General features: G+C 39.5%; 3 protein-coding genes across 3 annotated transcripts; 2 read left to right on the top strand and 1 right to left on the bottom strand.

The window, feature by feature from the left end:
• Positions 1–21,847: 21,847 nt before the first annotated feature.
• On the top strand, positions 21,848–175,434 carry AGPAT3 (1-acylglycerol-3-phosphate O-acyltransferase 3). Its single transcript, XM_070944253.1, has 9 exons — positions 21,848–22,035; positions 151,150–151,377; positions 156,588–156,757; positions 157,476–157,637; positions 161,189–161,342; positions 163,301–163,403; positions 166,899–166,974; positions 167,961–168,159; positions 172,649–175,434. Exons 2-9 carry the CDS (start codon positions 151,200–151,202, stop codon positions 172,735–172,737), a joined length of 1,131 nt encoding a protein of 376 aa, XP_070800354.1. The 5' UTR covers positions 21,848–22,035; positions 151,150–151,199; the 3' UTR covers positions 172,738–175,434.
• A 19,921-nt stretch (positions 175,435–195,355) lies between these two features.
• Positions 195,356–198,601, bottom strand: LOC139316643 (tigger transposable element-derived protein 1-like). The gene is made up of 2 exons (XM_070943471.1): positions 198,549–198,601; positions 195,356–197,709 (listed from the first exon to the last, which is right to left on the bottom strand). The coding sequence occupies exon 2, from the start codon at positions 197,675–197,677 to the stop codon at positions 195,827–195,829; it is 1,851 nt and encodes a 616-aa protein (XP_070799572.1). The 5' UTR covers positions 197,678–197,709; positions 198,549–198,601; the 3' UTR covers positions 195,356–195,826.
• A 286-nt stretch (positions 198,602–198,887) lies between these two features.
• Positions 198,888–252,005, top strand: TRAPPC10 (trafficking protein particle complex subunit 10). The gene is made up of 23 exons (XM_070944252.1): positions 198,888–199,011; positions 220,289–220,370; positions 221,259–221,394; positions 224,487–224,683; positions 225,663–225,858; positions 226,861–226,972; positions 227,154–227,401; positions 229,534–229,680; positions 230,493–230,607; positions 232,635–232,711; positions 233,243–233,334; positions 234,177–234,317; positions 236,154–236,266; positions 237,051–237,565; positions 238,428–238,569; positions 242,014–242,172; positions 243,310–243,539; positions 244,100–244,200; positions 244,695–244,821; positions 246,875–247,045; positions 247,671–247,848; positions 248,571–248,765; positions 249,310–252,005. Exons 1-23 carry the CDS (start codon positions 198,888–198,890, stop codon positions 249,546–249,548), a joined length of 3,837 nt encoding a protein of 1,278 aa, XP_070800353.1. The 3' UTR covers positions 249,549–252,005.
• The last annotated feature ends 2,855 nt before the right edge of the window (positions 252,006–254,860 follow it).

Raw genomic sequence — 254,860 nt, 5'->3', positions numbered from 1 at the left:
TTGAAAACCAGAGTTTATGGTTTAGCATGTTCTGCTGAAACACAATCAAATGTAATTTATTCAATAAACAATGGTTGAACAGCTCATGGCTTTATCTATGTATCTCCTGGCTGCAGCTAGGCTGGGCCAGTGTCTCAGGGTGGAGAGAAAGTCATGCATCTCCCCGAGTGACCAATGCTCCAGGTTGTAATGGGCTCCAGGAGGAGCAGGGGATGCCGTCCCCCCCATTGTGAAGTGCGCTAAATTTAAGTGTGCTGCACAAGGCACTGTAAGAGCAGTAAGCAGGCCATGGAGGTGGCGAGAGCACCAGCGTCAGCTGCAGTTGGGCCGGGCCAATGTCTCGGGATGGCGAGATGGTTGCGCATCTCCCTGAGCGACCGGAGAGCACCAACAAGGGCTGGAAGAAGAGGTAAGTACAGGGCCACTTCGCTCCCGTTCTGGAATATGGAGTGAGTCTCCATCTGCCCCCGGCGGACTTACCTTCTCAGGCAAGGAGTGACTGGGAGGGTGAGGGGCGGGGCCAGCCAGTGGTGGGTTCAGCCGGCAGGAAGCCCAGCAGGGAGACGAAAGAGCTTCATTTATCTGGGAACCTGAAATGACTCTTGATTTAAATCATATGGTAAAAAGCACCCAAAGAAGAAGAAAGAACATCAGCAAAAAAACCCCCAAAATCCCAACCCTTGCCTCTTTTTGGAAATGGTTCAAGAGGGAACACACACTCACACACATGAAAGAGAGACAGAGAGACAGAGACAGAGAGACAGAGAGACAGAGAGAGACAGAGGGAAAAAGACAAAGAGATGAGAGAGAAAGAGAAAGAAAGAGATGAAGAGAGGGATGAGAGAGAGATGAGAGACAAGAGACAGAGGGAGAAAGAGAGAGAGATGAGAGGGAGAGAATGAGAGAGAGAGGGAGGGAGAAAGAGAGAGGGAGAAAGAGAGATGAGAGGGAGAGATGAGAGAAAAAGAGAATGAGAGATAAGAGAGATGAGAGACAGACAGAGAGAGATAGAGAGATGAGATAGAGATGAGAGGGAGAGATGAGAGAGAGAAAGAGAGACAGAGACAGAGAGGGAGAAAGAGAGATGAGAGAGAGATGGGGAGAGGAGAGAAAGAGAGAGATAAAGTTGAGGGAGAGAGATGAGAGAGAGAAAATGAGAGAGAGAGGGAGAAAGAGAGGTAGAAAGAGAGAGAGAAAGAGGTAGAAAGAGAGAGATGAGAGAGAGAGAGATGAGAGATGAGAGAGAGATGAGAGAGAAAGAGATACTACTTTCCCACAGAAAACACCAGGGCCCACAAAACCTGGATAGGTGTGGCTGGGGGGGGTGTCATGTGACTGAGTGGGAGTGAGTGATGGTGAGTTGGCCACGCCCACCCAGGTTTTGTAGCTCCCAGTTTTTTCTTTTTTGTGGGAAATGGGTCCAAATGGCTCTTTGAGTGTTTAAGGTTGCAGACCCCTAGACTAGAAAACCTCCAAGATCCCTTCCAATTCTGTAATTCTGTTACTACTTAGTTGGATTCCACAAATGGGCTTTAAATAACAAACAGAAATCTGAAAGACTCCTACCGTGCAGGGATGTCAAACTGGCGGCCTGTGGGCCAGATGCACATGCAGACCATGCCCACCCCAGCTCCACAAATAGGAAAAACATTGTGATACGTCACGTGATGGCAACATGATGCCGTAAGTTTGACACTCGTGCTGTAGAGGAAAAGAAAAGAAGTCTCTCTCACTTGACTTAATTGCTTTTTGCTGACTAGCTTACAACAGCTGAATTCGGTTCACGTTGTACCATTACATGCTGGCTAGGATTGCATAACATTCAAATTGAAGAAACCACATTATAGTTTAACACAAAGAGTAATGTACAATGCACTCTTCATAGGAACTGGTTTTATAATAGGCCTCTGTCTCATATTTCCATCTCAGCTTTCTTTCTCCATCAGACTTAGTCCTGTGTTTAGCAGCTAACCTGGCCACCATAGGGGATAAGAATTCTACTCTGACAGGTGTACACCCTAATAGAAGAAAAAATGGATTTAAAAAAATGACTGAACATATTACTTGTCTATCACTCAATTCCCCCCCTTCCCAAACAACCCAATATAACCATTGATATCTTTCTAATATTTGCACACTAGAAAACTGTCTTATAAATGAAATGTCATGAATTTTGGAATGAAACCACATACATTTATTTGAAAGGAGACACCAATTCATAAAAGAAGTGGTCCTGAACTGCAAAATGGGCAGCAAATAAATTTGATAATGATGTTAATAATAAAAATAAAAGCAAGGAAGAAGAGCTAGAGCAGGGGTGTAAAGCTCAAGGGCTGGGGGCCAGATCTGGCCCATAGGGTGCTTAGATCTGGCCCGCAGGGGCTCCTGGAAATAGTGAAGGACTGGCCTGCGGTGCCTCTGCCAGTGAAAACAGAGCTTGGGAGAGCAGCACGCACCCAAACTCTGTTTTCACTGGCAGAGTGTTGCAAGAGCTTGTGAGCCTGTTTTTGCTGGCAGAGCACTCGGACCAGCACAGGTGCTCCCAACACAAATGACATCATGCTGGCCACATCCACCTTGGCCACACCCCACACCCCCGAGGTCAAACACAAACCTGATGTGGCCCTCAATGAAATTGAGTTTGATACCCCTGAGCTAGAGGAAGGAGGACAAACACTCCCCATTACTCTGTTTCCATTATTCAATCTTTGGTATATGCATATGTTCATGAATGTGTGATCAGTCTATAAAATCTCATTCTTAGACCTTCTGAAGTTGGCATAAGTGTGGGTGGGTGGCTTAACTTTGCTTTTGACAAAAGGATGGAAAATAACAAAAATCCTGCAACAGAACATGTAAAACTGAACCAGCAAAATTATCTTAAACCATCTGTAATGCATTGCAGAATTAACCCAAACTGTTCCACATCAATAAAGTAAGTAAGTAAACCAAATATTTGCCTGCACCTCTGAGTACTGAAAATCTTGGATATTGACAGTTATCGTGTAGTGTTTTGAATATACATTTTGGAGTAAATCATATTGTATTCACTAGACTAAGTTCTACATTTAACATACCTAAATTGAATATTCTATTCAAAATTTTAAAAAGTATCTGCATAACTGTTCTGTCTTTACCATCCTTTTCCTCTTCTACCTCATTCTAATTTAAATGCTACATCCATCAGTTTAGCCATTTCATGTATCTAAGTGAGTTTAGTTCACCGAAAGTTCCTCCTGATTTTTGACTACCATAAACTATCACAGTTTTCCTCCTACAGTATGATCCCTCTGTGCATATGTTTTACAGGAAGTAAATTCAGCAAAGATTTCATGTCACCTCAAAGACCTCCAGGTTTATTCTAGCATTTAGTTGTGAGGATTAATCTTTTAAAAGCTTCTCTGGTGCCAAATGGATTTTGTTTTCTAATATGAATAGCAAGAGTGGGGGAAGGGCAGCTTTACTATACTTGTGGTTGCAAAAAGGAGGATTAAATTTTTCCTTCCCAGTTGCTCTCAATGAAAACTCAGCCTTTCTGCATATTATTCAGTAAACTGTTTTAATGGCAGTTCTAACTACAGGTTTATCGTCACACATTTTGATGCCGATTTTATCCATGTGATTCAAACACTTATGAAACACAAGTATCAATTAGTTTCCAAGGTGCCAGAGGACTGTTGTTAAACTGTGCTGCAATGAAATAACAATTATCCATCTATTGTAGAACAGAAGTGTCAGAATTAATTAATTAATTAAATTTAATCAATATGGGTGCCACTTGACTCCACCAGCTCTTTTATAAAACACATGACAGGAGAATGGTCATATTAGTTACAATTTAAATTCATTGTAAATGAAATGAAATTACGTTTAATTTTTTCCTGGTCCCACTCTGAGCACAAGTTTTTAAGACTATGGGGGGGGGGGGCAGGTTGCCTCCACTCCAAAAATGTATGGTCTATTCCAGGCCTGCAAGTAATTATTTCTTTTATCAGATTAAAAACAGTAAACTCTTCCTTAAGTGGAGCTTCCTTTCCAGTGACTTAATGGACAAATCTATGGTGACATGCACAGGGCAGAGCAAAAGGATAACAAAATGAAAGCAGTGTTGTAGCAAAGTACAGCTTTTGTTCTTGTCATGATATTGTACACCTGCATGAAAGGGAGATGGCTCCTTCCCTGATAACATTTGGAAATCCCTCAAGGCTAGGCTATGTCATCATCAGTGGTTTTAACAGGTAAAAACCACTAATCATCTTTATCATTCATCTATAAATGATGACACAGATAGTTTCCCTCCATACCACCACTTTGCTGAATACTTAATTCCCACACCACTAATTTCTCATCTTTTCATCTTCTTGTCTTTCCTATTATTTTCTCCTATTGGTTTCTTATGATTTATCGTTGTTTGTTACTTAGGATTAATAATATAATAATATAATCTATGACAGGGGTGTCAAACTCAATTTCGTTGAGGGCCGGATCAGATTGTGTTGTCCTCCAGGGGATGTGGTAGGGGCGTGGCCAAGTTGGTTGCAGCTGATTGGGCATGGCCCGGGGGCATGGCCAGCCCAACATTGCTTGGGGGTGGTGCCTGTGGGGGCTGGGTGGGAATCCAGGGGTCTCTGGTGGGTGGGGCGGTGGGCGGGAGGCTCATCCCACGGGATGGGGTGAGGTGAGGAAGGGAGCAGAGCGGCTGCAACCAGAAACTGTCGGCCTCTCAGCTGGCACACTCTGCAGCTCTGGAGCCCACTGCCACTATTGGGCTGGCCATCCAAATAGCAAGCAGAGGCAGGGGGAGGTTTGTCATGGACCGCTGCAGGCACTTACTCCATTCCAAGCATTGTTTTTCCTTGTGGTTGGACAGCAAGTCATCACTGGTCACCTTCTCCTTGGCCCCCTCACGGGTTTTGACCTTGGCCTGCATGTGGAGTGCGTTCCCCTTGCATTATGTACCTCCCCCGACACTGCCTGCTGCTGGACACCTCCCCCCCAGGCACACACACAGGTGAAAGGCTGGCGAGCGGGACGCTGATCTGCAACCTGGTGGTGTCCATGTGGGCCAGACTGTAGCCAGCCTTAGATCCGCAGCCCTACCTTGGCCCTGCCCCCTGAGCGTGCGCATGGGAGGCAGCGAGCACACAAGGGCTGGCATCCTGGTGAAAGGGAAGTACTCAGAACGCAGTCCCCAGGGACGCCAGGTCCCATGTGCTCACTACCTCCTGTGTGCACACCTAAGGGATGGGGCCAAGGTGGCACCACAAATCTAAGGCTGGCTGCGGTCTGGTCCAGATGGACGCCACCAGGTTGCAGATCAGCACCCAAGCTGAGGCCGTGGGCTGGTCCTTTGCTGTTTCTCCGGCAGCCCCACAGACCAGATCTAACCACCTCATGGGCCAGATCTGGCCATGGGCCTTGAGTTTGACACCCCTGATCTATGATCTATTACTTGCTTTTTATATGTACATTGTAAGCTTATGCATCAAAGACAAATTCTTTATGTGTCCAATCACACTTGGCCAATAAAGAATTTCTATTCCATTCCATTCCATTCCCAAATAATTTTCTGATTTGCTAGTCAAGCAAATGACACCTGAGAGGAAGAATTTTGTATAATTGGCAAAACAAAGAGGTTGCTTTTCATTTATCCTCTGCAGTCTATGAAACTGAAGATAATCGTCAAAGGAAGAGATAAAAGGCCTGCTTAACAACATTTGTTCAAGAGATTCAGATTCTCTCTAGACATCCTCATCACAATACATTCTGAAGAGATTCTGAACCTCAAAATCTTAATCTAGTATATAACTATTTTAAAGTAACTTCAGTTGGAATTCTGAAGTGAAGTCTGAAATCAGCTCACCATCTCTTCCCTGAAGTTATAATAAGGTACACAAATTTAAGCTTGCACTAAAATATAGTCTCTCATTAACTTTTTTGGTTTAAAATAAATCTCACCATAAGCAGGAAGATTAGCTCAGTGCAATCTTTTTATAGTGCTTCTCATAATTTCATAGCCAATATGGATGTAATAAGACTGAACGAGATAGTCTAGAATATTACATCATATTGTTGCATCTTTTCCCTAACTCATCTTTGCCAATGCAGCAATTCACTCAATTGTATAGTAGAGCAGAATAGGAAAATCCCCAACACTTTCCAGATTTGGCTGTAAGACCTCTCTACCTGGTTTCTGAATGTTCCTGTTATAATCCTGCCGCCCCTGAAAAGGTCTGCAGAACTTGCATGGATGCAGCCATCTTTATCAATGCTAGACGCTGTTCTGATTGTGCATCAGTGGTGGGTTGCCCCCGGTTTGGACCGGTTCACAAGAACCGGTAGTAAAACCGGCAGGAGGCTCCGCCCACCAACCCGGATGTCATCAGGAAGCTTCTGCGCATACTGTGCATACGCAGAAGCACGTGCAGCCCTGTTGCAAACTGGTAGTAAAGGTAAGTAGAACCCACCCGTTGTGCATGTATGAATAGGGTAGGAGTTCAAGCACATGTATGGTTTGTTGCATACTGGCTTGGGATGTGTGTGTTCCCATTTATTTTAGGATGTGGCCTTTAATGGCATAGAGTCTCTAATGCACTTGCCTAAAATTGAGGCGGTCCATTAATTTCAATAATTAATGTTATTCATTACCTAAATTAATGCAGCCTTTGGAATAGAAAAAGTTTTCCATTCCAGCTGTGAAGAAACATTGTGGTTCTGCCAAAGAGCCTTTCTATAGACTGGAAAGATCAGGTACAAAAAGTATATACAATTAAAATAAACTGAATGAGTACCATTGTTCCTAAATCCTATCCTTTACAACGTGTGGAATCAAAACACAGGATCCAAAACAATTTAAGACTCACTAAAATGTTTATTATATAAGCAGCATGTACTGGAGGGGACCCCACCAAAAGATAGATAGATGCACACATATCATACTTCCTGCCTTTCTACCATTATTGTCTTCAAAAAGACAGCAATTGTCTAAGTGAAAAGAAACAGGTCAATGGGTTGTCATGGGAATATCCTGATAAGACATACCAAGCTGGTGTGAGCTGGCTCCAAGGCTAGATTCCTTATGCTTCTATTTTATTAACACAGTCCCATTCATTTGAAAATTCACTTTCGACAAATCTTAAATTTATATGCCTGTATTGCAATTCTACTTTTTGGTTTTTTGTACTGATTCATCAGCGTCTCCCATGGTCCTATATATTCTTCAATATTCCAATGTGTGAGAGGGAGATTCAACAAAATATCTTACACCATAAATATGGCATACAAATCATGACGTGCAATGAAACCTGTACTTGGCTAATCTTCAGGACATTTAAACACATATCTTACCTAAATGGTACTATTACCACTGACATCCATGTCTACTAAACCTTCTAATTGTGTTCAGATTAGATAGATTAGTTCTATTTTCTAGTGCAGAATCTTATTGAGAAACTCAAACTACCATATAAGACACACCTTTTCCCCCCCTAAAAGGGGGTGAAAATTTAGGTGCGTCTTATACACTGAATGTAGCCCTGTCCACCCACTGGCCCCCACCCTTAGGCTTCTGCCTTGCAGCAGTTATCTCCTTGCAAGCAAACAGCAAGAAAAAACAGCTCCTTTCAGCTTCAGCACAGGCTAATTAGCACAAGTTGATTGGATCCGCCTCCCCACTCTCAGCTCATTTGCTCTCAGCTGTTTTGGGCAGGGCTCTACTGCTTGCTGCAAAGAGGTAAATTGCTGGAGCAGAATTTTTTCCCCCATGTGCTAATCAAGCTATGCTGAAAACGAAAATGAAAGTAAAGCAGGCTGTTTGCTGTAATGAGGCAAAATTGCTCAGAGGCAGAGGCAGAGGCAGAGGCAGATTTCTTTTTTTTCTTTTTCCTCACCAAAAAAGGTAGATGCAAACAATGGGAAATTTAGGGCAAAAGAGGAGAGTTCAAGATTTTAAAATACAAAAGAAAAAAAGGAGAAAGAAAAAGGCAAAAATAAAAATGGGAAGGGAGAAAAAGAAATGAAAGAGAAAGATGTCATACATATTTAGAATTGAAATATGAATAGTAGTAAGAAATAAATGGGAAATCATGATTGTAAAAATGAAATGAATAATAATTGGAATATTTGTCTTTTATTTTTGAAATCTAGACAATAAGGTTTTTTTTTTATTTTAGAAATATGAATAAGTATAAACTGTAACAATTGAAATACCTTTAATGGTATATGGTGGTGAAAGTAAAAAGGATTAAGTTGTAGCTTGGATAACAGCTAGAACATTTTTAAATTTAATTAGGGAAATTGTAACGATTGAAATATTTTTAATTATATATTGTGATGAAAGTAGAAATGATTAAATTGTGATTTGGAGGATTATATGGGCAAAACTATTCGGGTTATTAGGACAGATTAAGGTGTGAAAATGAGTAACATAAGGGGAAAGCTCTATTTAACTAGGGAATTGTAATAATTGAGATACTATTTATATATTGTGTTAAAAGCAGAAATGGTTAAGTTGTGGTTTGGAGGAATATATGGGGGAAATTATTTGGTTTATTATTATTGGTAAATATAATTAATTGATTTGTAAGAAATTGGATTGCATGGAAATAATTGGAATATTCATTTTCATATTGATTAATATACAAAAAAGATAGTTATATAACTAATTGTTTTATATTAAAATGTTGAATTTGTATTAAACAATTGTAATATTATATAATTAACCAATGTGAGAATGAATATAAAAATAGATGACAATGGGAAGGGGTATAATATAGAATAGAAGGGAAAAATTGAATTTAGTTAAGATTAGAGATGAGGATGAAGGGTAATATTGGTTTTTAAAAAAATAAATGAGGAATAAATATGGCAAAAAGAAAATATAGAAATTGTAAATTTAATTGAAATGACTAAACACTGGAGACTTCCGGCGGTGACGTCAGCGTGTCTGGAACAAGAGAACGGAGCTCCATTCTCGAAATTCCAATATTCCTAATCAGAAAGCCGATTTTGGCACTATTGATCCCGGAGAGATCAATAGAAAAAAGAGGAGTTTTCAAGGACCTCGGGGAGAAAAGCAATCCCCCGAAGGTTCAGGAGAAACCTCTTAATTCCGGTTAGGAAAGAACCAGCCATTTTGGCTGGCCCGAAGCACTGACAACCAAAGAGTAGGAAGCGAAAATTGAAACAATAAGATTGCATCAGTAAGAGAAAGGAGGAACGAAACAAAACCGAGTGAGGTACAGTTATATAGGGAAGAAAAGAGCAGAGAGATCGAGACTCCAAAACAAGCGGCAAAACGATAGCCAGATAAAAGCAGCGACGAAAAGGCGAGAGGAGCGGAAGAAGAATTTTTGACAGGTAGTGACTGCGTGAAAAGAGAAAGGGCAGTGGAAACGAGGAAACTCCAACTGATATACTTTGATTTTGACTGGAAAGTGTTGTGGATTACAAAACAAACAGACCAAATAGAGGAAGGAGATTTGGACTAGAGCTGTGAGCGTGACGAGAGAAGCCAGAGAGATCGGAAGAGCTAACGAGTGATGGAGGAAAGAAACAACTTTGATGGACAGTGACAACGCGAAAAGCGGGTGAGTGGCAGAGACTGGGAAGGAAAATCGCAACATATACATCCAGATACTGACCTGAAAGAGGTGTGGATTATAAATTATATAGACTGTACAAGAGGACGGCGTTTAAGATTAAGGACTGTGAAACTGACGGAAGCCATCAAAGATCAGAGAAAGAGGGTGAGCGGTGGAACTGGAACGGAGACTGGAGAAGTGGTGACTTTAATGGAGTGATAGACGGAATAGACTTAGAAAATAACAAATTTTGAATTTTGAATTAGCTACCTAAAAGTGTGGATTTTGGACATTTGGACATTTCTGGGGAGAAGATATTAAAAACTATATTCCAAAAGAATTGGAAAAAAAAAAAGAACTGCACAGTTGACTGAAATAGGAAATGACGCAAGAGTGAAAGAAGATTGTAAGGCAGAAGAATAACAAATTATATTCATAATTGACTAATTTGAGTAGAACTACTTACTAATTATTAATAACGGTCGACTGTTGAATACTGATTGCTAATTAACATTTAAGGACTATTGATATTTATATTATCTCTATATATTAACTTTAGTAACGTCTAGTTTTATTTATTTCTTCTCATAGATTGAACATATATATTGTGCTAATTATATCAAGAACAAATTAATGAATTGTTAAAACTTTAAATTTTTTCCCTCACCTCCCTCCTTTTATTTCCCTCCTCCTTTATATAAGTGTATACATAAGTTCAAACTTACAAAACCTTGAATAAGTTTTTATATTTCATAATAAGTATATAGAAAGATATATAGTAATATACTATAGTAATAATAAGTATATAGAAAGATATATAGTAATATACACTGTTTGATAGAGTGGTTAAATATTTATTAAAGTGATAGGAGTATCAATATAGATAAATTTATAACACTATAACTATAGATTGCCATTTAAAGATTTGTATGATATAGAAGTTAAATATTAGTATAGACAACAAAATTCAAAGATACCAAAAGTAAACTAATCTATGAAATTTTGGGAAAGCTTAAAACAAAGTGTAAAAATGACAAGCACAGGTGTAACAACCATAACCAAAGCAAACAAGAAAATAACCTCGAATCAGACATCTCTTACAGCATCCCCTGCACAGCAAAGATCAATAGATACCATGCTGTGAACAGATAAAGAAAAGGCAAGCTCCATTTCCAGTATACAAAACATTCAATCAGTATTTGCAATGATCCAGGAACGAATGAATAACACACAAGAGTCTATCGCAAATAACCACGAGGAAACAAGAAGGAACCATGAGGACTTGAAGTTCAATGTGGGAGAAATAAAAGACAATATCAAGAAAATGGACGACAAAATACAAAAAATACAACAGAATATTGTTAAAAATGAGCAAAGGATCCAAAAGGTAGAAGCAAAAATGGAACAAACGGACAAGAAGATAGAAACGTTGGAACAAAAACAGATGTCAACTAACAGAGACCTGGAAGAATCGATTATATATCTGGAAAGGGAGAAGGCATCCTTTTATCTTAGGTTCCAGAACATAACGGAAAGTAAAGACAAAGACTTAAGAGAGATAATGGCAGAGATCCTGGTAGAAACAATACAGAGAGACAAGGAGGAGATCCAAAGGGACATTGATGAGGTTTATCAAGTGCATACAAATTACGCCCGCAGGCACAAATTACCAAAGGAGGTGCATGTCAGATTTACTAAAAAAACCATAAAGGAAGAAATTTATAAAAAGATGAGAGACGAGGCAATTCTATACAAGGGAAAAGAGATAATAACACTCAAACAGATTCCAAGACGAGTAAGGGAACAGAAGAAAAATTACAATTTTTTCACAACACAATTAAACAAATACAAAGTGATGTTTCGTTGACTGATTCCGGAGGGCATTCTAATCTCTTGGCAAGAGAAGAAATTTAGGATTGATAGTTTGGAGAAAGCCCAGGAGTTTTTCGACCATCATTTCGTACTAGAGAAAGACCAGAAAGGTAGAGAAGAATCAGAGAATAAAAGCCAAGAACAACATTCCACAGAAGAAACAGAAGGAGAACAGGAAGAAAGGAGAAGATTGGAAAGAGAAAGAATGGAGAGAGAGGGAGTGAGGAAAAAAACACAAATAGTAATAAGAAACACAAGAAGACTAAGAACAATGAATAGATAGGAACAAAAATGGAACAGGAAATAAGAATGATTTCAATCAATATAAATGGATTAAATGTGCCAGCCAAGAGAACCCAGACATTTACAAAGTTACAAAAATTGGAGATAGATATTATAAACCTACAAGAAGTCCACATCAAAAAACAACACCAAAAGATGTTAAAGAATCCAAGACTAGGGAATTTATATACTTCATTAGCACAACACAAAAAGAGAGGTATCACAGTTTACATCAAAAAACACCTGAAAACAAAACAAATATACACGGATGAAGATAGAAGAGTCTTGATGATTGAGATACAAACCGAACTAAAAACAATACTACTGATTTCAATCTATGCACCAAACGGGAATCAAAATGAATTTTTTAAAAACATATATGATAAAGTAAAAGATTTGGAATATGAGAACATTTGTATTATAGGCGATTTCAATGCAATTACGGATACGGAAAAAGATTACCAGAGTAATAAGAAAAATAAAACCAAGAAAAAGACACTTCCAGATTCCTTCAAGGAGATGATACAAGAACTATGCCTTCAAGATGCATGGAGGGAGGTAAATGGAGGAAAAAAACAGTACACATTCTATTCTAGCCCACATAAATCATGGTCTAGAATAGACATGGTTTGGATGATGACAGAACTCAGAAAAGATGAAGAGGAGGTAGAAATAATGGCAAACACCTGGGCAGACCACAATCCGGTAAAAATAATATGGAAAGGATATCGGAGAAAGAAAAGATGGATGATGAATAAGGAAATATTAAAAGACAAGAACTATGTATAGATGATGGAAAAAGAAATGAATATATTCTTTAAGATAAACACAAAAGATCAAACCTCTCTTCAAAATATTTGGGATACGGCAAAAGCCTATATAAGAGGCCTGACAATTGCATACATGGTGAAGAAGAACAAGATAAACAACAAATAAGAGATAATTTGTTAAAGGAACTTAAAAAATATGAATCCAAATTACAGGAGGAACCCCAAAACAAAACGATTAAAGGAAAAATAAATTTGTCAAAACACAAAATTAATTTGATTACACAAACAGAAATAGCAAGGAAAATTAAATTAGCAAAACAAAACCACTTTGAACATGCAAATAAAACAGGACATTGGCTGGCGTATAAATTGAAAAAAGAAAAAGAGAAAAAGAGAAAAGAATAATACACCAACTACAAGATGATACAGGAGAAATATACTATAGAAATGAAGATAAAAAGAATATAGCGAAAACATTTTTCCAAAAATTATATGAACAAGAAGAGATTTTGGAAGAGGATATTAAAAAATATTTAAATAAAACAGATGTCAAAGGATTAGAAGAAACAAATAGAGAATTACTGAATAGGCCAATTACTATGACAGAATTAATAGAGGCAAGAAAAAAACAGAAAAACAATAAAACCCCAGGACCAGATGGTAGACCATCAGAATTCTACAAGACATGTCAACACCCAATAGAGGAAATTTTACTTGGAGTCTTTAACGATGCACTCCTGAATCTTGGACAGAAGCCATCATTACACTTATCCCAAAAGAAGAAACAGATCAAACACAAATCAAAAATTACAGGCCGATATCACTACTAAATGTAGATTATAAATTATTTACACTGATCATCACAGAGAGACTAAAAAAAATAATAAATGAATACATCCATCTGGATCAGAATGGCTTTCTTCCAAAGACAGATAAAAACAATATGAGATTAATAATTGATGTTCTGGAATACTATGAAATAAACTCAGATAAACAATTAGCATTAATTGTTTTGGACGCACAGAAGGCCTTTGACAATGTAAATTGGAAATTTCTCATATTACAATTGGAAAACATGAAATTCGGTGATAAATTTATAAACATGATAAAAAAAAAATTACTCTTCCCAAACTGCAAAGATAACAATAAATGGAGACATGACGGAACAATTTACAATATCAAAAGGAGTAAGATAGGGGTGCCCTCTATCCCCCCTGCTATTCATACTATCTCTAGAAACATTATTAAATGAAATTAGAAAAGACAAAGGAATAAAAGGATTGAAAGTCAAAAAGGAGGAGTAAAAACTTCAGGCTTTCGCCGACGACATGGTTTTTATTATAGAACAGCCAATATCAACAGGAACTAAATTATTAGCAAGAATAGAAGAATATGGGCAGGTAGCCGGACTTAAAATTAATAAGCAAAAAACAAAGGCATTAACGAAAAATCTTACAAACCAACAAGAAAAGGAATTAGAAGATAAATTGGGTATACAAACAACAAAAAAGGTTAAATATTTAGGAATATGGCTCACTAATAAAGGATCATCAGTTAGAGAAGATAACTATAATAAATTGACAGGACAAATAAAAAAAGATTTAAAAATTTGGAGTAAATTACAACTATCGTTCCTGGGAAAGATAGCCTCGATTAAAATGAACGTGCTACCCAGAATCGTATATCTATTTCAAGTAATTCTGATAAAACTGGGGAAGAACTTCTTTAAAGATTTCAATAAATTAATCACAAATAACATCTGGCAGGGGAAGAAAGCAAGGATCAAAATAAAACATCTACAAGATACAAGGGAGAGAGGAAGACTAACACTACCGGATTGGGAAACATACTACAAAGCATCATCACTGATTTGGATTAAGGACTGGATAGAACTCAAAAATAAAAGAATACTGACACTAGAAGGATTTGACCTACAAAAAGGATGGCAGGCATTTTTGTGGGAGGGAACAGACAAGCAACACTGATATTTCCAAAGACATACTATTAGACAAGCATTATTCCAGACATGGCAGGGAATAAAAAAGACACACTACAATAAAATTCCGGAATGGCTATCAACGATGAAGGCACAGATTTACCCCAACGCCATGGATAGTGCCAAAATGAAAACCTATAAAGAACTGCTAAATAGCCAAGGAGAACTAAGATTGAGACAAGAACTGAAAGAAATGGGTACAGACATTGATTGGTGGCCATATTTACAAATAAAATCTAGATATAAGACAGATTCGGCACAATTTGGATTTCAAAAAGAACCATATGAATTAGATAAAATTTTACAAGGGACAGATGACAAATTGATAAAAAAAACCTACAACTACCTACTAAGATACAAATTAGAAAAAGAAGTGGTTAAAGAAAACATAATTTGGGTGAAAAATTTCGGATATAACATTGAATTGGAAAAATCGGAAAAATTATGGAACACAAATTACAAACTAACAATGTCTGTAACCTATAAAGAAAACATGTACAAAATGTTCTATAGGTGGCACCTCCCACCGGCCAGACTGGCAAGGATGTTCCCGAATACCTCCCCAATATGCTGGAAATGCAAACTCCAAAAAGGAACCTATTACCACATGTGGTGGTCTTGTCAGAAAGCAAAACAATATTGGCAAACAATTAGAAGACAATTAGAGGAAATTATATACCAAAAAATTGAAATGAGACCAGAAATCTTTTTATTAGGAATAATCACAGGACAATATGAAAAAGAAATAAAATATTTAATCATCCACATACTAACAGCAGCGCAAATAGTCTTTGTCCAAAATTGGAAGAGTAATGATATACCAACAGAGGATAGGGTAATTAGTAAAATTATGGAATGTGCAGAAATGGACAAACTTACAAAGGAAATACAAGAAAAGGAGGAAAAGGATTATTATTTAGTATGGGAGAAATTGTATATTTGGTTGGAGGATAAAAAAAGAAATAAAAAAGATATGGAAATAAATGAGAAGATACAAATTATAGATAGGAAATTAAGTACCAATTTAGGCTAATAATAAATTAAAAATGTTGATTAAGAGAATACATAGAGACGATCCATTAGAAATATAGATATAAGAGATAGGTTAAAATAAGAAAGAGGAAAGATATAAATATGAATATAGATTACCGAAGCGACAGGTTGAAAAGATGTATAGATGGATTTTTGTTTATTTGTATGTTTTGTTGTTCTTTGTTTCTATTTTCTAATAATTTTTTTTAAAAAAATTAAAGAAATGACTAAACACTGTTTAAATTTGTGAACTGTCCAAATACTCTGTTCAAAGAAAATACATTATATGTTTGTTTGTGTTTGTCTAAAAAAAAACTTTTTATAAAAAAAACAAAAAACAAAAAAGGTAGTTGGGTCTTATACTCTGTTGCGTCTTATACTCCGAAAAATACAGCATCTACTCTTCAGGTGATCTACAGATAATATTCCAGCAGAAACATGAGCAACAGAGCAAACTTGATGACAAATCCTTACTCCCACTCAAGCCATTTATATTTCCATGTAGAACTTGCCTGTCCTAAGACAAGCATCTTCTATTTACAATGGCTCTCTAATTTTAGAAGTAGCTTCCTATCGCTTCAAAGACTTTTGCTGTACTCTGCAAATCCTCAGCCAAAAAACTCATAAAAACAGCCACCATGAACTGGATGATAGGTTTCACTGGCCCTGCATTCCTAAATGTGAAAGATGAATTAGAAAATGTATTTTAATTTAGCCTACAATAGACATTGAAAACTGCTTACAATGATTCCATCATTATATTTTTAAAAGCTATTTGCTAATGACAGTCTATCATTTGTATTAGTTTCAGACCTTCTGGGTTCGTCAAATATGAGATACTTCAGAAGTGTCTTAACTTTAAAATTATCTGCCTGTTAAAACAATTACAGAGGATGAGTTCTATAACTGATATGAATGCTCCTTACTAATGTAGACTAGCTTCAGTTTTTCCAATCTGTCATTCTAGAAGGGATGGAACTTTAATTCCAGGATTTCCAATTAGCATGAAGTAGGTATTGTAAACCTAACCCATTTGGAAGATACTGTAGTAGGTTGGGGAAAGCTGGTTTAACCTCAAGCATTAATTTGGAAGCAAGGAAGGCAAGTGCAATTCATCAATTTGTTTTTGTGTCCTGCTTGTATAAGTGCTGGAAACATCTCTCTAGCCACAGTTGCAAAAAGGATGCTAGATTAGTTAATTATTTGACCTGCAGAAAGGGTCTATTTATGTTCTGATCAAGAGAAAAAGTGCAAAGTACAGTACAGTATTACTGTGGCTGGCTATGGTTGGTTGAACTATGATTAGACCTTAACTGAATGGGATTGCACAATACAGTAAGCCAAACAAATTAGTTTTGATTAAACCTCAATCTCTTTGCAATTTGTTTTTAAAGGTGCATGTTTCCTGCATTATCTTTCTCCATTAATGTACCCAAACCAGCTCCTAAAATTCAGACTTTATTCACAGCTATTACACTACATTGTATATTCCTGTTATTATCTTTTTTACTTTTATTTAACAATAAAGCTCAATGTGTGGTCAAAGTAGTTTGACAAAATGTTCCTAGGAAATCCAAATTCTACTTCACTGTAAGCCACTTACCAAATCCCACAGCTACCATAATAAAAACTCTCCATTCTGTGCTTCCTATGAATGCTAGCAAAAGAAATAGTCTTAACAGCCAAAACATTGATGCATAATGGAAAGGTTATGAGTCAGAGATAGCAGAGATCAAATGGAATGAAATACTTTAGAAAAGATGACCAATGTGATCATTTTGACATGCAACAGTTACCTGTACTGAACCATTACCCATAGCCCCCAGAGCAGAACCTTGTCCTACCACAGGCACAATGAGCTAATCCGTGGCACTTTTGTTGTTTCTCCCCACTCAGACCAAAATTATATCCTCTCAGTAAGTTAACAGTCAATCATTATCCTTAAGGGACTGAGGAGGCGGCAAATGTTGACTCAGGTGGCTAGCCTGTGTTGTGCTTACATATTTATCCAAACCTACTCCAGGTGTTCAGTCCAGACAGCTGACAAACACTGTGATGAAGCTGCAAGGGGAATGGGTGGGGGCAATTGGCCAGGGTTCTTTTGAAGATAGGTTTAGTGTTCTTTTGGAAGAGCCCTAAGTCAACTTCCAGAGGAACCTGAGAGGTTGCACCCAGTGGCCAACTGGGAGACAATAGACCAGGGTAAAATGCCAATACAAAATTTATTAAATAACTATAAGAGAATTACAGAGAAAGTTGTACCAATTTCCATCTCTTCAGCTTACCAGAAACCACAACAAAGATAGCGGACCACTTTTGAAGATGGTCAATGGTTGCATAGAACCAGTGGCAGGTTGCCCCCGGTTCACACCGGTTCTATAGAACCGGAGGGAGGCTCCACCCACCGACCCCGACATCATCAAAATGCTTCTGCGCTTGCGCAGAAGAGCACGTGTGCGTGCAAGCAAAGCAAGTGCACATGCGTGGCCCCGTTGTGAACAGGTAGTAAAGGTAAGTAGAACCCACCCCTGCATAGAACCTCTTCTTCTCACAGGTGAAAGTGATATACAATATAATAATGCAATCCAAAATGATTGCTAAGTAACTTTTTAAGTGGGTATCTTGAGGAACTGACAACATTGCAGACATATTGCCTCAGTTGGCTAAATCTTATAGGTGCAAAAGGAAAGAGGAGTTATTATCATTGTGACCCCAGCAATCTTTTGTGGTGCCAATAGGACAGGTTAATCTCCTATTTGGCTGCTCCAAGAGCCTGAGAGATTGCATTGTTCTCCAAGCTCCTCCAATTCTTAAGCCAAGCTTTTTAACAGTCAACAACATGATTCTTAGCTTTTTTAAAATATTTTGTCAGCTTTCTCTTAATCAGTCTTCTTTTCCTTGTTAGAAGTCTGTTTCTGTTTTGTTTTGCAATAAATGGTATGTAAACAAATACAAATATGTAATTACAACCAAAGAAATACAACTGACAATATTGCTGCTAGCTAATATTTATCCCCTATTTATATAATAAATACACTTTCATGGCCCCATAGTTGTATAAGAATTTGCAGCAACTTAGAACTCCCTAGGTTTGATTAAAAATCCAGAGTTGATCTTTTGGGTAGACATCAAATTTGTCTTTCATGCCATAGTTCAGGTAAAGAAATGAAGATTGAAAGATTTAAGAAGGTAACCTTCAAATGCAATTCTAAAATTGTCCTGAAGGCATGATACAAATTAGAAGGCAGTCAAAATATTTTTCTCGATAAGGTGGGGTATTTTCAATTTTCAGCCTAGAACTAATTATAGTCTTTAATAAGTTTTGTGGGTTGTAAATTTATTCAAATTTTCCTAGACATAATTGTATTTTATTAGTGAGACTAATCCTAAAATAGGTGAAATGTTACCTGGCCTCATTCTTTAATTCAGAATATATCTACAGACACAGATGCACATAAATGGGAACATCTTTCTTACAAAACAGAAGTGAAGATTGAACGTTATTTGTCATTATTGTTCATTGATAACATACCTGAACATTGATACTAATTATAAGATGAAATCAATCAAAATTATTTCAATCCCACACAGACAGATCAAATACACTGAGAAATCACACACATTTCAGACCCATATGTGTGACTAAATGTTACCAGTGAGAAATGAGGAATACTGATCTTATAATAACAGGAAAATCATTCTCAATATGACCAGATTTGAGTCATTATCTGTTAGCATTCAAAACTTAATTTTAACCCTTTTTCAAAGAACAAATTATTTTACAGCAGTAATTATTTATTCCTACAGCAACTACATTTGTTGTTTTTCATATGTATGTATATCGACACAAATGTGTCCATTTAAGGCTATTTTCCTAATCATACTTGTTTGGCAATTAATACTATTAAATGCATAAGGTTACTTATGAATAGGCGTGCAGAAAAGCAATTGTTCAAAGTCTTGTACTCAAAGACTGAATAGAAGTGTGTCTTTTCCAGCCTACAGTGGCAAGACCTGCTGGGCTGATCCCACCCTGAAAGCCAAATAGTTTACAGAATTACATCAGATGGTAGAGAAAAAATTACTTCAACATCAGGAGAGCCAAGGAAAACATACAACTATTTTTATTATCAGATGAAGATTAAGTTATAACCACATAGCAACAATTAATTAACAATCACAGGATCCTTCTGTTCAATATAGGAATCTTAAAATAGTTCTGATAAATAGCAGCCTGGTACTTGCTTGAGCATATCCAATGGGGGAAGATATCCTAACCCTAATCCACTCTCAAATCACTTTTACTGTTACAGAATTTTCCTCCCTCATCTCTTACATACATTCAGAATCTGCCTTCTGGTAACTTACATCCATTACTTTGTGCCCTTTACTCAAGAATGATAAGAGAACAGCTCCTGACCTTCTTCTGTGTGATCTACTTTCAGTATTTGAAGAGTGCTATCATATTCCCTTTAGATATCTTGATGTTACGGACATCTCTTTTTGGACTGTAAGTGTCAAGTTCTTATGGGCATTGTGAATATGCAGAATTCTCCTCTACCAAGATCCCTGACAGGGCTAAAGTTCTCATGTCTAGAAGCTCTATACATTTATAGTTCATATTCATAGTTCACATCAAAATGCAGGCACTAGAAAAACATTTCTTTGTAGAGTGTAACTGGAAAATTAAACAGCTTATTCGCATGGTCAATTCACTGAATATATGAAGGGAAGAAATGTTTGGAACTGTCCCATTCTGATTTCTGCATATCTCACAGTATGAAATGCAGCTTACACATGTTCAAATGTATATATCTCTGTAGACAGCAATCAAAACCAAGGTTTGCTAGGTGATAAGATTGCTGACTAATAAGCCTAAGGTTCATATCAATTGGTAGCGGAAAAAACAGGGGAAAAGCCACAATCCCTCCATACTCTACACTGATTCATTTAACTATCTGCTGATAATCTTGCACTAACCTCCAAACCAAGGAGTCAAGTCTATCCAGTAGTGAGATCTGTGAATGTTAATTGGGTTAACTAAGCCACTAGCGGTTAACTTACAATGTTGGCTCCTTTATACACCATACAAAACTAATGTTTAATATGGCTTATTGATTCATTGCACTAAGTCACAAGTTATCATAATGCAATTGTACTTATTGCTATCAATTTAAACCACAATATTAATACTATTTCAATGGCCTCCATACTTCCATTTTTTATTCTTAATATTGTGACCACCCTGAAAATAAGACTAGGTACCATCAAGTTTGTACCATCAAATCTAAAAACATCATGTAAATCTACCAAATTAATAAAGTGACCAATATAAACCTACAAGGTTCATAAACTTTAATATCTTGGAGTGGGGGAGTAGGTAAAAACTATAAACGAGAAGGCTGTTTCTCATGCTTTCAGATATTCACGCAGGGGCATTTGTGCAAATAGTGCCTACTGGAAGCTGAGGGTGGCACCCATGGTCCTTCCTCAGCTACTTCATTTTTCAGCGGCCAAACAGAACTAGTCGAGGTACATACTGAAAACCTATTAATTTTTATCCTATTCTAACCGAGATGCTCTCCTTGACCCTCACCTTAAATAAGAGGGTAAAAAGTAATCCATTTCCTCGCATGAATGGGCGACGCCTACGAATAGCGGGACCGGGCTATGAGGTGAAAAATCACATGAAATTAACCACGCCGATCGAAGGCACCGACGCCTGCAACCACGCCGCTGCCGCTTCCCCTTCCCGCATTCCGAGAGCCTGGGAAGAAGCAGCTGCCGCTTTGATGTGCAACGCGCGCGCGACCGGGCCGTCGACGGTGCTTCTCCTCCCATCTCTGAAAGCGGGACGCAGGAACCGGGCTGCGGAGGTCGCGCCTTCCCATCCTCCGCGGCTCCAACTTCCAATGAGGAAAGAAGAGCGACGCGGAGGGACGATGCTCGCGCCGGAGGGGCGCCTTTAAGCCAAACTCGAGGTTTCCCCCCCAGGATATCTGCAAAGGTCGGAGCTCTCTCGCTTCCCTCGGGGCTACCCTTGCGACTGAAGCAAGGCTGCTGCAGCCATCATGCTCCCCCCCTTCTCCAGCCGGCAGCCCCGCTCCCCTGCCTCCTGGTTCGGGAGGAACTGAACTGTCGTTGCACAGGAAGTAGCGGCTGCTGGGAGTACACACGGACACACACACACACATACACACCAGAGGCACACTCGAACACACTCGCACAGGCAGAGGCAGCAGGTTCTGCCGCACTCTGGGTACAAGGCTTCATCCCGGCGCCGCTACAACAGGATTCCTTTACGCCCTTCTCGGAGCGGCGTCCCAGCCTCCGCAGAGGAGAGCAGAGGCGGCTGCCCCGGTCGCTGGCGCCGAAGAAAAGTGTGGGCACGGCTGCTTAACTGGGGAAGGACGAAGGGGCTGCGGCCGCAGGATCGAGGCTCTGGGAGCCGAGCTGGGGAGCAGCCGCGGGGCAGAAGTTCCGGGGGCGGCGAGGACTGCAGGTTTGTGCTGCTTCGGCAGGAACTCCTGATTGCTGCAGCGAGGCCGGGGGGGCTGGTGGGAACTCGCCTTCCCTCTTTCCCCCAACCCCACCTCATCAGGAGATGGGCTTGACGATTCCCCCCGCCCCCTCCTCCGAGCGCTGGAGCCTCCTTTCTTCCTGCAAAGCCCTTCCACGCCGCCGTCTCTTTGCTGCAGTCCTCCCAGGATCCCCGCTCCCTATCCGGTCCAGTCTTTTTGACCAGCTGTCGGCTTCGAGCTGCTCGCATCGCTCGCTTTTTCTTTGCGCGTGACCTTAATGGATTAATGCGCTTTTCCATCCTTCGCAAAACGGCGTGAGAGCTCCGCGTTTCGCTTCGGTGCGTTAAGGGGAGCGAGCGTCCCCTCCTCCCATAGTTTCGTCCCTTTCTCCGCCAGCTTCCGCTCGGTGGGTGTATGTGGCTGCCTCTGAGGGGTGCGTGTATGTGTGTAACCGTGTGTGTTACTTTTGTATTGAGTTTTCCATTTAATTTGACGCGTCTGTTTTTAATTTGCGCAAAACCAAAGCTTCCTATGGTTTTACACGCCACGCCTTGGTCCTTACAGCCGTTCAACGTGTCCTCGTTTGCTGCCTATGGAGCTATGCGTTTTATTTCTGCCCTTATTCGTTGCTTCTTTGCACGGCTGGCTTGAGTTTGCTGCTGGCAAGGGGCAGGCTTTTTGAGAGCTAGTTGGGACCATTACTTTGCATCTGATCTGTTTGCAGCCAAGGACTGCACTGTGAATACAATTACTGTAGGGAATATGAGTGTTTTAAAATAATGGCAGACTGAAAAAAATTGTCATCCTTTATTTGATCCTGGCAGACTGTGTCATTGTGTTTAGATGACATACATTATTAAATTAACCCAGTTGCTTTTGTTCACACAATACACTGAACTGAAAATTAATTATGTAGGCTAGAATCAAATGATACATTAAACCATTAACTACCATGTAGTATGAACCCACCTTGTAGATAATTTGTGGTTTCATATGTTGTGCAACCTATCAACCGCCCCATTGATCTTACGTTTTAACTTTCATACAATAGTAATAGCACTTAGACTTATATACCGCTTCACTACAGCCCTCTGTAAGCGGTTTATAGAATCAGCATATTGCCCCAACAATCTTGAGTCCTCATTTTACTGACCTTGGAAGGATGGGTGCACTTGTAATTAAAATTTTCATCTATGCCAATCAGCTGTGCTATACTATGGTAGCCTTGTAATCTGTACTATTTGTGCTATGTAAATAGAACTAAGAGTTCTTGGAAGTGAATTATACTTATAGTAATTGATGATTCATAATCAGTTTTCTTTTTCACACACACACACACACACGGAGTATGTGGTTGCTAGTGTATTTTCTAACTTTCAGCCTTTTATGTAGAGACAGATAATTTCTAAATAAATACAGTAAGGCATTCAGTGTTTGGGTCAGTTTATCAATACCATACACAAAGCTCTTTGATTACAATGTGTATCCAAAGATAGGGAATTCGCATTAAGGCCTTGGTTTAACAACATACTTGCTTTCCAGTTCTCTTTATTATAGAGTCTTGTAATCAAATGCCATTCCACCCAGAATAAATAAATATACAGATAGAAATATAATATCTTAAAGAAATATCTGATAGGACAATCTAGTTCTCTAATATTTAATTTTCTAAATGAAACCGTTATGTTACAAGTGTTCTTCATTTTTTCATATTTAGTATGGCCAAGTTGGATGGAAAACTGTCCATTCTGGACTCTGAAGTTGTGAGGATCCCCATAGATAGGGAGCTGATGTGAAGGACTACAGTGAGGTGGCAGTTTCCCAGAAAGTAGGTAGCATATTTTTTTAAAAAAAAGGGGTGGGGGGGCAAGAGGCAGCACAATCTGGAGATGGATAGGACACTGAGAAAGAGTTCATATTTGCTAACTTCCTAGTTAGGCTCATGGTAGTAAGGATTTAATCTGGAAAGGTTCTGTCTAGTGTGTGTAAGCAAATAAAGAACTGAACTCTGGCTGAACTGCTCCACAACATTTCTGCACTTAGTCTAAAAGAAGTCTACATCAAGATAAAAAAAACTACATTTGCCCTCAGCTACTTTTCTGAAACTAATAATAATAAAAGTTATTGGGTTGCATCCAGTTAGTTGCGCAAGTCTAATTCATTTCAAGTGCTCAGGTCCATTAATTTCAACACATGTCCCATTTATTCAGTGGGTTTCAAATGAGATCTAATTCACTGTCCGACTTTCTTGCCAAATACTTCCTTTTGACAAAAGTACATTTCTGGAGGGGGTGTTTTTTCCCCTGCTTCCTTCTCTTCAGATGTACATGCAATGTGATTAATGTTGATTCCCTGTGTTCCGTGGGTTTAATGTTAACAGAAATTTTTTTGCATCATTTCTTACATTTAGCTTTGCCACATGTATAATGCCATTGTGTGCTAGAGCTCATTTTGCTTTTAACTGATTTGGCATATATTTTTACATTTTTTCTTGAACGTTTTCAAGTTTTGATTTCAATTTAGTTCAATATGCTAACAAAAATGATATTTTCTATTTCTGAATTTCTAACTCTGAATTATCACTTGTCTACTCTCATTCATTTGACTTTCCAGATGATGGGTGTGTGATTGCATTTTTTGCTTTCTACTAATGGATGCATTGGTTGCAGGTAATTCAATAAATCACAGAAGAAATCTTCCAGAATCCTTACATAATTCAAAATCAGCCTTGGACTGATGGAGGTTTTAATCTGGGTTTTATTGAATTTCTTAATTTTAATTTAGACTTCTGTTTTAATGGTTTGTCTGTTCTATTTTAATTGTTGTGAGCCGCCCTGAGTCCTGTGGAGATAGGGCGGCATACAAGTCCCAATAAGTAAGTAAGTAAGTAAGTAAGTAAGTAAGTAAGTAAGTAAGTAAGTAAGTAAATAAATAAATAAATAAATAATTCTCATTGTCGGGGATAAATTCAAACATTGTTTACAAAAGTGTAATTAAAAAGTTTTGGGAAAGGTGTATTGGGAACACATTGACTGACTAATAATAATAATAATAATAATAATAATAATAATAATAATAATAATAATAGCACAAGAGCCAGTTTAGTTTGTTGGTTTAAGGCACTAGGCTAGAAACCAGGAGACTTTGTGTTCTGTTCCTGCCTTAGGCATGAAAGCTGGTTGGTGACTTTGGGCCAGTCATTCTCTCTGAGCCCATGATGTCAGGCTCTGGCGATAAGCCAGTTGGCCAGTTGCTGTTGCAACCAATGGATCAACACTTGGTTGACCTCCCCGCCCCCCCCCAAAAAAAACAGTGGACCCTGCTTTTGTGGGAAAATGCTAGGAAGAAAGATGTGTGCATACTTGGAGTGTATTCCTCTATAGAGATAACCTTATGAGGAAATTTCTTTAAAGCTGCTGAATATCATTACTGAACTTTGGAACATGACACAAGTAGTTAGCTAACTAAACATCTTGGATCAGGTTGGTCACTGCATGAACAAATACCATTCAAACATCTATGACAATATATTCTAGCTCTTCTAGGATCAATCCTGTAATCTCTTGGGTCCTAGCCATTTGTTCCTATTATCTGTTTTCTTATTCACTTTTCTATTACAAATAGAAAAGTGAATAAAGCAAAAGCAATTTTTGTTCCTATGTTGTTTTGTTCTTTCTATTATCCATCTTAGGTTAGCAATTTGATCTTGTATTCTTCTGCCTTTTCTGAAACCTGCCTGTTAATTTGACATATCTCCCTCTGTCTTATTCTACTCTGTAAAATCTTACATAAAACTTTGATGAGAGAAATTAGTGCCATGGTTTGATAATTCACACATTTTTCTTTCATTTTAGTTTTTGAGTATAGAATATATTTAATATACTTGAATGTTTTCATTCTCTGTCCACACAGTTTTTATGCATGTTTGTTGAAATAAAGCTATTAGTTTAACTTCTATGGCTTTAAACAGTATTTCAGTGTTTTCTCATGTAACAACTTATTTATGTCCTGTTGTAAAGTTCTTTTAAATCATCTTTCCTGAACCTATTATCTCTATATAGTAATAATAATATCACCTCTACTGTTTGTTATTGCATTGATTCCTCTGTGAACAATACTGAACAAGTCAGGTTATGGTTAACAAACATAAAAAACTTCTGCCGGACTCTCCCACATCCTTTACATGATGATCTCAAGCTGAATAGAAAACACCATCTGAAATGGAATCTGTCTGAATATACAGCCAAGGTATTGCAGTGGAATTTAGACTGGACAAATTATTTATCCTTAAAATAAATGGGGGAAATACTGAAAACTGAAGGAATCAATATACACTATGAAAATAAAATCAAGAGTCTGGATAAAGACAATCACTACCAATACTTGGGCATTCTTCAGTCTGACAGTGTCAAACATACTGAAGATCAAGAAGAAGGTTATAAGTAAATACTGTATTTTTCACTCCCTAAGACGCACCTGACCATAAGACGCACCTAGGTTTAGAGGAGGAAAACAAGAAAAAAAATCAGGCGGAGCCTGAGAGGACCACAGATAGGTGTCCTCTCATGTGCCAGCTCTGCCTATTGACTCCTGCATTGCGGAAAAGAGACAGAAGAGGCGGGGTTCAGCACTGTAAAAGGACTCCGCCATGGTGGCCCGGCTGCTATTCACCAAAGGACCGGCACCGACACACAGATATTTCCACCCACTTTTTGGGGGGAAAGTGCATCTTGTGGAGCAAAAAATATGGTACATAATGAAAGTGAAGATTTTAAACTTCAAAGTCGGTGAAGGAAATACTATCAAAGCAATTAACACCTGGACAATTCCAGTCATTAGATATACAGCTGGAATAGCAGACTGGTCTCAAGCAGAATTAAAAGCCTTGGATAAGAAAACAATAAAAAATGGCAATCACATGACGTAAAAGTACATCATTCACACAATGATGTACTGTACTTAACCAAGGAGTGGAGGTGGATATAAAATATTGCAAGTATACCAGACAATTGAAGGAAAAAAAAGAACATTGGAAGAATATGCAAAGGACAGTGAAGAAGAGGTACTGAAATTAGTACACCAAGAACGTTTACTGTGTATCAGAGAGACTGGCTTACAGGAAAGACTAAGTGAAGAATAGAAAAGAGATATGGCAAGGCAAAGTACACACACCCACACACACACACACACAGGCAGAGAGGCAGGCAGAGGAGATGACAAGAAGATCTGGCAATGGCTAAGAGCAGGAAAGAGACAGAGAGGTTAATTCTGTCTACACAAGACCAAGCCTTAAGAACAAATTCATATAAAGCCAGAATTGAGAATACAGCAACAGGCAGTAAATGCTGCCTCTGCAAAGAAGCTGAAGAAACATTTGAAAATTTAGGAATTTTTTTCTTTCATTTTCCACAATGCCTCTTGGCCAAGGTTCTGTTTCATATAAATTAGGGATACAAAATATTTTCCTCCACGGCAAATTTCCATGTGCTTTCAGATTCAAAGGCAAACTGTTTCAGAGCATACAGAAAACAAATCTCACATAGCCTCTATTTGGAAGTCTTTAAAACAGCTGTATCTTTTTACAGGATCTCACAACTGGTCTTTTGCAGAGGCAGTACAGTCCCAAACAGTGCTACATGTGTGCCCTTATTCATACTGAAGCAGCTAATTATCTTTGAATCTTAAGGGCTGTCAGCTCTCCTGCTAAACCAGATAGGGAATAGGATCGGATGAGCTCAATTGTAAGGCTACATTAACAGGATCTTGCAAGTCTGAAAGTACAGACTTCCCACCTGCCACTTTTAACTGCTAGATCCATTAGGATAAATCCTTTCTCAGTTTGTTTCTTTGATGGTTAACTGACTGGGGGCTACTGCCTCTCTTGTCTGATAATTTCCTAAACAGCATCTCCTTTTCCTTTTCTTCAAGATAATCCATGTATTCCATTTACAAGGACTGCACAACCCTAAAGACTGCTCTGATTTTCTAAGTTTAAGCCATGTAGATGACATCAGTACATTAAGGTTTATCTTACAATATGTATTTTTAAGTACATCTAGTTGGATTGTACAATCCCCACCTTCTGTTTCCTTTACTATGCTACTCTTATATCTTTTTACAGATTCACCCAACTGCTTCATAAACCAATCCTGGTTGCCTTTGGGAACAGCTTTTAAACTTGAACACTAAAAGATGTAACTGTTTAATACTTCAGTGAAAGGTGCTTTGTATAAGATTTTGTGCATTGTGAAGCACCTCCTTTGAAAGGTTTGCACAAACCTATCACTATATATTCCATTTGATTTCAGTATTGTTTAACACAAAAATATTAGTAAGCATGTTAATTTAATAATTCTTATGTAACTGTATAAAAACTATTAAGTCAGTAGGAGATTCTCAATCATTCAGGTCATGGTTGTCCCAAAGGTGCTTTTTCAACTGGACCTTTGGGTCAGTACTGTACGCTTTTGCCCTGGTTGCTATTAGAGTAGCCAATAAATAACAGACTATATTTGTTAAAGAGTATTCTTAAAGTTATCTATTTCAGTAATGTAATGTTGAGGCATCCTATAATAGTTTACAATCCCCTGAACCTTAGTCATTGTGGGTTTTGATACATTATATGTTTCTGAAAATGGACTCATTTTCAGGAGTAGGTCTTTATTTAGATTACTTTATTACTTGGCAGGTACTGTTATTTATTATTGTATATCTATTTCCTGAGTAGTCCACACACTCAAACTGCCTTTGAAAGCCCACGCTAACTAAAGGGCAAAGATGATGAGGCTCTCTTTAGGAAAATGTTTCTAAAGAACCTTCATGTACAGAATTTTAAGTTCTTCCCAGTCTTGGGTGGTTCTTTTTGTGAAATTGGAGCACAGCCAGTGGCATAAAAAGGTGCATGGCATTCTTGCTTGTGAAAATACTATGCTCTCAGAACAGCTGAGACACTGGCACCAGGACAGAAGCTCTTGGCAGGAGACTTGGTGAGGGAATTGGGAGAGCTGAAAAGGAAGTGTTGAGCAGAGCAGAACAGTACACAAAGTAAGTTTGACCCTTATTTGCTATGTATGCTTCTCTAGAAGTGTGCCTCTTTTTCCCTTTGAAGGAAAGATTATAGGGAAAGATTATAGTATAATTTTGCTCCTTTTATATGATGACTGTCGCTTCCAGAAACTAAAAGAACAATCAAACAGAAGCCTCTACAACTTCTTTAGTGCTGGCAAGCTTTTAAAAATTAACTTCTACTGGGGGGATCATTTGCTTTCATTTAGATTTAACAGAGTTGGAAGGGACCTTGGGGATCATCTATTCCAACCCTCGCCCAAGCAGGAGACCCTACACCATTTCTGACAGATGGCAGTCCAGTCTCCTCTTGAAAGCCTCCAGTGATGAAGCTCCCACAACTTCTGGAGGCAAGCTGTTTCATTGGTTGATTGTTCTCACTGTCAGAAAATATCTCCTTATTTCTAGGTTGAATCTCTCCTTGATCAGTTTCCATCCATTATTCCTTGTCTGGCCTTCAGGTGCCTTGACATCTTCCTCTGTGGCAGCCCCTCAAATATTAGAACACTGCTATCATGTCTCCCCTGGTCCTTCTCTTCACTAGACTAGCCATGCCCAGTTCCTGTAACTGTTCTTCATGTTTTAGTCTCCAGTCCCCTAATCATCCTGGTTGCTTTTCTCTGCACTTTTTCTAGAGTCTCAATATTTTTTTTATAGTGTGATGACCAAAACCGGATGCAGTATTCTAGGTGTGGTCTTTCTAAGGTTTTATTAGAGTGGTATTAGTGCCTCACTTGATCTTGATTGTATCCCTCTATTAATGCAGTTTAGGATTGCATTGGCTTTTTTAGCTGTCGCTGCACACTGCTGGCTCATATTTAGCTGGTTGTCCACTAAGACTCCCAAGCTCCCTCTCACAGTTACTGCTAGTAAGCCTGGTATCACTTAGTCTATATGTGTACGTTTGGTTTTTCTTGCCTAAATGCAAGACTTTTCTTTTCTCTATACTGAATTTCATTTTGTTAGATAGGGCCCAGTGTTCAAGTCTGTCAAGATCCATCTGGATCTTGAGCCTATCATCTAGGGTGTTAGCGATTCCTGCCAGTTTAGTATCATCCGCAAATTTGGTAAGTTCCCCTTCTATTCCCTCATCTAAGATGTTTATGAAGATATTGAAGAGTCCTGGGCCTAAGACGGAACCTTGTGGTACCCCACTGCTTACTTCCCTCCATGTAGACATAGACCCAATAAGGACTACTCGTTGAGTACGGTTTGTCAGCCAGTTATTTTACTTTCATTTTAGTGTTGTTATAGCATTGTGATTAATTGTTGAATAATATTGTAATCCAATTTGAATTTCTTGAAATGTAGATTTTAGATACTTTCCTCAAAACATTCAACATGCCTATCCTTTTGTTTTCTCTAAGAAAATTAATATGCCTTTGATATATGCCCATATACCAGACTTTGGCAACCTGATATCTTACACATATTGTGAAATCCAACTCTCTTCACCTGATACCAGACTAGCTTTGAACATTGTAGCTGGGGAAAATGGAAATTGTAGTTGAAAGACTTGCTCTGGGACAACTGTTACATTTAACTTGTTGGAAAGAAATGCCATTGATCTCAGTGACATTTACGTATGACAAAAATATAGAATGGTTTTGTTGCATTTACAGAAAATGCTGTTAGGACTTTAAAAAAACACAAATAGCTTTTCTGTAAGCCATAGAGGCTGGGGTACTATATGTTATTAAAGACAATGTACATGGATTCGCATGTCCAATACAAGCAATCTGCATTAGATTTAATTTAATTTAATTTCCAATTTATATACCACCCTTCTCCCTGAGGACTCGGGGCGGTGTACAGCCAAGATAAAAAACATAGAATACATAGATAGATACATAGATGTGAAGATATTAGGATTTTTAAAATAAACCATGGTTTACTAAATGACCAACTGGATAAGAGTTCTACCTGTTAAGCCAGAAGCTATGGTTTTCAGATCAATGTAGCAGAACTCACATAACATATTAAGCTAAAAAAGAAACCTTCATTATTGTGTGAAAACAGCTTATGGCGTATGCATTATAAGCCAGATATAAACAGACAGAAATAGGTTTAAAGCCCACCTTTCATTTAGGAATTCAAGGCTGGGTACATAACACTTCTCTGCTGTTGTTCCAAAATCTTAAGGCCTATATCATGCTGGCATGGTGAATATTTTATTTGAATCAGGCCTTTGACATCTAGGGAGATTAATAGTGGTGGGTAAGGAATTTCATCCTAATTCTAGCAAGCAGATAACAGTGGTTATTCATTGTGGGCAGGTGGTTAAGCTCATGGTTACAAGATCATGAAATTCTTTCCTTCTTCCTTTATTAATATTCATATTATCTTTGAATGTGAGGAAACTTGGGACATGAATTTGGAAAATAGAGAGTCAATATATCTTACAATGAAGAAGAATGATAATGTATTCTTATCATGCTCCAACAATTGTTGAAAAGAGATTTTGGAAAGCAAGCAAGAATATATACAAACTTGGAAAATATATCCATAGAACTGCATCCACCTCCGCACAAAAAAATTCAAGAGCTAGAAGAATGTTTTGAATATAGTTTTGATGGTTTCTTTGCTATGATGTGGTTTTAAAGCTATTGCTGAGCACATTGTAAGCCGCCCTGAGTCTTCGGAGAAAGGCGGCATATAAATCAAATTTAAAAAAAAAAAAAAAATAGTCAGAATCTGGAATGTGTTTTCACTATTCTAAACAGTAGACTGAAGCTTCTCGTGTAATTTATTTATATATTAAACTTATTAACCACCCATCTTCCTCATAGAGGGGCTTTGGGCAGTGTACAATTTAATCAATACACTAAAACTGAATAATTTAAGATAAAAAAATAAAAAATGTAAAACAACATTATAAAATTGCAACAGATGGAAAGATTTACACTGGAGAGATAAAGAGTTAATATGGGCAGGGGAGTTATGGGGCCAACCAGCCCCATGGATAGGTAGGCCTTTATGTCCCCCACCAAGGCTACAGAGCCAGGTTTTGACCCCTTTGTGGAAGGCCAAAAGATTGGGGGTTTCCTCACCTCTGGGGGCAAAATTCCCACAAAGCAGCAGCAGAAAAGGACCTCCTCCCTGGCCCCACCAGTCAGAATTTTCTGACTGACAAAGTCAGTAGCATGCCCTTCCCTGCCTCCATGAGTAGGACAGGGTGATGGGATGGGGCAAAGCCGGTTCCATAGGTAACCTGGCCCATGCCATGTAGGGCTTTATATGTAATGACCAACACTTTGAATTGGACCTCGAAGCAAAACGGCATCCAGTGCAGTTCTCAGAAAAGAGGTGTTATATGTGCCTTTCTTTGGGCACCCAATATATCTCACACAGCCGCACTCTGCACCAGTTGAAGCTTCCAGATTCTTTTCAAGGATAGCCCCATGCAGAGAACGTTGCAGTAGTCTAATCAGGAGATGATCACAGCACTAGTGACCAAGTGGAGGGCACATGTAATGATTTACATGTCTTCTATATCTGTGGTTGGTTGGTCCCAGTTCGCACCGGTTCACAAGAACCGGTAGTAAAAATTTATAGTAGTTTTGAGAACCGGTAATAACATTGGCTGGCCACGCCCCCGAACCGGTCCCTGGCCCGGTCGCCACTCGCTTACCCGGCCCACCTCATCAGAGGCTTGTTTTTTAAACTTTTTAAAGCATTTTTTCTACAACCACTTCAGCCAAAGAGGTGGTAAAAAATGCTTTGAAAAGCCTCTGACGATTCCAGCTGAGTTGCCTGATCGGCAGAGGCTTTTCAAAGCATTGTTTTCTGCAATCTCTTAAGGTTGTAAAAAAAATGCTTTTAAAAGTAAAAAAAAAAATGGCCACGCCCAGCCAGTCACATTACCCCCACCACCAAGCCACACCCACAAAATAAGCCACACCCACAGAACAGGTAGTAAAAAAATTTAGAACCCACCCCTGTTCTAAATGCTCAGAGATAATGCCAGAGATACTTTTGGAAATGAGAATCTTATAAACTAACATTTCAGGGCATGCAACTGAACATCTATGCTGATACATTTTACTTCTAACAGTCTTTTTATCCAAAGTTTGAATTAAGACCCTGCTTTTAATTGCACATGGCAGTTTACACGTTGCATTTATTTATATGTGTGCACGCAGACTGCAAGCATATCTTACAGGAAATTTATTATGTGAATTGGAACATTTAGAAGCTCTTCATAGAATAAAAACAACCTGCAAATAGTAAAATTCTACAGTTTTTCCTCATTTATATACCTTATTATTTTATGCAAAATTGACTATTAGTGAGCTGATATTTTAATTATTTAATATAATGAAGCTTGTACTTTTAACTCTTTATACTTTAGGCAGAAGGATATAACGAGAGATATACCAGTAATACTTACCCGGGAATAATCTTTGAATTTAGTAAATCCTACAGGATTGGATTTAGTCAGATAACAAATTTCATCAGCTAATTAGGAGAATCCTGAATGTCTGCAACAGGTGTACCATGATTTGGACGGTGCTCTCAAGAGCAAACAAATTACAGATGGATAGAGATTACTTTGAAAGTATACCGGTAGAGTATTGTTTTGTACCCCTAGGCTCTTTACAATGGAATGAATGGGATCATCTTTTGTTTTGTTTTAAATTAGAATGGATTGCCTGATTGTTTCTGAAAAAGGAACTTTTCTGTTTTCCAAATGTTGCTGAATTACTGCTCCAATAGTTCCACCCACCATGACCAAGGTTGTGTAGTTCTGGAAATTGTCATTTGGCAAATGTAAGGGTCACCGCTTCCTCATCCCAGTATTTTTATTTATTTTCTTTACTTATTGGATTTTTAAGGTTGGCCAACTTGGAAAAGACTCTGGGTGGTTTACAATAATTTAAAACAATAATTTGAATAAAACAATAATATTAAAAAAATGTTCAGCCTCAACAGGGGCTGAACAAGCACTTTAACTCCCAGTCCCCAGACCAGAGCCAGGTCTTAAGAGACTTCTGAAACATGACAGAAGGGTAGAATATGGTATGTCGTGTTTCATATACACATGGAACAAACTGCTTTCAGTCTCTTCTAGCTTTGTTTAACAGACCTGACGTCTCTTTTGGTACACTTTTATACACAAAAATGCTGTAATGTCTTTGCTAATAAATTTCTTAAATTACTAAATTTGTGTTTAAAAGGGCTTTTTTATTAGAAGATTAGTAATCTGCTTTTTAGGTGTGTGATGTGCAGTAGTAACTGCTTAGAAAGTCATTTTCCCATCATTATCATTCTCTCTGTCTTGGTCTCTCCGTCTCTATCTCTGTTTCTGTTGCTGTCTCTCTTTGTCGCTTTCAAGTCAGCACTGATTCCCGGTGACTACCTGGACATGTCCCTGCAGTTTTCTTGGCAAAGTTTTTCAGAAGTGGTTTACCACTGCTTTTTTCCTAGGGTGAGAAAGAGTTACTGGCACAAGAACACCTGGTTACTTTGGGCCTAGGGCAGGACTAGAACTCACAGTCTTCTGGTTTCTAGCCTGATGCCTTAATCACTACACCAAACTGGCTCCCTTCTTTCTTCTTTAAATGTTGTGTTTCTGCTATTTAAGCCACAGATGGATGGCTTCTACTTTTGTTTTCTACCATTTGAATGATATATTGACATAACTATTCAACTCTTGCATCCTGTAACTTTCTGTTGCAGCAAATTCATTCACTTGATTCCTCTCTGAATGGTTTGCAACAATTCTTCCCAGACTTCTCTCCTGGGCCTTATTTTGTAGTTCTAATGGACTCTTCTTCTACATGTTGATGATTTTTTGTCTATTCTCCCTTATATTATTTCCTCAGCCTCCTGATAATCTCTCACAGCAGCCCTTCACAGCAGCCCCTCAGGAAGGACTTCTCAGTCCTTCCTGAGACTCTTAATAATGTATTTTTTAAAATAAGGCTGTATTTGCATTACATAAAATTTACCTATCGTTAATTTCATGTGTTTTGCTCAGAAAAATCCAATCTTTTATATTTGTATTTATATAACAATCTGAACTATAAATAACCACTTGGACTGAGTTTCTACAACTCACTTCGCTAAAATGTGATTGGTTAGTTTTTGTTATCTAACTATGCCTGTATTACATCATGATTTGAAGTTTACTACAAGACTCTTGCTCTCCCACTGTATTTATTTCTCCTATAGTGTTCAGAAAACTATGTAACAAAAATATATCAGAACAAAGTTGGTTCTATGGGCACATTTGGAATTTAAGAAGCATAAAAAGGGCACACTCTCAAAATTCCATTGGAAACTAGCATTTTCATAATACTTGCTCAGATGAGCATGATCAATCACAAAATGCCAAATTAACAGAAAGCATTTATCCGCAGCAATGGTCCTACAGTCCCAGTGAGATTTTTGTGAGTTCCAGATACATTGCTGCAAACAAATATGACAGATGCTGATGCTTTGCTTTGCAATATTGTTTGACTGTTTGTATCTTTTATTAAAAATATTTTAAAAAGTCAGATAAGTTAGATAGGTTAGATAGGCTGGTGGATGCTAAAGTTTACTTGGGGCACAATATGGTCTACCCTGCTATAAAATATACTGTTTCATTCTAGTTGGTTAGTTATGGAAGGACTACCAGATCTGGGCTGCAAAAATCTGGAGGACCCATAAAGGGCAGGATAAAATTAGGGTTTACTGCATCTCTTTGGAGATATCTATGCTTTCAGATTTTTACAGCCCAGACTGATAAACCAAAACTATGCTTTTTGCTTATTCTGCAGCCTAGGATAGAAATAAGATTATTATTAAGTTATTTGATTTAATCTTTTAAAATTCATTAGGGGATTATATTATATATTATTATAGCTTAATAGGTGTATCTTATTTGAAGTTTTCAGTTAGAGTGTAACAGAATGACTTCTCAGTGTTGGTAACGGAATATAAATTATCTTTGCTGAAACCTGATTGAATCCAGAACAATGCACATTCATTGTTTTTTTAGTACTTCTTTAACAGTCATTTGAAAGATTTTAAGATCTTCTTATTAAAGAGCTACCAAACTGCTCATGTTGGGAAGGAGGAAAAACTCATAAATACAGTCATGGCCGTAAATGTTGGCACCCCTGAAATTTTTCCAGAAAATGAAGTATTTCTCACAGAAAAGTATTGCAGTAACACGTTTTGCTATACATGTTTATTCCCTTTGTGTGTATTGGAACAAAACCAAAAAAGGGAGGAAAAAAAGCAAATTGGACATAATGTCACACAAAACTCCAAAAATGGGCTGGACAAAATCATTGGCACCCTTTACTTAATATTTGGTTGCACACCCTTTGGAATAAATAACTGAAATCAGTTGCTTCCGATAACCATCAATAAGCTTCTTACACCTCTCACCCGGAATTTTGGACCACTCTTCCTTTGTAAACTGCTCCAGGTCTCTCTTATTGGAAGGGCGCCTCTTCCCAACAGCAATTTTTAAGATCTCTCCACAGGTGTTCAATGGGATTGAGATCTGGACTCATTGCTGGCCACTTCAGAACTCTCCAGCGCTTTGTTGCCATCCATTTCTGGGTGCTTTTTGACGTATGTTTGGGGTCATTGTCCTGCTGGAAGACCCAAGATCTCTGACGCAAACCCAGCTTTCTGACACGGCTCTACAGTGCGACCCAAAATCCGTTGGTAATCCTCAGATTTCATGATGCCTTGCACACATTCAAGGCACCCAGGGCCAGAGGCAGCAAAACAACCCCAAAACATCAGTGAACCTCCACCATATTTCACTGTAGGTACTGTGTTCTTTTCTTTGTAGGCCTCATTCCATTTGCAGTAAACAGTAGAATGATGTGCTTTACCAAAAAGCTCTATCTTGGTCTCATCTGTCCACAAGACGTTTGCCCAGAAGGATTTTGGCTTACTCAAGTACATGTTGGCAAACTGTAGTCTTGCTTTTTTATGTCTCTGTGTCAGCAGTGGGGTCCTCCTGGGTCTCCTGCCATAGCGTTTCATTTCATTTAAATGTCAACAGATAGTTCGCGCTGACACTGATGCTCCCTGAGCCTGCAGGACAGCTTGAATTGCTTTGGAAGTTGTTTGGGGCTGCTTATCCACCATCCGGACTATCCTGCATTGGCACTTTTCATCAATTTTTCTCTTCCGTCCACGCCCAGGGAGATTAGCTACAGTGCCATGGGTTGCAAACTTCTTGATAATGTTGCGCACTGTGGACAAAGACAAATCTAGATTTCTGGAGATGGACTTGTAACCTTGAGATTGGTGATATTTTTCCACAATTTTGGTTCTCAAGTCCTCAGACAGTTCTCTTCTCCTCTTTCTTTTGTCCATGCTTAGTGTGGCACACACAGACACACAATGCAAAGACTAAGTGAACTTCTCTCCTTTTTATCTGCTTTCAGGTGTGAGTTTTATATTGCCCACATTATATTGTTACTTGCCCCAGGTGAATTTAAAGGAGCATCACATGCTTGAAACAATCTTATTTATCCACAATTTTGAAAGGGTGCCAATGATTTTGTCCAGCCCATTTTTGGAGTTTTGTGTGACATTATGTCCAATTTGCTTTTTTTCCTCCCTTTTTTGGTTTTGTTCCAATACACACAAAGGGAATAAACATGTGTATAGCAAAACATGTGTTACTGCAATACTTTTCTGTGAGAAATACTTCATTTTCTGGAAAAATTTCAGGGGTGCCAACATTTACGGCCATGACTGTATGTAATCTTATACAGTATCCTAAATATTTTCCTGTGCACTGCTCCCACTATCCATGAATGGGTTAAATGCTTCAGCCTTTGGCAAACAACTGAGTGTTACTTTAAGAAAGAAAGAGACTTCCCTTTCCCCGCTGCCCAGCCACACCCCCAATCACATGATACTCCAGTCTTTGCTCAGTTGTTGGCAAACGCTGAGGTGTTTTTGGGAGCTCCTGGATTTTAAGGTATTTGTTCCCTTCTTGTGTTAGTTTTCTTCCCTTTCCTAGGGGCGCTTAGGTCTTTATTTTATTTTTGATTATTTCCTTTTCCCTGGGGGTTTTGCTTTCGTATTGCCGCTGAAAGCAGCGGCAGTGCTAATCAGTTGGGCATCGAGCTCGGAGCTTCGGGCCGCCCACGCTGCATCTTCTACCTTTCGGCACCACATTCAAAGCTGCTGGGAGCTTAGCAGAAAGCCTCACTCAGAGCAGGCAGCCTCCGCAGTGCCGGAGTGAAGAGGGGAGCGGTCGGCTCTGAATTCTCCCTAATTAGGCCGGGAAAAGGCAGTGTGCAGCCGCGGCTTGCCCGGCTAGCCCTGCCATCTGCCGCTACGCTACAGAAAAAGCCTTAATCCATCGGCAAGCAAGCACGGCATCTGGTAGGACCCTCGGGCTGCCAGTGCAAGTCCGCTGCTTACATCCGGCACCCCGAGCCTCGCACCATGTGGCGCCCGCCATCTTGACGGACCCTCGGGCCGCCATTTTGGGCACTAATTACCTGACGGGCCTCTCCTTTCGGCATCTGGCAGCAGGATTGCGGACCGTTCCCTGCCTATAGGGGCTCAGCAACACCTATTTGGGGTGCCTTCGCAACAGTGGTCAGCTGATGAGACCTCCGGGCTCTCAGCAGCCGTTACCCGTTTTACGGGCAGAGCGCCCATAATGCCTGGAGTGGTTTTCTCACCAGTTACTCTCTCCGGCAACATATTATGTCTGACTCCCCTCTCTCATCAGACCTGGAGCTGGAATTGAGCCCACCTTGCAAGGGGGCTAAATCAGCCAAAAAGAGTCCTCGGAAGCGGTCTGAAAGCTCCAGCCACAAGTCCAAGACAGATAAGGGGATGTCCCTCCAAGATAGGGACGCACTAAGATGCCATAAGGCACTGGAGAGGCAGTGCGCCAAAGCTCAAAAAGCGTTGGCTATGACCCCTACCATGGGGCCAAGACCAGCAAGCACTGCTCCCTCTACATCAAGGGAGTGAGACTCAGCAATCGCAACCTTGGCTGAACTGAACGGGGCCGACTCTCTGTCTGACAACAGGCGTAAGGGCACAAGGGGGGCCACTGCCGGCTACACAACTGGACTTCCAAACCATGTTCTCGTCAGCATTATCATCTTTCTTAGCTGCCAGTTGGCAGCAGACGGCACACCACCGCCACATCCTTTTCCGACCCAGGGGTCGCATCACCAACCCCAGACCCAGAATCACGCCCTCCAAGCACAAGAATTTTCTTCTGAAGAGTCAGATCAAGCAGAAGAGGGGCCAGAGGACATTGAGTTCTCAGAAGACGAAGGGTTGAGTCCTGACACACCGGCCTTCACAGGGCTGTTTCGACCGGCACTCTTTAAGTCGCTGCTACACAAAACGCAGCTCATGACTAATTTGGGAGTGCCGGGGGAGGTGACATCAGCCTCGTCTTCTACAGCGGGGCCCCACGATGCCCTCTTCAAATCCGCCAAGCCGGAAAAGGACTGTATTCTCTGTCCACAACTGTTTACAGACATGATCCAAAACGCCTGGGGGCAACCAGCCTCTTTAACAACACCCAGCAGCCTGGACAAGAAACTGTATTGTTCGGCCCCGGAACTGGAGGATCTGCTGTCTCTTCCTACAGTGGACCAGCCGGTCGCATCTCTATCATCTGCCTCGGTAATCTCCATGAATGCGTTGGATGGGCTCAAGATGGAGGATAAAAGGACGGAGTGGGCCTTCCACAAAGCACACCAGGCGGTGGCCTGGGCGATCAGAACATCCACAGCCACGTCCTTTTTCAACAAAGCGGCCCTCATCTGGCTATGCCAGATGCAGGAGAGACTTCCCCCGGAAGACACCAGGTTGCAGCAAGACATAAATAAAATTATTGCGGCCACCGAATATGCCTCAGATGCCTCACTAAACTTGGCAAAATTCGCATCGAGAGCCCTAGCATCCACCATCACGGCTAGGAGACTTTTTTGGTTATGCCCCTGGAAAGCGGACCTCAAGGCTAAGTGGAAGCTGGCCGCAGCTCCATACAAAGCACCTGATCTTTTTGGAGCGGCCCTGGAACCCGTCCTAGTTGAGGACAAGGACAAAAGGAAAGTGCTTCCATCATCTTATCGCCGCCAGGAGCAGAGATACTTGCCTTACCCGATCCAACAGGCCTTTCGTCCTGGCTCAGGACCCAGGGGGTCCTTCTCGCACCGCTCCAATTATCAGGGCGGCAACAGATCCCACGACAGACAGCAGTTCCGTGACCGAGGCAGGAACCAGCAGTCCAAGCGACCATTCCACGGGGCAGGTTTCAAGTCCACCAGGAGGGGGAAGTGACTCCAAGGCCGAGGGTCCCATAGGGGGAAGACTTCTCCTCTTCCACCAGCAATGGGCCCGGTCGACGTCGGACTCGTGGGTAAGGCACACAATTTCATCTGGACTATCAATTGAATTTGCAGGACCGCCGCCACATCGCTTTGTGCGGTGCCCGGTCCCACAGTCCATCGAACTACAAGGCCTAATGACACAAGAGCTGACCCATCTTCTGGAGGTCAGAGCCATAGAACCAGTGCCACCAATCCACCAAGGCTCAGGTTTCTATTCAAGTCTATTCCTGGTCCCCAAGAACTCGGGGGGATGGAGGGCTATCCTGAACCTAAAGAAACTGAACCTGTCTGTTCAATACCACAGGTTCAAGATGCACTCACTCCAATCAATCCTAGCAGGGGTGAGGCGGGGGGACCTGCTCCAGTCAGTCGACCTCCGAGAGGCCTACCTACACGTCCCCATTCACCCAGATCACCGACAGTTCCTGAGGTTCGACTACGAGGGCCAACACTTTCAGTACCGGGCAATGCCATTTGGACTCTCGTCAGCACCCCGCACCTTCACCAAGTTGGTGGCGGTGGTGGCAGCCAGACTACGGGCCATTCCGGTTCGAGTCCTTTGCTACTTGGACGACATTCTGATACTCTCGTCATCACACAACCAGGCGGTCAGGAACTTGAAACTAGTCCTCGAAACGTTCCGAAGCCACGGCTTTACAATCAACCTCGAGAAAAGCCACCTACAACCCTCCACCTGGATTCTCCATCTTGGGGCAGTGATAGACTCGATCAAGGGACAGGTTTTTCTGTCACCAGACAGGATCCAGAACCTACAAAAATTGGTTCAACAGACCCTGACAAGAAGGAGGATCCCTCTTCTTCAACTATCATGTCTTCTGGGGAAAATGGTCTCCTGCTTTGGCATCGTACCGTGGGCACGCAGACACTCGAGAGTGCTCCAATGGTTTCTTCTTCCCTTCCAGCGTACGGGGAAGGCCAACTTGAAGCGCGAAGTCAACCTCACTCCCAAGGTGCGACTCTCCCTCAAGTGGTGGACCTCCCCCTCACTCCTCAAGGGCTCAGAATTTCTGGACCCAGACAGGCTGATCCTCACCACGGACGCAAGTCTATGAGAGTGGGGAGCACACCTTCACAACATGGTGGCACAAGGCTAGTGGTCCAGACGCGAACAACGCAACAGCATCAACCTGCTGGAACTCCGGGCGATTAGGCTAGCCTGCGCCACTTACAAGCCGCAGTTCAAGGCCAGCACATACTGATCCTGACGGACAACATCTCGGCCAAGGCACACGTGAATAGGGAGGGGGACACAAGGTCCCGTCTCCTTATGCTAGAGTCCGAGACCCTGTTCGGTTGGGTGGAAAGGCACCTTCTCTCGATCAAGGCAGACCACATTTCGGGGTCATCCAATGTAAGAGCGGACTGGCTCAGCCGAACAACGATAGATCAGGCGGAATGGCAACTTCACCCCCGCCTTTTCAGGAAGCTCGCTTCTCGGTTCGGGAGACCAGTGGTGGACCTGTTTGCGACTCCAAACAACGCCCAGCTGCCTCGCTTCGTATCCTGTTACCCGACGCCACAGGCGGAAAATCATGATGCCCTTCACTGCAAGTGGCCAGTAGGCCTTCTATATGCGTTCCCGCCAATTCCTTTGATTCCACGCCTTATATGGAAGTTGTTGACAGAGAAGGCCAATCTGCTCCTGGTGGCCCCAAATTGGCCTCGAAGGCTGTGGTTCGCCGACCTGGTGGCCCTATCAGTAGATCAACCGTGGGTGATCCCACCACACTGGGTCGTGCTGTGCCAGGGCGAGGTCACTCATCCAGAACCTCAGTGGCTCCAATTAGCCGTCTGGCATTTGAGCGGGTCATCCTAAAGAAGGACAACTTACCAGATAGAGTCGTCCGCACCATACAGGCAGCCAGGCTTATTGTCATGGGGGACTTCAACCTGCCATCCGTCGGTGAGGCGTCTGAGGTGGCTCAGGAGTTCATGGCTTCCATGACGGCCATGGACCTGACCCAATTAGTTCATGGCCCTACTCACACGGGGGGAAACACGCTGGACCTGGTTTTTGTCTCTGGTCAGTGGCTGAGTGGTCTCGAGATAGGGGATATAGCGATTGAGCCCTTGTCATGGTCAGATCACTCCCTCCTTCGCTTTGACCTTCGAACCGCCACACCCCGCCGCAGGGAGGCGGAACCGATGAGGTGGTTCCGCCCCAGGCGCCTGATGGACCCGGATAGGTTCCAGACGGAGCTTGGGCCATTTCCTGAGGCTCTGGCACACGGCTCGACTGAAGACCTAGTGGCTGTCTGGGATAGGGCGGCCGCTGGAGCTTTGGACCGGGTCGTGCCTTTGCGGCCTCTGACCCGGCGTCGATCTCACCTGGCTCCCTGGTTCACCGAGGAGCTGAGGGAGATGAAACGCCGGAAAAGACGCCTGGAGAGCAGTTGGAGGGCCAGCCATTCTGAATCTGACCGAACACTGGTAAGGTCTCATATTAAGACCTACCTGGTGGCAATAAAAGTGGCAAAGTGTAACTATTTTTCCGCTCTTATTGCATCATCAGATAATCGCCCGGCCGCCCTGTTTAGGGTGACCCGCTCCCTGCTCCACCAGGAAGCACGGGAGGACCCCTTGGAGGGTAGAGCCGAGGACTTTCTACAATATCTGTATGACAAAATCGCTCAGATTCGGGAAAATTTGGACTCTGACTGGGTAGATTCGGGAGGCAGGATGGAGGCAAGTCTTGAGAATATTACCTGGGAAGAGTTTGATTCTGTGACTCCGGAAAACGTGGACAAGATACTAGGCAGACTAAGCGCGGCCACATGTTTATTGGACCCGTGTCCCTCCTGGCTGGTGCTGGCCTCTCGGGAGGTTACACGAGGTTGGCTCCAGGGGATTATAAATGCTTCCTTGAGAGAGGGTGTCTTCCCTGCCGCCTTGAAGGAGGCGGTGGTGAGGCCTCTCCTCAAGAAGCCTTCCCTGGACCCAGCAGTGTTGGCTAATTACCGTCCAGTCTCCAACCTTCGCTTCGTTGCGAAGGTTGTTGAGAGTGTGGTAGCGCGACAGCTTCCTCAGTACTTGGATGAATCGGCTTATCTAGATCCGTTCCAGTCGGGCTTCAGGCCTGGATACAGCACGGAAACGGCATTGGTCGCATTGGTAGATGATCTCTGGAGGGCCCGGGACAGGGGTTGCTCCTCTATCCTGGTCCTATTAGACCTCTCAGCAGCTTTTGATACCATCGACCATGGTATCATACTGCACCGGTTGGAAGAGTTAGGGGTGGGGGGCACCGTGTTGCGGTGGTTCTCCTCCTTTCTCTCTGATCGGTCGCAGTCTGTGTTGACAGGGGGGCAGAGGTCGACCCCGAGGCCCCTTGTATGTGGGGTGCCGCAGGGGTCGGTTCTCTCACCCCTTCTGTTCAACATTTATGTGAAGCCGCTGGGTGAGATCATCCATGGTTTTGGGGTGAAGTATCATCAGTATGCTGATGATACTCAGCTATACATCTCCACCCCGGACCACCCCAATGATGCCCTTAAAGTGATGTCCCAGTGCCTGGAGGCTGTACGGATCTGGATGGGGAGGAACAGACTCAGGCTCAACCCATCCAAGACCGAGTGGCTGTGGTTTCCGACGTCCCGATATAGTCAATTGGTGCCATCACTGACTATTGGGGATGAGTCATTGCCCCCCACGGAGAGGGTTCGCAACTTAGGCGTCCTCTTGGACTCACGGCTGTCTTTAGAAGAACACTTGACGGCTGTGGCCGGGAGGTCTTTTTATCAGGTTCGCCTGATTCGCCAGTTGCGTCCCTTTCTGGATCGGGACTCGTTAAAAACGGTCACTCATGCCCTCGTCACTTCACGTCTGGACTACTGTAATGCTCTCTACATGGGGCTCCCCTTGAGGAGCACCCGGAGGCTCCAGCTGGTCCAGAATGCGGCCGCGCAGGTAGTTATGGGAGCAGCATGGCGCTCCCATGTGGCTCCCCTCCTGCGCGAGCTGCACTGGCTCCCTGTGGTCTTCCGGGTGCGCTTCAAGGTCTTAGTTACCACCTTTAGAGCGCTCCATGGCTTAGGACCGGGGTACTTACGAGACCGCCTTCTGCCACCAATAGCCTCTCACCGCCCAGTACGCTCCCATAGAGAGGGGCTTCTCAGGGTGCCGTCAGCCAAACAATGTCGACTGGCGGCCCCCAGGGGGAGAGCCTTTTCTGTGAGGGCACCCACCATCTGGAACGAGCTCCCCCCAGAGATACAGAAGATTCCGGATCTGCGCACTTTCCGCCGTGCCCTCAAAACATTCCTGTTTCAGCAGGCCGGCCTGGCCTAACTTTCCCTTTATATTGCTTTTTGATTTTATTTTAAACTGGGATGTCTTGAATTATCTAGGACCAGAATGTTTAGTATATTTTAATTGGTTTTTTTATTATTAACGTTTGTATTACATGTGTTTTTATCGTTCGCTGTTCACCGCCCTGAGTCCCTTAGGAATAGGGCGGTATATAAATTTAATAAATAAATAAATAAATAAATAAATAAACAGCCCACATTTACAAGGCATCCTGGAGGGCTTTCTGCAGCTGGGGTTCTCAGCATCATGTGGACCCCACTACAGCAACGATACAGGAATCTTACAGTTTTTACAGGCCGGGTTAGACAAGGGGCTGGCCCCTGCTACCCTAAGGCGTCAGACCCCAGCACTGTCAACGGTTATCACCTGTGCGCCATACCAGTCACTATCGCACCATCCTCTCATCAAAGGGTTCCTACACGGGGCTACAAACTTACACCCACCTACAGTGCATCGTTATCCGACTTGGGACCTATCTCTAGTACTACGGGCCTTGACAGGTCCTCCTTTCGAACTGTTGGGATCAGTCGCCCTCAACCTCTCTTTCAAGGTGACTTTCCTCCTGGCAATCACCTCGGTGAGGCGGGTCTCAGAAATAGCGGCACTCTCCATCTGTAAGGAACTCTGCATATTCAGAGACTCCTCGGTGATCCTCCATTTGGACCCCACTTTCACCCCAAAAGTGAACTTGTGGTTTCACCGGGCCCAGGAACTTATCTTGTCGGACTTCTGCCCGTCGCCTCAAGACCACAGGGAGAAGCGTTGGCACACCCTGGACGTCCGTCGGGCCCTACGTCTTTATATTCGCAGAACGGCCTCCTTTCGCCACACAGAAGCGCTTCTGGTATCGTTCAACCCGGCTTCCATGGGCCAGAAGGTCTCGGCCTCCACGGTCAGCAGATGGATCGGGGCCTGCATTGCCCTAGCGTATGAACTGAACTCCAAACCGCTGCCGGGCAAGATCCTACCCCACTCTACTCGAAGTGCGGCCACGTCAGCAGCCTGGGCTACACAGGCTCTGTAACAGACATTTGCAGAGCAGCGACCTGGTCCTCGTTGTCACCATTCATTCCCCACTACAAGATAGACGCTTATAATTCAGCCGAGGCGTCGTTTGGCCGCAGGGTACTCCAACGGTTCTTGGCTGGTGAGGACACTGCAGGCAGTCAGCCTCCCGCTCAGGGGGTTTGAGCTTGGGTATATCCCATTCATGGATAGTGGGAGCAGCGCACAGGAAAATGGACGTTGTCTTACCTGAACGTCCCTTTTCTGGGCGCTGCGTACATTATCCATTCCCCCCCAATTCTATGGCTTCCTGCCTGGCTGTGTCTTTAAGTTCTTTTTCCATGTTGGAACTGGTTGTTAATAAAGTTATGGTTATTGTTACTCAGTTGTCGATGGTCATTTGCCACACCTTCGCTCAGACTGGGGTATCATGTGATTGGGGGTGTGGCTGGGCAGCGGGGAAAGGGAAGTCTCTTTCTTTATTAAAGTAACACTCAGTTGTTTGCCAAAGGCTGAAGCATTTAACCCATTCATGGATAGTGTACGCAGTGCCCAGAAAAGGGACGTTCAGGTAAGACAACGTCCATTCCATAAAGCATTTCATTGAATTTATTAATCAAACAAATAATACGTTAAATAATAAATTAAATACTTCATTATATTGAAGGAGATTTAGACAGGTAAAATCTTTCAGCTGCAGTCTACTACTGGTGACTTCATGAACCAGTACTTGTTGTCAATAAAATGGAACTGATTTATGTTGCCTTTTTCTGAAACTTTATTTTTAACCTCTTAGCTTCCCTCTGTCTTTGCTAATTTCTTGTAGTCTATCATCCAAATGATAACTGGGCAATATCCTGCTTAACTTTTTGAGTCAACTGGCTCATTGCTGTTTCTAAATAAATGCAAGGTTGCACTGAACTAATCTGAAACATGGAAAACTAATCTGAAATTAAATCCAATTGTAAAAGGCAGAATTTGCATTATTCTGCAACTGCAATAGCTCCCTGATACTTACTATATGGCATTATTATATCCTCTTGCCAAGCGGTATAAAAATTTGGCACAGCAGCATAGTTGGATAGTATTTTCCTTTTTGTTCTCTCTCAGCATTGCCAAGAACATTTTCATCCTTTGCTTTGCAGCTGACAATACAAAAAAACAACTTCATGCACGTCAAAATCTAAGGCTTTTCTGAAGAGGAGGAAAAGACTGAAGACTGTGGATATTTAAAATTAAACTTAATTGCTGTTTGGTAGGGCAGTTCAAAACAATCTTCAGTTTTGTCTTGAAATAATAGTATTGTGGTGTTGCTAGAAATTCACTCATCACAGTTATTTTAAGTGTGGGATTCAGGCAACTATATGTGCACCTTTGATACATTAAAAAAGCCAACTCAGTTACTTATAAGCCAATCTCTTGTATACAGTGCTCTTGAGGGTGTCGAAAAATCAGACCAGACCAAGAGTCAGCTAATATTTCAGAGAGATGAAAAAATAAACTTTCAATAAAGGAGAATTTTTTTTTTAATTTAGTCCAATTTATATGCCGCTTTTCTCCGGAGACTCAGCGCGGCTTACAATATATTTAAAAAACCATTATAAAAACATTTAAAATTAAAATATTAAAACCCATTCACACCATTCATGGCCGGATCTCACAAGATCGCAACAGTGAGATCAACGGCCCCAGGCCTGCCAGAAAAGCCAGGTCTTCACCGCTTTTCGGAAGGCCAATAGGGTGGGGGTGGTCTGGACCTCAGGAGGTAACTGATTCCAGAGAGCTGGGCAGCCACAGAGAAGACCCCCCCCCCCCGCGGGCCTGCCAGCCAGCATTATTTATCTGACGAGACCCGGAGAAGACCAACTCTGTGGGATCTTACCGGTCGCTGGGAGCTATGTGGTAGAAGGCGGTCTCAAAGATAGCCTGGCCCTGAGCCATGTAGGGCTTTAAAGGTAATAACCAACACTTTGAATTGTGCCCGGAGACCAATAGGGAGCCAGTGCAGCTCGCAGAGAATTGGTGTAATGTGGGTGTATCTAGATGCACCCACGATAGCTCGCGCGGCCGCATTCTGGACCAATTGTAGTCTCTGAACACTTTTCAAGGGTAGCCCCATGTAGAGCGTGTTGCAATAATTTAACCATGAGGTGACAAGGGCATGAGTGACTCTGAGGAGAGCCTCCCGATCCAAGTAGGGTCGCAATTGGTGCATATCAAAGAACTCAACTATACAGTAGACTTAACATGCTCAGAGGTTATGTAAGATTGGGTGATTATGGAGGGCTAGAAATGGGAATAATAATAAAAAAAGAAAAATCATTCTCTTGGTTGCAGATCTCAGTTACTAGGTTTACAACAAATGCTATTTAGATCCATACTTGTCTGTGTTTTGATGCTTATCTAAGTTCCTGTAGGATTGTTGGGTCTCATGAGATTTTAGATCTTGTCATTCCCAAGATGCTGTAATTTTATAGATTTGGGCTCTTGCCTTCATTTTTGTAAAATTTCTGCTTTCTTGTATGAAACTTCCTATAATTTTGACTTTCTAATAGAAATACAAATATAAATATAAAGTTTATTACATCAATCCTCTTTGAAAGAGAAGGGTGGTTCACAAATATAAAAAATAAAGTCTGCAAATGCAAGCACATCATGAGTTTTCACAATCTCAAATAGCAAATTTATTATTTTTATTTGATTGTGAGTCCCCATCAATGTTGACCTCAGGAATGATGTATTATCTGACACTATTAAATGCCATGCTACTAACTTGTAATGTCAGAAAAGCCTGATTTATATATATTTTAAATAGCATTACTTTGCTTTCCAGATCTATAATGTAGTGTCTGCTATTTCAGTTCTGAAGTTCCTCTAAAATGTGAATTTTATGACTTTGAGCATTTGCTTTGCCTAGTTTAATGTAATGCAGTGTTCTCAAAGATATTTCAGTTATAATTTTGAGTGGGAAAGGAGAAACAATAGGACTAGCAGCCAATCTTTGTGATTAGAAGATAACTCTTTAACAACTTGTTAACTTGTGGACAGATTGAAAAAAGAGACACATGAAATCTCCCAGGCATTTAGCTCTGTCATATGTATCTCCTTCCTCCCTTCTGGCATACAGTTAATAGCTCCTGATCATATTTAGATTAGGCTCCAGATACTGCTATATCTCAGAGTTTTAAAGACTTCTCTCATAAGAGATTGCCAGTTCAGAACTTTGAAAGGAAAACCAAGAGAGTGGGAAATTCCTCTTTGGAGACATTTCAGTTAACCAACCTGTCAGCTAATGGTTGATTATAAATTGTTATTGAATGCCTCTTAGGAAAAAGAAGAGAGAATGCACCTCCCCTTGGGTGTGTTTCCATTCAGCAATCTCCAGCAAGACTTAACTTTTCTTTAGGTATGCCTTGACCTACAGGTGGTACAATTTAAGAATTACATTGCAGTGCAAAAGCATTTTCCAAGATGAAGCTTTGTTTGGCATACAACTCATACACAGTGTCTTTGGTCTGTCTTGATGCTGGTTGCACATTTTTGTCAATTTCTCTATAGATATCTCTAGACAATGTATAATATTATTTTGCTGCATAAATAAAATTTAATTAAGTCAACTTAAATTAGGATAGAGTGATGATTTTTCAGGCAAAAAATCAGGTGATTTTTCAGGTGATTATTAAGGAAACAAATGGCTATCAAAATAATTAAATACTGAAATATTCAGTATTGCCTTAATAGAAGGAAACTGTTCCAAACCTACTAGGAGAAGTTTGGAAATTGATTAATTTTGAAGCAGTGACTCATCCTTATTTAATAGTGATTTAATAATCAGCTACTGTAGTGGTTCTGTAAAAAATGAGTTTCTATATCGATTGGCATTCATAAGAGGGCTCAGAAACCTAAGATGGCAGATGTTTCAACATTCCCCAACATCTTTGTAGGTAGATTGAATATATAAGGCTAAACTTCATTTTGTGATAAAGATTTTATGAAATTTTCCCCAAGTTTTGCTTGTCAGGAATTTCAGTGGTGAGTGTAGAGAGAATGCCAAGGCCTTTAACAAAAAAGTAGGTGAAGGGTGGGTGTCAATATTCCCTGGTTTCTACAAGTTGTCTCTCTTTGCATTAAAGCAAGTCTACTCCCACCTTAGGCATGAAAGCTGGTTGGATGACTTGGGGCCAGTCATTCTCTTTCTACGTAACTTACAGGGTTGTTGTGGGGAAGAGAACAAAGGAGTATCAGTTGTAAGATTGTAAACTCTTCCTTCAAACTTGTCCTAACATCCAAGTTTGGCATTTGATAACGCCACAGATATGGGAAAAAGAAATATCATGGTGTTAGGCAAGGTTACCCCCCTTCATTGAAGTCTCTGCATTAAAGCAATATATGATTGATGCCATCAAGTATTAGAGATGTATACTTTTAGTGAACAATCCAAAACTCAGTTCTTAAAATATGTTTCTAACAAGCTTTTCCAGGAACAAAATGCTATGATGAAAAAGAAAGACATATTTTTCATGGCAAAAACATTATTGGAAAGCTGGAAGAACAAATCTGTAAGTCTCTTCTAAATATTTGAAATTCTTTAGTATACATTTCCATTTCCAATGGATTAATTACGTTTCATAAAATATAGGGACATAGTCATAGATTTTAATAAAGATGGCATCTGTACTCTGTGATAAAAGCAAAATAGAGAGCAATGTAGAATTTTAATGTGAATTTCACTTTGCATAATGTGAAATAGTAGCCACATTCACATATAATACTAATCAGTGTAGTGTAACTCTTATTTATTTGTTTGGTGGCTGTTTGATTTGTGTGCCACCCATCTTGCCTAGACGTGACCCTGGACACTTACAAACATTAAAAACTAGTAAACATTAAAACAGTGAACAACAATAATAATGCACAAATTAATACATATTTTGTCTTATAGTTAATATGGCTAGCATAGCATCAGTTCAAGTCATATACAATATATGAATCTGTATCATTGCCTTTAATCGCATATAAAACTATATCCTGCATATATCTTACAGAGCTCTTGTGACATTATAGTATTGTTTTATATTTATTATACTGCCCTTATTATTTATGTAAATAATAAATAATTCAAGGTGGTGAAATGGGTTGGGCTGAGAGAGTATAATTGGCCCAAAGTCACCCAGCCAGCTTTCTTGCCTAAGGTGGGACTAGAACTCATAGTCTCCTGGTTCCTAACCTTAACCACTAGACTAAACTAGTTATTTTCCATTAATATGTATTTAATATTAAACATAAATGGTTAATAGTTACATTATTATAATTCCCATTAAACACCATTCGTATCGGGTGGGTTCTAAATTTTTTTACTACCGGTTCTGTGGGTGTGGCCTGTGGGTGTGATATTTTGTGGGTGTGGCTTGGAGGTCATGTGACTAGGTGGGCATGGCTAGCTGGTCAGAGTCGTTTCTGGAAGGTCCTCGCACTTACGACCCGACTCATTTGTTTGCTTTTAACACTGATCAGCTGTAGGACAGCCCTTTGAAGCCCGGTGGCAAGAGTTGAAATAGTTTTTTTCCCTCTAGTCATCAGCTGGGACTCAGGAGGCAGCAATAGATTGGGGGTGGGACCAAATAAAAGGTAAGAATAATGTGGGGGGGGGTGGGAGGGCAGGGGGGAGAACCAGTTCGGTGACGTCATATCGTCACCGCTACCAGCTCAGCCGGACCGAACCGGGAGGAACCCACCACTGATTAGTATAGTTGATAGGGAAGAATGGGAATTGTAATCCTACAATTCTGGAGGGTACAGATTTGGAGAACGAAGTGGAATAAATTGACTTCTTGTCAGATGTAAATGCCTTATTCTCTAATGTGTAAATAATGTATATATGGAACATCAGGGGTTAACTTATTACTTGAGCTTTAATGTATTCATATTTTACCACTCCCATTCCTGGCTCCGCCCCTTGTATATAAAAGGAGCCATCCTCCCCATTTTCCTTGCTTCTATCTTGAATATTCAGCGAATATAGAATGCCTATTATGATTAAAGAGAATTATATTTAAACCTATAACTTCTATTATCTTTATTGAGTCTGATCCTGAAAATATTGCAACAAGCTGGTAGCAGAGGATGGCTAATTGACTCAATAAGTAATTAAAAATGTCCAAGAAAGATAGGCCCAACACCAGGGCCTACAGCAAAGAAATAGAAACTGATCAAGAGATGATCAACGAATCCACTAATGCGATTTCGAGAGAATCCGAAGAATACACCACTGAAGAAGAAGAACTGATGAGTGAAAATAACGACCAGGAAGAAATCGAGATAGAAAATAACGAACTCAGGTCAGAAATATTAAAAATACTAAAAAGCCAAAAGAATGATGAAAGCCTCATCGCGGACCTCCAGGAGATGCTGAGGAACAGCGGAGCAGCGAGAGAGAAAAACATCATTAAAGAAAAACCCAAAGATCAAAAAACTGTGAGTGAAATGACTACTGAGAAAATAGTTGTAAAAAAGAAAAGATGTGACCCCGCGCGAAATTTTGAACGGCAGCCATCTTGGTTTCAACGAACTTCAAAAGAGAGTGAAGCAGAGCCAATCAAAACGCTCAGTTCAAAATTTCTGGCGCGAAAAACGCTATCAGACGAAGAAAGTGAAAAAGAAGTCTCAAACTCTTCAGATGAACCAAAATCAGAAAGTGAAGACGATTTAACAAAGTCTCAAGTAGAGTCAGCAATGAAAACACTTTTTGCTGCTTTTGGGCCAAGATTGAAAATTTCTAAGACATCAACGAAGAAGCAAGCAATCAAACCGACAACTCAAGACCTGCACGCTCCCATCCTGACTTTGAAAACGACGACACCCGAGCCCAGAGAGCCATGCCGATTCCGTCCTACACCGCAGACAGAATCGAGTGCCAGCACACACAAGAGAAAGAGAAGAACCGCCGCCATCACCAAAGCCCCAAAAACCGAGCCAGAGACCGACTCATCTGAAGAGGAGCGGATCGAGAGAGCTGAAATGGAGAGAACCTTCCACAACGGCGCCAAAGAAGAAATGAGCAACGCGCATGTGCAAAACTACGTAGACGGCCCCGAAAGACTTGAACTGGCCAGAGAACCGCGCAGACTCGTTACAAGCATCCCAATGCCGTTCTGTAATTTCCTGCACTTGAGAGACCACGGACTGCCTCAGGTTGTAAGTAATGGACAAAATAATGTGGGGAACTTACCCAGTGACTTCCCAAAACTTAGAGTTGATGGCATTAATTTACAAGAGTGGTACCAACAGCTTCAGGTTATTTTTATGAAAGAAAATTTACTATTCTTTATAACTAGTCCTCCAAGAAGACCTTGGACTTTAAAAATAGACTGTTTACATCATAGAGCATTTTTCATAATAATTTCTAGCGTGTCTCCTGCAATGTATCATAGCATCAAACCAAACCTAACTGTATCAGAAATAATTCAATGCATGTTTAATCTATTTCACAGCGATAGCGTAGCCACAACCACAAGAATGTCTAAGGATTTCTTTTCTTCTAGAGTGAAACCAGGGGTTTCTATAAGTGAACATTTGATAAATCTAAACAAAATAAGAGCTGAGCTGCAATTGAGGGGGGAAGTGATTTCAGATCAAACTATGAAAAGTGTTATTATCAATTCACTTGATCCATCATGGGATAGCTTTATGTCACACTTAGATACCATTAATTTGGGATATTTGTCAATAGAAAGTCTATCTAACAAATTGATAGCAGAAGACAATTCAAGAAAAAATCGTTCCAGTAACCAAACAGAACACAAATCTTTTAGGAAAGTAGTCTTTCAAGATAAATATAATGAGGCCTTTAGATGCCACAATTGTGGATCCAGGAAACACAGTAGAAGAGACTGTCCCAAAGTCCCAAGGGAGAGACATAGGCCAGAATATAGGAGCAAATACAATTACAGACAATCTTCCACAGATAGACACAAATATAGAAGTCCACCAAACTACAGAGAAAGTAGAGGGGGTAGAGAAAATTCAAAAGAGAGAAAATCTGGGTCACTAAATGGGCTAAATAAACAAGACAGCACCAAAACACAACAAGATGAGAACAATAATTGGCTTATTGATTCTGGTGCAACAAATCACACCACTAATAACAAAAGTATATTATCTTCATTTACAGAAGATAAGTTTGTGATAAAGGTAGCTAATCAAGAAAAGGTTCAAGTGTTAGGCAGAGGAAATGTGACCTTGCCTGGTTTAGGGAAAATAGAGGGGGTATTATTAATCCCAGAAATACCTCACAACATACTAAGTGCTATAAAACTAAGCAGAGAATCTGACATCAATATAGTTTTCTCAAAGGGGAAAGCAACTATAGAAAAGAACAAAACAAATGTAGGCACTGTGATGATAAAAGGGGGTCTACCCTATCTGATAACCAAAGAAAGATGGTTACATAACATTGATTCAAATATGGAAGATTGTATTGAAGCAGATGATGAAAATGTCAGTAACAGTGACAATGATGAATGTAAAATAACTCATGATAACAAAAATACACACAATGAGAAGAAACCAAAAATAGGTAAACCAATTCATGATGAGTGTGCTCATATCTTACATAGGAAGTTAGGACATGCAAGCTTTCCTGTAGTACAAAAAATGACTGAACACGCAGAAGGTGTAAAAATAAAAAATTGTGAAAATTATTTAGAATGCTCAGTATGTAAATCCACCAAACTAAAAACCAGTCCTAGACCAAAAAAATCTAACAGATCAACTAACAATATTTTTGATTTGGTACATATGGACTTAGTTGGTCCATTAACTCCATCAATTACCTATAGAAAACGTTACTTCCTAACAATAGTGGATGATTACAGTCGCTATGGTTTTGTTTACACATTAAAGCACAAGGATGAAACCTTTCAGAAATTTAAGGAATTCTACAAACGCATAGAAACACAACATAATATCAGAATAAAACAAATTATGACAGATAGGGGATGTGAATTCATGTCTAAAGAATTCTCCCAATGGTTAAAGGATAGAGGGATGCTACATTTCACGTCCAATCCATTTTCTGCCTTTCAAAATGGGATTGCAGAGAGAAAGAACTCCACACTACAAACCATGATTAGATGCACATTAGAGGATGCTGGTTTAGGCAAACAATTTTGGTCAGAAGCCTTACATTATTCAAATTACACTCAAAATAGAACATGGTCCAGTATTGTGAATAAGACACCATATGAGGTGATGTACAATAGAAAACCTAAATTAGCACACATGCACATATTTGGAGTTACTGCAGACGTGCACATACCTAAACAATTGAGGAGAAAGGGAGAAAACGTATCCAGGAGATTAAGATTCATGGGATACGAAACTGGAACCAAAGGGTACAGATTCATCGATAATAATAACAAATTTATAGTATCCAGAACAGCTGTGTTTCATGAGCAGGCCAATTGGTCTAAGTTGCACCTTAATGAAATTTTTCCTAATAAAAGCAAAGATAATATATCTTGCGAGGAAGGAACAACAGAAAATCAAAATATTAACAAAAGTAAGAACAAAACCAAAACTTGGACAAATAGTCAGCATAAAATAAAGACAGACACATTAACAAAAAAGGAAGCCAGATATTTGCATGACAACCATAGCAAACCTGAAAGAAATATTAGAAATAATAGAAACCAAATACCAAATAAATACAAAGATTATATTATGCATATGGATGGAGAACAAATAACACCTAATACATATGAGGAAGTATTGAAACTTCCCCGTGAAGAAAGAGAAAAATGGGAACTAGCTATGGAAAAAGAAATGAAAAGTTTACAAGGATTAAATGTATTCACACCTGCGATCGCACCTAAGGATAAAACAATTATAGGTACCAGGTGGATTTATAAAATTAAGAATTTAGAAGGAGGTAATACCTTATACAAGGCCAGACTAGTTGCACAAGGTTATGCACAAAAATATCCAGAAGACTATACTGACACATATTCACCCACAGTGAGAACAGAGAGTGTCAAAACAGCTCTTGTAGTAGCATCTGCACTCAATCTAGACGTGTTTCAATATGACATACAGACTGCATACTTACATGCAAAATTAGATAAGGAAATATATGTAAGAGCACCACACAGTCAATACACTAATAAGAACGAAATTTGGTTACTAAATAAGAGTCTGTACGGATTGAAGCAATCTGGCAAAAGATGGTACGATTGTTTGGTAAAAGTACTAAAGACCATGGATTTCAACGCCACCACTGCTGATAACTGTTTCTTTGTAAAAAAGAGTAATGATCATATTGAATTTGTATTAATTTATGTGGATGATATTTTATATATTGGAAAGCATAAAGAGAGCAGGGAAATCTTTGTAAATAAGTTAAACGAACACTTCTCATTGAAATCACTAGGTAGAGTGAATAAATACCTTGGTGTACAAATTAACAAAACAAAAAGGGGATTCAAACTTACTCAAAAAGATAAAATCATTGAACTCCTAAACAAATGTAACTTAAATAATGCCAAAACATGTGACACACCTATGCAAACTGATTTTCTTAGAAACAATGATGAATCTTCCCCTGAGTTTAAAGACAACACATTTTACAGATCAGTTATAGGTTCACTCCTTTATATATCTAATTGGACTAGGCCAGATATTGCATTACCTCTCAATTTATTGTCAAGATATGTTAGCAAACCAACCTTGTATCATTGGGAAGCTGTCAAAAGAATTTTAAGATATCTGAAAAGTACATTAGATTTTTGTTTAATATTGGAACCCAATAATGACAAAGAACCAAGAATTACTTGTTATGCTGATGCAGATTGGGCTGGTGATACATCATGCAGAAAGAGTACCTCTGGTTATGTTTTTCTATTGAACGATTGTCCAGTTTACTGGTATACTGGTAAACAAGAACTGGTAGCCACCTCTACCACAGAAGCAGAATATGTTTGCTTGTCTAAAGCTGCAAATAACCTTGTATGGTTCAATGATTTGATCACAGATGTTTGGAAGAAACCTACTTTACCATTTATTATGCATGAAGATAATAAAGCGGCCATTGAAATTTCTAGATCCGATGCAATTGGACAAAGGTCCAGGCATATTGATATAAAATTTAAGCACGTGAGACAACTATCTCAAGACGGATTCATCAAAGCAATACATTGTGATACTTCTGAACAATTAGCTGACATATTAACAAAACCCTTACCTTCTAAACAACACAAATATTTAACTTCTAAATTATATGTATTATATTGTCCTGAATCTGAATGTAACTGGTGTTGTATAACGAACCGGCATTTAGAGGGGGATTTGTCAGATGTAAATGCCTTATTCTCTAATGTGTAAATAATGTATATATGGAACATCAGGGGTTAACTTATTACTTGAGCTTTAATGTATTCATATTTTACCACTCCCATTCCTGGCTCCGCCCCTTGTATATAAAAGGAGCCATCCTCCCCATTTTCCTTGCTTCTATCTTGAATATTCAGCGAATATAGAATGCCTATTATGATTAAAGAGAATTATATTTAAACCTATAACTTCTATTATCTTTATTGAGTCTGATCCTGAAAATATTGCAACACTTCTTTTCTCAAAAATGCTCTTTTTCTAATTGTCCTTTGCAAAAGTATGTAATTTTTACAATTTAATTGAAAAAAAAATAAGTATAATTAACCTAAAAAAACTAAATTAAAAAGGATTTGGAATTTATAAACTAAAGTTTACCAAGTTCCAAAAATATATTTGTCTTGATAAATGCTGAAATCATATTATAATTCTGTATTCAATAAGTTACAGTGTTCATGAAATTATGCATTTCCATAGGTATTTTTATAGTCTTTGAAAACTTAATGAAACAGGAGGGTTTAGTATTGAAAGGTCATCAGACGCAGTCCTTCAAATGGAACCAAACTTAGCAAGTGTCTCTGGCCTTTTAAGTTATTCCTGTCACCTTTTGGTTGAAATGCCTAAAACACATGCTGTGAGAGGGACAGGGAAAAGAGCAAATTAGCTTTGTCAGCGCAATACGTGGACTCAGTCAGTTCTGAAGGAATGAGAAAGAAGGACATGCAAAGGAAGCAGTCTCTGTACATCCCTTTTCCTTCAGCCATGCATGCCTCCTTTTGAACAGCTTTTACTTCCTGAAGGCATTGCAGATTTTGACAGAACTGGAAGGAAAAGAAGCATGTGGCCAAGCTGGTTTTTTTTTAATCAGTTAAGGTGAATGTTGCCACTGGAATCCTTTAACCAACATAAGCAACAACAGCAACAGCTCAGTTTTTCTAATTTTCAAGGAAGAATAATCTGGATCACCCTGGTTGTTAAGAAAGCATCTGTTAAGTTCTAATTTCAAATCTTACTTTAGCTGTAAATTTGTAAACGTCCCTTGACAAGCCATTATCTCACTGCCTCAGACTTCTTGGAAATAGGTGATTAATAACACTGAGCTACTTTTGGTGGCTGATGTCATGGTGAAACAACGCATCTCCAAGGGGGTCTGTGGGATCGCGCCGAAATTCGAACTGCAAGGAGATTCTGATAGACTTAAATCATCTCGTACGAGTGATGAAGTAAGCCTGTAATCTCCCTGGTTGATCTGGAGAAGGCTCTCAATCCAGCAGGAAGAAAAGGACAGCCATTGTGTGCCTGACCAAAGCTGTGACAGCCACCGATAAAGAAAGCACGGAAGAATGAGGAACAGTGTGAACGATCTGAGTGAGAGATTTCTAATTTCTGACTTCTATTGAGAAATGAGCCCCCTGGAAATTAGCTTGGGTGAAAGTGGGACCCTAAAGAAGGAGGTGGAATTGTTTTCCCTCCACCTCCCAAGAAAGCGGCGAGCAAGTCTGAGAGCCATTTTTTAAATGGGAAGAAAGAAAGTTAAGTGAACTTTTTAAAAGAGTGAAAGAACCTGAAAACTTGGAAACCGGACTGGGGACCTCAAGTATAATATTGACTAACCTGGAAGATTTTGGGGATTATAAAATTTGGATTTAGAGAACCTTTTTTGGAAAATTTGGATAGGAAAATATAATACAAAACAAAAGGAAAAAGGAGAGAAAGAGAGCCACAGTGACACCTACAGGCAGAAGGAAATAAGGAATATAACCTTGAAAGGCTGAAGAAGATAAAGACTGGCTATTAAAGCAAAAAATATTTGTTATCAACAAGCTGTTCATGTTAGATAGCTGAGACAGAGAGTGAAACACTGAGACTTTTTAAAATAGTGTAGCTCTTAGAGCTCAAGCAGAAGCTAAACAGATAAAGTGAACAGAAGCCAAGGACAGCAAAATATTTTCCTTCTCTTTTATTTTTGGCTCTGTGAACTCTCCCTCAGAAGATATAAACAGTTGGTGGTTGAATTTTGAATTTTGGGGCATGGTGGGCCTATGTGGATTATAAATTTAACAAGAGAGGAAGAGAATATCTTTTGAATAATAAAGGAGTCAACAGTTTAACAACTTTTGGATTATAATTTATATTTTTGCTCTCCTCTTGGATTACAATTAATAGTTTTACTTTCCCTTTTTTTGTGAATTACAATTACGCTTAAATTTGTTAAAATATTTCAAAATGAAGAAAACTACATCTGCACCATCTTCAGCACCAGCGTGAGCATCTAGCCCAGCAGGTCAAAGGTCATTGGATGCTATATTGCAGCAAGAGAAAATGAATGTGATCCAAGCTATGATTCAGACCATGCATGAAGATATTAAGGAAAGAATAGGAAAAGTAGAGGATAAAACAGAGAATTTTCAACAAGCAATGGCTAAAAATGAACAACACATTCAGAAAGTAGAAGAGATAGCTGAACAGATAGAGAAAAGAGTGGAAGAGGTTGATTACAGACTTACCCTAGTAGACAAAAGTCATGAGAGAACAATAATATCACTTGAGATGGATAATGCTGATTATTACCTGTAATTTCAGAATATTGAGGAAGAAAAGAGAAAATTTGGCAGAGATAATGGCAGAACTGCTAGCAAATGCTAGAGAAAAGGTGCTTGCTGAGAAGGATGAAATATTTAGAGTTCATACTAGATATGCGTCAAGAAATAGATACCCTAGGGAGGTACACATGAGATTGACTAAAAAAGCAACAAAAACAGAGATACTACAAAGAGTGAGAGATGATCCCTTAAAATATAAAAGTAAAGAAATAGTAGTTTTAAAACAGATCCCCCAAAGAGTGAGAGAAATAAGAAAGGAATATCAATTTTTACAAGGCAGCTTATTAAGAATCGAGTAAATTTCAGATGGCTGATACCAGAGGGAATATTGGTGACCTGGATGAAGCAAAGACATAGGTTGGATTCCATAGAAAAAGCAGAACAATTTTATGAGCACTATTTTGGGCCGCAAGACGAAAGGAGAGTAAGAGAGGAAAAAAAGGATAGACAACAAGAGGAAGATATAGGTGAGAGAGAAACGCAACAAAAAGAAGAAGGAGCAAAAGCAAAAGATCAGAGAGAGACAAGAACGACCAGAACAACAAAACCTATCTATAAGTAAACCATGGAAGAAGAAATAAAATTATTATCAATAAATATAAATGGATTGAATTCGGCTATAAAGAGGAAAAGGACTTTTAATAAATTAGAAAAATAAAGTTGGACATAATTTGCCTACAAGAGGTTCATAATAGAAACAACATAAAAAAACTGTTGGAATATTCTAAAATTGGGAAATTATATACCTCTCTATCACAACATAAGAAGAGAGGAGTAGCTCTTTACATAAAAGAAACAATGTTAAGCAAATTCTCATGGATCAAGAAGGGAGGATTTTGATGGTGGAGATAACAATGAATTACAGACAGATACTTTTGGTAACAATTTATGCACCAAATAGTAACCAAGAGGACTTTTATGGTAAACTTCATAAGAAAATAATAGAATTGGAATATGAAAATATATGTGTAGTAGGACATTTTAATGCAATTGTGGATGCAGGATTGGACTATAAAACTAGGAAAGTAAATAAAAAAGCTAGGAAGACACTCACAAAAACTTTTCTTAAAATGGCAGAAAAATTGGGTATTCAAGATGTATGGCACGAGGTACATCCCAAGAAAAAGCAATATTCATTTTATTCAAATCACAGATTTCTTGGTCAAGAATAGATATGATATGGATGACAGCTGAACTAAGATCTAATGTACAAGAAACAGACAAAAAAGTGCTAAACAATTTTTTTTAAAAAACTGCAAACAAACCGGGAAAATGGCTGGCATATAAATTGAAAAAGGAGAAGGAAAAAAAACTGATATACCAATTAATTGATGAGGAAGAAAATCATCATCATCAAAATGACAATAAAAAGAAAGTGATCCAAAACTATTATGAAAAATTATATGATTAAGAGACAGTTTCAGAAGATAAAATAAAACAATATTTAGAAAAGCAGAATTACCTAAAATACCTGAAACAGTGAAAACTATGTTAAATGAACGTATAACAATGATGGAATTAGCAGAAGCGATTAAGAGACAAAAGAATGATAAAACATGGGGCCCAGAAGGTCTACCAGCAGAACTCTATAAAGACTTACAAAATATTTTAAGTATACCAATGTTGAAAGTGTTCAATGAAGTACTGCTAGAAGTGAAAGTACCAAATTCATGGACGGAAGCATATATTACTCTCATACCGAAAAAAGATTCAGACTTACAATGGATAAAAAATTACAGACCAATATCCTTACTGAATGCTGACTATAAAATATATGCTTCAATAATTGCAGAAAAGCTAAAAAGGTTCTTAAACCAATTTATACATTCAGATCAAAATGGGCTTTTACTGAAGAGACAAATTAAAGACAAATTGGTAGTACAGGGGTTTAAGGCACCCTGTTATTAAGCTGATTATTAAGACCAGCTGCCTGCAATTACTGCAGGGTTCGAATCTCGCCAAGGCTCAAGGTTGACTCAGCCTTCCATCCTTTCTAAGGTAGGTAAATTGAGGACCCAGTTGTGGGGGCAATAAGCTGACTTTGTATAAATATACAAAAGGATGAAGGCTATTGCTGAGCACATTGTAAGCCGCCCTGAGTCTTCGGAGAAGGGCGGCATATAAATCAAATTAAAAAAAAAAAAAGACAATATGAGAATAATTTTAAATACATTGGAGTATTACAAAGCACATCCAGGGAAGCAAATGGCATTGATTTTTCTAGATGCACAGAAAGCATTTGACAACGTAAACTGGCAGTTTATGCTAGCACAATTAAAAGGTATGGATTTTGGGGAGAAATTTATTACTATGATTAAGGTGATATATTATAAACAAACAGCAAAGATGATGGTAAATGGAGATATGACAGAGAAAGTTAACATTAAAAAAGGTGTCCCTTGTCCCCTCTATTATTCATATTGACCTTGGAAGTATTAAATAGAAATATTAGATAAGACACAGAGATAAAAGGTATGGAAATAAAAAAGGAAAAATATAAACTACAGGCATTTGCAGATGATTTAGTCTTCATTCTGGAAGATCCATAAGAAATGGCCTAAATTAATTGAAAAAATAGAGAAATATGGCGAAGTGGTAGAATTGAAAATAAAGAGAAAACTAAGACATTAGTTAAAAATCTTACAGACATGCAAAAAAACAGAGTTAATGAAGAGAATAGATATTCAGATTACTAAGAAAGTGAAATACTTAGGGATTTATCTGACAGCAAGATGTATAACTATTAAAGAAGATAATTATTATAAACTGATGCAACAAATTAAAGCAGATCTGGAGAAATGGAAAAATTTGCAATTATCATTAATAGGAAGAATAACTAAAATAAAAATGAATATATTATTGATTACTATATCTGTTTCAAACAATTCTGATAAAAGTGGGAAAAAATACTTTGAGGAACTCAACAAAGTAATATTAAAATATATTTGGCAAGGGAAAAAGGCAAGAATAAATTTAAAAATGCTGCAAGATGTAAGGAATAGAGGAGGCTTTTGGCTACCGAATTAGGTATTGTATTACCAGGCTGTGGTACTTAATATGGATGAAAGAATGGATTGTATTGAGGAATACAAGACTATTGACTTTGAAGGGCATAATTTGTAATTGGGTTGGCATGCCTTCTTGTGGTATGGGAAAAATAAAATACATGGTTATTTCCAAAGACATTACATTATGAATGCATTATTGTTAGTGTGGGAAAAAATTAGAGAACAACATTATTTGTGGATACCAGTTTGGCTTTCAACAATGGAAGTAGTGATTCACCCAAATGTTATTAATGTGGAAAATATTGTTAGTGTTGTGGCCCGTACGCGGCCTGTGCGGCTGGTGGCTGATTCGGACAGCGAGGAGGCTGGTGTGGTGCTGCGTCAGCAGCTTGTGCAGCTGGCACTTGAATCGGACAATGAGGCTGGAGAAGATATGGTGCCAGAGGTGGGGATTCTGACAAGGCCTTCAGAACCTCCGGAAGCTCCCTTAAGTGAAGAGGACAAAGAGGAGGAGCCTCTTCTCGATGCATGCAGGAGTGCATCCTCAGGAGGAGGTCTCCTCGAGAGTAAGGCTTGGGGCTAATTGGCCACCCCTTTAGCCTATTTAAGGAGGAACGCCGACTGAAGCTATTTGCAGGGAATAACTTTGTTCACGCTCCTTCATGCCTTGATCTTAGTTCTCTGCAAATTGCTTCTGGGTTTTCTGCCAACCATAGTAAGATTAAGATTGTTTATTCTTTGGATTCTTGTAGGCTGTTAAGAAAGTTAATTAACAGCCTTTGTTTGAAAGAAAAAACTGATTTAATTTAGTAAACTAAGGTTTGTACAGACTTCGTGTGTGCTGCATTCTTTGGGGTCCATAACTGGGGCAGAACAGTTAGATACAAAGATATATTGAATGAAAAGGGGGAACTCAAAACTAAACAAGAACTGAGCGATCAAGGGATTGATATGGCATGGTACTCACAAATGCAGATATATTCTAGATATGAGAAAGATGTTAAACTATACGGATTTTATAAAGAACCGACAGAATTAGATTAGATATTAACAGGGACAGAAGGAAAATTGATAAAGAAAATCTACAGCTACTTATTGGGTATTAAATTGGAAAGTGAACAAGTGAAGACAATGATAGTATGGGCAAAAAACTTCGGCTATACCAGGGGCCTGCAACCTTAAACACTGAAAGAGCCATTTGGACCTGTTTCCCACCAAAAAGAAAACACCAGGAGCCACAAAACCCTTCCCGTGCCTGACTATTTCTTGAGCGGCCACAAAACTAGCATACGTAGTTGAATTAAACGTTCTGTTTTCTTCTGAAACTTTTCTTTTCTTGGATTTATCCATGGTTGGCCTATCGGGGGTTGAAAAGCTCAATAAATTGCGTGCTGGGTGTCGCACATTGGCAGTTGTGATGCATATTTTGAGTGACAGGAGCCACAGCAGAGGGGTGAAAGAGCCACGTGCGGCTCCAGAGCCGCAGGTTGCTGGCCCCTGGGCTATACAATAGAGATAGATTAATGGCAGAAATTGTAGAACAGGAACTATAAATTAATAATGTCAACTGCATATAAGACCCTGTCTTATATTTTTTTGAACCCTGAAATAAGCCCTTGGCCTTATTACCATGCACTCAAAAGCCCGATTGGGCTTATTATCAGGGGATGTCTTATATTGAGGGAAACATGGTATAAAGAAAATTAGTATAAGTTGTTTTATAGATGGCATTTTGCGCCAGCAAGATTGGCAAAGATGTTTAAAGATAAATAGCCTAAATGTTGGAAGTGCCACCAGATACCTGGGTCATATTATCATATGTGATGGACATGCTCAAAGGCAAAAAAGTTTTGGACAAAAATACATACATGGTTGGAAAAAATGATAAAGCAGCACATCTTAAAGCCAGAAATATTCTGTTGGGGATTTTACCCGAAAAATAAAATAAGGGGAATGCATATTTAATTATTCATATATTAACTGTAGCTAGAATTGTATTTGCAAAAAATTGCAAAATTGGAAAAGTGAAGAGATTCCCACAGATGAAAACCTGATTAGGAAAATATTAAAATGTACAGAAACTAACACTAGCAATTAAGGAAAAAGAACAAACTAAATATTACATGACATGGGACTTATTTTATCAATGGTTAGACAATGAAAATGGAAGTTAGAAACAGGGAAACAAAAGACCATTTTAACCAAGATTAATGAAATAAGGAAGATATGTTAAGAGACAGAAACAAATATTATGATTATTATGTTTAATATTAATTTAATACTATAGAATTAATGTTAAAGTAATGAATATTGCTATAAATGTTGATTATTACTTTATAAAGATATCTGTACCCGGATGACACACTGTTAAATTGAAGGTGGAACTATTATATTGAAAAATAAAATAATAATTAAAAAAAAACCACTGAGCTACCTTTGCAGGCTAGCATAAAATAATTAAGACACATGAAACACTATCCAACAGTTTTTTAGCACTGTATTTGGGCAGAGCTGAGATTCTGGGATGGAAGATCTGTTTTTTTTTTTTTTTTTTTGTATCTGTGACAGTTTCCCCTTTCATACCCGATTGTGTTCATGTGCTGAGAGTTTAAAGACCAACAATAGTCCAGAATTAACATAAAACTATATATGTGCAGTGGGTGGGTGAATGAGCAGGTGGGTGTCACAGTAGATGGCAGAACTTAGATGAGCTTGAAAAGGGTAAATGGGGTCAGACATGGTTAGGAGTTTTATGGATGAAAGATCACTGGGGAATGGTAAATCTAAGAACACTGAAAAGTGGGGAAAACATGCTAGAAGAAGGCAAATGTGGCAAGCTGAGCCCACCTGGACCTCACCAATTGTGCCATCACAGAGATAGAGAAATGGAGAGCTTGGTACACCAGTTTGGCCTGTCATGCATGCCACAGGCGAGATTGGATGGACCGGAAAGTGCCTGCAGGTCACAGGGGTCACTGGGGAGGGGGCTCATGGGGATGCGGGCAGTCATGGTGGAATCCGTCTGCCTCTGCCAGTGTTGTGGCCCACCAGCGGCCTGCACAGATCGTGGCTGATCCCAACAATGAGGAGGCTGGTGTGGTGTCGTGCCAGCAGCTGGCGCTTGTGTCGAACAGCGAGGAGGCTGAAGAGGATGTGGTGTCAGAGGCAGAGACTCAGCCAGGGCTTTCAGAACCTCTAGAGGCTCCTTCAAGTGGAGAGAGCGAAGTGGAGGAGCCTCTTCTCAATGCTCAAGCATGCAGGGCTGCCAAAAGGCAGGAGTGGCTAGTCAGGAGGAGGAGGTCTCCTTGAGAGTAAGTCTTGAGGATAATTGGCCACTCCCTTAGCCTATTTAAGTCGCACGCCGGTAGTAAGTTTCTTGCTGGAAATAACTTGTAATTATCATCAGAGCATTTTTGGAAAAGTCTTATCTTGTTTTCTGGGCTGATTGCCAACCTTTGCCGGACTTTGGTTTATTCTTGCTACTTAATAAATTTGATAAGGACTGTTGGTGTGTGTCAATATCCTCGGGAATCCGGAGCTGGGGCAGAACAGTCAGGGAGCGCAGCCCGGCCTCCCACATCCAAGGCACAGAGGTGAGCAAACACATGCAATGTGGTGCTCTCAGGTGCAGCGCCCAGTGGCTACACTGACCTGGCACATTGTGAGGAGCTTTGTCATCCCGGCTGCTGCTCCAGCTCAGTTTTCCCACTGCTGCCCTAGCTGGCTGGTCAACTGCCTGCAGTTCCACCTCCTCCTTTTCCAGACAAAACTAGCTTTTGGGCCGCAATCCCCAAAGCGGCTCATTTGAATCAGTTACCCAGCAGCATACGAAGGTCCCTGCAACGCTGCCCAAACTGGGATCAGGCCTGCATGATAGATCTTGCATTCTAATAGACGATTCCATCTGGGTGCAAAAACAAGTGTGTGTAACAACTTGAGATCGAATGAACCAAGAAGGGGGGAAAAAACTCCAGTTTTGCCAGCGTCAGAGAAAGACGGTCGCTTTTCTACCACATGGCCCAGCCTGTTCTGGAGCTCTAGAGATCTTCTAAAGGTAAGTGAGTGATTCGTGATGGGGTGGGGAGGAACCTGTGGAACCCGATGGGCTGGCAAAGCAGGCCCAGTGCCCTATGGAGACCCAGCAGGGCAGAATTCGGGGAGGGGGAATAGGCAGGGGGCATATTGCAATGTCTCTGGAGTTGGTCATAAGGGCAGATGAGCACTGTGGTGCTACAACATATGTAATTTCAGGACCAGGTCATAAGTACTTTGGGAGGGATCTCATAACTTTGAACTGTCACTAAGTGAGATATCATAACTTGAGGATTACCTGTACCACTTCTTAGTCTCACTCCTTTTTAGTCTGCATCTCCCTATTTCTTGACGTCTTATATTAAATCTAAGTTGAAGCAAGTTGGATATCAATATTCTTCTGAAGCACCTATTCTGAACACAGCTTATTCAAGTAGCTTTCTCAGTCTGATGAAGTCTACTGCTTGCCTGAGAATCTTAATTGACATAGAAAAGTTGACTTTGCAAAGTATCTGTGAGTGTATTCTGTATCAAATTGGAAATTTATGTCTTATCAATAAGTCATCCATGGTACTAATTTCAAATTTATATCAGCTTTCCGTTTAGGTACAGCTGTGCACATTACTAATAAAATATGAGAGTAAACAGAAGGGGCTTTTTGCATGAAACACTGAAATAATTAGAATGAGAGTAGATAGTCTTCTATTAATATGTAAAAATATTTGAATATGTTTATGAATATGTAGAACAACTGATTTTCTACAGTTCTATTTTTCTCCCATGCTCTTGCTTAGTAAACTGTGGGAAGCTAGCATGGCAATGTGGCTGGTCACCTTATGCAATTGCAAATAGGTGGCACTGGGCATTGCATATTGATAGTCTTTGTGAAAATTTACTCTTTTAACAATCTATGCCTTGGAGGCTCCTTCTAATGCTTACTCATGTGTTAGAGTGGTGTTACTATTTACTATTCTTGTACAGTATTTAAAATTGCTTTTGAAAACTCTGTTTTCCAAGAAACATCCTATCTGACAATGAAGAATTCCTGTTTTGACCAATACAAGTTCAGAATTCTCTCAGCTGTAAGAATGGAGATATATCCTTATGGAGATGCTATTCTCCATTGTTTGGTGGAGACAGCAGCCAGCATGGGTAGCACTCGCCCAATCAGCTGAAGGACTGAGTCAGCCAATTATGTTAAAGTCCGCCCTTGTTGCCGGGCAGATCCAGCTTTTGGCTCAGTCCTTTCAGTTGATCGGGCGTGTGGGTTACAGGCTCTGTCCTCTTATTTCAATTTCTATAGCTAAATATTGGATTCTCTTGCTGGTTTTGACTTCGGATTGTTAGACAACGCTTTTCACTTGTGTATATTGGTATTGGACTTTTGGATCGTGTGACTACGACCTTTGGACATTGTGAGTGAACTCTGCCCCTTTATTTGGCCGCTGCTGGAAAGAAGCCCCGTTTTTTCTGGATCTCCCCTCTGGGGGTTGGGGGGGGGATTTTTTCCCCTTCGTTGTTTGCTGGAAGGCTTTTTAAGTCCCAACGCCTTCTTTCGCTGTGTATCCTGCCTCTGATCGGCGTTTTTCGCCTCAGCGCGGTTGCGGTGGCCATTTTGGGGCTCATTTCGCGCCTTTGCAACTGCTGCGTTAAATGAGCTCTCCTGTCATCGGCTGAGGATTGCGTCATCGGCTGACGGTTTCGGAGCGGGGAGGCTTGTTTTCACCTTCCTCCCTTGCTTGTTGGTTCTGTTTCTTCTGGAGGACTTTCTCGCTGCCTCGCCTGCTTGGCTGCACCTGTCAATCAGCGCCACAGCGTGGAGAGTTTTCTTTCGGCTTGGAATTTGGATCGTATGCCCTTGTCAGCTGGGCTTAGCTGGGCTTGTTCCTAGCCTTCTCTGCCTTTCGCCTTCTGCCTATTGCCTCCTATTGATGACATCAGTGGCCTATTTGACTGACAGTGACATTCATCCGAAGTAGTAATTTGGGGCACATATTGTGGAGCGTTAGCGCCCCCTCTCCTTAGCCTATACTGCTCTCTGGTGGACATTACGCTGCCTGTTTTTTTCTAACATTATTGAGGACCTGTTACGCCCCCTTTGGAATTGCTGTGTTGTCTGGGGCTAATTGGTGGAGCTTCGCGCCCCCCCCATTTCTAATTGCGGCCTTCTCTGTCAGTGCAGCTATGCCAAAAGCGTTGGCAAAATCTAAACATGGCCGTTTGGCCAGTACTGCTGCTCAAGACCAGTCTTGTTCTGGCTCACATGACAAATCTGCAGAAACTGCGGCTTCTAGAGGCTCGTTACCATCGGCTGATTCTTCGCAGTCTCGTCAGAAAGGCCACAAACACAGCAGTGTTTCGAAATCTGAGCAGCGCAGAGACAAAGTTCTACAGAAGCTCTGCGAAAAAGCGAGCACTAATATTGCTACTAAGAGTGTGGTTCCCGCTCCAGTAGCTGATATCCATCCTCATGAGCCTCTGCCTAGACCGGATACACCGGACCATTTGTCATTGAGGGATTGCCCGGTGTCCATCTTGACTTCGGATTTGTGGGGTTCTTCTGCTTCTCATCCTCCGGCTGTCTCTGTTCCGGAGGTTGTGCAAACTGTCGCTTCTGCTCCTGCGACCTCTTCTCCGGTGGCAATGGTTTCCGGGCAATGTGCCAGAGCATCTTCAACTTGAGCACCTTCAATCTCTTATTGACGCCGCGGTGCAGAGATCTTTAGCCGCACGCGACCAATCACGCAGCCGTCCGGAATCTGTACGTTCGACTTCCTCCGCTTCTCCGGAGCAACAGATCACTGAGGAGTCTTGGATTCGGGCTCCCGATTCTCCTACTGGTTCCCATTTGAGCCATCCCTCAGTTTTGACTGATGTGTACTATTGTGATTCTGCCTTGTCTGACAACGAGAACTTGCCTCAAGACCAATCGGCCTTCACTGGACTTTTCCCACAAGCCTTATTTAAGTCCTTATTGTTTAAGGCCGTCAACACCGCTCGTTTGTCTTCACCTGCTGTGGACTCACCTCTGGCTTCTGAGGCGTTGGATCCCATGTTCGCCGAGCTGGCCAGACCAGTTACCTCTATTCCGACCCCTCCCCTCTTTGTCGATGTGGTGAAGCGCCAGTGGTCTTCTCCGGGTTCAGCTCCTTCGCTTTCTTCTAATGATCGCAAGAACTTTCAAGTTGCCTCTGAATTGGACTCTATACTTCAAGTGCCTTCGATTGACGCCCCCATTGCCGCACTATTGCCCAACGCCAATGTTCCGGGTGATCCAGATGAGGGCCTTCGCCCGGATGAATGTCGTTCTGACCTGGTACTCCAACGGGCTCATCAGAGTTCCGCCTGGGCTATTAGGGCGGCTACCACCGCTTCGTTCTTTAATCGCACTACCTTGCTTTGGCTGCGCCAGCTCCAAGAGAAGTTACCCCTGGAGGACACTCGTGTCAGGCAGGACTTGAATAAGATTGTCGCAGCCTTGCAGTTCTCGGCCGACTCCACTTTGAATGCTGCTCGCTTCGCTTCCAAAGCGATGGCTTCCTCGGTCGCTGCCTGTCATCTGGTCTGGCTCCGGCACTGACAGGCTGACGCCCGCCATAAGTGGCGTTTGGCCTCTTTTTCATTTGGGGGGTCCCGCCTCTTTGGTGATGCCTTGGAGCCGTTCCTCACTGAAACCAGGGACAAAAAGAAAATCTTGGCTTTGGTTTTTCAACGGGGGGAGACTCGTTTTGCCCCTTATGCCCCTCGCTCTCACTTCCAAGCTGCTGATGGTGCGGGCCCGTCTCACTTTTCTTCCCCTAGGCCCGACAATAGTTTTGGTAGGCAGCGGGGTTTCCTAGACAGGTCATCGCGTGGGAAGCCTTTTGTGTCCAAGTGGCCCTTTCGAGGGGGAGGAGGTCGTTCCTACCGGCACCGGCGCTGATTGCATCGCGACTCCCCCCATTGGCGGCAGATTAGCCCTCTTTGGCCATAGAATTTCTTTCCCCCCCCAGTTCCTTTGTGTGCTGTCCGATTTCTCGTAATCCTGATAAAAGAGCGCGCATGGACGCCACGGTACAGCATCTCCTTTCCATCAATGCTATTCAGCCTGTCCCACCCGATCAAGTCGGGTTGGGATTTTATTCCCGGGTTTTTCTGGTCCCTAACTCCTCGGGTGGGTGGAGACCTATTCTGGACCTTAAACGGTTAAATCGGTATGTTGTATACCGTAAATTTAAGATGCAGTCATTAAAATCCATCCTTGACGGTGTTAGGAGGGGCGATCTCCTTTCTTCTATCGACCTTACTGAAGCCTATTTGCATATCCCTATCCTCCCTTCTCATAGAAGATATTTGCATTTTTGTTATGGGGGGGTTCATTATCAGTATAGGGCGTTATCCTTTGGGCTCTCGTCTGCCCCCCGTACCTTTACGAAGGTATTGGCAGCCTTGGCCGCTTCCCTGCGGGTTCAGTCTGTTAGACTGTTATGTTATTTAGATGACATTTTAGTGTTGTCTTCATCGGCTCCACAAGCTGTTTTGGATATTAAGTTAACTCTGGAGACGTTGGCTGCCCATGGGTTTTCTGTTAATCTAGAAAAGAGTAACCTTGTTCCCTTCACCTCTCTAGTTCATTTAGGGGCCCTGATTGATTCGGTACAGGGTAGGGTGTTTCTCTCCCCTGACCGTCAGAAGAGCTTACGGGACTTGGTTTCTAGGATTGAAGGTTGCAGGTCTACTTCCCCTTATATTCTTTCTCAGCTATTGGGAAAGATGATTTCGGCCATTGCCATTGTTCCCTGGACTCAGCTCCACGCCCGGGAACTTCAATGGTTTCTCTTGCCTCTACAGAAATTGGGCAAGGGCACATCAACCAGACCGGTTCCCGTTCCCTCCTTGGTGCTCCGTTCCCTTCGGTGGTTGTGGTCCCCAGGGATATCAGCAGGCTGTCTCTTCCTGGAACCTCAACGGGTGGTGGTAACCTCCGACGCCAGTCTCCGGGGCTGGGGCGCCCATTGCCAAGGCCAACTTGCCCAGGGGACATGGAGCATAGCGGACTTTCTTCGTCCAATCAACTGGTTGGAACTGCAAACCGCCAAAACAGTGTAAATCAGCTGTTTTGGCGGCTGGAACTTCCCCCTCGGGCAAAGAGGGGGAGGTGAGTGCTCAGGTGTATAGGGTAGAGCCCCCCAAAACCTCCAGGATTAATCCTGGAGGTGCAGAGGGTGAGGGCTCCCCAAACGCCTGGAAAGCAGCTCCAGACTCAGGATTCCGTCTCTGACGGATCAAGGCGCCGCGACCATCCCTGCGAAACAAGTGATTTCAAGATTCGATTTTTACGCAGGCAGAACAAAACAGGAGAGCTTCTCGCAAGTATTTTTCTTTCCTTTAACTCTGATGAATAATGAGTCCTTTCATATTCGAATGAAAGTTTTAAAGAGATCCAAAATGGCGCTGATAGAGAACGGAAGTTTAAGAAGAAAGTGATTGTTAAAGCTTGTTTGTGCTTGTTAAGGTCATTATAGCTGTCAGTACTTTGAAGCTTTGCTGAATGAAGTTTGCAGCATAAGAAAAGATGGTAGAGGCAAAGAGAATGGAGGTTTCTCAGCACATAATTCAGCAAGTGTACAAATACTGACAGTGGATTTTTTGGAAGCATGGCAAAAATCATTTATGGAAAGATTGGATGAGATCTTTGAGAAGTTTATTACTCAAATTGATAACAAAGATGCAATGTTGAAAGAGGAGGAAGAACAAGTAATTCAAGTAAAAACGCCTGAGGAACATGGAAAGGATGTTTTCCAAACTATGAATAAACTGATGGGCTTGAAGGAGATTAACCCGGAGATATGGAGAGAGATCTATCCAGAGGTTTTGATGCAGATGAGAGGAAAAGTGCTGGGAGAAGCTTGGATTTTCAAGATATCAAGAAGGATTAAAAATGGAACATTACAATTTCTTTATAAAAATGGACTTTTAATCCTAATTAAAGAGGTGTGTTTCTTAAAAGGAACTACTTTGCGAGCTGCACAGGATTGGAAGATAAAATTACAGTTGAATACACAAAAGCTTGTAAAAATAAAAGATGGTAGAATAAAGCGGAAGAAGAAGGCTCGGAAAAAAACCAGGGGGAAATGGAAGTGGAAGAATTTTATTCCTCTTTGTTAGGCAGGATAATATGGTGAATGATTGTATTGGTATTCAAGATTTTTATTAAGGATATGATTTGTTTGGTTTTGAATTTTTTTTTTTTTTACTTATGACTGGATGTTTCAACTGTTATTTAAATGTGAATTTTTACCTATGATTAGTTGGATTATAAAAACGGATTTTTATGATTTAAAGTTGATCTTAGGTTAAAAAAGAAATTTTCTTTTGGAAATTTAAGGTTATATACATTAATGTTATTCTGTGGAGGTGATTATATTGGTATTCAAGACATGATTAAGGTCTTTTAAGGTCTTTAAGGATTTTATTAAGGTTATGATTTGCTTGGTTTTGAAATTTTTTTTATTTATGACTGGATGTTTCAACTGTTATATAAATGTGATTAAGGATATGATCTGTATGGTTATGATTGGATGGATTATATCTAAAAATTACTTTAAGATTTGGATCCTTACCAATCTGGTTTCAGGCGTGGCCACAGCACGGAAACGGCATTGGTCGCCCTAGTAAATGATCTCTGGCGGGCCAGGGATGGGGGTTGCTCCTCCATCCTGGTCCTTCTTGACCTCTCAGCGGCATTCGATACCATCGACCATGGTATCCTGCTGCAGCGGCTCAGGGGGATGGGGTTAGGAGGCACTGTTTTACAGTGGTTCTCCTCCTATCTCTCGGGCCGTCTGCAGTCTGTTTGGGCGGGGGGTCAGGGATCCTCCCAGAGGCCTCTCACTTATGGGGTGCCTCAGGGATCGGTTCTCTCCCCTCTGCTCTTTAATATCTATATGAAACCGCTGGGTGAGATCATCCGTGGTTTTGGGGTGAGGTATCATCAATATGCTGATGATACCCAGCTTTACATCTCCACCCCTGACCACCCTAGGGATGCCCTTTCCATGATGTCCCACTGCCTGGAAGCGGTGCGGGTTTGGATGGGGAGGAACAGGCTTAGACTCAACCCTTCCAAGACTGAGTGGCTGTGGATGCCGGCATCCCGGGATCTGGAGGTTCCATCCTTAATGATCGGAGGTGAAATCCTTGCTCCCTCCGACAGGGTCCGCAACTTGGGTGTCCTCCTGGATTCTCGGCTGTCTTTAGATGACCATCTGACGGCTGTAACCAGGGGGGCCTTCGCACAGGTCCGTCTTGTGCGCCAGTTGCGTCCGTTCCTAGACCGGGATGCCCTCGCCACGGTCACTCACGCCCTTGTTACCTCTAGGTTGGACTACTGTAACACCCTCTACATGGGGCTGCCCTTGGGATGTGTCCGGAGGCTTCAGCTAGTCCAAAATGCAGCCGCGCGGGTAGTTACGGGGGCGTGTAACACCTCTCCTGCGTGAGCTGCACTGGCTACTGGTGGCACTCCGGATACGTTTCAAGGTGCTGGTGCTCACCTATAAAGCCCTTCATGGCTTAGGCCCGGGGTACTTGCAGGACCATCTCCAGCCATTCTCCCATCGTCCTGTGCGCTCTCACAGAGTCGGCCTCCTCAGGGTGCCGTCGGCCAAACAATGTCGGCTGACGACCCCCAGGGGGAGGGCGTTCTCTGTGGGAGCCCCGACCCTCTGGAATGGATTGCCCACTGAGCTCAGGACAGCCCCCGACCTTCTTTCCTTCCGTCGCGAGCTGAAGACGTGGCTCTTCCGCCAATTAAACTGATCCGTTTGGGGGTACACTGGTATAATTTTAAATCGTTTTTAATTGGGTTACTGATTTTAATTTGATATTGTATTGTGATTTGTATTGAAGTTGTCATTTTGTAAGCCGCCTTGAGTCCCTAGGGAGAAAGGCGGCATATAAATCGCAATAAATAAATAAATAAATAAGTAATGGATTAAAAGAGAAACTTTCTTTTGGATGTTAAATTTAAGGTTATAGATTTTTCAATATATTTTCAAGGGCTTTAAATTGTTTGTTTATTGTTGAATTAATTGGGATTAACTATCTTTAAGCAAGAAAAGTTATATTTTGTTTTGAACAAGGAGAGTTAAAGTACAAGTGATAGATAAATCTATAGATAGTTAGTTTGTGGGGTCTTTTATTAAGGTTTGTTAAATGTTTTTACCCTGCATTTGTTCTGGGAAGTCTGGGGAGGGGGGTGGGGGTTGGAATAGGAGGGGGGAAGGGAGGGGGGGAAATTATATATATATATATATATATATATATATATATATGATTGATTTTTTGTTTATGATGTATGCTGACTATGAAATAAAAGTTTTTTTTAAAAAAGAAAACTACATTATATACATATAAATACATCTTCAACTTCCTTATACATGTTACCTAGTTTTATTTCTGTTATCTATCCACCGATATCATTTTTCCCACACCACATAATATTCTGAGTTATCTTTTTCTTTTAATTCTAAAGTTAGTTTATTCATTTCAGCACATTCAAATATTTTTTGAATAATCAATCCCTCTGGTGATAAATTATGTTCTTTCCAATGTTGTGCGAATGCAATTCTTGCTGCTGTGAGTATATGTATAATCAAATACCTTATTTCTTTATCATATTTAATTTTTAATATACCCAGGAGAAATGTTTCCGGAATTAGCTCATTTGGTGATTTGTTAAGTCTTGAACCAGTGTTGTATTTTAGTCCAATATTTCTTTGCTTCGGGGCATGCCCACCAAGCATGAAAGAAGGTACCTTGGTCATAATTACATTTCCAGCATTTGGGAGTTAGGTTTGGGTATATTTTAGCCAATCTTGTTGGCGCTAGGTGCCAACAATAGAGCATTTTATATTGATTTTCCTTGTAGGCCGCCAACTTTGTTGACGTATAATTTTTATTCCAAATAGTTTCCCACTCATCTAAATTTATATTATGCCCTATATTTTTGACCCATGTGATCATTGGTTCTTTTACCACCTCCTCTGCCCTATCGAATTCTAGTAAATAGTTGTATAATTTAGATACTAATTTTTTTCAGGGCCCATCAGCAGTTTATCTAATTGGTTTGGTTCCCTCTCAATTCCATATTCTCTCATACCATTATTATTATTATTATTATTATTATTATTATTATTATTATTATTATTATTATTATTATTAATTTTATTTCTATACCGCCCTTCTCCTGAAGGACTCAGGGTGGTGTACAGCCTAATTAAAAACACGACAGACAATATTTAAAAATAATTAAAATTATTAAATAATAGGCCCAATTTATAAAACCCCGAATTTAAAATCCCAATTAAAACCAATTAAAATCTTTATATTGATAGCCCAGCCTGGCAGAACAACATGGTTTTGAGGACACAACGAAATACACGGAGATCAGAGATTTTGCGAATTTCTGGGGGGAGTTCATTCCAAAGGGCAGGGGCTCCCACAGAGAAGGCCCTCCCCCTGGGTGTCGCCAGCTGACATAATTTGGCCGATGGCACCCTGAGGAGACCCTGTCTATGGGAGCGGACTGGCCGGTGGGAGGCTATTGGTGGCAGAAGACGGTCTCGAAGGTACCTAGGTCCAATGCCATGGAGCGCTATAAAGGTGGTAACCAACATCTTGAATCGCACCCGGAAGACCACTGGGAGGCAGTGCAGCTCACGGAGGAGGGGTGTCACGTTGGCACAATGAGTTGCGCCCATAACCACCCGCGCGGCCGCATTCTGGACCAGCTGGAGCCTCCGGGTGCTTTTCAACGGGAGTCCCATGTAGAGAGCATTGCAGTAGTCCAGTCGGGAGCTGACAAGGGTGTGAGTGACTGTGCGCAAGGCGTCGCAGTCCAGAAAGGGCCGCAACTGGCGGATCAGGCGAACCTGATAAAAAGCTCCCCTGTCCACAGCCATCATATGTTCTTCTAAAGACAGCTGTGCGTCCAGGAGGACGCCCAGATTGCGGGCCCTCTCTGTGGGGGGTAAAGACTCACCCCCAATAGTCAGCGATGGTACCAGCTGATTATATCGCGGCGCTGGAAACCACAGCCACTCAGTCTTGGAGGGGTTGAGTCTGAGCCTATTTCTCCCCATCCAGACCCGCACGGCCTCCAGGCAGCAAGACATCACATCAAGGGCATCGTTGGGGTGGTCTGGGGTGGAGATGTACAGCTGAGTATCATCAGCGTACAGATGGACTCTCACCCCAAAACCACGGATGATCTCACCCAGCGGCTTCACATAAATGTTGAACAGAAGGGGCGAGAGGACCGACCCCTGCAGCACTCCCCATGCAAGGCGCCTCGAAGTTGACCTCTGCCCCCCTGTCAACACGAACTGCGAGCGGTCGGAGAGGAAGGAGGAGAACCACCGCAAAACGGTGCCCCCTATTCCTAACCCCCTCAACCGCTGCAGCATGATACCATGGTCGATGGTATTAAAAGCCGCTGAGAGATCTAACAGGACCAGAACAGAGGAACAACCTCTGTCCCAAGCCCTCCAGAGATCATCTACCAACGCGACCAATGCCGTTTCTGTGCTGTACCCCTGCCTGAAGCCCGACTGGTATGGGTCCAGATAGATAGCTTCATCCAGGTGCCCGGGCAGTTGTCGTGCCACCACACTCTCAACAACCTTCGCCACAAAACGAAGGTTGGAGATCGGACGGTTGTTGGCTAATTCAGCCAGGTCCAGGGAAGGCTTCTTGAGGAGGGGCCTCACCACCGCCTCTTTCAAGGCAGCGGGAAAGGCACCCTCACTCAGAGAAGCACTTATGATCCCCTGGAGCCAGCCTCGTGTAACCTCCCGGGAGGCCAGTACCAACCAGGAGGGACACGGGTCCAATAAACATGTGGCGGCACTAATCCTACCCAGAACCCTGTCCACATCCTCGGGAGCCACAGGATCAAACTCCTCCCAGATAATATTCTCAAGACCTGCCCTCGTCTCCTCCCCCGGACTCACCCAGTCGGAGTCCAAGCCTTCCCGAATCCGAGCGACTTTATCATGCAGGAATTGCACAAAATCCTCAGCTCGACCTGCAAGGGATCTTCCCGCACTCCCCCCCCCCCCCGGAGAAGGGAGTGGGTCACCCTAAACAGGGCGGCTGGGCGGTTCTCTGCAGATGCGATAAGAGCGGAAAAATAGTTAGATTTCGCCGCTTTCATCGCCACTAGGTAGGTCTTGATAGAAGACCTCACCAGTGTCCGGTCGGAATCGGATTGACTAGCCTTCCAAATGCTCTCTAGGCGTCTTTTCCGACGCTTCATCTCTCTCAGCTCCTCGGAGAACCAAGGAGCCAATTGAGGTCGGCATCGGGTCAGAGGCCGCAAAGGCACGACGCAGTCCAAAGCCCCGGCGGCCGCCCTCTCCCAGGCGGCCACCAGGTCTTCAGTCGAGTCATGTGCCAGGGTCTCAGGAAATGGCCCAAGCTCCGTCAGGAACCTTTCGGGATCCATCAGGCGCCTGGGACGGAACCATTTAATTGGTTCCGTCTCCCTGCGGCAGGGGGAAACGGCAGGAAAGTCCAAGCAAAGAAGAGAATGATCTGTCCATGACAAGGGTTTAATGTCTAAATCCCCTCTACCAAGATCATTCAACCACTGACCAGAGACGAAAATCAAGTATAGATTGTGTCCCCCTGTGTGAGTAGGGCCTTGAACTAATTGGGTCAGGTCCATGGTCGTCATGGAAGCCATGAACTCCCGAGCCACTTCTGACGCCTCACCTGCAGATGGCAGGTTGAAATCCCCCATGACAATAAGTCTGGGGGTATCAACCGCCACCCCGGCAATAACGTCGAGCAGCTCGGGCAGGGTCACTGCCACATGGCACTATCATCAAGATAGGCCCTCGATAACATGGATGGCCAGGCCTGCGAGAGGGGGGAGTCTCGCAGCGCAAGAAGGTCGGCTTTTTGGAGCATCAACCGAACCAAAGATGGGAAAGGAAGGCCAGTCTGGGAGTCTATCATAGTCCAAAGGGATAACTGAGCATAAAAGGTCACAAAATATCCATTTATAGGCCTGGACTCCACTGTCCTCTCACGACAGGGAGAAGGTCCAATGTTCTTTTTCTCCAACGGAGAAAAAAACATATCTTGCTTATATCTGGATTGTATTTGTAAATATGGTTACCAGTCAGTGTGTATTCCTTGTTCTTTTAATGCCTGATTACTTTTCAGTCTTCCTTGATTATCTAATATTTCTGTGTATCTAATCATTTTACTAATGTCTACTGTGTTGGGGTGGATCATAGCTTCTAAGGTAGATAGCCTGCCAGGAATTTTCATATAATGTTTCTTCTTTTCGTCTTCCCAAATTTGCATCAAGGCATCTCTAATTTTATGCCTAAAAAAATACGAGTGTATTCTATTCTTTTTATCCCACATGAAAGCGTGCCACCCATTTTGTAGGTCATGTCCTTCCAAGGTTAGAATTCTTCTATTCCTTAAATTGACCCAATCTCTTCTCCAAACTAACTGGCTGCCTTATGGTTTATGTCCCATGCCAGAAGACTAAAACCATCTCTACTTCTACTGTCTTGAAGCGATCGTAATTTTATCCTTGCCTTTTTCCTGGACAATTTGGTAGTAATTTTGTTAAGTTCTATAAAGAATTTTTTATCTAGTGGGATGGGTATCATTTGAAATATATATAATAATTTAGGCAAAATATTCATCTTAATAGATGCTATCCTGCCTAAAAGCGATATTTGTAGCTTCTCCCACTTTTCCAAATCTCTTTTTATTTGATGGACCAAAGCCACATAATTATCCTCCTTTTGGGATGAAGATCTCGCTGTTAACCATATCCCTAGGTATTTGATTTTTTAACGATTTGTAAGTCCATTTCGTTTTCTAATTCTTTTTTCTGAATTGTAGTTAAGTTTTTAACTAACATTTTAGTTTTCCCTTTGTTGATTTTAAGTCCTGATACTTCCCCATATTTTCCTATTTCTCGTAGTAAAGCTGGGACAGGTTCCCAAGGTTCCTCAACGATAAATACCACATCGGCAAAGGACTGAGCCTTATATTCTTCTTTTTTGATTTTCATTCCCTTTACCTCTTGGTTTGCTCTGATTCTGTTTAATAGGATTTATAGTGTTAGAATAAATAGCAATGGTGACAGTGGGCACCCTTTTCGTACCCCTTTATTTATCTGAAATATATTTGTAGTATCCCCATTCACTATTACCCTTTGTGACTTGTATATTGCCTCTATCATGTTCTCAAATTTAGTTCCAAATTTCATTTGTTTAATTTGCCTAATCAGAAATTGCCAATTTAAGTTGTCAAAGGCTTTTTGGGCATCCAGAAAAACAAGTGCCACTTGTTTCTCTGAATGAGCTTCATAGTATTCCAAGGTATCTACAATTATTCTTGTATTATCTCTTATTTGCCTGTTGGGGAGAAAACCGTTTTGATCGGGATGTATAATACTATTTAATATTTTTTTCAACCTTTCTCCCATTATGTTCATGGTCTATAATTTCTAATTTGGCTCTTATCTGTGCCTTCTTTCGAGATTAAGGTGATACATGCTTCCCTCCACGATTCTGGTATCTTCACTTCATATAATGCTTCGTTATCCAATTTCCAATAGTGTAGGTTCTATAATTTCACCCAATTTTTTATACATTTCTCCTGGGAGACCATCCGGTCCTGGTGTCTTGTTATTTTTAAGCCTTAATATTGCCGCTCTTAATTCTTCAAAAGTTATTTCTTTATTTAACAATTCCCTTTTTTCCTCCCCTAATGGTGTAATCTCCTCTTCCAATAAATAATTATCAATCTTCTCCATCGATATTTCTTCTTTTTTATAAAGATCGGTATAATAATCTTGTGCTATTTTCTTTTTCTTCTCCTCATTATTTTGTATGGTTACCATCTCGTCCTCTAGTTGTTGAATGATCTGATCTTCTTTCTCTTTTTTCAATTTGTAGGCCAGCTACCTTCCTGTTTTATTAGCATGTTCAAAATAAAATTGTCTGGAGTATCTTAAATTCTTTGCAATTTCCCTTATTCTAATACATTTAGTTTATGTCTCACATAGGTCAAATTCTCTTTTACTAATTCGTCTCCTTTTTTTTTTTTTTTGTAATCTCCAATTTCTTCCAATAGGGTGTTATGCATTTTCCATTTTTCCTTATTTTTCTTTGCATTGTAGGCTATTGTTATCCCCTTATATATGCTTTCGTAGTATCCTATAAATTTGTTAACAAAGTGTGTTGTTTTTTGTTTTCTTTAAAAAATAATTGCAATTACTTCATTATCCTTTCTATAAAATCCTTTTCATTTAATATTTGAGGGCTTAACGTCCATCTTCTAATTCCTTTTTTTTTGGCGCCTTTCCATATTACCTCAAGGGGATTATGATCTGACCACATGTTTGGGGAAATCTCATTTTTTTCTATTCCTAATCCTAGCTCCCTATTCAACCACAACATATCAATTCTGGACCAAGATGCATGAGGGTTAGAGTAAAGGTATATTTGCTTTCTTTTGGATGAAGAGTTCTCCACATATCTATTAAATTAAGTTCATCTATCATATTACAAAATGTTTTAGGTAAGATATTTCTTTTCTTCTTATTATCTTTACCACTAGCATAGTCTTTGGTATCTGCTATCCCGTTATAGTCGCCCACAATACATATATTCCTATGGCCTGTCGTGATTATTTTTTCGTGTAATTTCTTGTAGTAGTCCCCCTGATTTTTATTAAGTGCGTAAATTATATTATATTTATATTAACAAAATTAATATATACCCTCTCTTTATTTCCACCATGAAAGTTCTTCCCTTTGAGTCCGCATAAATTTGCTTGGCTATAATTCCTCCCTTAATATATATCACCACCCCTTTTTCTTCTCTGATAATGCTGTATACAATTCCCCTAGTTTATTGTATTCCAAATATTTTTCGTCCTATTTCCGAATATGTACTTCCTGAAGGCAAATTATATCTGCTTTTTGTTTAAGTAATTTTGTGAAAATTTGTCGTCTTTTTGCTACTGCATTTAATCCATTTCCATTTATTGATATAAGCTTCCAATCCTCCATTCTTAAACTAACTACCTAGTATTAATATCTATTTGCCCTTGTAACCCTTTGAGTTCTTGTTTTACTACCCTTTAATTTTTGACTTTGTTTTTCTTCCTTGTTCTTCTTTTCCGGGGCTCCTTCTTTAGCTTCCCGGTGGTGTAACAGTTCTTCTTGGCTTGTGGTCTCCACCTCCTCCTTATTGCTTTGCTCCTCTTCTGATCCCATCAATTGGTCAAAGAAGTATTGTGCCATCACCAAACTGTCTATTTTTATTTTCTTGCCTTGCCATGTGACAAGCATCCTTTCTGGGATTATCCATCTGAACATGATATTTCGTTTATTCAGTTGTATAGCCAGGAAGTGATAGTCTTTGCTCTGCTCTCAAACTCTTCTGGGAACTTGCTTCAAAGTGATGATTTCTTTTTCCTTGTAAAACATAGATCCTTCTCGGGTTATGTTATATATTATATCACGAACCCTCTTCCGAACAAATCTAATATGGACCTCTCTGGGCAGTTTATGGCATCTAGCATAATTCGTTTAGATTCGGTAACCTCATCTATTTTGTTCATAATTTCTTGCATTTTTGATCTTTTAGCCTTGGACCTTTGTCTTCTCTTTTGAGTAATTTCAGAACTTCCTCCCTGATCTCAGCCAAAGAAGATTAATGGCAATAACAGTTTGGTTCAACATTTTTTCAAACCAAAACTACTTTATAACTTATTTACTGATGGCCTTAGGTCCCTGAGGTTCTCTCAGGGAAAAAGGCTCTATCTAATCTATTTTGGATCAATATTTCCCACTAGCTATTGGCTCATCCTGGGCAGAAAAAAGTTTATAGTCTTCATATTCTAGCAGCTTTACTTGTATCAAATTTAGGAAACCTGTGGCACTCTTGATGTTGCTAAAGTACAATTCTCAGTTGCATTGGTTGGGTGCTGAAGTTCAGCAACAGGTTTCCCTACCTTAACTTTAGCATGTGTATCATTTCTGGGTTTGCCCTAGACCCGTGATGGTGAACCTATGGCATGCATGTCAGAAGTGGCATGCAGAGCCATCTCTCCAGGCATGCAGAGCTGTCACCTGTTGCTCTTCCAGGTTCCGAAGTGCCTGGCCAACTCAGGCACATGGGGCAGGGTTTGCTGGCTGGGCAGCCAGCCGCCCCACCTGCTGCACCTGCTGCTACAAGGGGGCGGTGGTGGTTCTCACGCTGCCGCTTCCGGCCGGGATGCTGGAGCAGCCAGGAGGAAAAGCAGTAGGGGCCGCCATTGGGGAGGCGAGCTGCCCCAGAAGGACCGGAGGAGAGCACAACTCCTCACACATGGAGACACCACCGAGAGGTAAGGAAGTGGCCGGGAAGGGGGAGGGGTTGCTCTGGCTTGTTCTCGGTGACGGGCTGGGGAGGGGTGCTTCATCCCAGCCAGAGTTGGGTCAAAGTTCTCCTGCCTGCTGGGTCCCCAAGCCGAGCCCCGGGAACACTGACGCCCCTTTTCTCCGAGGCCGGGAAGGGGCTCCGGCCTTCCAACAGAGGGAGGCAGCATTCCCTGCCGAAAAGGTTTGTGTGTGTTCTCGTTTCGGCACTCGGTGCTGAAAAGGTTTGCCAACACTGCCCTATTTCTCCTGATCCTACTTTCTTCTTTGGACTTGTATCCTGATTGCTTAAAAAGAATTCTACACAGGCCCTTAGGAATCTAATCACATTGAGAATTAAACGATAAGTTGTACTTCAATTGAAATAAGTACAGAGACTACTCTAGGACTGCAGTCCTATGTTTCATGGCAGTGTGAATCCATGATCCAAATTGACCAACTTGTCCTACAGAGCATGATGATCATGCTTCAAGTTCTATTACCTTTATTTATATTGCAGACTTTGTAGTTAATAGTCTTCTAATAATAGGGTTTTTTTCTTGCCAGATCTCTCCAGTCGCCATTAAATAGATGGGAATGAAAACTTATTTTAAATATCCATTTGTAAGACTGATGATTAGTTCTAGTATTTTTTTTATTTTCAGCAATGAATAAAAATGCAAAGTTGGATATCAGGACAATATTTTCTCAGACCAGTTGAACTTCCAAACTACATTTTGAGCTGTGGTTATAGATAATGTTTTTTAAAGTATGCTCATATAAATTCACCATTAGTTAGTTTGTTTGTTGATTTGTTTGTTTTATTATGCTGCCCATCTCACTGCTGAGCACTGCTGCTTAGTTAGCTGATAATTGTGAAGATTTTCATTTTAATTTGAGCTGCAGTTGTTTTGATAATGAAAAACCAGAAACACTTTGATAGATGAAAATCTGCTGCTGATTTAATGGGCTTCTAGATTTCTTTTTTAAAATTATCTTTAATACAAATATATATAGAAGTACAGAGGAATATGTCATTTTGTGAAACAATATAGATTGTTACACTTAAAACAAATGTCAAGATCAGTGTTTTGATGCAAATACCAAACCTAAATAACCTTTGTTTCTCTGACTTGGAAAGATGCATAATAAATTTTCCAGGGATTAAGACCAAAGAGAACCCAGAAGCACTCATCCTCATAAGCATATAGGCAAAAAATGGTCAATACAGCTTATAGGGGTGGGGTGTTTTTTTTTTTTTTTGAAAAAAAAAATAGATAATTTGGTTGAATAAAGACTGATCCTGAGAACATCTTTTCCAATCTAGCGTTCTCCACATGTACTGGATGAAGACCCCCCCCCCAATGCCAATGAATAAGGTGGTTAGAGATAACAGGAGTTGTAATCTAGCACATCTGGAAGAGCATATAATTGTTGGAGTCACTTTGGATGATCATATATGGATTGGAATCTGGGAAAAGGAAATGTGGTTCATATCTAGCTTTTATTGAGATTGCACTATAAAAGGCCATAAAATACAGATAAGCGCAAACTGTTGTTCTTAACTACTGTTATTCTTCAACTAGTGCTTAGATAAACCAAGCTTAATGTGTCATTGGCATGTGATTGGAAAAGCTTAATAAGTTTTCCAAAAATTTTCTTCTGACTCATGATTTTGGCCCATATATGGAAGATTTTCTTACTGCTTTCCAGAATATTTCTGTAATACTCTCCAGCAATTGTCTTTCAGTACTGTTTTCTGGATGGTGCATGGATAGACTCTTGCACTATGATGCTGGGTTTATAATAACAATATTAGTATATTAATTCAGATTATTATCATCACTGTTCTAATCAGGGAAAAAAACCTTGTGGGAAAGTCAATAGGACATTGTTGCTTTCAGTTTAGGCATTTACAAAGAACATTACTTTGTTTCTCTTAAAGTTGTAATTTTCTCCTTTCAGATATTTTTTCTAAATTTGATGAATTATGATAGCAGCTTTAGTCCTCCCGAAAGAAGATACACAAGAGAAGAAAATATGCACCAGTATCCCTTTAAACAATGAAATGTCATAAACAGTCCTGGTAAAAATGATGGATATTTCCTATGGGTTATTCACTTATATATATTCCTAATAGCTAGTCAGGAAGACATTCAAATTGTGCACCATTCTTGAATATGGAAGTGTAAACCCAGACAAGGTCAGAAATTAAACATTCCCAAATCTGTGTGGCCTGAATACCCATAGCCACTTAGTCTTCATAGGATTGACCTGGAGACAGATCCCTTCATCTAAACCTGCAAAGCCTCCAGGCACTGGGGAAATAACAGGGGTGAAGATATATGATTGGGTATCATTTCTGCACTGATGATAATCCCCACCCTGAAGAGGTAAATAACTTCTATATTTTAGGTTCAACTATCAACAGTTGATCCAAGGAAATAATAATAATAATAATAATAATAATAATAATAATAATAATAATAATAATAATAATAATAATTATTTTATTTCTATACCGCCCTTCTCCTGAAGGACTCAGGGTGGTGTACAGCCAATTTAAAAACACAGGACACAACAATAATTAAAAATTAAAATAATTAAATAGATTTGGCCAATTTAAAACCCCAAAAATTTAAAATACCCCAATTTAAAATTATTATGTTGATAGCCCTGCCTGGCAGAACAACAGGGTCTTCAGTGCGCAGCGAAACACCCGGAGGTCGGAGATCTTACGTATTTCCGGGGGCAGTTCATTCCACAGGGCTGGGGCTCCCACAGAGAAGGCCTTCCCCCTGGGTGTCGCCAGCCGACATAACTTGGCTGATGTCACCCTGAGGAGACCCTCTCTGTGGGAACGGACTGGTCGGTGGGAGGCTATTGGTGGCAGAAGACGGTCTCGAAGGTACCCGGGTCCTATGCCATGGAGCGCTTTGAAGGTGGTAACCAACACCTTGAATCGCACCCCGAAGACCACTGGGAGCCAGGGCAGCTTGCGCAGGAGGGGTGTCGCACCCATAACCACCCGTGCGGCCGCATTCTGGACCAGTTGGAGCCTCCGAGTGCTCTTCAAGGGAAGCCCCATGTAGAGAGCATTACATTAGTCCAGCCGGGAGGTGACAAGGGCATGAGTGACCGTGCGCAAGGCATCCCGGTCCAGAAAGGGCTGCAACTGGTGGATCAGGCGAACCTGATAAAAGGCCCCCCTGGCCATGGCCGTCATATGCTCTTCTAAAGACAGCCGTGCATCCAGGAGGACACCCAGATTGCGAGCCCTCTGTGGAGGGCAAAGATTCACCCCCAATAGTCAGCGATGGCACCTGCTGACTGTATCGGGACACCGGCAGCCACAGCCACTCGGTCTTGGACGGGTTGAGTCTGAGCCTGTTCCTCCCCATCCAGACCGGCACGGCCTCCAGGCAGCGAGACATCACATCAAGGGCATCGTTGGGGTGGTCTGGGGTGGAGATGTACAGCTGAGTATCATCAGTGTACAGATGACACTTCACCCCAAAACCACGGATGATCTCACCCAGCGGCTTCACATAAATGTTGAACAGAAGAGGCGAGAGGACCGACCCTTGTGGCACTCCCCATGCGAGACGCCTCGAGGTCGACCTCTGCCCTCCTGCCAACACGAACTGTGAGCGGTAGGAGAGGAAGGAGAACCACCGCAGAACGGTGCCCCCTATTCCTAACCCTCTCAACCGCTGCAGCATGATACCATGGTTGATGGTATCAAAAGCCGCTGAGTGATCTAATAGGACTAGGACAGGAGCAACCCCTGTCCCGAGCCCTCCAGAGATCATCCACCAACGCGACCAATGCCGTTTCTGTGCTGTGCCCCTGCCTGAAGCCCGACTGGCACGGGTCTAGATAGATAGCTTCATCCAGGTGCCCGGGCAGTTGTCGTGCCACCACACTCTCAACAACCTTCGCCACAAAACGAAGAGACCGGACGGTAGTTAGCTAATTCAGCCGGGTCCAGGGAAGGCTTCTTGAGGAGGGGCCTCACCACCGCCTCTTTCAAGGCAGCGGGAAAGGCACCCTCACTCAGAGAAGCAGTTATAATCCCCTGGAGCCAGCCTCGTGTAACCTCCCGGGAGGCCAGTACCAACCAGGAGGGACACGGGTCCAATAAACATGTGGCGGCACTAATCCTACCCAGAACCCTGTCCACATCCTCGGGAGCCACAGGATCAAACTCCTCCCAGGTAATATTCTCAAGACCTACCCTCGTCTCCTCCCCCGGACTCACCCAGTCGGAGTCCAAGCCTTCCCGAATCCGAGCGACTTTATCATGCAGGAATTGCACAAAATCCTCAGCTCGACCCTGCAAGGGATCTTCCCGCACTCCCCCCCGAAGAAGGGAGTGGGTCACCCTAAACAGGGCGGCTGGGCGGTTCTCTGCAGATGGGATAAGAGCGGAAAAATGGTTAGATTTCGCCGCTTTTATCGCCACTAGGTAGGTCTTGATATAAGACCTCACCTGTGTCCGGTCGGAATCAGAATGACTAGTCCTCCAAATGCTCTCTAGGCGTCTTTTCCGACGCTTCATCTCTCTCAGCTCCTCAGAGAACCAAGGAGCCAATTGAGATCGGCATCGGGTCAGAGGCCGCAGAGGCACGACACGATCCAAAGCTCCGGCGGCTGCACTCTCCCAGGCGGCTACCAGGTCTTCAGTCGAGTCGTGTGTCAGAGTCTCAGGAAACGGCCCAAGCTCCATCAGGAATCTTTCGGGATCCATCAGGCGCCTGGGACGGAACCATTTAATTGGTTCCGTCTCCCTGCGGCAGGGGGAAGCGGTAGAAAAGTCCAAGTGAAGGAGCGAATGATCTGTCCATGACAAGGGTTTAATATCTAAGTCCCCTCTACCAAGATCATTCAACCACTGATCAGAGATGAAAATCAAGTCCAGAGTGTGTCCCCCTATGTGAGTGGGGCCTTGAACTAACTGGGTCAGGTCCATGGGCATCATGGAAGTCATGAACTCCCGAGCCACCTCTGACGCCTCACCCGCGGATGGAAGGTTGAAATCCCCCATGACAATAAGTCTGGGGGTATCAACCGCCACCCCGGCAATGACGTCAAGTAGCTCGGGCAGGGTCGCTGCTACGTGGCAGGGAGCCAGGTACGTAGTCAGCAAACCCATCTGCACCCCACGGCCCCACTTCACAAAAAGGGACTCACATCCGGCTATCTGAGGAACAGTGGTCTCCCTTGGACAAAGACTTTCCCTAATAATCACCGCCACTCCCCCACCCCTCCCCTGGGCCCTTGGCTGATGAAATGCACGGAAACCTGGTGGTCACATTTCGATGAGGGGGACCCCCCGTTGGCCCAACCAGGTCTCCGTAATACCTGCCAGGTCCGCACCCCCCTCCAAAATAAGATCACAAATGAGGGGGGCTTTATTAACAACCGACCTGGCATTACACAACATCAGCCGCGGACCCTGGGCCTGAAACTCTGCACAACCCAGGCCACGAGTCGCACATTGGGGGCCGGAGTGCACAATTGCTCGTAAACAGCGTGTGCGCACCCCCGACACATGATATGGCCCCTTGCGCCCGTCATATCTGCCCCTCCCACTCATTATTTCAATTTCATTTCCCTTCCTGTTGCCCCCCTTTTCCCCGGATAAATTTCCTTTCCCGACCCCTCTGCAGCAACCAATCAACCTATCGCCCCGCTCAGTAGCTATCTGGACCCCCCCAGGTCCACTTTTACAACCCCCTCCCTTCCTCCCGGGTCCCCTTAAAATTTTCATTAAAAATTTAAATAAAAACCCCCTCAACCCCCTCTTCGCTGTATGCCATCTCTCGGGATTCCAAAATCCGTCATCAAGATAGGCCCTCGATAATATGGAGGGCCAGGCCTGCGAGAGGGGGGAGTCTCGCAGCGCGAAGAGCTCAGCCGGTGAATACATCCTATAGTCTGACTGGGGAAGATGAACGAGTCCAAGCAGGGCCGGATTTAGATGAAAAGAGGCCCTAGGCTATTCCACTTATGAGGCCCTTTCACCAGTGGTGGGATTCAATTTTTTTAACAACAGGTTCTGTGGGCGTGGCTTAGTTGGGGGTGTGGCTTGGCAATCATGTGACTGGGAGGGCGTGGCTAGCTGGTCACATGACTGTGTATGCGTGGGTAGCTCGTCATGTGACCGGGTGGGCGTGGCTATGTGCATAGACTTTTTTCAGAGGGCTGAAAAAAGTCATTTCTGACTGGGCCTCGCACTTTTGACTGGTCCTCACACTTATGACCATCCTCACATTTATGCCCGTGCAGCTTTCTTAACAACCATGTTACTCATTTCACTACTGCTTCTCTTCACCATGGTGACAAGATAGGGCAAAAATGTAAAATGTGAGGACAGTCGTAAGTTCGAGGACTGGTCAAAAGTGCGAGGACCAGTCAAAAATAACTTTTTCAGCCCTCTGAGTAGTCCATGTGCACAAAAGGACTACCCAGAGGGCTGAAAAAAGTGATTTCTGACAGGTCCATCATTTATGCCCATTGTAGCATTCTTAACAACCGTGTCACTCATTTCACAACTGCTTCTCTTCACCATGGTGACAAGATAGGGCAAAAACGTAAAATGTGAGGACAGTCGTAAGTTCGAGGACTGGTCAAAAGTGCAAGGACCAGTCAAAAATAACTTTTTCAGCCTTCTGAGTAGTCCATGTGCACAAAAGGATACAGCAATAGAGAGGGATGAAGGAAGGGAAGGGAAATTAGAGTAGGAGGGAGGGTAAGAGAGGGAGGAAGAGAGGAGGAGAAGGAGAAAGGAAGAGGAAGTAGGGAGGAGAAGAAGAGGGGGAGGAAGAGAAAGTAAGAAGGAAAGAAAAGAGAGAGGTGGTAGGTTTGAGGAGAAAGATTGCTGTATAATAAAAAAGATGAAAGGGAAGAAAGCCAACCCCAAACAGATATAAAGATATTAAGATAAAGAATGAATTGTTAAACTTTAAAGAATAAAAGAGAACAAATATGAATAAATAACAATAATTAGAAACACAGATACGAACATACAATGTATTTTCTTTGAACAGAGTATTTGGCCGGTTCACAAATTTAAACAGTGTTTAGTCATTTCAATTAAATTTACAATTTCTATATTTCCTTTTTGCCATATTTATTCCTCATCTATTTTTGTGAAAAACCAATATTACCCTTCATCCTCATCTCTAATCTTAATCAAATTCAATTTTTCCCTTCTATTCTATATTATACCCCTTCCCATTGTCATCTATTTTTATATCCATCCTCACATTGGTTAATTATGTAATATTAGTTGTTTAATATAAATTCAACATTTTAATATAAATCAATTAGTTATATAACTACCTTTTTTGTATATTAATCAATATGAACATGAATATTCCAATTATTTCCATGCAATCCAATTTCTTACAAATCAATTAATTATATTTACCAATAATAATAAACCAAATAATTTCCCCCATATATTCCTCCAAACCACAACTTAACCATTTCTGCTTTCAGAAATATACAATTAATAGTATCTCAATTATTACAATTCCCTAGTTAAATAGAGCTTTTTTTCTTTTGTGTTTTAAAATCCTGAACTCTCCTCTTTTTCCCTAAATTTCCCATTGTTTTCACCTACCTTTTTTGGTGAGGAAAAAGAAAAGAATTCTGCTTGCCTAATTTTCCAATCTTGCAGCAACAGCAAAGCAGTTTCACTTTCGTTTCTCAGCATAGCTAGGGGGAAAAAATCAGCACTCTTTGCACGGAAGCAGAAGAGCCCTGAGCAAAACAGCTGAGACAAATCAGCTGAGAGCCGGGAGGCCAATTAGCCTATGCTGAAGCTCCGTGGGTCAATAAAATTACAAAAAAAAACACCGAACCCTTTGTTAAATTGCTGGCTCCCCCGCCCCTCGCCCACCACTATTTATTGGCAATAAATAGTGGTGCGGAGGGGCGGGGCAAGCCAGCAATTTTACAAAGGGTTCGGCTGCACCACTGGCTCTAGGGCGGCCCTTTGAAGCCCCGCAGCAAGAATTTGAAGTTTTTTTTTCCTCTAGCCATCGGAGGCAGCAATAGATGGGGAGTGGGCGGGGTAAGCGAACGGCCAGCGATCCAACAGAGCAGAGAGTGAGGGTGAGTGAAGGCAGGAAAGCTGCTTTCTCCATCCTGCTCTCTTGCGTCCGGAGCCGGTGGGGAACCACGTGGCAGCCCACGTGAATCCCAGGCAGCGGAACTCAGGCTAGGGAAGGGGTGGGCCATTGTGGCTCTTTTACAACCTGTGGCCTTCAACTCCCAGAATTCCTGAGACAGCCAAGCTGTCTCAGGAATTGTGGAAGTTGAAGTCCACAGGTTGTAAAAGAGCCACAATTGCCTACCCCTGGCTACGGTAGGCTGGCGCCGCATGGGTGGGAGGCGAGGGGCGGGCGGGCCAGCAATTTAACAAAGGGTTCGGCCGAACCCCCTAGAACCCCCAGAATCCCACCACTGTGTAGGCCCCTCTTGATCTTGAGGCCCTAGGCTGAAGCCTAGTTAGCCTATAGGAAAATCCGGCCCTGAGTCCAAGGATTCAATGGTGCTGATTAAAAAAGGTCCAGGAGAGAAATTTCACCATTCTGGCACGGGTCAACCATACTCCACTGTCCTCTCACTACAGTGGAGAGGAGTCTCAGGCCGCTGCCCCGGGAAAGCAGTGACCAAGCCATCCTCTCACGGCGGCTGGTAATAGCAGATCTTCTTCGGTGACAGCTGCAACAAAGTCAACAAATTAGAAGTCAAGACATAAACTACAATATAGCATATTGTAAGGCAGCAATGAAAGCCGTAAAAATTATATTTAGATACTGTGACATGTCTGTACCCATGATCAGCACCATGCAGGTAACAGTTACCTTGTCGTATTCTGTAGAAACAAAAGTTGGATGTGAAAGTAACTGATTAGAAAGGATATTAGTGATGTTGATGTTGGAGAATATTCCTGAATATACCATGAACAGCCAAGAAAACAAGTTAGTTTTCTTGCTGCAAGTTAGTGGCACCCCTGAAAAACCTGCGCACAATGGGATGTTGTGTGAGAGGCTGCAGACCCCCGCATGCCAAGACTGAAGACAATGCTGCCACCTGTCTTCTGATAGTATTAGGTGCCAAACCGTTGTCCAAGCCGTCCTGGAGAAACTCCAAGACTTGAGTCACTGAACCTGAAGAAGGATCAGTGTTCGTCCTGGAGCACAAGGCCGAACTCTGTCAGTGGACAGCCTCCTAGAGGCCTGAATGGTCTGGATGACCCTGGAGGAGAGGTTGTCTTGACTTAGGACCCTCCGCTCAATCGCCAGATGGTTAGCTGGAGCCACTGAGGATCCGGATGGATCAGGGCTCCCTGGCTGAGGGAGATCTTGTCTCGAAGTATCCTCCAGGGCCTGGCCACCGAGACCCAATGAGGGGCTAACAACAAAATTTCCGCCCTTTCCACCAAGACCTTCCTGATCACTGCTGGTAACAACAGAAGGGGAGGAAAGGTGTACAAAAGCCCCCAAGGCCACAGGGTGTGAAGGGTGCGACCTCCTCTGTCCCCGGCAATGCAAACCTGCTGAAGAACCTCGGCAGCTGTTTGTTGCAAGGGGTCGCAAATAAGTCTAGGACTGGGATGCCGAAGCGATCTACCAGTTCCTGAAACAGTGAGGGGTGCAGACGCCATTCTGACTGATCTACTGTCACTCTGCTTAGGCAATCTGCTTGCACATTCTGCGCCCACGATATATGTTCTGCCCGAATAGACAGAAGATGACTCTCCGCCCAGAGGCCCAGATGCATGGCCTCTTCCATGAGGGACCTGGAATGAGTCCCCTCCTTGGCGGTTGATGTGGGCCTTGGTGGCCACATTGTCCATCAAAATCAATACATGTTGTCTGGTCACAGTACCCTGGAATCGCCTGAGAGCCAGGTGCACTGTCCTGAGCTCCAACCAATTGATATTGTGACTCAGGTCCGTTTGAGTCCACCTGCCCTGAGCCATCAATGACTGGAGATGGCCCCCCCAACCGAAGAGGCTGGCATCTGTCATGATGGTCAGATGGGTGGGCTCTTTGAACAGGCACCCCCTGTCGAGGGCCTGGGATAACCACCACTGGAAGGAGAGAAGAATCTTCCGTGGGACCTGGACCCTGAGGGATGAGTTGCTCCTGCCCGACCTCTGGTAAGGCAGGAGAAACCATTGCAGGGTCCTGGCATGAAGATGTGCCCATGGTACGATGGCAAAACAGGACATCATTTTCCCCAGTAGTTGCGACAGGAGGGCTAGAGATACTGTACCTTCTGTCTGGATGCGTCTGGTTAGAATCCGCAAGCTGTCTTGATGCTCCAGTGAGAGGGAGACCATGCACTGGGAAGTGTCTATGATCACCCCCAGATGGAGCAGTCTGCTGGTCGGAGAAAAGTAGCTTTTCTTGGTGTTGATCGAAAAGCCATGGTCCTCTAATACCCGGATTGTAGTCCTCAAGTCCTGCTCTGCTTGAAGCTCGGAAGAGGACTGGATCAAAATATCATCCAGGTAACATTGGCCCCTGATTGGTAAAGTCCTTAGGTGGGCTGCTAGTGCTGCCAACACCTTTGTGAATGCCCGAGGTGCCAATGACAGGCCGAAGGGCAAAGCCCTGTATTGGTAGTGTTTGTCTTTGTAAGAGAATTGGAGGTAAAGCCAATGAGCAGGCAGAATAGGTACATGTAAGTACGCCTCCATCGAGTCTATGGAGGTAAGGAAGTTGCCCCCGTGGATGCTCTCCAGTATTAGCTGTAATGACTGCATTTTGAATCTTTTGTAAGTGAGGTATCTGTTGAGCCATTTTAGATCCAGAATTGCTCTTGACCCCCCCCCCCCCGAGTTCTTTGGGATGAGGAAAAGGATTGAATAAAATCCTTGCCCCTGCTGGGCTGGAGGGACCGGATGTATGGCCTGGATCTCCAGCAGATGCTGGATGGCTGTTTCCATCAGGCCTCTCTTTACTGTGTCTTGTGATAGAGGACAGCAGATGAAGAACTCTGGGGGGTTTGAGAAGAACTCTAGAGCCAAGCCCAACCTCACTGTGCTGAAGACCCAGTTGTCCAATGTTGTAGCCTCCCATTGATGGAAATAGAGGCTGAGCCACCTGCCAATTGGCGGATTGGCTATGCAGTCACTTGGATCGCCTGAAGGGGCAATCTCCTGCCCCGCGAAAGGGGCAGTTACCTGGAAATGGTTGACAGTTTTGAAAGCCAGTTCTGTCAGACGGTCTGTCCTGTCAACTAGAAAATGATCTCTGGGGCTGCTGGTACTCAGGCCTGGGATCAGGGGCTCGAAAGGGCTGCCTCCGGAAATCGGGAGCTGGTCTTCACTCCCCCCACCTGAACATAGTAGGAATGGTCTTGCCTCTGTCCCTGGTGTCCACTAGAATTGGCTCTAACGCCGCACTGAACAGCTTGCCACCCGTAAAGGGAGCAGATGCCAGCTGCCATTTATTCTTAGTGCCGGCTTGCCAATGGCAGAGCCATAGCAAGCGATGAGCTGTCACAGCAGAGGCGATGGACCAAGATGCGAACCTTGCCGCATTCAAGGTTGGGTCAGCTGAAAATTCATCTGCTGCCATCAACTTACTGATATCTTGGTGTAACCAGACATCATCTGGGGCCACTCTCACCTGCAGTTGGCGGAGCCAGAGCAGGGAGGCACGGTTAAAAAATGAAGTGGAGGTGGCAGCCTTCACTGCCCAGGTCGCCACTTGGTGTGCCTTGCAGAGGCTCAATTCTGCCTTTTTATCCTCCGACTTAAGGCAATCTATGGCATCAGAAGGAATGATGGCAGTAGAGTGTAAGGCTGCCACCGGGTCATCTATCTCTGGCGTTTGCAGAACCTGTGAAAGGCCTGCAGCCACATTATACAGTTTCCTCTCCGTGCCTGTAGGAGGAGGCCCTGATTCAGGCTGGGCCCACTGCCTCTGGACGACGTTCAAAAAGAGCTTGGGCGATGGAACCACTTCCTGCTCCACGGTTGGCTCGGAAAAGAGTGTGCAATCGGAGTCCTGTGCCTTGGGAGCTGTCTCAGGGACAGGATCAGACCCCAATTTAGTGATGGTCTTGGCCTTGTGGAGCAAAGACCAAAATAATTCAAGCCGAAAGAGGCCAGTGAAGGGTGATGGATCTGGAGTCATTCCCTCATTGCCTCCAAAGCCATAAAATCATCTTCCTCCCCTGAGGAATCCCCACTCTGAATGGAGGGTGCCTGGGAAGGAAGCACCCGGGGTTCCGACCAGGGACCCTGAGCCAAGGATGGCAAATGCTGGGGCGAAGGATGAGAAAATTCCTGAAGCAATAAACCCCTTTGCTGGAGCCCCACAGCTATCCCCTGCGTAATTGCCCGGGAAATAAGCAATTGTAATTGGTCAGAAATTCCTGACTCAATATCCTCTCTTTGGCAGAGGCCAGCCGCAGTTGGTGTAAAGGTTGCCTCAGGTGGACCTGAGCTTGATCTAGAAAGAGTGCCCTGTACAACTGAATGAGGCATTGTTGAGGCTGCAGCTGAAAAAAAACTCACTATAAACTGAGCCTTCCCTGTCAATAGGGAAATTCAGCTCACCAGCACCATCTGGTGACACGGCTCAGTAAGAAAGAGGCTGGGAGAGGTTTGTCTTTTCAAAATTCCCCAACAGTTCTCTTTCCAAAAGGAGGGTGATGACAGGTCCCACTGAGGAAGGAGCTGGCTCACCCTTCTTCTTTGCCACCTTTTCAGCCTTGGATAACTCCCTTTCTATGGCCTTTTGACGCCTCTGGGTGTCTTTTTCGGTCGCCTTAGTGCCTCTGGTGCTGGCAACGGTTTTAATCCGCTTGCCAGCTGAGGATTGGCTGGATGAGCCCTAGCTACAATCAGGAGGAGGCAGAGGAAACTCCCCAACCTCCCTTCTCTGCGGAGCCTTGCTGGTAGAAAGCTGCTGAGTCATCATATTGCCTGGAGGCAATGACAGGCAGCCACGCGTTGAAGGCAGGTAGACCCGGATCGGGTGACAGCTGCCGTGGCTGAGCAAGAGGAGTGCTAAGCTCCCTGGCCACAATCAGTGTGCCCAGATGAAGCTGGGCAGGGACTGAAGATCTTTAAGAAGGCAGGCAGACCGCTGGGGTTAACTGCCACTAACGCACGAGCCGCCAACAGTATGCCCAGGCAAAACTGGGCAGGGATTGAGTCCCCTCTGCGCTCCCCCGGGCAAAGCCAAGGGTCTGAACAAGTCAGACCCACCTCCGTTCTCCAGGAGGCTGGCAAGGACCTTGGCTTGACAGCCAGCAAGGCATTTAACCAGCGGACCGGTCAGACAACCAAAGCGTGAACCGCGCTGTAAGGAAAAAGAGAATTGGAGCATCTCACGCTTAGAAGGGAATCCAGGAGTCAGTGAAAAACTCTGAAAGTTAAAAGAACGTCTCTATCTGGCTGAAGACTGAGCCGAACTGGGGACTAGCCAGGCAACGGAGGTGTTCCCTAAAATGATGACACACTCAGTCTCCAGGCAGAAGAGAGAGAGCAACACCCACTTCTGGATTCCCTCCACCCAGCGCCATGGAGAACATAGTTTGTAGTGTACATAGATTTGCAAAACAATGGGATAAAGGAATATTCCTGAACTTTGCTTTATGATTTATCTCATGGTTACTGTGAAATTTTTTGAATGCATCAATGCAGTACATGTTATCTCAGCTTGCAGAGCTTGGATTCATTGAATGAGTTTACCAGAAATGTAAGTATTAGAGAATATACAGCCTCATGCTACATAACTAAGCTCCATTTCATGCTGAATAAACTAAATTATTAATGTATCTTAAATAGAAAACTATCTTTAGACAGATTTTTACTCCAAAAGCATTTTATTAAAATAAATTGATAAAAATAAAAAAAATCCGATTTAAATAAAAAAATGTGATTTAAATTTTAAAAATCTGATTTAAAAAATCATTGTTTTTATCCACCCTGCTTCTAACCCTTTGATTCTTAAGTTTGTATATACATACAAAGCTCCTTTCTCAGGACTGCTGTATGAATCTGATGAAGCAGATTGTAATCCATGAAAGCTTATGATATAATATATTAGTTACTGTCATGATCCCGTTGGATGAGTCCTTTTCTAAAAATAAAAAGGGGAAGATATTCACAAAATCAGCCTCAGCTGTTCAGTTCTGAAGTCTGAACCCAACATTGGCACATACCTACAAGCTGGTGAAAGCATCAACCACTGCAGTAAAATGCCAAAGTGCTAGGAAGAATTGCTTCGGATGAAAAAAAAAGAGAGTAATACCAGCAGTCTTTGTGTGGGGCCAGAAACTTCCAGTAAAGTGTTTATTTGACAACTTCTTTTACAGTCATATTTTTTAGAAAGCCTGATGCTTGTGTAGACCTGAACACAACTTGTTGGATTTTCTGGAGTTTACTTGGCTAGCATTACTCTTTGTCTTGAGCCCTGAACTAAATCATGAAGATTATTTTTTTTTCTGATTGTACAGGATTTTTGACCTTGTTTATTTGCCTACTTTCAGTGTATTATTGGAGATGGCATGCACCCTATTTACTCTTTAAATTGCCCCCATGCTCTATTGATTGTTGCTGCTGTTGAGCAAGTAAAGATCCTTTCCCAATATGTCTAAATGGGCAGATCACTAATAAGGAATGTAAGGTAGTAAATTACAATGTAGGTGAGGATCTTCTAGGACAGGGAAATGACCCGTCAACATTTTAAAAGAATTTTAAGGAATAAAGTGATGTTATATTGGAAACAATATAACATTGAATCATATAACAAAACGAGAAATGGGCATGTGCTTATTAGTAGCCATCCCAGCCTGTCTCCACACACGTTTATGTGCAGATCCACTTCTTCATTAGCTATCCTTATGGCAATATCAGTGTACGCAGACCTTCAGAAGATACACTACTTGGGTCCTTTGAGGAGAGCTATTACGTATAAAGAACAGTACATAGTTTTGGATTAAAGCATATAACAGAATATAGAAGATGCCTCTCAATCAGTGACTGGTACGCTTTTTGGAGTGTGGAGAAGTTACGGCATATAAAATATTTGAAGTGGCTAAGCAATATCAATGTGTATATGGTTTTTAAACAGATTGTTTAACCCTTTGAAATCCTATGAAATCTTCACAGAGAGAATCAAGTTATGAAATTTGGCTAATATTATCTCAATATATAATTGTGAAAAACATTGTGTTGGATAGTTTGCACAAATAATATTTAAAATTTTAAAATAAATCTGGTTTAACAAAGGAAGCAGCACATAAGAATTCTGATATTCTCATTGCTTAAAAAAATAATGAAACTGCACTACAATCTCAGCAGTGGTATCTGTTTCCCATGAGGGTGTTCCTTTAATTAACAGAGGTAAACACAATCTCAAATAGATCCCTAGAGAACTATTATAAAAATAAATATTGCAGTAGAGATTTGTTGCTGCAGCTTGATCTGAGTCTATATGATCCTAGTTGTATTAACTTAGAATAATACTTGTCCCTTGGTCTTATCCAAGCAATTATATATTCAGGACAGAACATTCATTCTATCAGCGTATTTTTACCAACAGACTGGGAAATGCCTTTCATTGAAATGATTATGAAGCAATGGCAGTGTGTTTAATGATCAATTTGCTTGGACCAAATATGATCATTAATTAAATTATTATATCAGTGACAGGAATTCTGTGGCCCACCAGGTTGTTGAATTACAACTCCCAATATTCCTCCAAGCTGGTCAGAGCTGTGTTAGAGCTGTGAAAAGGACCACTGCTTCCCCACCTCATAGTTTATTCTGACAGGAACATCCTTTTGTGTTCGTGCTTTAAGAAAAGGCTTTTCTTGAGAAATTATTCTCCTTTGTTCAGAAAACTACATGGAGGTCAAGCACCATTTATAAATTTTACTGCATTATTTCTATTACTGCTTTTATCCGGGAAAATTGTTAAAGTAACAATAGAATAATTGCACAAAATCTTCTATGTTATTGGGCGTCTTCTAACTGAAAATATCCTGTATTTTCAAAGTCCTTGATAAAAAATATTGAAATTGGCAAATATTTGTTGGCTGAGAGAATCATCAGTATAGTAGTTATTAATATTTTCTGAATTAAATGACTCAGGAAATCAAAATACCGTTTCTCTATATCAAGATATAGATGGCCAAAACCAATCACTGATCTAGATGTTACTAATTGCAGTAAATCATATTGCAAACCAGAAAGATAGAAAAAGATAATAGGTAGTTCTTGACTAATGACCACAGTTGGGACCAGAATTTCTGTCATAAGTCTAGTGGGGCTCGATTTTACAACAATTTTTATGGCATTCATTAAGCAAATTACAGGTTGTTAAATCACCAGTTTCCTCAATGGGCACTTTTAGCCAGAAATTTTGCTTTTTCCCAGCAAAAAAAGTTACAGATCACCATCACATGATTGCAGGATACTGCAACCAGTTGTAAATTGGAGCTGGTTACTGACCATAGAGTAATGCAACATCATAACAGAGAGTAGAGGTCATAAATCACTTTTTCTGAGGCTGTAATAATTTTAAATCTAAATTAAATAAATGGTCATAAATCTAGGATTATCTGTATTATTATTCTTTTATTTTTCACCACTTCTACATTTTAAAATTTTTTGCAAAGTCACCTTGAACTATAGAGCATTTTGGGAACTATTACATACTTCAAGAGTAAAAGTCATGATGCATTCAGCCTCCCAAACACAGATTTTTTAAGCAAGACTGTCATTAATTCAGAAATATGTAAATAGTTTTTCTATGCAGTTTTCAAAAATCTAATTTATTCTTTATATTCTAAAACTGAGAGCTGTTTCTTACATTGCTGATGCATTTGAAAATGTTTGAGAAAATATTCAAGAGCAATAACTAAAAAAGAAGATAAAAAAAACCAGCATGCCCATCTGTCTGCTTTGCAAGTCCTTTAAAGTTGATCTATTTCCAGAACTGGTATAAGTCAATAATGCCAGCTAATAGGGACAGGTGCATCTTCTGATCTTTGGCATTTACCATGTTAATGAAAATGACATGCAAATAGCCTTTGGCACCAGCCAAGAGGATCACATCTGCATTAAAGGATTACGATACAGGATTATATTACATAAAATAAACAAGAGTAGTTGAGTGTATGATAATACTTTAAAAACTACTGGAAAGCTTTTGTGCTTAAAGGAGACAGAAGTAATACATTAACAGCTACATACTGTGCTTGCTTAATTATCTTTTTTAGCCCTCCTACTTTTTACTAGCTTTATATTCCAGAGAACAAGCTGATGTTAATTGTTCTTTAGTGTTTTCACACCAGCTTCACACTTGTTGGTCCACTATGCCAAGTTAGAAATGGAAATGTAGCCTTTTGAAGGATAGAGAGGGGAAGGTATCTATGGATTCTAACACTAGGCCTCCATTTGGAGCTGTTTGTGTTGAATGGGAAGACCTTAAAGTGCACATCTAAACTCATATTTTTTTCCATCAGGCCTTTCCTATTGAGAAGAGATTGATATGAGAGAGGAGAAGGACATATGGCTTAACCATTGTTTAGCTGTCTTTTGCAACCACATTTGTAGCCACCTCACACTCCCTGATTACATAACTTATATTCATAATTATATTAGTTGTTCCCCACATTTTTTCCTGTCAAATTCCCCCAGGACAAGTGAGGTGCTCTTTGTAGTCTTAATATTGGGAAGTCAAAGCATTTTGAATAATTCAGTAGGAACCCAATATAATTACAATTGGTTATTTTATCACATTCTAAAATTTTAATACATATCTGATACATAATCCAGTGCATATTAATAGCCCTTTTATATTTTAATTCCTTATTTCTATTAATCAAAGTTGGTATTGTGACTTCCGGTTGGCATCACGGCGATCCAATCAGGGAAATGGGGCTCTGATGAGCCCCACGGAATCCCCGACTGTTGAGCTGTTGCCGATAGGTCTGTGGACCTACCCTGTCCAGGAGGGACAGAGGGAAAGAGAAGGACCTGGCCGAGAGGAATGGGCAGGTTCTTCGGGGCCGGAGGAAGCTCTCTGCGCCGGCGACAGGTGAACAGCAGCCATGGCGGCTGCCTTGAATCCGGGGCCAACCAGAGAAGCATTGTGCAGGAGGAAGAAAGAGGAAAAAAGAGCAAAGAGTTTGGAAGCCGGGTAAGTGAGGCCTAACCCAGGCAGGAACAGCGCTCAAAATATGGATTTATACAAGTGAGCCCCTAGCCTTAAACAGCGGCTACGGTCTATTGGGGCAAGAAGACTTATTAAAGCAATTAACAGGAGGAAAAGACCCATTAAAGAGTTATTTTTATTACTGACCGATTTGGAATGACTGCTCTAAAGCTATAAAACTTTTTAAAAGTGGAATGGATTACTTTTGAAGAGAGAAAGAGGGAAGAGGCAATAAGCAGGAGGGGAGAGGAAAAGAAACGACAAGCAGACAATTATATAATGGATAAAATGGAGGATTGCCGTGACGAAGTGAAAGTCTAAAATGTGGATTGCTTTTGACTTGAAAGAGAAACAATGTATTTAGCCACTTAAACTGGATTACTTTGAAAACAACCAAGGAGGCTTGACTCTGGGGATTCCTAATCTGCCTTTTGGTGGCTTTATTGAGGAAAAGAAAGAAGAAATAAAATGGAACATTTAAAATTGAATTAGCAGGCGCAGCAACGAAAGGAAAGGGTGTGGCAATAAAAAGAAGGGACGATGATACCATATATGGAATAAATGCTACAAAGACCAAAACTTTATAGAGTTTTTAATTCTGATAACATTGAACTTGAAAAGGAACAGCTTTAGACAGATGGGAAAAAGAAGAAATAGAATATAGTTGGTTGTGAGACAAGAAAAATAAAATATTTTGATTAAACATGAAAATGTAATGATTAAATGCTTAAATGAAGTTTGAATACTGATAGGAGGTGTTTTTTTTCCCCTTCTTTAAAATCTTGTTTTCTTTTTGCTCTTTCTCTTTTTCTCTTTACTCCCTTTTTCTTTCTTCTCTCTCCCTCTGTTTTTTATTTTTTTTTTTTACTTGTTTTTTTCATTCCTTTTAAATTTGACTATATAAATATACATATATTAATCTGGTCATGAAACAAGAACATAAATGATTAAATGATAATATTATGTTTTAAATGTTTAAATGAATTTTGAATATTAATAGGAGTTATTCACAAATTTAACAACTAGAGAAAATTGATCTTAAGATGGATAAAAACGTTCTCATAGAAAAATAAGTATATATGAAATGTGATGAATTTAAGGGAAATTTATAATTTAAGAGATAATATGTGAGAAGATATTTGCTGCAACATGTTTCTATTTTAAATTGGTGGGAGATATGGAGGAGAATATATTAGAAAAGTAATTTATGTAATAGGCTGTGAATTAGTTAAAATAAACAGCTAAAATAATAGAAGTAGGAGCGGAGGAAAGCATGCTGGTAATTAGCGATAACAGATTTGGGAGTGGAGGAGATTATGCTGCAATTAGTGGAAGGAGTGGAGGATACTATGGTGGAGAACAGTTGAAACAAAATGCTGCGAACCAGCCAAATAAATAAGAGTTAAGAGTGGAGGAAAGCATGCTGGTAATCAGTGACAAATAGATTTAGGAGTGGAGGAGATTATGCTGGAAAATAGTTTGCTGTGAACCAGCTAAATGATAGATTTAGGAGTGGTGAAGAATATGCTGGTAATCAGCGAGAGGAGTGGAGGAGAATACGCTGGAAAACAACTAATTCAGTTGTGAACCAGCAAGATAATAGATCTAGGAGTAATGGAGAATATGCTGGAAAACAATTAAACAATTAAAATTAAGTAGGCTGGGAACTAGATAAAATTATGGATGGAAATGTGGAATGAGTGATAATGTGAACTGATCTTGAAGTGATTCTATGTAAAATGTATTTCATGACAAGATAAAGGAAATTGTAATTCCATAGAGGTTAAAACATAGATTTGATGAAATGGGTCTTATGATTAAGGAACTTATATGGAACTCTGATTTATAAAATGGAAAAAAATTAAGATGGTGTTTATTTGGAAATGGAAGATTGTATATAAAAAGGAGCTGTGTTTATTTGGGATTTAAGATTTATGGTGATACAATAGAATGCTAAATGTTTAGAATAAGATGTTAGAATGTATGATAAAAAAATTGTTGATTTGATTTACTTTTTAAAGATGTAAATGGATGAAATTTGGAATCAAATTGGTTAAAGAAGTGTGAGCAATTGTACTTATTCAATACTGGACCAAATCTTTGCCCTTAAAAGATGTATTTTATGTTTAAGATGTTTAAAAATAAATAAAAAAACATTTCAAAAAAAAAGTTGGTATTGTGGAACTGTGTTAAATAATCAGAACTATAAATGTTTTTCTTTTTGGATATGTGCCTCTTTTTTTTAGTATAAGGTATGGACATAGATCTCAGTGAAATTAATAGGCTGTGTGTGTCCTTCCTAAGTCAGGCATTGAGAATTTTGAAGTAACACATCCTGTCTCATTTTGCTCATTTTGTAGATTTAATACAGCTTCAGAAACATAATTTTAACATTATATAGACTGGAATTAGAATTCGGCTTCTTTTCAGCATGGTGAATAATGTTTATTAGTATATCTGGATCAGTATCAGTGCAGCATTCAGTCTATAATCTCCATCTGGATTAAACAGAAGATCTCATAGTTTAATCACTGTGGACAAATTGCTGCACTTTCTGGGTTCTTCATCTTGTGTGTGTTCCATCTTGCTTGGTAAAGCATTCTGCAGAACTAGCCTGTGCTCGCAACAGGAGCCTGCTCCATTATGGTGGCTGACTGGATAGAGAAGATCCCATTGTATTGATTTTTAGCTTTTCTATTTAATTGTCCTGTAGGACTTTTTTTTTTTTTTTTACTTTTTATCATACCATAAGCCACCCAGAGTAGCTGTATCAGTGAGATGGACAGCATAAAAATTTAATAAAAAACTCAGAAGCTTATACATTTCTGTGCTAGCATGCCAGTTATACAGTGAATATTGATATTTTTTTCCTTGTGGGCCAACATGGATTTGGTTTTTACTAATTATGGGTGCCTCCTAAGGATTCCTGAAGAACTTTCCTTGCAGATTGGCAAGATCTTTCTTTTCTTGAAGATTGAAATTGTGGGCTTTCTTCATCACAAGTACATCACAAGTGTTTTTATGATTGAGCACAAACTGAAAAAGAGCAGTAGAATAAATCTCTCTTTTTGCTTCTTATCCTCCAGATCAGGTTGCCTAAAGAAATTTAGGAGAAAGAGTAGAACAAGCAGTTCAACTCTTCCCTCTAAACCTGCAGATAATCAGAGTTTGTGAAAATGATAAAAGTCATTAGTTAGCTGCTCATGTCACTATCTAAGAGCCATCACCTGGCTCACCCCCCAGCCCTGCAAGATCATGATATACAGAGGGAAAGCTGCAATATTCTGAACCTACAAAGGCAGAAAGTTCAGTGTTTCTCTGAATCACTTCCGTATCTCTCTGATTGATTTGATGCTACAGATTAAATAACTAATTTAAAGCTTTGCACAATGGGTACATGCCATACAAATAAATACACATAAATACAGTAATTGAGGTAGCTATGTGAACTGTATCCATATATATGTATTTTAGCCAACAGACTTGTATTGTTTGAGCTATTAGTAGCTATTAGACAATAATAGTTTGTCTATTTTAAAAATGATTTCTCCTGTTTTTCTTCCAAAGCCTTAATTTTGTTAATGTTGTACATGTTTCTTTTATGAATCTATTTTAAAGTAATAATTGTTCCTGTTTTTACTGTGTTTATAAATGCAAATGTTTGTAACAAAAAGCATAGTATAAATTTAAGGGTACACTCTAGATTTTTTTAAAATCATGAGTAAATTATAAAAATGTCCATATCTACACCACTCCATTTATTATCTTATCCTTTTCTGTCCCCCCCCCCTTGTGCAACACAAGATATTGTGAAGCTTTGCATTGCAGTTTTCCTTAAGACAATTATTGGATTATGTCAGTGACTCTATATCAGTGCTGACTAACATTTATAGTAAGGTCTTTATGTTTTTCTTTACTTTTATTGTGGTTCTTTAAATTTTATTTAAATATTTGGATTGTTTAACAATAATCCTATTGAGAAAAGAAATGGTGCTGGGAGAATAGACTGTTTCTGAGAAGGCAGTTTTAGTGGCCGCAGTGTTTCCAGATTTGCTACTCCATGTTCTTGTCAACATAATCCTTCTTTCATGTCAAGGAAGATTTGTTCTTCAAACAAGGACTACTAAATTCCTGGGTTCCAACTTCCCTGTTGCTTTTTCCTTGCCATTATCTGGAAAACAAAAAATATATTTAAAATATGCTGACAAACCGATCAGGAATGTTTTTGTTAACAGGTGTTTGTTCAATGCTGATTGTCCTGGCTCTTTCCTATTACTTATATTGGTAAGTACTGTAGCATTTTGCTCAGTAATTGCTTTAAAAGATTGGGGTCACATAGGTTTTGAACACTGTACTTATAACTGATATGATTTAGTATAGTTAATAATTTTATATGGATTTTCTTTTTTTCATGTTGGCACTCATTAGAGGAATCTTTTGGATGAAATAGAAGGAAATGTCTTATATCTTTAATTCTGCTTCAGCTGGGCATAAGTATTTTTACTTGCGAATATAGTTCAGGAATATCTGTCCAAGAAACTGTAAAGTGTTTTAGAAATGCACAGAATTTTGAATTGTTTGTCAAGCTTTTTTTTTTTCTGTAGTACTCTTTGAAATGCTACAGTTTATGTAACACAGAGGGGGTAGGAACAGGCAGGAAATCATAGGACAGGTTCATTCTTCGGATGTGTGATGATGGGTGGTGATCACCATAAGTAGGCTGTCCTATGAACTATAGGAAGCACCCCTGAATTCCAACATCCACAAACTGTTTTGTTTAATTTTTTCCCCATTCTGTTATTAATTATCTATGTAATTGTGGTAATTTTGGTAACTACAAACAAACAATAAGGAATGTAACAGCTGACTGTATAATCAAGGAATGATTTTTGAAGGAAATATTAGGCAGTATTACTACTCATAGAACTGCTGTAAAACCTGTTGGCAAGATGGAAACCAGTGCTCTTAAGACCAGAAAAAGTAGTCAAATAAACACTGAGCAGATAATTTCTTCTTTTGGAGCTAGGAAAAGGATAGATAAGAGTCTTTATTTTAAAAGGGTGGAAGGAAACAACTAATGATTTCCTGGCGCTGACATATATATAAAACTTGATTTTCTACTTTGCATCATGTTAATCTTCAGTATATAACTGACTTTTTTTTCATCTAAAATAAAATAATATATCTAGCAGCATGGGAGTCCTTAAAGTTTAGCTGAATGTGGGGATAGGTTTCTGGAAGAATAGAAATTTAGGGCCATCCTTGACCTGAATGTCAAGTGTGCGGTAATAGAGTTGGTAGGAACCACTTAGAATATGGAATGTAACCTCTGCTTAGTACAGGAATGCAAATTAAAGCATTCCAGAACCTGGTTGCCCAGCGTCCAGACAGACACCTGCAGTAAAGGAGAGTATACTTCCCTGGTTCCACTGTTACAAAGTTTTTTCTAACATTTGGTTGGAATTTGAATTCTGTAATATGGTAGTCCTTGACTTACGACCACAATTAAGCCCAACATTTCTGTTGCTAAGTGAGACATTTGTTAAGTGACTTTTACTCCATTTTATGACCTTGCTTGCTACAGTTGTGAAGTGAATCCTGAAATGATAAGTTAGTAACACAGTTGTTAAGTGAATCTGGCTTCCCCATTGATCACAAAAGGTGATCACATAACCCCAGGACACTGCAACCATCTGAATTTTGATCAGGTCATCATGAGGATGCTGCAACAGTTGTAAGAGTTGAGAATGGTCATAAGTCATTTTTTTCAGTGCCATTGAATGGTCACTAAATGAATTGTTGAGGGCTACTTGTATAGATCAATTTTTTTTTTGTCCTGCAACTCTGGAATAAAAAAGTTTGGACCTTTTCTTGCAATATCATTGTTGGTGTTCTAAATATTTGAGGAGTGTTGTTATATCCTGCCTCCCTTTTCTCAAAAAGTTAAAAATTCTCTTCACAAGGCTTAGGGTCTATCCCCGTGATGGCGAACCTATGACACGTGTGCCACAGGTGGCACGTGGAGCCATATCTGTGGGTAAACAAGCGTTGCCCTACCTCAGTTCCAGCGCACATGTGCGTGCCGGCCAGCTGATTTTCGGGCCTTCCAGGCCTACCCGAAGTTGGGAAACAGGCTGTTTCCAGCCTCTGGGGCGGGGGAAGGCAGTTTTCGCCCTCCCCAGGGCTCCTAGAAAGCCTCTGGAGCCTGGGGAGGGCAAAAAATGGGCCCACCGGGCCATCATGTGCCCAAAGCGTGTGGAGTGTGGGGGGAGCGCGCACACATGCGCGGGATGCATTGAATTATGGGTGTGGGCACGTGTGCGCACAACCCCCTGCACTCCCCCTGCTTTTGGCACGCGACGGCAAAAAGATTAGCCATCACTGGTCTATCCACACTGCCTTGACACACACTCTCATCCTTGAGATGGGAGGACAGTATGTTCATCTAAAGATTGCTGCCCTCTCAATGTTACTCTTACTACACTTCAATAATGCTATTCAATATCAAACATCAAAGGATAAATAGACAATTCAATGAATTTTGGTAGAATTTGATTAAATATGGGGAAATGAATGGAGAAACTTTAAGATATCCAAATGTTGGTAGAAAAAGTTAGTATAGGTATTCCTCGACTTATTACCAAAATCGAGCCCAAAATTTCTGCTGCTGTTTTGCCCCATTTTATTTTTGTTGCCATGTTTGTTAAATGAATCACTGCAATTGTTATGTTAGTAACATAGTTGTAAAGTGAATTTGGCTTCCCCATTGACTTTGGTTGTCAGAAGGTCGCAAAAGCATATATCACATGACCCTGGGACACTGCAACCATCATAAATATGACACAGCATCTGAATTTTGATCACATGACCATGGGGATGCTGCGATGGTCATAAGTGTAAAAAATGGTCATAAGTCACTTTTTTCAGTTTTGTAACTTCGAATTTTGGATGAACTGTTGTAAATCAAGGATTACCTGTATATGATTGGTTATGTGGTATGAATATTTTTAAAAGAAGCACAAATGGCCTCTTTCTGCTTTGTTTTATGGAAATCAGAATTAGGTACTTTAGGAGAAATATAAAAGTAACAAATAGAGTGAGAAAGTGGTACTCCAGAAACATGTGTGGTAAAATAAGAGGATCAAGAATAAATAGTTGCTGAAGTCATACAAAATGAATGACTAGTACAAAACCTATGTTGATGTGATTGGTTAGATAGAAAAAGGCAACGAGGATTCAATTGTAAAACAAATCTAGGAAGAAAGAGTCCCTGGATGAAGAGTATGGTGAAGATTGAGAAGATCATACTTGGATGGAGTTCATATGATCCTCAAAAAGAGAAAACGAGAACTTAAAAAAACTGCAATGAATGAAGCAATGGATAAACATGGTAGAGACAAGGATGTTTACAATGATAACAGTGCAATATAGTGAATAGTATTGGCGTAACCTAGATCTAATAGTATTTCCTTTTCTTATTTCATCCCTTTAATCACATCAATTTACTATTTCTTTCTTCCATTCTGTGTTTTACATAATATTGTTTACCCTGACAGAAAATAACATGAAGAGATATGTATCCATATATGCGGTGGTGGGTTCCTCCTAGTTCTGCCGAGCCGGTCGCGGTGATGATATGATGTCATCAAACCGGTTCTGCCCCTCCTGTCCCCCCAACCCCCATGTTATTCTTACCTTTTATTTGGCCCCACCCCCAATCTATTGCTGCCTCTTGAATCCCAGCTGATGGCTAGAGGGAAAAAAACTGTTTAAACCCTTGCCGCGGGGCTTCAAAGGGCTGCCCTACAGCTGATCAGTGTTAAAAGAAAATAAATGAGTAGACCGGTGCCTGCAAAAATATATGAGTAGATTAGTGCCTGCAAAAATAAATGGGTAGACCAGTGCCTGCAAAAATAAATGGGTAGATTGGTACAGCTCTGCAAGCAGTTAAAAGCCTGATAGACCAGTACCTCTGCTAAATCCTAAATAATTGTCATATGACCATCAAGCCATGCCCACAAAATAAGCCACGCTCACAGAACCAGTAGTAAAAAAATTTAGAACCCACCCTTGCATATATGGATGTCAAACATTTAAATGAAAATTGAACAGAGAACTGCGTCTCTTAAAACATCTTTTTAAACAAAGCTGTTTCATTTTGAAGAATAAATCAAATGGAAATATTATTTTTATTCTAAAAATATTCAAGTTCACATATATAATTAAGATTATTGTGCAGCATTACATAATATCAAAACATGATGGATTTGTTCAATTAAAGTTAGATCATATAAAATTCTTTACTGCTCTGTGTTTAGATATAAGAGGAATATAGAATTCTGTTGCCAAGTTCTTTATTATGCAAATGATAGCCTAAAATTGATGTGCAAAATAAGGTACTAAATCTAGCTTTCTCCATTGTATTGTAGGCAGCATCCAGGAATGGGTTGTGCTCGTCTGTCAGCCAATAAGACTGAGTCTGTCAAAGCTGTCAGACATGCCCTCTGCCAACTGTCCCCAGCTTTTGACTCGGTCTTGGCTAAGACAGATGTGGTTTTTAGCTCTGATCCATTCTTGGATAGCTGCCTTTCCCTTTAGATTTAGTTTTTCTTTACTTGGACTGATTGTCGTTTGTTGATTGAAGACTGCTGTGTGGATTGCCTGCTCCCGGCTTCAGCTGGTAGAGCTGGCTTTTCCGGCGTGAAGGGCTTTGCCTGATACCGCCGAAGGCCGTGACTTAGTCACCGGCAAGCCAGAAGTCAAATTCCTGGCTGGGCAGCATGTGTGGGTTTCCCTATCGCCGCTGACCCCATCGGGCTGCGCTGGACCTTTTTTTGACCGGCTGCCTGGTTTCGGCTCATGGAGCCTGGTTGACAGCCGAAGAAGTGCACGATCCTTCTGTTAGTGAGTCCAGTGCTGGGCAGCTGCCCATATAGCCTGCCCTCGCCTTCGGGAGTAAAAAGGAGGCTTCTGAGTTCCTGCTCGGTCCCGAGCATACTCTAATTGACAGCGCGAGGGGATTTTTGCTGCGCTTCTTGCAGCAGTGCTAAATTGCCGGGCTGCTACTTTAAAATGACTGATGAAGCCACACCTGTTGCCAAGCGCGCAGAGGGTGTCGCGGCTGTCATGGTGCCGGCTCCTCTTCCACCTGTTCCGATGGCTGGCAGGGCCATCGGGACAGAAGCCCCTTGGCAGAAAAACCCTGGCGAAGTCAGACAAACGCCAGGGCAGCTCCAAAAAGGCATCCAAGGCGTCGGAATTGGATGCAGCCAGGAGGCAGAAGGCTATAGATCGTGAGATCGTGAAAGCCTTGAGGAAAATTGATCCCCCTCAGCCTATCCCTCAATAGTCGCTGGGGGGAACATTGGGGGGGGGGAAATCTTTTTTTTTCTCTGTAAAACTTTTCAATTAAAAAAAAAACAGTCCCTTGTCAGGGATGCAAATTCCCGCCTCTTTGATTCCCAGCCATCGGAGCTGCAGGAGTTTGACAGCCAGCCTGTTTTACAATGGTTGCCAGATGGCGCTACTGAGCAAATGGAGACAGATCTGCCTAGCATCAGGGAGATTCCACTGCTTTCAACTCCCCAGCCAGCTCAGAGTACTTCTGCCTGGCAACAGCCTGTCAGGCTTAGACCTACTAGTACAGAGGCTAGTACAGAGGCTCCCAATAGACAGCTAATACCTGAAACTCAGGCAGCACAGTTTCCTCCCAACATGGGGGAGATTATTTCTGAGGCAATTACTAAAGCCTTGCTTGCCAGTAGGCAACACGTGTCAAGGGCTGTCCCCTTACAATATGCTGGCAATGTTCAGCCTGCTTGTAATTCTGGCTCTGTTGAGGCAGGGGGGTCTGCCCTACTGCAGGGATATTGCTCCCCTTACCAGTCCCATCGTTCCTCCATTTCTGGGGAGGATGCAGGCAGAGACATGGATTTGTCTGAGGATGAGGAGCCACTGCCTGAGCAACCAGCCTTTTCGGGGCTTTTCAAGCCTGCTCTTTTTAAATCCTTATTATACAAGGCACGGAAGGCCACTAACATGCCTTTCATCACATCCTCTAGGAAGCCGGTTGCAGGACCATCTGAAGCCTCCGGTCCTTTGTTTTTGGAGCCAGTTAATGTCACGGAGGTGGTGCCCTCCCCTCGTCTATTTATGGATGTGGTTAAATGCCAGTGGTCCGCACCTGCGACTGGGCCTAACCCTGGTTCGCTGGACAAGTGATTGTATAATGTTGAGTCTGACTTTTCACTGATCCTGTCGGTGCCCTCCATAGATGCTCCTGTAGCGGCTTTGACTGCGCACACAACCCTTCCTGAGGCCCCAGAGGACCTGAAGATAAGCAGTCGGAGCAGTCATTAAAGAAGACGCACCAGTCAGTGGCCTGGGCTGTTCAGGCATCCACCTCTGCCTCTTATTTTAACAGGGCATTGCTTATCTGGCTCAAAAACTACAGGAGAGACTTCCTTTGGCGGATACCAGGTCCCACCAGGACTTGAACAAGCTACAGGCAGCCCTGGAATATTCCACAGACGCAACACTGAACGCCACAAGGTTTGCTTCCAAAGCCATTGCGTCCAATGTCACCTCCAGGCGGCTCCTCTGGCTCCGCCAATGGCAGACGGACGTGAAGCACAAGTGGAGGTTGGCCTCCGCCCTCTTCTCTGGACAGCGTCATATCAGGGAAGCGCTGGATCCACTGCTCATAGAGACCTGGGACAAACGTAAGGTGCTTCCGTCCCTTTCAAGGCGAGCAGATTCCTGCCCGTCGCCTTATTTCTGCAGGCAGGGTTTCCCTGGGTCTGAGGGGGGCTTTGGGCTATCCCAGCTGCAGTGCCCCTTCCAACAGAGGCAGGACCCTCAGCCTGATAGGGCAGGGAGGTTTAGACCATTCTCGTCCAAACGGCCCTTTGGAAGGGGAGGGAGCCATCCTTTCAGGCGCCAACGATAATTCCCTGTCCGGGTCTCCCATTGGGGGATGCCTGGCATTGTTTATTTATTTATTTATTAGTCATATTTCTATGCTGCCCACTTTGGCTTACACCAAAGACAGTATACTAAATAGCATATTGCCCCCTAACAATCTGGGTCCTCATTTTACCTACCTTGGAAGGATGGAAGGCTGAGTCAATCTTGAGCTGGTGAGATTTGATCCGCTGATCTGCTGAACTAGCAGTCAGCTGAAGTAGCTGCAGTACTGCACTCTAACCACTGCGCCACCTCGGCTCATGTTTGCTAGGCAATGGGAGAGCATAACCACGGATGCATGGGTCCTGGAGACGGTCCGCTCCGGCCTCTCCTTAGAGTTCCTCTTGACACCCCCGAGGTTTTTCATTAGCTGCCCCATTTCAGGGAACAGCGTTAAACGCGGGCTCATGGAGACGGCTATACAACACCTACTGGATATCCAGGCCATTCAGCCAGTTCCTGAGGCCCAATGCAGGTTGGGTTTTATTCCATCCTTTTTGTAATCCCCAAACCGTCCGAGAGAGTATAGGGCAATTTTGGACCTTAAGGGACTTAACTGCGGTATTGTGTACAAGCGGTTTAAAATGCATTCGCTTCAGTCCATCTTGGCCGGCGTCAGAGAGGGCGACTTCCTCACTTTGATTGACCTCACGGAGGCTTATTTACACATCCCAATTTCTTCTAATCATAGGCAATATTTGTGTTTCTGTTATCAATCCTGTCATTATCAGTATAGGGCCTTGCCCTTTGGCTTGTCATCAGCGTCTCGGGCCTTTAATAATAATAATAATAATAATAATAATAATAATAATTATTATTATTATTATTATTATTATTATTATTATTATTATTATTATTAGTTAATCTGTAGTGAGATTCACAGCCTTTGAGGCTGGTTAATAGCTCAGCAGCTCGAGTCCTAACTAAGGACCTAGGAACTGTTAAGGTATCGTCGGAGGATATAAACTGTTCCGAGTAAGGTGGTTTTTTGTAGAGTCAAAATGTTCAAGTCCGGCAAATTTAGAATTTCTAAATAGCGGGGTAGCCCTTTGGGTATTGCTCCAAGGGCTCCAATTACAATCGGGACAACACACGATTTCTTTTTCCACAGTCGCTCAACGTCAATTTGCAAATCTCGGTACTTTGTGATTTTTTCTTGCTGCTTATCTTCAATCCGTGCATCACCAGGTATTGCAATGTCAATGAACCATACCTTTTTCTTTTCAACTATTGTTATGTCAGGTGTGTTGTGGACCAAGTGCCTGTCAGTCTGAATCCTAAAGTCCCACAAGATCTTGAGTTTCTCATTCTCTAAAACTTTCTCAACCTGATGTTCCCAGTGGTTTTTGCTCTACTCAAATCCAAACTTCTGGCACAATTTCCAGTGAATGATCTTAGCAACACGGTCATGGCATTGTAGGTAGTCAGTTTGTGAAATTTTGCTGCACCCACTGATCAGGTGGTCGACTGTCTCATCTTTCTCATTGCAGAGGCGGCATTTGCTGTTGGTGGTAACATGTTGAATTTTTGCCTTCATGCAGTTTGTGGCTAGGGCTTGTTCTTGAGCTGCCAAAATAAAGCTTTCTGTTTCTTTTTTCAGTACTCCTGATCTTATCCAGTTCCAAGTTAGTTTCTGGTTATTATTATTATTATTATTATTATTATTATTATTATTATTATTATTATTATTATTATTAAAAATTTTATACTGCCCTTCTCCCTAAGGACTCAGGGCGGTGCACAGCCAACACTAAAACTAAATCACACATATACAAAAAATTTAAAAGCAATTTAAAAATATATTAAATAATTTGGCCCCAATATTATTAAAAAAACTAAAACAACCATTAAAATTCATGTTTAGGCCAGCCCAGCTTGTTGGAACAATAACGTCTTGAGGGCACGCAGAAGGCGCGTAGGTCAGGGATCATTTGTATCTCCGGGGGCAATTCATTCCAGAGGGCAGGTGCCCCCAGAGAGATGGCTCTCCCCCTGGGGGTCGCCAGTCGACATTGTTTGACCGACGGCACCCTGAGGAGTCCCTCTCTGTGGGAGCATATTGGCCGGTGGGAGGTTATCGGTAGCAGAATTGCTCGCCGCCCTGGCGGCGCATATCAGGGCTGTGCCCGTGTGCGTCCAATGTTATCTGGATGATATATTGATACAGTCTACCTCAGAGCACCAGGCCTGCAGGGATCTAGAAATAACTAGGCAAGTGCTTCAAGACCATGGTTTCTCCATTAATGTCAGCAAAAGTCACTTGACATCAACTAATCAGTTGCTACATTTGGGAGCGGAGATAGACACCTTGGAATTCAGGGTGTATCTCTCTTAGGAGAGGCAGGCGAGCATATGGGACCTGATAACTAGGATCCGGAATAGCCAGCTTGTGACACTTTCCACTCTCTCGCAACTGCTGGGGAAGATGGTATCCTGTATCTCCATTGTGCCTTGGGCCCATTTCCATGCCAGGGCCCTCCAATGGTTTCTCCTCCCATATCAGAGGTCGGGTAAGAGCACCTTGCCTTATAAGGTCAGGCTTTCCTGGGAGGTAGTCCACTCCCTACAGTGGTGGGAGTCTGACGCACTGGCTAGGGGTTCCCTCTTCAAGGAGCCTGAGTCAGTGACGGTGACCACAGATGCCAGCCTTTTTAACTGGGGAGCACACCTCCTAAATAGGTTCGCAAAGGGTCAATGGTCCCAAGCAGATTTGTCCCATAATATAAATTGGCTGGAGCTTAGAGCGATACATCTGGCTCTTCAGCACTTTCAGGGCATGGTAACTGGCAGACACGTCCTCATTCGAACTGATAATGTGGCCGCTAAGGCACATGTTAACCGACGGGGGTATCCTAATGAAGGAAGCGGAAAGCCTATGTCTTTGGGCAGAGCAGCTTCAAATGTCCCTGAGGGCGGAACAAATTGCAGGGGCTGACAATGTGCAGGCGGATTGGCTCAGCAGGGCCATGATAGACCATGCCGAGTGGTGCCTGCATCCGACTTTGTTTCAGAAGCTGATGGAGCGCTTTGGACGACCGACCGTGGATCTTTTTGCGACTCCGGACAACGCTCAACTGCCAAGATATTTCACCAGGTTTGCAGTTCCGGGGGCGGAAGGGGTGGATACGCTCCGGAGCGCCTGGCCACGGGAGTTTCTGTATGCCTTTCCTCCCTTGCCCCTCATTCCCAAAGCTGTCAGGAAAAGTCTAGTAGAATGGGCAGAGATTCTACTCTTGGGCCTGTACTGGCCACGCTGCCCTTGGTTTGCCGACCTGGTTGCCCTATTGGTGGACAACCCTTGGAGGATTCCGTCGAGCAGAGTCTCCCTCAGCCAGGGGGCACTGGTCCACCTGGACTCTCAGTGGTTCCAGTTGACCGCCTGGCGCTTGAGCGGAGTGCTCTGATCCGAGACAATTACTCCTCCAAGGCAATTGTCATCATGCAGGCTTCCAGGCAACCTTCCATAAACAGGATTTATGATGCCACTTGAAAAGCCTTTTGTTCCTGGTGTTCTCAGTCCGGATGGAATCTGACTGAGGTGACGGTGCCCCAGATACTCAGTTTCCTACAGGTCGGGCTTAACATGGGTCTTTCACCCAATACCATCCATCGGCAACTGGCTGCCTTGTCGTCAATGTTAACTTGTGGGAGGTTGGAGTCTTTAGCGCAACACCCATCGATACACACGTTCATCAGGGGAGCAACAAACCTGCGACCTCCAGTGGTTCATCGTTTCCCAACTTGGGACCTCAACACAGTACTGCAAGCGCTGACCGGGGGCCCATTTGAACCACTGAGAGAAGCAACTCTGCGCTTCTTGCCCTGCAAGGTGGTGTTCCTGGTCGCCATCACCTCGGCCAGGAGGATCTCCAAGATGGCGGTGCTTTCCATCAAGCCAGACCTTGTGTGTTTCACCCTAACCGGGTGGTGTTGCATTTGAATCCGGCCTTTATCCCAAAAGTGAATACGTGGTTTCACAGGGCCCAAGAGCTGGTTCTCCCTGATTTCTGCCCCAAGCCAGGAGATTCACTGGAGAGAAGGTAGCACACACTGTGAAGGGCGCTCCGTATTTATATTAAGCGTACATCCTCATTCAGGAGGACTGAGTCGTTCTTCGTCTCCTTTCAGCCGGCCACCCTAGGACCTAAGGTCACTCCCTCAACCCCGGGGCCGCTGGATTCGGGCGTGTATCGCCAAGGCATATCAGATACAGGCCCTTCCATTGCCCAAGAATATTACGGCACACTCCATCAGGAGTGTGGCCACAAGTGCGGCATGGGCCACTCATGCCTCTCTGGAGGAGGTTTGCAGGGCTGCCACTTGGTCCTCCCCGTCCCCTTTTATTAGGAATAATAGGTTGGACTCCTATGCCTCTGCAGAGGCAGCATTTGGTAGGAGAGTACTGCAGAGAATGCATGCAGGGGAGGGGACCTCAGGCCAGACTGAGGCCCATCCTTAAGGACATGACCGCTTTGGTATGTCCCATTCCTGGATGCTGCCTACAATACGATGGAGAAGGAGCGTTGGTCCTACCTGATACGATCCTTCTCGTTGATCGTAGGCAGCATCCAGTCCCACCCTAGTGTAGGGCTGGCCCTAGGTCCGCATGTGTTTGTATGTGTTTTATGACCATGTCGAGTCTGTCCCTTAACCATCGCCAAAAGCTGGAGACAGTTGGCAGAGGGCGTGTCTGACAGCTTTGACAGACTCGGTCTTATTGGCTGACAGACGAGCACAACCCATTCCTGGATGCTGCCTACAATCAACAAGAAGGATCGTATCAGGTAGGACCAAAGTTTCTGTAGCCATAAACTTTTCTTACCATTTCAATTTTTTTTAAATGAAAAAAATATAACTAAAAAGGCACAAGTTTATTTTAAAAGTATGATAAACAACTGTATCTTGGCCTAGGACATTTATACCTACATGCATGTCATTACAATGTGATGTAAGTTCTGAAATATAATTTTAAGAGAAACATTGTACGTTACTTAGTTCTATTCATATGTACCCTTATATTGAAAATGCATATATCTATAAGGTAGATTAATATGTGGCAAAAAGGATTATCTGTAGCAGGTATTCAAATCTTAGACAAATCCCAGCTGAAGGAAAATGGCTCAGTTTTTAAGAATACAGGTAGTCGTCACTTAACAACCACAGTTGGGACCAGGACCTCAGTCACTAAATGACATAGTTAAGTAAAATGCAACCATGCTGGATTTAAGACATTAGTTCCACTGTGGCCATTAAGCGAATCACCCATGGTTGTTAAAGGGCAACATCATGTGACCGCAACTTGCAATTTTTTTAGCTTCTCCATTGACTTGCTGGGCAGAAGCTGGCTGAAGAACCTAAATGGTGGTCACAGGTCACTGTGACCATCGTAAGTTCAGGGACCAGCCATAAAACCAATTTTCCAGCACTGTTATACATTTGAACAATCACTAAACAGGCCAGTTGTTAACCAAGATTTTCCTGTAGTATCTTTAGTCTCTGATATATATGTCTACAAAAGCAATTATAGTCTCCTAGGCATTTTAAATAGCATATTTATCCTGCTTTTTGTTATTCTTATTTAACTTTATGTATTTTATTTATTGAAGTGATACTTGTGGTTTTCGTATTTTTATAAGCTTCATTTAAACTGAGGATAGATATAAATATTTGGAATAAAACATAAATATATTTTAGACAATAAAATGGCTGTTGCTATTACTTTTAAACCCCTCCATGGCGCAGGAGTTGATTACTTGTGGGACCGCCTCTCCCAGAGAGTATGTGCCCTTTTCACCAGATCAGATAGCATAGGCACTCTCCAGATTCCTTTCCTTAATGTTGTCATATGACTGGACCTAGGAAGTGATTCCTTTCTGGGGTGGTCCCTGCTCAATGGAACATGCTTCCATAGAAAACTGGCAGACCATTGGCCCTTTAATCTTCCAGAAAGCTGCAAAGAGTGTTGAGATATGTGAAGACAAATTTGGAAGAGAGTGTTGTGGATTGCATTAATTTTGTGCAAGTTTGGATATGCCGCTATACAAATATTTTCATATCAGTCAGTAAAATGACTGAAGGCTCATTTTAGTGGAATACGTGTTTAAGATCCAGGTTGCAATATTTTGGGGTCCATAAGTGTAGATACAATGCCTTCTGTGGTACTAAACCATAGCTAGGGGTTTGTTTCTTTTTTATATAGGATATTGCTTGTCAGTGAAGCTTGGTTTATTTAGAACAGTCAATGAAGTCTGTTTTTTAAAATCTCATAACTAATCTGTTGACAGCCAAACATACCGATACCGATACCTATTATCTATACCTGTACCTGCCCACACACTATATACATGTAGCCATGATATCCTTCTTTTGTAAATACTATCTAAATTTTTCAACCAGCTGCTGCTACTACTGCTTTTTTTATTACTTCTTCTAAGCTTCTTGCATAGGTGCTGCTTCTTTAAAAGTTATTCTTATCTTTGATAGTCATTCAGCCTGTAGAATTATTAACCATGTATCAGTTAAACTTTTAACAAATTGACAGTAGTCATTTGATAACAGTTCTATCCTGTTAATTCTGAAGAGTTTAATCTAATGACAGTACAATCAAATTCTTCATCATAGTCTTTGTGATTCATGTACAAATAGTCCTCAGCTTAAAACCATTTGTTTAGCAACCATTTGAAGTTATAACAGCACTGAAAAAGTGACTTACAATCAGTCCTCACACGTATGACCATCACAGCATCCCCACACTTATGTGATCAAAATTCAGGCACTTGACAACCAACATATATTTATGATTGTTTGTAGCATCTTGGGGTCATGTAATCACCATTTATGACCTTCCCATATGGTTTCTGACAAGCAAAGTCACTGGGGGAAGTCAGATTCTCTTCATGATTCACTTAACAACTGCAATAATTCATTTAACAATCATTTTTAAAACAGTTGTAAAATCAAGTACAACTCACTTAACAACTGTCTTGCTTAGCAGTAGAAATTCTGTGGTTGTAAGTCAAGGACTGCCTGTATACATATATGCACTAGCACAGAGCCCCATTTCTAGAACTTGACTTGAGCCCTACCCACCTAACAAAACATAGCTTTCACTGAACCCGTTCCATTTGTTTTAAATACTATAACTTTAACACATTGGTCCTTGAATTGATCGTCCTTCTATTTTATTATAAGTTGTGGCTTCTTTTCTCTTTTTTTCTTAAATCTTTCAACTTTTCCCTAAACTCTTTAGATTGGTTCATTGGGACACAGAAATCCTGTTTTAGTACAGCCTTAAGGCCCCTATGATTCTGTAACAGAAGTGCCAGTTGAGAAATAGTAAACATGTCCTGTGGGTGATTACAAGCGATGTCTTTTTTGCCTTTGTAAAACAGGTTTTTTGCAATAATTCTGATTTGTCAGTTATTCTTTGGGGGCTTTAAATGTGAATGATTTTGAAGCTGCTGTTGTCTCCTTGGTCCCTCATACCATGTCCCAAGAATTGTCTTGTAGCTTTCTCATTTCTTCAAGTAACCAGTCAAATACTCTTACCACCTACAGAGAATCCGCAGGGTCTTTTCCACCATTATTGGCATTGAGAAAATAATCTGTTCAAAGTTTAAAACCTTCTAAGAGTCTAAAACTTCCTCTCTCAATCCCAATAAGAGCAAAAGGAAAAAAAGAATGATAAATACTGGGTCATTTCCTTGATTCCAGCTCCGACTCAAATTTCTCCTCACAATGACCTCATCCTATTCTCCTACTCTGTTTCACTGTTAATGGAATTTCCAATCTGTACTATTCAATTTTCACTGCCTTCTTTTTAAACACAAGAATTCATTTCAGAAATGAAGAGTTGAAACAGATTTCCCTTAAAATCTATTATTTTAGTCTAGCCCTTCATCCATTAAGATAATCAAAACTAAGATCATTTTTTTATCTCAAGTTCCCCAAGATTATAGTGGGTCACCTCATGTGTTTTTTTTTTTCCTCAAGAGCATCTTTCTTTGATTTGATTCCAAGCAATGCAGTCCTTCTAGAATAGAATAATTGGTTTTCTTGGCACTTTCATAATCCCATTAAGTTATCTTGTACCTCTCATCAGAACCCAATGAAACAATCCAAGTTTTATCTGTTTAGATAGGATACAGGCTGTTTCTAATCTGTAGCAGTGAAGTCAAGCTGGAGGAGAATGGATCTTCAGAGTTCTGATGAAATCTTCAGTCTCCTGGTAAAATTTTTGTTGTTGTTGTTGAACTAGATCTGCTATTTTATGTGTTTTCGCCCATTCTCTACTACTGAATCTTAGCAAGGATCAGCTGCATTCTCATAAACACTTGATGGCTTCAGCAGGTTAAGTTTGCTTTGTTGCTCTGTATTGTCCATCAGGAATACATTTGCCTTCCAAGCTGACCTGAGCTCCTCTTCATTCTTCAGAGACAAATTTTCTCCCTAGACTTTGATTTCCTTTGCCTTCAGCTTGGAGGAGTCAGTTCCACAGTTTTATACAGTATGTCTGATTTTGATGGCTACTTGGAAGCCTTCGAAAAGGATTTCTTATGTAGCTAAATGGAATTTCCTTGGGATCTTCCCATGCAACATCATAGAATCATAGACCTGGAAAAGAACTTAGAGGTCATCTTGTCTTTCTTACTCAGTATAGATCCACCAAAGAATCTCTGATAAATGACCATCTTTGAAGACTCCATTGAAGCTCCATTTTCCACTTCATGCATCCATGTGTTCCACTCTCAAGTTTATTTCACTTTGAAATAAACTTCTGGTGCATTTAAAACAGCAAAGTATGGCTTTCTCTTTAATACCACATTTTCCGGCGTATAAGACAACTGGGCGTATAAGACGACCCCCGAATTTTCCTGTTAAAATATAGGGTTTGGGCTATACTCGCCGTATAAGACTACCCCTCTTCCAACGGACACCAAATAAAAATTAAAAAACATCAACTGGCTCACCCACAATGTAAAAGCAGCTGTGCTAGACCCAAAATAGCCCCTGCAACAAGCAGGAACCTCACACAGCCACAAAAAGCCCAAAAAAACAACTTTCACACTTTACACACACACAACACAACACAACACAACAGGCTCACCCACAATGTAAAAGCAGCTGTGCTAGACCCAAAATGGCCCCTGCAACAAGCATGAACCTCACACAGCCACAAAAAGCCCAAAAAAACAACTTTCACACTTTACACACACAAAATTCTACATACAGCTTTGTGAGATTTTGTGTGTTTGTGTAGTTAGAGTGAAACACTACAGAAACACTAAATCTCAGAAAGCTGCATAAATATTATTTTATTTTATTTTATTTTATTTTTATTTTTATATGAAAGCTAAATTTAAAACTTCCTAAACTTTAAAAGGCTAGGTCTAAAAAAGAACAACTAAAAAAAAACCCAATTAACTATTTTTTTTAAAGATCCCAAAGGGGAAAAAAACTTACCCAATACAACAGGGGTCTCCAACCTTGGCAACTTTAAGACTTGTAGACTTTAACTCCCAGAATTCTGGGAGTTGAAGTTCACAACTCCCTGCCTGCTTGATTGTAGGCAGGGAGTTGCTTGCTGATGGAATGGATTCAGGCAAGCGAAGCAAGGCAAGCGTTGCGACTAGCAGCTAAGGTAAGCAAGCTGGAGGGGGAAAACTTTTTTCCTTTTACATGGCTCTGGCGATCCCAGCTGAGTTGCCTGATTAGCTGATTGTCAGAGCTTGGATCGCTGGGATCGTCAGAGCTTGGATTGCCAGAGCCATTTAAGGCTCGTCAGAGCCTTTCGGCTGGTCTGCCTGGTTACAGGAGAACGACACCCAGCGTATAAGACGACCCCCGACTTTTGAGAAGATTTTCATATGTTAAAAAGTCGTCTTATACGCCGGGAAATACGATAATATGATTTCTTGCATCATCTCCTTTTTTTGCTTCATTAAGTAGTTCTCTTCAAATCAGTTAATAATTTCATAAAATGTCTAGCACATTTTTCTCTTACAGCATCCTCCAAGCTGGAGACTTTGTTTTCCCTCTGTTAATGTCAGAACCTCTTGAGGTCATTTTTTTATTTCCTTTCATGGAAAGTTGCCTTTCCTGTAGCCATGATAAAGGTTATCATATAAGCAAAATGTTATCTTATAAAGTGTTATTCCAGTCCCGGTCAAATGATTGTTTTATTTTTGAAAACCTCCCATGTTGGAAAACCCATTTCTCTAGGAGCTAGCTATTCCATTGATTCATTGTTCTCACTCTGGAGAATCCCCAGTTCAAGACATTATATTTTTTACCAATTTTCTCAATTGCTAAATATCACTGGGAACACTGCTTCATTCTTCCTGATTATGCCACTGAGGTTATTATATATTTCTGGCCTTCCAAGGCCCATATAAAGGATGTGATCTAAGTCATGCATATTGCTCCTTTGGAATCTAATTGCATCACAGTGCTGACGTGGGGTTATTTCAAATTTTATGACATTGGATTCAGATTACTGAAAGGATAACTAATTCCTGGAATGTTTGGAAATACTGAAAGTTCCAGTTTAAATGAATTTGAATTTACATAGATGGCCTGTTGAGAGGTTTTTGTTGATTGTTGTTTTGGGTTCACTCTCGGTGACCACTGTAGGATTTTGTTAGTTATTTTTACATGTTGCTAGCCACCCAGTGTCACATTTGGAAGGGAGGGAGGGAGGTTAGGATAGTAGTTTAATTGTTTTTTAAAAAAAACTTTCAGTCCCAATTTTAATATTACTGATTTATTATTGGATGTCCAACATTCACTGAATGTGAGTTTTTGAAAAAGTTCATTACACCTACTGTTTCACAAAGATCTTCATGAAGGATTGATCTGCTTTCTGAAAAAGATAGTCTTTCGTAGGATTAGAAAAATTTAAATGGAGTTGAAGTTGAAATTTGGCATATTTGGTAATCTCAATTAAAATGCTTAAGTTTTAGTGCAGCATCACTGCTCCGATTCAGATCACAATTACTTTTGAATTGGTAAATTTTGGACCATTGGTTGTCTTGTTTTCTGAAATGGTAAAAGGATACAATTTTTTGCTTGCTAATTTGGAATTAAATCCTATTAAACTCAGAACTGTTTACTTCTGAGTATCAATGCATAGAAACCTGATGCATCAAACATTTATTGCACTCTTTCTGGAATGAAACTTGACATTAAAGGAATGCATATCAAACCATTTAAGTATGTAATGTAGTAATGGCTCATGACCTGTGTCCATTCAAAAAAAAAAAAAGGAGCTTTATATGATCACACAAGGCAAAATGTCATTTTTTAAAATATAACCAGCACAATTAGAGACTTTCAATAAATGAACAGCTTTTTTGTTCATTTCGATTACCAGTGGCCTTAATGCAGCTGTAAATTATCAAAGCTAGTGGAACATCATTCTAAGGACTGTTCACTTAATAGATTTGCTAGGAGCTTGAATGTTGAAAGATACAGGAGTTTAAATTGACTTTCTTGCATGCTGTCTTACACCTTGTTTTGGGTAACATAGCAAGTCTTCCAGGAGAATCCTGGGATTCTTGGCTATTTAGTGAATCCTATTATTATCCTATTATAAAATAACGGGGATTTTGAATAGTGAAGAAGAAAAGCAATACATAAGCAAACATCATTCTGATAATCTAGCTAGTTTACATTGTATTACTAAATCTCTAACCAGATTACCAAAGCAGTGCAATTCCAACATTTTGCGTTATCAGAAGTTAAGTCTTTTCTTATGTTTCCAGGTAAAAATAAAAAGAAAATTATTGTATCAACAGTAATGCCCCATCCTTGAAATCATATTATATTAAAGTGGAATTCTGCAAGCTGAAAATACTTGGGCACTTAAAGAAAAGGAATTTCTTCAGCTTCCCATGCTAAAATTATACATACCAGTACATATATTTATTGCTTGTCATGCTTTGAAGTATCTCTAAACAATATCCTTCCCCATGTTTTTCTTTACATTTAAATGGGGAATATCCAAAGTATTGATCTCTAGAGACAACTTGAATGTATCCTAATGTACTTTAGCTGATTTCATGAATCTTATTAGATTTTATTAGTAGTAAGAACTTCTTTCAGTGCTAAGAAGGCTAACATGACAGGAAGGTCTAAAAATAAGCACTGAACGTTTGGAGCGTTCTAAATATGCAGAGCCTATTTCTAATTATAGAAATTAATTTAGTTAATTTAGTTTATAGACCAAAGGTCTCAATTTGCCTTAGACTGTGGTGTTCCTTAAACCTAGTGCATAGAATGAAGACAATAAATTAGTTGGATTTAAACTTAATTAAATTTCAATATAATTAATACAGGTAGTTCTTATCACTATAATTGAGCCCAAATTCTGTTGTTAAGTGAGACAATTGTTAAGTGTGTTTTGCTCCATTTTACAACCTTTTTTGCCACAGTTGTTAAATTAGTAACACGGTTGTTAAAGTGAATCTGGCTTCCCCACTGACTTTGCTTGTCAGAAAGTTGCAAAAGGTAAATCACATAACCACGGGACACAGCAAATATGAGTCAGTTGCCAAGCATCTGAATTTTGATCATGTGACCATGGGAATGCTGTAACAATCATAAGTATGAAAAATAGTAATGTCACTTTTTTCAGTACAGTGGTAATTTCGACCGGACACTAAAGGAAAGGTGGTAAGTCAAGGACTTTCTGTATGACTATTTGCCAATCGAGTTTGGTTATTTCCTTTGAATGTCATTAGAAATTGCAATTTGGTAATTGGCAGCTTCTCGTAAGGCTTTCATTCCTCTCCCTTGGATCTCAAAGAGGAAAGATATTGTGAATTATTACTGCCCACTTTCATTCATTCATTCTTTCATTTTTCACATTTCTGAACTGCCCATTACCCTCTAGCTGGTTACTCCCTCTGGTCGCTCAACAGTGAGACACCGGTGAAGTGGGTTCAGCAGTGCCTACATTTTCTGTGTTGCATGAGAAAAGTTCACCTTCCTTCCCCGGTACTTATTACTTTCTATAGAGGGACGATCAAGAGCATCCTGTCATATTGCATTACTGTCTGTTTGGAAGCATTACTGCTTCGGACAGGAAGGGGGTGCAGAGAGTGGTGAGGATGGCAGAAAAGATCATTGGTAGTTCAGTTCCTTCTATCCAGGACGTAGCTCATAAGCGATGCTTGAGCAGAATCTGCAGGATTGTCTGGGACACAACATATCCTCTTCATGACCCATTTTCCTTGTTACCTTCCGGGGGGAGGCTTTGTGTTATCTGACGCAGAACATCTAGATTGAGTCACAGTTTTGTTCCATATAGCAGTAACCTTGTGAACTCTTAAGTTATCTCTTTCTGCTATGTATTCTAAATGGACAGTGATTATATATATATATATATATATATATATATATATATATATATATATATATATATATATATCTGTATGGTGCAGGTATATAAGTATGTATATAGCATGGGTATACTGTATGTGTGTTATGCATGTGATTGTGTAAGATGTGATTGGGTAAGATATACACTTTCTCTTGAGAGCAGGCAACAGAATTTCATTTTTAATGTCGGCTGGTGTGCTCATAGTAAAAAAACGACAAAGTTATCTTATCAAAGGACTGGATGGTGCATTTAATAACTTCAATAACCTATTGTGTAAGTAAATAGTTTGAATAAATAAGGATTGGTTTTGGTGGTCAGAAAAACAATTTGTCAGCATTTCTTCTTAAATTTTAAGAATGGTGGGGAAGACCTCTTTGGGAGGAGTTAAAAAAATATAAATGCAAGTCCAACATGCAAAGAAGCTCAGTTGAGCACAGACGAATGACTGCTAATTAAAAGCATAAATATGTCTAAGAAACATACAATGTTTGGCAAAGAGATTTCCATGTTTAAAATGAGCTTTAAAAATAAGTAATTAAATCAGTGTACAAAGTAGTGGGGCAACTGGGGAGTGAAGTGTACAAATATTTACAAAGTATTTTTATACAAAGTATAAAAAATGCCAACAACTTTAATACTCCAAAGAGACACAGTAACTTTCTTTTGTCTACTGTTGTTTGTTTTCCCATAAATGTGAGATTTCTGGAAGAAATGTGCTCACATTTATGTAAAGAAGCAAATTGTGTTCACATTTATATAAAGAAGTAAATCTGTATTTATGTATACATCTATTCATTAATAAGAGTAATAAGATAATAAAAAGAAATCAATCTGTAACATAATCAGACTTGATCAATAGTATCATTCAATAAACAACACATGTGGAAGTGTCACCACAATCTATAAATGTTCGATTAATGAACTTAAGTGTTATGTGATTTCCTGAGTGACATCAAGGAGGTAGCAAGGCAGATTTCAACTAGAATGATGTTCCAAAGAATAAGTTCTGTCACTAAAACAGGACCATATTAGCTGCGTTTTATTAGAGAACTGCATTGACGGGGACAAGTCTAATTAGAGGAGACAGACTTTAAAGTACCTAGATGCCAAGCCATATGTGGTTTTCTAGATCTAAACCAACATTTTTGAATTATCTGTTGGAAGCGGCCGATAGCATAAGGGTAACATCTGGAGTTAACACATGGGCCATTCCATTCTGGACCAGGCACAGCTTCTTATCAGTCTTTAAAGACAAATATTATGTCTTGTAGGAATTCAACTGGATAGTGATGAGTTACTATGACAAGCTGCATCCATTTCAAGTAGAATTGAAATTGCCACACTAGCCAGAGTTGGGTAAAGGTCCCTCTGGCTAAAACTTCTAGTGTAACTCTATAGTAGGAGCTGTGCAAGAAAATGCAAAACAACGTACAAAACATCTCAGGAATGTTTTTATAGAACAATAAAAGCTATTAAGTGCAATCATGAAAGTAGCTATCTCAAAGAAACATCACAGTCTAGTTTGAACGTATACATATACATGGCGAAAAACTCACCAACAGTTCCAAAATAGCTAAAAACACTCTATGCCTGTGATGGCGAACCTATGGCATGCCTGCCAGAGGTAGCACGCAGCACCCTCTCTGTGGGCATGCAAGCCGTCGCCCCAGTTCAGCTCTGCCGCACATGCATGTGCGCCTCCTGCAGGCTAGCTGGTCTTTGGATCTCTGCTGCACATGCGTGGGGGGGCGTGTCAGGGGCTGCGCACACATGTGCAGGAGGGCGGGGTTGTGCACAGGTGTGTGTGCAGGGGGGGCACGTGTGCAGGGGCCACACACACTTTCCATTTTGGGGGCTCGGGCACACTTTGGGCACTGGAAAAGGTTAGCCATCACTGCTCTGTGCCAATAAAGACTGTTGGTCATATCTTAACTTAATCAGACTACCTTGCTCAAACACATCAAAACCTTCCAATCCATGAGGCCTATATCCCTTATATCCCTCTAAAAGCTTTTCACCATCAAGAGCCAGTGCAGCCGCAGCCGAACAAGATGCCACTAATTTGTAGGATTTACTAATATAATTTTGTCCAAAGTCCTCAATGTCAAAAAGATATTATTTGGTAGAATGTGTGCAGCTAATAATACCAGATTATACAGTAATTTGTGAAATTTGTTACAGATTTGCCCTTCGTTTTTAAGTCCATTTAGATGCCAGCTGACTATGTACCATTCTTCTTTGTGGATAAAATATTCCTCTCCGTTAGTTTCTCAACATTAGAAACTTCCAGGGCTATAAATGGCACACTAAATGAACAGTGTATAATAGAATGGAGTTTGGTATATGAATCTTTAAATCTCTCTCTATATATATATATATATTTAAAAACTAAAAGAAGTTCCCACTTACCATATTAATTTTAAAAATAAGGCTCCATAGCTTTTAGCCATTTTAGGAAGAAGAAAGAATAAGACAATTAAACAAGTTTTACTTATTAGACGAGACCAAAGGTAGCTGGATATTGGGGAGAAAATTAACTTTCTTCAATCTTGCAAGCAAATTATAATATTGTGAAGTTGAAGCATTTGCAGGATAAAGATAAATCACAATTTTATGCCCATAGCATTTTAGTTCAGTGACTTACTGGGAAAGTTGTTCAAGATAACCTTTAATGCAGATCTCCATGAAATATTGCCTCTAACTCTTTAAGTGTCTGTGATCTCAAGTTGAAAATCAACTGGCAATGAGATTTCTTTAAGACACTTTTCCATGTAATTTAACAAGGGCTTCTGCTGTTCAGTATCCAGGGCTAGGTTAATTATTTTAAAATTATTTCTGGTGAGTTGCTCTGTATCAAGGTGATTCAGATTGCAAATTTGTAATGAACCTATTCTAAAACTGAAGCCTTAATTCTTATTTGGGGGAAATAATAATTACCTTCAATGCTTTCAACTGTTTATCAATTTTGAGAGCATGTGCTTTCTTGATTTTAATATCCCCTTAGATCTCTGATATGCCTGCTTCCAAATATATAAGCGTTCTTCTAGTCTGAGAAATAGCTTGAAATTTCATCATTAACTTAATTAATTTTATCTGATCTTACTGGGAGATATCAGAAGTTAAAGTAGTTCAGTTTAACCCTTCAGAATTAGAGAAGGGGACGCTATTTCACCTGAATCCAGTATCACAGTAGAATGCATGCTTCATTAATTTGTCAGTATCAGGAATGGAACCTCTAGCTTATGATGACAAAACATAAACTATCTTCTTCATTATTTGAATGATGATATTGAAATATTATTAAATCAGTGAAGAACAATGAAACAATTTAGGTATCTGTAAGGGCAATTCATTTCTTTGTAGTATATATTTTTACTTTTTTCTTTACTATATTCTTGTCTTATTTTCTATTTTCCTTTTTTCTTTTCTCCACTTTCTATGTTTTCATTCATTCTTAGTTAATATTACTTTTTATCCTTGTAATGTTTAATAAAATTATTATTTTTTAAAAAAGCAATTTGATGCAGAGTTGGTGCAGAATGGGGAAGGGCAACAACCATGTAAGTATCTATGAAAACTGAAAGCCTCAAATTTGCCAAATGTAGTGAATTAAGACGACTTCATTTTTATTGGCCTGATGTTTGTCAATAACTGAGGACTCTTAAATTGGAGTGCCCTACTGGCTTCCTGTGGTCTCTTAATGACTATTTCAACATAGTTTCTGTAGGGTATGGCAGGAGGATTTAAGGGAAAGGAAGTTCTCGGTATTTTTTTTAGTTAAAACAAGTATTTTAAGAAAGCAGATTTAATGCAATAAAATAAAGCTAACAGCTAAACATGCACATTTAGAACATCAAGCCAGAAAGCTGAGTTGATGTATAATTTCAGATGTATAATGTGTGAAATCATTTGGATAGAGAAAAAGATTTAATTCCTTGCTAAGTGCTCTTAGCAAGTATACAGCTGGGTTGATAAACTGACTTAACCTGGCAATCCTGGCTCTGTGTTTATGATAGAAAATGTCACAATTCTTAGCATACTGATCACTTTCCAAAAAGCAATGTTTTGTAGCTCATCTTGGTGTGTCTTTCTGCTCTTAATGTTCATAACTCTTCATGTGTGTGAATTGCAGAGATACTTAATCCTAACCAATAGAATTGGCATCTTTTCCTGTTATTTGAATTGGGAGACCTCTGTTGCTAAAGTGCCTTGTGAAAACTCTCCTAACAGCAATAAGTGATCAGGCAAGTAAATTAGATGTTTTAGAAAAAATACTACTATGAATCTGATTTCTGTAATGTAGACCTGGTAAAGTAAAGATCTGTCTGTTATACAATTAAACACATAAAAGATTACAGTGGTACCTTGGTACATTCATTGGTTCCAGGAGATGCAATGGTACCAACAAAGATGAGTACCAAATAGTTTTTTCCCATAAGGAATAATGTAGTGAATCACAAGGCAGCCAACACCGACAAGTTCTATTGTGTGTATTAAGTACTGAGCAAATGATGAGTACTGGGACAAAATTTTCATATCAAAATGTGTTAAGTACCAAATTTGATGAATTTTGAAGCAGTTGAGTACTGTGGTTCGCTATTCAAGGCATGAGAGCTAGATATTAAGAACTCTTTGCCTATCTGGTTTTTTCCTTGCCTTTCCCAATGAAATGAAGTTGCCTGTTCCAAACCTCACTATAATGTGTGAAATCATTTGAATAGAGAAAAAGATTTAATTCCTGAACATTCAGTGTTTTGAGTTTGAATGAATCACAAAAAGATTGACTAAATCAGGGAACAGTTAAAGAACTTATTAGTTGCAGCAGAGATACTGCATTGCTCATACAAGATGCTGTATGAAAGTAAACTTCCCTTCCCTCCTTTTTAGGACTTCTGGGCAACCAAATGTTATAATCATCCATACAAAAGGGCAGTATACCAATTTTTGCACAGCATTCCTATTTATGTCTGTGGCTGAGTAATCAAATGAAGCAATCTCAAGGGACAGAAAGCAGCAAGTACATGGATAGAAGGAAAATAAATTACTTATAGAATGCTTGTTATTGATGCTATATAGATTCAATATAAAATGAGCATTAGACTTAATTTAATGCTTGTAAAACTTAATCACTTTTGTTAGAACAGCTTATATATATAAATGTGCTGACCAGAATTTTTTGCTGTAGCCAAATTGGTTGCTAAATTGTAGACTTGGGATGGGAACTTTATTTTCTTATCCCACTATGTTGTTTAGTAATATTCATTCCACTAACAAAAACATTTTTCAAATACCTGCTTTTAAAAACACAGTTTTGGAATTTGTTTATATGGATTGAAATACTTTTTATATGGCCATTTTTAAAGTCCTTTCTCTACGCAGTGCATCCACAAATTGAAAAAAAATCTACCTGCTCTTAACATACACAGCATAAAAAATGTACAAGGCCATCTTATTGACAACACTACATCATTTCAATGCATATGAAATTATTTCTAAAATTTTATTCTCAAAATGGATGTATGTGGCTATTGTTCAGGATACCTATGTGCAGGAGAAACTCTTGAGGTTATACAAAAAATATACTGATCGTCATAAACACTTTTATTTATTTATTTATTTATTTATTTAATTAATTAAATTTCTATACCGCCCTTCTCCAAATAGGACTCAGGGCGGTGCACAGCCTAAGTAAAAACAAAGCATACAAAATTTAAAAAACAGTGTTAAATAATTAAATATTCTGGCCGTAAATTAAAACAACCCAATTTAAAATCAATTTAAAATTTAGCTCAAGCCAGCCCAGCTAGTTGAAATAAATAGGTTTTCAGGGCCCGACGAAAAATCCGGAGGTCTGTTATTATACATAACTCTGGGGGAAGGTTATTCCAGAGGGTGGGCGCCGTCACAGAGAAGGCTCTCCCCCTGGGGGTCGCCAGCCGACATTGTCTGGCAGATGGCACCCTGAGGAGGCCCACTCTGTGCGAGCGTACTGGCCGGTGGGAGGCTATTGGTGGCAGTAGGTGGTCTCATAAGTACCCCGGCCCTAAGCCATGGAGCGCTTTAAAGGTGGTCACCAACACCTTGAAGCGCACCCGGAAGACCACCGGGAGCCAGTGCAGCTCGCGCAGGAGAGGTGTCACATGGGAGCACCTCGTCGCCCCCATAATCCCCCGCGCGGCCGCGTTCTGGACCAGCTGGAGCCTCCGGTGCACCCCAGGGGGAGCCCCATGTAGAGAGCATTGCAGTAGTCCAGGCGGGAAGTGACTAGTGCCTGAGTGACTGTGCGTAGAGAGTCCCGATCTAGAAAGGGGCGCAACTGGCGTATCAGGCGAACCTGATAAAAAGCCCCCCTGGCCACGGCCGTCAAATGGTCTTCTAGAGACAGCCGTGCGTCCAGGAGGACGCCCAAGTTGCGAGCCCTCTCCGTGGGGGCGAGTGATTCGCCCCCAATAGCCAGCGATGGCGTCAGCTGGCTATATCGGGACGCTGGAAGCCACAGCCACTCGGTCTTGGAGGGGTTGAGTTGGAGCCTGTTTCTCCCCATCCAGGCCCGCACGGCCTTTTGCTCTTGTTTTTAATGGAAAAACAACTGTTCTGAATATTTTAGTGCTGAATGTGGAATGACTTTACAATTACAAATTTTGCTACTTTTTTCTGCCTAGAATTAATGGAATTGCCATGAGTCATAGAGCCAGGCTGGTGATATTTTATGAATATATAAAAAAAGAATGTGCATGGGTTGTGTTTGCATGTATATATGTGTACAAATAATCCTTTACACAAGTAATCCTTTAATCTATTGGTAAGAAAGTAGTGAAAACACTATAGTGAGCAGGGCTAAGGAGATAGTTGGAAATCTTAAACTTACTGTTGCAGAAATTTTTGAGTGTTTATACTTTGGCTCCATCCCAGGAGTTTCCAGTGCTTTAAATCTGTCTCAATTTCTAGGTATTTTATTTTGAAATTTAATTAAATTTAAGTTTTTGTATACATTTTATTATATTGAGGTAAAAATTATTTAGTTTATGACTGAGTAGTAGTTCTCAATTTAACAACCACAATTGAGCCCAAAGTTTCTGATTCTAAGCAAGACAGTTGTTAAGTGAGTTTTGCCCCATTTTATGACCTTTCTTGCCACAGTTGTTAAGTGAATCACTTCACTTGTTAAATCAGTAACACTGTTGTAAAGTGAATCTGGCTTCCCCATTGACTTAGCTGGTCAGAAAGTCACAAAAGATGATCACATGACCCTGAGGTACTCCAACCATCAATAAATATGAGCCACGGCAAATGTCTGAATTTTGATCACGTGAGGATTCTGCAGCGGTCTTAAGTGTTGAAATGGTCATGTGTCACTTTTTTGAGTGTCATTGTAATTTTGAACAATCACTAAATGAATGGTTGTAAATCAAGGACTATTTTTCTGTAGCATCTGGGCTTATTTGAGTATGAAACCTTAGGGTTTTTTGTTTTAAACCCCACTGGCAACCCTGGTCCGCACCCTAACTGAACTATAGCTTCTTGTTTCTGTTTCCCATCTGTCTTTCAAGTAATCACATCATCCGGCATTCCCCATCCCAAACTCTGGCATCTTTATTGCGGTGTTTGTTTTCTGTTTTCATTATACAGGTTATGTGAAACATAGACATCTTTAGGAATGAAGAACAATGAGAGTATGCTCATAAGAATTTTTTTTTAAAGCCTAGTGTGTTCAATTTGTTATTAACTATTTAGTACCTGTAGTCATTTGATGGGATTTTAAATTCGCCATTATGTATTTTTTATTATTTATTGTTTTCTTTTTTATATTCATATTGGCTGGGGAATTCTTGGACTTAGAATTTGAAAAACACTGACTTAGATGTTACAGATGTCATGTTTATGTTGGCTAGTAAATATTGACCCCAAGTCCCACTGCCATTCACTGTAACATGAAAAGGGCAGTATAGAAACGTACTGCTATAAACAGAGCCAATGTTTTTTCATTCAAGCCAATGTTTCCTATTACTATATAGTATGTAATACTAATAAAAAGAAAGCCAAGAAAAAGTAAGTGAATATAAATATACAGAACACACGATGTATGTATAATCCTATTTTTTTGTTAATATTTATGCAAATATCTGCTTGCAGGGAAAAAGATAAATCTGCACTTAGGAAACTTTAAAAATGATAGAGGAAAAGTCATAATTTCTCCTTTTTAGTAGCATCACAATGGGAAAAGAAAAAAGGGCAGAAATTGGGAAGACTTGATACAGCAGATTCAAAGATCTATTTGCTCTAGGCAACAACAGGTGAAAATGTTTGCTAGATGTGTTGTTGATACATTTATTTTCCTTTCAATGATACCAATAAAAAAGAAAATCTTAGAAAACAGTAAAATAAAAAGTAAACAGAACAGGGATGAGGGATCTGAAATGAGACAAAAATTTACTTTTCATTTCACCTCCCAGAGAAAGGGAGGTGTCAAAATTTTTCTCCAACAATTTTTCTGTAGCTGCTATACAGCTAATCCTTAACTTAGAACTGCAATTGGGACCAGAACCTGGGATCAGGTGGTTGTTAAAGGAATCACATGGTTGTTAAGCAAATCCAGTTTTTCAAATTAGCTTTGCATATCAGAAGCTGGCTTGGTTTAATTATCACTGCTTTTCTTGAATGTTTTCCCAAATTGTCTGAATTTTTTTTGAAATATGATGCATTGGGGTCTGACTCATGAAAAGTAAAGTAGAATATTTATTTTTTGTGATTTGAAATGGTATTTCAGTTTATGCAACTCATTATTCTTGTTCAGAAGGAACATTAACAATCAAACGTTTTCTACTCAGTCTGTGCATTTATTCCAGTTTTCTAGGGTATTATTCTAGTTTGATGTTATTGGCAATTTTGCTACTAAAATTTGCCAATAAACTACAAAGATTATCTCATCAAAAAGTATTAGTTTAATTTGGCAAGACCTATTGTTGGTATAAGCCAGTTTGTGTAATTGTTAAGGCATCAGGCTAAAAACATGGAACTGTAAATTCTAGTCCTGCCTTAGACACAAAACTAACTGAGTGACCTTGGGCCAGTCACTCTCTTTTAGTCCTTAAAAAAAGGCAGAGGCAAACTGCTTCTGAAATTTTTGCCAAGAAAACTGCAGGAACATGTCCAGGTCAGGGGTGGGTTCTAAACTTTTTTACTACCGGTTCTGTGGGCGTGGCTTATTTTGTGGGCGTGGCTTGGAGGTCATGTGACTGGGTGGGCATGGGTGGCTGGTCCTGTGACCGGGTGGCCATACTATGTGTATTGGGACTACTCAGAGGGCTGAAAAAAGTCATTTCTGACAGGTCCTCGCACTTTTGACTGGTCCTCACACTTATGACCATCCTCACATTTATGCCCGTGCAGCATTCTTAAAAACCATGTCACTCATTTCACAACTGCTTCTCTTCACCATGGTGATAAGATAGGGCAAAAAACGTAAAATGTGAGGACAGTCGTAAATTCGAGGACTGGTCAAATGTCCAAGGACCAGTCAAAAATAACTTTTTCAGCCCTCTGAGTAATCCATATGCACAAAAGGACTACCCAGAGGGCTGAAAAAAGTGATTTCTGACAGGTCCTCGCACTTTTGATCGGTCTTCGCACTTATGACTGGTCATAATTTATGCCCATTGTAGCATTCTTAACAACCGTGTCACTCATTTCACAACTACTTCTCTTCACCATTATGACAAGACAGGGCAAAAACGTAAAATATGAGGAAAGTCGTAAGTTCAAGGACTGGTCAAAAGTGCGAGGACCAGTCAAAAGTGCGAGGACCTGTCAGAAATGACTTTTTTCAGCCCTCTGAGTAGTCCATATGCACAAAAGGATACAGCAATAGAGAGGGATGAAGGAAGGAGAAGAGAGATGGAAGAAGGAAGGAGAGAGAGGGAAGGAAGGGAAGGGAGGAAGGAAGGGAAATTAGAGTAGGAGTGAGGGTAAGAGAGGGAGGAAGAGAGGAGGAGAAGGAGAAAGGAAGAGGAAGTAGGGAGGAGAAGAAGAGGGGGGGAAGAGAAAGTAAGAAGGAAAGAAAAGAGAGAGGTGGTAGGTTTGAGGAGAAAGATTGCTGTACAATAAAAAAGATGAAAGGGAAGAAAACCCCAAACAAATATAAAGATATTAAGATAAAGAATAAATTGTTAAACTTTAAATAATAAAAGAGAACAAATATGAATAAATAGCAATAATTAAAAACACGCATACAAACATACAATGTATTTTCTTTGAACAGAATATTTGGCCAGTTCACAAATTTAAACAGTGTTTAGTCATTTCAATTAAATTTACAATTTCTATATTTTCTTTCCCTTCTATTCTATATTATACCCCTTCTCATTGTCATCTATTTTTATATCCTCCTCACATTGGTTGATTATGTAATATTACAGTTGTTTAATACAAATTCAACATTTTAATATAAATCAATTAGTTATATAACTATCTTTTTTGTATATTAATCAATATGAACATGAATATTCCAATTATTTCCATGCAATCCAATTTCTTACAAATCAATTAATTATATTTACCAATAATAATAAACCAAATAATTTTCCCCATATATTCCTCCAAACCACAACTTAACCATTTCTGCTTTCAACACAATATACAATTAATAGTATCTCAATTATTACAATTCCCTAGTTAAATAGAGCTTTTTTTCTTTTGTGTTTTAAAATCTTGAACTCTCCTCTTTTGCCCTAAATTTCCCATTGTTTGCACCTACCTTTTTTGGTGAGGAAAAAGAAAAAGAAATCTCTCTCTGCCTCATTTTGTCACGTTGCAGCAAAGCGCCTGCTTTACTTTCAGTTTCGTTTTTTCAGCATAGCTAGGGGGAAAAAAATCTGCTCCAGCACCCTTTGCAGCTAGCAACAGAGCCCTTTGCAAAACAGCTGAGAGCAAATCAGCTGAGAGTCGGGAGGCCGATCTAATCAACTTGTGCTAATTAACCTATGCTGAAGCTGAAAGGGGCTGTTTTTTCTTGCTGTTTGCTTGCAAGGAGGTAACTGCTGCGAGGCACAGGCCAAAGGGTGGGGGCCACCCTCCTTGCCACTTAGCCCCCCGTCGCCCTCTTTTGCCTCTTACCGCCCCCCTAAGGCATCCCACTGGGGGCAGTACCGCCCACTTTGGCAACCACTGGCTTATCTACTTAACAACTGGTTTTACCGACGTAGAATCCCACCACTGGGTCTACCCATTTATTTTTGCAGGCACCGGTCTACTGATTTGTTTTCTTTTAACACTGATCAACTGTAGGGCAGCCCTTTGAAGCCCCGCAGCAAGAGTTTAAACAGTTTTTTTCCCTCTAGCCATCAGCTGGGACTCAGGAGGCAGCAATAGATTGGGAATGGGTGGGGTAAGCGAACGGCGACTGGGCCGGGAACCGGTTTGGGGGCGTGGCCAGCCAATCTTATTACCAGTTCTCCGAACTATTAAAAATTTTTAATACTAGTTTTTACAAACCGGTGCGAACCAGGAGCAACCTACCACTGGTCCAGGTAGTACCCAGAAGTTAGCACTGATTTGAAAGCAGATGCACACAAACACATACAAATCTTAGTACATTTGTCAGTCCTAGAAGCCATCTTTTACTTTGGATCTTCAGAGCTGTGGAAAACTGGGAGGGGAGATTGTATGGAGTTGGGGAAATATCTAGCCATAATAACATTCTTTTCTCTGAGAGTCAAGGATACCCTGCCCTGCACCTGGACTGGTGTGACTGGGCAGCATCTCCAGTTGGGACGGTGCATTGATTGGACCATATGATGGACATGTGGGTGCTGGGGCAGGGACCTGGACTTTCTTTTGGGTGGGGAAAACCAGGAAGCTTTCAGATTCGGGTTTTCCCAGATGTGCCAATATGACATCTCTATTAAAATGGAACTTTGAGGAACTTCTAGCCTCAGATTCTTCTTTCATTGGGGGTGTTACTTGGAACCCTGAAGTTAACCCGAATCTCCTTTCAAACTTCAACCAGCTCCCTGAACTCCGGGGTCCTGAGCCCAGAGCGCCAACCCAACACCGGGCAGCATGAAGATTCAGGAAAGATGGGAGCAAGCAGAGCGGAATAGACCCAAGCCCTCAAATGGAGAGCATTGGGACCGGCTGATCTCAGCAACTCCCGAGAGTGGGGCTTCCCACCACAGTCACGCAGCCAGTTGCTGGCAGACCTACTGGAGCGGTTTGGCCAGCTCAGCATGGGCAGCATCACACAACCTCCTAGTACTGGCCCACCCGGATGGACCCTAGCTCAACCCATGTTCACCTTTCTGGGCCAGGGCGTTCCAGCAGCACTGAGTGGAACATTGACCTCCTTCGCTCAGCATGAAGCGGATCACACCATAGCACTCATGGCTCACCGATAATAAAGATGTCTTGACCATGAGAGATGGATTGGCCTGGAAGGGGTCCAAACTGTATGTCCCCGCCAGCTTGAGGCTGGAAGTACTACAGCGCAGCCATGCCATTTTGGGTTCCTGAAAACTTTGCACCTGGCTAGGAGACAATTTTGGTGGCCAAAGATGAAAGCGGATATGGAAGATTACATAAAAAGCTGTGCCACCTGTGCAGCCATGAAAATGAGACCAGGGAAACCTGGGCTCCTCCAGCAAGTATCCAACCCCAGCTGACCTTGGGAGGAAATAGCAATGGACGTTATAGTCAAACTCCCAGAAAGTGGGGAAATTCAGTGATTTGGACGGTGATCGACTTATTTTCCAAGTAAGCCCATTTCACCACTTGCTTGGGATTGCACTCAGCGAAGAAGCTGGCAAAGATGTTTATTAAACAGATCTACTGCCTACAAGGAGTACCCCACAGGATAATTTCCGATTGAGGGGTCCAATTCACCGCTAAATTCTGGAGGGGGTTCCTGAAATTGGTTGAGTCCACACAAGGACTTAGCTCAGCTTTCCATCCGAATACAAACGGAGCCGTGGAACGAGCAAATGCAATGGTGGAACAATATATAAGATGTTATGTGGATTACCAACAGGAGAATTGGGTGGACTTGTTGCCATTCACAGAAGTGGTTTACAATAACGCCATTCATAGCAGCACCAGACTGACCCCCTTCCAGGTCACCAGGGGCATGGAGTTTGCCCCCATGCCCGAGCTGCCCAGAGGAGCACCTTCCTCCATCACTCTGACCGAATGGATGAAATCAGAAGCCGCTGAAATGTATAAAAAGCAAGCTGACAAACACTGATCTCTTCAACCCCCCTTCCGTGTGGGAGATTGGGTTTATCTATCAACCAAATACATAAAACTGAAGTTGCCCAGTAAAAAGCTGGGACCTAAGTTTTTAGATCCTTTCCCAATAATGAAAATAATTAACCCATTAAATAATTATCCTGTCTTTCACTGCAGTTTACTAAAGCCAGCGGTCGGGTCGAGATTGAGACCATAAACCCGACAAGCACCCAAACCTATAGTGGTGCAAGGGGAAACCCATTATGGAGTTTTCTTTCATTGGGGGTGTTACTTGGAACCCTGACAATATTTCTTGCCTCATTGTTTTCCAAGTGGTTGCAGATCAATTGCTTTGTAATCTGCTCTGAAATCTTCCCAGGTATCGATGTCACATTGATAGATGTATAGTGATATACACCTATTTTTGAAGATTGGTCTTGGTGGGAGTCTGTCCTAGTTTCCAGGAGTTTCTTTAAAACCCTTCACGAACCTTAGCTCATTTGAACTTTAGTCTTCCTGATGCCAGCTATATAGTAGTTCCAAGCTATGTCTTATGTATTTTTCCTTGGTAGCCTATTCCTCATTTTACCTTCATTATGTATCCTTTTTTCACTAAAATTCTTGTATGACTATATTGACTTTGTCTGTTGTCCTCCATGTTTCCCCTTATTGGGATTGCTTGTGATTGCACTTTTAGCATATTCTAACATTTGTCATCTTGAGCTCCTTTTCTATGTAGTTTTATTTGCTGTGCATTTTTAACTATAATTATTCAGAGTTCATTAGAAACTGTTTAAAAAAAAATACGTTCAACATTCATTTATTATCAAGACCTCCAGATTACATGGAGCAATGTTTCCCTGTTGTCCTGCCCACTGATTTCTTCAATGAAATCTTCTCTTTGGAGGAGATACAAGGACATCTGAACTTCTTCTGTTTTCCTCCATCTTCTGTTTTCCTCCGCCTTCTGAAAGAAGCTGTGAATTTTCTGGAATGAGCAGAAACAAAACAACAACAAAAATGGCAGCATAGGATAATAGGCTGTATATTTCAGTATTTTGCATAGTATGGTTTTAGTCTTAGTCATCCTTCTACACTTCTGCTTTCCATCCCATGTGAGATCTCTGGCCACTTCATGTGTTGTCTGCAGTGATTATATCTCCTATTTCTATCTGCTCACCATAGAAAAAAGAAAACTTTTGTTTTCCTTTTTCTATGGAAATTTTTGTACAAATGGTTTAAGTATAGTCAGAAAGCAAAGGCAATCTTTTGAAAACTCCACTTTTTGATTGAAATGAAAGTTTTGGTGAGATTTTCTTCCCCTTATTTGTTCTGATGTGTTTTGAAAGCAGAGAACTTTGCCCTCATAAATTGGTATAGTTTAATCACTGCTTCTGTGCTCCATGGTTCACCTGCTTTATTCCTATGGCTATTGTAAGCGAAATTTGCATTATGACTGTTTTCCAAATAACCAACAATTTATTGTAGATAATTAATACAAATCTGTCTGTGATTTGTCTTTGAAAATCACCATGACAACTTTTTAAGCCACCCCAAGGTATATGGACCTCCTCCTTCTAGGTGTCATTTTCTCTTTCATGTTGCCTGGAAGCAAGAATGGACAACAACTTTTTCTAGCCCATCTATCTGATATGCACCAACAGGCATGAGAATAAGTTGCTAATTACTGCTGTTGTATAAATATAAGAGAGTATCCTTTTCTTATCAAATTGTTGTCCTTGTTTACAGAACACAATAGCAGAGTGAATCTATCTGCTTGAAGACTATACCGCTTACTAAGTAACTTTGTAACATTGCTAGACCTGATGATACGGGATAATTTTCATCTGGTATCTTTTTGAAGAAGGTGATTGAGAAGGTTCCAGACGATCTTGGAGGAAATGGATTATTTGGATACTTTTTCAGTCAGGATTCAGACCAGGGTATAGGATGGACATAGCATTGATCACACTTTTGCATGATTTCTGGCATGGGCATGATGGGAATTATGTATTCATCCTTGCCTTACTTGATGTTTCGGTGGCTTTTGATACTTTCAATCATGGTATCCTTCTGGATTGATTCAGGACTGGGGCTGGGCAGCATGGTGTTCTGCTGGCTTGCCTCCTTTTTTCATGGTCAATTCCAATTGGTGATTGGGAAGAAGGGATCCTCTTCCTCAGGGTGTACTGTGTGATGTGATCAGTGCTTTTTCCTCTTTCCTCCTCATTTATGTGAGCCTGCTAAGTAAGCTCATCCATTGCCATGGAATGTGCATCATTAATATGCTGATTATAGCCAATTGTACATCTCTGCCCTTTTGACAAACTTAAGCATTGTTGTGGACATTTTATCCCAATGTCTGGAGGCTATGAGAGTTTGAGTGGAGATCTGAACTCTGGAAAGATTGAATGGCTTTGAGTTTGGGATCCTTCCATTCTGGGATTATGCCATTTTTGTTGCTGAATGGGGTTATACTGTTCTAATCAGACCTCATGCAAAATCTGGAGGTCCTCCTGGAATCTTGATTTCTGCTTGATGAGCAGGTAGCAATCGTGGCTAGGAGGGTGTTTGCATAACTTCATATTGTGCGCCAGTTACGCCCATTCCTAGACTAAGGGTCTCTTACAGTCACCAATGCTTCAGTCATCTCCCCGTTGGACACTCCCAATAACATACTGTACATTGGGCTGCCCTGGAAGAGTATCTGGGAACTTCAGTTAGTGCCAAATGTAACAATACAACCAGTTATGTTTCTTGTAGAACACACATTACATCTCTTCTTTGGGAGCCCTACATGGCAGGGGACCTGGTTATCTGAGCAATTGTTTCTTTCCAGTTACATTTGCCCACTCCATCAGAACCAGTAGAGAGGACATTTAGGGAGCTACTATATATTTGGCAGGCTCTAGGTGGGCCTTCTCACTTGTTGCATTCATTTTGTAGAATGTCCTCCCCCTTGAGGTGAGGCTTGCACATTGCTCTTAACTTTATGAAGTTTGTTCCATCAGGCCTGTGGACCCCAGGGATTGAGATGGTTCCATTATCATTAACATTCCTTCATCCATTATTTCTTTTTTAGCTGTGATGTTTAATGGTTTTTAACACTTTAAAATAATTATAATAGCTGCTCAAAACTGTCTGTATATCAACATGGGAAAATAGCAAAAACTGAAAAAATCAAGATGTGTTATGGAAATAACAGCAAGAGTCTGGATGATGATGGTCACTACAGATATTTCAAATTGACCTCATCAAGGACACTGAAGTCAAGAAGAATAAAAGTGAATACATCACAAGAAGGAAGAAGATCTTAAAGTCCAAAATCAGGGGAGGAAATACCATTGAGGCAAGTATTCCAGAAAACTGAAGAAGAAAAAAGGGCATTGGAATATCTGAAGAACAATGAAGAAGATGTATTGAAGGCTTACTGAATATTGGAGAGGCTACACTGGCCTAAATGAAAAGCTAAATGAAGAATAGAAGAGAGACATGACAAGGCATAATATTGTATTATATGGCCAGTATGTTAAAAAAAAATAGCAGGCAAACAAATAACAAGACCTGGCAATGGCTAAGTGCAGGAAAATTGAAGGAGGAGGCAGAGGGGCTAATTCTGGCTGCAGAAGCCCAAACTTTAAAAACAAATGCATACAAAGTCAGAATTGAGAAGACAGCAATAAACAGCAAATGTCTCTTCAGCAAATACTTTGAAGAAACAGTGGACCACCTGGTTAATTGCTGCAAGAAGACTGCACAGACTGACTCCATATAATAGCATGATAGCATAGCAACAATGATGCATTTGAATATCTGCAAGAAAAACTATTTGCCTGCAAGCAAGAATTGGTGGGGCCACAAAATAAACAAAATAATAGAAAATGAAAAAGCTAAAGCATGCCAGAATTTTAGAATTCTAAAGATAAGCACCTGCCATGTAGCAGCCCATACTTAGCAATTGTCAATAAGAAAAAGTCTGGAGAGTAGATGTGGCAGAAGACCAAGTAAGATGGTCTACGATTCATGATGGTGAACCTATGGCATGTGTGCCACAGGTGGCATGCGGAGCCATATCAGTGGGCACGCTAGCGTTCCCCTAGTTCAGCTCTGGCATGCATGTGTGCACTGTCCAGCTGATTTTTGGGCCGACCGGAAGTCAGGAAACAGGCTGTTTCTGGCCTCCGGGGGGGAGGCCCATTTTTCACTCTCCCCAGGCTCCAGAGGCTTTCTAGGAGCCTGGGGAGGGCGAAAACGGCCTTCCCCACCCCTCCATGGGCCCTCTGGAGGCTGGAAATGGCCCGTTTGCCGAGTTCTAGTCCCACCGGAAGTCGGCAAATGGGCTGTTTCCAGCCTCTGGAGGGCCTCCTGTGGGGAAGGCCATTTTCACTCTCCCCAGGCTCCAAGAAAGCCTCTGGACCCTGGGGAGGGCAAAAAACGGGCCTACCGGGCCCACCAGGCCATCACGTGCCAAAAGCGGGGGGAGTGCAGGAGGGTCATGTGTGCATGTGCGGGGGCGGGGCACCTTGAATTATGGGTGTGGGAACACACACGCACAACCCCCCCCGCTCCCTCCGCATTTGGCACGTGACGGCAAAAAGGTTCGCCATCACTGATCTATACCATGGGTATCAAACTCGCAGCGCCATGTTGCTGTCATGTGACATTTCGCGATTTTTTTTCCGTTTTACGGAGTTGGGGTGGGCATGGCCTGCACATGATGCATCTGGCCTGTGGGCCACCAGTTTGACACCCCTGGTCTATACAGATGGAAATAAAGAAACTATAATTGCCCTAAAATCTGATGTGGCAGATTTTAGTTTTTAGCAGCCTTAATAGCTAATGTGACCAATCACAAGGGATTATGAGAGCTGCAGTCCATATAATAAAGTCAACCCCTCTGCAAAACACAGAAGACAGACAGACAGACAGACAGACAGACAGACAGACAGACAGACAGATGAGAGAGAGAGAGATAGGGAGGGTTAAATCCTAAACTTTTTTTTTCTCCAGAAAGTGTTTTTTCGCCCAGACTTAAGAGTCAAAAGACATCTGTTCCAAGGTTATACTTTACAATGATTCTGTCCGAACTGTGTTGGTTCCTGCCTCATGAGCTCTAATCCTTAAAAGTGCTCAAAAATCAAATCTTAATGTATGGTTACAAGAGTTTAAGCTTTTAGGTTTCTATCATAATTTGATTTGAGCAGTGTTGACATTAATGGAAATACTTTTAAGCGAGAGTAGGTTAAGGTTGTCATATCTTAGATGCGGAGAACGGCTGTAAGGAGCTCTCCCAAAAGCAAATTAGGTTTTTCTTTTTAACGTTTTAAAGTATTTTTATATTTTTAACTCACTTTTAATCTATTTTTAATCTATACCGGACTCTTACAAAGCACATATAGTGTGGCTACTGTTTGTTTTAGACATATTTTAACAACACTACAACTTGCATTCTTGGCCTAGGCTACTCCTGTGACTCCTCCTTGCAAGGCCTGAAATTGGGATTACCGGATTTATTGACAAACCTCACTGGAGGCCCCTAACTTCGGAGGGGATTTCGAGCTGTTTGTTTTTGGAACGAGTACAGTAAGGAACTGGCTGCAGACGCTCCCGGTAGGCCTGCCTTTAATGAAACCTTATCAGCTTTTTAGTCTCCTTCCCCCACATATTTCCCTGTGAAATAATTTAAACAATTTAAACATTTCTGAAAATAGATGATAGCAAAGAAGTAGGAGTAAAAGACAAGCCGTTGTTTGGAAAGGAGATTGGTTTTTACCTCTGTGGTGCCTCGGCTGAGACCATCATTAAGGCCTACCTTAACTACGATTGCCGAGGGAGGATAAATTATCGCAATATTTAATTTCGCTGGGAGATACTGGATCAACTGTCTACCAGAATGGGAAAGAAAAGTAAGAGGCAGAGAGCTTGCTCTCTCTCCCCAAAATCTATGACAGAACTTAATTACTCCAAGCCTCTTAAACAGCTTAAATTGGATGACTTTATGGAGAGGTGTAATCCAGAACCCCAATCTGAACTTCGAACTTTGTCTCTGTCGACTGTATCATTGGGAGAGGGAGATACAGAAGGGGAGTTTTCTTCCCGGATTTCAGATTCAAACTCGCCTGCTAGAATGGATGATTTTTCAAGCTCTATCCCCTCTCCTACTTCTAGCTGCTTAAAAGAAGTTCCGACATATTCAGACCTCAGAGAGATGGTCTGTACTCAGAGTATGTTAACTGCGCACACAGTAGATTCAATATATGACTTACTGACATCGATCAAAAGAGACATCGAGAGGATCTTCCAATTCTTAAATGGCCCTCACTCTGCAGCTAAGGAGGGTGAGATTGCACACTGTCCTGATGCGCGGAGAGAGTGGGAGAGTGTAAGACCTCAACCCAAACAACAAAGCATTGCAAGTACTGATGCTAACCCTCATCAAGGAAGAAGGTTGTTAAAGAAACAAATCGCTTTAAGGATAAGGAAAATCCCATGCAATAGAGGACGATGGACTTCAAAGGAAAGGATAACCCTCTCACTTGCACAGCTATTGAAATCTGATCCTTTATTAATAGATCTACTCAGATATGAAAAACTTCCCCAGCATAGCAATTGTGTTTGACTAATACTGCATTTTGACAGCAATACTATACCGAACGCTGTAATGAAAAGAAAAGGATCCCTGCTCAGATTTGAAGTCATTCCTACAAGAGTCTTCTCAAGTGGGCCTATTAAACCGCTTTTACAAGGACTTAACCAAACATCAAAAATGGTACCTAGGAACCACTCTGCTACCTCCAGGGTCTTTCCTCCAGAATCCGGAGAAACTATGGAGGCAGGCCAGATCAGGGAGGTCCCACATATGAAGGCAAGCACCGACAAACCAGAGGATGTTATAATCAGCGAATTTGTCTCCTTGTCTCCAAAGGAGCAAAGGTCGATGTTAATTGAATTTGATTTATTAAGATCTTCGCTAGCAGAAGCCTGTAGTTCAACGAGAAGGCTATCCAAGTCGGAAGAACGGGGAAAGCATGTGCAGACAAGGCCTAAAGTCGTTAAGTCCGTCCAGCGGGATAGAAGGGAAGGCAAAAGTCTTTTCAAAGAAACAAAGACCATGAACGTAGCGGCAGAAGTTCACCCTCCCCCAACAGTGCAACTGCCCTCACCTGTCTCATCTTCCTTAAGAACGGAGGAGGCACTTCCGCAACAAACAGAGGCCACTTTTGACTCCTTTGGCACTCCAGAGAAGGCGGTGGTAGTAATTCCGGACCCCTCCACCAGAAGGGTGGAGGAAGAGACACAAGGAGTAGTGCCTCGGGGTGACTGACAAGACAACAAATGGCCAACAACTAGGGTATCTTATATCCCTAGCCTTTCCCTCCTGTCCTGGAATATAGCGGGCTGGAAAGGCATTGCAAACCGGATGGTTTTTATAAAATTGATTTCAACACATCATCTCATCCTCCTTCAAGAAACCTGGCTGACTACTAATGATCCACAGATCAGCTTACCGGGTTTTGCCTCATGGCATAAACCGGCAGGCAAAGTCAATTTAAGAGGGAGGGCAATTGGGGGCTTAACCACGTTGGTCAAAAGGGATACAGGATGGAAGGGTGAAGAAATTTCTTTAGATCCTCAATTCCAATATATTCTGCCTATTAGATGTACGTTCAGGGGGATGGACTTAATCTTAATTAATGTATATATCGCTCCATTTTCATTCCACCTTCTAGAAAGGGATTTGTGGGATGAATTAGATTCAGTATTAGTTACCTTAAAGGGACGCTTTCCCCAAGCAAAAATTATATTAGCTGGAGATACTAATGCAAGACTAGGTTCCTCAATGAAGAGCTATGCTAACCGAGGCCTGGTACCAACTGGTTACTTTTATAATGAGTTCACTTGGTCCTCAATGGACAAGAGGACCAATAAATATGCCCAGAGGTTAATTTCCCTGCTGTTTATGAATGATATGCAAATACTTAGTGGCTCGAGTGATGGGTATATATCCCTATACTTTCTCGTCCAACAAAACCTCAACCTCTATCAATTATATCTGCACTTCCTCTAGTTTAGTACACCATTTTTCAGAAGTAAGAGCTATATTTAGAGAGGAAAGTGACCACTTTCCCATCACGGCTCTGGTTTCACTCTCTTCAGAAGTTAGGCCTCATTCAAGAGAGGAAATTGACACCTTAGCAAACGCCCGGGTTTATAACTATAAAAGGTTATATTGGCACAGACTTGATGTCAAATCTGTCACCACTTATTTGGGCTCAGACGAAGCCAGACACCTAGCAAGGGAAATCTCCCAATCTAAGCCCGGAGGCAACACCCCAATGCCAGCTTATACAGAGCTAACTTCTATTCTTAGGAACTTAATGATCCAGAATGATAGAAAAGTAGATGGGATCTCTAGAAAGTGGTTTGATGATGATTGCCATAACTTGAGGTCAAATCTAAGAGCCGCAGTTAAGAAAGTTAACCGATCCAGACAGGATGGTGATTATTCAAATATGGTTCAACTCAGGAGAGCATACAAATCCCTACTGAAAAACAAGAAAAGTAGCTATAACACCAGGATGTGGAAAGAGGTAGAAATGGCAGCGAAATCCCAATTCCCTACGATCTTTTGGCATAAGATAGCCGGTATATTAAAACAACGTTCCCCATTTATGGACACTGATATATCAGCAGTAAAATGGGAGAAGCACTATCTTGCTTTATTTGATGGTAACAATACAACAAATGTCTTGCAATTGGATATCCTCCAGCAAGAATTAAGGAAATGTCCGGAATGGACACCAGTTACCCCTACCGAAGTTAAGCATATAATTCAATCCTTAAAGGCCAGGAAGGCCCCTGGAGAGGACTTGTTGCCTCCTGAACTCTTTAGGTCCAACATTGACTTTTGGGTACCGGTGCTGGTAGCACTGTTTACTTATATCGATAAAGTAGGGATAATCCCTGAAGGGTGGAGGTTAGCTATAGTTTTTCCAATTTTTAAGAAAGGTGACAGAGCTGCCCCATCCAACTACCGACCCATCAGTCTTCTTAATATAATTTCAAAAATGTATACGAAACATCTCCTAAATAAAATAGAGGACTGGTGCTTGGATAAGGAAATTCTGGCAAATGAGCAGGCAGGTTTTAGATCAGGTAGGTCTACCATAGACAATTGTTTGTCCTTTCCCACTTAATTAATAAATACAAGACCTAGGGGAAAAAGCTGTATACCGCCTTTATTGACCTTACTGCTGCTTTTGATTCTATAGATAGGAACCACTTGTGGAGGAAACTACAAGTTATGGGGATGGACCCCAGACTTATTTTGTTGATCAGGATTCTCTATACTAATATGGCAATTAGAATCAGATATGCAGCAAATGGGGCCTCAACAAACAGCATACTGACAACTAGAGGAGTGAGGCAGGGCTGCCTGCTGGGCCCTACTCTTTTTAACCTTTATATAAATGATATCTGACGCACAGCCCCCAAATAGGCTCTAGATTTATTAACGTATTAATGTATGCCGATGACTTAGTGTTGTTTTCTAGAACCCAAATAGGAATGAGGAGACTTCTTGACAAGCTCACACGTTACTGTACTGCAAACCACTTGACTATAAATGTAGCTAAATCAAAAGTTTTAGTCTTTGGCAATAAGAATAAAAAGCACAATTGGCAGATTAATGACACAAAAATTGAGCAAGTTACCCAATATACTTATCTTGGAATTGTTTTTTCCAGTGCAGGAGGTTGGACTCCGCACCATCAATACCTTTCTCAAAAGGTCAGAGCAGGAGCAAGCCTTGTATCCAAATTAAGTAAACGAATCCAACCAACCTCCATTTTACCTCTTCGTAAAGTCTTTCAGGCTAAACTTGTTCTGATCATGCTCTATGGTGCTGAAATTTGGGGTCTTACAGAGGCCCCCATATTAGAGAGAACTCAAAATAATTTGTTAAGGAGGATGCTTGGGGTAAACAATTCCACTTCAGCTGCAGCCGTCAGAACTGAATTGGGACATTTCTCATGTACACCTATACAATCACTAGGGCGGTAGCCTACTGGCTAAAAATGACCCAGATGGATGCCAGCAGACTCCCTAAAATATGTCTAGAGGAACAGCAGATTTCAAATCCTCAAAGGTATTCCTGGCTAACCCGGCTGTCAGAAATATTGAACCGATATGGCGTAGGGTTCCCATTGTGTGACACACTGAACCAAGTTAAACAACGGATTAAAGATATACATGGGCAAATGGACATGGCAACCCTTTCAACTAATCATTCCCTTAAACTGCTGACAGCAGTTAAAACAACTTTCACTCTGGAAAAGTATTTACATTTAGAAATGCCATCAGTGGAGAGACAGTTATTTGTTAAGTTTAGATTCGAACTTCTAGATACCAACGTTAGATTCGGCCGTTATCGGAAAATCCCGTATGACAAAAGAATATGCATATGTGGGGTAAATGTCGTGGAGGACACGGCGCATATAATATTCGAATGTAGTCTCTATCAAGAAGTAAGAAAACAATATCTGTCCCCAATTATAAATAAATTTCCCCACTGGAATATAAGCCAAAAATTAGCATTTCTGTTGAGGGCTGACTCTCCTCCCCTGGTAAGAGCGATCACTCGATACCTTAAAAGAATGACGGCAATACGAGCCAGTTATATCAAAAAAAAAAATTATCGATTGTAAGGAAGATGAGCTCAGTTAGAGAGGAGCTATCCTATTTGGGTTATCTAGTCTTGGCAACTTAGCTATTGAAATTTGATATTGTAAAATTTTAATGTCATCTATCATATATTTTTAGATTGCTATTTTTGTAACTGTTTTATCTTTTTCCCTTTTTCTTTTCTGTTTTGTTTGAAAAGGCCTTCAGGCTATTCAATAAACTATACTATTTCAACCCAAGAAAAGTATACTTTCTAGAGGGATGTACATATTTTTGCAACAAAACCAGCAGGGAATTTTGTGGAAGTAATGCAGAATTATTAATGTGTCTACTTTTTTGGGAGGGGCAGACTCCAGTCTGTTTAAAAATAGGTAAAACTCTTACAGGATTTAATTTTTCTTGACTCAAAAACTGGATTACCTTGTTTCATAATGTTATTCCAAACATAGGTTATATTTAGTTCTAAACAACTAAGATATGAAGCCTTCCTGTTGGTTGAGAGCATTTTTTTTTTTTTTTGTATCAATTAGTTTTGAAAAAAAAGTTACTTGGGAAGAAGTGTGCTAAGGCTATACTTATTTTTTCCTTACTTCCCTTATTCCAAGAAGTTGCTATCCACTTGTACTTGAGTCAGAAGAAGTCTACACTCATATGAAATAGGCTGACTACACAACTCTGCTGACCTATTCTTTCTCTGTTATTTTTGTCATCTGGGTTCTCTCCACTACCAAGTATGACAAAACCTAATAGATTTTACATGCTATGAGACAGCCCTTGCATGGTGTTGGAATAGAATACAAACCAGGGATAACTTAAGACTGCTCCACTCATGAGCTGAAAACAAGATAAAGGCTGTGGTAGAAAGTACATATTGCCAGACTCTTTCTATGTATGCTTGGAACACCTCTATCTGGGGTTAAGGAAGAAAAGCTGATAGTCCATTCCATTTTAAGGAACTGAAATTAGTATTTCAGTGCAGGGCAAAAGCTAAAATGTCCTTGAAATTAAGCCAGTCCTGTATATTTTTAATGTGAGCCAATACGAAACACTTACAGTTTCAGAGGTCTTTTAAGATCAGGATCCATGTATAAAAACAAGGCATTTTTATTTTCCTGTTCATACATAGGCAATTTCTTTTAATATTGTGGCTTCAGAGGCTAGATCTTTTGGAAAACCATTTTGCTATAAATTATATTACAACTGGGTTGTCATTTAATAGCAAGAGCGCCTATTACTATTGCTTGGGAATGAATCTGTAACATAGAGTGCTAACCAATTCTTAATCCACAGCCAGAGAGAACCTGAATGGAATTGGCCTGGTGACAAAAATGTATTTTATGGTTCCCAAACTGCTACATGAAGTAGAAGAGCTCTCTGTGTCTTTTTTCCTTTCTCTCCCCATTTACTCCCTAGATTACAAACATTTTATTTGCTAAGCAATATTTCTCTTTCTTTTCTGTAGGATTGTTATTCTGAGTGAAGGACCTTGCAAACGCTACTAAAAGGACTATCATGGGCAAACTTGCATTTCTGAAGACCCAATTTATAGTTCACCTCCTGATTGGATTTGTCTTTGTTGTGAGTGGCTTCATCATTAACGTCATCCAACTATGCACGCTAATCCTCTGGCCTATAAACAAGCAGTTTTATCGACGAGTAAACTGTCGCCTTTCCTATTCATTGTGGAGCCGTGAGTATACTATAGTTTCTTTTGCATTAGCTTGAAATGTGACTTATTCACATTGTTGGTTTCTTCTCACACTGAAGAACAGAGGTGGAGAACTATGGCCCCTTTATGACTTGTGGACATCAACTCCCAGAATTCCTGAGCCTGCATGGCTCGCTCAGGAATTCTGGGAATTGAAGCCCACAAGTCATAAAAGGGCCATAGTTCTCCACCCCTGCTATAGAAGATACTTTTTTGGAGCAAAATAAAGGATTGTGCTTTGGAAATGTATTTGCACACACAAGTATTAGACCTCTGGGATTATCTATGTCTTATCTCAAGAAGTGGTGTCTCTGAATTATTTGATCATGGACTTAAACGTAAAATATCTCTTTCTGATTTTCCAAGTCTTTGTAGTTATAAGTATGGGATGAATAGGAAATAGGAGGTGGAGAAGGAACACACAATTCCCACTCTTTCAATACCTAAAGCATCCCTTGTGGAGTTGTTAGCATCTTTCCTTTCTCACCCCTTTTCAATCCCCCCTCCCCCCGACACACATAATAGTTTGTCTGCCCTGATAGCATAGATCTTTTATGTTGCCATTCAGGAGATTTTTCAACTGAGTATCAGAAATTCCTTCTCTTATGCTGCTTTTAATCCCATCCACTATCATCCTCAGTAATCACTGGAGAAGAAAATATTTTTCTTTCTGAAATCATTAAAAATTGAAAATGCATTTATCTTATTAGCTTTCCCCTTTTTGCGTCAGTGTCAGTTCCCCCAAACTTTTGGCTATGTTTATTTTTAGTATTTATTCTAGTAATTGTTTTCTTCCAGACTTCATTGCAAAAAGAAATAAATAAATCAGATTTTTAAATAAGTCGTATAGGTCTTTGGATCACCTTCTTCAGCCATAAGAACTACAGCAACCTATGATAAACACTTGGAAAATCTTGTGTACGTTACTGTATCAATAGTTTAAAATCCTTTTTGACTTCCAGCTGACATTGTGGCAATATCAAACTCAGGGAACGGGTCTCCATGTTCCCTGTGCTGAGTTCTGCCTGTTTGGGGGCTCTGATAGGAGCCAAAGCCGCCTTGTAGGGGCGGTGAAGCTAAGGAGAGGCACCCTGAGAGGTCGCAGGAGAGATCGCAAATCTCCTGCTGAACCCCGGGCTTTTTTCCCTCTATGCCAAGGCGAGGAGAAGAGGCAGCCTAAATATGGCTGCCACGAAGCTGGGACAGTTGAGAAATAGTGAGAAGTGAGTCCTTCGGGAGTAGGGCGGTATAGAAATCTAATAAAATGAAAAAATAAAATGAAATATCTAAGAACTGTACTGGAGCGGAATTGGTGAACAGTGTCTGGAACTGGGTGACAATAATCCTTTTTATTTAAAACTCAACCCCAAAAGAATATCCAGGAAAAGAGAGGCTCACTGCTATTTTTAAAAGCAGCGATTTAACATTTTGAGAAGAATTTCAAAATTGAAGGAAAAAGAATCAAAGGCAAAAAGGCAAAAAAATCTTTAAAAATACAGAAAATTGGATTTCTAAATTGGACAGACATTATTTTGGATAGGCATTTTAAAATGCTGGAACTATTTACTTTAAAAACTAACATCTTTATATTTTGGATGGTTGGTTAATATTGAAATTTGACTTAGAGTGCCACCTGCTGACAAAAGGAAGACATAACACATTCTCAAAATCCTGAAAATACTTGGCTATTGGAGATTTAAACGTGAGAATAAGAATGACATTATTATTAAAGTGACTCCTGAAGGCTACAACACAAGACTGAATTTATACATGGACTTATGAAGGTTCTGGAAAAAGTTTTGGGACTATCCAGAGGAATAGGTTGATCAATTTTGGGATTATGAATATTGAATTCATAATCCCAAATGAATATTGAATATTTTATGAATATTGAATTTTTTGAGAAGTTACTTTAGGTTTGAATATATGGTTTTTGGATTATTGGAAAAAAGAGGGACAAAATAAAACTAAATGAGATGCTCCACCAGCAAGAAATGAGTGGAGTTTGGGAAGAAACAGCATCGGAAATTCAAAGTATTAAGGATACTTTGACAAGAAGATAAAAGGAGATTATGAATAAAATGCAGAGCATAGATGGAGAGCTGGAAAACATGATACAAAGGACAAGAAATGACCAAGACACCTAGGAAGAGCCAATTGAAAGAGTAGATGAAAAAATAGAACAGACAAACCAATAAATAAAACAAGATGACAAGAAGGAGATAAAAACAAAAACAATAATGACGACCAAATAAGCCCAGGAGAGAGTATTTTAAGGGAACTAAAAAAAGGAACTGGAGTTGCAGGAAGACTTTTTTGGAAGAGAGGAAGGGGCAAGAGTAGATATTTTTAAAATTAGACAATGGAAAATGGCAGAGAAGTGAGAAATGTTTAAAATGATTGGTCAAGATGCGGAAGCAGATAGAGATAAAGATCCAAGAGAGGAATATGGGAGGCAAGCTAAGAAACAAACAATTAAAGCTTTAAAGCGGTCAAGAGACAATGAAAGGGAATATAGAAAGGAGATATTTTTAAATATAATAGTGGCATAATTAAAAGTTAGAATAGGGATGGAAACTAGAGAGAGGGGGATTAATGGAATGCACATTTTTATATAATAAGGTGAAGTAATAACGAGGGGAAATCAGAACTTGAACGATGGCATTATTAAATATGCTTGAATAATATGGTGATTGTCATAAAAATAACATTGAAATATTGAATAACTAAATAATGGAAGATTATAATTTAACATAAAAATGTATATTATTATTAGAACCATATAAGCTTGCTAAATGTAACAAATATGATTGATAATATTTTATTTGTATTAAAAGGAATGACACTCAGAATATGGTTATTGGCATAAAAACATATTGAAATATTGAATAACTGAATAATGAAAAATTATAACAACATAAATATGTGTACTATCACTAGAACTATATAAGCTTGTCAAACATAGTAAATATGATGAATATTATTTTATTTGTACTAAAATGCATGACACTCAGAGGCCATACTGTTCACGCATTGATATGTTTGTAAAAAAAAAAAAACTTGATAAAAAAAATAGTTTAAAACCTTTTTGACGACTCCTATGCCTTTCATTTCTTTATTTGAAAAATGTTGAGAAAACAGAACTTTTTTGCAGCACGCTTTTTCAATATGCTGAAAACAAGACTGCTGTTGAATTGGAATATATTTAACTAGTTTATCCAAGAAACAATTTAATTGTGACACCACTTGTCCCTCAACCTTGACCTCCCCCGGTGCCTGTCTCAGGTCTTTCTACAATATATTTGTACTGCAGTGCTAGCTTAAAAGGTTTTGATTACCCTGACCTTATTTTGAAAAATGTAGAAAGACTACAACTTTGTATAAATTTGTATCTTCAAATTTAAACAAGTGAAGTTGAAACAAGTAAGGTAAAACTCAAATTCAGTTTTGGAAGACAATTTTCTTTTTGCTTCTAAACTGCCACATATTTTAGCTGGGGAAATTGGGAGGGGTTGTTGTTGGAGCGGTAGAAAGTTAGTCATAACAACATTCCATACTCAAGGACTTTTGCCTGCGTCTGATGCAGACTGCATTAAGATTGTATCCAGTGGAGTGTGAAGAGTTGATTGGACAATGTGATGAACTTGTGGGTGTGGGGCAGGGCTGTGAACTCTTAGCTGGGTGGGGGAAACATGGAAGCTTTCAGATTCAGGTTTTCCCAGATGTGCCAACATGACATCTCTAATAAATTGGAACTTTGAGGAACCTCAGGCCTCAGAGCTTTATTTTGTTGGGGGTGTTCCTTGGAACCCTGACATTAACCCTCTTGTTCACTTTTTAAATAGCAAATCTACTTTGTGTATCTGAATTGCTAATTAAAATGACTATTTGTTGCAAATGTTCATTAAGATGGAGAAGTAATTAATAGTGACCTCATTATATGTTATCAAGTATTAGTTAAGGTACAAGTTTCTCCTTTAGATCCAAACTTCCAAATAAATGAATAAACAACAACAACAACAACAACAAAACTTTATTGTCATTGTACGTGTATACACAATATATCCATACAACGAAATTCACTTAACACCCAAAGACCAGGTCCAACACACATAACAATCCCCAAACACACTCCCACCCACCACAAATTCCCCACCCCTAAATCACCCAAACAAATAGAAAAAAGGCAGTAAAGAAATGCCCTACAGGATATCTCACTGAAGTAGGAACTAGTGGGCTGTATCCATTTCAACTCAAATTTTAAAAGAAGGCAATCATAATACCTTTAAGAAATAATCAGTTAAAGCAGTGTTAAAGTCCTGTTTCATGGCTTTTGAGATCCATAGCACTGAGAACAAAAAACTTTGCCTAGGCAGACAACTAAATAATTCTGTTTTAGGCTTGCCAATCAGCAGATTGAACAAAGCTAAACCTATTAATATTTAAACAAAGTATTAAAATGAAGAAGCTTAAAGGTTGAACTTATTAACAGTGTACCTTAATTGTACTCTATTAAAAACACTCTCGGGCTACTGGCTAATTCTTGTAGAACATAATGTACCATTTATTCAATTTTCAACCAACAATGACCAATGTTTAATACTGGAAAAATACTGTAAGAATTATGATTAAGCAGACTAAAACACACACACATTATTTTCTTCTAGGGAAGTCAGTATTTCAGTTTTGCTTCTCATTTTTGCTGCAAGTTATATTGTGTTAGTAAAAAATGTCAAGAGAATAAAATTTTGCTGCAGAATGGAAAGAAAGAAGAATAGAATAAAGGTATAGTCCTATGCAAAAGCCAGAATGGATTTAACTGGGTTTAATAGCTGGCAGGTTGGCAGCGTTATGCCTCTCTGGTGTTATAAGAGCTTTTGAAAAATGATATTTTTCCTATTAATAAAAATGATGCTCTTGTTTAGGACTAAAGAGTATTGGAAACCTTGGTCAATTTTATTCAATTAAAACTTCCAAGCATTGCTGAACTTTAGAAAACTTGCTATTTTAAAATATGCACTTGCATCTGTACAATGATAAATCAGGATTTGTAGACTACATATTTCTTTCTTCTGTCCTCTGTAAGTAATGCAATTGTAGAATTAATATCTACTAACCAAGCAACGACCAAGTTGGAATATAGGCTTTGTCATACCTAATATTCTTGATTTTTTTTTCCTCCCGTGATCTAGAATTAGTGATGTTGTTGGAATGGTGGTCTGGAACAGAATGCACTTTATTCTCAGACCAGGACACAATTGATAAGTTTGGAAAAGAACACGTCATCATCATTCTCAACCACAACTTTGAAATAGATTTTCTGTGTGGCTGGACCATGACAGAACGGTTTGGTGTGTTAGGGGTGAGTAGTCTTAACGTATGGTTTTGTTCTTTGGAATTGGGGAATTTGACATTTTGTGTTTTTCCTTTTCAAATCCAAGGGTAGGAAACTCTTAGATTAGATGTATTTATTTTGTGCTAATTTATTGAATTAAATTAAAATAAATTGAATCTAAGAGAGCCAATGTAGTTTAGTTAGGGAAGCACAATTTCCAAGTCACACTTTGTTATGAATTTGTTGGGTGCTCTTGCGATAGTTATTTGGAGCCTTGGTGGAGCAGCGGACTAAAGTGCTGTTAAGTAGCACTTAGCTGCCAGTTGCCTGCAATTACTGCGAGTTCAAATCTTACCAGGCTCAAGGTTGACTCAGCCTTCCATCCTTCCGAGGTAGGTAAAATGAGGACCCGGATTGTTGGGGCAATATGCTGACTTTGTATAAAAAAAAAAAAAAAGAACACCGCTTGGGGTGGCCGAAAGCCCTACTAAACAGGTATATACAAAAGTATGAAGGCTATTGCTTAACGCATTGTAAGCTGTCCTGAGTCTCCAGAGAAGGGTGGCATATAAATCAAACCAATAAATAAATAAATTAGCTCAACCTGACCTACACCACAGGCTTTTGGACAGGAAATAGATAATTTTAAAGAAATTATTTAGGCTATTTCAGAACACATTTGAAAGGAGTTGAATTTGCCAATGATATATTTCAGATGAATAAACAATGTTTGTGTGTATTTTAGAGTTCAAAAGTTCTTGCAAAGAAAGAACTATTGTTTGTGCCCATAATTGGCTGGACATGGTACTTCTTAGAGATCGTTTTTTGCAAAAGAAAATGGGAAGAAGATAGAGACACTGTTATGGAAGGGCTGAAACGTCTAGCCGATTATCCCGAGTATATGTGGGTAAGTGAAGTTCTGCACATCAACTCTTTTAATAGGATGGTGAAAAATATTGATTTGTATAGATATGTGTACCGTGTTTTCATAAGATGTAACATTGGTCATATACAGTACACAATCTGTTTTTCCCATCATACATAGATGTATAATATTATTAAATTAAATCCAAAGCTTTTACAGGATGTATCATGTAATGTATATGCAGATCAGTCATAACTGAAGCAAGCTATCACTTATTTGTACAATAAGTGCACTTTTAGAGTGCAATAAAAGCACTCTAAAAAGAGCAATAGGGCCATCTTTGGCCAAACCATCTCCATGGCTTTCAGAGATTCAAGCTTGTACTGTCCTTTCTTTTAATACAGATAATTTCTGTGCTATTTGGGGCCCCTGTCTAAATGGGGACCCTATTCACAGGAAGGCTTCTGGCTTCAGGGCAACCCAAGCAGAACCCTGCTTCAGAATATCTAACTCAACAACAGGAGCTGGGACATATATTTCATATATGGGTTGGAAAAATCAGACAACCATAGCCCAAAACTTTGCTATCATGAAATTCTCATTTGAACTGTTGCAACACAGCCCAGTGATGGTAGCACTAATTTAGGAATAATATAGTGATTTTGAGGAATAAAATATTATTGCAGGGATTGTTGGCTTTGAAAGAACACTGCAGCGAGCAAGTTTATGTTCTGATTCCAAAATGTATGTTTGGGACAAACTGCTGCTACATTGCTGCTGGTTTTGGGAATGATAATTTAATGAAGGTAGATTTCTAGTAATAAGGGGAGCTCTGGAGATGAGATGAGAATGTTGAGAAGCCTTCATCATCCACAGCAGTGTTCCTCAACTGTAGCAATTTCAAGGTATGTGGGCTTTAATTACCAGAGTTCCCTAGCCAGTATGCTGGCTGGGAAATTCTGGAAGATGAAGTCTACACAACTTGGAAATTGCCAAAATTGAGAAACTTTTAATCTGCAGAAATATTTGCAGCAGAATGTTGTTTTTTTTCCAAGGAGAAGCTTTTAGGGCAAAAGGTTATAGGCTATGAATGTTCTCTAATCTTTATTCTAAGGCAAAAGACTTTGGACCCAGATTTAAACCCAGATTTATTTTAGTTGTCTTCATGCCCTAAAACAGCGGTTCTCAACCTGGGGGTCGCGACCCCTTTGAGGGTCGAACAGCCATTTCACAGGGGTCGCCAAAGCCCTCTCTCACCCCCCCACGCCTTCACTCACCCTCACTCTCTGCTCTGTTGGATTGCCGCCCATTCGCTTACCCCGCCCACCCCCAATCTGTTGCTGCCTCCTGAGTCCCAGCTGATGGCTAGAGGAAAAAAAACTGTTTAAATTCTTGCCGCGGGGCTTCAAAGGGCTGCCCTATAGCCAGTGGTGGGATTCTGCCGGTTCTAGGGGGTTCGGCCGAACCGTTTGTTAAATTGCTGGCTTGCCCCGCCACTCTGCACCACTATTTATTGCCAATAAATAGTGGTGGGCGAGGGGCGGGCGAGCCAGCAATTTAACAAATGGTTCGGTGTTTTTTTGTAATTTTATTAGCCCGCGGAGCTTCAGCATAGGCTAATTAGCCCTTGATTAGATTGGTTCCCGACTCTCAGCTGATTTGCTCTCAGCTGTTTTGCTCAAGGCTCTGCCGCTTGCTAAATTGCTGCAGCAGATTTTTTTTTCTCCCTGTGCAAACCAAGCTCAAAACGAAACTGAAAGTAAAACAGGCTGTTGGCTTTGCTGTTTGCTGCAACGTTGGAAAATCAGGCAGCAGATTTCTTTTTCCTCACCATAAAAGGTAGGTGCAAACAATGGGAAATTTAGGGCAAAAGAGGAGTTCAAGATTTTAAAACACAAAAGAAAAAAAGCTCTATTTAATTAGGGAATTGTAATAATTGAGATACTATTAATTGTATATTGTGTTGAAAGCAGAAATGGTTAAGTTGTGGTTTGGAGGAATATATGGGGGAAATTATTTGGTTTATTATTATTGGTAAATATAATTAATTGATTTGTAAGAAATTGGATTGCATGGAAATAATTGGAATATTCATGTTCATATTGATTAATATATAAAAAAGGTAGTTATATAACTAATTGATTTATATTAAAATGTTGAATTTATATTAAACAACTGTAATATTACATAATTAACCAGTGAGGATGGATATAAAAATAGATGACAATGGGAAGGGGTATAATATAGAATAGAAGGGAAAAATTGAATTTGATTAAGATTAGAGATGAGGATGAAGGGTAATATTGGTTTTTTACAAAAATAGATGAGGAATAAATATGGCAAAAAGGAAATATAGAAATTGTAAATTTAATTGAAATGACTAAACACTGTTTAAATTTGTGAACCGGCCAAATACTCAGTTCAAAGAAAATACATTGTATATTTGTATGTGTGTTTCTAATTATTGTTATTTATTCATATTTGTTCTCTTTTATTCTTTAAAGTTTAACAATTCATTCTTTATCTTAATATCTTTATATTTGTTTGGGGTTGGCTTTCTTCCCTTTCATCTTTTTTATTGTACAGCAATCTTTCTCCTCAAACCTACCACCTCTCTCTTTTCTTTCCTTCTTACTTTCTCTTCCTCCCCCTCTTCTTCTCCTCCCTACTTCCTCTTCCTTTCTCCTTCTCCTCCTCTCTTCCTCCCTCACTTACCCTCACTCCTACTCTAATTTCCCTTCCCTTCCTTCATCCCTCTCTATTGCTGTATCCTTTTATGCATATGGACTACTCAGAGGGCTGAAAAAGTTATTTCTGACTGTTCCTCGCACTTTTGACCAGTCCTCGAACTTACGACTGTCCTCACATTTTACGTTTTTGCCCTATCTTATCACCATGGTGAAGAGAAGCAGTTGTGAAATGAGTGACACGGTTGTTAAGAATGCTACAATGGGCATAAATGATAACCAGTCATAAGTGCGAAGACCAGTCAAAAGTGCGAGGACCTGTCAGAAATCACTTTTTTCAGCCCTCTGGGTAGTCCTTTTGTGCACATGGACTACTCAGAGGGCTGAAAAAGTTATTTTTGACTGGTCCTCGCACTTTTGACCAGATCTCGAATTTACGACTATCCTCACATTTTACGTTTTTTGCCCTATCTTATCACCATGGTGAAAAGAAGCAGTTGTGAAATGAGTGACATGGTTGTTAAGAATGCTGCACGGGCATAAATGTGAGGATGGTCATAAGTGTGAGGACCAGTCAAAAGTGCGAGGACCTGTCAGAAATGACTTTTTTCAGCCCTCTGAGTAGTCCCTATACACATAGCCATGGCCACCCGGTCACATGACCAGTTAGCCACGCCCACCCAGTCACATGACCCAAACCACGCCCACAAAATAAGCCACACCCACAGAACTGGTAGTAAAAAATTTAGAACCCACTCCTGGTTGGGGGTCACCACAACATGAGGAACTATATTAAAGGGTCGCGGCATTAGGAAGATTGAGAACCACTGCCCTAAAACTTTCTTAAAACAATTTAACAGTACTGTAATGCAAAATTTCTCCACCCACCCCCCTTCTGTGATACAGTTTCTATTATACTGTGAAGGAACTCGATTTACAGAAACTAAGCATCGTATCAGTATGGAAGTGGCTGAATCCAAAGGATTGCCTAAACTCAAATATCACTTGTTGCCCAGAACCAAAGGTTTTACAACTGCTGTCCAATGTCTCAGGGGAACAGGTACCTTGGCCTCACTTATACTGTTTGTGAATATGCATATTATGTTTCTTAGCGTAATTGTTGTGATAGTCATTAAATTTTTCAACATACAGTATCTGTATTGATACAATGTTTAGTATTTAAATGGTGAACTGATAATATAAATAAATCTCAATACTTCGATTAGTTTTATTTTTTAATTCAGAGAAATTAATAATTCTACTTGGCATTTTACGTTTCTAAGCTAGTTTTCTAAGCTGGCTGGTGTTCAAACATTGCCTAATTTGCACTTGCAGCACACATGTGAGATATAGGTTCATGTTATACCACATAGGTAAGTAAAGGTGTTAAATAGGAAATATGGCTGGCTAAATACTACAGATGGGTTAAATGTTTAACTACATTCTTCCAGCCAGCAGCATTAAGGGAGCACTATGGATCAGTTTAGAAATTCACTCTGTTTCTTTTCTCTGATAGAGAACCAATTATATTATTTTACATTAGTTTTTTACATTAAAAAGTAAAGACAGGTTGACATCAGTAAGTCCGAATGCAATGTTTGAATACACATTTCAACATATTGTGTTAAAGTATTTTTCTTCCTAACACCCACCCCAAGTGCTTTCTGATTTGGTTTTATTTGAGGCCAAAGCAATACATGAGAAACTGGAATCTCTATGGTTTCCTTTCTTGCTAAGGTATAAGCATACAATAGAAGCTATTAAACATTCTTAAGGACATTGATTTTAAATGACATTTGATGTATCTCCCAAAAGACTTTATTTTTAAACAGGTTTCACATCCCTTTTAGACCTGCTACATATTCAAATCAAATTACCATCCCCAAACTTAGGAGGGCCTTTAATCAGTGAGGTGCTGCTAAATGTTTAAGAACTGGCTCTGTTGGCCCCATAGCAGCCATTGAAACCAACACATACATCTTACTATTCAGTTTGATTTATGCTAATATCGACCATGAGTTGTTAACTTCACATTTAATTAAATTTCCTGGTCATTTAGATCATTTTGATTTACAACTTTTGCTTTTGGACTCAAATGATTCTGACCAAATTCTATCAAATATTATGTAAAATGTGCTCCAGTTTGATTGATATGCTTATCTAATTAATCTCAGTTTGTTTTACATATGTAATGGATTTTATGGACTAATTATTGACTGTACACATAAACACACATAGTAGATGCACAGGTGGGGGAGACTTACCCCAGCAACTTGCAACATTACCTGCTGACTTTCCTATTGACTATCTGAGGAAGCCGGCAAGGAAGGTTGCAAATGGTAATCATCTGGTCATGGAGCACTGCAACCGGCTGTAAGCGTGAACTAATTGCCAGATGCCTATACTCATGTCATCATGGGGTTATAGGGACATCATCATGGACTTATTGTGTCGGGCTGGAACTCTGAGGGCCAACAATAATAATCAACATTCTTCAGTGCTGTCATAGTTTTGGTCACTGAACAAATGGTCATAGGTCAAGGATTACTCTATAGTCTGCATCCAAATAAAAGTTTGAAATTACCTTCAGACCATGGCTTTCAGTCTTCTTTTTGTAAACAGATGTGGGTTTGATATTATCCGAACCTAGTAAAAGAACAGGAACAAATAAGTAAGACTCTTCTAGACTCTATAATCATAACACTAATCTTTTGTTGAAATGATTGCATCATCAAGATTTTGCATAATCTGTCTGACACAATCTGTCCACCCTACATTTAGAGAATGGTCGGCTTCCAGATTCAGGTATACCCACGATGTAATTCTAGAGCTACCACAGCTGGATTGCAAAAATCTGCATGACCAATAAAACTCTTTGCTGCCACTAGCAGCCATTATTCTGAAATCTAGATATAATAGTCCTATTACATATGTTTGTTTGCCTTTTAATATAATTAATAACTGTTGAGTTCCAACTATTTGAATATTGAGTCAATAATGTTATCTTTCTTGTGTTAGTTTCAGCAGTGTATGATGTAACATTAAACTTCAGAGGAAATAAAAACCCATCCTTATTAGGAATTCTTTATGGAAAGAAATATGAAGCAGATATGTGTGTCAGGTGAGTGTGTGAACATGGTTTGCAACTGAGAGCTGTCACTGTGTCCAATTATTGCAATAAAACAGCCACCCACACCTCTATACTTTCCGATCTTTAGCTTTTCAGACTTAGTTTAGAAGAGACTTATTTTACTATGACTATTAGTGGACAGAAGCAAATATATGGATCTAAGAAAGTCAATTTCTTTAAAATGTGGTAATTTGCTCTCTGTTGTTTCACTTGACTTCAGGTTTAGTATGAAATTCATTATGGTCCCTAACTTTCAAAATTTCAAAAATATAAAATAAACATCTTGGAAAATGGAAGAGGCCTTCTTTGGTGCTGTTCCCAATCTGTAGAATACACTCCTTTGCAACCATACTCGGCCTCCATTCTTTCTTTCTATTTTTAAGAAAGCAGTAAGTTAAGTCTTTGAATTCATTTGAATGAGATGCACAGTGATGGCGAACCTTTTTGGCACCAAGTGTCAAAACCGGAACGTGCATGCATGTGCGTGCGCTGGAAGCCCAAAAACCAACTGGCCAGTGCGCGCATGCCTGTTTTTTGGTCGTTTTTCAGGCCATTTTTCGGGTTGTTTTCAGGACGTTTTTCAGGACATTCTTTGGGCTGTTTACCCTGCCGTTTTTTTTTTTATTTCTCATAAACACATTTACATGTACAGTCATTTCCATCATTTTTCATTCATCTTTTCTTTTAACTTTAATTTTTACTTTTTTGGGACTGCTCTTTTACCCTTTACCTTTACTCCAATCTTTCTTCTTCTCCTCCCCTTCTCTTCCTTCCTCTCTCTTCTCCTACTTCCTTTGTTCTTTCTCTCCTTCTCTTTACTACTTCCCCTTCTCTTCTCCCACTCTCTCTACTCCTTCCCCTCTCTCCTGTTGTTTCCCTTTTCAGTTCAATCTAAAGTGGTATTCAAGCAGCCCCGATTTTCTAATTATCTTTATTCTCATTTCAATTTCTTATTCAATTATTATTTTTATTTCATCATTTGCGTACATTTTTATAATATCTCACTTTTTTCCCTTTTACACCACCCCACCCCACCCCCCTTTCTCCTTTTACTTGACATCATCTGGGTATCTATTTTTCTAATTGTTTTCTCTCATCTATTCTCTATCTATTTTATTTCTCTATCCTTATTCATATTTCTTTTCTAACCAATCATAAAATTTATCCCATGTCTTGAAATACATCGACTCCTCTTTATCTTTTATTCTCAATGTTAATCTATTCATTTCTGCACATTCTAAAATGTTCTTTATAATTTCTCCTTCCAACGGGATTTTATCTGCTTTCCAGTTTTGTGCAAATACAATTCTAGCCGCTGTTATTATATGAATAATCAAATATGTATCTTCTTTACTATATTTCTCTGGTACAATTCCCAATAAGAATATCTCTGGTTTTAACTCTATATGTTGCTGCAACATTCCCTCTAACCATGTTTGTATTTTCACCCAATATTGTTTTGCTTCTTTACACAACCACTACATATGATAGTATGATCCGGCAACTGATGACATTTCCAACACTTTTCTGATTTATCTTTAAACATCTTAGCTAATCTTTCTGGTGGCATATGCCATCTATAAAACATCTTATACAAGTTTTCTTTATAGGCTGTTGCCATTGTTAATTAGTAGTTTCTTTCCCAAAGTTGTTGCCATTTCTCCAATTCTATGGTGTATCCAAAATTCTTTGCCCACGCTATCATTTCTTTTACTTCTTCATCTTCTAGTCTAATAAGCAGTAAATAATTATAACCCAGACATTTTCAGGCTGTTTTTCAAACGTTTTCAGGCCATTATATGGGCTGTTTTCAGGCCATTTTCCCAGCCGTTTTCAGGTCATTTTGGGGGCGTTTTCTGGTCGTTTTTGGCCATTTTTCAGGCCACTTTCTGACACTCTGGTGCCTGCGAAGACCAGCTGGTGACGGCATGTGTGCTCACAGAGAGGGCTCTGCGTGCCACCTCTGGCATGTGTGCCATAGGTGATCTCTGGCATGCATGCCATCACGGATCTAACAGATGTTGCCTGTGCTGCCGTAGACTGGAGGAATTTAAATCAATGCAATACATTTTACAGAAAACACATTTTACATTTCTGCATGAGACAAATGCTTTTTTCCATGTTCAGGATTGGCTTCAGATAAGAAAATTATTCCTTATATGATCTTTGCTATTGGCTCCCTCTAGTGGCAAATTTATTGCAGGATGTGACCATGCAGTTTACACTGGCAGATAATTTAGAGAGATCTATGCAGAGAGTAGGAATAGGATCAGTATTGTCCAACAAGGGAAAACTAATAGTATAGCCGTATATCGTACTGAAGGTTACAGATGTATGCCACTTTTGTAGCCATTTAGGTTCAGTGTGGATATTCTACAAGCAAAATATTCAATGGATGGCCGTGCTCAGACTTGTACAACCTTTCAGCAACTTTCTACATAACTATGAATAAACAGTGCAATCCTATATATGTTTACCCAGTAGTAAGTTCCATTGTGTTCAGAGGGTTTTATTCCCAGGTAAGTATGCATAGGGTTGCAGCCTAAGTAAATTTTTGTAAGGTTAATTTGATACATAAAATCTTACATAGGCTGTGCAGAAAATTTAGCAAAATGGTAACTCCGTTTCACTCCATAGGGCCAATCTGCCAGGAGCATTTCAAGCGCAAGACCACATGCAATGATTGGAAGTTCACCTAAACACATTTGGGAGGGCGGTATCCCAGATTACTTCATTGTTCGGGTTCTTTGTTATGCAAATTGCTCTTATTTGATGCTTCTCTTGTGCAAGAATTCATGGTAAAGACAAGATTTAAACGATGTTTAGAGCTCAGTCTTGAAGCCATGGCATTTCATCTTTTGATGTTAGACTGTCGGTCAAATCAGGGGAGATAGGTTCTTGGCATATGACAGGGGTGTCAAACTCACGTTGTCATGGCAGCATCATGTGATGTATTGGGACTTTTTTCCCCTTCGCTAAACTGGGTGGGGCGGGGCCAGCGCGTGATGCAACCAGCCCACGGACTGCGAGTTTGACACGTCTGGCATAGGAGATATAAAACATTACTTCATCAATTCAGTAAATATAATTCACTAATTTTAATTTTTGAAATGAGAATTTCTGAGGTTAAGCCATTGTTTCAGATTTTACAGTTATTGCTCAAGAGTGTAAGAATGGCATTTTGCCTATCTGCAAAAACATTTTTTTTATTTTGAAGATACCCCTAAGACTGAGAAAAAAGATAATATATACTCTTAAGTGCAATCTAAGTGATGGCTATATTGAATTACTGCTACATTTTTCATATGTCACATGTTCTACCTATTTACAATGCAAGGGTACATTCATAAAATGCATTTTTATAGGATATAGAAGTCTGGTAAGGAGAGAACAATGTTAACGTCTTTTAATTCTGATGATATTTTCATATTATAATTATTGTCATTCTAATAAAAAATTGTATTGAACCTTTTTTCTATAACCTAGGAGGTTTCCTTTAGAAGATATCCCTTTGGATGAAAAAGAAGCAGCGAAGTGGCTTCATACACTTTATCAGGAAAAGGTAAATAGCAATAGCATTTGCACTTAGACTTATACTGCTTCACAGTGCTTTACAGCCGTCTCTAAGCGGTTTACAGAGTCAGCATATAGCCCCCCAACAATCTGGGTTCTCATTTTACCAACCTTGGAAAGATGGAAGCGGAGTCTTGAGCCTGTGTGAGTTGAACTGGTAGCCAGCAGTCAACAGAAATAGCCTGCAGTACTGCATTTTAACCACTGTGCCAGCATGGCTTATGGGTTGTTTGCATAAATGAGTTTTTTGCATTTAAAAACTTGCAGAGCTATGTGCTAATAGAACAATTATTTTAGAATAAACAGTATTGATAACTCCAAGCATTTTTTCTCTTTTAAGTGCAATGGGAGAGCTCTGTAATAAAGATCTTACATAATTATTTTTGAAGTTATTAGAGTTAATAAAATTGTCCTGCTATCATATCTGTGTATTTCCTTAGAACCATGCTCCTAACCTGATTTTTCCCAATGACTACTGTTAGCTTTAAAATAAATTTTAAAAGCTGGAATTGCACCTTTTTCTTTTCTTCTTTTTTGATGCTTCAGTATCTGAGTCTATATCTAAGTTGGGACAGTTTATCTTCAGTTTTAAGTAGAAAAGTGTTAGAGAATGATGATCAAACATATTTGAATGGGTGCTGTCCTGTGTGTTGAATTTTCATTCTCCTTGTCTAGACTTCCTGAAATCATTTAATTGCTGCTGGTGGCAAAATGTTTGTATATACATTGAATTCAGAGGGAGGGAGAGGGGGGGAGAGAGAAAGAGAGAGAGAGTCAGAACTGAAGAAGCTCAGTTGCCTTTTGAAAAAGCACCTTTGGGACAGAGAGAGAGGAGAGAGATCTTTTGTCTTCACTTCCTCTCCTTTTTGGGGAACTGTCCTTGTCATTCTATCAGCAACATTTGCTAATGTACAGATATATAGAAGAAAGCATAAGTAATTAGAACATTAAACAAAACTTCTTTCTCTCCTCAAGGATGCCTTACAAGAGAAGTATAATCAAGAAGGCTTATTTCCTGGGCAACAATTTAAACCTCCCAGAAGACCATGGACACTCCTCAACTTTCTCTTCTGGGCTGCTGTTCTTCTCTCTCCTCTTTTCAAATTTGGCTTTGGAATTTTTGCAAGTGGATCCCCTCTTCTGATTCTTGCATTCCTTTGCTTTGTTGGGGCAGGTAATAGAATTGGCTAGAGTGGATTATAAAAACTGAATTGAAAATGTTCATGGAGCCAATTGTCTGCATTTTATCAAGTGGCCAATTCTCTCAAAAGTTACTTGTACAGTCAACTCAGTGACAGGATGGGGAAGAATGGTGTTTATGGTATTGAATGTATTTAATATTTGCCCAGCTACCTTTATACATTTCAGCGGCATAGCCATAGTATTCTGGCTTAAAATCCTGGGAATTTTAATTGCAAATTATCTTGAGATATTAGTTGAAGGAGGCTTTGTACTAGAGCACAGCCATTATATCTGTAACTGACTACTTTATTCCTTATTTTAACTTTTATTTCTTATGTCAAATTCACATGCAATATATAGTTCAAATTTATTCTGAACATCCATGTTAAAAGCTACTCCCTAATCCAGACATATCAAACTCAAGGCCCGCAAGCCAGATCCACCCCCCAATGTGGTTAGATCTGGCCCATGGGGCCACCTGGAGACAGCGAGAGGCCCTGGCCTTGGTCCAGCCGAGCTGGGTGCTCCCCCTGGGTGTCTGCACAGGAGACGGTGAGTGCACGGGGGCTGGTGCGTAGCTGATCTTGCCCTGCAGGCTGACCATGTTCCAGTTGTAGTAGAGCAGTGTGTAGAGCCCCAGCAGCAGCGCCGTGCCTGCCATTAGTGCCTCCGCCATCTCCATGGGCCACTCACCTCCTGGCCTCGCCCACTGGCCATGGAGCCCGCAAACACTTCCCTTTCACTGGGACGGTTTCTGCTCCCTGCCCCCACATGGGAAAGCCACGACCACCAGCTGCACTGCCATCCTCTCCCCCTCCCCTCGTCCCTTCCTGGGTGGGGGGAAGGAAGGAAGGAAGGAAGGAAGGAAGGAAGGAAGGAAGGAAGGAAAGTGGATAGATGATAGATGTATGGAGGGGTGAATGGGTGGGTGGAACAGGAGATGGAGGATGAAGCTGCTGTGTGTGGAAGCTCAGAGGAGAATGTTTGCAGGAAGCAGTTTCCTCTGAGTCCAACTTCTGCCTTGACAGATCTCTGGAGAGGAGGAGGCAGTGGCAAGGGAGCTGCATAAAAGAAGGTTGCCCCAACAAGCCACCATCCTTACCATGCACAATTGGAAACAGGGATTACCCTTTTGAGAAGGGCCAGCCTCCCTTGTGCAGGATCGTGCTGCTTCCCTGCCTCATCCTCTTACTCTCCCGGGATCTGTCAAGGCAGAAATTGGACTCGGAGGAAACTGCTTCCTGCAAACTCTCCTCCGTGCTTCCACACGCAGTAGCGTCATCGTCCTCCTCCTGCTTTGCTGGGAGGGGATACCAGACAGGGAAATGCCAATGGGATTGGGATTGGGAGATGAATGGCTCCTTTGATGTGCTGTGCACACACATACACACATACCACACCATTCCAGGCTTAAGAGACTTTTATCCACATCTGAGCTTGCAAACTGCCAATCATGCCTGGGCTTGGGGAGAATGCCCTCTCCTTCTCTGTGGATAAAAGTCCCCAAACTTGTAATGCGCACGCATGCGTGCGCACACACACACACACAACACACACACACACACACACACACACACACACACACACACACACACACGATTGGCTGCCAGCAGTTTGGGGAGGTGAGGAGCTTGTGGAACATCGAATTGTCCCCATCAAGTTAGCTGGTGTGACTTGTTCTGGTCTGAGTCAGCTAGCCATGGCCATCCAGCCAAGCCCACCTAGCCACAGCGACCTAGCTGTGACCACCCAGCCATGCCTACCCAGCCACGCCCACCTGGCTGCTATGAGTCATCATAGTCTTACATGCAAGTGGCCCTTTGAGGGCAACCATAATGTCCTCAACTGAGGACTGAGTTTCACAGCCCTGCCCTGACTCTTTTCACCCCATGAAGTGACATTACACATCAGTCTTCAAATCATAAAATATGTTGGAACCAAATATCAGTTTTCTGGATGATTTGCAGTAGATTTTATTATTTACTGTGTAAATAATAAATGGATGGTCCAGGTTATGCTGTTGAAAAGAAGAAACCTTGGGTTAATCAAGAGTGGATTCAATGGAATACCACAGTTTTAAGATTATTTTAAATCAATTCAAATAAATAGTACCTGATGAGATTATTTCTGTTTTGAACTAGCACTTTAACAAAAAAAATTAGCTAATCATTTGTGATATATTTTTTAATCTTTTAGGCTAATTTCAGAGCAGTCGTTCAAATTTTGTGCTGAGCCCCTTCCTCTCAGAATTTTAAGAGATGAAATTCACTGTAATGCAGTATTTTGTATATTGCATTACTAGCATTTAGAATTTTTTATAACCCATTCATTAGCGCTGGAATTGCTTTTGTATCTATTTTGTCCGTTTTACTTTTATTCTCTGGCTGGCTGTCCTAGAACTATTACAAATTCTTATTAATGCAAGTTTCCACTGAAAAAAATAAAAAAAAGCAAAAGTGTGCTAATTATAGAATTTGACAGGTGAAATGAATTTAGCAAGAGAGGAAAAATCCAGGAGATTTATATTGTTAACAACATAACAACATAACAACAATGTACCATTGTTAATGGTACTAAAAGATGCAAAAGTAGCATCTTTAACCTATGTGTAGATATATATCAAAGATGGTAGAATTTTTTCCTTTTTCCCAGTTTCAGTTGCTTGGTCCCGTTGAGTCTCTACTTTGCATGTATCTTAATTCAAACATAAGATCATACATACAAATAGTCCTTTACTTATAGCCACAATTGGATCTGTAATTTCAGTCACAAGTAGATGCAATTGTAAAGTGGGTCATCATGTGACACCAACTCGGTTTTAGTATCATTTTTATTGCAGTCATTAAGGGACTCTGGCATCCCCAGTTGATTTTGCTTGTTGGAAGCCGGTTGGAAAGGCTGCAAATCATGATCATGTGTCCGTCAGATGCCACAACTGTTGTAAATGCAAGTGGGTTGCCAAACACTCAAATTGCAATCATACAACCATAAGGTTGATGTCACATCATAACTTTGAACTATTGTTAAGCAAATAGTGGTAAATTGAGGACTACCTGTATTCTATCATTCTGTGAAGTTGTAGAAAATATTGCACAAGATACAATGTTAAAAGCCTTTTATCAGTTTTGTATTACATTGGGAAAGTTCTGGCCCACAAGTGAACCACCAAATACTTGGCAATGCCAAAAGAGGGAGGAAGAAATCTAAAATTTAAATTCTGGAATATCGATACCGTATTTTTCAGAGTATAAGACACACTCTCCCCCCACCCCCAAAAGAGGGTGGAAATGTTGGTGCATCTTATACACCAAATACAGCCATTTTTGTCCTCCCAAAGCCCCGCCCCACTCGTCCCATTTTTGTGAAAAATGGGCCTGTTTTTCACAAAAACAGGGTGCGGAGGTGGTTTGGGAGGCCTGCAGAGGGCCCGTTTTTTGCAGAAATGGGGGCATTTTTGCCCTCCCCCAGCCCCCAGGAGCACTCTGCAGGCCTCCCAAACCCTCTGTGTGCTCTGTTTTTTGCAAAAATGGGCAAAAAACGGGGCGCGCAAAGGGTTTGGAAGCCTGCAGAATGCTCCTGGGGGCCGGGGAGGGCAAAACCTTTTTTTTTCTTACTTACCTCTTCGAAATCTTGGTGCATTTTATACACCAGTGTATCTTATAGTTTGAAAAATATGGTGCATAAAATCTCTTAACATCTTTACATGCCTGTGTTTGAGGTTTCATTTTTTTTCTGAAATAAACAGTTAAAACCAGCTGAATCTTTTCTAGGAGCCAAGGCTAGCCAGGAACTAAATTTAGAACCAAATGGCTAAGGTCTGTGATTTATGCAGAGTCTAAGTTTGATGCCTATCAAGTACTCATTTAAGCCTGATCTAATTGCAAAACCATTTAGCCTATTGAATTATCCTGCCTTAGCACAGCTGACACTCAACAAGCTGATCTGGCTGCAAGTCATTCATGCATGTTAAGAATTTCAAAGATGTTCTTCCTTGCAAATAAGCAATGCAATACCTCTCTACCTTTTAATATTCATCTTAACATTGGACACTTGTTTATGGGGGCTTAGCTGTACTAGTGAATCTAGGAAGAGACCCCTTAGTCAGTAGGACTGATTCTGACTCAAGCCATTGTAGAAGTTTGGGATTCACTGACCCATTTTTTTTCCTTGGAAGAGTTGTTCTCAGATAAAATGTGGTAGTAGAATTGCTTTTCCTTTTCCTAATACCTGGTAGAAACATCATACATTTTACAAAAAGTTGAATGTATGGCTAAATAATGCATATGTACTGTATATATTCATTTTTGTAAAATTACAGATTTTATCTTGGTGTAAGAATTTGTTAGTTAAAAAAAACGCATAGAGAATATCCAATCTGGAGTGTTTGGATTGTGTTTGAATCTGTATGTGTACATAAATTTTCTACTGAATGTTGAAATTACTCCTGGAATAATGCAATCTTTTTTCCCTCCTATATAAAGTATCCTTTGGCGGCCGCAGACTGATAGGAGTAACGGAAATAGAAAAGGGCTCCAGCTATGGCAACCAAGAATTCAAGAAAAAGAAATAATTTTACAAATGCATTTTGACTATAAAAGACAGTGGTATCAAATTAACTTCATTGGAAAGAAAGACACTTAGAAAACTTATCTTCTTTTCTTATTAACTGCTAACTAACAATACTTGAGCCAAGACTGAAGAATTTGGAAGATTCAAGAGACATGGAAAAAGTTGACTACTTACCTGACTAAGGATCTTTGTATTTGTAGTTTTTGAGAGAAATTTGGGCTAACCTCATGGGTGTTTTGGGTTTTTTTGTTTATTGGTGGCAGACAGGAAGATGAATTAAGAGAGGGAAATACAAGCATCTTCAGATAACTTTATCTTTTAAGAGTGTCACATTGCTTTGCAAGAGAAATTACGGAATGTTTCTTCTTGCTATAGCAAACTACAATGTCTAGTTTATTTACAAATGTTTCTTGTGGAAGATTTCACTTGGAAAAAAAAGCTGCATCGTTCTTCCAGGCATTTTATTTTAAAGGTATTTTTATTTTAATAATTATTACCTTCCACAAAAACAGTGGTATTTTGATGATAGAATCATCCAACAGATAAATGCATACTTTCAACCAAAACTTCCTAAAAATGCAATTCTAGTCTCTTTCATTTTTGCACATCTTTCTACTCAATGTTGTCCTAATTAAAACTCAAACATGTTTGGCTCAATTGCTTATATAGATATTGCTTTGCTTTGTCCTTTCTTTGAAAAAAAAAGTGACATGACAAGCCAGTAATTTAGATCTGCATATCTCAGAGTGCTCAGTCTCTGGGTCTTGAGAGTTTCTTCAAAAAGTCTCTTCTGCTCAAACTCTTCTGCATGGTGTATTATGAAACACATGAAAAAAACCAGCAAGGCAGTATGGAAAGATCTTGCATTGAGAACTAGGGGACAAGGTGGTACTTCTAGGACACAAACCTGATATATGCTTACTTGAAAATATTTTAAGCTGCAATCAGAAGAGAGATTTTCCAAGTAAACGTGTTGATGGGGTAGGATCTAAGATGGCTGGTTATCCATATATGTTGCCATGTAAACCAACAGTTGCTTTAATACCTAAACATTGAAGGTTGGGGTAAGGTTATACCTTTTTTTTTTTTTACAAATTTTCTGCCATGCTAATGTTACAACAATGGTTTTTTTTACTCTCTCTGGCTTGGAAATATACCTAGAGGAGCTAAATAGCTTTATGTGGCATCCATATCCAATTCCAGTGCATGGGCGGTGCCTTCATTTAGAAAGCTATGAGGCTGAAGTGGACTGCATGCCAGCCAAATTTAGACTTATACGGCAGCTCTTTATTGGATTTTGTATGTAAATAGTTTACCACCAGGAAGAAACCTCATAGAATCTGCGAGCAGATATCTTTAATCTATAGCTGTGCTGACTGATGTTTGCAAATACTTAGAAAGGAAGTATTCATTTATTAGCATGTGGCCATGGTTGTTCCCTTTTTTGGTGTTGGAAAGAAATTTGACATCAGCTCAATCCATCCATCCATTCATCCATCCGTACATATATACAGAATCTGACTCAGCTTTATAACTAAAATTCTTAAACATAGACCCTTATCTGATTTATATTATTTGAATAATTCTACTAAATAATTATTTTTTCATAGTGAAAGGTAAATATGTCATATTTTACCTTCAAACACTAACAACACACTTAAGGTTCTCTGTCTTTTAGAGATCATTTTAAGTTTTTTCATAGTGTTTTGATTTTGTAGCTTTGTATCTCATCTTTAGTAGTGGGAACTACTACAGCAAAGTTTGATGCACAATCATTTATTTTCTGCATGAATACATGCATCTTTAGAATACAACTTTTTGCTGCATCATTCCCCTTTGCGCTACCAGACCCAGAATAAACAGTCCTTCCTACAAAGAATCATATTCACCTTGTCTCTAAGGTCTGAGAACTCTGATTCACTTCATTGTAAGCTGAATAAGGTGGTTGTGGGGTAAGGGGCAGAATCCACACATGATGTATTATTCACTCAATAAATAGTTCTGTTTGTGTTTGTTTTTAAATCATTAAGAATTTTTCTGTTTTCTGACTAGGCAAACAATTTTTTTTTAAAGCTTGATAAATAAATCTTGCTTGTTGGAAGTTTTTTCCCTTTGGCAGATGGTATAGAATTGCTTTCTGGCAAAGAAAAGTGTTGAAAACACTTTAACAAAAGACAAGTAGAAAGGCCTCATGTTTTGTGTTGCATAAGGAGTTCTGTGCTGATAGATTAAAAACCAGATATTTTGACAGAAATAAATGGGACAGGGTGGGATCAGAGGGAGGGTCATTGAGAATATTGCTGCTAGGAAGAATAAGATGGGGTCCACTTTCTGCTTAAGGCAGATAATGGAAGGTAGTGCATGCCTATTATGGGGAGGACAAACATATGACACACTTGTGTTTTATTTTCATATCCTAACATACTGATCATACTTTGTTTTAAAACCATAGTAAATTTTGTTTGAAGTCCTGAAAAACACATCCACTTTGACAACTAAAGTGTACAACACTGCACAATGATAGCTCATCTTTTTGGTTTGTCTTTCAAACAAAATAACAAATAAGCAGAGTGTATGTGAAAGAATATTTCTTAAAATAGCAGTGTATGGCATAAAGAATATCAGTTTCTTTGGATTGGAACAGTAAGAATAGATTTTATACTTTCCACTATTTTGTTCTTGTTTAATAGAACATAGCCTGTATATTTGACTATCAAGCCCTTTGAGAGCAATAATAAACAAAATATATCATAATTTTCTTTTCCTTTTTCTTTTGGTCTTGATTATTACATTTTGATCATCATTTAAATATAGCAATCTTTCTCACTTCTTACTTTACATTTTCAATGTTCTGCTTGGGGCTTGGATATATTGGATTAAGTTGTAGGTATAAAAAAATAATGAAGATTCAAAGAGCTACTTGAGGTAAGTGGAAGCACTTAAGTATGAATATGAGGATTTTCTTCTTTTTTTTTTTTCCCTGTGACCAATTGGCCGGTTGGGTGGGTGGTTAGTTAGTGTCTTTATTGAGTTAAGCTTGGTAATGTAGCTTTCTTAGGAGAACAAGGTGTTGTTGTTCCTCAAGAAACCCAGCTCACCTTATCCATTTTCAATTGCATATACAGAGCTAGCTGTGCACTTCAGTGGAACTATATTGTTATCTCAAGGTTCTTACAATTTGATGCAATCTGGCACCCTAATCCATATAAATATTCATAGAATCATAGGACTGGGAAAGACCTTGGAGGTCTTCTAGTCCAACCCCCTCTCTACCCATTTGTCTATTCCAGACAAATGGCTACTCAATCTTTTCTTGAAAACCTACAATGATGGGGTGCCCACCACTTTGAGAGGCAAGCCAGTTAGTTTTAATTTAATACTTTAATTTAACTAGGGTTTTAGAAATTACATCACAACACTTTCCATGTACAACCTCTAAATAGTTTTAAATCACATCCCAAATAAGTTAAGATAGACTACTCAGATGAAAATAAATCAGAAAATCTGTATATTTCCAGTATCTAAATGAAGAATGCATATTTCATTTCGTTTTCACAAGTAGATTATTTCTTGACTAAATAGTCTGGGTTATACAGAAAGTGGATTGTGCAAAAGTGAATATTGGACATCTGTAGAAAGATAAAATTTCTTTGTAAAAATGCACTGTTTCCAACTGCTTATTATTTGATTCAGTGATACTGTTGAACAATGTGGACTGACAGAAGAGTGGCATTTGTGGACAAGAGCTGAACTGCTAGTGAGCTGGGCTAAAGCAGATAATCCAGTCTGCATTCCTATTTATTTCTCTTCCATATTGTTAATTTCCACCACAGGGCATGAAGCAAAATCACACCTCTGTAGGGGGACTGACTAACACCCACTAGAGCAGCATTTCTCAATTTAGCAATTTTTAAGGTGTATAGACTTCGAATCCCAGAATTCCCTGATGGGCTAGTTTTCCCAACAATAAGATGCTTTGCAGTGACTCTGTTTAAGGCACATCCAGAAAATTGGTCAATTGCTGTCGTCCATTCTGCAAGATAGCAGAACAGTGCCTCAGCATAATTTGCTCTGTCCCCACAGCCAAATATCATTCTGGTTCGGTTACAAGGCTAGTAAGTTATACTCTCCTGTGAATTTACTTTGGGGCAAGTTAAGGTGTAAATTGATATATTTTCCTGCCCAAGGTGTGTGCGTGGTGGGGGAGGAGGGAAATCTATCCAATAATTCCCCCACTGGGCTGGTAGAAGAGGCATGTTTTCATAGATTACTAGAGTGATGTAATAAGCATAGCCATCTATCTGAACCCTTAAGTATCAATACAGATCCGCCTGTCTGCCTGTCAACCTATGTAGAAAAAAGCATATCCTTCCTGGAAGTTCACTTCAGAGAGGTTCTAGTTTCTTACTTTCTCCAACAACATGGATACTACTGGTCTCCTGGTGTCATGTCAGTCCAACAGCCCAAATCAAAATGGCCAAGGAGGTCACATGCAGATACTTCTGGAGGGCTTGTCCACAACAGCTATAAACAGCCAATAGGAGATGGGCAGATCTCAGCCCTGCCATTCATTAACATGGTCATTGCCAAACAAAGACAATCATGCATACAGCAAGATGTGTCAACAGAAGATTAGAAAAAAAGAAATTTAGTGGCCTTGGCTGTTAGGTAGACTAAGGAACACTACATTGTACATATGTATCCATGAAAAATCATTAGCAAGACATCTTCAGGAAAGAGGGGGGTGGCAAATGCTTTTATATTAAGGATAGAGATTTCCAAATTTGGCTTGATTCCGGATGACTGCATCCATGCAGTTTTGGCTGTATTATTGAAGTGGTTTGCCTTTGCCATCTTCTAGAATTTTTTTCTTCCAGCCTCAAATGTAACCAAGAAACCTGCAATTCGCTATCCTATGTATTAATTTGATCTTGTATTGCTTTCTGAGACCAATTGAGATTGGTCAAGTGTCACCACTGGAATTGTAAGTCCTAAAAGAAGCAATTACAAACATACCACAGAATTGGCTGCATTAAAGACTGATGTGTGCATTAAGTCACCAGGAGGCAAGGTCAACTCAACAGATATTCTACTCTTATGTTTTGCAACTTAAGATATCTATGCTATTCTCACCACTTCTTTCTCAGCTATTTTTCAAATGTTTTTTTGCTAAATTCTCTAAATCTGAAAAACCCTCATTTTTATATTTATGATGTAGGGAGTTTAATACCGTGCTTCCCCAAAAATAAGACCTGGTCTTATTTTCTTTTGGGTCCAAAAAGGGGGATGTCTTATTTTTTTTCCTCACAGGTGGCTGCACAGCGCATCCAGCAGGCTGGTGGCACCACCACGAGCCAAAACAGAAGACGGGGTGGGGCATGGCTGGCTATCTCCCGTGGGAAAAAGTAAGACAAAGTGAAAGACTGTTGCAATATTTTCAGGATCAGACTCAATAAAGATAATAAGAATTAGAGATTTAAATATATTTCTCTTTAATAATAATAGGCATTCTATATTCGCTGAATATTCAAGATAGAAGCAAAGAAAATGGTGAGGGTGGCTCCTTATATATACAAGGGGTGGAGCCAGGAATGGGAGTGGTAAATTATGAATACATTAAAATCCAAAGAATAAGTTAACCCCTGATGTCCCATATATACATTATTTACACAATAGAGAATAAGGCATTTACATCTGACAAATCCCCCTCTAAATGCCGGTTCGCTATACAACACCAATTACATTCAGATTCAGGACAATATAATACATACAATTTAGAAGTTAAATATTTGTGCTGTTTAGAAGGTAAAGGCTTCGTTAATATGTCAGCTAATTGTTCAGAAGTATCACAATGTATTGCTTTGATGAACCCATCTTGAGATAATTGTCTCACGTGCTTAAATTTTATATCAATATGCCTGGACCTTTGTCCAATGGCATCGGATCTGGATATTTCAATGGCTGCTTTATTATCTTCATGCACAACAAAAGGTAATGCAGGTTTTTTCCAAACATCTGAGATCAAGTCATTGAACCATACAAGGTTATTTGCAGCTTTGGATAAACAAACATATTCCGCTTCTGTGGTTGAAGTGGCTACCAGTTCTTGTTTACCAGTGTACCAGTAAACTGGACAATCATTCAATAGAAAAATATAACCAGAAGTACTCTTTCTGCATGATGTATCACCAGCCCAATCTGCATCCGCATAACAGGTAATTTTTGGTTCTTTGTCATTATTAGGTTCTAATACTAAACAAAAATCTAATGTACTTTTCAAATATCTTAGAATTCTTTTGACAGCTTCCCAATGATACATGGTTGGTTTGCTAACATATCTTGACAATAAATTGAGAGGTAATGCAATATCTGGTCTGGTCCAATTAGATATATAAAGTAGTGAGCCTATAACTGATCTGTAAAATGTATTATCTTTAAATTCAGGGGAAGACTCATCAGTGTTTCTAAGGAAATCAGTTTGCATAGGAGTGTCACAGGTTTTGGCATTGTTTAAATTACATTTGTTTAGAAGTTCAATGATCTTATCTTTCTGAGTAAGTTTGAATCCCCTTCTAGTTTTGTTAATTTGTACACCAAGGTATTTATTCACTTTACCTAGAGATTTCAACGAGAAATGTTCGTTTAACTTATTTACAAAGATTTCTCTGCTCTCTTTGTGTTTTCCTATATATAAAATATCATCCACATAAATTAATACAAATTCAATGTGATCATCACTCTTTTTTACAAAGAAACAGTTATCAGCAGTGGTAGCGTTGAAATCCATGGTCTTTAGTACTTTTACCAAGCAATCGTACCATCTCTTGCCAGATTGCTTTAATCCGTATAGACTCTTATTTAATAACCAAATTTCATTCTTATTAGTGTATTGACTATGTGGTGCTCTTACATATATTTCCTTATCTAGTTTTGCGTGTAAATACGCAGTCTGTATGTCATATTGAAATACGTCCAGATTGAGTGCAGATGCTACTACTAGAGCTGTTTTAACACTCTCTGTCCTCACCGTGGGGGAGTATGTATCAGTATAGTCTTCTGGATATTTTTGTGCATAACCTTGTGCAACTAGTCTAGCCTTGTATAAAGTATTGCCTCCTTCTAGGTTCTTAATTTTATAAATCCACCTGGTACCTATAATTGTTTTATCCTTAGGTGCGATCGCAGGAGTGAATACATTTAATCCTTGCAAACTTTCCATCTCTTTTTTCATAGCTAGTTCCCATTTTTCTCTTTCTTCACGAGGGAGTTTTAATACTTCCTCATATGTATTAGGTGTTATTTGTTCTTCATTCATATGCATTATGTAATCTTTGTATTTACTTGGTATTTGATTTCTATTGTTTCTAATAGCTCTTTCAGGTTTGCTATGGTTGTCGTGCAAATATCTAGCTTCCTTTTTTGTTAATGTGTCTGTCTTTATTTTATGCTGACTATTTGTCCAAGTTTTGGTTTTGTTCTTATTTTTGTTAATGTTTTGATTTTTTATTGTCCCTTCCTCGCAAGATATCGCATCTTTGCATTTATTTGGAAATATTTCATTAAGGTGCAGTTTAGACCAATTGGCCTGCTCATGGAACACAGCTGTTCTGGAGACTATAAATTTGTTATTATTATCAATGAATCTGTACCCTTTGGTTCCAGTTTCATATCCCATAAATCTTAATCTTCTGGATACGTTTTCTCCCTTTCTCCTCAACTGCTTAGGTATGTGCACATCTGCAGTGACTCCAAATATGTGCATGTGTGCTAATTTAGGTTTCCTATTGTACATCACCTCATACGGTGTCTTATTCACAATACTGGACCAGGTTCTATTTTGAGTGTAATTTGAATAATGTAGGGCTTCTGACCAGAATTGTTTGCCTAAACCAGCATCCTCTAATGTGCATCTAATCATGGTTTGTAGTGTGGAATTCTTTCTCTCTGCAATCCCGTTTTGAAACGCAGAAAATGGATTGGACGTGAAATGTAGCATTCCCCTATCCTTTAACCATTGGGAGAATTCTTTAGACATGAATTCACATCCCCTATCTGTCATAATTTGTTTTATTTTGATATTATGTTGTGTTTCTATGCGTTTGTAGAATTCCTTAAATTTCTGAAAGGTTTCATCCTTGTGCTTTAATGTGTAAACAAAACCATAGCGACTATAATCATCCACTATTGTTAGAAAGTAACGTTTCCTATAGGTAATTGATGGAGTTAATGGACCAACTAAATCCATATGTACTAAGTCAAAAATATTGTTAGTTGATCTGTTAGATTTTTTTGGTCTGGGACTGGTTTTTAGTTTGGTGGATTTACATACTGAGCATTCCAAATAATTATCACAATTTTTTATTTTGACACCTTCTGCGTGTTCAGTCATTTTTTGAACTACAGGAAAGCTTGCATGTCCTAACTTCCTATGTAAGATGTGAGCACACTCATCATGAATTGGTTTACCTATTTTTGGTTTCTTCTCATTGTGTGTATTTTTGTGATCATGAGGTATTTTACATTCATCATTGTCACTGTTACTAACATTTTCATCATCTGCTTCAATACAATCTTCCATATTTGAATCAATGTTATGTAACCATCTTTCTTTTGTTATCAGATAGGGTAGACCTCCTTTTATCATCACAGTGCCTATATTTGTTTTGTCCTTCTCTAAAGTTGCTTTCCCCTTTGAGAAAACTATATTGATGTCAGAATCTCTGCTTAGTTTTATAGCACTTAGTATGTTATGAGGTATTTCTGGGATTAATAATACCCCCTCTATTTTACCTAAACCAGGCAAGGTCACATTTCCTCTGCCTAATACTTGAACCTTTTCTTGATTAGCTACCTTTATCACAAACTTATCTTCTGTAAATGAAGATAATATACTTTTGTTGTTAGTGGTGTGATTGGTTGCACCAGAATCAATAAGCCAATTATTGTTCTCATTTTGTTGTGTTTTGGTGCTTTCTTGTTTGTTTAGTCCATTTAGTGACCCAGATTTTCTCTCTTTTGAATTTTCTCTACCCCCTCTACTTTCTCTGTAATTTGGTGGGCTTCTATATTTGTGTCTATCTGTGGAAGACTGTCTATAATGGTATTTGCTCCTATATTCTGGCCTATGTCTCTCCCTTGAGACTTTGGGACAGTCTCTTCTACTGTGTTCCCTGGATCCACAATTGTGGCATCTAAAGGCTTCATTATATTTTTCTTGGAAAGCTACTTTCCTAAAAGATTTGTGTTCTGTTTGATTACTGGAACGATTTTTTCTTGAATTGTCTTCTGCTATCAATTTGTTAGATAGACTTTCTATGGTTAAATATCCTAAATTAATAGTATCTAAGTGTGACATAAAATTATCCCATGATGAATCAAGTGAATTGATAATAACACTTTTCATTGTTTGATCTGAAATCACTTCCCCCCTCAATTGCAGCTCAGCTCTTATTTTGTTTAGAGATATCAAATGCTCACTTATAGAAACCCCTGGTTTCACTCTAGAAGAAAAGAAATCCTTAGACATTCTTGTAGTTGTAGCTACGCTATCGCTGTGAAATAGATTAAACATGCATTGAATTATTTCTGACACAGTTAGGTTTGATTTGATGCTATGATACATTGCAGGAGACACGCTAGATATTATTATGAAAAATGCTCTATGATGTAAACAATCTATTTTTAAAGTCCAAGGTCTTCTTGGAGGACTAGTTATAAAGAATAGTAAATTTTCTTTCATAAAGACAACCTGAAGTTGTTGATACCACTCTTGTAAATTAATGCCATCAATTCTAAGTTTTGGGAAGTCAGTGGGTAAGTTCCCCACATTATTTGGTCCATTACTTACAACCTGAGGCAGTCCGTGGTCTCGCAAGTGCAGGAAATTACAGAACGGCATGGGGATGCTCGCAACGAGTCTGCGCGGTTCTCTGGCCAGTTCAAGTCTTTCGGGGCCGTCTACGTAGCTTTGCACATGCGCGTAGCTCATTTCTTCCTTGGCGTCGTCGTGGAAGGTTCTCTCCATTTCAGTTCTCTCGTTCCGCTCCTCTTCAGATGAGTCGGTCTCTGGTTCGGTTTTAGGGGTTCTGGTGGTGGCGACAGCTCTTCTCTTTCTTTCGTGTGCGTTGGCACTTGATCCGGTCTGCGGTGTAGGACGGAATCGGCATGGCTCTCTGGGCTCAGGTGTCGTCGCCTTCGAAGTCAGGATGGGAGCGTGCAGGTCTCGAGTTGTCGGTTTGATCTCTTGCTTCTTCGTTGGTGCCTTGGAAATTTTCAATCTTGGCCCAAAAGCAGCAAAAAGCGTTTTTATTGCTGACTTTACTTGAGACTTTGTTAAATCGTCTTCACTTTCTGATTCTGGTTCTTCTGAAGAGTTTGAGTCTTCTTTTTCACTTTCGTCGTCTGATACCGTTTTTCGCGCCAGAAATTTTGAACTGAGCGTTTTGATTGGCTCTGCTTCACTCTCTTTTGAAGTTCGTTGAAACCAAGATGGCTGCCATTCAAAATTTCGCGCGGGATCACATCTTTTCTTTTTCACAACGACTTTCTCAGTATTCATTTCACTCACAGTTTTTTGATCTTTGGGTTTTTCTTTAACGACGTTTTTCTCTCTCGCTGCTCCGTTGTTCTTCAGCATTTCTTGGAGGTTCGCGATGAGGCTTTCATCGTTCTTCTGGCTTTTTAGTATCTTCAATATCTCTGACCTGAGTTCGTTATTTTCTATTTCGATTTCTTCCTGGTCATTATTTTCATTTATCAGTTCTTCTTCTTCAGTGGTGTATTCTTCGGATTCTCTCGAAATCGCGTTAGTGGATTCGTTGATCATCTCTTGTTCAGTTTCTATTTCCTTGCTGTAGGCCCTGGTGTTGGGCCTATCTTTCTTAGACATTTTTAATTATTTATTGAGTCAATTAACCATCCTCTGCTACCAGCTTGTTGCAATATTTTCAGGATCAGACTCAATAAAGATAATAAGAATTAGAGATTTAAATATATTTCTCTTTAATAATAATAGGCATTCTATATTCGCTGAATATTCAAGATAGAAGCAAAGAAAATGGTGAGGGTGGCTCCTTATATATACAAGGGGTGGAGCCAGGAATGGGAGTGGTAAATTATGAATACATTAAAATCCAAAGAATAAGTTAACCCCTGATGTCCCATATATACATTATTTACACAATAGAGAATAAGGCATTTACATCTGACAAAGACAAAGCGGGTGGGGTGTGGGGAAAAGGTCCATCCAGGAAAAAGAAAACGGAAAGGCACAAACAGCCGGGCGAAAAGTCATACCCTTCTGCCCACTGGGTTGCTTCACCCTTCGGGAGAGAAGCAAAGTTTCAATCCCACTTCTGGGGTGGAGTGCAGAGCAGGACACACAGGCAGCCTGCCCTGCGGAAGTCCAGATGGCCTTCCCTGTCAGGAGGGAGACTGCCGCCTCCCAGGGGCCCTTTCCATCCTTCCTGCAGCCACAGCCCCCCTCTGGCCCGGCAATGCCGCCTGTCTCCACGTGGGCCCCATCCGGATGGTTGGCAAAGGATACCCTTGGGACGACAGGGCCTGCAGAGCCCTGATGCTGGTGGAGTGAGGCAGTGGTATAAACCATGGCCATGGCAACGAGTGAACTAATTTTAATCCATTTGACTGCATTGGGGGACAGTGATTGAAGTTAAGGAAGGGAATGGGAATAGAAGGCCTTCAGGAAGCAAACTTTTTCCAACCCTTAGAAGACACAGAAAATGAATTCATATTTGCCCCAAATATGGTGATTTACTTTTTTTTTTTTAATTTAGGAGAGTTAACAGTAAGAATGTGAGAGTCCCAAAAGGTCTGTCGAGATTCTCAGTCATCCAGGTCATGGTTGTCCCAAAGGTGCTTTTTCAGGAGGCAACTGACTTCCTTGTTTTTTTTTTTGAGGACGTTTTGCTTCTCATCCAAGAAGCTTCTTCAGCTCTGACAGGATAGTGAGGAATGGAAATCCTGTCAGAGCTGAAGAAGCTTCTTGGATGAGAAAAAACAAGAAAGTCCAATTGCCTCCTGAAAAAGCACCTTTGGGAAAACCATGACCTGGATGACCGAGAATCTCTACAGACTTTTAGCTATACAATTTGAGATGATCACCCTTGATCACGGTGTCGGAGTAGGAATGGATTTCCAGAGAAAAGAAAAATTGCAAACTACAGGAACCAGAACCACTACTCAGGTGACCCTGAGGACACAGATAAACCTCCAAGTGCTTCAATTACCTCTAAAAGGATGCAAATGACCAGCTGACTGAAAATATAAATCCTTCCATTCCCCACTATCCTGTCTGAGCTGTAGAAGCTTCTTGGATGAGAAGCAAAACGTCTTGGAAGAAAAAACAAAGTCCAATTGCCTCCTGAAAAAGCACCTTTGTGACTCCCAAAGCTTCCTGGTCTCATTCCTAGCCTTAAATGCCACTATTATCCCTCCCAAATAGACTAAAATATTTTGACCTGTCTGTTCCATTCATCAGAAGATCTAGAACAGGGGTATCAAATTCATGTCATGGCAGCGTCACATGACGTATCTGGACTTTTTTCCCCCCCTTCGCTAAACTGGGCACGGCCAGCGTGTGACGCATCCAGCCCATGGGCTGGGAGTTTGACAGCCCTGATCTAGAAGAAGGTCATCTACAAGACCAGGAGGCTGCATTGTAGCCATTAGCTATTAAACATTGCCCAATCTTATTTTAATGCTATAAGACAGAGGTCAGTGATACAGCAGACAAAGACATCAACAGATTATCATGACATCTCCAAATCAAATTAAAATGTACAAGCAATTAAAAATTGCCATAAAATATTAAATAACTTACAATTTTAGGCAAAAATGCTAATCTCATGGGATTTCAGTATTCTCACATGACTTGATATAAGATTTTACTTGTTAGATTTTAATATTTTGATATTCTTAAAATGAGATTGCCTATTCTCATGATGTTTTAAATATATTTTTATTTTCTTTGGAGTTTGTACAAGAGAATGTGTGATAGCAGCTGAATAGATTGTTAAACTCTACTGTATAACAAAATTACTATCTTTTAACCCATTACTTACAACTGCAATACTGAGTTTTCACACATATATACACTCCCCTGGTTCTCCTTGTCTAGTTTTCATTTTGAGAAAGCCAGTAAACATAATTGGTCCACAGAAATATTTCTGAGACAAAATATGCCATCATGGCTGTGCCCGCTTACAAAAACATGTATTTTTTTCATTGTGCTTTGATACCTAAAATTTATGTTATTCAGGATCTTTTCTGTCAAATTGTTGTATTTTTTAAAAGCTGTCAAAACTACATGAGGTTTTTTTAATTCCATTGGTTCCATAATTATACTTTAAATCTGAAAGAATATTCAATAAACAACATTTGTTTAACATCTGCAGTTCTTATATAATTGACCACAAGAATGGAAACCAGAATAGCCTATTCTCCCATTATTCAATCACATTATCTTAATTATTTTTGTTTTCCCCTTCATTAAAAATTACTCAATAATACTCCAAATAAAAAAATAGCAAACTATGATTGTTTCAAAGAAAATCCTACTGAGTATTCATAAGAATGATTAGAAGATTCCCCAGTATGGTGCCTTCCCAACATCTGGAACTACAGTCTTATCCCAGCCACAACGGCACTAGGTTGGGCAACTTAATTTATTTGATTGCAGCTTTGGATAAATGTTTCAAGGTTTATCATTGTTATTGGAAACTTGACAAAATCAAATATTATGTTCAGTTAGTAACATGTTAAGCGAATCTGGCTTCCCCATTGACTTTGCTAGTTAGAAAGTTGTAAAAGGTGGTCACATGATCCTGGGACACTGCAAAGGTCATAAATATGAACCAGTTGCCAAGCCAGGGGTGGGTTCTACTTACCTTTACTACCGGTTCGCAGCGGGGCCGTGTAGGTGTGCTTGCTTCGCTCGCACGCACGCTCTTCTGCACATGCGCAGAAGCGATTTGATGACTTTGGGGTCGGTGGGTGGAACCTCCCGCCAGTTTTACTACTGGTTCTATAGAACTGGTGCGAACCGGGGGCAACCCACCACTGTGCCAAGCATCTGAATTTTCAATCACATGATCATGGGGATGCTGCAAACATCGTTACTATGAGAAACGGTCATCCATCACATTTTTCAGTGTTGTTGTAACTTTGAATGGTCACTAAGGGAACTGTTGTATGTTTAGGTCTACCTGTACTCTTCTTTAGATTTTTCTTCCAGTCTTGTATTTTCCAGACTAATAATTATACTTAAGTTGAAAACAATTCCTTCTGCTTAAAATAGGTTGGATAAGAGGCATCACATTCCGCCCCCCCCCCCGAATATTTTTAAGGAAAGGAAAAAGAGCATCAGGATCAGGGGTGAAATCTAAAATTTGTTACTACCGGTTCTGTGGGCGTGGCTTGGTGGTGGTGGGGTAATGTGACTGGGTGGGCGTGGCCAACTTTTTTTTTTTTACTTTTAAAAGCATTTTTTCTACAACTTTAAGAAGTTGCAGAAAAAAATGCTTTTAGAAGCCTCTGATGATCAGGCAAGACAGCTGGGATATCCAGAGGCTTTTAAAGGCATTTTTTTTCCTACAACCTCTTTAGCTGAAGAGGTTGCAGAAAAAAATGCTTTTAGAAGCTTCTGACGATCAGGCAACTCAACTGGGATCGCCAGAGGCTTTCATAGGCATTTTTTTTCCTACAACCTCTTCGGGCGAAGGGGTTGCAGAAAAAAATGCTTTGAAAAGCCTCTGATGATCTGAGCCATGCAATCATCAGTGGCTTCTTTTTTTTTACTTTTAAAAGCATTTTTTCGGCCGAAGAGGTTGTAGAAAAAATGCTTTTAAAAGTATAAAAAACAGCTTCTGATAATCGCGCAGCTCAGCTGGGCATGGGGGAATGGGATGCAGGGATTTTTGCTACTGGTTCTCTGAACCACCCGCCACCATTGCTACCGGATCGGGCGATTCGGTCCGAACCGGGAGCATTTCACCCCTGATTACTGGGGTGATTACTCCAAAGCTAATACAAAATATTCTTCACATGGATCAGAAAAAGCTAGAAATGCTAAATACTCACATGGATGAGTAAAATCTAGAATGGCCTAATTTACAAATACTGAATACTATTGAGGCATAGTCAGTAGTGGGTTGCCCCTGGTTCAGTCCAGTTCTATAGAACTGGTAGTAAAACTGGTGGGAGGCTCCATCCATCTGCCATGATGTCATCATGGGTGATCTGCGCATGCACAGAAGCTTCTGCGCATGTGCAGAAGCACGCAGATGCGAGCAAAGTGAGAGCATGTACACGCTCCTGTTGTGAACCGGTAGTAAAGGTAAGTAGAACCCACCCCTGGGCATAGTACTTTATTATTCCTGTTTGCTTCCATTTTCATTAATTGCCCAAATTCCTAATATGGTTTATCCTTACATGCTTATTTATAATGTCATTTCTCTGCAATGAAAGAATTGCAAAAGTTCATGACTAATTCTGCACAGATATTCAATGTCTCATAAATTATATTTGAAACATTTTATTCAATCATTAACTGAGTTTGCTCAGTGCACTAAAAATAAACAATGGCTAAATAATAAACACACCAAGCAAAAACAAAATATACTATATCTTAGAACTCTTCTATACAGCCACATTAATTTGCATTTCCTCAGTCCTTGAATCAGCTTAAATATATGCTAATATAAATTATGTTCCCCTGATGATGGCCAAGACCTATTGTGCCTCATTTCTTGACTGGTGATTGCTGCTATCCTTACACTTTTATCGTAATACAGAACAAATTAAGGAAATGTAGTGATATATATTCCCTAGCTCCATTTCTATTGCCACAAGCATCACTTGCTGGCAGGAAAAACAACTACAACAACCAGTAACTGACCTTGTGGCAGGATGGAATTAAATAGACAGATGCCTGGGATGTAGGATTCACATTGCCAAAGGGATAAGTTGCCAGGATGGAGGGGCTTAGTCTAGAGATCTGTCACCCTTGACTATTACTGAATGTAAACTGAGCACTATTCTGAGAAAGCGGTTGAGGAACTGGGTTGGAGGGGAAGATCCAGGACTTTTCTGAAACAACACTCCATAACTAAAAATAACTTTATTATGGGTTGTAGACCCAAACTGCACTGCATAAAAAAAAATACAATATAAAATACAAAATGCAATGTAACATAAAAATGTAAACATAATTTAAGCAGCAGGTCACAATGACAGAAAGAAAAGTTAGTAGAAGTTGCAACCAACAAACCTCCCACTTTGCCTTGCACCATACCTCTAAGCTGTTTCTGATAAGAATTCAATATATTTGCACAGATAGGAATGTAAAAGTGCAAAACAGTATCTCAACTGCCATTTGCTAAAAGTGCTAGCTGCTGGCCAAGAAATCCAGTTTTAATTTTGTTGCTGATATAATATCTAAAGCACCATATTTAAAATGGCTTATAGGTAGTTGTCACTTTCCAACCATAATGGAACTTGCCCATCATGTCGTAATGCATGATGGTCATTAATTGGGTCATTCACCTGGCAGGCTCAATTTTATAATTTTTTATGGCAATTTTAAAGCAAATCTATGGTCTGCTATGGGCCGCTCTGTGACCTTCCATAGGCACTACTACTTTACCTTAGTACCAGGGAAAAGAGCCAAGTTTTAATGGTATTCTGGAAGACTATCAGGGTGGGGGCTGCGGAGTGTCAGGAGGAAGGTGTTCTATAAGGTAGGGACAGCCATGGAGAAGGCACGCTTACTAGGCCCCACTAGATAGTAATAACAGTTCAGGAAGCGACCTGGGGCTTGCCCACCCTATCCAATTTATGTGGCAATTACTATGCTACACAGATAGTCCTCATTGGGATTGGGATTGGGATTGGCATCATTAAACAATGAGATCGTAAGGCATGATATTATATGACTGCTACTCTTAGCAATTGCAATCCTGGCACTCCCCGTTGCCATCGTTAAGCAAGGAATGCAGTTGTTAAGTGAGTCCTGGGCGGCTTGCAAGCAGGCTGGCAGACAGATAAGGTGTGAGATGCAGTGCAAGCATGGCAGGGCCAGAGGTAGCTGCTGCTGGGTGTGGGGGGGTGTGAGTGACTTACTGGAGTGCTTGTGACTTCCCTGCTGGCTTTCCCATTTACTTTGTAAATTTACTTTGCAAGGAAGTAAACTGTGATCACAAACTGTGATCACATGACCATGAGATGTTGCAACTGTCATCCGTGCAAGGCAGTTGCCAAGGACCCTGATTGAAAATATATGACTATGGGATGCTGGGATGTCTGGAACTTCTAGGGCTGGCTGTAAGTACCACTTGTTCAATGCCATCACAACTTCGAATGGTTGCTGAATGAAACAAGGAGTATTGATATTCAAAAGGAAATATTTATACAATTGTTCTTGCAATTCTGGATGGTTAAAGGAATATTAAAAATCAATATGGACATCCAAAAAGAACAATTAAAATAATCATAACAAAAACAAAATTGTCAAAACAATATGCAATCTACAATGTGCCAAAGCCCAATAAAAATAAAATTTCTCACTCAACCTACAAAGTAAATTTTGGAGAAATCCTACTCCTGCTGATAATCGTTGAAGATGTCATTTAAAATATAGTAAACATCAACATTCAAGTCAGAACACAAGAACAAGCAGAAATAGAAATTGCAAAATTTTAAATCTCTCTCTCTGTCTCTCTCCCCCTCCCTCTCTCCCTTCCTCCCCCCCCTCTCTCTCTCACACACACACACCTAAATCTGAACTTCCATGGGATCCTGAAAAATCCTTTTGGGGTTTATCTGCTATAATCACTGAAAGGGCATAAAGTAGTTAAACTTCATATACTTCCAATATATAATTAATTAGTGTTACCCACTTCAATGTATCCAATCTTCCTACCTGCTGCCTCAAAGCAAAACAGAAACAATCAGAAAAATTTTATGCATACTAAGCTTTGTAAACCTCCACACCTTTTAAAGCACATTTTTTCTCTCATATCATTATTGTGATATGAGAAATAATCTGATATACAGAAACATGGGACAGTGTTCAGTTAAAGTATTTAAATCCAGGGAGGTATTATTTTCATAGAAAAATAAAAGTCTTAAAAGCATAAAAGCATATTTATGAAATAAATGAACAAATGAATATAAGATTTACATGAATTATCACTTGCATGTTGACCTTGCCATGCAAAGTCATGGATTAATTATGCCTAAAAACCACGGAATGGATATCCTTCTCCAGGGAAACAAGGAATTGCAAAGGAAAAAAAGGAATTGCAGAATTGAAAGGAATTGTTCTAAAAATTTGAAATCAGATGATATAGTTAAGGCAGCACCATAACTCAGACAGCAACAGCATCTCACTTAGCAAAGAAACATGATTCTATAATGCTAATTTGCTTCTCCAGGGGCCAACATTTATCCTTATTGACATGGGGAGCTGAAAATACTAGAAGCTGGTAGAGAAATACATGTGCAGCACAAGTTGCAGAGGTGTGAGTGACATTACATGGATATGTATCATAGATGTTGTGTATTCTGCATATAACAGAGAAGAAATGCCTTCATTCCCATCATGGGGATATGAAAGGGGAGACTGCCCACCTTCCCATTCTACCACTGACAATCTCTTGGGAGGTTTCCAGGGGAACATTACGGACCAGTGTACAAAGAGAATGCTGGAGTAGAATGCTGTGGTCCGAATCAACAAATGTAGCCTTCTTAATAGTCTTATCTTGACAGCTGCTTCCTGTTATGGGTGCACCACATCGGTGAAGGCTTGTTCAATTCACGACTGGATCCGAAGATGAGACTTTGACATTTAGATTCACATGCATCCTTATTCAAAAATAAATAACACAAACACTTACTGCAAAATATACGTGCCAATCACTACAGCCTTCATGATTTTTAAACTTTTTTTTTGCAGTTCAATTAAAATATTAGTCAGCCATCCTTGAACCAGCAAAATGTTATACTAGCATAACATTTCCTGTCCCTACTGCCGCTTCCTATCCTTCCTTTGTTCTTCTTTGCTGCTGGATTATGTCTTGATTTCAGCTGTGTGAGGCATTGATCAAGTTATCTGGCTTTGCTCTCCTCTACTTTCTAAACTTCATTAGCTGATGGGAAAACCATCTGACAACCACAGCTCCCTCAATCAACTGCCAGGCTGTCTTGCTTGGATCAGCTGTCAAAAACTGTTGGGACAGTCAATTCATAAGGTGGCTGCCTGGTAATCAGGAGAAGCTACAGGTAGGCGTTGTTTAGCAACCACTGTTGGGACCAGCAACTTGATCACTAAGTGATGTAGTTGCTAAATGGAAAACCATATGATCACAATTGTGCTTATGATTTTATTTTAGCTTCTCTTTCCCCCCCATTGCTACTTCCTGCAGTGATAATAATCAAACTCTCTAATGTGTCAGGTTATAAAACTTTTAATTGTAAACATGAACTACTTATTTTGTATAATTTCTCAAAAAAATGACTATTGGTTTCATGGGGATTCTTCCATCTGAATTCTCAGTGCCAATAGCTGCTTTTTTTCAGATTTTGCTTTACAAAGTAATAAAATATTATAATCTCAATACTTTGTGGACTTATTTAAAAATACAGAAGCTATTGAACCATTAATGTTTTTTTGGATTAACCCCTAGGCATACATCTAATGTTTTATTTTGCTTAGTATATAAACTGGAATTAGTTGGGTTTATACAAGGCATGATTTACATGCCAAAATGGCTGATTGTGCCAAACCAAACATGAGAATGCACATTACAGTTTACCAAGTTATTAATTAAGCATAAGCATTTATCTCTTTGGAAAGTGATTGTGAGGTCAGGTTGATCAGTTATATTAACTGATATAAGAGGGACTGCATCTGCAACATTGATGTGTGCCGAAACAATTATGTCTTTCTAAATCACTAGCCAAACCTATCTGCCCTCATCAAATATCCATTTCAATAACCATTTTTGATAGATTATACCATGGCAAACTCCATCTGTCTTTTTGTCTGTTTTTCAGAAGTGGAGTCTTCCTGAATTTTCTACCATAGAGGTCACTTTCAATCAAAAAGCAATGAATGGTGCAACTTGATACTATTATACTTTGATCTTGGAAGTCAGCCAGGATGTGTTTTGAAGTCTTTATTTATTTATTTATTTATTTGTTCAACTTGTATGCCGCCTTTCTCCGAAGACTCCTTTGGTTCTTTCTCCAGCATTTGAAATACCCTTCTGTTTTAAGTGTTGGTCAATTTTTCTCTTGTGGCAAGGTCAAGGATAGTTGGCTACTGTCCCATGGACATTAAATTTGACATTATTAGCCACCATGGGCACAGGAAATAAGACTCATTGGAGATGGTTTTCTAGCATTTCCTTTTACTAAAGTAAGACCCAGTCTTATATTTATTTGGGCCCCAAAAGACACATTAGGGCTTACTTTTGGGGAAACACAGCCAATGTGGGCAAGCTGAGACAGTGGGACAGATTGACACCCGATTTAATGGAGGCAGGCAATTCCGATGCACAGCGGCACTGGCAGGAGGCACAGGCACAGGGGGGAGGCCAGTCATTCTGCTGTACCATGTGGCCTTCTGCTCTGTTGTGGTTGTGGGCAAGCTGAGAGATCGTGGGACAGATTGACACCCTATTTAATGGAGGCAGGCGAATCTGATGCACAGTGGCACTGGCAGGAGGCAGAGGTGCAAGGGAGAGGGCAAGCTATCTCAACACACATCAGAATCATCTGCCTCCCCCACCTCTGCCTGCTACCGGTGCCATCGCACATTGCAATCGCCTGCCTCCATTAAGTCAAGTGTCAATCCATCCCACCCACCCCGGTGCTTCTACTTGGAGAGCTGTTCAGAGGTCACAGTGCTGGAGTGTGGTTGTTGCTGTACACCGTCTGCCCCTGCACACTTGCTGCCTCCTGTGCTGGGCATGCCCACCCACCCCTATCCCTGCTGATGAAGATCTTCACTGGGGCTTATTTTGGGAGTAGGGCTTATAATAGGACCACGCTAAAATCAGGCTAGGTTTATAAGACCTGGTTTGGTCTTATTTTCAGGGAAACACGGTATGCTTGGTTATTACCATCTTCCTTTCTTCATCAGACAGCTCTCTGTTTTTCTTTTTCTTGTCTATAGTCACTGTGCTGCATACAACACAAAGTGCCTGAGTATTTTGCTCCATTCAAATAGGTTGAGCAACTGATTATAAGATTGAAGACACTTATACCAATTAAAGATTCTGCTTAACAGACCACTGTCTAATTATGTATTTTAACTTCTAATGAGTACTAATAAGTATGCCCATGCCATTTTCATTTTATTATAAGAATATGCTAAATCATACATCAAAATCAAAGCATCTGCCCTTGGGACAGTGGACTAAAGAATAGTAGATGCCATTTCCTTGTATCAGTTTCAGCGATGGGATTCAAGTAATTTAACAACCAGTTCTCTGCCCTAATGATTTCTTCCAAGAACCAGTTTGCCAAATTGCTCAGAAAGTTAACAACCGGTTCTGCTGAAGTGGTGCGAACTGGCTGAATCCCACCACTGATCAGTTTCAACTTATTTCATGGAAACTGGTGACTCTTAAGAAAAAGCAGAGGGTATCAATACTTTTGGCCACATCTGTATATAATGAGATTTTAGTAAATATTCTAGATCTTCCTAGAATGGAAAAAATAGCAACAGCTCCATCTGGAGAAATGGCTTCATTCATCTGCATGATAAGTGTTTTCTAATTTAGCTTTTGTGAAAGGATTTCTGTGTGATTTAACCACATCAACTAATACTTCATATATAGGAGTTTCTAATATTTGTTACTTCCTCTCCTTGTCAAGCACAATATAAGTGCAACATAATGAAAAGTTCAGCTGCAGTTTTTCAGTTTATTTGTTAAGTCTTCTTCCAGGACTGTATACAACACACTAAAATCTGAGAATCTTTAAAAAAAAAAAGACAATACAATATAAGAGTTACAAGAAATCCTATGCGTTTTACTCAAAAATAAAAGCTCTTCCTCACAACCATATTAACGTGTGTTCTGCCCCTCCTTGAGACAGCAGAAAAGTAGGCTAGTACAAATTCAGTTGGTTTTACCATGTACTCCCACAGGACAAGAGTAACTTGTTCAGCTGTTCTGATTTTAATGTAGGGAATTAAAGGAAAGTGATTGGTGGGTTCCTCTGACTTGGTTTCTGCTCATTAAGTCATCGGTAAGTGGGAAAAAATACTAATTGCTTTCCTTAAATGTGAAGAAAAAGGTTGTGGCGAAAACTCATTAGATTTAGCCACCTTTCAAATTGCCCAAGTCATGGGCCACAAGTGCGAAAATACTTTGCAGCTGATATTAGTGATAATCACTAATTTTCGAACATGATTTCAAGACATTGCTGCAAAAATAAAACTGTTGTTCATTTCATACAGAAGCCTCCAAATCCAATAATCTTCTGCCTACATTTTTGGATCTTAATAATTATCATTCACTTATAAAACCATTTTCTTAGTTTAAATAAAATCTTAACTAGAAACTTACATTTTAGTCATTTACATAGTTTATTTTATTTAAAATTGAAATTTTAACATTTTAGTCCTCCTTTAGTGACTACAATTAGGAAAATTAGGACTGTCAACTTGGTCGCTAAGTAGAAAATTATGTACTGTGACTGGGCTTATGATTTTGCAGTACTTCCCCCTCAATTAAGTGAAGTAAAGCAGTCACTAAGTGAATAATCATATGCCTGCAACTTATTATTTTACTTCGACTTTCCAAACTCAATTTCTTTTATCTTTCAAGAACTGAACATTTTCAACAAAATGAGTACAAAATCAGACTTTACAATTGCAGTATAGTAAACATCACTATCAGCCCTTCAAAATCATAGTCTTTTCCTATGTTTTTGGAAAAGTTGGATACATTGGGATAGCTGGCTGATGGCTGAGGATTGTCTCGATCTTCTATTCCTCTGGATGGGGAGGGCGATAGGAAGGAACTCTAGCCATGGAAGGAGTAACTTTCTTAAAGAACCCACTAATTTTGGTTTGCACAAGTTTTTTTCTTTTTTTCTTCATATATTTCATGATAACAGTTTAAGATTTCATGCATATCCTGATACACCTTTTCAAAACGTTCTACATTTGGATCCATACTTTGTAATTTTGATAAACTTTGGTTAATGCCTGAGAAAATATCAGCCAATGCTTTCACATTGAACTTTTTGGGCTGAATTTCTACATTTTTTTCCTTCTCCTCCTCTGGTTGTTCTTCTGGTTCCTCCTCCTCTTCTTCTTCCTCCTCTTTTGGTTTCTCCCCCTGTGGTTCCTCCTCCTCTTCTGGTTCCTCCTCCTCTTCTGGTTCCTCCTCCGGTTCTTCCTCTGGTTCCTCCTCCTCCTCCTCCTCCTCTTCTTCTTCCTCCTCCTCCTCTTCCTCCTCCTCTTCTTCTTCTTTGACCCTTCGTGCTTCCAATTCTTCTTTCAGTTCGATTAAATCCTCATTTGAAAGTTCTCCCTCAGTATAGGCTATCAAACTTTTCACATCTTCAGCACTGACTTCTAAATCAAGGGATTTCATGAGTGTCAAAATTTCCTTATTTATTTCATCCAAATCTTTGTTATGGTCAAATCCTTGAAAATTATTTACCAGAACTGGAAAACATTTTAAACACTTTTTCCAAATCCCTTGCATGCATTTTACAGTGATATCCTGCCATGCTGCTGCAATGTTTTTGATGCAATGGAGGATATTATAGTTTTTCCAAAACTCACGCAATGTCACCCTCTTATCCTCCTCCATTACATCGACGGCTTTGGCAAACACTGCACGTAAATAGTATGCTTTAAATATTGTGATAGCTCCCTGGTCCATAGGCTGTAAGAGAGGGGTGATGTTTTGGGGTAGATAAACCACTTTTACATCTGGATAGATATTGTGAAAATGTGGGGGATGTCCAGGTCTGTTGTCAAGGAGCAGGAGAATTTTAAAAGGAATCTTTTTTTGCAAACAATATTCCTTTACTTGAGGTATAAAACAATTCATGCACCAATCCTCAAAGAGGATTGGTGTCATCCAAGCCTTCTGATTGGATCGATAATAAATGGGCAGTGTGCGCTTGCATATGTTTTTGAATGCACGATGATTTTCCGATTTGTGGACCAGAAATGGCTTCAGCTTGAATCCGGAGACATTTCCACCCAATAGCAAGGTTACTCTCTCCTTAAATGTTTTATATCCAGGCATTGTTTTGGCCTCTTTGTGGATATAGGTCTGCTCTGGCATTTTTTTCCAGAATAACCAGGTTTCCTCCACATTGAATATCTGTTCGGGCAAATAGCTCCCTTTTGCAATAATATCATCTAGTTCATCCAGAAAACGTTTGGCAGTTTCATCAACACTCGCACCTTTACGTGACTTGCGTGTGCTGTGGTAATTAAATCTTCGCTGAAACCGCATAAACCAGCCACGGCTGGCAGTGAACACTTCAGTGCATTCCTGGCCTGCTCTATCCTTCAGTGTTGTGAAAATGCTGCGCGCCTTTGCCTGAATGAGAGAAAGGCTAATCAGCATTCTCTTTTGGATTTGATCTTCAATCCAAAGTAGTAGTAGTTTTTCTGTTTCGTGGATGAGGCCTGTTCGGTGTCTTGTTATAATAGCATCTGTTCCCAATGCTCCTTTAATAGCTTTTTTGATCCTTTCCTTGTCCTTCAGAATAGTGGAGATGGTGGAATGGGCTAGCCCTTCTTCTTGAGCTATAAAGTTCACCTTCTTCCCCTCATCATGCGCTTTGATGATCTTCATTTTCAAATCAAGATTGATGGTTCTCCTTTGCTTCTTCCTTCCTTCCTTAATTGAAGTGGAGCTCTTTCTCTTTCCTTTTGAAGACATTGCCAGCCAAAATAAGAGCCAGTTGCAAAGTACTGTAGATAGATAGAGATAGAATGGTTCAGAAGGATTTATCTTCAGTATTAGGAAGGGGATGGGTGGGGGTGGCAGTACTGTAATGCAAAAATGTGTTTTTCTTGTTTGCTAAAAAATTATTTCCCCTGAATGGTCACTGCTAGCAGAAATGTATTTTAAATTCATTTATTTACTATTTTATATATTTGTTTGTACACCCCCGTTTTGTTCTTAATTGAATCCCTACCCAGCTCCACTTGATACATTTTAGTGTGTAGTACCTGAAAGATTGAATCTGATTCTTGATAATTGACAAGATTGAACTGTGAATGTTGACTGCACATAATCCATTTGTGAAGAAAAGCCAAAGATTCATAAGAAGTCTTAAAAATAGTTTGCAAAGTTCAGGAGTTTAGAGAATAGACAGAATAGACTCCTATAGCAATACTGCTTCACAAGTATTTTATTCTCAGGTTGGTCTCTGTCATCTGCATAATCCAGTGATTTTCTCTCTCTTACACACAAATCACTGTCACATATGAAGACAAGTGTATACACTCAAAGTAGTCCTTGCTTAATGACCACAGTAGAGATCAGAGTCTTGGTCACTGAGCAAAGTGGTGATTAAGCAACAACCAAATGACTGTTACTTTGCCGGCGTATAATCTTATGCCCCTATTTTCCAGGATCAACCTACATCAACTCCTCGGGAGAAAAAAAAAAAGCCATGTAAACAATTATATAGCAATGAATAATGCGAACTAATATTCCTTTTCCAGAAAAATATCTATAGCCCTGCTCCGCTCGCCCACTTGCAAACAACCTTTCTACGGAATGACAGGCATCCCCCACCCCTTACCTGCTCTTCTCCCTGCCCTTCCTTTCCACTGCACACTCCCCTTTTAAAAAAATGTAATCGGAGGTCACGGCAGATTCCACCCTCCCCTTTAACATCCGCTTCTCCCTTTGCCGGAAGGGGTAATGCTTGTCGGTGATACAGGAAGCGGATGAAGCTGGAACGCTCTTCGAGCCGAGAGACTAGCGCGCGAAGGGGGGCCTGCTGGGGTTGGAGGGGAGGGGTTCAGGAGGGTCTCTTCGCCGGAGGTGGCAGGAGGGCGGGCGCGGGGGAGGCGCGGCGCGGCGCGGCGGCTTTATGGCTCGGAGGAGAAGGATCCGGGGCTGAACGCCCTGCCCGCCCATGGAACTCGCGCCGGTGGCGGTAGCAGTCATAGCGGCCACTCAAGGGGCGCCGGGAGAAGACAGGGCAACGGTGGAGACGCCGCCGGTTATCTACACGATGGAGAACAAGCCCATCGTTACCTGTGAGTGAGCCGACAGGGAGGCGTGCGGCCGGGGGCGAGTCTGCGGCAGGGTCGTTCCGTGCATCCCCCGCCCAGGGTCACCGGCGAGGGGCTGGAAGCCTTTGGCGTCGGGAAAGGCGGATTTTTTTGCGCGGGGGAAGGCGCTCCTATGTCGGGTGTCGCTGCCTGGAGGTTTGGCTGTGGGTGCCCTGCGAGGTGTCGGGTCACCCTTGTGGGGTTGACCGGAGAGCCGAGGTTTACTTCAGTTTATACCGCCGAGACTCGGTCCACGGGGGCAACCCTTGCTGGGGCTCTTTCTCTTCAGTGCTTGTTCCAATATTCTGCACGGGAATTCTGCAGTTCTCGGAGAGAGATCTATTCGCACTTATTGTGCTTGGATGTCAGACGATTCCACACGTGTCTCTTTCATAGAAGCGACGAACCGCCAGAAGGATGGATATGTAATCTCCTTTGGTTCGCAGGAATCCCACACCCACAGACGTGTACTGAATATCCCAGTCTCACTTTTCCTCTCAAAACAAACCTAGGAAAAGTGGATTCGATAGAAAGGGGGTTGCTCAAGGAACAGTAGAAATCTGGGTTTGGAAACTCGGATGGAAAGCAGAGAATTCACTGGCCCCCAGATCTCTCAATTGTATGATGTGTACAACTATGGGAAATTTGGGAATTTGCATTATCAAGCTTCTTGCTATGTGCTAGCTATTAACACAGTTGTTAATTCACATATGAAAGTAGTAGGCTGAGGTCCTAAGAAATGACTGAGGTTATCCTAATTGGCCTACTGTTATTTGAAGGGCTATGTTATAACTATTATAATGCAAAAAGATGGAAATGTTAAGAGCCTTTTTCACTTTTCAGTTTCAAGGTAGAGTGTTTTTATATCATCTGTTTTGCTACTGGTGGCAATTTTAAAGAGAAAAACATAAGCAATGTAGATCTATTTTGAAGCAGGTTAAATAATCCTCAATTTAGAAATAAATATAACATGATGAGAAAGTTTAAGTCAAGATATATATTGTCCCATCATGTATATTTCTTCGAAATGAGCAAAGCAGAAATAATCTGAGCTGTTGTAGGAATGGAGTATAAATACATTTCTAGCAGGTTTTCATTCATGCAGAGTATTCAGTCTTAGAATTTTAGTCCTGATATTTTATAATGTTAGATTAGTTCGTGATATGTGTGGTGAACAATAACAGCTTGCCTAATGCTAATTAGCAAATGAGTGGGGGAAACATTTTTTGATCACTGCACTAGTTTACAATATTTCTAAACTTATATTTATTGACTTCTTAGTAACAACTCTATTTGACAAACACTGATTGTTTGCATTTGATTATGTGCATAAACATGTTTGTTTCTATCAGAGATTAGTCTGCATTTTTTCAATATAGTTATAGTTTTAATTTGATTCTGTTTAATAAAAGAGTATGTTTCAATTTCCAATATAAACACTAAATAAGTATTTATAAGTGAAATTGAATTTTATTATTACTTGAATGTTAAGCCTTAAAACTTAGAAAAGACTGTGTTTCACAGACATAAGTATACTGAAGAAAAGTCTTTACATTGTTCAAAGTACTTCATTCATATTATTTCAGCAATCCTTAACTCTTTAAAGTCTGCAAGGGAGAGAATGTCTCTTCAGTACCCCACAACTGAGAAAGATATAGTGCAAGGGTTTTGTTTGATTATTTATCTTTGATTACCTATCAGAATTTTGCAATGCTCACTTTCCTGGCTTCTTGTTTTTATATTTGGCCTGAACATGCCTTTTATCCCACAAATGCCTGTCAGAGAGTAAGAGAAATCCCCAAATCCTTAGTCCTATCCACCCACCCAGCTCTGCCTGAGGTGCATGCAGGAGGAATTGTTTTTACAGGTAATTTACTGCCACAATCTACTTCTTCCCTCTCACTCAACTGGGTAGATAGGACCAAACCTGAAAAAAAGTAATACCTTCTACTTTCTACTAGTGGAAGAAAACACAATATTATTTTAAAGTGATCAACCAGAAGTCAGTTTGAAAAAGCCTAGACCACGTCTAGGTGTCAATCTTGCAGCGTCACGTTGCCATCATGTGGCATTTTGTGACGTTTTTCCCCTTCTGAGTTTTCTTACTAGCAGTTAAGATAGTTAAATGTCAGGGCTATCCTGCCTTCATTCAAAACCTAAGAAAGAAAAGCTCCAACTCCATTGGTTTAGAGAAGAGGTACTGTTACTAAGTCTGAGTTGATAGCGAAAGCAAGGCAAAGCGTGTGAAAGTTACACATTGATGAAAGTCATCCCAAGTCTTTTTCCCCAGGGTCAAGCACTGAGAGTCCAATCAACATCCAGTATGATGTTATGGGAAAGCTCCTCTGCAGGTATTTCTCACATCTGGAATCTCAGGACGGTTGGCGTTGAAGTATAAACAACTCCGCTCAGCAGCGTCATAATTCATGAGTGCACAACACCTGAAGGAACTTGGGAGCCTGAACATTTCAAGCATCCACCCATTCAGATTGTGAAGGAGGGAAATGGTTCCAAGCCTTCCAGTTCTCATGGGAATACTTCACATCAGCTCGCTTCCCCAACTCAAATGCCCAGGCCCCACTCCCCATTTCTATGGCAGCCAAGAGCAAGCAAGCTTCAGAAAACCATGCTGGAGATCTGGCTGACATTCGGCCCTTCTGCAACAGAGGCGTTAGCCCTATAAAAAAAGAGAAAGCATAACACAAAACTAAAATGGACAATACAAAATGATTTAAGATAATTAAGGAATATTATTTCACCCCAGTTTATCAGGATATTTCCTATGAAACACCTGAAGGAGCTTGGAAGCCTGAACATTTTGAGCATCCACCCATTCAGACTGTGTAGGAGGGAAATGGTTCCAAGCTACCAAATACTGCACTTTCCCTTTCGATTTTCTAGAATCAAGGATTTCTTTAACTTGAAAGTGCTGCTCCCCTTCTATAAGGAGGGGTACCAGAGGGGCAGCCTGGACAGGACAAAGGAGAGACACTTTCTCAAGCTTGAGCAAGCTAACATGAAACACTGGTGGATTCGTCTTAAGATTTTTTGACAAGTCCAACTGTACAGTAACCAGGTTGATAATTCTTAAAATTGGGAAAGGGCCCACATACTTAGGTCCCAATTTCTTCTATTTTTGGGTAGTTTGTAAGAACTTAGTGGACAGATACACTTTATCACCCACTTGGAGCTCTTTTCTTTTTAGCCCTCTTTTTTCCACCCTCTTTCTTTATGAGCTTGATGTGCCTCATCCAGCGCCTTACGCGTGACGGGCCAGGTGTATTTCAGCTGTTCAATACACTCCACTAAGAAGGGGATCAGAGACTTTTCCTGAAGCAATTCTGGTATGGGGATGAAATCCTGATCAGAAGCAACTTTGAACAGGGTGAAGTCAGTACTACTATGTTCTGAGTTATTATAAGTGACCTTTGCAAAGAGTAGCAGTTTGGCCCAATTGTCCTGCTGGTAATTTACATAGCACCTTAACGTATTGTTCCAGAACCGAGTTGGTCCATTCAGAAGCTCTGTTAGTTTGAGGTTGGTGGGCGGAGCTTAGCCCCTGGGTGGAGCCTAACTTTCTTAGGAACTCCCACCAAAATTGGAAGGTGAATTGTATCCCCCTATCTGAGATAATATTATCAGGAACTCCATGTAGCCTATACACATGTTGAATAAACAGTTTAGTGAGTCCTTTAGCTGAAGGTATCTTACTGCATGGGACAAAATGCATTTGCTTGAAAAATAAATCTGTATCAATTCAAATAACTGTATTCCCACTCCCCCCTCAGGCAATTCAGCTATAAAATCCATTGATATTTCCTTTCACGGGGCCTTAGGATTGGCAACACACTGTAGGAGTCCACTGTAGGCTTCCCTGGGGGCCTTTTAGCCACAGTACAGACAAAACGACATAAGTCTCAATGTCCTTTTTCAATGAAGGCCACCAAAACTACTGTTTGATCAGGTGCAAAGTCTTCACAAAACCAAAATGGTTTCGAATTTTCGAATTATGGGCATGCTGTAGAACAGTCACCCTCAAACTGGTGGGCACGTATAGTTTGGTGCCAATTCATGCTAGACCATTTCGCATGGTGCATTCTTTTGTGTGGGGTAAAAACCACTCATCGTTTTTCAGTTCTTTGCACATTTCACTGGGAAGCTCAGACTCCAATTTTTTTCTGAGCCCTGGTAATCACAGGAGCGTCCAGCTGCTTAGAAGGGATGACTGGTCGGATTACTTCAGGCCTAACAGTATTATATTGAGGCAATCTGGACAAAGCATCAGCCATAAAGTTCTTTTCCCCAGGAATGTAGTGCATTAAACTTAAACTGGTTAAAGTATTGTGTCCAACAAACTTGCTTAAGTGACCATTTTCATGGGGTTTTCAAGGCCTCCAGATTTTTGTGATCAGTCCACACCTCAAAAGGCTGCTTTGCCCATTTTAGGAAATGTCTCCAAGTTAATAGTGCCCATTGCACAGCAAAGGCTTCGTTCTCCCAAATTACCCATGTTTTTTTCGGTCTCAGTTAATTTTCTGGAGGTGTAAGTGCAGAGTTGTAAGACCCCCTTGGCATTTGCCTGCAACAGCATGGCTCCCACAGCCATATCACTAGCATCAGTCTAGATCACAAATGGGCATCAGTGTTGGGGTGTTTAAGTATGGGTTCGGCTGCAAAGAGCCACTTGAGCTTGTGCTTAGGTTTGTTTTCGCCCTTAGTTTTCAAGTGGTTGGTCAATGCAATCTTAGCAAAGGAAGGGAAGAATTGCCTATAAAAATTTTCAAAACTCAGGAAACTCTGCAACTGCTTTCTAGTGTGTGTGTGTGGGGGGCGCCCATTCCAAAACCACCTGCACCTTTTCAGAGTCCATCTCTATCCCCTCATGTGATATGCAGTAACCCAAGTAGTCAATCTTGTCCTGATTAAATTCTCATTTGGACAATTTAACATACAGTTCAGCAGCTCTGATTTTTTTTCAGGACCGCATGCACTAAAAAAGCAATTACATTTCCTGGGTTTTGCAAATTTTTATAGCACTCTTAGTGCTGGACCCTGGGGAGAGGGATTTGGGGTGACTTTCAATGTGTAACTTTCATGTGCTTTGGTTCAGATCTTGCCTAATGTCAGGCCTGCCTCCATTCAAAACCTAAGACACAAACCTCCCAACTCCATTGGTTTAGAGAAGAGGTACATTTACTAAGTTTGAATTGTTAGCAGCGAAAGTAAGGCAAGATCTGAACCAAAGCATGCAAAAGTGACACATTGAAAGTCACCCAAATCCCTCTCCCCAAGGTCCAGCACTGAGAGTCCAATCAACGTCTAGTATGATGTTATGGGAAAGCTCCTCTGCAGGTATTTCTCGCATCTGGAGTCTCAGGACGGTTGGTCTTGAAGAAATATAAACAACTCCGCTCAGCAGTGCCATAATTCATGAGTGCAAAACTCCTAGTTCTCATGGGACTATTTCACACCAGCTCGCTTTAAATGCCCAGACCAACCCAAATGCCCAGGCCCACTCCCCATTTTTATGGCAGCCAAGAGCAAGCAAACTTCAGAAAAGCATGCTGGAAATGGCTGAAGCTTGTCCGCACCCATTACACAGTTTATTGAAATCATTGTGCATATTATAGGAGAGTAACTATGTGAGACTGCAAAAATGCCAGTCTACGGGACTGACTACTACCACAAACAGCCTCCCACCGGCCAGTGCGCTCTCATAGAGAGGGGTTCCTCCAGGTGCCGTCAGCCAAACAATGTCGACTGGCGGCCCCCGGAGGGGGCCTTCTCTGTGGGGTTACCCACTATCTGGAATGAACTCCCCCCAGAGATACGGAAGATCCCGGATCTGCGCACTTTCTGCCGTGCTCTTAAGACCCTCCTATTCCAGCAAGCCGGCCTGACCTAATTTTCTCCCCTGTTTTAAAATTCTTTTAAATCGAAATTTTAATCTGTTTTTAAATTATTGGGAGTTTTAATTGTCTCGGGCTAAATTATTTAATTTGGTTTTAATTATGTTTCTAACTTTTGTATCTATGTATTTTATTTTGTGCCTGTTCACCGCCCTGAGTCCTTCGGGAGTAGGGCGGTATATAAATTTAATAAAAACAAAACAAAAACAAACAAAACAAAAATGTAGGAATGTGATAGCACCTTTTGCAACTAGATTCCCATTTTTACAGGTTTGTTTGTTTGTTTATATCCCACTTTTATTATTTTTATAATTTTTTATAAATAACAAAGTGGCAAACATACTTAATACTCCTTCCTTCTTCTATTTTCCCCATAACAACCCTGTGAAGTGGGTTAGGCTGAGATAGAGTGACTGGTCCAAAGTCATCCAGCTGGCTTTCTAAATCCAAAATAGGTTCTAGTTCATTTATAAAATATAAATACATCACAAATATAATAATAATAATAATAATAATAATAATAATAATAATAATAATAATAATAATATAGATTATTTTTTATCAGTCGTATGAGCAAATATTATTGTTATAATATATTGTTATATATAGTAAAATCAGAAAAGGGAGAAACCATCAATTTATGTTATATATTAATCAAATGTAAACAGATTTCTAAATTTACTTTAGCTGAAAGTAATAATTATTGTAATAATTTATGCCACAGGAAAAATAAGCTTTTTTAAAAAAAGATTGTCACATTTTCTTGAATTCAGGCTTAAATATCAGGAATATTGCTACTTTTCAAATTTCTGAAAACAATTCTCTAAGTAACAATCATAACTGCTCACAAATAGTGTAATTCCAAACTGTCAACATAGCATTAACATCTTTACCACTAAAATACATTCTTATATATCTGTTTATTTACATTAAATATTATTCCAGAAAGATGTTAGTGACCCAAAGGACCAAATCATTTGAGGCAATGCAAATTTCTTACATCTCCAGCAGAGAAAATGATGATGCTCAACCTTTTGAATATATTCTTTGGAGTATCCAGTAAACTCATAATAAGATATTTTGATGAATCCATTTTAAATTTTAAATTAAATGAAGCGAATTTAACGTTTTTAAAACCTGTAAGCATTGATGTTCCATTATTGAGTGCTTCAGTTCTTTAATATGTGAACCATAAACGTCCTTAATGCTGACTTTAAAAATGTTTCTTTGTTTTGGATATGAAAGTTTAATTTCAGACATCAACTCCATCAAATATGTTGACACCCAGGGTTTCAAACATTAAAACATATTTGAGTTGATTGGTATTGTTGTGAATCAAGAAAGCAAAAATCTGTTTGAAATTCAGAAAAAAATATTGCAAAGTAATTTATTTAAAATATGTATTCCAAATTCTACCCACAGCTTCCAATGGAAGATTTTGCTTCCTGTTTTAGAGGAGTTTTTTCCCCATAAAGTTAAATATCCATGAGTCTCAACATCCCAGTCTATGAGCCCAAACTTGTTTGGTGGCTTGCAAACCTAGGAATTTATATAGCCATCCATCACACATAACACGTGACTCTGGGTGACATACAACAAACTACTTATTTGTTAAAACATTTGGTTACATATTACTTAAACTTCCTTTTAGTATAGTTTTTAATTTAATTTAATTAAACCAGAAGATGGAATTCTCAAAGTCATCAAAGAAAATGAAATATAATTGGTATATCTGTACCAGGACTACTGAATTTCCCATGACCTCCGAAAATAGTAGATGCTCTCCTTGCCTGGAAGGAAGCTTACTTTGACTATACCAAATTCTGGGAATTTTCTATTTGGGAAACTTGGAGGCCCTTTTGATGTAACCCAGCAAACAGAAAAAGGAAACAGTTACAATTTAAAAAAAAAATCAACAAGATAACATTTGCAGGAATATAAATATTATAATCAAAGATAGCACGTATGGAATCAATGAATGGGGCTTTGAGGCATTGCAGTTAGTTAGCCATTGTGATTTATTCCATTCTTGGTTATTGTATGCAAATGTTTGCTATCTCAACTTGTAGCTATTCAGTAATAGTGTTTTCATCCAATCCATTCAATTTATCCATTGTCTTTTTTAACTTTGTTAACTATACAGTAGTCATTTTCTAGTCCATCATCTGCTTGCTTCAAGTGTCTGAAATATGTCTGCTGGTAACCATCTTCAGCTACTTAATTTGAAGGCATTTATCTTTTTTTCTTTCACTCTTTCTCAATGTTTACTGCCATTCAGTACCTCAAAAAAAGATCTTTGATTTAACTAATTTGATCTTTATCCTAAAATGTATTTATCAGTCGTGATTTTACCAAAGTTTGCTATTTCCAGTTTCTTGGGGATTAATCTCTTAGTTTTACCAGTACACTCTCTCCTTTAATTACTCATGAACTAGAAAAGAAAATAAACCAAACCAAAACTTCAGTTTTCTGCTGCCAACTATAAATTCACTAAGTTTGCTGAAATATTGGTTTTGTTTTGATATTTTACATTAACTCAGATTTTTTACTTTCTATTTTTCACTTTCATAATTAGCTCTTCTAAATATTTTTGCCTTTAACAAGCAGAATATCATAATCTACATAACTCAGATTGAGAGTATTTCTCCCAGTTTTAATCTCATGTCATCTTTTTCAATCCTGCCATTTTTAAATATATATCCTGTATGAGATGTAGACATAGTATTAGTCCTTGTCTTACTTCGTTTCCTATTCTGGGCCATAAAGTTTCTCCAGATGCCTTTCTTACAATAGCTTCTAATTCATGATAAAGATTTTTAAGAAGAATAAATTATTCTGGAATATCCATTATCCTTAATATGTTTCAGCTTTTGGCATGTTCTATATAAAGATCTTGCTGTAGTCAATAAAACAAACTACTTCTTTACAAAATCTCTCCAATATCCATTTTAGATAGCATAAAATGGATATTGAAGAGAGATAAAGAAGTTGTTTCATATCTGTCTTTTGTCTTATGTCTTTTCAGCAACATGACAGTCTATTTTTCAGAATCTGTAACTTTCTTGTTTGCCACAGGATATATAATTTGTAGTATAATGTTTCATATAGTGAGGAATATTGGAATTTTTAGGATTGGTCCTGCAGAGTCTGCCCATTGTTTTCAGTCCTTTGCCTGGTTCTTCCAGTGAGGCTTATCAATGCATGATGCAACAAGAGCCTTTTGTTTATAAGTTGTACTGTCACAGAATTTAATGCTGATTTGGGTTGAGAGGTAGTAATTGGCCCAGGGTGAAGAATATTATATTTGTATGTATTATAGTGAGGAATATAATCTATTATATAGATTCTTTGTAAGAAGGGACGTATGTGACAAATTTCAAATCAATGGCTTAAGAAAATTTTGTGCAAAGAAAAGGTGATAGCAAACAGTATTTTCCATTGTGAATTGATTGTCACTGTCTTTTATAGATAGAGATTTGTTTATTACTGAATGCTGTATTCCTTTATTTTCCTCATTAAGTTTTCTAAAATGTTAGGAACTGCCAAAACATGGTACAAACAATTGCAGGCTGATATAGTTTTTTTTTACAGGAACAGTTATAATTACCTCTTGTAAAATATTTTGTATGCTATTGATCTTAATAATATGCTGCATAGCACAAATAGAGAATATTGTTTGATTTGTGAGTGTTCTATGGCTGAATTGTAGCCACATTTTGGTTTGCTTATTGTGGCTTAATGCTTGTGTGAGTCCGGCCACTGTGGTTTCTAAAATAAATTATTAGGAATTTTAATATAGGATATGACCTGGAGCCTTTATTAGACTGGGAAAGAAGAAGTAATTTGATATGGTTAGGGTTCTCTTCCTGATGTTTTTGCCTTGTGAAAGGCCTATCTGCTGATTAGTATTGTTTCATAACAGCAAGTTCATTAGCTTTATTTTTATATTGGCTGCCTCCAGTCTTTATGTAGTACAGTGCAGGTATCCATTTTGTTCAGAGAAATTGACACAAAATACTTATGACCCCACTTGACCCCAAATTTCTATTGCTTAGCAAGACAGTTGTTAAGTATTGCTCCATTTTATTGTCTTTCTTGCCATAGTTGTTAAGTGAATCACTGCAATTGTTAAATTAATAATACGGTTGTTCAATGAATCTGAGTGACTTTGTTTGTCAGAAGGTCGCAAAAGGTGATCACAAGATCCTGGGACACTGCAACCATCATAAATACATGCCAGTTGCCAAGTGTCTAAATTCTGATCACATGACCATGGGAATGCTGTAATGGTCATAAGTTTGAAAAATGGTCATAAGTCCATAAGAGCCTTGGTAGTACAGTGGTCTAAGGCACCCTGTTATTAAGACCAGCTGCCTGCAATTACTGCAGGTTCGAATCTCGCCAAGCTCAAGGTTGACTCAGCCTTCCATCCTTTCTAAGGTAGGTAAATTGAGGACCCAATTGTGGGGGCAATAAGCTGACTTTGTATAAATATACAAAAAGGATGAAGGCTATTGCTTAGCACATTGTAAGCCGCCCTGAGTCTCCGGAGAAGGGCGGCATATAAATCAAATTTAAAAAAAAAAAAGTCACTTTTTTCATTACTGTTGTAACTTTGAATGGTCAATAAACAGATGGCTGTAAGTTGAAGACTATCTGTACTTTGCCTTGGATCTCCAGGACAATAGCATAACTTGTGTAAATTGATTATATTTCTATGTTATGCATTTTTAAGTTCTGTATTCTAATTTCTGTATTTTTTTATCATTTTATGTAAGTCGCTTAACATAAAAATCAATAGACAAGAAAAATGGTTTATGATTGTTTGCAGACAACCATAAACAAATAAATTGATATAGATGAATTGATATAAAAAGATAAGCCCTTTAAAATAATTGAGATATTCTAGAAGTAGACACACTGTTAATAATTAAATATTTATAACACAGGATTTATAATCTATACTTGATAAAATAAAAAAGTGATTTAAATGATTTTGTCCTTATTGCTTTTAAAAAGGACTGCAAGATTTTCACGCTTGGGAAAAATTATTTTCAGTTCAGGCAGCTCTAAAAGTAAAGATAGTCCTCTTGCTTATCCTTTTAACCATTGTGCATGATGTAATTTGGCTTGATTTAAATCACTTTTTTGATTTTAGCAAGTATACATTATAAATCACTTTTGTGATTATAAATTTATAACCTTAAAACCATTTACTTGGCAGGGTCTTTGGAAACTTTTTCTATCTCTGTGGAATCCAATTTTTCATACATCATTCTACCTTTCATTTAAGACTAGCATTCTGGTATCTTGAATGGATTGCTGAAGTGGTGCAGCTGTTATATAATCAGTCTTAGCTTTATCTTAGCTTACTTCCTAGTTTTATCATCCTAGTGCTAAAGTTCAGGATTGCCCCCTTCCTTTTATAGGGCTTCTGCATAAAATGGTTACATCTGTGTCAAAAAGCAAATTGATGTATTGTTTAAAAGCAATTGTAGGTTCATTTTAATCTCAGATGGCAATTACATAAGTACACTAGCTATTCAGAATTTAGGAAATATTTCTGGTCCTTTTCCTTGTTGGCCAAATTATGCCTCTTGATTTGTTGTTGTTGTTGTAGTTCCACTTTTCTTACAGTCTGGAGGGCGGATTGGAGTGATAGAAAGTTTAATAAATGAGATATTCCTCCCCTTCTCCAAATCCTTATGGCAGATAATATGGTCTTGGATGTTGAAATCCGACAGCTGGAGTTCAGGAGGAAGATGATGCTCATTTTTTTCTGATATCTTCTCCTAGACACCAACTAAACATCTATTCTTGAATATTAAGAAATCTCTGAAATAACAGGGAAGATGACACAAGGAACTGAAGCAGAGATGGTAAAAATTGAATTCCTTCTATCCTGAAGGAATGTCTGTTCATTTGTAGGTGATTTTAGAGATTTAAAAATGGAAAGGAAAGCAAAATTTCAAGGAAATTTGATATTCCCACATGCTTTCTTAAGAAATAGGATAAAATGTGAGACTTTCTGTTATTATGAAATTATTGTTAGTATTTCTGTTGCACCTTTTTCTGAGTTTATAAGTGGCAGAAATCACCATAATGATGTACTGAGAGAAAATGTTATAACATATACAAAATACTCAGGAAAATTCTTTGTATTGCTATCCAACCTTTATTCTTAAACTATGTGCTAGGAAGAATTTTAAGTGTGGGTATTTTACAGTATTGGATCATTATATTGTTTTCTGTATACAAAGGGCAAGTTGTGCAATTTAGCTGTATATCATCTTGCACATGATGTTGACATTTTCAGAAAAAAAGAAAAGATCAAAGACCAGATTGACAACTTGTTTTTTATTTATGAGGACTGTTTCTGTCCTTTCTCAACTCAGTGAGGTAGGCAGAACATCAACATTAATAAATTAATGTTGCTGTTCTGCTTACCTCATTGAGTAAGTCCAAATGTTTCCCCATTTCCCCATTTTATTTTATTTTTCTGGGGGGGAAAAAGAAAAACCAACCCAAATGCAAAATTTCAGGAAATTCTACATTTGCAGGTCTTCCTATGACGACTGCAGCCCAGGTCAGTATTGATCTTTTCCTCTTTTTTTCTCCTCCTGTATGATGAATTTGCCTTCTGGATCTTTATATTTATTGAAATATATTTTATTTATTGAGAATAAAATTTGCTTGTCTCTGGGAATATGCTTCTGAATCAGCATCCTGATTCCTACAAAGGGCAACCAAAGCCTCCAGAAGACTTATAAGCAAGCCCTTGAAGGAAATAATCTTCCACATCAAATTGTATTCCCTGGCAGTGAGTATTATTGAAACTGGAAGTTCCATTTTGTTCAGGTTAAGGTAACTTTCTAATTAAAAGGATACAATGAATTCTAGAATTTTATAATGCCTTATAGGATAATGTGGCTGCAGCTGGTACAAAAGATGGCAGTTACAGTGAATTTTGGAACAGAATATAAAATTGATCCAAATAACAATTCTGAAAAAAAATGTACTGGCTACCAGTATATTGCTAGTCAGAATTCTAGCTAATAATGATGTTTAAAAGTTCAAAGTAGTTTGCAATTTAGATATTGAGCTCGTTTTATCTGCCTGTTATGATCCATCATGAGAACGCTATGTTCAATAGTGGGAACTATAGGAATTCAGAGATGAGATGAAGAGCCTGGTCAACTGTGGCACCTTGATTAGAGATTTCTCCTTCAGAAACTTGGCTGATGTCATCCTTGTCTTAATTTTTGTGGCAAATTAAAACCTAGTTATTTACTAAATTTAATTTCCTTGTGATATTCATTGTTATGGTGCTGTTAATGTTAAACTCTTCTATATTTTGACACTATAAGTTGATTTACAGATAATTCTTGACCTACAATCACAATTGATTCTGGGATCCTGGTCGTTGAGTGAAGTGGTCGTTAAATGAGATTCATGTGTGACCACTTCACTCAATGACTGTCTTCCCAGCTCACTCATTTGTGGTAGTTAAATGGCATTAAGTGAAATCACTAAGTGGAATGAAGGGGTGCTTCAGCAGGAGGTAGGCCCTGGGAGGCCTGGGACCCACTGGTGCATGTAAACTTGCTGCGGGCTGGGAGGAACTATTTTAAGGAAGCTCCATTTTAAGGAAAACAACCAGAGCGAGAGAAAATGAAACAGTGTCATCTGCATAAAGAAATATAGCAATATGCTTGTTTCCCAGTTTTGGAAGCTAGTGGGCTATGTTATTCAATTAAGAAACCAGGGACTTAGTATAATAATAGGCAGAAAAATTCAATCTCGCCTAGTCCCTAGGACCGTGATGGCGAACCTATGGCATGCGTGCCACAAGTGGCACGCAGAGCCGTATTAGTGGGCATGCCAGCTCAGCTCTGGGGTGCATGTGCGCGCTGGCCAGCTGATTTTCGGGCCTTCTGGGGCCACCAGAAGTAGGGAAACAGGCTGTTTTCTGCCTCTGGAGGGCCTGGGGGGTGGGGAAGGCCTGTTTTTCTTTCTTACCTGGCTCCAGATCTTTTCTATGCATCTGGGAAGGGCGAAAACAGCCTTTCCCACTCCCTTGGAGGCCCTATGGAGGCTGAAAGGGCCCATTTCCTGACTCCTGGTGGGACAGGAAATGACGTTATTTCTTGTCCCCAGCCTCCAGAGACTCCTAGAGAGGCTCCTAGAGACTCCTAGAGAGGTTCTGGAGGCTGGGGACAGAAAAAAATGTCACTTCCTGTCCCACCGAGAGTTGGGAAATAGGCCCTTTCAGCCTCCGTAGGGCCTCCAAGAGAGTGGGAAAGGCTGTTTTCGCCCTTCCCAGATGCATAGAGAGGATCTGGAACCAGGTAAGAAAGAAAAACAGGCCTACCAGGCCATTATGTGCCAGGAGCGGGGGTGGGTGGGGTTGCGTGCGCATGCACATGGGCAAGTGCGTGCGCGACCCTCCCCCGCCCCCCCTTCCTGGTACGCGATGGCAAAAAGGTTAGCCATCACTGCCCTAGGATTTCATTTATTTGTAAAGTAGCTCTGAAATAGACTTTCAAGTGACAGTTGTCAAGGAACCTGTATGATAACTGTCTATATACAGTATAATTCTTAAGCATAGACCATAGCTTAACTTAAAAATCAAATTAATTGCAAATTTATAATCTACACAATTTTCATACAAGGCTTGAACCTTAAGTGCTGTAAAATAAAAGTACGGCTTAAAAGACAGTAGCCCACATTAAAGTTAGACTGCTTGGGAGATTACCTCATGGGATAGAATTTTTCAGTGATAGCATCTAGTCTTTAATACAGTTTTTTTTTTAAGCTCACATCTTGGTGGATTTTTATTTACTGACCAGGAATAGAATAGCATCCTGCCAGGAACAGGATGATAATACAAAGTCTGCCACTACTGAATAATATATTTAGAGAGTCCTCCTCCCATTTAGTTTTCATATCAAATCTAGCTTTGGGGTGAGTTAGGCAATCTGTTCTGATGTGCCGTCTGCCTTGATGACTGTATTAAGCTATATTAAGTATGTGTCTAACTTACTGTGCTTACTAGTTAGTAAATTGTCTTTTCATGTGTAATGTTATGTGTGTACAGTGCAGCATTTTTGGTTTTATTAAAGTTTATTATAAAATACAAATGATAACAAAGATCATAAAGGAACAGGGGAAAGTGGTCCAAGATAAAAGAGGAAAGAAAAAGCAGTGACTTCCAATTTTTTTCAGTGCGGTAGAATACATAACATAGTTACAACTTCAAGTTTTGCTTTACATATTTAGTAAGTAGTAGCCTTTTAGAGTCAATATAATCATCAAAACCTAAAATCAAAGTTTCATTTTTTTTGTTTGGAGCATAAAGTTCAGAAGCAGTTTCCAAGTGGAAATTTTGCCATCTCTGCCAATTCCATCACTTTTTCCATCCATTCTTCCATTATGAAAATTGACATGTTTCCATTTTTGCGCATATAGGATTGTCATTCATCATATAATAATAAAGTTATGAATTTTCTATCAATAATAATTTTCTTTAACCAATAACCTTAAAAGAAAATTTTCTGCTTTCAACTTTGCATTTGTTGTAAGAATCTTCTGAATCAAAACAAAAAAACTGGCTTCAGTATTTCTTTGCTTTATCACAGGTTCACCAGTGATAATAGAAGGTACCTTCTTCACAGTTACATTTCCAACAGATATCTGAAGCACCGTTATACATCTTTGACAATGTTTCGGGTGTTAGATATCTGTTATTTACAGAATAGCATTCTTAATTGTCCTTGTCATACAAATTACATAATATGCAGTATAGGGGCAGAGTTAGCCTAGCATAGATAATGGCTAAAATGTATTTGAATATTAGTAGCTCAGGTAGTTGGGCTGTTGGTTTGAGCTCTGAGCTTGGCAATTTGTTTGCAAACATTTTATCACCATTCAAGGAGACATCATCAGTGCGCTTTGAATTGTGCTCTCTATCAGAACAGGCCAGTGTTCTGACAGATGAGCACAATTCAAAGCGCACTGACAATGTCTCCTCAAATGGTGATAAAACGTTTGCAACCAAATTGCTAAACCTGGAGCTCAAACCAAAACTAATAGATAATGGCACAATGCATAAAGGGTTAACATACAAGTTGAGAGTTCTAGTTACTACTTCTGCTACTGTGAATTCTGTCATTCATCCATTCATTTATTTGTATCCCGCCGTTATTATTTTTACAAATAAGTCAAGGAGGCAAACTTATCTAACACTCCTTTCTCCTCCAATTTTTCCCACAACAACAACCCTGTGAGGTGACTTGGGCTGAGAGAGAATGACTGGCTCAAAGTCACCCAGTCAACTTTCATGGCTCAGGTGAGACTTGTACTCATTGCTATGGACAGTAAAAGAAGAATAGACCAGTTGCATTTAGTGTTGCTCCTCTTCCAATGGCCTACATGCTTTACTATTGGTATTCGAATTGCATGGTACAATATCTGACATATGATCTTGGGAATGGTACTGTTGTGATTTAAATGGCAGAACCAGCAGATTTGTATATGTTACGCAGAGTATTATATAATAGACGTTATACTTTTAAAATTGTGCTGTGAATTTATAACTTCATTTTAAAATACTAAGACGACGCCTCTAGGTTAGCAAGTATTTGGGGACCTGCACTGAGAGAAACTCAAGTGTTAACATCAGAAGAGAGGCAGAGATTCCAACAAGCAACCCGTGGTGTTGTAAGGCCTGCCAGAATTCTTTCCTTTTTGCAGAGGGTAGCTAGCAATAGGGAGAGAGAGAGGATCGAGCCAGAAGACAGGCTGAGATCTCAACTAACAATCAAGGGTGCTGGGATGCCTACCAGAATCCTTTCCCCTCTACAGCAGACAGATGATAATAGAGAACCTGAGAAAGCTAGGCCTGTAACATGTAGCCAAACAGCCAGGATGAGGAAGCAGGGAGAAAAACTGCTGTCCTCCAATCAGGACATAGAGTTACAGGCTAACCAGCATACGTCAGCAGCAGCAAACATAGAAAAGCGACAGCTCCGACCTCGCAACACACCCATAGCTTCTAAACTAAACAAGAGCTGAAGATGACAGGATTGTGAGCCTGTCGAAATGTTGCTAGAAAGAAAAACTTTTAAGATACTGGTAGGATTTTAGCGAAGGTTTTAAAGGACCTTGCAGAGTGCTCTGTAAGGAATTTTGGAAGATTTTAAGCTAGGATTTTAACCAGAATTTTAAACATTTTAACTAACTTATTTAACATGACATGGGAAAACACCCGAGATTTTAATTTTATATACATATACATATACATATACGTATACGTATACGTATACGTATACGTATACGTATACGTATACGTATACATATATATATATATATATATATATATATATATATATATATATATATAGTCTTGAATGTATATATTTATATAGAGCTTTACACAAAATGTTTAATAGAAGGCCATTTATAACTTCATTTTATTTATATTTATATTTATATTTATTTATAACTTCATTTTAAAATACTAAGATTGTGTGTGTATATTTGTGCACCAAATACAATTTTGCAGGTCAGGTTGCCTGTAATGATGTTTTGGATTTCAATACCTATCTGCCTCAATCAAGAGGACAATGGCAGGAAGCTGATGGTCAGAATGTCTTAAGATAAATGTTGTACTTAAAGTTTTCTCAGTAATTAACAAGAAAAATTTTCTTAAGCTGAAAAGGAAAACACATTTCTGCTTTTCTTCTATGAACAAGTGATCATGGTCATATCTGCCAAGTCTAAGGAGGTTGCCTGATCAGCAAACTTATGTTATGAAGGAGGATATATCAAATTGTTCTTTGCCCTTCCACCCTTCCAGGGTTGTTTTAAGATGGGAACCATACAAATCAACCAGTCAATCAAATATGTACATACTTAGATACAGTACATACAAGGGCCAGTTGCATTAATGGAAGTAAAAATTATGCCACATGTTGGAGCTTTTCTTTTAGTATCAATTTTTACATATGTTTGTTTATTGAAAAAAATCTTAATAAAACAAACCTAGGTGGAGCAAAGGGGCATGGTCTTTTCTGCTACCTATAACTAAGATGACCTTTGCAAACTGTTTCAAAATTATTATCTTCTATCTAAATATTATTTAGTTTTAGCTGGTAAATATTGCTATTTCAAAAGATTTTTAAAAATGATTTGTAATTATAGAAGCTCCTTTCTGAGCAGTTTATAAATATTTAAACTAAATAATTGTTTTCAGTAATTATTTTCAGTGGCTTGTTATGGCTTCATTAACCCATGACTATATAACTGCTGCTTTTATGCTGGTCAATATATTGCAATTAGGATGAATTATGCAACTTAATTTATAGAAAGAAATTTAAATTGGCTTCATACAAATTTTTATGCTACTTAGAACTCGAAGTTTTTTTTTTCCTGACAAAGGGTTGGTTTGTCTGTCTGTCCATTTTTGTTCATGAAAACAGCTCCCTGATCGCTAAATCTTTGTCCCACATATTTTTGGAAGACCAGCATTGTGTTAATTCACATGGGAAATAGCAATTAACAAGGTCTGTACTCAAATCTCAGCTCTGGTCTGATACACATTCTAATAACATTGATACATATCCATGGTTCCATTCATTTCTTTTTGTGTAATGTTTTCATCTTTTTATCTTCATCTTTTCTTTTTATGTCTGAAAAGAAGAGAATATTTTGCTTGATCTTTAATTTTTATGTTATTTTATCAATATTTCTAGATTTCCATATATAATTATGAGGATGCCTTTCATTAAGGACAGTGTTAGGATTACATTTTAATAATAGCCCAAGCAGTAAAATATGTTCCATGAAAAATTCATGAAGTAACAGAAAATAAAACTAATCTGGATTAATTGTCATCTGAAAAAAACATGGAATTTTGTTTTAGGCCTCCAAGACTAGGGAAGCAAGGACAGTACCATCCAGGACTCTTGATTTTTTTCTAATAAGAAAATGAGCTTTCAAGGCTGTGATAAGCCACAGAGCAGATATTTGTTCTGGCATAAAGTATATCTCTTTTCAGGCAGTTGGAGAACTGCTAAGTGTATGTTGGCAGTTCCTTGCTCTTGATAAGTGCAAAGCCTGAAATAAATTGAAAGTTTATGCTCTTATCAGAATATTTGAAAAAAATATTGTGTTTATTGCATATGCTTTGTACTTTTTAAGTGTACTTATATAGTACTGTAATGGGAAATGATAGCTTAAGTGTTATTAAATATAAACAATTCTCTTATTCAGCATCCATTTCTTCAAATCAAAGTTATTAAATATATTTGTTTTGCAATACTTAAAGCTCATTTGGAAATAAAAACTCAATTGGAAAAAAAAATCACAGCACTGATCCAGAAATTTTTATAATGGGCTAGTAGAATAAATTATATCCAGATTTTTCAATATATCTCAAATCTTTTCTGCAATGAAAAATCTTATATAGTCAAAATGTATATCAACTGAGAAAGTTCTGTTTATTTAGGTACCGTATTTTCCGGCGTATAAGACGATTTTTTAACACATGAAAATCTTCTCAAAAGTCGGGGGTCGTCTTATACGCCGGGTGTCTTTCTCCTGTAACCAGGCAGACCAGCCCGAAAGGCTCTGACGAGCCTTAAATGGCTCTGGCGATCCAAGCTCTGACGATCTGCTAATCAGGCAACTCAGCTGGGATCGCCAGAGCCATGGAGAAGGGAAAAACTTTTCCCCCTCCAGCTTGCTTACCTTAGCTCAGTGGTTGGGGGTCAAACAACCCTTTCACAGGGGTTTTGCAGGTGGTGCAATACAGAAAAACGAGTGCAGCCCTCGCCATCCGGAATGAATGGTGCTGTTGTGGCAGTGGGGGAGGGGGCGGCAGAAGCGGGAAGAAGCGGCGTTTGCGATGGCTGGAAACTGTGGGAGTGAAGCACTACTTTAATTTGTACGGCAACAGCATTCCGCCTTGGTATATTTTTGCCAGCCAGTGGCGCAAGGCAGCCCTCCTCTCCTGCCGCCTGGGATTCAGAGTGGTAAATGGCGTCTGATCCAGAGAGCAGCTGGATTTTGCTCTCTAATCCGGATGCCAGATTGGCCCCCTGCAAACTCTCGTCTCTCGAGGAGCGCTCCCTGAAGCGGGGCTGGAAACTTTGGTTGGGCTGCCTGAGAGAGGACAGCTTGCAGGGGGGCGATCTGGTGTCTGCAATGGAGAGCAAAATCTGGCTTTTTCTCTCCGCTGTAAGAACGGCATCAGGATTCCGCCTTGGAATATTTGCGGCACAAGGCAGCCCTCATCTCCTGATGCTTGGGACTCGGAGCGGTAAATGGTGACTGGTCCGGGGAGCAGCTGGATTTTGCTCTCCATTGCGGACGCCAGATCAGCCCCCTGCAAGATCTCGTCTCTCGAGGAGCCCGACCAAAGTTTCCAGCCCCGCTTCAGGGAGCACTCCTCGAAAGATGAGATCTTGCAGAGGGCTGATCTGGCATCCGCAATGGAGAGCAAAATCCAGCTGCTCCCCGGACCAGTCACCATTTACACGTCATAAATAACTTTTTAGTGCCGTGTTAACCTTGAACAGTCACTAAATGAACTGTTGAAACTCAAGGACTACCTGTCTTTGTCAGCTTTGGAAGCCATATTAGACAGTCTTCTGTTTTGTTTTTGTTTTTTTTTTTTGTTTTTTTGTAAATTCAAACAATTTTTCGTGCTGAATGTTGTTCTTCTATTAATTAATTTAGATATAGATGTATTTCTTTACATGGATAAAATGTACGAGCTATCTGTATAGTTTTATTTTCTGGCATTCTTATAAAAGAATTTCAGAAATCACATTGAGCTTGCATATAATAAATTCTTTCCTGCTCATATTAGAAGTACTCTCTCTTCTTTCTTCTTTTGTTCTTGTGGGTTACCTTATACCAGCAAAGAGACTATTTCTGACCTATCTATATCAGGGGTCCCCAACCTCTGGGCTGAGGACCAGTACCTGTCTGTGGCCCATTGGGTACCGGGCCACACAAGTGGTGAGGAAGTGCACGAAGCTTTATTTGTGCATGTGTGGGATTAAGTTGCACACACAAAACTATTGCTTCTGTACTGCTACCACTGCTGCTGGTCCATGGAACCAGAAAGGTTGGGGACTGATGATTATGATTATGATTGCATATTTATCTGTAAAAGTTTAATATCTTCTTCATTGAGAAATATAAATGCAGAAACAACTAGTATTTTATCCAAAACAGTGGCCAATGGTTATGCCAGTTCATCAAAATATCTAATACATATAACTTTATTTTAAATAACTTTATTTGAACATGAATAATGTTCAGATTCTGATATTTTTGTCTCTTAGGTGCTGGTGATCAGAGCCTTTTCAGTTCTCTGTATCCAACACTTTCTCAGCAGCTCCCAAAAGAGCCCATGGAATGGAGACGGTAATACATTTTTTTCTTCATTGTTCATATATTTACCGTATGTACCACTAATGTAGAGTAATTTTCTGTACAAATAAAGTCTATTCAAACATACAATCAAAACATCAAGCAATAATTTTCCTTATGAAATAACCGTTAAATATCCTTTAATCTCTTGACTCTAGTTGAGATAAAACCAAAGCTAAGAAGGAATGCATGTGGCCATATAACTTACTTATACGCTTCGTTGTTGTGTTTAAAATAGATAAGTAGAACTAAAATGAATTCTAGCTTCAATTCAGTAAATCTTCAGATATCATAAGCATATCATGTACAAAAAATGTTATATCTTATTAAATGAAAAAGTTTAACTGAAATAAAGCATGGAGATTTCAAGGCATGTTTCTATGTTTTGGGAGAAACATTTGAGAATAATAAACAATTGGAGCATTTTCTCTTTTACTACATACTTCTATAAATTTTAGTTTTTTATAACAGAAAATTATATGAAGTTATATGAAATGCATGACACTTCATATAAATTATTAAATCTGCATATCCAAACTAAGTACTATTTCCTTCTTACCTTTTCTATAAATATTTATCTGCATGTTGTCTGTTCTTTTAGCTTTGTTTAGTATACATATAGGAGATGAACAGGCTGGAGGGCTGGATTAAATGCATAATCAGTTTGAAGTCATTGTGTAGCCATGTGAGACCAAGTCCAGCCCCACCCGTGAATTTCATTTACCCTTATTTAGCACCAGTTTAGCTTGGACCATTAGTTGCTAAGATTCTTGTGATAGATAGCAAGAATAAACTCTTAATGCTTTGAACGCAACTCCTGTTCCTGTTTATTTGGACCTGACAATGCAGTCAACTAATGTAAGTTTTCTAAATATTATTCAGGTCATATGGACGGGCCCCTAAGATGATCCATTTGGAATCTAATTTTGTACAATTTAAAGAAGAGCTACTACCTAAAGAAGGGAACAAAGCTCTTCTGACATTTCCTTTTCTCCATATTTATTGGACAGAATGTTGTGTAAGTAATCGTATGTGTTCAAAACATAAGTCTTACATATTTTGCTGGTTGAAGATATTGTGTATTTGATTTTGTACCTTGCCATATTTATATTGTAAAATAAAACATTAAATTGAGAGACAGTGGAAACATGCAGCTATAAAGAAGTACATAGTATAGGTAGTCCTCAACATATGACCACAATTGAGCCCAAAATTTATTTTGCTAAGTGAGCTAAATTTATTGAGTTTTGCCCTGTTTTATGACTTTTCTTGCCACATTTGTTAAGTGAATCACTGCAGTTACTAAATTAGTAACACCATTGTTAAGTGAATCTGGTTTTCCCATTGACATTTTTATTTTTATTTTTATTTTTATTATTTTTATTTTATTTTATTTTATTTATATGCCGCCCTATCTCCGTAGGACTCAGGGCGGCTCACAACAATAAAATATCCGAATAAAAGCGTGTTAAAATACATGTTAACCTCCCCAGTCCAGGCTGAACAACTATGTCTTTAAGTCGCAGTGGAAGGTGCGGAGGTCAGGGGCCAACCGGAGCCCCAGAGGAAGTTGGTTCCAGAGGGTGGGAGCACCCACAGAGAAAGCTCTGCCTCTAGGGGTCGCCAGTCGACACTGTCTAGCCGACGGCACCCTGAGTAGGCCCTCCCTGTGAGAACGCACCGGGCGATGGGGAACTGTTGCTGGTTGCAGATGGTCCAACAAATATCCTGGACCTAAGCCATGTAGGGCTTTATAGGTCATCACCAGCACCTTGAATCTCACCCGGAGGGCAACCGGGAACCAATGCAAGTCGCGCAGGAGAGGTGTAACGTGGGCGTATCGGGAACCACCCATTACGACCCGCGCGGCTGCATTCTGTACCAGCTGAAGCCTCCGGATGGTCCTCAAGGGCAGCCCTAGGTAGAGAGCGTTGCAGTAGTCAATACGGGAGGTGACTAGTGCATGAGTAACTGTGCGTAGGGCATCCCGGTCCAAATAAGGGCACAACTGGCGCACCAGGCGGACCTGGGCAAATGCCCCCCTGGTCACGGCTGTTATATGATCTTCTAAACTCAACCGTGAATCCAGGAGGACACCCAAGTTGCATGCCCTGTCTACCGGGGGTAACACCTCATCCCCTATAGACAAAGATGGAACCTCTAGATCGGACCGGGATGCCGGTACCCACAGCCCCTTGGTCTTGGTAGGGTTGAGCCAAAGCCTGTTCCTCCCCATCCAGACCCGTACTGCCTCCAGGCACTGGGCCATCACGTTGAGGGCATCACTGGGCTGGTTCGGGGTGGATATAAAAAGCTGGGTATCATCAGCGTACTGATGATACCTCACCCCGAAACCACGGATGATCTCACCTAGCGGCTTCATATAAATATAAATATATATATATTCATTCAGAAGAGGTGAGAGGACTGACCCCTGGGGCACCCCACAAGTGAGGGGCCTCATGGCCAACCTCTGCTCCCCCGCCAACACTGCTTGCGTACGACCCGAGAGGTAAAAGGAGAACCACTGCAAAACAGTGCCTCCCACTCCTAACTCCTCGAGACGTTGCAGCAAGATACCATGGTCGATGGTATCGAAAGCCGCCAAAAGATCTAATAGGACCAGAACAGAGGAATTACCTCTGTCCCAAGCCCTCTAGAGATCATCCACCAGCGCGACCAATACTGTCTCCGTGCTGTAGCTGGGCCTGAAAATTGGTACAGATCGAGGTATTCCGCTTCATCCAGGACCATCGGGAACTGACGTGCCACCACGCTCTCAACAACCTTTGCAAGAAAGCGAAGGTTGGAGACCGGATGGAAGTTATTCAGAACAGCTGGATCCAAGGCAAGTTCTTGAGGAGGGGCCTAACCACCGCCTCCTTCAAGGCGGCAGGAAAGCTTCCCTCACCCAATGAAGCAGTTATCACTGCCTGGATCCAGTCACGTGACACCTCCCGAGCCGAATAAACCAGCCAGGAGGGGCACAGGACCAATATTCAAGCAATATACATTGCTTGTCAGAAGGTCGCAAAAGGTGATCACATACTCCTGGAACACTGGAACTATCATAAATATGAGTCAAGCATCCGAGTGTAAATCACATGATCATGAGATGGTGCTCTGGTTGTTAGTGTGAAAAATGCTCATAAATCAGTTTTTTCTTTTTCTTTTTCTTTAAAAATAATCTTTATTTACATTTATCATTAAAAAAGAAGACAACACACCAGATAAATGACAAACAGAACAACAAAACAAATAACATACATGCCTATAAGTAGTACCTTAATAACTTAATAACTGGGTTTGAGCGTGGCACTTATTATCATCAATGGTTGATGTGCCCAGAAGCAGTAAAATTTTGGGGAAAAATAAAAAAGTGGCTTAACGAGATTTTAAACCAAGAGATTGAATGGCGACCAGAGACATGCTTGCTTGGCTCCAAACGGGAAAATATTAAAAAAGATTCATGGTACCTTGCATTACACATTATCACAGCAGCGAGATTAACATATGCTCAATTCTGGAAAGATAAAAATATCCCATCAGTGGAAGCAATTATAAAGAAGATTTTGGATTGTGCAGAAGCAGATAAATTGACTAAAAAACTGAAAGATAGAGACCAACCACAAATATGTTTATCTTGGGAAAAACTATATATTTGGCTATCAAAGAGAAAACTATAACCCAAACCAGATTAGGAGTTGTATTTATTGAAAAATTTATATTATACAAGTAAAGTGAGGTCGGATAGACCTAATTGATTTACAAATGTAAATTAGGTTGTTCTGCCTCCCCCGGAATGTAACATAGATATATTGTACCGAAGTCACTTTTTTCAATACCATTGTAACTTCGAACAGACACTAAGTGAACTGTTGTAAATCGAGGACTACTGGAAACATATGGGAAAGGCAATTAAAAACAAATGGTTCTTATTTTAATATATTTTTGGTCTGAAAAGATTTTCTTTGTGTAAAAAAGATATTGGCCTTTTTTTCATTCAGCCTGATAATTGTGAATATTTTTGCTCCCAGTATTATCAGAAAAGCAGTTCAAGCTTATTTATCTAGCAAATATAATCTTGTGATTCATCACTTATATCCTTAGGATACAGAAGTATATAAAGCTACTGTAAAAGATGACATCACCAAGTGGCAGAATGTTCTGAAAGTTCATAGTTCAATGGATTGGTTAATTGTTGTAGTTGAGTGTGATGCCAAGAAAAAAAACAAAACAAATATCCTTCCTCGAACGTCTATAGTAGATAAAATACGAAATGATTTCTGTAATAAGCAGAGTGACAGGTAAGATTTTTGATATTGTAACATAGATCTGTGCTAATCATTGCTGAATATGCACTGAAGTCTTTAGAAGCAGTATGTTCTTAGTGTTTCTATCTAAGCCATTAACAGACTAAAATAATGTGGGTTATTTATAAAGGGGATAAAGATTAACTCCTTTATCATGTGAAAAATTAGTTTGGAGATTGCTAATTAATTCCTGCTTTGGGAATGTTTTATCTTTGAAAAGCAGTTTATTAATTATATAAACAAGCAAAATGTAACCATATAACTAAGAAATCATAATTATAATTATCAAATGTAAGCAAATATAGATTGCTTATATTATATTTATAAGAGATATCATTGTAATTGTTCGATTTTTCTGATTTTCTTTTGTTCCATTATGTTATTGTGATACTATTGAATAAATTTATCTATGGTTTTGTAATAAACACATGTATTTGTGTAACACATATTAAGAGTTTTCAATGTAGATTTATAATGTGTGGTGATGTGAATGCATATAACAATTTATTAAACTTGTCTGTTGCATAACTGATTGAGCTATTAAAAAAACCGCCGAACTTTGAATTTGACTTCTTGGGAAATTGTCATGAGAACAGCCAAAAAATAGAATGATTAAATATTTTTTATTATGATGTAAAGATAAGCATCATAAATATTTACATGTACAAAATTTCGATAGAAGTAGCCTCTAATGAGAAAACTGTGCAGAAGAGTTTGATCATGGGGCAGTTATCTGAGAAAGTCACAGCAACATATGACCAATGTGGTGCATTTCTTGAACAAGAAAGAATTCTTAACCTTGATAACTTCAGTAGCAATCTGAAGTTAAAGACATGGGGCAAAAATGGGAGGGTTATTCCTCTGGAAAAGGTGCCAAGTTGGCTCAGGGACATTTGCCTATAAGAAAAAAGAAACTACGTTCCATTTGATTGTGTAACCTTGACTGAAATATTAATTTATTCACTTACTACAGATGTGTAGTTCTATCTGATCCTTTGAAAGACACTTCCCGCTCTCAGGAATCCTGGAATGCCTTCTTGACAAAACTTAGGACACTTCTTCTCATGTCGTTTACCAAAAACCTAGGCAAATTTGAGGATGACATGAGAACTTTGAGAGAGAAGAGGACAGAACCAGGGTGGAGTTTTTGTGATTATTTTATGGTCCAGGTAAAGTAAAACAGTATGCAGAAAAATAATTATTTAAAGTAATATTTTTACATTGCTTTGCTTTGCTACTCATATAATAATAGAACCTTTTTATGATAAAATATTTTTTTTAAATGACTATAAGCTAAAAATCACGAGCAAAAGCTCTGATTTAGCATTGCTTGTATAAGTAGCCAATCCAAACGCAATAGCAATAGCACTTAGACTTATATACCACTTTACAGTGCTTTACAACCCTTTCTAAGTGGTTTACAGGGCCAGCATATTGGGTCCTCATTTTACCCACTTCGGAAGGATGGAAGGCTGAATCAACCTTGAGCCTGGTGAGATTTGAACTGCCAAATTGCAGGCAGCTGGCAGTCAGTAGAAGTAGCCTGCAGTACTGCACTCTAACCACTGCGCCACCGTGGCTCAAACTGGGTTATTTAACAGAGAGCTAATAGACTTCATATTTAAACAATTGATTATGATGTTGCAGCAGGTTTTCCTGAAAAATATAAGTTGCTTTTTGATTGTTTTTTGTGTTATAATCCTGATGTCAACATACTGACTGACAAACCCAACCAAAGCAGATACAGTCAAGACGAGCCAATCTCTTAATGCAAAAGTTTATTGAGTACATCATTTCAGCACTGAGGAATGCAAAACCAGATCTAGCTAATTCCCATGCAAACCCGCATAATCAAAGTATAGGATTCTCCCTCCCACCATTAGTGCAGGTTACATTGTCCAATTGAGTCACATTGTATTGTTATGAGAAAAGCTCTTTGGCAAACACCTGCTGATGTGACCTTGGCTCTCACGCTCGTCTTCTTGATGTCTGTACCTATATTTCATCTCCCCCTTCACTCCCCCATGGTTCTTTGGCAAGTTGAGAAGCGACAATAGTTGCAACAGCAAAAGAGCACTTTCAATCTTGACATCTGATAGCTTATGTGCGTGTATCTTTTAAGTGTATGTATTTGTGTGTGTATGTATAATGTTTTTCATTTGTATTAAAAGGAAGAATTGGCTTTCGTATTTGAAATGCTTCAGCAATTTGAAGATGCTCTGGTGCAATATGATGAACTGGATGCCCTATTTTCTCAATATGTTGTCAATTTTGGTGCTGGTGGTAAGTAGCTAAAAAGTGTATTTCTGTATTTGCTTCATCATTTTTCCTTTGCAATATTTCAGTAAAGGCCATGGGGATTGTTTAAACTTGTTATTGATTTTAAAAAATCCCTGCACATTTTGGAAATATTCACATATTTTCACCTGTTCTGTTCCTTATTGTGTATATTTGCTTGTCATAGATGGGGCAAATTGGTTGACTTTTTTTTGTCAGCCAGTACGAAGCTGGAATGGGTTGGTTCTTCGTAAACCAATAGATATGGAAAAAAGAGAACTGATTCAAAACCAGGAAGCCACTCTGTTAGATCTGCGCAGTTACCTTTTTTCCCGTCAATGCACGTTACTAATCTTTCTTCAGAGGCCATGGGAAGTATCTCAGCGAGCACTAGAACTTCTTCATAATTGTGTGCAAGAGCTAAAACTTCTTGAAGTAAGTCTGGGTAATTCCATCCAACTAATAATTAAGGCTTAAGTCTCTGTCATGTTTCATTTGCGATAGGTTATCAAGATGATGTATAATTTCAAATAGGATTGCTAGCAATTTATGTTAACTGTGCAGAAGTTCCAGGAAGCAGATTATAGTTTTGTATAGAAATTGTTTTATACCTCATTTTTATTTGCAATAATTGTCTCTTCACATTTGAACCAACTTGTATCTGATGTCTTGAGACTGGATAAGAAATTATTAGCTTGATAAACTTACATTTTACCTGAGAAAAACAATGTTGCCCATTAAGTAGTCTACAATAATTGTTTTATAAACAGCCAAATGACTTTTTAAACAATTTATTCAGTCTTTGTTTTACAAAAATAGGTTGTAGCAGTATTTTAGGTGAACTAAGGCAGATAGTGTTGGTCACTTCTTAGGTATGAATATAGGATGAAGTCACTCTACCTCTGGGGAAAAAGTGGAATGAATGTATAAAAATGAAAATACATCTTTTTCTTCTGTGATTTTCTACCATGTTTCTGATAATGTAGTTGGGAATGTGGTAGAGTTCATATTTTGGATGCCAGAAAATATAGAATTTTTTAAAAAAATGTTTTTTGAAACATTAGAAGTTAAAAAAACTCTGCCTAGGTTTAGAATATGCAATCTGTGCCATTTTAAAAGTTTCTGAATTCCCCCTATCCTGCATCATTCAGTATACTGGCTATAGCCGCTAGAAACTGTAATTCAGCAATCTATAATGCCAAAGTTTACTTATTTCTTAAGGCCTAGGGAAAGTATGGATCCAATTCACAATAGGTTCAGAAGTGTTGCATTATTACATTATTTCCATTTTGTTTACAATTAACTTCATAAAGTTGGAAGTTATTTCTGTTCATATAGATTTTTTTAGCTTTACAGTTCTAACTTTAACTGTGATTATCTCCATTTGGAAGAAGTGATAAATTTTAAATCATGGTCCCAGAAACAAATTTTCACCACCTTCTTAATAATGCCTGAATTGGAATCAGATAGAAAAAAAAAACATATAAGGTGTCTGATTTACCTGGATAGTAACTTAAAAGAAGTGTTATTAGTAGAGAATAATTTTAAAAAAGAAGAGTACAATAAAGCATGCACTAGGCCCCAAAAGACAGGAGTATAGCCTTTTAACAATGGGGCACTTGTAAATCTACCCTGCATAATTGCAGAAGGTAGAATATTTAGTTGGGTCAGTAAAAATGCATGGAGATATCTTGGAAAAAAGTTTATAGGTAAATCTTTGAATAAGAGTCTGGGGCAGGATTTTAAAGTTCCCACTGGCATAGGATTACATTTTAAATAACAGAATGGAAGCTTTGACACATAGAAGACTCATGTTACCGCTTTTAATTTAACACATGTTTTAAATTAAACATTCGTTTCTGCTCTAGCCCTATCTACTTGTGTGCAGGCCCTACTACTGAAAAGAACCAGAGATTCTCTTGCCACCACTGCTGCTCTCCCCATTTTACCCGCTTAATTTGCAATGTATGGGGCTTTAGAAGCACAGCATGAGATTAAAAACGATAATCTTATTAATATCAGTCAATATGGTCTAAGTATTATATTTAAGAGCAAACATTTAAAAATAATTTTTGATAAGTAATTATTTATTTTCTTCTGTTATATTTGCCAGATATTTTGTCAGTTTTTGTCTGTGTAGGACTTTAACATACTCTTAGAAAATAAGACTTGCTTATTTTTTAGCTGTCAATATCTGATGGCTGGCTGATTTGGTTGAATTTCTTATTCTCTCTCTTAGTTGTGATTGTCTTCTCCCACATCCCTTTTCCTTTTGTTCCTTCCTTCTTGGTGGCATTATGGGTACATAGACTTACAATCTTTCTTGCTTCTGTTTATTTTATTTTTTCAAATATGTTGTGTAATTTTTTATATTTATTTTAAGGAAACTAATTACAGCATTATATTTCTGTCTTCTTCAGTTAGCAATCAGTATTTTCTTCTGTACAGCTAGTTTTGTGTTGTGTGGGAGCACATTAAAACCTTTCAAAAATATTTTTTTGTCCTAAGTTATATTCTGTAATAATAAACTTCATACTGATTGATCTCTTAACTGATTTTATTTTAAGGTCTCTGTTCCTCCTGGGGCTTTAGATTGTTGGGTCTTCTTAAGCTGCCTTGAGGTTTTGCAAAGAATAGAAGGTTGTTGTGATCGGTCTCAAATTGATTCTAATGTTTCCCACACAGTTGGATTATGGAGTTATGCCACTGAAAAGGTGAGCAGAAGTAGAACTGTGACCAAAAAATCACATTTAAAATAGATTTAGAATAGAAAGTATTCTATAATTTTTGTTAAAATCAAGATATCTTTAATTAAAAATATTCCTCTATAGAACATTTTACTTTTAAAGTATTAAAGTTTTACTGATGTAGTAATATGCTAATATATGGAATAGCAGAATATCTTATTTTCTTCAGACAACATTGTATCATCAGAATGTATTTGGATGGCTATGGTTCAAGCTAGTGTATCTAGCTTCATCTATCCAGTTGGCAACTTGTTTTCTCTATGAAAACTTTCTCTCACACACACAAACATTCTATCTAGATGATTATATAATAGATTATAAATGCTGAGAGAATTAGTATCATCTCACTCATGCTACTTTATCAATATGGCATTCTTTTCTATACATCATGTGCTGGGTCATTATATAATTATATATCTATGTACAATCCAGTGTGTATGGAAATCCAGTTATGCCAATTATGCAGTTATGCAAATATATATATGTAATTTCCTAATTATCTCTTATAAATATCACTCTTGCAAATTGTTTATATTTATTCTTTTGAAAAAATAAATTAGTTTTTCAAGTTTGCAAAATAAAGTTTTGCACATTTTAGCTTAGTACATTTCAGACAGTTAACTATGTTAAAATATTAAGAGGCAGATTTAAATTTTGTTAGCTTTTATCGAAACTTGTCAGTATCCATCTTCTAAATTTTAACTGAAACTTCTAAGTCTGTTTAAATATACATTATTACCATAAAATGAAGATACTTCATATTTATAATTCTCTTACAGTTGAAATCTTTGGGATACTTATGTGGACTTGTGTCAGAAAAAGGTCCCAATTCAGAAGATCTTAACAGAACAGTTGATCTTTTGGCAGGACTTGGAGCTGAGCGTCCTGAAACAGGTATCAACATATCAGCTTATGAAACAGATTGATGCTTTTCAAGTAATAACTGATATTTAGAATCAGTGGTTGTGCATTTGTTTGGATATGTGCTAGTGACATACTTTTATTCTGTTTAAAATAAACTTGAAAAACTGAAGAATATAAGATAAAGGAAGGTAGTGTGTTCCTTATATAATAATTCAAATTAACCGTTTGTATTGTCCCAAGAGGGAGGGAAAATTGAGAAACATAGATGTTCACAGTCCATTCAGCAGTCCTTCTTTGGCCCAACAAAGGAACTGAAAGCCAAATCTGATATGAATGTAAAAACCATCTTTAGCTTTCTACCTTATCTAGATCCGTTCCAGTCGGGTTTCAGGCCCGGGCACAGCACAGAAACGGCATTGGTCGCGTTGGTAGATGATCTCTGGAGGGCTCGGGACAGAGGTTGCTCCTCTGTTCTGGCCCTTTTAGACCTCTCAGCAGCTTTTGATATCATCGACCATGGTATCATGCTGCACCGGTTGGAAGAGTTGGGGATGGGGGGCACCATTCTACAGTAGTTCTCCTCCTTTCTCTCCGACCGGTCACAGTTTGTGTTGGCAGGGGGGCAGAGGTCGACCTCGAGGCCTCTCATATGTGGAGTGCCTCAGGGGTCGGTTCTCTCGCCCCTTCTGTTCAACATTTATGTGAAGCCGCTGGGCGAGATCATCCGTGGTTTTGGGGTGAAGTACCACCAGTACGCTGATGACACCCAGCTGTACATCTCCACCCCTGGCCACCCCAACGATGCCCTTGAAGTAATGTCCCGGTGCCTGGAGGCTGTGCGGATCTGGATGGGGAGAAACCGGCTCAAACTCAACCCTTCCAAGACTGAATGGCTGTGGTTCCCAGCATCCCGATATAGTCAGATGACTCCATCTCTGACTATTGGGGACGAGTCTTTGGCCCCCTTGGAGAGGACCTGCAATCTGGGTGTCCTTCTGGATACGCAGCTGTCCTTGGAGGAACATCTGACAGCTGTGGCCAGGGGGACTTTTTGTCAGGTTCGCCTGATACGCCAGTTGCGGCCCTTTCTTGATCGGGATGCCCTGCGCACAGTCACTCATGCCCTTGTCACCTCTCACCTGGACTACTGCAACGTTCTTTACATGGGGCTCCCCTTGAGGAGCACCCAGAGGCTCCAACTGGTCCAGAATGCGGCCGCGCGGGTAGTTACGGGAGCTGCATGGCGCTCCCATATAACACCTCTCCTGCGTGAGCTGCACTGGCTCCCAGTGGTCTTCCAGGTGCGCTTCAAGGTGTTGGTTATCACCTTTAAAGCGCTCCATGGCATAGGACCTAGATATCTTCGAGACCGCCTGCTGCTACCGACGGCCTCCCATCGACCTGTGCGCTCCCACAGAGAGGGCCTCCTCGGGGTGCCATCAGCCAAACAATGTAGGCTGGTGACCCCCAGGGGGAGGGCCTTCTCTATGGGGGCACCCACCCTCTGGAACCAACTGCCCCCAGAGATAAGGAGAATCCAAGACCTCGGTGCCTTCCGCCGTGCCCTTAAAACCTTCTTTTTTCAGCAAGCTGGGCCGGCTTAACTTTTTAAAATGTTTTAAATTGGTTTGTTATTGTTTTTAAATTACAGGGCCAAATTTATATATATTCTTTTAATACTATTTTAATGTTTGTAATTTATGTTTTTATTCGGCTGTACACCGCCCTGAGTCCTCAGGGAGAAGGGCGGTATATAAATTGGATATAAAATAAAATAAAATAAAATAAATAAATACCTGTAATAGCTGGTGACAGGTTTCTATCTTTGCAAATATAGCATGGGTTTTTGTGGCAGAGGTGCTAGTGAACATTCCTCTTTAATGGAGGCTGTAGCATTATAGCTACATCTGAATTTCCTCCATCCATCAATAATGAGAATTAAAATTGAAATTCTTAGTAGAACACTTAATGCAAAGCTGTGGATGATGCTTTTGAATCTTTTATTCAATTTTATTTCAAATCTTTTATTTCTATTATGTTCTGTTTTGTTTCTGAAGCCAATACAGCACAGTCTCCTTATAAGAAACTCAAAGAAGCTTTATCATCTGTAGAAGCTTTTGAAAAGCATTATTTGGTAAGGATGGTTTATGTATTTATACATTTATATAATATGTTGAGGATGGCTAACTACATAATTATTAGTTAGAATAGTATAGTATTTTTAGATGTGAATTAGCAGTTCAATCACTTTTAGTAAAATGAATATAAAGTGTAAAAATTTGGACATCCAAAATGAAACATCTTGGCTAAGAACATCAATCAAAATACAACCCACCCACCCCATATTATATGAATGAATATTATATGAATATATGAATTCTGGAGTGGAAACTATTTTAATTTTGTAGTCAACTGTTTCATTTCAATATGCTATTGGTAACACTTAGAAAGATGAATAAATAAAAGTGCTCTGTCATTAAAAAGCTTATGACTTTTAAATAGTGACTTGAATAATACCTTAAGTTACAGAATCTTGGAGACCTATTTGCTTAGACCAACTTTAGGAGATCTATTTCCTGAATTTAGCTAAATTAAATCTGATTTTAAAGAAGGATGAGTTGTAACAGTATAGTGTATCCTCAGTCCTTTTGTTTCTTTTCCACAGGAACTTTCTCATGCTACTATTGAAATGTATAAAAATATTGGAAGAAATCGCTCAGCAAAGCTTGTTGGAAAGGACCTGGCAGAGTTTTACATGTATATAAACTTATTGGAATTGTTGCATATCATAATATTCTGAAAAGGGTATCTCTAACTACTATGTGCATTTCATCTTTAATCATAAAAGCACACTGCAGTGCTTTTGAATAGCTGGAGAACTGCAACTTCCAGGTTCCCTGCCCATATCTTGGCAAAGGCTAAATATCCCACTGATTACAGGATGGTGCAGCCTTATTAAATCTTAAAAGATAGTATTTTCCAAACCATGTTTTATTCTGCTATTTGTGGCAGCCAGAAATAGCACACATTCTCTATTTGGGGAAAATACTCAATTACTGCCAAACTATGCTGTTCTGACTACTGAACCAGGATACTAGAACAGTGTGTTTGTCACTTAAATATTTTATTAGTTATTGTAATGGACAAAAGGAATCCTATGTATATTAGGGTGTTACCCTTTTTATAAAGTTCTTGCTAATAAAATACACTGATCAGTAGTTAAGCTACTGGCTTCTCTGTACAATACAAAGAAAATTATCTTAGATGTAGAATAGGGAATGAGAGTACTTTGTGATTTTGAAACTTCTAATGTTGTATTTGCATGTGAATAAATGTTTAGGGAAGAATTTAATAGACTTTCTTTTTTTGTTTAGTAGCACATAGCCTACCATAAATTGAAAATATTGTTTAGTTATATTCTAATTTTACATGTTTATTAGTAAATTTACTATACTAAATGAATAATTTGCCACCTATTCATTAGTTGATAGTTGTAATAGATAATAGCTAAAGAAAAGGGTTTACAAATAAAAGTTATATATGAATGCATTTAATGTGTTTTCCTTTCTTCCCTTCCTCTTGGTGATTTTGTTTCTAAGGAAAAAGAAGAGTCCTCAAAAAGCCGAAGTTTATCTTCAAGGTGCATTAAAAACGTATCTTGCTGAAGGATGGACATTGCTTATCACACATACACGAAAGCAATTAGCAGAATGTCAGAAGCACCTTGGGCAAACTGAAAAGTATCCTTTTAAAAAAGATGGATGTGATCTCAGAATCATCTACTCCTTTCGTTCAATCGGAGTAGGTTGATTCATCCTTTTATTTATTTATATCTTATCTATCTTTGCAAACAGCATACTTCAATTCTTCTGCCCGGTGCCCCTTTGGTCATTAACTTATGTTAAATTAGAAAGGGCTGCCAAGGAACCAAGCGAATTCCTGATGGTGTTTTCCAAGCAAAGACGTTTTCCTTTCTTCTGCTTTGTTAACCTGGTGCACTGTAGGAATTATTTAATTTGATGTTGTTGGTTTTTTTTTGTTTTTTTTTGGTAAAAGAATGCGTATTTGTGCTCGCTTTCCTTGTACATAAAGCTCAACCTCCATTGTTCTCCTCTCCTTCTGTATCAGTAATGGGATTCAAATTTTTTTACTACCGGTTCTGTGGGAGTGGCTCGGTCGATGTGGCATGGCTTGGTGGCCGTGGCTTGGTGGGTGTGGCAGGGGAAGGATACTGTAAAATCTCCATTCCCTCCCCAATCCAGGGGAAGGTTACTGCAAAATCCCCATTTCCTCCCGATCAGCTGGGACTCAGGAGGCAGAGAACAGATGGGGGTGGGGCCAGTCAGAGGTGGTATTTATCGGTTCTCCGAACTACTCAAAATTTCTGCTACCAGTTCTCCAAAACTGGCCAGGACCTGCTGAATACCACCTCTGCTCTGTATGATCTGTCATGAATTAATCCTGTGTCTGCCCAGGCATCACGTGGTACAAAATAAATTTCCCATTCCATTCATGTCATTTTTTATTTTTTTTTAATTTGATTTATATGCCGCCCTTCTCCGGAGACTCAGGGCGGCTTACAATGCGTTAAGCAATAGCCTTCATACTTTTGTATATTTATACAAAGTCAGCTTATTGCCCCCACAAACTGGGTCCTCATTTAACCTACCTTAGAAAGGATGGAAGGCTGAGTCAACCTTGAGCCTGGTAAGATTTGAACCTGCAGAAATTGCAGGCAGCTGTGTTAATAACAGGGTGCATTAAACCACTGTACTACCAAGGCTCTGTTGATTTCTGATTTTTGATTTCTAACATGCTGCTTTAAATGGGAATATTTAAAAATAAAAATGTAACTTTGAAAAAGAAAAGATGGATGGGTTCACACACACACACACACACACACACACACACACACACACACATAGGTAGTCCTTGCTTTACAACCACAATGAGCCCATAATTTCTGTTAATTTCTGAGACATTTATTAAGTGAATTTTGCCCCATTTTATGACCTTTCTTGCCACAGTTGTTAGGTGAATCACTGCAATTATTAATTACATGGGTTGTTAGGTGAATCTGGCTTTGCTTACCAGAAGGTTATAAAGGTGAAACATGACCCTGGACACTGCAACAATCATAAATATGAGTCAGTTGCCAATGTGGCAACTGCAAGGGGATGCAGCAAGGGTTGTGTGAAAAATGGACATGAATCAATTTTTTTCAATGCCATTGTAACTTTGAATGGTTACTAAATGAACTTGTGATAAATTGAGGAGTGTATGTGTGTGTGTGTTTGTGATCCCTTTCTCTTGCTCCCGTTTAATTGCTTTAAATACATATTTTCAAATGTTCATATTTGAATCATAGTTTTAAATAAAGCATCAAGAATACTGGGTGATATAGAAAAAAATGTTTTTTGCACTATTTCAGCGTAAAATCACTACTGAACTACTAAAGTTATTGCATTATAATCTTTTTAGTATTTCTGCTGACTGGTAGATAAAAGAATTAACTGATTTTTTTATCAAGACTTGTATATACATTCTTTTCCCATCCTTCCTTATCTTTGTGCCAGTTATCTTCAGACAAGCAGTCTTTTAGCTGGTGATAATAACTTAACTGAAGAAGAGCGGAAACATTTTTGCCAAGAAATATTAGATTTTGCCAAACAACCCTCAGAAACAGAAGGTAAGATTTGAGGAAATCTTATTGTCAAACTTCAAACGAACTACATTTAAAGCTATCAACTTCATTCAGTGAATGTCAATTAATTTTCTCAAGATTCTTAGTTGTGCCTGCCTTTTATTTTGGTTGATTACAAGTAATTTCAGGGCAGTTTAGTTTTAAATTCTATGTAGATCCCTCAATTATATCACATTTACAAAATATAATAATTCAGTTTTAGATTTTATGTTTTTAGAGCACCAAGTTTCTAGTCTTTACAGTAGAAAAATACAGTTGAAGTATATGAGTAATATTTTTTGAAACCACAGAAGCCAGAAAAGTGAATAAATACATTTTCAAATAGGTTTTACTCAAAACTTTATACCTCCCTTATTCTAAAACATACTAGAATAAAATTATAAATGGCAAAATAGTTTCCATACAGCAAGAGAAATTTTTTTTTTTATAATATGTTTACTTTTCTGAATATTCATCCCCTATTTTAATTTAGTTAACCTAAAGCTACTATCTATCTTACATGTTTAATTCAGCAAAACGTAGGGTTAAAAATATTTTAGGTGTACTTAATATTTTGTTCCAAACTGCAAGGCTTTAATTAAAATTGTTTTGGGTTTGAGGATCAATGAGGTAATGTATATTTATTGAGTTAAAAATATTTAAACGATTAAACTAAGAAATTACTTTTCCCTTAAGGTTATTATAATTAGATAAATGGAAATGTTGTTTTCAGTAGAACTGATCCTGCCAACATAAAGTACCATAAATCCCATTTATATTTTATTCCCAGGGCAGAAAGTTATGCTTTCCATGCATTCCTTCGCACAGTTGAAGAATCTACATTTTGATCCTCCTAATGCTGTGGTTCATGTGGGTGGAACTCTATCTATTGAACTGACCCTGGTAAATCTGATGCCCGTCTCAGTGAATGTGGATCACATTGCTATTAATGTCCATTTCAGCATTGAAAAAAATAGCTACCGGAAGACAGCTGAATGGCTTACGAAGCACAAGACTTCCAATGGTATTATCAACTTTCCAAATGAAATTGTAGGGGTTTCTCTTTCAAGAAGTGGCTTACAAGGGCTGGAGTTGTATGAAATGTACGAGAGAAGTCCTTCGGATAATTCTTTGAACACAACAGGGATCATCTGCAAAAATGTGCATATGCTGTTACGAAGGCAGGAGAGCAGCTCTTCACTGGAAATACCTATAGGGCTGACTTTGGAGGATGGGGCCCACGTATTAAAATGTAGCAATTTAATACTGGAACCAGGGATCAATAAAATAACTTTCAGAACCCAGGTATGTTTTATACTTTTGCCAAACAGAAATGTGAACAAATGGAATGTTTTTGACTCACTTATTTAACTGGCTTCTTTTTATCTCGTTTTAGGACTTGCATAGAGAATAGATAGTATTTTAGCTCATATTTATGCAGAAACATTGAGAGTTCCAAACAGTTCACAAGCTTTTACATACCACTGTACTGTATACATAAAAACATTGACAAATGCAAGAAAGAAATACAAACAAAAAGAGAGAAGAAAAAAACAAAAAGCAAAGCAAACCCAAAACTCAGTTTGAAATCGATGAATATGAAACAAAAAAACACCCCATTCTTAAAACTGAAAATTCTCATGATATTGAGGGGCCTGGTATGAAGCCCATCAAATAATAATTGGTCATAGGTGAAAATTTAATTGTCAGTGGCCAATTCAAACATGTATGTACATGAAATAGCACAATTCCTAATGCCATGAATTTATTTGTGTAAAGTAGAGCTGCACTGTGGAGTGCAATATGTGACTGTCTGGCCTATATATACGTTTCCTACTACATATAACAGATCACACTTAGTTGAACTCAGTATTCACAGGGTGGAATGGATAGAAGCAGCAACTAGATATTATTCCTGTTTAAATTAATGTGAGTTCAAATTATTTACTATAAAAGTGCATCTGAAGCTGTGTTAGGTCTTTTTGCTCTGTTCATTAAAAATATAGAATATACCAGTAGTTATATGGATACCTCTTTGAGGATGAAAAATGCATTCTATTTTGTGTAATTATATGCTGACCAGATGTTAAATCTCTTGCTTTGTACGAATAGCCTTCAGTTAAACATTAAGAATTTTAATATATAAATACTTCAAATGTTCTCATAGGGCAAAGAACCTGGAACATATACACTCAGGCAGTTATGCATTTCGGTGGGCAAAATGCAATTTGCCCTACTTCATATTTATCCAATTGTGCAGTATGATATCTATTCTCAGGAGCCACAGCTAAAAGTGGAACCATGTACTGGTAAGTAAATAATTAGAAGTTGTACTTTGTTATTATTTCTTATGGTTCTAAAATTATTTCTCAAACAAAAAAGCCGCAAACTAACTTGCAGCTATCTTCCATTAATCTTTTAATCCATTAAAAAAAATGTATTTGGACCAAATGTAGTTTGATTGTTCCTAAGTGATAGCTTACATATATTTTAAGATGTTACTATCTGTTTTGGGAATTTACTTATTTAAACCTTGAAAATGGTTACTAATGATTACAATATTTAAGGAGCTTCAGTGTTGAGAAAAAGTTTGTGAATTCTTTATATTTGTGAATGCTCCATTAATAGCAGTTTAAATCTCAGATTTTATTAGTAGTCACAATACTACATGATTGCAGATAGTTCTAACGAGTTTACAAACCTTTCCTTACTGCAGTATGTAATTATTGCTTTAAAGTCAAAAGTAAATATCATAGCTTGATTAGACAGTTCCAGGGGAACTGTCAAATGAACTTTACTGCCCATGTAATGGCACTAAATATTTTTTTAAAATGTGTATCTGTTGCAATATATGAAAATATCATAAAAATATGGAACATAATAGAATGAGTTCCTGGCACTGCCTTCATTCCCTATGTTTATTGTGAAGGTTTAAGCTGTTTCTAATGGATGAAAATACTCAGCACCTTGTTTATCTAAAATGAGATGTTCTTCAAATAAACCCTTGTAAAGCGGTTTGCTTGAGATCTTTCATAGATAATTAAATGAAGGTGAAACACTCGTGATAGATTATTTGATAGAAAACAGGATATTTGAGAGCAGCATTTTATTGTTTTATGAATACTGAACTAATGCCCATATGTGTAATAGAGTTGATATTCCGGGGGGGTATTCATAACATGGAAAATGATTTGGTATTGCTGGATAATTGGTCAAAAATGTGAAAACTGCAGTTTATTGTTTCTAAATGTATGATCATGCACTTGGAAGAAAAAGAATCCTCTGGTAGGGTACAGTATTGGGCGTACAGTGGTAGAACAACAGAAGAAAAGAATTTAAGTGCGCTCATAGCAAGTGACTGTAAAATGAGTAAACAGTGTAACCAGGCAGCTGTGAAGGCAAACAAAATTTTAGGATGCAACATTAGGGAGATCACTAGCAAAAAAAAGGAGGTCATAATCCCGCTGCATAGGGTATTAGTCAGAGCCCATTTGGAATATTGTGGCCAGTTCTAGATACCTAAAACTTTAAAGGGCAGACTCAATGGACCACTAGGTCTTTTTCTGCCATCAATTTTCTGTTTCTACAGAGAATTTGTGATTTGATTCACTGAAACCTTTTGGTAAATAATATTTATTACCTTTGTGATGGTCCCAATATAACAGAATTAATGGTGCTTTCTTTATGAGTGTTCTCTTTGTCCCTTTTGTGAGTCTCTGTTTTAGCTAAGCTGTTAATTCAGCAGTTATTGGACACACTTTTTGGAGTGTTTGATGTACACTGTCAAATTTCCCTGAGGAGACGATAGATAGATAGATAGATAGATAGATAGATAGATAGATAGATAGATAGATACAGTTGCAGGAAAAAGTATGTGAACCCCTTGGGATTACGTGGAGTTTTGCATGAATTGGTCATAAAATGTGCTCTGAACTTCATCTAAGTCACAACAATAAAAAAACACAGTCTGCTTAAAATAATACTACACAAACATTAGATGTTGCCATGGTTTAATGGAACATAACATGTAAACATTCACAGTGCAGGGAGGAAAAAGTATGTGAACCTTTGGACTTAATAACTGGTTGACCCTCCTTTGGCAGCAGTAACCTCAACCAAACGTTTCCTGTAGTTGCAGATCAGACCTGCACAACGATCTGGAGTAATTTTGGACCACTCCTCTTCACAAAACTGTTTCAGTGTAGCAATATTCTTGGGATGTCTGGTGTGAATCGTTCTCTTAAGGTCATGCCACAGCATTTCATTTGGGTTGAGGTCAGGACTCTGACTGGGCCACTCCAGAAGGCGTATTCTGTGCTGTTGAAGCCATTTTTTTTGTTGAATTACTTGTATGCTTTGGGTCATTGTCCTGTTGCATCACCCATCCTCTGCGGAGCTTCAGTTGGCGGACAGATGGTTGTACATTTTCCTGCAAAATGTCTTGATAAACTCTGGAATTCATTTTCCCATCAATGGCAACAATCCGTCCAGACCCTGAGGCAGCAAAGCAGCCCCAAACCATGATGCTCCCTCCGCCATGTTTTACAGTGGGGATGAAGTTTTGATGTTGGTGTGCTGTGCCTTTTTTTCTCCACACATAGTGTTGTGTGTTCTTCCCAAACAACTCAATTTTGGTTTCATCTGTCCACAGTATATTTTGCCAGTAGTGCTGTGGAACTCCAGGTGCTCTTTTGCAAACTTGCTGCAATATTTTTTTTGGACAGCAATGGCTTCCTCCGTGGTGTCTTCCCATGTACTCCATTCTTGTTTAATGTTTTCCTTATTGTAGATGTGTCAACAAAAATGTTAGCATGTGCCAGAGATTTCTGTAGGTCTTTAGCTGACACTCTAGGATTCTTCTTTACCTCATGAAGCATTCTGCGCTGTGCTCTTGCAGTAATTTTTACAGGACGACCACACCTAGGGAGAGTAGCAACAGTGCTAAACTTTCTCCATTTGTAGAAGTCTGTTTTACTGTGGACACATAAACATCAAGGCTTTTGGAGATACTTTTGTAACCCTTTCCAGCTTCATGCAAGTCAACAATTCTTGATCGTAGGTCTTCTGAGAGCTCCTTTCTGCGAGGCATGGTTCACATCAGACAGTGCTTCTTGAAACCAGTAAACCCAAAACAGGTGTGTGTTTTTAAAGGGCAGGACAGCTGTCAGCAACATATCCAATATCATCACACTGATTGGAGTCAAGGTTGGCTCACTCCTGGCTCCAATTAGCTCTTGGAGAAGTCATTAGGCTAGCGGCTCACATACTTTTTCCTCCCTGCACTGTGAATGTTTACATGTTATGTTCAATTACACCATGGCAACATCTAATGTTTGTGTAGTATTATTTTAAGCAGACTGTGTTTTTCTATTATTGTGACTTAGATGAAGTTCAGAGCACATTTTATGACCAATTCATGCAAAACTCCACATAATCCCAAGGGGTTCACATACTTTTTCTTGCAACTGTGGATAGATAGATAGATAGATAGATAGATAGATAGATAGATAGATAGATATGGACGGACGGACGGACGGACGGATGGTTGGATGATAGGTCTTTCTGAGCTCTTACAGGCACAGTATCACATCTTTAAATGTTTATATGTGATAAAAATTAGGGTTAGGGTTAGGATTAGGCAATTAGACACACTAAAACAGATCTTGTGCAGTTGATTCAGAAATATCCAAATTATGTTGTGCAAGCAATGATTCCTTTGCCATACCCCTTATTATCAACTCATTATTCTCCAGATAGCCTTTTGGCTGGCATTCCTCAGAAGGTAAAATTTACAGTGACTACTGGCCACTATACTATAAAGAGTGGAGATGCACTACAACTAAGTAATGCTGATGCCATGCCTGTCGTGTACCATCCTGAAAGCAAAGCTGTGATTTATTCAAACACTCAAGGTATTTAGTTTTTTTATTACACTCAAGATATTCAGTTTTGTTGCATTTTAATCCTATGGTAAAAGAGGTTCCACATTATAAACATTCAATGAAATTGTAGATGTTAACACATAACACCACATAACATAATTATGATTTGATATAATATGTATATAGTCACTCCATGAATGAGATGGATAATTTCCAAATTTGATACATACATTTATAAAAATAGAGTCAAATCTATTTCTGAAGTTTTACTTCTCCTTTCTCCTTTGCTGTTTAAAACACAGGGAAATAGCATTAAAAACAACATTAAGCCTTAGAACTCATCCACACATCTGTTGCTGTTGCCAATTAATGAGGATGTGTTTTCACAATGAATTATCCATCTTAGTGCTAACATGTCTCTGAAGTAGATTTGGTGATCTAGCAGGCAACTAGAGTTTTTCATAGGAAAACAAAATAAACCTCCTCAATTGAATTTGAAAGTCAACTTCTGCAAGGCATAAGAACATGCATAGAATGCACAACCATAAAAAGTTTAAGAAATAATTTTGTATTAATATAGTAATTTTATGTACATACACATGCATATATACATTGTGCATGTATGTATCTAAAATACTATATTAATACAAAACTGATTTATACCAAATCATAATAATAATTTATACCAAATCATAAGCAACCAAGCAACCATTATTAAAACATTTGGATTATGTGCCTGCAAAATAATACAACACACATGCAGCTTATATATAACCTTAATTTTCTCATAACAATAATTTAGAAAAACTTTGCTCAGCTATTTTTCTGACTAACAAGGAATTTAAGTCCTATTTTATTTTGAGTACTTAACTCCCACTCCAGCCCATCCAATCTAAAGTAATAGAATTTGGGGCATGGCTGATCACTAGTGTGGAGCTGGCTAGGTTGGAAAACACTTATCTCCTTCTGTCTTCTTTCCCCCTTGAAACAGTTGCATTGCTCAGAACAAATAAAATAAAACTGAAACACATGCTTTACTTCATGCTTGGAACATTCAAAACAAATACTTGGAGGTCAAAACAGGGTTTGCTTATATGTTACAAACTGAATAATTTGTTAATTCAGATATAAATTATAGTCTCTAATTTATATTTCATACAATTGTAGAAAAGGTATCAGAAGCATCATTAACTGTTCAGTCATCTGAAAAAATCACAAGCATCAGTTTACCAATGATTCCTGCTTATCATGTGATTACCTTTGAACTTGAAGTTTTATACTCGCCATCATTCCCAATATGTATGATGGAAAATGAGAATCTATCAAGTAAAGAGTGTAGGAAAAAAGGCAAAGAGAAAGAAACGTCTTACAATAGCATGGCTACAATTGACCAAAAGGTAAAAAATTATGAATAAAGTTAATATTTAAATTAACTAAAAAATTCAGATGTCAATATCATATTACAATATACTTCTATATTAAATACTTCTATATTAAAAGTCTGCTGTACTGATTTTTTGATCCCTGGAGATGTTTTGCTCATTTTACAATGTTTCTGTATTGTTCTGCATTATTTTTGTTAAATATATAAACATCAATTCCTGAGAGAGTTTGAGTATATTTTCAAGCTTGCTATTCCAACTAGCTTGCTTTAAAACAGTTGTTTTGTGCATTTGATGCAGAGATGAAAGACTTGCAAGACAATAAATCTGTAATAAATAAATTCAGGGTTCTTGATTGGAATGGAATGGATTGGATATGCTGTGCTGTGCTGTGCTGTGCTGTGCTGTGCTGTGCTGTGCTGCGCTATGCTATGCTATGCTATGCTATGCTATGCTATGCTATGCTATGCTATGCTATGCTATGCTATGCTATGCTATGCTATGTAGCAACTATTTGTATTTAAATAGAAATTTTAAACAATATATCAAATGATTTTATTATATATTTCATATAGGTAACCATTGATTGTCCATGGTCAATCTACTCCACTATTATTTCACTTACCTTCAGTGTACCTTTTAAAGCCAAGCATTCGTTATTATCAGCAGGCATAAGGTAACTTATTCAAAATTCTCGTTTTCTATTCCATCATAAAAGCTTTTCTTATCAAAACTATAAATTATGTAGTTTGAATGAGCAGGAAGGTTTGAAAATACTTTTTAATCCCAAAGCTACATTTGGGTCCTTTTATGTTTTAAGCTATAACCCCAAACCTACAACCTTCCTTGGGAGGAAGCTGTGTTGAATTCAGTTTGACTCTTCTAAGTACAGTAGATATGTATAGAATTGTACTGTCAATTGTGTGGTGGGATTTTTTTACCATTGAAACGAGACCTTTGCTTAAAACATCATTTAAATTTAGTGTTAAGGTATAATCTAATGTAAATTAGCACGTTTTTCTCATTTTTTTAAACTATTGTTTTCATTTGGTTAATTCTGCTGCAAGGATATACATGCATGCACACACACACACAGTTAAATTGTATATAGCAATAACTCTTTATAATACTTTCTTATTTTAAATTTAATTTAATTTTTTCTTATTTTAGGAAATATATACAAGTTTGTGTGCAGAACATGTCAGAAATCTGTTTTCAGTTCTCTGACAATAATCTCAAAAGTTCTGACATTTACAAAGATTTAAGTCTTCAACCTCTAAATCCGAAAGCTGAACAGGTAATTATTTTACATGTATTTCTTGTAATAACAAAAAACATAGATTTTAACTACAACTCAGTTTCACTAATTTTGTTATGGATCTTAAAAGTTATAAATATATTTGTATGTGTGGCTTCAAAAAACCAAGTATTTATTTTAAAAATGATTATGAAAGCTATTATTTTATTGTAATGTCTGAAAAGTATTTGGGGAGAACAAATGGAACCTCAAGAGTCCCTTGTCTCATCTAATGCATCTTTATGGAGAGAATATTAGCTTCAGTTTGGGCTGCTGTTTTTTCAATCTTACTGTAAATGCTATTGTGATTATTTCAGAGGCAGTTGAAAAGCAGCAATAGAGATAGGGTTTTGAGAAAGTATTGCAGACAGGTTCTTTTATTTGACTGCTACTAGTTGAAAATCTGTTTCTGATAATTTGAATTACAGTTTTATATTAGAATACATTTATTTTCAGTAGTTGGGTTTCAGATCTGGATATAGTACTAAGATGGTGTTGATTTTGTTGATGATGGTTGGCTGGACTAGATAGAGGTAATGCAATCAGTCCAGCCCACCTTGACCTTTCAGTGGCTTTCAGTACCATCAGTCATGACATCCTTTTGGATTAGTTTGGCAGGGGGCAGGGTTAGGAGTGGGAGGCAGCACAGTATTGTAATGGCTCTGTTTTGCTTCTGGGGTCAGTTTCAATTAGTGCTGTTGAGAGGGAGAAGTCTTGTCCTAGACAAGAGGTTTCTCAGTGTTCTAATCTTTCCCTATTCTTATTTAACATCTACATGAAACTACCAGGTGAGGTAATCTACTGTCAGTATACAACTCTTCCCTAACTGACCAACATTAATTGTTTCTAAGTTAAGCCATTGGTTCTGAAAATATATAAATGAATTCATAATTGCTTTATTTATTTAGAAAATACGCTGTATTTTTGCTTTACGCTGTACGCTGATGACACTCAGCTGTACATTTCCACCCCAGACCACCCCAATGATGCCCTCGAAGTGATGTCCCAGTGTCTGGAGGCCGTGTGGGTCTGGATGGGGAGGAACAGGCTTCGGCTTAACCCTTCCAAGACCGAGTGGCTGTGGATGCCGGCGTCCCGGTATAGCCAGCTGGTGCCATCGCTGGCTATTGGGGGCGAGTCACTGACCCCCACAGAGGGGGCTCGCAACTTGGGCGTCCTCCTGGACACACGGCTGTCTTTAGAAGAGCATATGACGGCCGTGGCCAGGGGGGCTTTTTATCAGGTTCGCCTGATACGCCAGTTGCGCCCCTTTCTGGATCGGGACTCCTTGTGCACAGTCACTCATGCCTTGGTTACATCACGCCTGGACTACTGTAACGCTCTCTACATGGGGCTCCCCCTGAGGAGCACCCGGAGGCTCCAGCTGGTGCAGAATGCGGCCGCGCGGGTGATTATGGGAGCGACGTGGCGCTCCCACGTAACACCTCTCCTGCGCGAGCTGCATTGGCTCCCGGTGGTCTTCCGGGTGCGCTTTAAGGTGTTGGTTCTCATCTTTAAAGCGCTCCATGGCTTAGGGCCAGGGTATTTGCGAGACCGCCTGCTGCTACCGATAACCTCCCACCGGCCAATACGCTCTCACAGAGAGGGCCTCCTCGGGGTGCCGTCGGTCAGGCAATGTCGGCTGGCGGCCCCCAGGGGGCGAGCCTTCTCTGTGGGGGCACCCGCCCTGTGGAATGAGCTGCCTCCTGGAATATGATTGATCCCGGACCTCCGGACCTTCCGTAAAGCCCTGAAGACGTTTTTATTTCATCAAGCCGGCCTAGCCTAAATGGTTTTTTAATTGGGATTTTAAATTTTATGGATTTGGGGTTTTAAATTTGGGTAGCCAATGATTTAATTCTTTTAATTATCTTAACTTTTGCATTTGTATGTTTTTTAATTTTGGCTGTTCACCGCCCTGAGTCCCTTCTGGGAGAAGGGCGGTATACAAATTAAATTAATAAATAAATAAATAAATAATAAAATATTTCAGTTTTACCCATTGTTATCCAACAGAGTTCTAATATAATATTAATAAAAAATTCTTTCTTAGCACATCTACAGTAAGCAAGCAATATTTTTTGTCTGGGAACTGAAGTGGACAAAAGAACTTCCCCCATCATTGCAGTGCATATTTTCAATGAACTTTTGTTCTGCATTCTCGGAGGATCACTCTTTTTCTCTGAAGCCGTATACTTATGAATTCCAGCTGGAAAACTTTTTTGTAAGTTGTTAATATCTTCTTGTTAGAGGACTAGGATGCAATAAGTAATGACAAATTACATTAAAATTGATGTAGGAGATGCTATTTTTCCGCTGCAGTACTTGACATGTATTGGTTTATAGTTTATACTTGCCCTATTTCTGTCTTTGTATGACAAGTGGCTTTTTAAAACTGTAGGATCAAGAAGGATATATATTTAATTGTGATAGTCCTGTGGGGCTTTCTAGTACAGCATCATTATTGAACTTTCTGCTGATGTTGCAAACTTATACAAGATTGCAATAAAGCATTTTATATAATCATTGTTCAAAGTATCATGTGTCTAGTGCAATCACCATTAAGGTTTTGCATTTGGGATACCAAAGATGAGTTACAAAGCAGCGACTAGCAAAATGTTTAATGTTATTGCAACAGTATTAATTTTTATAAATTACGACTAAATGTCAGTTTTAAACATAAGAAATTGACTTGTATGGGATTTCCCCCCCGATGCTGTGTTTGTAGAAACTTAGAGGTTAGGGTCTTCTATCCAATCAGAAAAATGGATTATCTCTTTATCAATTTGAATAGTATGAAAAAGTTATCCTTTGTGTGTTGACCATAAATATTATTGTATTCCTGCCAGACATTGTATAATGTGAAAGCTGAGATTTCCCCCCCATTGGGGGCAGAATATTGTAAAACAGGCTCGCTCTGTTCATTGGAAGTGTCAATTACCCGTCTTTTAGACCTCCTGGATGTGGATAAAGACGAAGCATTAACAGAAACGGATGGATACTGTACAACCAAACTAATGTATGAAGGTTAGTAAATATTTATTACTCAATATTTAGTTTGGTTACTTATTAGTTGATAACTTACTGAACCATAATGTTAGCATCAACTGTCAAAACAAGCATTTTTATTTTGGTATTTCAGCATATAATGTATTTATTAGATTTATATCCTACCTTTTGTACAAGAACTAGAGACAGTGTACACAGTGCTCAGTCCTTCTGTTTATCCCATCAATAGCAACCCATGAGGTGGCACTGAACTGAGCTGAGAAAGAGCAAAGTTGCCCCATGAGTTTTCAGAGTTGAGGAAAGACTAGAACCTGGGTCTTGCAACTCAGCACCTTAATTGTTACATCAGATTGTTGTTGTCACTCTAAACAGAACAGTGAAGATATTTAGAGAAGAATCTTATAAATGTAGTCAAGTTGATTCCTTAAAAAGTACTAGTAGAATCATAATCCTAAACTTTTTAACACAATTGTGTTTTTCCAGAGATGATATTTACATGATAGAAATATATGTTTTACTATTACATTAACAAGCAGAATGCTTGAAAATTCAATCTTGTAAATATGTTACACTTCCAATATTGTTTCCTTTATAAGCATGTCAAATCTGTAAATTTAAGCACCAGGTGATATCAATGTACAAAAGATTGCTTTACAGGATGTTATCTCCAGTGTTACATTGTGATACCATACCAGTTGAAGTAATAGTTGATTTTCAATAATATTTTCTCTTTATTTTAGTTGTGGATGACAGTAGTAACTGGGCAGTCTGTGGAAAGAGCTCAGGGGTAATATCTATGCCAATAGCAGTTCAAGCAACCCATAAAGTGCATATGGAAGTAATGCCCCTCTTTGCTGGATACCTCCCTTTTCCTGATGTTAAACTATTTAAATATCTCCCTCATCACTCTGCTCACTTTATGCAGCTTGATGCTGGTAAGAATATGTATATTTAAAAGTTATGTGAGAAACCACTAACATAAAATTATAGAATGTCCTTTCTCTATAGAATTTTGCTTCATAGCATTACACTATCAAAATTCTTCATGGTTAAGGACATGTATTTTGGGTTAATAAATATTTATGTGGATGTTCTTTATTAAGCATACGTATACGCTGCCTGCATGCTAAGGCACTAGGTTAAAAAAAAAAGTCAAAACTGTATTATAACAGATAGCTCTTTTCTTTATAGGAACTCCTTAATTTAGATTTTTCATCTGCCTCAGTTGGGATACATTCAGATTTTTATCTGTGAGAACATTGAGAAGAGTTGTGTCCTGGCTGGCTTTTTTTTCTTTTTTAGTGAAACTGATGTCATATATTTGTCAGATTTTGTTCTTATGTTAATATACTACTTTAAATGCATTCATAAATAGTCTCTGATAATTTTAGTTAATAATGAGTGCAAGCAAACTAATTATAATAAAAAATGTATAGATGAATGTGAAATAGAGCTTCACATTTTTATTTTTTTTTACAGATAGCTGGATTGAAAATGATAACCTCTCTGTGGATAAAAATATGGATGATCAAGCTGACAACAGTAGCATAAAGAGCAGAGGCAGCATACATTCAACAACCAGTGCAGAACACAAAGGTTTGCCCATGCCCCGACTTCAATCATTTTCCCCTGGACAGGTCTTCAATTCCAGTTCTGGCATGCAAATCCTTGTCATTCCCAGCAAAGATGATCACATTTTGGAAGTCAATGTCACATGACGTTTCTCTGTAGATGTGTAGAAATATGCACATGAGACTTGAATATAAATGCACTTTAAGAGATCATAACCTGATAGTTCATCATTGAGATATTTTAACACTAATAGGCCTATGGCAACTTAGTCCTTACTGGCCCTGGAAGCATCAGACAATTGTATCAATTTAAATGTACAGTGATACTTGTAACTGCTAGTTTATATTGCTACTTTTTGTGTAAAATGAATTCTGGGATTTTTTTCCTCTGTCATTCTGCTGATGAAATAAAAGATGCTTACTGCAAATGGTTAATTTGAGCAGCTTCAATAATAAGGTTCCTGCTCAAATAATATTTCAGGTTGACATACAGTGTAAGTCTTGCAGTGTGGCAATTAAATACTAAAGTGTGTGCCTTTCTAGTCACATGATTGTCTGATTTCCTGGACCAGGGTACTTTTCCAAATTTCTGTGTAATAGAGCGATTCTTAAACCCATAACTATCTACAAGATTTTAAATAATACATGTTGTGTATATATGTAGAGAGAGATAGATATATATTTATTTCTTGAAGACTTAACTTCTTCTGTGCCTTGGAACATAATACAGATTGATCAGTCTGCTGATGTTCTTAAATTTGTACCATATAGAGAACCATATTGTCAACACATGGGATAATATGCAGAGACACATATACATATATGCATGCACACCTTGATGCAAGTAGCAAAGTGGCACAAAAGTGGTTAAGTTAAAATTAAAACACATAATTCATTAAGTTTGGAGTGAAGACACAAAACCTGGTCTAAGATTGTCCCCAAAAGTAATGTAGATGTAAGATATTGAGTCTTAACTAAATTGATTTTGTTGAATATTTCACTTGATATTTTTAACACCAAAGTTTCTTTTCCTGTTACAGTTGTTAATTTATTACGGACTGCAGAGCCATATATATAGTAAAAGAGCAAGTGTGTTTGTATATGCACACAAGCTTCCATACCATACTATAAGCTGAAAAGGCAAGAGCTGCAGGGAGCCTTAATTGTTTTTGCAATCTGGTTATAGGTGAATTTAAGGTCCTAGTTTGAATTTGTGGTGCAACAAACTGCATTTACACCACCTGATTACTTTTTAGTTGTAAATCTATTGTATAAATGATTCTTTTAAAATGTCTGAAATAATCTGATGTCTGTGTATAATTTGTTCCAGAAATCAAGGACAAAATAAATGTGTTTTTATCGGTGTGAAAATCAAAGCTTGTAAATACATTTAATATGTAGAACTTTTTCCAGTTCTTAGAAACAATGTATTTTTGTATATAAACATTTCTCTAAATTTCACTGTAATTACCTTAGCTGCTGCTCATATCAATTATTAGCTTACACAGTTACTTTATTAGTGAATATATGTAGCCTCTTAGTAATCAGCCTCCATCACATTTGAAATGATGATAATTCCAGATATAGGAGGCAAAATGAAATTAAAATCCAAATTCATTTATTAAGCTATATAGTATGTGCATGTGTTCCAAAATTGTGTATCTATTCTTGATTACTTTGCCTACCTTCAGAGCAATTGAACCTTATTTTTTTAGGAAATGAGACATCACATTTCTGCTCATTTGTCAATAGCTGTTTTGTATGTTCAGTTTTCTTCCTTTTATAGAAACTTCTCTCATGAAATTTCCATTGAAGTCAAGTTGATTGTCTCTTTGCCATTTGCTTTACTTAGAAAAAAAACACAAGCTCTCAAACATCTTTTTGACAATAATTTCTCTTAATCTTGGTTATTTCCTTATAAGAATTAACAAAATTACACAATGAACATATGTATACACACAAGTTTCTTGTTTATATAATTTTTTAAACTAGAGACTGTCTTTCAAACAAATTTGAGTATAAATGTATATTTTGGACATAATGAATAACCTGATTTATTGTGAAAAAATCTAAAGGCAAAGTTTTATTAACAATTAATGTAGAAGGCTTTCTTTTGTTATAGCTTCAGAGCAGCATAAAGTTTTCATGTTCATATTGAAATGACGAACTTCACTAAAATACACCAGAAGTGTATTTTAATCACTACTGAGGTGATAACATATGTACAGAAGGAAAATATTGCTTTCTAACTTGTAAATAATTGATTCAATTTGCAATATATGCATCTGGGGGAAAAAAGACAAATGATCTTATTTGTAGATAACTTTCAAGCCTGTAAATACATATGAATGGGTTAAAGGAGTAAAATTTTGATGATTTTCACAGATTTGTGATTGGAAAAATTAACTCCTTCTATGGAAATTGTTGGATTTAAATGACATTTGTGGCATATCCTACTTGCAACTCTGTACAATATTACACTATAGGTGTAATGTCAATGTAGAAAAGCAAATAGGAAAAATATCCAGAAAATTATTATCCAGTTTTATTCTTTCCTAAAGCAATGCCATGAAAAGTAGGGAATAAACTGTTAAGAAATGGAAAACAAGCTACTGGATAAAGTGAATAAAAATCTTGAATATTTTAAGCAAGTTGTTCTGATTCTCAACATTTGTGTATATGTTCCTTTGTTTCACATGAAAAACTAAAGCCAACCATGAATTGAGCTTGACTCTTGTTGACTTCATGGACAGAACTATGCAGTTTTCTTGACAAACTGAACTGTTGGTTTGACTTCCCAATCTAGCCTTCAGGCTTGGTAGGAATAGGTGTTTTCCCATCCAATTATATGTCAGGGCTGAGTCATATTATTTGTGCCATGTGCCATTTCATGTCACATTCTTAACATACACAATTAACAAAACAATCTAATCTTAAAAACATTAATAGAAACAAAATAAAAAGGGGGGGGGGAACTAGGAAAATTCCCAACCCCAAATAAACTAAAAAAGAAGGGGGAAAGTAGAAGGATGAAACCCACTTTATATATCATATTTAAGAATAGTCAGTGGTTACTGATCAATACAATAATCTGACAGTACAAAATATTATAAAATACCACGAAGTTCAGCCATTGTGACATAAATTGCTGCATTTTACTAGAAAATACCTTTTTCAAAACAGATATAGATTATATATATCCAACAACCAGCCTTTGACATCTGGAACATCATATTTCCAACATCTCAATATTAGAACCCCCATATAACCATAGTTCCTGCTAAACAGTCAGATTTCAAACTCTGGTATACAAGTGAGGGAAAAAGTATTTGACTCCTGCTGATTTTGTATGTTTGCCCACTGACAAAGAAATGATCCATCTGTACTTTTAATGGTAGGTTTATTTTAACAGTAAGAAACAGAATAACAACAAAAAAATCCAGAAAAATTCTTCAAAAAAGTTATAAATTGATTTGCATTTTAATGAATGAGAAGTATTTGACCCCTTCACAAAACATGACTTAGTACTTGGTGGCAAAACCCTTGTTGGCAATCACAGAGGGCAGACGTTTCTTGTAGTTGGCCACCAGGTTTGCACACATCTCGGGAGGGATTTTGTCCTACTCCTCTTTGCAGATCCTCTCCAAGTCATTAAAGTTTTGAGGCTGACATTTGGCAGCTCGAACCTTCAGCTCCCTCCACAGATTTTCTAATGGAATTAAGGTCTGGAGACTGGCTAGGCCACTCCAGGACCTTAATGTGCTTCTTGAGCAACTCCTTTGTTGACTTGGCTGTGTGTTGTGGGTCATTCTCATGCTGGAATACCCATCAATGACCCATTTTCAATGCCCTGGCTGAGGGAAGGAGGTTCTTACCCAAGATATGACGGTACATGGCCCTGTCCATTGTCCCTTTGATGCAGTGAAGTTGTCTTGTCCCCTTAGCAGAAAAACACCCCCAAAGCATAATGTTTCCACCTCTTATGTTTGAAAGTGGGGATGGTGTACTTGGAGTCATAGGCAGCATTCCTCCAAACACAGTGAGTTGAGTTGATGCCAAAGAGCTTGATTTTGGTCTTGTCTGACCACAGCATTTTCACCCAGTTCTCCTCTGAATCATTTAGATGTTCATTGGCAAACTTTAGACGGGCCTGTACCAGTGGTGGGTTCCTCCTGGTTTGGCCCGGTTCGGCCGAGCCGGTAGCAGTGACGATAGGACATCACCGAACCGGTTCTCTTTGTTCGGGAGCTGGGCCCTCCCTCCCACCCCCGCATTATTCTTACCTTTTATTTCTTCTTTTTTAGCCCAGCTGATAGGTGCGGCAGAGTGGATTGCCGCACCTCAGCTGGGCAGATTCGTAACGCGAAATGCGTGCACGAAGAGGCGATCACGTGCAAAGCGCATCCATAAAGAGAACCGGTAGTAAAGGCGGTTAGAACCTGGCCTGTACATATGCTTTCCTGAGCAGAATAAACTTGCGAGCGTTGCAGGATTTCAGTCCTTCACGTAGTATTATGTTACCGATTGTTTTCTTGGTGACTATGGTCCCAGCTGCCTTTAGATCATTGACAAGATCCTCCTGTGTAGTTCTGGACTGATTCCTCACTGTTCTCATGATCACTGAACCTCCATGAGGTGAGATCTTGCATGGAGCCCCAGACCGAAGAAGATTGACAGTTATTTTGTGTTTCTTTCATTTACAAATAATTGCACCAACTGTTGTCACCTTCTCACTAAGCTCTTGGCAATAGTCTTGTAGCCCATTCCAGCCTTGTATAGGTCTACAATCTTTTCCTTGACATCCCTGGACAGCTCTTTGGTTTTGGCCATGGTGGAGAGTTTGGAATCTGCTTAAGTGCTTGTTTCTGTGGACAGGTGTCTGTTATACATGTAACAAGCTGAGATTAGGAGCACTTCCTTTAAGAGAGTGTGCCTAATCGCAGCTTGTTACCTGTATAAAAGACATCTGGGAGCCAGAAATCTTGCTGATTGATAGGGGATCACTTATTTCACTCATTAAAATGCAAATCAATTTATAACTTTTTTGAAATGCGTTTTTCTGGATTTTTTGTTGTTGTTATTCTGTCTCTCACTGTTAAAATACACCTACCATTACAATTACAGATGGATCATTTCTTTGTCAGTGGCAAACATACAAAATCAGCAGGGGATCAAATACTTTTTCCCCTCACTGTATAGTTCAACATTACTTTGTTCTGATTATTCTGCGTACACAAAGAGAGCCAGTGGTAACACCGGTTGGAACCTACCACTGGCCCTTCCACAGCTCTCCAAAACAGACAAGGGTGGCCAGGTTTACCATTGGCTGTATCTTGTTTCAGATGGATGGATATTCAAAGACTTAGACTTATCATTCTAAGTTGATCTGGTGGAGATTTATTTTAGTAGCTTTTCTATTAGTTTAATGTGTTATCTTCCAGTTAATTTCTTTTCCAGAT

The sequence above is a fragment of the Pituophis catenifer genome, unplaced genomic scaffold (genome assembly GCF_029215685.1).
Source record: "Pituophis catenifer annectens isolate HBS135680 unplaced genomic scaffold, rPitCat1.0.hap2 SCAF_4, whole genome shotgun sequence".
In the NCBI taxonomy this organism is placed as follows: Eukaryota; Metazoa; Chordata; class Lepidosauria; order Squamata; family Colubridae; genus Pituophis; species Pituophis catenifer.
This window is presented reverse-complemented; position numbering and strand designations above follow the sequence as displayed.

Bases quoted from the DNA above. Each gene is read 5' to 3' on its own strand.
- LOC139316643 (XM_070943471.1), bottom strand. From the start codon at position 197,677: ATGTCTTCAAAAGGAAAGAGAAAGAGCTCCACTTCAATTAAGGAAGGA.
- TRAPPC10 (XM_070944252.1), top strand. From the start codon at position 198,888: ATGGAACTCGCGCCGGTGGCGGTAGCAGTCATAGCGGCCACTCAAGGG. The intron at 237,566-238,427 runs GTATGTTTTATA...ATGTTCTCATAG, and splicing joins AAATAACTTTCAGAACCCAG to GGCAAAGAACCTGGAACATA. The intron at 244,201-244,694 runs GTAACTTATTCA...TTCTTATTTTAG, and splicing joins TTATTATCAGCAGGCATAAG to GAAATATATACAAGTTTGTG.
- AGPAT3 (XM_070944253.1), top strand. From the start codon at position 151,200: ATGGGCAAACTTGCATTTCTGAAGACCCAATTTATAGTTCACCTCCTG. The intron at 151,378-156,587 runs GTGAGTATACTA...CCCGTGATCTAG, and splicing joins TTCCTATTCATTGTGGAGCC to AATTAGTGATGTTGTTGGAA. The intron at 161,343-163,300 runs GTACCTTGGCCT...TTCTTGTGTTAG, and splicing joins CCAATGTCTCAGGGGAACAG to TTTCAGCAGTGTATGATGTA.